Here is a 288358-nt window from a genome sequence, read left to right as displayed (position 1 = left end):
AGCCAGAAATGTCCCCAAGGGCAAAGCAGCAGCAACAGGATAGCAAAAGTCTCCCGTGTCACATCGGTACCACTCCGACCTCAGCTAGGGTCATACCTGTCTCTCCACTGTCCGACTCTCTTCCCACTTCTTTCTCCACGCTAGTGTTAAATTGTTTACCCTGTATCCTTTTCCTTTGCTCTGCCTTTAACATCCACAATCACATTTTTTTTTCTCTGTCTGCTCACTCCTTCCCCAGCAAAAAGCTGCCCTAAAATGTTAAAGCTGACAGTCAAATGATAAACTAAAAGGTCATCAGTGATGCAAACAAGTTGTTTGCCAACCTTCTCTTGATCATGTTTGTCTGTTGCATTACTTTTCCCCAACTCTGTTTCTGTCATGGCCAGTTGGTAAAATTCTTCTGTTTGTATAGAGAGCTAGATCTGGCTTCAAGTCTCAGATTCAGGTCTTCATACGAATGAAGTTACTAAGGCTACAAATTTTGACTGGTTCCTTAAATTTCAATGGTCTTTAAGAAAAATCTGTTTGGGGTATATACAACATGGAGACATGCTCCCATTCCCCTTTACTAGGGGCCAATCATGGGCATGCAGTACACTCAATATAGAGTAAATCATAGAAATTATCTTCTATTGTAAGAAAAAGTGACACTTTGGAAGTCAATGGAAGAGCATGTCTCATTTAAAAGCTGGCAGAGGCAAACCCAATACAATTATTTCTTTCCCCCCCCCCCCACATAGTACATCAATATGCAAGACATTTCCACTGGAAGTCTTCAAAACCAAGAATTTAGTCAAGGAGGGACTCTATATACTTATAGGTAATAAGATATAGAATAGTTAAAGTAAAAAAAAAATAGCTAAGATGAAGAAAGGGAGATGAAACATCATAATACAAAGCTCAAGGCAAACAGTGACTATTCAGATTTAGGGTAAGAACATTACTCATGCAGATTATCATGTAGCTGTCTCTTGCGAGATGTATTTCATCATATTCTGAAATATTTGGTGCTGGTCATAGTCCATGAGTGAATAAATGAGTTGACAAATGTTATTTCTGACATTGTGATAAATCTTGTGTTTCACAAGCAGGGCAGCTGGCACGTTTTGTGATGGTCTATTAGATTAAACTTTGTTCACACAAATCACAGCAAAGACATTCTGTATAAAGTATTACTATATTACATCTCTACTGTTATACTAAGCTTCTTGAATTAACTATTTTCCCTGTGGACAGAATGCTGAACTTCAGTGAACCTTGATTAAATTGAGTGTGGGCATGGTTCAAAGTAGAAGGAAGATTTCTTCAGTGAAAACATGGTAAGGTATTTCACTCAAATCTTAATACCTTTCCTGCTGGGGCAGATTTCCAAAGAGACAGGTGAGATGCATGATAAAGAATAGCACCTGCACCAAGTAATCTTGCAATAAATCCTGAGTAGCTATCTTGTAAAAAACAAGTGTCTTGTACTGAGGAATCTTAATATAATCAGCTACTTTCATAACCTGAGCTTCTTCATGCCTTTTTTTCATATCTGAGGACTATCTTCTTTTTCTTTTTTTTTTCCAGACCTTAATTTTTCTTGTTAAAACATCCTTTATTTTTCTCTTTTTGATTGCTTTCTCTATCATTCTTCTGTTTTTCTTACATGGATTTTCTCCTGCAATCTACTTTATAGTATGCCAGCTTTCTTTGCTGTTACACACTTTTAGATCTTCTTCATCATCGCAGAATCCTTTGCTGGTTTCCAATTCTATGTTTAAAAAGTCATTTGAGGAGTCTTCTTCTTCTTTTCACACTTCATATGAAGGCTAAGAAGCACTGGGTCTGATCAGGAAGAAAGGTCGGTCGCTAATAGGAAAGGTTACGTTACAAATACACTCGTACGCAGTACAAAGCACCGTCCACAGCACCGATCATGGCAAAGGACGCACCGGTGCGCTGAGCCCCTTTCTATTCCAAAGGCATGTTCCCCCCAGTATGAAATCATTGTATGCAAATAAGACTTCTCAGACGGCACAAAATAACTTCAAATAGACCCAGGGGCTGATAAGCATTTTAAAAAAAAAAAAAAAAAAAAAAAAAGTCTTTCGAAAATAGCTGGAGGGAGGAGTGTAAGAGTTTTCGCCTTTTAGAATACAGAGGGGAAATTGAGGGTATAAGATCATTTCTAGGGTTCAGCACAGAATGAGAATAGCTCTGTATTTCTCCTGTTTTGCTTTATTCTATCACCTACTCACTCTGTGACCTCGGGCTAACTGAATAACTTCTATGCCTTGGTTTCCCCATCCAAATTTTCCACCAAATTACATGGAGATATGACATTTCCAGAGCAAAATGAAAGAATGGGAAATGGTGCTTTGAATTCAGTGTACGTTCTCAATGCTCTGCTAGCTGCTCTTAGCATCTTGATTCTAATTTGGGGATGGAAGGACTTCAGAACAATCAAAGAAAAACTCAGTTCAAATTAAATATTTTTTGTCTCCAGATTTCTGAACAAAGCTAGAACACTGTTTAATCCAAGTTGAAGCTACCTAAATCCTTCATTGCTAAACAACCCTACAGGGCAAGCTCTGAATTCAAGAAGAAAAGTTTTAGTAATTACAATGCCTCACAGTCATTTACCAGAGATGGGAATGGGGCAGGGAGAGCTAGACTGGCTGTAGTCCCAGCCCATCTTCCATTGTCATACTGTAATATGCTCAGAGACATGATTTATTAGCAGCTATGTTACTGTGCAGCCCTGATACATTTTATGCTTCAAAGTCTTCTCTGCTTTCTCTTAGACTACAAAATATTCTCATTACTGATGTATCAGCAACCTTCTCATTTGTTTTTTTTACGGTAGTTGATATTTACCAGGTGTTCTTCAAGGAAAAAAACTGCAACAGATGGAAGATGGATGGATGGAGAGAAGATAGTTAACTAAAAAATATCAGCAGTCGAAATAAGATTCACAGATCTTATATATATAAGGCTAAATGTAAATTCTTCTCAATTCCAGTAGTAAGTTCTTCTTAATTCCAGGAAAACATTGGCAAAATTAAAAAGTGTTTGCTTATTTATAGGAGATATTGAAACAGTCTTGACTAATAGTACATTAAATATTATTTTCATAGAAATGAGACATCATTACTGAATTCATTACTAAAAGACTAGAAAAAAAAAATAACTCCCCTTGGCATTTTATATGTGTTTAAAATTTTGTTATTTTCTTAGTTTCATTGACTTATTGTGGAATATTTTTTGAGATATTTTTCTTTTAAAATGCATTTTTAAACAAGATATTGAATTGTCAATGGGTTACGTGAGCAATCCATGAAAAGCTAGTCAATTTATGAATGCATTGTGTTTCCTTTCAAAACAAAATTTAATTCTCAATGAAGTCTATACATGATGCTGATTCCATCACTTATCAAAAAGCCTGGCACAAGTGAAATACCTTTCCTGAGTTATGATAATATAAATCTTTTTTTTAATGAAATTCAGAATATAAAGACTTTTCTTATGTGCATTTTGCAAGTATGTTACAGAAATTAAACCGAGTGAGGATGACATATGGGATAGACTTATGCACACTTTCAAAATATTACTTGAAACATTTGTTTATTTTCATAACACTCATCTGAGGCTCTGGGCTTTGCTGGGGGCAAAGTACAGCCGGGGCTTGACTCACTCCAAAAATGGTTCTGGAAAAGACTTTTGTCTTATAATCATGATTCCTCTATTCTGTTCCTCTCTCACCTATGGGCATAAGCATATGCTATTGCTGCCTTTCAAAGATGCAACAGATTCCCCTCTTCGAGTCTGGCCGGTTGTGGACAGAGGTATGGACAGAGCCATGTCCTCATGATATTGCCAATCTTCCCTCCAGTCCTGCTCAGCATGCTATGGTGAACCTGCCTGTGATGGTCTCCTTCATGCAAGGTGTAGTAATTTCTAAAGAGTAGAATGTATTTCCCTATTCTCTGTCATAGACGTTGGTGACAGCGAGGGCAGGATCTGTGTTCTGAAGCAGGTAAAAAATCTTTTCTGATCAAATACCACAGGAGGGTTTCCCTCATTTCCATTTCCTATCTATTCCTCAGAGTAAAATAAGGATAAATATAATTTTTAATACAGCAAGCAGCAGTTCACAAGGTGTGAGTGTTTACGTTCTTAAAGGAGGGCTACAAGTCTTCTTCATATGTAGAAATTACCTTTTCCCCATCTACATATTAAGCATTAATGATTATCAGTCCTTGCTCATTTAAAAGACTATTCTGGTGAGTTGTTTTGAACATCTTCATAGTATCAGCCATGGACTTTCACCTGGAGTCTTCTATTGAGTCTAAAGCTTCTGGATGGGCAAAGCAGTGGGGGCTGAACCCTTACACCTCTCCCCTCTGCATCCAGCACCCGCACTGCTTCTCCTGGCAGCACACAGGGCTAAGACAGGCTCACACTTACACTGAGCACAGGTCTATGGAGTAGCTGGAAACGTCCTGCCGCCGAAGTAGAGCCTTGTCCTTCTGGCCCTAGGAACAATGTTTGGAATGGTTGAGCTACCACATACCTTTAAAAACATCCTGTCCTTGCTACCTTATTTGAGAAAAATAAGATACCTCTATTTTAGCTGATCACATACACACACAAGATTTAGGAACTTCCTTTTTGTCTATGGTCTTTTGTAGGACTCACTTCTCTGTGTTCACATCAATGCCAATATTGTCTCTGGCCTTCGGTTATAACTCTTGAGAACAGAGGCAGTGCTGAATGGCTACGAAAATCCTACTAACAGTCCAAGTATATCAATAGTCTGTTACACCGGTAGATACAGAATTACAGTCTCAGAAGAGCAGAGACTGTGAGAGAAGATACAAATCAAAAAGTAATAATAAAATGCCTCTGGGTAATGTTTTAATTATATTTATTCTATAAAGAATTTATAATAGTTCTTCTAAAAAAACTGAATAAATTCATTCAAAACTACTGATGCTTCCTCAGGGAAAGCATAAAATTATAATCTTGTTCATCTTTCATTATTAGATTTAGCTCACAAAAAGTGTTTCTAGAGTTTTTTGGCCATCAAGAAGACTGTCATTCAAGACTAAAGAGTTAACAACATGCAAAATAAACACTTGTGACAGTCATGTCACTGTAAATATATTGAATTCACACATTTTACACTTCCTTCTTTTCATTGTTCCTATTTAGAATGAACTGGATTTTAAACTGTGTAAAACATTGCTAAGTTCATTATACAGTGGCAAGATAAAATTGTGTGAAATAGAACTGTTAACTCTAAAATAACTTAGTGTTTGCCATTCCTGACAAATTGCATTTACCACCTGCATTTGGAAATTCTCCATGTAGTCTGTGCAAAATAATAAGAAACCTAGGACCAAAAATTAACAACTTTCTAAACAGATGTTGATTTTATAATAATAAAGTTACACAGATGACTAACTTTTTCTTCTGTTTTACATATGATATAATCATCTGAGAATATTTTCAATTTATGGTAATGAGACATACCTTTGGAGATAAATGATGTGAGACTGAAAGGGAGGAGTAAATGACTCAGGAGATTTGTAATAGAGAAATGAACCCATGTTCTGCCCTCAGCAGGCAAAATTGCTGCATAAGGCAACAGAGAATGAAGGGGGCCAGACCAGGTACGTGCTCCTTCTACGCCTGGATGGAAGGAGATCGTGCTGTTACCTTAAGGTTAGCTTTCTCTGTTGTAATTCACCTCAGCTTTCTAAGGGCACAAGCAGATACACAGCTACTACACTACAAAGCCTTCACCTTGCATGACACCAGTTCACAGCTGATTGACTACCTGTAAGTAATAGCAGATAAGCTCATGGGCAGCCTGCAGCCTGCTTCCAAGAAGCATGAAATGTCTATTTATTTCAGTCGTCCAGAGAAGTGTGTCAACACTGGGAATAATTTCATTTCCCATAGACAAAAGTGGATTTCCAATTTGCACAAATTACTGTAAGCAAACATGTCATTCTGAGTGACCATTAGGAGAATCTACTGTCACATATTTCCTCACTCCAAAACAGAAAGGAAAAAGCTTGTTAATTTGTTCAAGCCCAAGAAAGCAGGAGTCTAGTTTTAAGAATTTTGTGAATGAAAACAACAATATCATCGTATCGAAAGTGTTCATGAAGTCCAAGGTGAGCAGTGCATTGTTTAAAGGTCAGAGCTTATTTTTCGCTTTTATGTTGGAAAAATGTGTCTCCTATTTTCTCCAAAATCTAACTACTACTTGAAACAAAGAGGTAGACTTGTTCAGCAAAGTGCGCTGACAGTCTCAACACAGTCCTCCTGTCCACGTTACGACTATGAACTGTTGTGGGGGCAGGTAGAGCCTATTTGAAAACTGAGTTGATTGAAGGGGATGTGGAATATGCAGACCTGCAAGTGGCATCCTTGCTCTTCTTGATTTTATCTTGGTCTAAGTAGTACATAGAAAATAATTCAAGATGTGTTGGCAAGTGAGGACTTTGAATAATGACAAGTGATCTGTTTAAGCAGCTATCACTTAGCTACCTGCTTCATTGCTGTAGAAGAATAATGCTTTGTAAATCATTCCTGTTCGTAGTCCCTCAGCCATAAGGTGTAGTTTAAATCACAGAAGAAGGTGAAATTGTTACAGAGACACCAGAGAGTAAACTGGGGTGTCTACAGTTTGGACTTTTTCTTGTCTTCTCTAAATTTGGGTTGAAATGGTGTCTTTCCTCAGAAGGACAGGGCACATAACTGAGAGGAATCACTTATAGAGGGGACGTTTTCTTAGTAGGGGTCAGAGACCTGAGCCTCTAATGAAGTATGAACCCAGTCAGCTCATTTCCACACCTGGCACAGGAAGGGTCTCAGAAGTAGCCATATGAAACAAAACTTCACAAGGGAGATTTCAAAAATATGATAAATTAGACAAAATATTCCACAGTTAAAAATAAGCAACTGGTAAAGTCAGATATAAATAAATAAATAAGTATACACTTATTTATTTAAGTGTATCCTACAAGTCCTACAAGTCAAGTCTGGAATGGAACTGGGAAGCACAAACAAAAGGGGAAAGGAGGAAGAAAAGGGAAGTCAGAAGTTATCTGACATGATGAAATGGCAACTTCTAAATAGCAAAATGAGTCAAGCAGAAATTTTTTATTACCTGACCTTAATGAAGCCAATAAAGAGGAACATAAATTAAGTAAATAGCCATTAAGTATTAAGAAAATTAGAAAGGCCAAGACAGATTTCAAAGAACTAATAGCTAATGGTGTGAAAATAAATGTGAATCAGGAAGTCTGCAAAAGATCTATAATTCCACTGAATCATCAGGAATGAAAAGGATCTACTAAGGAAGATAAGCACATTGATGAGAAGCTTAGCAGCTTTTTTGTATATATTTCACAAAGGAGACTGTTGTGTAAATACTTACTTTGAACTTGCTCATTCCTGGCATGGAAAAGAAAATATTTTTGGATATTGAAATGTCAGGAGAAGAAATACTAGCTTAAAGTGATAAAATTTGCCAGACCCAAATGATACATCTGGGAGTTCTAACCGAGCATAAGTATGGAAAAAGTTCTTCTAAAAAATATGCAATCTCTCTTCAAAATAGCCACTTCCAAAGTTGAAGAAGGTAGTAAATGTCATATGTAAACAGCTGCTGCCAGAATAACAAATGTCTGGAAGATATCTCAAGAGAGGCCCCAGCCAGCCTGACCCTTGCAGAAGAAAATTGCATCACACTAATCCCTTGAACTTGTCATGAATGTACTGGATAAAGGAAATATCACTATAGCAGCATATATAAGAGAGGCCTTAGTATTCTGAAAGGTCTTTTATAAACATCTTGAAAGCAGAAACAGGCTAAACCAGGATCCACAAGGGAAGAGTGTGGTTGGGTGCTCCACAGTGCTATGGCTGTGGTTAGCTGATGTCAGAGCAAATATTTAGGGCTCCCTAATTTTTGTCTAGGAAATCTGCTCTATAGTTCATGACTAGTGGGTTTGAAATACTGAGGACCTGCAAGACCACCTATGCTCTGTGCATATGGATGTCACACTTACACTAGGACTACTGTAGGGACATAAAATCATGTGTGTGCAGAACACATTGCACTCACTTGGCTTATTCAACATTTCCTTTCAGGACCTCTAAAACTCCATTATCACTGGCAAAGCCACAATTCTGATTCAGATCAGTGAAGATCTGCCTGAGGTGGATACTGGGACCTGCTAGATATAGGTACTTTACTGAATAATAATAGTGATAATGGGAAAGCTATAGCATCTTTAGCCATGCCAGGCATAGCCACCCTCTTAAACTACATTCATCTGATTAAACATTTTAATATTGTGGCTAAGTTGTGAAGGATGAAAAAATAGGTACCAAACGAATAAGAAGAATAGTGTCAATGAAAAAAATGAGAACTAAAGTTCCATTACCTGGAAAAGACTGGTATTGATGAGATTAAAATATAATTTATTGTTAAAATTTAGCATGTTCAAGAAGAGAATATTTGAAAATATGTACCTAATCTAGGTGAACAGATAAAATAATAGCAGATTACAGTAATCTTCAGTTCTGAAATGCCCCAAAACGCTCATTACCCAATATTCCTAGCACCGGACAGCGATTGAGTAGCTTAAATGTGAGCCTGATTCTTTCAAAATCTTGATTTAAATCTTTTGTAGTTTGCATGATGCTTAGAGATGTTTTGTCTAGCAAGAAATAGAAATGTAAACTTAATCTTAGGCTAAACAATGTAAGTGGCTGTCTTAATCCTAAGAGACCAAGACTTTTTAAAAGGTCTGCAGAAAAGATTACAAGATGTGAGACTCAAATCTTATTGAAGAGCCACAGAAAGGGAACTGCAAAAGAACAACTCAGTCATAACCACTGACAAGGCACGGGTTCATCATCTGACTGGTAGTTGGGCAGGGTAATCATTGACTATGAGTCCGACTGACCAGTTTGCTCTGCTGATAGATTCCCTGCCTTGACAAATAGTCTATAGTTAAGTTTGGGGGTTGCTTGAAGCTGAAAGGGTTGTACTTGGACTTCCAGCTGTGGTAGCATAGAGTTGAAATGTTAGGAAGAAGCACACTTATTTGGGAGGGTTTGCTGAACCTTTTCCTTTTCCTTCTTCTAAAATCATATGGAAATCAAACAAACAAAACCAGCTAAATTATAATCAAGGGCTGCAGTGGAGCTGTATTTCCAGAGAGCTGGTATAGGGACACCAATGGACAATGCAAGAGATTTTCAAGGCTCCCTTATGATGCACAGAGCAATTTTCTTTAGCCAAAATAAAAAGAAAGAAAGAAAAAAAAACAGGATACCCATTGCAAAGTCGAAATTCACTCAGAGAACACTGCAAGAAATTCCCAAATATGGAGCTCCCTGACAGGCTGTTGTCTTCAAAGGCTTTCTCAAAGCTTTATCATCTCCTAGCGCAATACTCAACCCATGACTGGTTATTCTCACATAAAACTGTTTCCAGTTTTACTGCATATTGAAGTCCTATTGAAGGGTGGCATTGACCTCACTCTCTTCCAGATTGTAGGGTTAATTCTGTACTAAGAAACAAAATAGATCAAGGGCTGCTCCTTGGCCTAGAAGCCTCATGACGTGTCTTGGTTGGAATCCATACAGACAAATCTTTTGACTTGCAGAAGGTACTACATCCCAGCTGCTGTCTGGGAGTAGTCCCTGGTTCATGCAAGTCTCACAGACCTTTTCTGAAAGAGTATAAGTTGTCATGGGACTACACTTTGCTTGAAACAATGATAAGAGTTTATCAATATAAGGGACTGTATGAAAGAGCTTTTGTCTGTTCCCTGACCCTGTTTAATTTACTAATACAGATGTAATCTAGAAATACTCAGGAGGGATGTCAGGCAAACCTTCCCATGGCCACCTGACCAATGAGCATGCATACCAAGATAAATGATGGGAAATTCTGTCAAATGTCTCTTCTTAAAAACTGACCAATAGCAACCTTGTAAGTTCGCCTTAAATATGAGTGAGGACATATAAGCACATCCTTAGTCTTACAGAGGAGGTATTTATCTCCTATATAAATCTCTTTTTTTTTTATGAATAACGTTTGCAGAGCAGTGCTGCTGAAGAAGCTGATAGCAGAGGATAGAAACTGAAGCTGAAGGAGAGAAACACAGATAGAGAGGCTGAGGAAAGCGTGTTTGTTCAAAATAATGATGAACGAAGAGGGAGGATCCACTGGGACTGTGGCATGAGCAGCTAACAGAGGCAGCGAACAAACGCAGCAGTTTTCACAGCACTGTCTCAGCTCTGCCTTGAACTTCTGGGGCCCATGTTGGTCATTGTGGTCTGCTGACCCTTATGGAACAAGGGGACTAGAGAGTGACTCTACTAACAGGTAAGGGGAGCTGGGCAAGGGCAACTGCAGGAAGCCTTAAGCTCTCCTGGAAGAAGCCCCAGCACTTACCACCCACTGTAGCTGGGTGTAGCTGCTGCTAAGGAGCAGTCTCTGTTGCCCCTGAATAGAGGGAGCTGGGGCTTCTGACACAGGTAGCCCTTGTTTAGGGTGGATCAAGTACCTTGTGAGTCGGTAGTAGGGAGAGGTCTATTTAAGAGCCAGGCCTAGAGCACAGCAAACAGATGCAGCAGTTTATGCAGGAGGAGTGCAGTTAGGTGCAGGAGGACATCTTCCTTTTTCCAGTGCTGGTAGCGCCCACTCTTGCTAAAGTGGTTGTAACTTGCCATAAAGCTTATTTGCCAGTAACTGTGGGAACTGCTGCATCAGCTGTGTCAGAAGCTTCAACCCAGACAGAGCCTCTTGCAGCAGATGCTGTCCTACAGGTCTCAGGCTGCAGGGAGTGCTTGGAGCCTCTCCAGAAGGCCTGGACTGAAGGTCTGCTGTCCTGCAAGAGGTGTGCTGTTGTTGACAATTTGTGTCGTCAAGTCAAAGGATGAAGTCAGTAGACTGCGAAACATGCGAGAAAATTTTTGTGAGCAGGAGATAGACAGGGCCTTCTCAGAGACCGTACTGCTCCCGGAGTCCCAATCCCCTGTAGCAGGGGAGTTGCTGGAGGGCTCTGTGAAGAATGAAATAGTACAGCACAGCATGGTCGAAGAAGGCTGGAAGCTAGTTGCTTCTCGAACAAAAAGAAGAAAGGCCCCTAACCCTCCTGTAGACCTGGAGTTACAGCTAAAGAACAGGTTTAGTGCCCTCTAGGATGAGGAGAACCCAGACCTGGCCTCAAGGGAAGCAACTGGGCTGCCTGAGCCTGTGCCTTGCATAACCACTCAGAAGAGGTGACCAGTGGTTGTAGTGGGCGATTCCATGCTGAGGGGGACAGAGGTGCCTATCTGCTGACCTGACCCCCTCCTCTAGAGAGGTTTGCTGCCTGCTGGGGGTAAGGATACGAGATGTGTCTGAAAGGCTACCAAGGCTTGTCTGCTCATCAGACTACTACCCACTGCTGCTCCTTCACGTGGGTGCTAACAATACAGAGGACAAGCTACAGACAATCAAAGACGACTTCAAGAACTTGGGCATGGTGGTCAAGGGTCTGGGAGCCCAGGTGGTCTTCTCATCGGTCCTGCTGATTAGGGGGAGGCAGGGAGGAGGAGTAGGAAGATTTTCCAAATCAACAACTGGCTACGCCACTGATGTTGGCAACAGGGTTTTGGAATCTATGACCATGGAACATGGTTTGAAGATCAACAACTGGTGGGGAGAGATAGGATTCACCTCACCAAGCAGGGCACATTTGCCTTTGCCAACAGGTTGGCCAGCCTGGTAAAGAGGGCTTTAAACTAGGTAGGAGCGGGAAGGGAGGATGTGATAGAGACAGGGTAGCCAACAAAACACCAGTTGTGTTGGGGGCCTCCAACAGGTGCATGCAGCTGGGGATGTGCATTTGAGACATGGCTATGGGCGACCCCTGCACACCCTTCCCGGGAAACCTGCAGGCATGACCACCTCTCTGAAATGCCTGACACCAATGCATGCATCTTGGGGAACAAACAGGAGGAGCTGGAGATCTGTGTGCGATCGCAGGGCCATGATCTCAATGCAGTCACAGAGACATGATGGGATAGCTCACACGACTGGAATGCAGCCATGGATGGCTGTGTGTTTTTCAGGAAAGACAGGCCGGGGAGGCGAGGTGGTGGAGTTGCTCTTTATGTGAGAGAGCAACTGGAATGCATCGAGCTCTGCCTAGGGGTGGAGGAGGAGGCAGTCAAGAGCTTACGGGTAAAGATCAAAGGGCAGGCTAGCATGGGGGACACTGTTGTGGGTGTCTAATACAGGCCACCTGACCAGGAAGAGAAAGTTGATGAGGCCTTCTACAGACAGCTGGAAGTAGCCTCACAATCACAGGTCCTGGTTTTCATGGGGGACTTCAACCACCCTGACATCTGCTGGGGGGACTACACAGCAAGGCACAAGCAGTCCAGGAGGCTCCTGCAATGCATTGATGATAGCTTCTCGTCACAAATGGTGGAGGAGCCTATGAGGAAGGGTGTCCTGCTGGACCTTGTCCTTACCAACAGAGAGGGACCGGTTAGAGATGTGAAGGTTGAGGGCAGCCTTGGCTGCAGTGACCACAAGATGGTGGAGTTCAGGATCCTGCAGGAAAGAACTAGGGCAACAAGCAGGATTGCAACCCTGGACTTCAGGAGAGTGGACTTTGGGCTCTTCAGAGACCTAAATGGAGCAATCCTGTGGGTTAAGGCCCCAGAAGGAAGGGGGGTCCAGGAGAGCTGGCTAGTGTTCAAACAACCCTTCCTCCAAGCTCAAGAGCGGTGCATCCCTATGAGTAAGAAGTGCAGCAAAAGGGGCAGGAGACCTGCATGGGTGAGCAAGGAGCTCCTGGCCAAATTCAGGCAGAAGAAGAAAGTACACAGACTGTGGGAGAGGGGACAGGCTACTTGGGAGAATTATAGGAATGCAGCCAGAGTATGTAGAGATGCGGCGAGGAAGGCTAAGGCCCAGGTGGAATTGAGTCTGGCAAGGGATGTCAAGGACAACAGGAAGGGCTTCTCCAAATACATCAGCAGCAAGAGGAGGACTCGGGAAAATGTGGGCCTGCTACTGAATGGGGCGGGGTCCCTGGTGACAAGGGACACAGAGAAGGCTGAATTACTGAATGCCTTCTGTGCTTCTGTCTTCACTGCTAAGGGCAGCCCCAGGAATCCTGCAGCCTGGATGTGAGGGAGAAAGTCCAGAGAAGGGAAGACTTTCCTTTGGTTGAGGAGGAAAGGATTAGAGACCTTCTGGGCAGGCTAGACATCCACAAATCCATGGGCCCAGGTGGGATGCACCTACGGGTACTGAGGGAGCTGGCGGATGTCATTGACAAGCCGCTCTCCATCATCTTTGAAAGGTCCTGGAGAACTGGAGAGGTGCCTGAGGACTGGAAGAAAGCCCATGTCACTCCAGTCTTCAAGAAGGGCAAGGAGGAGGACCCAGGCAACTACAGGCCCGTCAGACTCACCTCCATCCCTGCAAAGCGGATGGAACAACTCCTTCTGGATGTCATCTCCAGGCATATGGAGGAAAAGAAGGTGATCAGGAGTAGCCAGCATGGATTCACCAAGGGAAAATCCCGCTTAACCAATCTGATAGCCTTCCATGATGGAATGACTGGCTGGGTGGATGAAGGGAGAGCAGTGGACGTTGTGTCCCTTGACTTCAGCAAGGCTTTTGACACTGTCTCCCATAACATCCTCCTAGAGAAGCTCAGGAAGTGTGGGTTAGACGAGTGGACAGTGGGGTAGATTGAGAACTTGCTGAAAGGCAGAGCTCCGAGGGTCGTCATCAGTGGCGTGGAGTCTAGTTGGAGGCCTGTGGCTAGTGGCATCCCCCAGGGCTCAGTCCTGGGTCCCATCCTATTCAACTTCTTCATCAATGACCTGGATGAAGGGACAGAGTGCCTCCTCAGCAAGTTTGTGGATGATCCCAAGCTGGGAGGAGTGGCTGGCACACCCGAGGGCTGTGCTGCCCTTCAGAGAGACCTGGACAGGCTGGAGAGTTGTGCAGAGAGGAACCTCCTGAGGTTCAACAAGGGCAAGTGTCGAGTCCTGCACCTAGGGATGAATAACCCGAAGCACCACTACAAGCTGGGGGCTGACCTTGTGGAGAGCAGCTCTGCAGAGAAGGAGCTGGGAGTGCTGGTGGATGACAAGTTGACAAGACCCTCTCTGTGGTGGCAGCTAACAGAGAAAGTTAAGGTGTTCCTGGTATTGTGGCACAAAGCATTGCTCCTCTTGAAGCCTTTTCTTCCTTTGCATCTAACAAACTTAAGCTGATCTCACTTGCCTGCAGTCTGTGTTCTGTTTGTTCATTCTCTGTCCTCTTTATGCACAATTACAATCCCATAGAGACTGGATGTTTTATTAAAGATATTAAATGTTACCAGCAATCTCCATTAGTGTAAGAGACCACATAGAGCTCCAAAGTGCCTTACATTAAGGCATTAAGTATATTAATGTCTGAGGCTTAAGTTTTCTGAGTTGGTAGCTTACAGCATGGCATCTGCAGAAATGAACTTTATTTCTAGCTCCTACCTGAAAATCCTCCTCCTTTTTCTGCTGTACCCCAGGACTCCAATTGCTTTCTGAGATCCACTGGATTTCCAGCTGCCCGTCTGGAAGGCAGGGTCTCTCACAAGCCTTGAGTCATATGCACTGGGCCCATGCTGAGGTCTTGATAGCATGTCCCAAATGTCACCACAAGTCTATTTTTGGGCAGCTGAATCATGTTCTGTTTGAATTTACTGAGAGCTGGCTGCTAAGCACTTCAAGTAATCATATGGGTATCTGTATATGGCTTTTATACTTCATTTGAGGTATCCAAACTTAAAATTTTACTTTAAAGGAAGTCATTGATTACTTGACTCATTATTTAGCTTTGTGTTTGGGAAGGTCAACAGAGCTCTTGTACTACTATTTTAGAAGTTATCATGGAACTTTTTCTGTTTATATATAGCTATCTAACATAAGTGTATATTGATCACTGAGCTGTTAATGGATGAGCAATTCCAAAATCTTACTCCTACTCTGGATGTAGGAAAGGTTAATCTGTGTTGCTTAGCAAAGAGTTTGTTAATTATTGAAAAGATCACAACTGATAAATAACTTTTTGGTGAACTATGTTTTCAATTGCACAACAGTCTGTCTTTAAACTAGGTAACAAAAGTAAGATGAAAACTAGGTGGGGAGTTTAATGCCAGATACATAGGATGTACTTAATCTCATCTAGCTTTAGATATCCAGGCCATAAAAAAATCTATCTATGAACTATCCACCTAAAAGTCCAATTTAGTCAGTGGAGAAACAGAGGCGTTTGGGGAGCATAATTTGTGTGTTCTCTTTCAGACATCTCCTTTTGGATGAGATGAGTGGTACCCGTTTCCCTCAATGACTTTACAAGCAGTATAGATGACTAGGCCAAATGTAGACGTTTACATTCAGTCAGAGGATCCCCATCCATACAAACAAACAAGGGTATTTGAGCCATCTCACGTCAGACATCAAGCTCAGAGGTCCACACTGTAATGCAGATCTTCCCAATTTCCCTCTCTATACATAAACAGAGAAAAGTAATTTATACCAACAGGTGATACAGAGCTAAATTCTAAAATATATGCATCAACTACCACCAAACTCTCTGTTTATCTCCATATATCTATTCTGATCCCAGGCAAGACAGCTTTCTAATTTAGGCATCCAGAAAGAGTTGCCTGTGGTTAGATGGTATGATTACTTTCAGAGGTGGAAGTTTCAAAGCAAGGATCATTTCTTCCTTACTTTTTCCCCAGTAGATGTCACCACACTTTTTTAAGTATTAGGTGAGGTTTTCCAGGGATGTTTGATCCAGATGTTTACAAAATATTTCATTCTATTTGGTTTTAAGTGTTGTGAAATATTAAAGTAGGATTAAAAATAAAATATCTCTGGAGCACTAAAGAATTCTGTTTATTTTAGCAGTGTTATCTCACAGCTGGGCCAATTGTCCTAAAACCAGTTTAAATGGAGATAGTATACAGATTTGCACATGTTGAAGATATAAGCCAAGATTCTTTTTTCTTTTTTAAAAAACTATGTTTTTATTATTTTCTGTCTCTCTTTCTTCTTTTATATGTGATCTGGAGGACTATGAAACTAACACAAGAAACAGATGAAAATTTAGACTGGGGAAGAAATCTGCAGTATATGCACATTGCGCCAATATTTTTTGGCCTGCAGCAGTAATTGTGTTCCAAAGTACATTTTCTCTCTTGCAGTTTTCTTACCTGCAGTAGAGAATAAATAGTCATTTAGGGAAAAAAAATACAAATCTCGTTTATTTGGTTCTGACAATTTCATCTTCTTAGGTCCCAGACTACCACCGGCCATTGCTATTCATGTCTGTGTTAAATCATTGGGACACAGAAAAACTGAATGTTGTGTAATATTGCCTCTGCTGAAATAATTGGTTAAAGACATTGAAGTGATAAGTTCCTATCTTCAGAAAAGATGTAAGAAGTAGGTATAGACTTGAGAAAGTTTAGGTATGGAATGTGTCTGGTTTAAGTTCAAGATTTCATTTGATATAAAAAAAAATCAAGTCTTGAATAAGGTTTCTCTGTGGACAGTTTTATCTTCTAAGTTCTTTGCTACAGGCCAGTGCTATACTGAATTCACTTTGTCTCTCCAAAGACAGAGTTTGCTTCTGCAACAAGCCACTGAATATATTGATTTACAATTTTTTATTTCTGTTTTTATTATTGCTTAAATTCTTATTCTGCAGGCAACATTTTGGTAGAAAAAACAGATACACTATAGTCAAAAAGTTCAGAAAAAGTCTGCAAACTTCATGCATCCATCACTGCAGAAATACAACATGAAGTAGTTAGAGATATTATATGGATTCCTGGCCTGTTGTGTGTATATATATGTTTATAATATATACATAAATATATGTTTATATAGACATATATAATATGCATGTGTATATATATGTGTGCGTGTGCATATATATAATCACTTTTTCCTACTTTTTTTTGTTTGTGCAGTTAGTTCTATTTTTAATATTTGCTGCTAGGATTAGAACAAGGCAAGGTTCCCCCGAAATGGAAGTTTCATCCTTTTTCTATAATTAGATTTCACTGATTTCATTGCAGTTTTCATTAAAGAATACATAATAATGAAACTGTAAAGGGTTTGGATGATCATTCACTGGCGTCTGCATGGAATTGTTGGGACACTGGAAATTTCATTTTGATTGATTTGTATCACTTTGTTACAATTTGTTTGATTCTCTTCCCTGAGGAGGGAACTTGGATGATTGGTGATGTCAGGTGGAGCGTCAGCACCAGGAGCTAACTGGGGATGATCACATCAGTAATATGGAGGAGGTTTCTAAAAACCTGTGCTCAGTGGTGTTCCTTGAGGTTTGATACTAGTGGCAATACAATTCCTTAAACAACTGAGCCAGTGAGGTGGAATGCAGATCCTGCAAGTTTATGGGTGACACCAAACTGGAGGGAGCATTTGATTCACTGGTAGGCAGTATTGCCATTAGGAGATTTCAACAGGTTTAGGAAATGAGCTAACTCATGCAGGCTTCCGCAGTCAGGATGGAATAACCCCATAAAACAGTACAGGCTGAGGACTGACTGGCTGGGGAGCAGCTTTCCAGAAAAGGACCTGCAATCCTGCTGTACAGCAGGTTAATACGACCTAGCAGTGTGTCCTTGAGGTGATGAAGGCCAAAAGTGCACTGGGCTACATTAGTAAGACTAGAGCTGGCAGATCAAGGAAAGTGATTATTCCCCTCTCTTCTGCTGTTGCAAGACCACATCAGGAACATTGTGCCAGTTTCAGCCCTGCAGACATTGACAAACTGGTGTAAGCTGAGCAGAAGGCCATCAAGATGGTCAAGAGGCTGAAGCACATGGCATGTGAGGAGGGACATATAGTTCCTTCCAGCTTAAATTATTCCATTTTTCTAGGACTCTGACTGATAACTGGCCTTTTTTATCTCTCATTGTTGGTATGAATAACTGGTGCCTCAGAAAGCTCACCTTTCATCATTTCTCTTCCCCATATGAGGCTAGAAAATAAGTGGGAAAGAATACAGCCCATATGAGAAGAGGAAACCTAAATCCCGTGAAAGGAGAATGCCTTGGCATTGTATCTGTAGGATCCTGAAGCCAGGATCATCTTCAAGTCAGGATGAAGAGTCACTTTCACAGAGCTATTGCAGCTTTTATTGGCATTTTCTATAGAAAGCAGTGTGGTTAAATTATCTCCCTCAAACTTCCTGAAATTCAGCCCTCCAGAAAGGAGAGGCTATGCTATTTTTACCCCTTCTTATATCAGGTTGCAGTCCTATGTGCATGTTTTATAGATCTATTTTCATATAATAGCATCCTCTTGAAAGTAAGTAACATTGTGCCTTAAGGGAACCTCATGTGACTGAGACAAGCAGACCAAAAATTATAACTGGAAACTAGGCCCAGAGATCTTCAACAACCATATTTCTAAATTAAGAACAAAAACATTTACCGGTCCCTAATAATAATCTCTCATGTACCTCAATGCAACTTCCTGCACAGCTAATGTTTATTTTGCCATTAATGCCCATGTTGTGGGGCACTGCTGCACTGAGCCCAAGAAGTTTATGCCCTGAACTACCTACAGCCTTTTTCTGGCAGACATAAATTCTCCCTTGATATAATTTATATACTTCATCAGTCCTCAAGGTAAAGCAATTAAACAAGGACGGATAATTTATTTCCATCTTTCCCTGTATAACAGTAACTGTAAAGGACTCATGCAAACTGATGCATACTTGAGTGTGCAAAGTAAAGCACTCAGAAATGAGGAAACGTTAGAGCCAGCATGGCCCCAGGAATGGTGATTTGTGCATATGAGTTACAATACCATCTTTAAATAGCTGATCACATATTATTTTGCTACTTTGTCCTGGGATTCAGCCAAACTCATACAACAGAGGAATCTCTTGGGCCTTATTGCAAGAACAGAGAGAAACACTGTTTTAATAAGGTGGTAGCTGCACTGAAGAACTGCACCTTCTCCGTTCCTCTGTGTTTCTGGGCAAGATCATCTCAGAAACTGCCATACTCTGAGCTCCGCTTTTTCAGGGAGGGTGCCAAAAAGCAGACACTAGAGCCTGATTTGCTTAAATACTGAGCACTTGCGGCTGTTGCTGAATTCATTTCAAGCTGTGCTTTGAGCAGAGAAACAGATAAAATAATGTAAGCATCTCTGAAAAAAAAGGAGGTTTTAAATATCTCCATCAGTCTAACAGTCATAAAGCAGACAAGTCAAGGTTGTACTGCTTCCTTTTCTGGTCCCTTTAACTCTGACTGTAAATATCTGCACATAGCACATTAGAGGAGTGACTGAGACCCTTGCATTCGAGCAAAGAGAGCTTCTGCAGAGCCAGTGGGAAGCCTTGTGTGGGCTCCTTTCTTTCTGTAACATCCTTTTGGGGGGATTATAGGAATTGAATCTTGTCCTTTGCCCTGCTGATTCCAGAGAGCAGCAAGCCTTCACGTGTGCAGACTGACCCACTGGTGCCTGGATTAGAAATCATTTTCTTCATGAGGTCTACCAAGCTGCTCTCAGGTTGCTTGAGTTCCTCAGCACCGCAGTGTTGTTTCTAGAAACATAAGTTAAATACTCTAGAGAGGTATTGGATACTCCAGGGCTGTGAACCAGTCTACAGCAGCTGAGACGTTGGCCCCTTTGGGGGGATAGATTTAAAGAGAGAGCGCGCAAAAGAGTAAATGAGTTAGAATAAATGCCTGAAAACAATAAAATCTTATCTTTTTGCTTAAAATTTATATAATCAGTAGGATCTTGTTTAAAACCCCGTTAGCATATAAATAAATGGTAATTGCTACATTTTCTTTTCCACTTTCTGATCTTCCATCAAAATGATGCACATTCAATTTAGAGTTTAAAAGTCTCACCAGAGGGGTATAATTGTAAATTGACTACTAAAGGCTCAGTAACTGTTTGTATCCTCTCTGACCTCTTTGAGGCTGTTGGACTATCAAATGGAATGGAGCAATTTTGATTTTTGCCTTTATCTTTGGTGTCTTGTATTTGCTTGTTCCTGGGCTTATTCCACCTGTGCCCCTCAACTGTAAAATCAAATTGAGTTCTCCAGAAACTAATGAAGTCACCCTGCTATTGCCTTGCTAATAGCGAAGTACCTTGCTTGTATGTTTGCTGTGTGCGTTGAACATTTGTGACACAAGCCACCTTCATGAGGTATTCTGTCACATTTATAAACTTGGAATCTATGAGAATCCATGGACTCTGTGGGAATCCATGAATGCACAGTGGAAGTAATGTATGAAAATGGCATTTTGCAGTGGATACTTTTATAATCACAACCCTCACAGATGGGTTCACAGAGGAGCAGCTGGCTACTGAGGAGACTAAGTGAGTCCTGGCTGACCCAGGGAAACTGTAAGGTCTGGAGGTCAATTAGTAGATGTGTGTGTCTGTACCAGCAACTGGAGCAGGGTTGCAGCAGTATCACCCCACCAAGCGATGAGGTTGGGCATCCTCACCTAAGACTACCTAGAAGCTACCACTACTTCCAAGTGAACAACTGGAATTGGTCTCCCAACAGTTACTCCAGCTGGGTAAGTACATGTAAATGTGTAAGTGGGATGAATCAGTGAATAAGTGAATATGTTGTATGAATGGTTACCTGTTACCAGGATAAAATCTCAATAAATAAAAAGTATTGTAGAAAAAATATTGATTGTGACCTGTGCACAAACAAACACTTTTGATCCCCGGGTAGGAAAAAAGGAATTTGCAACAGAGCTAAGCAGCGTCACCCTTTTGCGTCACCCTTCTGCATTACCTACAGCAACAAAATCATCCTCAATTCAGGACCCAAGTATGTATGAAGACAGAAATAATAAATAGTTTGGAAAAGGCAGGATTCCCCTCCCCACCCCCACCTTGGATATGCATTAGATTAGCCATATAGGTACAAAAAGAATTTTAAAATATTGAATAAGCATCTCTTACTTGTCTCATGATAATAAGAAAATATGAAAACCAAAGGAATGGGATAGATTTCATGAGGAAAAAGCATATTCTGTCAACAGTAACTCTGAAAAAAGATTCATGGGAAAGTTCTGCGGTTTCTCATATCCTTTGCTGCATCCATGAATTACTGCTGCATTGAGCAGATAGATGTTGCTCACACAGTACATAGGCATACAAATTTGAATTTGCATCTTCTCTTTCATCCCACAGAAGTTCAAGGATAGTAGTTCTTAGAGAAGAGGTTGACATAGGATTCAGCAGCCATGTGTCCAAGTAAGAGCATTCAAAATTATGTGATACATACAATTCCTGATTTCCTGAGTTAAGAGCTACAGATGAAGGAGGTTCCTGAGTTTGTGTGTGGAGAGAATCCTCCTAAGACAAAAGTCTTTAGTAGGTGAGCAGCAGGGACCCGAGGTAAAAGCACTAATAAAGAGGAGGTAGGAAACCTTAGTGCGTCTTTGTCAGGTACTGTTGCCATATTTGGGATTAAAAAGCATATCTGTGAACTCATCTGTGCTGTGGCCAGGAGGGACTCATTTGTACAGGACCCCCAACCACTTTATCACTCCACAGCATCCCCATGAGGATGTCATATGAAGAGCAGATGGCACCTCTCTGACATTGATCTAGGACCAGCAAGGTATCTTCCACTGATTATATGAAACTTTTGATACTCTAATGTGAATAACCTGTTTCCATTTCAGATGAGGATGATTTTGGCCCCCTTGGTTTATATTTACTTTCCCAGGATCCTGAAAACAATAGCACTTCCTTCAATTACTCTCTGTTGCTTAATCAGCCTTGACATGAAAAATTCTACTTTCCTTTTTACAAAAGGAAAACAAACAGCAAGTCTCTTCCTGCATCATTGGTCAAGCAAATTGGTCTGATTTTCCGATAATGCTTCTCCTCTTACCTAGTTCCTGGTTCCAAGAGAATCTGGATTTCACATTCTCCTTTAAGCTCAGCCATCTGGCTTGTTATCTGCTCTCTCTCTCCTAAGAAAAGGTGAGTAGAATAACAAAAATCCAGATCTCAGCTCTTTCTGTTTATGAACATGAATCAAATTACTACCACATCTTATAGACTGTAGCAGAGCTACCTAGCCTTGAGGATACAAGGATTTAAAATAAAACCAGTCATAGTATGTGCTTCTGATTAGTTTCTAGTTGGTTCTGAAGTCAGGTCAGGTAAAAGCCCAGCTGAAGTGCAGAAGCACAGTAGTTCTGACAAAACTGTTGCAGTCAGTACCTTTTAGCCTCCCACTGTCTTCCTACTGCCCCCTTCCATCCTACCCCAACTTTGGCTGCTTTAATCCAAAACTAAGATATAAAATTGGAAATGGGACACAGCAGCACTGTTCTTGTGGACATTCACAGAGGTTCACCCAGCTTGGTCCTCAGCTGTTTCCTTATCAATTAACAGAAGTGATTTCAGCTGTACTCAGCTGCTTTCTGCCAACTGAGGGCAGGACATGGTGCTCATCTGCTCTTTTCTTTGATCCATGCATAAGTAAACAACTGCACACATAAATGAAATGTGTCTTTGGATCTGAGGAAGTTCATCCAGGATCAGTAGTTGGATGTTAGTAGTTGGAAAAGTTAATTCTGGCTGTTAGTATCTACTGATTTTTTTTTGAGAACAAACATGGGTGGATTTCCCAAAATGATAATCAAATACATTTGCACATCAGGAAAGTCCTAGCTTTATATTTCTGATCTTCTTTTCCTCCCATTTCATCCATTCCTGACCTCTTTGCAGAATGCAAACGAGTCTCATTTTCCTGCAGTGATGCACCACAGTGGTGCAAAGAGAAACTGTGAACTCAGTGAAGGCACATGGAGGGGAAAGACTGAAAAGAAAAGATCACATCCAAGTGTTTTAAACTGAGCAGAAACAAGGACTGATAAAATCCCTATCATAAAGAGATGCACCAGGAGCATTACTTAACTTTTACATGTTATTTAAAAACAGAACAAGATGCAAGTATCAAGCCACAGCAATAATGGTGAGCAAATCCTGCCAATCTTTTTATGTCCGGCTCAGCCCGGGTTAAAGGTGCTATGGAGCGAGAAGAAAAGCAGTTGGAGCGTGTTGCCAAATATAGAAAAAGCCTACTAGCTGCCAAGAGTGAGGCAGCAGTACACATGGACACATGCCTTCAGCCAGTGCAGCCAGGCTGTGCTTTTGGCAGTGTGTGCAGAGACTCCTCTCAGTGCTTCCCAGAGGGACTGTTCCCTGCGCTGCACTGACTTGTTGTGGTGTGGTGGTTTCCTCATGGAGAGGGAAATCTGGAGCCAGGAACTAATGAGAAAATACAAACTTGAGTGGGCGACAGAAGAAGAGCAGGTTTCAGTCCAGGAACAATCTTGCCCAGGTGAACAGGTCTTTTTTCCCACCCTAGAGATTCAGAGACAGAGGTCAAGCTATAACTGATGCTCCAAGAGTTAATAAGTAATCATTGGTCACTGCTGGGATGTCTATCTCTCTTGCTGTACCTCCAGTGGTGGTTGCATAGGCTATGTGTGCTCATCTTGGAAATGGCATTGTCCTTCCTTGTGCTCCTGCTACAAACTTCAACTTCTGCCCTTGTGAAATGGAGCGCTTCTTAGCTTAGGGGGGATGTCTTGAAGCTGCATTCATCAATATCTAACAAAGCACTGTCTGATTGTGAGAAGACAGGTGTTAAAATGATGTCCAAGAAACAAAACTTGCAGGACAGTTTTCCCAGTCCTTTTTATGGGTTTTATTTCTTTCTTGACTGGGGAAACTGTTCAGCATTAGCTGGAGCTGAGCTCCCTACAAACCAGTAGCTTTCTCTTAAACCTTGCCAATGGAGAGATCCTGCCTCAGGGAAGTCTTGCTCTTTGCACAGCACGGGTTTTAACGTTGGGCAGAAATAAGCAGGCTTCAGAGGGATGGAGGATGCCCCAGCATTTGCTTTCTATAGCCATGAAATAACTTCTGGATCATGATATTGATGAGCTTGGCATGTTCACATACCATGAACAAAGCAATGAGTATTGGCAACCGCATGTGCACTCGCTTATCCTGGATTTACTTAGCTGGAGGGCACTTGTGGTCATTCAGGCTGAGGAACTGGTATTGCTGTTACCCTTCTGTGTGCCACGAAGTACAGGAACCTGGCACGCTTGCAGTCTGCTTTGCACCAAGCCTCAGACCAGCATTTGCTCTAGAGATATCAGTTTTGGAGGACTATTTTCATGCTAGGAGATGTACAATGACAAGGCAAATGACAGTCATCTCTTCAAATACAAATGGAACAGGCAAACAGCAATTCAGGGAAGGCTGAGAAAACAAAGATGTGCTCTAGTCTTAGCTGATTGTGAAACACTCTCACACCTAACTCCCTGTGTGGTTATAAACCTGTCAGACCAGAGTAACTGCAGTATCTAGACCTCTAAAGATACAGAGAGGTGTCAAAAGAGAACTACTGCAGCATTCAAATGAGTTTTCCCTTTAACTTCAATGAGATTTAAGTTCTTAACTGGATGGAGAATTTTTGCAAACCATCCAGACATTTTTAAGGCAGTTAAATTCCTCAGAGTTTTGCAGGGAGGCCCCATTTTAAATGCAGGCCCCGCGCACAGCAGAGGCTTGCTCCTTTTGGAAGTGCAGCTAAAAGATATAATCTTCTTTGCCACGCTCATATCTTTAAACTACAATGGCTATAACAGTGCTATGAATTTAGAACAGATAGCTGGGTAAAAGCTGAACAAGCACGCAGTAAAATCCTCTTGTGCAGAATTACGGTGAGCCTCATGTTGCAAGAGAGGGGCTGAGGCACAGAGAGATTAAAGGCCATACTCACAGCCACGCGGAGACAGGAGCTGACTCCTGCTCTTCTGAGAGCCTGTCCGCTATCTCAGGCCGAGCAGCAGGGATGCTACGAGGAAATGCATGCAGCTGTCCTAGGCAGAGCTCTTTGGAAGCAGCCTACAGTCTCTGCGTCCACACGCTTTCATTCCAGGGGGCTTCTCCATTTCCAGATCACAAATTGTTCAAACCACTGTCTGAAATGGCTCACTCTTTGTAGAGATGTCAGGTAGATTCTTCTCCCTCTCCTTTCTTGACAGCTCAGCCCAGAACTGCTCAAACTCTGGGGGAAATGTGGTGATATTTCCTCTTTTTTGTACCCTGGACAAGAGCCAGGCCCAAACACAGTCAGGGGTACAGGTTGAAAGACATGTTAAAGCAGTTCACCACAAAGTCAGGATAGCGCTGAAGGGTTTATACTAGCCCTGGACCTTATTCGCTTCATGCAGTTGCATGATCTGTGAAAGGTCTTTTTCTACACTACAACCTCCTCAAGGCTGACCCTAACATAATTCTTCTTTATTAAGAGGACGATTTACAGGAATGTCTAATTATCAGGCAAACTTTCCTGCATTCATTCCACCTGAAGTCATTATCCTCTGTAGGAACCTTCCTAATCATCATTCCACAGAAATCAATTAGGAGGTGACTAACAAGCAATTAGGACTTCAGGAGAGTGGATAAACACTCCAGACGCCAAGATCTTTCTTCATGTAAGTATACTTTGCAATCAAGAACGAAATCAAAGAACCACAGAATGTTCCAAAATGGGTACATCCCTGAGGCCAAGAGGTAGAGTTTTACATTTTCCTGGGCTATGGGTATCCCATATATCAGCTATTTGGCTGCACAACGGAGGGGAAAGTCATATTCCTCCTTCTCAGAGACAGGTAAAAAAGGCTTAACTGGGTATTTTATTTTTCAGAAAAATGCAGAGTTCAGGTAGTGGAAATGGTTTGCAAATTTAACCCAAATTACAAATAGTATCAACAGGGGAAAGCAGTGAAAACAAAACCAAGGCAGTTGACACTTTTGGGCCTGCTGATTTTTCAAAAGACATTTGGATTTTTCACTTGGTAGCAGTATTTCATGACACAGTGAACCTAACTTTAATGGGGGAAAAAAAAACAACATAAAAAAAAAGAACAAAAAAATTCCAAGCAATGTTTTAAATGATTGTTATTATGCTAGTCTGACCACTGAATCAAAGATGCAATCATTTGCATGTTGCTATTATTTTCATTCTTTCCCTCTCTGCTTTTTTTAGGATAATGTGTACCCTTTTTGACCACAGAAATGGGACTATTTTGGGGGTAAAGCACCCAACTCTTGCCCCTTTATGTGGGGCAGGCTTTGGGTGGACAAAAGTTCTCCTCTGTTGGCATTTGGGTAAATACCAGCCAGTGCAGCATGTTACGATGGGCCCAGGAGAAGCACAAACTCTAGAAGTGACTAGTTTCATGAGTTCTCTGAGTGAAACAACTCACTAAAGATCTTTGGGGGGTGTCATGGAAGAAGCTGTTCCCATAGAGATCTTTTTTGCTCTCAGAAAGATGTCCCGTTAAATTAATAGATGGGACAGAAAATTAAACTGGAAAAAGGTTCAGCTATTTGTGGGTTGTGCCTTTTTTTTTCATCTCCTTCCCCTCCCCCTCCCCCCCCCACCTCCTCTGGGTGGTCCACAAACCTGGCCCTTCTGGCTGCAAGTAATCTATTGAGGGCAAGTAGCATGGAAAAAACAATATGCAAAGCAGATGTCAGTGAAGTTTAAGGCAATGTATCAGCCAGAGGAATGAGGAGTCTGTTTCAAACATGAGAAAAGGTTTGGCACAGAGGATGTCCAGGTGGAAAAGTGAGAAAGAAAGGCCAAGAGGGGAAGAAATTATTTTTTTCCAAACTCTCTGAAGAGATAAAACAAAGACAATACTGGTTTTGATATTGAAATTAAATTGAAATTCTCTCTGCATGCTGGATTCTCTCTAGCAACAATTTCTCTACTATCCAATAGTTATAGAAATAGATGAAGACTTCTGCTCAAGACAATAGTTTCAGAACAGTCAAACTAGGCACTCAGAACTTTCATCTTGACATACTGTTAGAGAAGGAGTTTTGTCAAAAAACCCACAGAAAAATGCACAAAAACACTGAGAACAAAGAATCTCAACCTGGAGGGTTCAAAAGACCCAGATCCATACCAGCAGGGCTTTACAGTGAGATATTCTATTTGATTGCTTACCAAAAAAAACAGAAGTCTGAAATCCAAGAAGATTTTAAATTCAATAAAAGGATTAATAAGTACTAGAAATTTCATCGCTAGATTTCAGTACAGAAGAACGAGAGTCTTAGCGTCCACAAATGGGAAAGAAGAACAAGCTCGCGGGCTTTGTGCCTGACTTAGTGGATATGGCTGAACTGCAGGTGTTGTTCCTCATAGGAGACAGGTTGCAACACTTGTAATATGGACACAGAGTTGCCAATGACAGTGATTAATCACCAGTCTTGCAGTACACTGTATTTCCTGAAGCCCTGAATTCCTGGAACTATTTTTCTCCTTTCTTCTTGTATTAAAGGGAAGCTCCTGATTATTGAAGTGTGCTGTAAGGTTTCCAAGATCAGAAGATGAATTAAAATCTCTCTTTTTTTTTTTCTTTAAAAATGCCTTGCTGCTTAATGCAGTCTTGTAGTTTCAACCGCTTGACTTCTGACTCCTGAATGCCAGCAAGCAGGACAAGAAAGGAATCAGTCATCACGCCCGCAGATCATGTGAGACTAATAAACAGGAGTAGCCTTGTGCAACAGGCAACTCCTGCTGGTGAGAACAGGACCAGAACCGGTGTCTGTTCCACTCCAGCTCCCTCCTCCTTTCCTCCAAGGTAGAGCATTAAGCATTACTTAGTTTTGCTGTTGCCTGCCCACTTGTCTACTTCAAAGTCACTTTAAGAGTGGAGTAATCATGAGATTTAATCTTTATTCCTCTCCATTTGCAGCTAGCAAGGGATTTGGAGAGACCAGATGCTTTTCTCATTGGAAAAGACACTTATCTTTGCCCTGCTTGCATCTCTACAACTACCTAGAAGATGGAAGCAAGGAACTCCAGCATAAGCAGTGTTTATATTGGTATTATATTATCAATATTTTCTTGTCTATTGCCTTTTCCCTCCATCATTTTTGATTCCAAAATGCATAAACCACTTGAATGAGAAGAATCAAAATGATTACTAAAACATGGAAAAGTAAAACAAAAGCTAAGAGGTTATTGTTAGCTTTGATTCAGCTTTGTACTGCTACAGTCATGTTCCATTCTGTTCATTCAAAGCATACAGCAAAATATGTTTGCCCAGAGGTGGACTGAGCTGGATGGACTACTGAGGTGAAGGCACAAAATTTCCTGTTGCTGACGGCATGCAAAGAGCAGCTGGGCACTTCTAATTGCACCAAACCATCTTGACGTGGGTCAGTTGGGGGTAGCTTTTAATATGAATCTGGAGACTTATTAGATATCCTGCCTTTGTAGCAAGGGTCATGTAAATACAAGACTTACCTAGCTTTCAGCTTTTCCTTTCTGTTCTGTACAACCACAATAACAAACTCCAGTTAATCAGTCAGCATTTATATGAACACTCAGTTGTCTTTGCCTGTCTGCAGCTGAATTTCTCTTGTTACAAGTCTGGGTTTGTGTCTTATTTTTATACTAAAACTATATACTTTAAAACTGAGCCTGCAAGTAGGAATGTTGCATAGTGAATATGTCCACTGAACACATCTGCTTAAGCTATTATTCTAGTACATAAAATGTACTAGAATAAGATTTCCTGAGCATCAAAATTCTGTGAGACTGTGCAATTCACAACTCCTGGGAAAGGAAGGAAACATGAAGCCCCAGATTTGTCCCAGCTAACTACAAGGCACTGGCCAAAGTGCCTACATGAGATAGCTGTCTATCTAAATTCCCAGTGTATTCTGGAGAGACAGTTAGATACCTCCAAGAAAGCAGTGCTATCCATCCATCTTAGATATAACAGACTCCATCTCCATCTGTGAAGAACAACTAGGCCATTTAAGCTTTGGGCTTATATTAAACCACAGTAAAGTGCTTACTAACTGTAATGAAACTGGGCTGAGTGATCTAGAGTTCACTGGATACAGCAAGAAACACTTAGCTGTCCTAATAAACACTGCACAAGAATGTCAATGGGAACCAGGCTTGGATATTGCATATTGCTGAATTCTTCGGGCTGGCATCATTTTGGCTTGGGCTATCTAGCACTTTCCCTAGAGCAGAGCAGCAGAGGAACGCCTCTCAGTAGGTCTATATATGGTCATTGTGTTTTAGAGAGCAAAAAAGTTAATACTGGGGACATGAGGTATTCTGTGCCGGTTGGCTAAAGTACCATTTCTGAACACAGGTAGTTTACTAGGTAGATATGGAGGTATTGACTACTCTGGAATTTGGATCATTCTTACCTACCTCTAGACATCTCCTAACCAACGTCAGATGCAGATATTTTCAAGCTTTGTTGAAGTATCACTTGCCATAAATCAGTAGTGTAACAGCATCTAATTTGAAAAGTGTGGGCAGCAATTTGAACTGTTTCCATTGCTGTGTCATTGGGTTATGATCTGCTTGTGATTTAAATGTTCTGATTGTTTTTGCTTGGTCTGAAAAATTTATGTCTCTTTCTGTGACCTTGACAACGTAAACATGTCAGAGATGAGGAAAGGTCACAGTTTGATGGAACAGGCATAGAAAATGGTTCTCAATCAGAGAAACCTGACTTAGAGAATCATTTGCTTTTAATCAATGGAAGTCTGCACTAGAGCAGAGCTTGACGCTTAATAAAGCACCTGAAAGAGAAAGGAAAAAAAAAATGAGGAATGCCCAGGTCCATTCTCCAAGGAATAATATCACCAATCCATCATTATCTGAGGAATTCCAAGTGTCCCAAAAATCTCTGATGCTCTTATAGAATGGAAGATGTAAACTAGCAATGAATGAAATCTTTTTTTTTTTTTTTTTTTTTTTTGTAATTGGCACAGTGTTGCTATTACTGAAGTTGTACACTTACTTTGTCCACAATGAACACATTTAGAGAAAGTAGGTTCAATTTCCCAGAGGTTAATAAAATACTAGCGAAATTCCACTAAAATGAATGAGTTTTACCATTGAGTTCAGTGAGGATAAGGCCAAGATCATTTTGGACCTTCAGTAATGTTAAGAAATGCCTTGGGTCAAACATCCCAAACTGGCTTTTTATTTCTGATGCCACCATTTCTGTGTTCTTCTATTTATACACGGAAGATCAATTTCCAGTAATATTCAGGCCTGGGGCTCCCAGTCATATCAGATGGGGTCTATAACTCTGAAAGTCATATCAAAGTTAGGGATCACCTGATATACCAGCATCCAAAATTAAAGATCATTTTTGAAAATAAGGTCCTTACTGATTTATCCAATCATCCTGTATAAAATAAGGATTAAAGTTAGCAAATTTCTGTTCTGAGTGTTACTCTCATATCCAGATCTTATTTCTTTCCCCACATCCCCCACATCATATTTTATATCTCTAGCTCATATGCAGATTGCTGGATTTCTATGTGCTTACTCTTAAGATGATTCAGTAGTGTTCACTAGAATCATATCTTAAAAGATCGAATAAGTATAAGGATACTTCTATAATTTCTGAAAATGCACAGATTTCTCTGATATTTCAAAAAGAATCAAAAATTTTAATGACATTTTTGATATTGAAAATTTTGTCTAGTTTTATAGCCCTCTTTTTTCCCCCTAAAACTGTTTGAACAACACTGAGTAATATTCTTATAGTCATAACTATTTATAGTTCTGTAGAAGGTTTTGTTTACCCCAGAAACAGCTTATCTTTTCCAAGAGTATCATCTGAAATAATGAAAAGATACTCTCTTTTTTTATAAACCTTGCTTTTTATTATTTTTATAATTGTCTCTATCATCAGCAACTCAAATATGAAAGAATTCCAATGACATCTCATTTTGTATGCAAATTAACTTGCCTGATCTTCATTTATTTCAAGTCATTTTTTTAATAAAAAAAACTGAAGAAAACCTGAGGCAGACTCACTCTTAACATTCTATTCCTGGGCTTCAAGTGGTTTTTAACTTATGCCTCTCAGGCAGCCTATGGAGTTAGCAAAGTCATGTGTTTTATTTGCATTCTGAATCACATGGGTATTCTTACTACTCTATTATCTTTCAGTAGTAACTTCTAGATAGAATACAGGAAAGTCTAAGTACTAAAACATAGGAGTAGTTTAGAAGCAGAACAAAATTCTTCCCCTTTCCCAGCTGAGTGCCATAACCACAGTACCACAATTCTCTCCTTATTTGTGCTACTTGTCTAGCCCTGGAAGCCCCTCTTTGGATGGATGGGCAGAGTGCTCTTGCTGTGCAAAGCAAGATAGATGTCAGACTTTTAAGGTAGAGGAGGAAATGCAACCCGAATCTTCTTCATTCTGGGACAAATCCTCTAATCATTAAACTTCTACAAAAAATGAGGCAAAGAAAATGATGATGGGCACCACTGTTGATTCATTAGGGAGTTAAACATTTATTCCCGAGGGTCCCGGTTGGGTCTGCGCATTTACTCATCAGAAAGTGCCCACAGTGTTCAGGAGTCCCTAGGCTTTGGTCCATGAAGTTACAAACTTCGTAACCTAAATTTCTCCATTTCCTATTAGATAAAACAATTTTCAGTGAATCTGGAGAATACAACACCTTCTCTACCCAAAAACCTCCACTTTTAGACTGAAAGCTCCTTCTTTTTACCTAATATCAGTAAGCTTCAACTGATTCAGGTAAGTCACTCCCTGCTGCTGCAAAGACAAGTGTGCAAAATCTGACACAGCCCTGGTCTTTGATTCTGCAAAGGAAAAGAGAAGCTCTTTTACTTTCCTAACACCATGCAGGTGAATTTGTCCTGGGCTGATGTGGCAACAGCTCAGCTCACACCCAACAGCTACATGTAAAATCAAGTAGTAGTACATATATTGGTTTAAATCTTCCCTCCTCCCCCATCTGGTTTGGCAACATTTTCCATTCATTTTACAAAAAGCTTTATATATGCCGACAGTGGTATGGGCCTCAGGAGACAATTGATAAATGTACAAAGAGAAGTTTGAAGCTTGAATTACTACTTGGACTCAGTTCAGGACTTACTAGCTTCCCCAGCCGAAACTCTGCAAGACTTCAGATTAAATGATTGAATGACCTTTTCTGCACTTCAGTTCTTAATGGAAAAAAAACACCTTAGGATGAGAACGCAATCATAAAAAAAACGTAGGTTAGAAGGGACTTCTGGAGATTTCTAATCTCACTCCCTTTGAAGAAGTAGGGCTAGCTTCAAATTTAGATGAGGCTGCTCAGTTCAGACTTGTACAATCAGTGTTTGTCTATCCCCAGGGAAGGAGCTTCCACCATCTCTGCGGGTGCTTATCCTCATGCTTAACGAACTTCTGGGTGAAGATTTTTTTTTCCTTATATCCCTTATGGCCTAGATGAAGGATGGAGAATTCTCAATAATCAAAAAAAAAAAAAAAAAAAAAAAAAAAAAAACAGTCAACCTTTTCTCATAACCCACACTTTAAAAATTCAGGTAAACAGGGTGCAGAGGTTTGAAGCAGCATTTTCCAAGAGAAGCAGCCACTCGTAGGAGCACTCCAAGATCCTAAAAGCTGTCAAAAGAAGAACAACAGCAATGGAGGACTCAGGGAACAGTCCTGCCCGTTGGTAGGCCCTAAGCTTTTCAGATGAAAAGCTTGATCACAAGGTGAGCATTGCAAAGCTTTCATGCTTCTCATTCTCACAATAATGCTCCAATTATCAGAATTTTAATTACCAAAACAAACTACAGGAGAAAAAAAAATCAGCATTCCATTTTTAGCAACAGCCAGCTGCAGCTGGGCATGAGTATAATAGCAATGATTAGTTGCTCATGGAAATTACAATGATGTTTGTGAATAAACATCCCCAAGTTTACACCAGGAGATTATTAATAAATTTGGTCAGTTGTTTAGTGTGGTCGAGCATTTAGAGGTTCCCGACAGGTGGCTTCCCAGGCTCTCAGTGTGCTTTTAAAAAGCAATAATTTTGTTGCTTCTCATCATCTCTCTGCTAACTCTCTAGGCTTATACGAGCTTTTCGGTTGTAGTCAAATGATCTTGACTTTTCTACTCACCCTCTTTATGGCACATAGAAGATTTCATTTGGTGTTTCAGACAGAAAATTTCCAACAAACATCTAAATACAGCTGAAATGAAATTTGAAATCTTTCTCTCCTGCAATACAGAGAAAACTGTGCACCTTGCACATCAGGATCATTTAGATCTCTGGTGAGATACTTTAAACTGCTAGATTTATGGAGAAACTCACATTAATCCATAATGCAGGGGACTTCAGGGAGACTATTTTAATGTGGCTCAAACAATTAATGACCTTAACAATTCCCATTAAACTGAGATAATTGAGTGCATGAGAGCATGCCTCTGAAGTGATATAAAAGCATAACTTGGATGCACTGAGTGACATAAGAAAAGCAGGGACTTTACCCCAAACTGATCTGCAGGTGAAAGTCGCATCAGTACAGCTGATGATGTGGAATCACACCAGGATAGTTAAAGTAATCCCAAAGGCTGTGCGAGTGTTTATTCCAGCAATGGAATGGCTTAGTTTAGATTAGCTTATAACTGGGTCTAACTGGGGTAAGCTGTTTGGTAGGGCTATTTTAGGAATAGCTCTTGCACTAAAGCCATCCCAAAATAGAAAACTTCCATCGTGGTAGAGCCCAAACCCTGCATCACACCCCTTCAGCCCCTTTTGAACACTGCTGTCAGGCAATCAGCACTGTTTCTTTCATTTCTAACGTGGTGCAGCTGCTCTGGAAGTGGGTCTTACTCTCCTGGCTAGCCTCTCATCTCTAGGAACCTCCTCTGGGAAGTTTTTGACCAGCTACTGAGAAAAGTGATGTAAAAGACCCTCATCAAAATGAAGGGTTGTTTATTTACTCAAGAAACTTTCAAAGGAAAGGGTTACCCCAAGACCCAAGTTACATCTAGTCTAATGACTAGATTCACAAATTTAAGATGCTCTGTGTTTAACCCAGGTGGCCAGGCTTGTCATCTGAAGCTTCCTGTCCTCCCATACCTCTTTTCATCTCACTTCTGCAACATGTTCCTCAAATAGCTTTTATTCATATTTCACTTATTCCCCCACCCCAACTCCTGCTTCCCTCCAATTTGCCTACAGGAATGGCTTATAAGAGTTTGCTCATTTTTTGATCTTAGACACCAACATTGGGGGGGGGGGAATGTACCTGTGTACACGTCCATAGTCAGATAAATAGACATTTCCTCTAGGCCTACTCTGTTCTTTGAAACACATTCTTTGAAAACATTTTCTCTCTCTCCTAGTTTCATTTTCTGGCTGCTCTTATCAACAGCCACTTATCTTTCAGTCCACATAGCAAGATAAACAGTATCAAACCAGTAAATTGAGGCATGCATACAATTCATAAAAACACAGACACCTCCATCATCTCTATGCTCTTCTAGAAAATAGTATTCTAAAAGCTGGACCTGGGCTAAAATAATTACTTTACTTCAAAAACAACGTAATTATTTCAGATTAAATCACTTTTACTGTGTAATTAACTCTCCCTGTGGGAGAGTTTTTGTCCTCAGAGCAGCTAGAAGTCATCTGAAGAGCTGTAAAGAGGCTGGTTCCTCTCACCAGTGTAAACAGGATGAAAGTTCCCCAGGCCAAGACTAACCCATCTGCTCCCTGACTTTTGCAATCTCAGGTAGCAGTTCAGCTGTGATGAATGAAAGCTGATTCAAATGCACCAGCCCTCCCTTAGAGCTTCCTTTGGGAGAAAAGTCATGATTCCTTATTGCTATCTTTCCAACTTCTCAACTGCTTTACGGTGCTGACGACAGAAAACAGCCTGACGTTTACTTCTGACTAGCAAGAGATGAGTAGCAGGCTGACAGTTTTGTTTTAATTCTTTTTTCTTTTTTCCTTTTACAGTTGGAGAAGTTAAAAATAGAAATCCTGAAACAAGAAGAGTTGGTATGTACAAAACTAATAAGCTTTACTGTCCACGTCTGTGCAGAGTGTGAAGACACAGCACCAGGGTTACGAGGGATAGGTAAGAGTGAAAACTGTAGAAATAATGATAAAGCATCCCCTCCCAGCTCCCAGACCAGCTGTGCTTAATGGTAATCGTTCCCAAATTCTGTGCTTCACCACAGCTGTTAATTGTGAGCAGGGACAGAGCCACAAGCTCCAGCGTTGCAGCTCCAAAGGACAGCTGTGAACATATGGGGCTGTGCCGTGACAGGAAGGAGCTAACTCACACCAAAGCAGCTGTATCCTGCTGTGCAGCTGTTTTAGCCCAATTATTTTACTGTTCCTTGTATTTCCTAGGTAAATATCTGAAGTTCTTCTAGACCTATTTTTATCCTGCAGGATCTTACTGAAGAGATCATTAAAATTAATGATCAGGAATCTGGACTGCTTCTATAGTATATTAGACACGTACTGGTAAAAATTACAAAAGGTTTTTCCTTCCCCTTGGCAGACATTTGGGTGAAACCTTGTTGGTTGTGCCAGGGCACCAGCTTACAGAATGTGCAGTGAAAATGTAGTCTGTTTGGATTCGCCTACCTACCCTGAGCACATGGCATCAGGCAAGATAAGATAGGACTACTGCTTCTTCAAAAGCAAGCCCTGATACCTGTAATCTGTTTTTATTCCTTTGTCAGTGATGCAAATTGTTGCATCACTGCAACTGTTAAAAGCAAATTGTAACTGCTTTTTGACATTTTCCAGTTCTGCTTCCAAAAATATATCAAGTTATGTTAGATATTTCCACCTCATTACTGAGATTAACCTTTTCTTTTTTAATTTTCAAATATATTCATCTTTCAAGCAGGTATTTGAAGAGAGAGGAAAACAGAGAGATTTTAATATTCCAGGCTTCACTGTTTCCTCTTCAATACAGCATTTTCTTATGGTATACTTTATAGTTCTTAACCTGACTATGTTCTTCTTCCCCATGTTTCAACTAGTCTTCAACAAAGACAGACCAAAAGCAGACAGACTCCACAAAAGTTTGCATAAAGTTTTCGGTGCCAAAGGAAGGCATTGAGACCTTTAACTTTCCATGAAACCTTTGTATGGAAGCTTTCAAAATATTTATTTTGGACATCATTCTGTTCCCACTGACTAGGCTGGCTTTTTTTAATCACATCTTTACCTTTTCTAATCTTCAAATTTTGAAGAATTGTGTCTTAAACAGGAGATTATTCCAACTGCTGGCCGAAAATGTTACATCAAAACTGCTTACCAGAAGAAAATTCGGCTTACCAAGGAAATTGTTATTTTTTTAAGAGTGTGTGATTTCTGCAGAACATTCTGGGTTTTTACTGAAAATGGAGTACAAGTCAAAATTCTTCCTTTGGTTCTAAAAAGTTGCTGTAGTGACTCATGATGATTACAGTTTAAGTGTGCTACTCTCTTTTCTGGACAACTTTATCTGTCAGGATCCTAATTTCCGTAGTCAAAGATATGCTGCCAATGCAGTAAAGGTTGGTTCTGGAATGAGGATTAAGGCTGCAGCCCTAAGCATGGAGCCAAGCTAGAGCACGTGCAACTGAGAGGACTGGATCAAGTAGCTGCCAAGGTAAACATAGCCATCTTCTCCATTCAATGTCCACGTTTCTACAAAATCTGTCCTGTATTGAGTTCAATGGATGGTTTCTCCTTGTGGTGAGAGTACAGGGGAAGGGAGGAAGGACAGAAACCATCTGCAAAAATCATTATGAGATAGAAGCTTCCAGAGTTGAGTATGACAGAGAAAAAAAGAAAGCATTATACCAACCTAAAGAGTTTTCACCTCCATACTGAGTTTGTCAGGCAATTCATCCAAGGTGTTTAAAAGGAGACAAGATGCCTGGCAACTGAAATGAGTAATAACTGGTCATCTGAAGGTCTTTGCAAGAGACATTGACAGTATAGCTGTCTCATGGATGCTGGGAACCTGCTGAGGTCCCCTAGGGATCCTTCACCTGGCACGGATCTTATGCCATGTCAGTCACCTCCCAGATGTCTCAGGTATACTTGGATGTGTCAGATAAATCTACCTAAACATAAACCATAAATTATGAAGTCCTAGGTGTTTATCAACTCTAATAGAGCTCCAGGTGAATGACCAAATTTAAGTGCCTTAACCTTAAACTGATTGCCACCCTGAGTAGACAATGTGGGTGCAGGTCTCTGAGTGCACTAGCAAGCCCTGACCAGTGTCACCTGGGGCATCTAACAACACTCTCTGTCCATGGGCCCAGAAGCTCCATTTCAGCTTAGGGTCTTCAGCCCCTGCTTGAGTTATGCTGTAGAAGTGCTGGTCTCCCATCTGTTTTTGGCCCTAACTCCTGAGCGGACCTCGGATATACACTATAGGTAGCTTACCTACCTTAGGTCCCTCCTGAGATGGACCCTTCAGATGTACACTGTAACTTGTCTCTAGTCCTGTCTTTGGCCCTATCTTCTGGATCGACTCTGGACCCACACTTGGAGCCTTGTCTCCAATTCCCTCTCTTGCTCCATTTCGTTCTACTCCTGACTTGGCTCCCTGGATGGATCCCGGACTTGGCTCACTACTTGCTATGGTAAGACTCTTGATGGATCTCGTTACTACCACACATCCCTGCCATCTTTGCTCAGACCCTGTGGGACTGCATCCCATGAGAGAGGACACAGTCTGTGTAGGAGTCACTCGCAGCTCCCTGTCCAGTATGGAGTAGTTTTCCCTTGCAGAGGGTTTTGACCCTAAAGCTGTGTTTAATTGGGGATATAAGTGCTCTTCATCTCATAGACCTGTAGAGGATAAAAGTTCCAGGAAAATATTTATAGAGTAGAGTACAGGGTGGGATCACAGACACCAGTGAAGACCTCTTCCTTCCATAACACAACATAAATAGGGCCCAGATAGCGTGCAAACAGGCATTACAATTGTTGTCCAGAACCTTGATTTCTGAAAGTTCACACTGAAAACTTTTGAAACATCAGACAGAAAATACCCAATATGCCTGAGATTGTAGATAGCCAGAAACAACATATCTGAAGGAAGAAAATGATTTAGCACCTGTTGGGCCTGTGTATCTTTACAGCCACTCAGTGCCAACATGTGCTATTCTGCTGCTTACAAAGCATGAGAGGAAAGAGACATTTTCATAACATGGTTGCACACCAGCGTTAACTTAGGTGTTCCGGTATGGGCAGAAGGGAAGATTTTAGAAGACTACCTATCAGGAGGAGACATAGAAAGTTAAGTTGTTATTAACATAAAATGCTAAAGTACAATGGGGAGTCATCACCGTTTTTTTCCTGACATTTGTGAGTTGAGTTTTCCAATGCTGAGCAATCACTGCCCACTGGGAAAGAAAACAATAAACTTGTTTTGTTCTAGCATTTGTCAAATTGTAAGTGAGACAACATATATGAAAATAAAGGCACAGCAACCTACACACATAGCAGGAGCCTGAGAAAGCACTGAAGAATAGCACTGGTGATTAACACAGTAACAGGGTTCCTATCATCCTCAACAAGGTAGAAGTTTTATAATACAGATGAAATATAAATGACATCTGAATTGGGACACTCTCATGAGCTAATAAAACTTTATATGTTGGCAAAGCACTTTGTCTCAGCTACAAAAAGAGTTTAAGGAGTCATCCTGAACAAGTGGCATGTTTTGGTCTAGGTTCTAGACCTATTCTGACTTATTCTAATCAGGAAGGTGAGGCAGACATTATAGAAAAACAAAGAAATAGAGCCACAACAATGCAATAAAGGTGTATTCCACTTTCTTCCATAAAATGCTTCCAAGAAATATTGACTTCTCCTCTTTCTAGATGCTGCCAATGTGTCTGAGAAGCAAGTTAGAACTCAGAACACTTTAGATTCTAATCCAATTTATTCAGCTTGCATCCTTATCCTTGGCAATTATGTTATAGGTATAGTTATCCCATGAAACTACTGTTTTGGAGACAAGAGAATTTTAAGTATAATGTTGTGTACACACAAGCTGTTCTTTTGCTAACCTTGAAACCCCTTCCACCTGCTCTGTTGCATATTGAAGAGACTGTTGGAAAGACAGTGTCTCTAAACTGGAAGATCTTTTTGCTAGCCCTATCAGGCAAATAATTATATAATTATATAGTGAGTGGTGTATTCTAATGGTCAAGGGCTTTGCTTTTTTTAACTTAACTTTAAAATCTTGAAGAATGTGTGGGATTTGAAGCCCAGAAATGCCAGCCCACTGAAGCAAGTTCAAGAAACAAAAATATGGGGATATGTACTGAAAATAAAATAAATAAATAAAAAGATATGTTTTATTTCATCAAAGATAGATAAATACATGGGAGACAAAAATATCCATTCTTTTGTCACAGAAATGGAAGTACAGGAGATATTTTATGGAGGATATGAAGGAGGAGGAGAAATAGATGATATAGAATGACACAGAACACAGAAGAAGAAAAAAAAAGAAACAAAGCCTCCTAAGAAATAGTCTAATGATAAGGTTTTTAACCAGAGAAAAACACGCCCAAGGTAGACAGCGCTTCATTTCAGTCACTGAAAAATGGACAACACAGAACAGAACCCAATTCTATATAAGCAGAGAGGTGGAGGAGGTTACCAAATAAAAAATCTTTCCCTGCACTCTTATCTCTGACTCTGAGGTATGACAGACAGACAGGAAAGAAGCTGCAGAACAATGCACACTAAGTTTTATTGTCTTCACAAGGATGCGTGTGGGATTGATTTTGAATTTGGCAACTGGAAACAGAAACTCTCTTATTCAAGGAGAAGAAATAAAGAGCATGGATGATTTCTTGATTGCAGCTGAGTCAGAAAAGTCTCCCAATCTCAGTCAAAACAGACCTGTTAAAGGCATTGGAGTAAGTGTTGCCACAGCTGATAAAAGCCTAGTGACATACCCAGCCCAACTCTCTGCCAGTCTGGATTTCTTCCTTATATATACTTACAAGGCTCTCTTTCCCAGCTTAGCTGTAGAGACTGATAATGTGATGGACTGTAAGACCTTGGGCTGTGTATCATTATCAGCTAAAGAAAAAGTGAAGCTTTCAATCTGCAGCTGCGGAAGGATGTTTAGATAGTTTGGACTGAGTTAGTGTTTCTGTCACTTAAAACTCAACTGTCATGGTTTCAGTAATCCTCTGTGGTAGAGGACTTTGTGATTGATTAGCTGCTCCTTGTTATGTCTATTATGTCCCTGATCATTGGGTGACCTGACAGGAGGTATGAGAGAGATTGCTCCAACATTGCAAAGGGACATGGAAGCTACCTTGAAGGAGATCCTGACAATGTTTCCAGAACAGTGGGCAGCACAGTAGTGTGTCACCACACAATCAGCTGCTGTCAACAAGGCAGCCAGCAAAAGGCAGACTCAAGGAAAGCATATGCCAGACCTAATAGCCATTTTGTGGATACAGTTCAGAGTAGCTCTGACAGAGCTCAGGAGAGAGAAAAACATGAAAGTCCTTCTTAAGAAGCATGAAGTTCTGGTCTCAGCTATATGCAGTACAGCATTCAGCCAGGATACAGCTTTGCAGCCAAGATCATAGAATCACAGAATCGGTAAGGTTGGAAGGGACCTCTGGAGGTCATCTAGTCCAACCCCCCTGCTCAGCAGGGTCCCCTAGAGCATGGTAGACAGGGTTGCACCCAGGTGGGCCTTGAATACGTGGCACCTCTTCACCAAACCACCTCCTACCCTTCTTTGGACTGCCAGGTGACCAGAAGGTCCTTCACAAGGGCAGGCAACCTTCCTCCTTTTATTACTGAGAGGTCTCCTTCCCTACAGGCAGCCTCGTTTCTCCAAATGGAGAAATGGGAGGGTTTTTTTGTTTTGTTTTGTTTTTCCCTCCTTAAAATGAGAGCTAGAAATGCAAGGACTTTATTCCATTCTGCCTGAATGCTCAATTAATTCACATAGCCCACTTCCCAGTGCTTAAGTGCAGCTTTCACCTCTGGCTCATCAAGCTATATAACTATATTCATGTTATATTCATGCAAACTATATTCATGTTACCATTATAAATAATAAAAATAACAGTGCACATGATTTGACTCTCATGCAAACTTATTTAATTTGGCTTTAAAGCCCCACAGGTTTCAGACATTCATCATGCCTGTTTCCTGGAAAAAGCTTTTGGATGTTCTATATATCCATGTGTTACCTGGCAATAACATGATATTCTCATTGGCTCTTAGCAACCTCACAATTTTGAAAACAATGTAGATTCAGCCTTAAAAGCTGACAGTGCTGTCTCTAGTCATAGAAGAGAGGATCAAATTAATCTCATATGTAGGACAGAGTAACTTACAGGCCAATTTTTCATTTTCCTTTGGAGCAGCAAGAACCTGCCATTGCTACCAAGAGGAGTCCACAGAATCACAAAACAGTTGAGGTTAGAAGGGACTTCTGGTGATCATTTAGTCCAAGCCCCCTGCTCAAGTAGGTCTCTTACAATGTGTCACCTAGGACCATGTCCATATGGCTTTTGAGTATTTCCAATATTGGAGACTCCACAATGCCTTTGGGCAACCTGTTCCAGTGTTCAACCACCCTCTCAGTAAAAAAGTTTTTTCTTATGTTTAAGTGGAATTTCCTCTGTTTCAGTTTCTTAAAATCACAGAATCAGTAAGGTTGGAAAGGACCTCTGGAGATCATCTAGTCCAACCTCCCTGCTCAACAGGGTCACCTACAGCATGCTAGACAGGGTTGCATCCAGGCGGGTCTTGAAGATCTCCAGAGAAGGAGACTCCACAACCTCTCTGGGCAACCTGGTCCAGTGCTCCGTCACTCTCACAGGGAAGAAATTCCCCCTCACGGTCAGGTGGAACTTCCTGTGCTTCAATTTCTGCCCATTGCCTCTTGTGCTGTCACATGGGGCAACTGAAAAGAGTTTGTCCCTGTCCCCCTTGCCACCCTCCCTTCAGGTGCTTATACACATTGATAAGATCCCCCCTCAGTCTTCTCTTCCCCAGGCTGAAGAGGCCCAGCTCTCACAGCCGTTCCTCATAGGGCAGGTGCTCCAGCTCTCTGATCATCTTTGTAGCCTTCGTTTACATCCTGTTTACATCCTTTGCCTCTTGTCCTATCCCTGGGAAGAGTCTAGGTCTGTTTTGTTTTCACCTTCTCTTCAGATATAAATACACATTGATAAGATCCCCTCTCAGTCTTCTCTTCTCCAGGCGGAACAGTCTCCACTTTCTCAGCCTCTCCTCACATGAGATATGCTCCAGTTCTTCAGTTATCTTCAGAACCCTTCACTGAACTGGCTCCAGTAGCTCCATATCTCTCTTGTATTGGGGAGCTCAACTGAATGCAGTACTCCAGATGTTGCCTCACCAGGGCTGTGTGCAGATGAAGGATCACCTCCCTTGACCTGCTGGCAGTGGTCTGCCTAACGCACCCTGGGACACCATTGGCCACACAGTACATTATTGGCTCATGACCAACATTTTGTCCACCAGAATTTCCGGGTCCTTCTCTGTAGGGCTGCTCTCCAGCAAGGGCTGCTCACATCCCCCAACCTGTACTGTTGCATGAGGTTATTCCTCCCTAGGTGCAAGACTCTGAACTTGCCTTTGTTGAACTCCATGAGGTTCTTCTCTGGTCATCTCTCCAGCCTGCCAAGGTCCCACTGTTTGGCAGCACAGCCTTCTGGTGTATCAGCCACTCCTCCCAGTTTTGTATTGTCAGCAAACTTGCTGAGGGTGTACTCTGTCCCTTCATCCAGGCCATTGATAAATTTAACAAGACTGACTTGGGTTGACCACTGGGGGACAACAGTAGTTACAGGACTCCAAGTAGACTTTGCACCAATGATCACAACCATTTAAACTACGTCATTCAGCCAGTTCTGAATCCATCTCACTGTCTGCTCATCTAGCCCATTCTTCATCAGCTTATCTATGGGGATGTTATGGAAGACAGTGTCAAAAGCCTTGCTGAAGTCAAGGTACACAGCGTCCACTGCTCTCCCCTCATCTACCCAGCTAGTCATTCCATCATAGCAGACTAGAAGGTTGGTTAAGCATTATTTCCCCTTCGTGAATCCATGCTGACTCCTCTTGGGCACTTTGTTGTCGTTCATATGCCTGGAAATGGTACCCAGGATTAGCTACTCCATCAATTTGATCTGCTACAACAAATCCTGCAATACTAGGGAATGACAGTTTTGGGGTGATTTAAATAAATGCAATACAAATCAAATAGCTTACTCAAACACGAATCTGTTATCCTCCTTCCATGCCAAGAAAGATACTACTGAATCTGAAAACAAGATAATAGCATAGAGAAACAAGCACTATGCTAATCCCATACACATTAATGGTATCATTTCAGAGAATGACTAAAGATTGCCATGAGTCAACGATTCCTCCTAAACATTTCATCTAAAAACACCTACCATCCACAGCTTGACTGGCAATGAGCAGATTAATACGTTTCAGATACGATGGGAGCTCAGTTTGAAATAAATCACTGTTAATGTCAGCACACCGGGGACCAGGGCACTCTGTGATATGGCAAGTCACTTAAAGGGTTATACTCCCCTTTTTCTACTGGAGTATACCTTCATACAGAAGATGAAAGAGTGGGAGGCAAGAGATCTATTGCTGGGAAAGAGGGCTACTTAGGAACCCAATTGCACTGAACTTTGTGTTTACCTGCGGGCCAGCAAAAACACAGTCCTACACATTTATATGTATATCTTATGAAGCAACATTTCAAAAACATAAACCAGATTCTTTCAAAAATCTCCCTGGCTTCTTGCCAGCTTTGTAGGAAGCAGCTGGAGAACTTACCTCAAGGGCTGTGCAGCTAGAGAGCCATGGCCCCCAGGCTTCGTCAGCTCAGGCTCCCAGCTTTTACTAAAGCTCCTGTAAAGGTCATCCTCATGACTCCAGCATTCCTGGAAGCAGAGAAGTCCAGCCCCAACTTCAGTTCTGGGGCATCTAGGTTCCCTGGTTTGTGGAGGGATCATCCAGTTTCTCCCCAGACTCCCAGGATGCCTAAGACCCAGGTTGCAAAGCAAAGAGTTCTCAGGAGCTGGAAATTTGATTTCTTTATTTTTTTAAAAAATTGAATAGGATTATTTCTCTCTAGATAGAAGAAGGAGAAGAAAAAAGAAACAAAAAAGGAATTTCCTTCTCTTTGGATACATCAACATTTCTAGGTTTTGTTCCCGTTCCAAGGTTCAATACACACACTTAAGCACAGGCATACACAACCCTACCAGCCTTTCCCCACTTTGATCTGGCTGACAAGAGGATTTCCTCTTAGGATATATCTTATACTACACTAACTGCAGGATACCAATCTGGATAGACTTAAAATCTGATACAGTATAACCACTCCCTATTTACAGCTTAATTAGATTTATTGTATACATCCACAGGAAACATTTCCACCCTGTAACAAGAAAAACATTTTGAGATCTGCTTGTGAAAAACACTATATAGAGCTAAGAATTTTTCCTTTGAGAGAAAAAAAGTTATACAGAACAACCTTATGTGTTCTTTAACATATTTTTAGTTTCATTTGATTGTCTTACAAGTTTAAGTCTCTTTTCTAGTATTAATTTCAACTGCAGCTTCTCCCATCAGGCTATCACTCCTACCATTTACTGCTTCAGGTAACAAATTAAGCATAAAATACTTGTGAACAGCCTGACTGCCATAGATTATAAAGATTTCACTTGCAGTGCATTGAGTGATGAATTTTATAGTTCTTTTCTGTTTAACTTCTGCTGCAATTAACGTAGAAGTCAAAGGTCTTTTGTATTAAAAGGAGCAAAAAAAAAAAAAAAAAAAAAAAAAAGTGTTCTTCAAAGGTATCCCATGAAGCATTAAGACCAGACTACTAGTTTGTAAAGGTTATAATTTACTCAGCAATTCAGGCACCCCAAGGATTCGCCACTCTAATAGCATTACAGTAGAGCTGTGGTGTGTGCACTGGAGAGATACGAGCTGAGAAGCAGACACTCTCCAAAGCCTGCTCGGAAGAGGGTGTAAGGGTGGAGGGAAAATTCTGGGGTGCCTCTAGAGCTCTATAAAGGATAGCAGTTCTATTGTGGGTGTTTTGGTCTTTCCTCTGCACCCCCTCCCCCAAATTATTGAGGCTGCACTTGTTTTTGAATTAGAATAACTGTCTTCCTCCCCCAAGGGAGAAGAATCTAATCAGTCAAAAGCATTTTTGCTTTAAGAACATTATCAAGTATCCCCTTTGATTCTAAAAATAAAAACAAAACAAAACAAAAAGAACCCTACCATCCAAAACCAAAATCAGAAGGAACCATTTCAAAATGAAAATCTGAATTTCACCATTTTTAAGATGTTTTTCTAAGAATTTAAACTTTACTTCATGCTAACACCTTTCTAAAGGTTAATTTTCAAGGAAATTGTAGCAATTACATAAATAGATTGACATGTTTTTCAGTATAAAGCAACCTGGCTAACATATTCTTGATCAACTCCAGTGGCCACAAAGCCAGTAGTAAAAGATTTGCAATGTTAATTTCCATCTGTTAATTCATTTTAAAAGCTGCAGTAATAGCTGTGTGGATGAGGAAGAACTAGAATTTGGAGAGACCTGAGAGAGACGTAGAGCTGGTATGTGCTCCACCCCTTGGTTAAAAGATGAATTATTCATCTCCAAACCCTTCTAATCTACTTGTATAAAATCCATATGCTTAGACATCTTCTGACCCTTATATGTGGGTATGTTTGTCTGTGAAGAGGGGGAGAAAGAAGAATAACTTCATTTTGACATGATAGAATTGTTGCTTTGTGACAGGGAGAAGCCATAACACGCATAGAAAAGGAAAAAGTAAAATCAAAGATTTTTTTTTTATAACCATTAATCTTGACATTGATTTCTACTCCTTAATTTTATAAATGATCTAAAGATTCTTTTTTCTTTCTGTTTTCTTTCCTTTTTTTCTGCCATATGGTATCATTGAGGCAGGCAATAATTTGGCTCCACTGCCTGCAAATTTTAAAACATTTCAGTGAGATTTTTGCTGCACATAGAAAAATCATCTGTAAACTCCAGTGAATGTTCATTGTTTCCATCTCCTGTTAAGCTATTTGTCCTCATTTTCTTTCTGTCTGATCTTACCGTCCATGCAGTCTCACTTTTCTTTCACTATGGTTTTCATTAATCAGTCTGAATGGTTTTTACGATCTAGAGTTACAGTTTTTAATCTGTTCCCTTATGCCTCTGTCTGCTTTTATACAGACATTGTATTGAGATAGGCATTTGTTTAAGAAAATGATAGACAGGTTGAAGAAAAGGAGAATAAATCAACACCAGAAGTTCTTTTATTATTATTATCATTACTAGAATGCCTAAATTGTTACCAAGGAGAAAAAAAAAAAAAAAAAAAGTTATAGAAAAAAGCAGGTGAGAAGGAAATGAAAACGAATTTGCTCGTATTCTATCATTGCCACCATTACCAGAGTTTCAAATTTCATGTGTGCATGTGGGGATAAAAAAGCTATATATATTGACTACTCACTTATTTTTTTAATTATTCATTGAAAACTATATTTAAGTAAATGAGATGTATTGTAACACAAGTGTTCTTTTATAACATGTTTAGCTATTGAGACTACCTACCTTGGAGAATCCCAGAGTGCTTTACAGAGCATAGTGCCAGGCTTGCAGTCCTGAGGACATAAATAGTCCCATTAAAGTCAATGAGATCATTTTTTTGCATGATTAAATATCATAAAATCAAGCCTTACATAAATATTACTACTGTGGGGAGAAAGGAGGAGAGGAGTTGGATATAAACTTTCAGGTACATAAAAGGAATGAATTTTCCCTGGTTTTATCCTTCCAAACCCTTCTAGTGACAACATTCTTTTAAAATGGCTTTTAGTGATTCTGTGACACCGTCAACTCATTTAGGGCTGTCAAGAAAAAAAATCAAATAACAATAAAGAGCACAGTTACTAATGAAGGACCAAACTGAGCCTTGTCAAGATTTAGGAAGGATGTATGAAATTCGCTTGTCAGACCCGCAGCTCAGCTCATCCACCCTATGGTGGCAACGATGGCTTTGGCAGTGCGCTCTCCCTCCTCTGGCTCCCCGGGGCAGACAGCTCTGCAGAGCAGTGTCGCAGTGGGTCCCTACGCTCAATGAGCTCATGTGCACTTTTTGTAGCCTTGTATCAAGGTGTCCAGAGGTTGAGATTCACAAATGCTTGCAAGAAATGCACCCACAGGCTGTTAATGAAATGCACTGCCCTACTTCGCCATCACCACCAGTGAGTACACTCACTAAGCCCACAGATGACATGGAGCTGGGGAGGACTGCCAGCATGGTAGAAGGTGGTATTCAACATAATCTAAACAAACTGGGCATACAGACTGGAAAAACTATGAAGCATCTCAGTGAGGCTAAAAGCAAGATGCTTCATGTAGGCAGTTGTGTGCCTACAAAGCAAGGAACACTTTCCCAGGCCTTGAGGACAGCAATCAAAGAGGTTTCAGCACTGTTGGTTGTGTATAAGGTAATCTTATGATGCTGCTGTGAGATGGGCACACATCTCACCAGAACGTGTAAACAAGACTGTAGCTTGTAAGACATAAATAACTCTTTCCACTGTAGAACTGAGTTGATCTGTGGGCACTTCACAGCTGAAAAGAAAAAAATAAATAAAAGGTAAACAAAATTTTTGTACAGAATTTGGAACAAAACAGAAAGAACAGAGAGCTAGAAAATGTGACCGGTGAGGGAAAAGTGACAGAACTGAGGTTGTTTAGCCTAAGAAGGAGGGAACGAGCACAAGAGATGTGCATTAAATATGTGTAGGCTGTTGTGGGATAATCTGTTCTCCCTGTCCATGATGGACAGGACAAGAAGTGATGTGCTTAGTGAATGCTGCAAGGAAAAATCAGGTCAGATATTAAGAAAATGATAAGGATGGAGAAGCACAGAAATAGACTGCCTGGGGAGGTACAGCACCTCCATTGCAGGAACAACAGCAAGGGTAGAGCCGACTGTGCCACAGGATGGGCTAAAGGACTTTCCAGGACCCTTCTAGCACTGTGATTCATTGATTATAACAGCATTAGAGAACTGAGAGCTCCCTATCTTGGCATCATCTTATCCTTATCTCTTCTGAATGGCTGAAATGATTGTCCCTTTAAGCTGCATTACACATTTGTCTTCTTTTTGTTTGATTTAATACCATTTGTGTTGAGCAGACTGTGTGAGCATGATGCTTTTCTTTCTTTTTCTTTTTCCCTGCTGGGTAATACTACTAACAATTCTAAAATAATTCTAATTTCTTTGACCATATTATGACATAGTAACATTTTCATCTTCAACTAATGTTGTGATTTCCCAGGGATTTATCTTGGAGTGAGGATGTGCGTCCCTATTATTACTGTGAAACTAGAATTAACCCTCTCTTGGTTAGCAGTGTTCTAAAAGGCCATGCTGGAAAGGGCCCATCTCAGCTCACAAAAGCACCACTCATTATCTGGCCTCTCTAGAAGAAGAATTTCATCAACTTAGATCCCTACAAAACCTACCTCATATATGAGACACAGACTTGGCTGAATTCCCAAAATCCTTCGTAGTGCAAATAGAGAAACACTCATTGAAATCCTTCCTAAATCTCCTTGCCTCCCTTAAGATAGTAATAAAAGGTGAGTTTAATAATAATGGTAGGAGGGGTGTTCATAGAGGGCCACCTCCACTGAAAGCTAAGCAGCACACCTGGACTCCCAGCAGGAACCTGACCTGAAAGAGGTAGCAAAGCCTCCAGTACTGGGCAAGGGGAGAAATCCAATACTTAAAATGAGAACTTCTCTACCCTACCCATTACATCCAGAATAAAACAGTCTCCTCTCACCATCCTAGACTTGAAGACTTGAAGCTGTTCACAAGCTAAAAATCAAAAAAAAAAGCAAAAGAAAAAAAAATATGGGGAGAAAGTGTGTCTTAGATCTCTTTTCTGAAGTGCTACTCAGGACTTGCAAGCATTGCCTCTCTCCACACATATCCTCACTCCTGATGGAATGAAGCTGTGCTTTTATATCAAAAAATTAACAAGATTCATACTTTTCTTTTAAAACAGCTACTGTCAAAGAAACTCCTTTTCCTTCTTTGCAGTAGTCTACATGGAGCTTTCACTCAGTTTCAGCTGCGACTTCTGCTGGTAGGGATTCAGCTCCAAAATTCCTTTCTTTCCAGGACAAGGCTTAGTTGCTAGAATAAGATTTGTTCTGGACAAAGAATGGATGGAGGAGATAAATGGAGATACCTCCTACCCCTCTTCTCCAGGCCATGCCACTGTGCACAAAGAGTTCAGGCTTGCTGGCACAGAACGAGCTCACAGCAGGGGTAGTGACAATTTCACCTCCAAATGTAGTGGAGTGCAGAAAGGCTTGAACTCCAGGCTCTGCATGTGGGATAGTTTGTTTTTTTTATCTAGGGAATTTAATGTAAAAACTGAGAGGATGGGAACCATCATACATATGAACACAGGGTGCTTACTATCACAGTTCTGGCAGCTGCAGCACCTTTCTTGGAGGGTTTGAGCTCACCCAGTAAGAGGTAGAGTCGGTTCCCAAGATTCCCCCAACCTGGGCAAGAGTTGTAATTCCCAAGCAAGGCTTACTCGTGCCCATCAGACGGCTCTAGCTCAGGTGCCTAAGGTGGAGAGATGCTCAACTTCAGCATCAGATCTTAGCGTGAGCGACAGACGACTCTGCTAGGTCCTCTGGGACGGTCCTGGGCATCTCTCTGCAGAAGCAACGTCGGAAGCAACCCGCGAAAAGCCGAAGCAAAAAGCGGAGGGGGTTCCCGCGGGCGAGCCGGGGTCCCGCCGGGGCTGCGGCCGCTTTAACCGGGCAGGCGGGGTGCGGGCAGCCCCGCCGCTGTCGTGGGCATCAGCTGACCGCGCGGGGCTCTGCCTCCTCCCGGGCCGCCCGCAGCACCACTCCGGCGGCGGCGGCGGCAGCGGCGGCGGCGGCTGGCGGCTCCGCCGTGCCGGTCCCCGCGGCGCCCGCGGCAGCGCCCCGCCGCCGGCTCCCGCCCCGTCCTCCTCCTCCTCCTCCTCCTCCTGCTCCTCCTCGCCGCGCAGCCCTGATCCGCGGAGAAGTTGGGATGCTCCCAGCGATCTTCGCAGAGCTCTGAGTTTGGGGCGTTTTTTTCTTTTACTAGTCTTTTTTTTCCTCTTTTTTACTCTTTCCCTCCTTTTTTTTCCCTTTGTTTCTTTTTTTTTTTTTTTTTCCTCCTCTCGTTTCCAAGCCAGCCGAGCGCCTGCGATGGATGGCAGCCCCGAGCGCCCCCCGGGCAGAGGCGCCCCGTGAGCCCGGGCTGCGCGCCCCGCGGGGCATGCCCCGCCGCCGGGGGGATGCGGGCGGGCAGCCCCCGGCCGCCGGCTCCGGCGCCGTGACCGAGGGTGCCGGCGACCTGGCCGCCTCTCCGCTCCCACCCGTGCTCCGAGGGCTCCCCTCGACCGCAGCCTCGGGGATTACGGCAGCTCCCGGGCTCCCGACCTCGGAGCGGAGCCCCGGGATTCCCGGAGCCAGGAGCCGCCGGCTGTGAGCGGCTCGCTGCGAGGCAGCTCCCTGCTCCCCCGCGCTTCCAGCCTCCGCATGGGGCCGCGGATCGCCCGCCGGGCAGCGGAGCTCGGCCCGTAGATGCTCCGCTCTCCCCTCCGCCTCTGCGGACCCGCGGCTCGCCTCCCTCGCTGCTCAGCGCCCGGCGCAGGGCGCGCACCCAGCCCGCCGCCGCGCCGGCCCCGCGTCCGGCCGCCGGGGCTGCGCCGCTGCCGGGCTCCGCGGCATGCGGCTCCGCGGGGCGCCGCGGGAGCGGGCGCGGGCGCGGGGCGAGGGCCGCCCGCTCTGAGCAGGCACCGCCGCCCCGCCGGGCGCCGCGGCAGAGCCACCCCGCCGCCAACCACACCGCCGGCCCCGGAGACCTGCCCATAAATGTGATCCCCCCATCACCACCACCCCGCCGCCACCGCCACCCGCCCTTCCCCATCCCCTCCCTCGGCTCCATCCCTCCCCCCCGCTCCCCTCCCCAAAGCCGGCTGCCCCCCCCTTCCCCCCGGCCGGTGCTCTGCCCCCCGCCAGTCACCACCATGGAGCTCTCGGAGGTGCGGTGCCTGAGCGACAGCGATGAACTTTACACCATCAACAGGACCCCCCCCGGCAGCAGCAGACCCCAGCGCCTGCTGTGGCAGACCGCCGTGCGCCACATCACCGAGCAGCGCTTCATCCAGGAGCACAGCAGCAGCAGCGGGGGAAGCAGCAGCGGTGGGGGCAAGGGCTTCAGCTCTGAGGAGACCTGCTGCCCCAACCACCACCACCACCCGCCGCACCACCATCACCATCACCACCACCACCACCTCCGGCGACAGTCAGCTGGCCGGAGTTTGGGTGGCGATCGCCACAATAACGGAGGCACCAAAGTCTTCCCAGAGCGCACAAGCAGCAGCGGGGACCTCGGCTTCCTGCCCCTGGACTGCGCCCCCAGCAACTCTGATTTCTTCCTCAACTGGGGCTATACCTACCGTGGGGTGATCTTCCCCACGCTCCGCAACTCCTTCAAGTCCCGGGACTTGGAACGCCTTTACCAGCGCTACTTCCTGGGCCAGCGGCGCAAATCTGAGGTGGTCATGAACATCCTGGACGTGCTGACCAAGCTAACCCTGCTGTTCCTCCACCTGACCCTGGCCTCTGCTCCCATGGACCCCATTAAGGGTATCCTCCTGGGCTTTTTCACTGGCATCGAGGTGGTGATCTGTGCCTTAGTGGTGGTCAGGAAGGACACAACTTCATACACCTACCTGCAGTACAGTGGTGTGGTCACTTGGGTGGCCATGGCCACACAGATTTTGGCAGCCGGTCTGGGCTGTGGCCTCCTCGGGGACGGCATTGGCTATGTGCTCTTCACGCTCTTTGCAACCTACAGCATGCTCCCTCTGCCACTCACCTGGGCCATCCTGGCTGGGCTGGTCACCTCTGTCCTGCAGCTCATCATGCAGCTGGTTATCCCCAGGTTGGCTGTGACTTCCCTCAACCAGGTACCGTGGTGAGGAAAGGGTGGGAATCCTCCTCTCTCCCCATCCTCTTGGGTGAGAGGAGGTGTGGGGTGTCCCAAGAAATCCGCTCCCCTTTAACCAAGTTCTCTGACGTTCAGAGGGGAGACCCTAAGCAAGATGTAATTTTCCCTCTCTTCCCTCAGGTGCCCATTCCTCCTCCTCTCTGGGAGAGGAGCAGGAGATAGAGGCTTGACCTAAGACTGGGGAGAGGGACATTTCCTGACAACCCCTCTCCCTCTTCCCGTACATTTGTTTCATTGCTGTCTTTTGAAACAGCTTTCCTGGGTAAGTGGGGAAGATGGCACATTTATCACTGCACCTCTTTGTTACAGCAGTGATCCATTGATGGGACGGGAAAGAGGATGCTATCTTGACCAAGCTCTCCCAGTTCTCACTAGTTCTCCTTTTACTTGATAGTGTTTTTTATTTTGTTTGTTTGTTTGTTTGTTTTTTAACTCTGGATCTTCTTGAGATGCTCAGAGGACTGGTGCTTCATATATGCAGCACAGCTAGAGTTAGGCTACAGGAAAACAGGATCAAAGCATGATGCTCTTTTGCAAGGAAAGTAAAACAATATCCCACTGAAATCAGGGGAAAACTCCCCTTGGAGGTTTGGTGTGAGATCCTAGGCTATCTTAGGAGGACACCCATAAACCTGTGTTGCTTGTGAGCAGGGGAAAAAACACTGTTGTGCTGCTTCCTTAGCAGTGATGTCTAGGATAATGAGCTGTTTGAATAAGGAAGTGGTGGGGCAATGGAAGCAGCTATGAGGCACTGAGTAATATATGGGTCTGAGGAGTTAAAATCAAACCTGATATGACTTTGCACTCACCTGGCTTCTTCTGTGCTAAACTGAGGATGCACTGAACTTTCAATGTCCCTGCAAGTTGCCTTTCTAGGGCAACTTAATCCTAGAGATTCTTGATTCTCTCTTTCCCCTCCACCCCTTCCCAGACTGTCACAGCTCTGTGCTACGAATATTTCACAGCAGATTATCATCTCCATTTGGCTAGCTCCAGGGAATTCAGGAGAAGGGGGTGGAGGTACTGGCAGATAATCCCTAGAGGAGGGAGGTTGCAGAGGAATGTTTTGCTGGTGTCATGTTGTTTACTTGATTGCCAAAATGTGCAGCTGGGAAGTGGTTGTTCTTGCACCTGGAAGTTTTGATGATTATTGTCCTTGGGACATATCTACCTCTCTCAGACTCCAGTCCTTCTGTAATCCCTGCCGACCACTGGCTGTGGGGCTGGCTACCTGCCCTTGCTTCCTCATGGCCAGACTCCTGCTACTTTGAGGAAAACAAACTTGTGCCTTGAGCCCCACTGAGCCCTGCACATGTAAGACTGGGCAGAGTCTTTGCATCCTGGCTCTTGATAACATGCTGATGAATGAATTGCAATCGTACTCTGTGTCCCTGTGCCGTATACTGCTGGTGTTACTACTGCTGGGTCAAAAGCTGTATGAGTTACGCTGATTTCTTGATGTACTTCTATGCCTTATCCTGGAGCTGTGAGTAACACACTGATATCTCGTTATGCACAGATTGCTTAGCTGGTCCCTCTGCATGCATGCATTTCCTACAGACATTCCTAATAAAGATATCTCCCGGTAGAAATGTTATATATTTATTTTGCAGCCCAGTAAGCCCTCGCCAGCTGTGTGAATGAACTGCCTTAGAGCGGTGCGCGGTGAGAGCTTCCCAGCCAGACCTTCGCTCACAGACATAAATCTCCCCGCCAGCATCCGCGCCGCTTGCCGCGCGTGGGTGCCGGCTGAGACGCGCCTCCTCCTTGCCTGAGCCCGCTTCTCGCCGCGGCCTTGACCGCGGGCCGCGCCGCGCCGCGCGCTGCAGAGCGCAGCAAACAGCGCAGCGCAGCGCAGCGCAGCGCAGCGCGCGGCTCGGCGCGGCAGCCGCCGCCGCCGGGGCGCTGTCCGCCGCCGCCGCGGTGCTGAAGCGCGGCGCTGCGCGGCGCTGCGCGGGCTCCCTCCAGCGGCCCCGGCGGGAGCTGCGCAGCCCCTCCGCCTGCTCTGCTTGAACCAGCGCCGACCCCCCGCGCCCCGCGGAAGGGCTTCGGGGGCGTCCGCGGCAGGGTTGCAGCTCATCTGACATCGCCGGGTTGTCCTCAGGGGCCTGCAGAGAGCGAGCTGCTGCCGGTGCGGCGGAGAGCCACCCCGCTTACTTGCAGCTTTTTCTTTTTCCTTTTATTCTCTTCTTCTCTCTCACTCTCTCTTTTTTTTTTCTTTTTCTTTTTTTTTTTTTTTTTTTTTTTTTCCCTCCCCACCCCGCCCCGAGAATCTGAGAGGCCTTTCAAGGGTTAGTGGTTGAGGGCTTTAGTGGCTGATGAGGAGTGTATAAGTACTACTTTGCAGACAGTTCGAATGACTATATCATCAAGGTTAGATAGGAAATCCTTGGGACAACACAGATTTCCTAATCTTCCAGGCAAAGCAGTGACTTTTATCATGAGGCTTATTTTCCCAAGTGAAATACTGCTCTTCCCTTCAGAGAAGCCTTATGAGACTAAATGACCGATTTGGCTATATAGCAATAGCTGTGACCATCTTGCTGTGTCTCAGGATGTAGAGAGCTAGTTATACTGGACCCAAGCCAGGAACTTGGAACTACTAGGAACCATAAGGTAGAATTCCGATCCTGATATCATTAATCTGTTTTCCACTGATTTTGATAAGAGAAGAATTTCATGTAGAGAAAATAATGAATTCAATTCTGAACACAAAAAGTTGTCTACCCCAGAATCAATTTATTACTATATCCAATAACATCCATGGGGACGATGGATCTGATGCTTTCTTAGTCACACTGGGATAAATCCATAATGTCTTTCTAAATTGATGAAGCTGCAACAGCTTACATAAGATGAAAATCAAGTGCTGTGTTCTGTTTTCTCTTAATCTTTTCATTAATTTGACTTTCTTTAATAAATATTTTCATGGGCAGTTTAAATTATCAGTAATACTGAACACAAGTGCATAGTACTAACTGAACACAAGTGCGTAGTACTATTCCCTGATCCCTATTCCCATTTTTTTGTTGAGGTTAGTAAAGTATGTATTATCATGAATACAAATAATGCCCACAGTCCACCATTTTCTCCTGCAGTCACATTCAAAAGGATATGCAAATTTCCTTCCCCTACATCTCTAAAATTAATTTGAACTAACATCTTAGGTAAAGATGAAAGAAAAAGACTGCCTTGAAATTAGAAATTAAATAAAGCAAACCTAGACTCACCAGATTTAATTCTACCAGATGCTCAGTGTTTTTGGGGGAGATCTGAGAACCCTTTAACCCTGTTGACTTCAGCTTGAAATGCTGAGCGATGTTCTGCTGCTCAGTCAGGACAAAAAAGGGCCCAGTACCACAGCTGAGGAAAGGATAACACTGATACTGATTTGACTAGCGATTCTATTGGGAAACAAATGAGGAATGCAAGTAACATGCACCAATGTGTGTGTCTGATCAGATATTGTAGTGGAAGTGGCTTTTGCCTCTGACAATCCCCAAAAATGAAAGTTTCATTTATGTTGCATCAATTCTTCCTTTTACCATGGTGAAAATGTGAAATACGATCAATTCAAAATCTCTAACAGCAAATATGTGATTCAGGCATATGGGGAAGAACAAACAACTCACAGCTTCTTAGGGTTATGTAACATAGGCAGAAGATAATATAGATATGGATTCTGACAGGCTTGGGAGAATTATGTAAGCTACAAACATACATTGCATTTTAATCCTCTACTTTGTAACCTTCATTCATATGAGTAAATTCCATTGAAGCTAGTAAGCCGACCCTGATGAGTAAGTCATCTGCATGCTTTGGAGGATCAAGTCCTAAACTATGCACGTTAAATCAAACTTTTAAAATATGTTTAGAAATAACATCAATGTGGTTAATATCAAGACTGGTGAAACTCATTTTCCTCTTTGTTAGCATCTGTCTTTCAGAGTTTGGGCACTTCTGTGGATTAACCTAGCTGAATCTTGCTTTCTTGTTTTTTTTTTTTTCCCCAAATTCCTGTCTCAGGATTGCTTATTATTGATAAAAGAAAATGGCAGAATACCCGAAAAGTCTTATAGAAATAAATCAGTATAATTATGCAATGACAACCGACAGCTTTCATATGCTTATTTCTGCCAAATACTTGTGGATTATCTTTTAAATCTATACGGTATAAAGATACTTCAAAAATAGTGAATCAGAACCAAAATACTTCAACCTTTATCCCTATCATTACTTTCATAGCTTTATTCACTATTCATTTCTCTGCCATAGTCTGTTATGGGTGACTTATAACCTGATTGTGTGATTTGAGACTGGATTATGATCTGGTTTCCTTTTATATCCTGTAATATCACCTGACTAGTATCAGTGGGTCACAGTATAATTAGATTAGAATTGGATACACTTTTCTCTGAGGCAGCTGCATCATTATTGTGCTAAGTAGGGCAAATACATTAGTTATATTTACAATTTGATGATTAATTGGCTTTAGACCGTTCCTCCAAAATGGAGGAATTCAGGCAGAAACATGAATGAAACCTGCTTTTACCAGTGAATTTTAACCTACAGTGTAGTTAGTCCACTTGCTCCCAGTGAAAGTTACTTTCTTGGATTTGATGTGACATTTCTTTGCTGTCAGAACATTTCCAGAGTTGTTTATTGCTTGCTTATTGTTTGTCATGATCTAGAAAGGGGCATATCATAAAATAGCAGAATCTAATGCAAAATAATCACACGCGGGAGCAGTGCAGTTATAGCTGACAGTTAACAGAAGATCATGCTGGAATCATCCTTATTAGCCTGTACAGAAAACTGAAGGGGATATACATCTGCAGCCCATCCTCTTTCTCCACTTTTCAACCCTGTCAGTGATGTAATCTAAACAAGAAATGAAAGGGGACTAGAACTGTTTAACGAATTGTTTTCTTCCCAAAGCACAGAGAAGGTAGAGACTGGTAGGATTTCTTGCTCCATTTTCCTTACTTCCAGAACATCTGGCTAAAAAAGAGAAAAAACTAAAGTGTTTCATGTAAAGAGTGAAGTTTAGTAAACAGCAAAGAATTACGTTTTTAAAGTGACATTTAGGCTGATGGGAAGTCAAAGCCTGAAAACCCTCACTCAGCTGCTGCCTAGCACCCAGCTGCAGCAGGCATCTTGTTGACATCGCATTTCTTTAAGTGCAATGTTCTTGTGCTTCATTTAACCGTGCTTCTGCTTCTAAGCGTCGCATGAAGTGCCTCAGCAACCAAGCCACTATTCAGCCTATCCCAAATCCAAACACTGTTTTGGTGGGAACTCATTTCATGGTTGCACTACACACAAATGGACCTGCCTTACGTCTTCAGATGAGGTGGGCGTTACGCTCCTCCTCTGCATAATAAAATATAGTGATGAAAATGTTCCTTGTGTAAACTATATGGCTCTACTTTAAGGACCTCCTTTAAAAGGGAGTAGATTCCCACCTACATGAGTTTGCTAGGGCTTTTTCGTAGGACTGGTATCCATAGGTTCAACTGCCTCACCCTGGAACTGAGGGAAAATCAGAAATGAAGTTTTTAGCCTTGTGCAAATGCTCTAAGCACTTGAGCTTCCCTCCTGCCTGGGCATTTGGTGAAATTGTGTATAGCTACTAGCATTTATGCGGAGCTCTGTGCTGTCAAGAAAGAGTTAGATATACCAAAGTTTAGATCCTTTATCTCCAGAGAGGATTCAAATCCCTCTTTTACCTCAGCAGAGTGTGTCCAGAGCAAATCTTCCCCTATTCGTAGGAAAGCTGTTCTGGGAAGAAAAAAAAGTCAAGACCTGTGAGCCAAAAAAAAAAAAAAAAAAAGGCAATTTTGACTCTGTAACCAAGTGATTAAGGAATTCATCTGTGGTGTTGTCCTTGCTGAACATTTTAGCGTTTTATATAATGCCATTAAATCATCCCCTCAGGCACATGTCCCAGCCAGTATACTATTCTGTCAGGTTCCCTTTCTCTGACTCACTGAATCTTGAATCTCTTTTTCAGAGTGGAGCATCTTCCATGGGAAATTTTTCTCCCTCCTTATCTACTGCCTCTCCAGCTCCTCAAAAGCAAATGCAGCATACAGTGAGGGCATTTTCTAGGGAGGCCAGAGATATTGAATGAGGATGTCTCCCTTTGTGAGCTTCCAGTCATTAAACTGCTGTGCAGAAAATATATAGCTGTTTTAAAAGAAAAGTACGGGCCATATTCAGTTTTTGAAAAAAAAAATATATATATATATATGTGGTGCCCTTGGGGACAGAAGGGAGTGGGGACCCAGGGATGAGAAGCTCAGACATAGGGAAAAAGAAACTTCACTGCAAATACTTAAATCCTGGGAGAAACTGAGGTTTAAGACACACTCCCTGTCTTTAATAATTCCCCCTTAACTGGCTCTGAGCAACTCCTCTCGTTCATCGTAGTGGTCAATTTATCTTCAGTCTGAGACATTAGATTTTTTTCATGCATTGTAAAAGGACCCTTGAGAGCATGGTGGCCCTCAGCATAACCTTCTGGCTTAAACTCTTGTAGTCACGTGCCTAAAAATGAGGTGCAACAAGATGCTGTGCTGCAGCTTCTGAGTCTTTCTTCCGACCTAGCCCTTCTTTCCAAGATGGACGGTTCTGCCACGGTGCAGGGTAGCCTTGTACCCAGCTGCAGCACAGAAGAGCTGCAATCTGCCAGAGGAAAGGGAGATGACTGCAAATCGCTGCTGTTGGTGCAGGGTTTTTTGAGTGTTCTGGTACCAACATTGCTCATTCAAGCCAGGGATGAAAGAGACCTACCTGGCCAAAAGGGCTCAGGCATAGAAGGTAAAGCACAGCACTATACGGCACTTCTTGGAACTGAGAATTGTACTTGTGGATCTTGTTAGGGCCTGACTGACTTGGAGACTCTCAATAGTTTGATTTAGTGATCTTATTCAAAGCCTAATATATTCAAAGTTTAATGTAAAAAAATGCACAGATTTTAGGAGCTTAAGGTGAGCTGAGGAGATCTGTTTCAGGATCTTTTTTTAGGAAAAGTACTGTTTTTCATCTATATTTCCTGTGAAAGAGAGCACAAATGTATTCTGGACATTCAACTCCTCCAGGAACCTCCTGGAATGAGCCTGTCACTCTTACCTCTCCAAACACCAAAGTCTGAAGTCAGAGATACGGATGTGGTTCTGCCTAACCTAGAAAAAAAAATCACAAAACGTACATGGGGCAAACTGCAAAGCTAGGCAGCCATTGGCTGGTACAATAATATTTCATCATGGGAGTTTTGTTTATAAGCAACTATTTTAAGAAGTGCTGCTACTTCATTTCTCAGCTTCTCCTGCTGCAGTTAGCCCTAGAGGAGAGAGGAAGGCTGCCGAGTTCATTAATTCACCATTGCAGCAGTCTGAGAAATAACTGAAGCATATGAGTGTAAAAAACAAATCAAAAATAACCCAAGCCATTTTTTTTTCTGCTGCTGCGAGTAAGTGCACTTCTCCCAAATAGACAGATGCTGATTTTATCGTTTTATGTGTCATTCTTGTTTTACTCTAGAGTAAAGTTGTCCCTGGTATAAACAAAAGACTATTTGAATGAGTTTGATGATTTGATTCTTTGACTTGCTTAGTTTTGTTTTTCAGTTTCAATTTAATCGTTACTTTACAATTCTTTTTTTGTTTGTTTGTTTTTAATCTTCACTTTCCCTCGTTTCTAACAACACAGTCCCTTAAAAACAAGATGCTGCAATCTTTCATTCCTGACATCAATGGAAGCTTTCAACAGATGTAGAATCCTAATTGTGAAAAACACTTTGTTTCTTTGGGGGGGGATCTGACCTTCAGACACTTCCTTATTTCTCCTTCGTCCAAATTCTCCTGCTGTGTTTAACTAACGGAGTTACTCGGGATGGGAGCTAACTATTCTGTGCTACTTGCTTCAGCTCCACCACAGTAGAAGCTTCATCCATCAGTCCAGAGGTATCCTTACAATCACAATAACCAGGCAAATCAATCAGCACAGAAGACCTAAATGGCATTATACTATGCGCCTGGTGTTGTATAACTAATGTATTTGCCCTGTGCATTTTAATGTGTTAAGCATGCATATTCTTTTACAGGAAGCAGTGATATCCATGACAGATTTCAGCTAGTGATAGGAAATGAGGATCATTCCCATTTCCACACTAAATTTATCATCAGCCTGTGTTGACCCCCACACAACACTTTCTATGTTTGAGTTGATTCATAAATTTGCCTTTCTCAGTTACTGTAATGTGTGACTAATGTCTTCAATTGCTTTGAGATTTTTCTGTAAAAAATGGATCGTCTGTCCATTACATCATGGAAGGTAGTGGACATTTGTCCATTACCTTCCATGATGCACTGAAAGAGGGGTAGTGTACTGACTTGTGTCAGCCGTTGTTAATGAATGCAATAAGATATGTTGATTGCAGTGACAATGCTCACATACAAGTTTACTCTTTTTGGAAAGATTTGATTCTGTATAATTCTCTTCTACTTTAGCCTGATCATCAGTGACTTCAAGTACTCTTTACATTAGTACGTTTGCATTAGAGGGACTTTAAAATGGATTCTATGTCATCTACTCAAAGACGTGCTTTCATTGCTGGTCTCCAGCAATCCAGGACAGTCTTGTTCTCCATGTGATCCCATGATTCTTGCATTCCTAGAAGTGCAGTGGACTGGTTTCAAAAGGAGGAATGGATCAGATCCCCACCTAGATGAGAAGTGTGTGTGTGTGGGGGGGTACCTTATTAGGCCTCTTTCCTAGATTTGGGATCCAGAAATTGAAGCTGTATCATCTTGGAATTGAGGGAAAATTAAAAATCAAGACTCGATCCTTGTGCAAATGGTCTAAACTCTTGGGCTGGAAGCAGTTCCTTCTTTCCTGGGCATTCAGTAAAATTGGTTGTAGCTACTAGAACTTCTGGAGAGCTCTGTGCTGTCCTACAGGAGTCAGTGTTAGTGTTATACTAACCTTACCCAACCAGGATGTCTGCATCCAAACTGTGAAGTGGGGAAAACAGGTCTGTGATGACTCCTGAACCATTCTTGGGAATTGTTGAGGGAGTGTTGGTTGACCACAGCCAAAACTGTGGATTCCCAGGACTGTTCCAGCAGTTTAGTGGTGCAGACTCTCATTCCAGGGATTTCCTCGACGTTGTGTAATGTACAACATCATCTCATCCCTGAATTGCCATGAAGCTCAGCGGGAGGTGTATACTTCACCTCAACAAGGTGCTAAGCATGTGTAGTAGCCTATACTTGAAGTATTAAAGGAACAAGGTACCCAAAAATAGAGGCAGAGATTTACAATTGATTCCTCCAAGGCCTGGAGGCCCTTGAGAGCAGCCAATGAAAATTGCTCTCTGAGACTTAGCCAGAACTTAAATCATTTGAATCTAGCCCAGGGACATTAAAAAAATCTTGTCATTTTAGAGCATTGCTGAATGCCTCTCTGACGAATCCTGTAAGAGTTTCCATGTTCTCCTCAATTCCTAGAGTAATAGCAGATTTGCAACAATAACAGAAAGAGAAAAAGAATTTCTTATATGTATTTCCATTGTGCTGATGTAATTTCCTTCATCTTCTATCTTTCATTAGACACCTAAGAGGCTGCAAGAATTGCGAGAACACACGAAATGCTCCCATTTCCTATGTGATGGTACAGGATGATAGGTCTTCCAGTAAACTTATAACAGCTGTGCATGCTTAGAATTGATTTTTTCAATGACTTATCTCTTTCTTTCCTGTAGAAACGTACGTCTCTACTTATTTTTAAGGGATACTTACGTATAGTTTCTGACGACAGCCACTTTTTTTGATACTCCTCCACTGTAAAATACCTAATGTAAGCATTCACTGTTACTCCAGATCCCATGAATAATCGACATGATAAATCTGAGAAGCTTTAAAGAGAGATTTTCAGGCATAACATGACTTTGGAGAAGGGATATAAGAAATTCTTCTTAACGCTTTGTCAGTCATTTTAAGGTCAAGAAAATCACTCATATACTATAGGTGTAAGTTGTTTGCTGGCCTTAGGCCTTGATACATAGTACAGAAACTATTAAGGTAGCTTTTGTTTCCCCATCAAGCAGCTAACAAAGCTTTGGCTGGCCAAATTGCTTTCCATGGCACCAGAACTCTCTGATTTCCTTATTGAATTTATCAAAATTTTGTCCAAGAACCATTTATTAAAGAACACTTTTGATGATGTACAAGAAGGAATAGTATCTGAGACCACTCCTGGTTTGCTTCTGCAACACAAGACTTCTATATTTAAACTTGACATAGTTGATTTTTTAAATCTAAAAGTAACAGATCTATCTAATAAAAAAGATATTGTTCCATAATTACATTTTTAAAGCTTTCAACCACTTTGTAGACTTCACAGATTCATTTTAGATAGCTACAAATACTCAGCAAAGGTAATGTCATGGAATTTTATTCTTTCTTCTTTTTTGTAATTTGCTTTCAGGTTCAGTAATTACATTTGCAAGTCAAAATAATATTTATGATGTTCCTAAAGTTTGTGTATATCTGAATAAAATTTATAGGTGAAATTTAAAAATAGAAAATGCACACACCATAAATTAAGAGACATTTTTTCTAATTATTATCATTAAACATTTAAACCAGAATCTGGAAATCAACTATCTTCTTTTGGCCAATAACAGTATGCATTCAGCCATTGCAGACTTGCAGATAACTTATAGGGTATCAGACTTTAGTGACATTTTCCATATGATGAAAATTCAAGAAATCTCAGACAAACAAAAATAAGTGCCAGTGCATCCAACAAATAAGATAGATAGTGATTATTAATCCCAATCAGAACCATCGCATCTTTTGTATGAACCCTGTGGTCTACAAAATGTGGAAGAAGAGATGGGCATAGCAATTTTGCCCTGGATAGTCATCTGGCCAAAGCCCATTTCTTCATGAAGTCTAGGGAGTTAAAAATGAGTTGCAGTAACAAGTGAGATTTTCAACATTCCCTAAACTAAAGGACTCCTTAAATTCCTTAAGGGATCTTAAAAGCCTTAAGAAGTCCCACTAACTCCCACAGAAGTCAACAGGAATTAAGCAGTATTACATAAAGCAGGTTTGCTAGACCAGGTGACTGTACTGTCGTTCAGAAAGATTTGACAGACTGGAGAAATGTGCAGAAGGGAACACCATGAAGTTCTGCAAAGGGGAGTGCAGTCCTACAACTGGGATGGAATAATCACATGCACCAGTACAGGCTGGAGGCTGACTTGCTGGAAAGCAACTTTGCAGAAAAGGCATGAGGGTACCTGGTGAACGAGACTGACCATGGGGCAGCAACGTGCCCTCATGGCAAAAAAGGCCAATGTGTATTTTGGGCTGCATTAGGAAGAGTATTCCCAACAGGCCAAGGGGGATGATCCTTCCTCTGTACTCAGCCCCAGCGAGGCCACACCTGGAGTATTGTGTCCAGTGTTACCTTGCCACTACAAGAGAGAGATGGGTGTACTGGAGCAAGTCCAGGAAACTGCCAAAGATGATGAAGGGACTGGAGCATCTCTCCTATGAGGAGAGGCTGAGAAAGCTGGGATTGTTCAGCCTGGAGGAGAGAAGGCTCAGGGGGATAAAATCAACATGTATAATTACCTGATGGGAGGGTATAAAGAGGACAGAGCAAACTCTTTTCAGTGGTGCCTAGTCACAGGACAAGAGGCAACGGGCATAAACTGAAATACAGGAAATTCCACTTAAATATAAGAAAAAATATCTCTTTTAATTTATTTTATTTTATTTTTTAGTTTGTTTTTACTGTGAGAATGGTTGAACATTGGCACAGGTGGTCCAAAGAAGTTGTGGAGTCTCCATCTTTGGAGTTATTCAAATTCTGAGTGGACAAGGCCCCTGCTCTAGCTGACCTTGCTTTGAACAGGGATTCTGAACTAGATATTCTCCAGAGGTCCCTTCCAACCTCACTTATTCTGCGATTCTGTGACAATGGTACAGGTGTTTTTTCAAGTAGGTGAATCCACAGGTCTGCTTAGGATGTGCAAGTCAGAACTAATATCTCTGAATTTACCCTGAAGCATACACATAGCCAGCACAGGACACAGGTGCTGTGCTTATGGAGTGAGACCTAGTTCAACACATATGCCATGCCTTCTGCACCCACTTAGGTCTCTAAGTCCATTCTAGCCTTGAGACCTGCAGTGGGACTTTACTGCAGATCTATACCATGTCATCACCTGACCTGGCACATTGATTCATTGTGGGAGCTGGTCTATTGGCTTATCACCCTTATGTGGTCTAAAGTTCAAGGTAGCATCCGTGCTTTCCCCACTCCCATCAGGTGATATCAAGCTGTCCCAGAGCACAGCCTCATAGCAAACTTTAGGCACGTGCACACACAGTGCTTCTGCCTGGGAATGATTCTGCCGCCACCTACTAAATCTTTACAATTTGAATAATATTGCACGTGGGAGATAGTTTGAACAGTATCAGCAAGTACATGTCTTTTGTGCCCATCAGTAGAAAGAAATTCCAGCTTCTCCTCCTTGTCAGATTGCTAGATGTTAGGAGATATGTCCATGAACCTGCATTGGTCTTTGCTGCAGTTCATCCTGCTAATTATCACTGCTTCTGTAGGACAGAAGATTGCTATAGGGAAGAGAAAGCTGAAGGTAGACGTAACAGACTGCAAGAATGGAAGGGGTTTCTACAGAGAAGTGTATTGCTCATCTGAAATACTTGCTGTATTTCACCTGTAGATAGTACGTGCAGTGATAGGCTTAAGTTATAGTAGGGGTATAAATCAAGTGATAGGAGAAACTTTATAATGGAAAAGATATTTAAGTAACTGTTTTGCTAGGGGGGCTGTAGTATTTCCATCATGGGTGAACATTAAGTAGTGTAGAGAAGTATTTTGTCAGGGATGGTTTAGGTAATATCTAGTGCCTGGAACATGGGTTAAAAGACTTCTCAAGATCTTTTCATTCCCTAGCTTCTATAATTCCATGATACTGGCACCTAATTCTGGTTATAGCACAAAGTGTTCTCTTCTCCCACTTTCCAAAGCAGCAAATCATGTTGTATTTCTAGTACTTCATTGATGCCAACAGATTAGTCTGAACCAGCTTCATTTATGTAGCATGAAATTCCACAACATCAGGGATTTATATCTGTGGCTTGCTAAGGACACATTGGATCAACCAGAAATTCAAAATCAGCTAAAAATATTGCTGATGATGCAAGAAAATGACAGCATCTAACTGGCTCTTCCAAAAGCCTAATGACTGATGAAAGTACTGACAGAAAATATTTCTGTCAACAAAGTCCAGGTGAAGGCAAAAAAATGGAAAAGAGCAAGTCTGTTGAGTAAGAAGGAGCCATTCTGTAGTACATCGTCAGCTCCATTTAATTAACCTTTATTCTTTCTCCCTTTATCTTATAAATTTTATAAACTCATTCCGATTTGTCTTATTTATAATTACATATAGATACTCAGATCATCTTTCTGTAGATATTGCTCATTATGAGCATTTGTAGTGCATATGCTACTTAATTAGCAAGAAAATAGTAAATATTAGAAATCAGTAAGAAATTAGTAAAAATAAGTATTCTACTTGTTGCTCTGAGATCCTGACTCAGCCAAGTACATAAGCACGTGTATACATTTAAAGGTATGAATATTCTCTCAGAATTCTTTGGGGCTACTGCTGACTTCAGTATTATTCATAGACATGTGGTACCCATGAAAATAAGGAAAACAATAAAAGATAGGCCTATGTTGTCATGAGTAGTTGCAAGGATTAATTTATGCCTGCTGAGTAGCTGGAGCATTTTGAGGAGCTGGAGGAGTCCTGGCTTTTCCTTTGTATCCAGGTCTACGCTGTAAACTGAGCCTGATGGGAGAGTTTGTCTCCTGCAAAGTTTCCCCAAGAATAACTGCCAGGACTGCGTCCACCAGACCTGAGGCTACTTTATGTTACTGGAGTAGCGTAGTGCCTTTCCGAGGGCTGAGGATCCCACCTTTGCCAGAAAGTAGAGAATTGGGTTTTTCAGTCGGAAGATGCTCCCTCCCTTGTCCAACAGAGCAAAGGGCCTTAGCGGCACACAACTGTAATTCAGTGAACAGGGTGGCTAATGTTCTCTTCAAGGGCAATAAACTCTGACCGTGCCAGGATGTTTTAATCATGTTTTTCACGTTGTGAAGGGCAATACACTCATTCAACAACTTGCCTTCACTTCCAGACTACAAAATCCATATGAGCAGAGTTTAGAACAACTATATTGAAAACTTAATAAAGGATTTTTAGAAAGACATTTCTACTCCTTCCTGATACAGAAATCTCTTAGTAATGATGCATGCTTTGCAAACTCCTGCTGGGTTTTTTTGTGTTCGGAGTGGAGGATGGCATAAAATGCATATGTAGATTACACTAGCTCTTATTATTCATCTTAATGATAAGGTAGGCTGGTAGACACAGCTAGATCATACTGGTTTTTTTTTTGTTTTGCTTTTGTTATTATTGCTTTAAAGATAGGCAAATTAACATTTTGTCAATATAGATGCATTTTTCCAGAATATCTGAATATCCAATTTCAGTGGTAATGCTGAGTTCCTACAAGCACTGGAGCAGGGTGGCTCCTGAGCTACTGCCTCTTGCAATTGCAATTCTGTTGGTCAGCAATGTCCCCTTGTGATCTAGCAAGGAATTTTCATTGAATTTTGGGGTCAGCAGGAGCCCCCATCTCTCAAAGGAAGGATTTTGCAAGTCTGAGCGGCAATGACTCTTCCCTTTCAATTCCCGTCAGAGCTCAATGGGAACTAGTAGCTGAGAGCTACCATAACCAGATTTTTCATGCCTCATCAAACCGGTTTTACTGTATTCACTTCAAAAAACACTGTGTACCCCTCTGGAGATTCCAACACCTCTTTGATGTGCCCAGCTGATGTCAGGAGCAGTGGGACTTTGGGCCAGTCATTCCTTTGTTCAATAGAATTTCCTCAAAGACAGAAATATGTGTAACAGATGAACTGGTGAATGAGAACCAGAGAGCTAGAACCTAGATGAAATCCAAGGTGATAACTTCCTTTGGGAGACAATGAGGAGGAATTGTGCAAAATGATGGCTTTACAGGACTTCTCCAGGGACATATTTCTTGTAGTGAACATGTCTGCCTTGATGTAAAGACAGACCTCTGCTACCTCAGCTTATGTTAACCTTCAAAATTGGTTGGTTAAGTTTGCCAGGATGGTACAATACAATGTGGATGGTCCCAGTATACTTCTAGGCCTGAGAAGGGAAGCTTGCATGGGGACTTACCACACTTAGTCTTTGCTGACTTGATAACACATGCTGTGCTTTGAAGTACACACCTGCTCCCTGAGCAGGTTAAGCCATGCTCTAGCAGAGAGCCATTTGGCTAGAGGAGCTAAATATTAGTCTTGAAAACCCTGCTCCGATGCTGCCTACCATCACAGGCATCTTTTGAATCTTTTATCTCTCCAGGTGTCCACATTTTCCCTTCTAGGTGCATCCAGGGGTGTCTCAGTTAAAAAAAGGCATTTGCACACCTACAAGGTAGAGCTGTTCAGAAATGTAGTAATGGTATCTAATTGTTATCAAAAAAAGAGAAAAAATGTGGGATTTAGCAATCTCCTCAGGCCTTAAAATTTTAACATATACACATACACACACATTTTGTTTTTCATACGTATAAATATATATATACATATGCATAAAAAAACTTTACTTGTTCTCCAAAATCATCTTATTGTCTCAATTGTCTCCAAATATTGTTCCTAAAAATGGCATTTTTATAATACATCATCTTGTAATGTATTCAGTTTGATTGATTCTTCTTTTGTTGTTAATATTTTTCTCTTTTAAAAAAATATTAGACAGGACTTAGATGTTTTCAATTTTTTATGTACTATTTGTGGAGATAATAAATGAGAATATGGCAAAAGGCAAGAAAAGAGGTCAAAGATGCATGACAATAGCTATTTATGATACAATTATATTGTCTATTTATTGCTAATATATTAGTTTTATGCTCACATAGTTATGAACTGAGCCGATTTTAACAAATGATGTGGACATTCACGAGGACATCATAAACAAGGCATTTCTTGGTTTACCCCAAAATTTAACATATGGTTACCGTGCAGTGCTCGTCATTAGATGATGGGCTTAATATCAACAGCTAACATATTTGTAGTGTTTTCTATAGATATGTTTTTAATTGCTCACAGCACTGGAATGTCTGAATATACAGAAAAGAATTTGAACACTAGGGCCTGACATATTTTCCTTTAAGGAACAGAAATTCTATTTTTTTGCAGTTTGAAACATCTGTATGTCCCTTGGAAAGAGAATATCTGTCCACTGGGTTGACTAGCCTACAGCCAGCTGGGTGGGAGAACTTATGCTCTACAAATTCATTTCATCCTTTTACAGAGAAAAAAAAATCTAATTTTTACCAAAAAGGACATATTAGTGATTTCCTCGGATATATGAAATGCTTCATTTCACTTGTGCTCTGGTAGTTAACAAACCAGGAGTATTGGAAGAAACTGCTTAAAAGCCCGACAGAACCAGTAGGCATATCTCCATCAAACAGAACTGGCTTTTGATCAAGTACTAAATGCTGAAAATATCATACCTTTTTATTAATTGTATCCTTTCTCCTTGAACCCTTTCACAGATTTAACTATCAGCACTGTCTGGTTTCCAAAAAAACATCAAACAACTTGAATGAACATTTTCTAAAACCAGTTATGCTTAGCTTTATTTTTTCAGGGAATAAAATAACATTAAAATATAAATAAATCAGAAATAAATCAGTTTTCTCTCCACTGCCTGAAATTCCAGTAAGAAATCCACTTTGCAAGCTTATTCTTGATTTAGATTCTGGATTTGAGATCTTTCTTTTTTTCTCTTTTCTCCTTTCTCTTTTTTCTCTTTTCTTTTTTCTTTTTTCTCTTTTCTTTTTTGTCTTGTCTTTTTTTTTCCTTTCTCTTTTTTTTTGTACCATGAAGCATAACATAGTTCGCCTTGGTATTTGTACCCTAGCATGTTGAAGGATGAGTAGTTTCTTTTCAGATCTCATCTGCTGTGTGCTCCTTTGGTAGCAATGTTCATATATCATGACTGGTGCTACATTGATCTATGTATTGGTTACAGAATCTGAGATAAAACACTGCTTTGCCCAGGCAAATATTCTATCGAAATCAATGAGTTTCTGTGTGAACAGATCATGATCAACCTTGCTACCGAGTGGGTGTCTCATTTTGACTGCCTGAACTCCTGTTGTAAAGCAAAGATGTGGACAGGATTCTTGTTCACGTGCTGGATCAAACCATACATTAATTTTTTCAAGCTATACTGATTTAAATCAGTAGTGTAGAGGTGAGGTGGCAGGATCATTTTGATTTATGTCCATCCAAATTTGATCCAGCATTTCTCATGGTACCAGCAGGACACCACAGCAAGATCAGTGACAGTGGTTGTTATGTGTTGCATCAATTTATTTAATATTCCACAAATATTCCAGTTTCTATCTCTCTTGCTTACACAAGCAGTGGAAACAAAGGCATGGCTTGTATTGTGAGGCAAGAAGAATCTGACTCATTGATGTTAATCCCATCCTTGTATTACACCAGAATAAACGTCTGCCTTCAAAGGAATTAGTCCTAGATCACACCAGTGTGAATTCAGAAAGGGGCCTGTGCTATAAGTCCCTTCTGCTAGCAAAGCGGCAGAAGAAACCTAATCCTTTAATATTTGTCTGTGGCGTATTTTGCCAGGCAAAGGACTGAGTCAACTTTTTCCCACAGCACTCTTTGTACTTTTGATGTCAGCCTGACTTCTCCTCGCTCACCACACTGAAGCACTCACCGTGACTAATAGCAAAACAACACCCACAGGTTTCACAAAGGAAAATGTTTCTCCTCGCCTAACTCTGTGAGATAAAGTTTTAATCCGGCTGGTCTGGAATGCTGTAACCTCTCGGGGCTTTTGTCTGGTACATTTCCATTTGCTCCCGTGATGTTTTCCCATTTTCTTTCCAGAACTGTTCTTAAGTATGAGTTAAAAAATGGAGATGTAATAGACTTTAAAAGGTACTATTGGGTAATGCTAGGTAACTGTCAACAAACTTCCACGTTAACCTTGCCCAGCAGTGCCTCAGGTCTTTTGCTGCTCCTGAGCCCAGCACAGCTCTGGACAGGGAGGAGGGCAAAGGCCCCTGCACCCTATTTTCCCATCCTCAATGGGGTTTTGCAAGCTGATCCATACCTTCATGGTTTGTCTCCTTTATGTAGTCACCCAAGACTCCCTGAGGTCTTATCAGCATCTGCTGCCACTGTGGTTAAGGTTGCCTGAAACTCTCTGTTTACCCAAGTTTAGTAAGCACAAAGTGGCAAGTCAGAATGCTGTTCATCACCTTTATTTTACTCGTGAATTCTCCAAAGTAAGGGCAGTCCTTAGGTGCTATGATCCTTCATGTTTACAGCTTATTATAAACATCAGGAACAGTTGATAAACTCAATCATTATTTTTCTTAGTGTTCTGCTAGGAAAAGGCTCTAAAAATGTTACTGAGTTCTGTCTTTTCTTAACTTTCAGGGTATCAGCATAGTCAATAACAAAAGCAGATATTGTGAAAGATTGTAGATAGATAAATAGATAGATGGGTGATATTAATTGCACTCATTGTGGTTTTCAGGTCCCTTTCACAAAAATGTCTTACAAAGAAAGCAGAGTAGCCATAATGGGAAATTGGAAGAGAGGAATTACTTGCCTTATTATTTAAGGGCTAGCAGACCTCCAGGCCTGACCTGAGATCTTCAAGGCAAGCTCTAGCCTGCTCCTCTGGTCTCACACATTACAGTCTTTGGACCAAGCTTTGCTTCTATTGACACCTGTGCAAAACAACGGCCAGTCACAGGTGAAACTGTGGGAAAAATTTAGCCTTGACATTGGAAGTTCATTACAAATGCTGATACAGAAGTTCAAAGAGTCTTCCCCCCCTCCCCCCCCATGGGTGTGTTGGCTTTGTTGGGCTAATAGTTTAAAAAAGAAATAGCTAAGGAGATGGTTTGTTTGCTTGGTTGCCAGCAGGTACTACCAACTCAGCCAAACAGCTGAGTGTCCCTTAGTAGAAGAGCCAGGTTTTGAAGGACAGTTGTTGTTTGGAAAAGGACATTCAAGCTTATGATATTCCTCATGCATTTTTCATTACCAGTGTTTTCAGTACTATTTTATTTAAAGTAATTTACTTTTGTATAGTCATTAGTCTCACTCTCTCCTGGACTGGAGTGCCTTTCACAATACAGGCCTTTAATTCTTGATAAAGGATCTAAGAATGAATTTATGATTATTATTTTTTGATATTACTTTCTTTTTCCATTGCAGAGCAAAAAGGGGAAAAATGATTAGCAAAATCCTACTTCTTTCCTCCACTTATGTCATAGCTTGATAATTCAGAGGAAAACATGTACGATCTAGACTAGCATTGCTAGGAAGAAATACAGAAAACTTCTGTTCAGGCTGTTGCTATAATTCTGCACAATGTGTGAAAATCTGGTCCCCTAAATACAAATCATGAGGGTTGATAATTCCATCGGGACAAGACGCAGATTATGTACTGCAGATAATTGTTGGGATACACATACATTTGATCAGAGGAAAACAGCAACAAAGTGTGTCAGAGAAGATGAACGACTGTCAGCCATACAAACATAATTATCCCTCACTCAGTTTTGACATCCTATTTCGGATAAGAGCCATTATCTAGAGAAATAAAAACAGCTGCGCAGAACAGCATCATGAATGCAGTTAGTAGAAATATAGACTGCCTAATTCTATTTTCTTTAAAATATAGTTAAGCTCTTCCAATGCTGCAAAGTAACTTTGATAAAATATTTTCCATCATTCCTCCTAATCAGTTGTATAGTCTATTAAGGGAAGTACTAGAAACTCTTCTGCCTTAGCTATCTTACATTTGCTTGGACAAAATTATTGAAATAATTTGGGTAAATTTTCCAAATGTGACTCTCACTTTAGAGAACTCAGTTTTAGGGTGTCCAGACTCACTCATGCTCAGTGATGGTCCCAGGCATTCCCAGACTAGGTGTCAGCTGGAGTGAGAAGTGCTTGTCATAGAAAAATTAGCTATGCTATCTGATGCCTGGTCCCCAAATATTGATACATCAGAAGTGAGAGACAGATATTTACAATTCAGGTATCTATATGTAATGCAAGGGAGAGGAAAAACAGCATTTGTTAAGGCTGATCCACAAACACAGAAAGGATGTTTCTTTCCTAGTATCTAGGATGTTGTGAGTGTGCTTCTCAATTTCAGATTAATTTATCACAAATCTTTGTTTAGATTCTGCAACTTCTGTTAAGAGTAATTAATTTCTCCAGAGGCTTCAAATGGAAGGTAGCTTCTATTAGATGTAATTACCTTGGCATTTGTCTTGAACAGTAAATGTGAAGCTTGAAAGGGAGGTCAACTTCCGCATAAAAAATGCAGGGGATATTTCAGCGTCAGATAGACTAGTCTCCATGAGTCTGAAATGTGGAAATGCAGAAAACAAAACTCTACAGGAGCCTTTACTATCCCTTCTGAACAGTGAGCAGGGAAACACCCGCACTGCAGTGGTCTCCTCACCTACCCTGATTACCAGGGGCTGCTTCCAAAGTGATTCTCTGTTGGGTAGGCATTTGTGCTGGGACTTGTTTTTTGGCTGTTTTGTGTAGGCTGTTACAGGATCTACTCTTAGATAGACAGCACAGGTAACTTAAAGTAATTCTGTAGTAGAAGTACAATGGTTTCAAAGTTACATGTAAGTATATTCAGAGAGAAAAAAGAGAGAGAGAGAGAGAGAGAGATTTCTATGAGCCTTTTAAATTTATCTAAATGCACAAAAAGAAGTGAAGTTTTAGGAACCAAATGATGATTCCTGGAAGGTTAGCTTTAGATTTCTCTTTGGAATTACTCTGCATGTAGTTGTCTCAGAGTAGAAGGAGATGGTACCTAACTAGCACACAGAAAATGAGTAGGGGAAGCTGTTCACCTCAGAAGAGAAGACTTTATTCCAAATAGGAAGATTTCTGGTATCCTTACTAGCATTCTTTGTGCAAAACGATGACGAAAGAGTGCTGTGCTGCTCAGTGAATGCAAGATGTGACCACTAGATTTCATCATGCGGTTCAGGAGCAGTTCCTAGATGAGAGACAGAGAGATGGTCCAGTAGACTAAAGTTACATTCAGCCATGGAGAGCAGTTCCTAAAAGCAGATCATTTATCTATCTCTATTCGTTCACCTATATGCATGGGCTATGACCCTGACACTCTTTCACTGTCCCAGAAAGTCCTTGATATCTAGTCATTTTAGCTCCTATAAAAAAGAAAAACACCAAAAGAAGGTTATAAAAAATCCTGCAGTAATATATATATATTTTTTCTGAAGGTTATGCCTGAATTCTAAATGTTACATTAACTCAAAGGGAGTTAAATGTGACGTGCTCATAATGATTTGTCATTTAGAGCTGTTCAATGGCACTTGCAGGATGCTTCTGTGCATCACTTAAGTTATGTCAGTTCTTACATGTCTGATATGATAAGATTTTCCTGAAAGACCTCTTCTATTACACCATGTCGCAAAACTCTTGCCATATTTGAAAGCTGATCTGCCAGATTGTGCGGTTTGAGTTACCTGTGTACAGTTTACTCAGACATTCAATTTTCGGCACTTCTAATGTATTCACTAAGAGGGAAAGAGCAAAAAGGAAATAGCTATTTTTTCTAACAGCAAAATAAGCCTCATATTCTGAATATTAAAAACATATTTCTGAATTCTGACTTGGACTAGAACAATTGATTTTATGCAAATGTATCATTACTCAGATGGAAAATGATCTTTGTTTTCTAAACGATTAGAAATGTAGGAGCAAATGTTAAGTTATTCTGCAAAAGCATGAAGAAAAACATGTTTGAGACTAGCTATTCCTATTTTCAGTAATCTAATCATTCCTTGACATACGTCCTGCATTTTGATAGAGGAGTGTAACTTGCATTGCAGGCTATAGATTTTATGAGCATTCAGGGTCAGACTGTGCCATAAGTACGTGGTGAAGTCATCCACTGCCTACTCTACAAGGCACAAGACCAGGCTTCTTAGAAGGAGGCTTAAGAAAGGTCAGAATTTTCTAAGAATCTGCCCGTGTCCCAGTGGGAACTGTGGGCAGCTGAACATTGCAAAACTTAGTTCTGAACTCAAAAGCTTCCTTATTTTTTGATTTAAAGCAAACAAAAGGAAACCTTTTCATTTTTTACAAGCATGTCTGTTTTCACATTTAGCCACCTGGAGTGGGGAAAAAGAGCTCTCTAAACCACTGTAATGTGTATTTGACTAAACCTATCATGAATAAACAACTTCCCTTTCACTCTGTCTGTCTGGTCAGATATAGGTTATATTCCTACCTTTCAGTAAGCTGTATACGTATTAGGATCAAATGAAAGAACTGGCACTTACTCCATCTGTGAGTAGCTGCAAAACATCTGTTGTACTTACGCATTGAACAGTAGAGAGGATGAGGGACAAACAAGCTTTCTGGAAAGTCATGACAGTTCAGGTACCTAGGCGGAACAGGCTGGTCTCCATTAAATCCTGATGGAGAGATATCCATAATCTAGAACAAATAATAATAATAATAATAAAAGACTAGCATGGCTGCTGACATTTAGCAGAGTCCCAGGAGAAGTCAGACTGGATGAACTTGTGGAGTAAGAAAACTCCTACAAGGTGGTTTAATGATAAGGCAGCCACAATTTCAGTGTAACGAGTTGGCAGCCGTGCCAACTTCTGAACACTCACGTGCTTCCTCTCCCTGCGGAGGCTGTGCTGGGAGCTCAATCAGACGACTGCTCTAGATAGGAAAATCACTGCCAATGCCAAATGTTTGTTTTTTTAAGTTGGCCAAGTTCCCTGATACAGTTCACAGTATGGTCCCACAAATAATTGATCTGGCACAACAAGGAGGAAGCTGAGCCGTGGGATCAAGGTGGGCAAAAAGCAGTACAGAGATACAGGTACTTAATAGTTTTGCTGCCAAGTGCTTTGATTCATAAAATCACAGTCTCAGCTGGAGACAGAGGCCTGCCACAACCCAGCAGTAAGAGAGAGTGCTGGAGTCTGCGCTGCCAGATGTTCCTGTTCTATGCAAAGAGGAGCATTTTGGTCTCAAATCCCACACTTCTCATGCAATCCTCACTTTATGCCTGGTGATCTGTTCTTACGGTCTTTTGATAAGAGCATAAGATATTTTTTCCCCAGAATAACCTGAGCAAGGGGATGGTACTGAAAGGAGGGAGAAGAATGAGATTTCTGAGACATTTTAGTTACAGAAAACAACCTTGTGGCAAGCTGCTATTTTTAGTTAAATAACTAGATGAATCAAAATGCTTTTCCAAACCTAATTAACCAATAATAATTACCATAGCAACCAGTTCTTTATGTGGCACATACTGAAAACACTCTTAAAGACACACAACAGCTTTACTTCCCCAGTTTTCCCAAAACAGCCAAAAGCTACTCTAATCCATTGTTGAAGCCAACCCAAAATTAGAAAGCAAAATAAGAAAAAAAAATTAAACAATTTCCCAAGGGCTCCTTTCAGGAATTAATGAAATTCCTACTTGTTAGTACTGATCTGCCTTGAAAATGTCTGACTGGAAATTATACTGAAAACAAATTATTTAGTTTTCATATATATTCTTTATCTTTTTTTTTTTTTTTTTTTTTTTTTTCCTTCAGATCAGCCCCAGCAACATTTGGGGGCTCTCTCTTTTTTTTTTCTTTTTCTTTTTCTTTTTCTTTCTTTTTCTTTTTCTTTTTCTTTTTCTTTTTCTTTTTTTTTTCTTTTTCTTTTTCTTTTTCTTTTTCTTTTTCTTTTTTCTTTGTTTTTTTCTTTTTTCCTGCATATCAGGACAAAATTACCTGCTGAAGAGGTTAATAACAGGGTAGATTGTGCAGAAAACATTAGATTATTTGTGTGCAGTTGGGGTAATAATACAGACACTGCTCTCCTCCTTCTCTACTGTGGTTTCCAAATCAATATTGCTACAACTGGTTGAACTGTTCTAGTTGAAGGTGATTTGTGTCAATCACTCCTCATTTAGGTTTAGTGAACAACTGACAATCATCTTTCCAATCTGTTGGATGTGAGAAATATTTCTAACTGTTCATTTATATTTTTCCTCAGGTTATGGAGGAAATCAGGCAATATACACTCCTTAAGTATCTATTACTGGTAGGTCTCAGAAAGCACTGAATTAGGGGGCTCTTCAGCTCTCCTTAAGGTTTTACACTCCCTGACTGGACAATTGCATCTTTTCAAAGAAGAAATGCAACAGAATGCAACATCCTTCAGTGAGGATTTTTGAAGTTTCAAAACTTTTTGCAATTGCAAACTGTTGTCTAACTCACTCCCAGCTCTTCATAAACTCCCTATGAAGGGCAAACTGAATTCGGTGGGTTTTATTGCAGAAATGCCTACAAATTGCTGTTATGATTTGCCCAGCTCTGCTCTCAAGAACCTGTACTCCCTCACCTGTATCCCACTGAATTTCATGCTCTGTAGCTGTGATTCACCTACCACTTAGCAACACACTTTTTGAGATACTTCACAGGCTTTCCAATCAATTCTCCTTTCCCTATTCTCTCACTCCATCATACTGTACCTACTGTGCCTACTTTGATTAATACTTCTTCCTTGCCAGTGTATCTGGTGCTTCCCCCCCCACTTTTTTTTCCTTTTTCTTGTCTGAGATCCTGTGGTTCCCAAATCTACTCAAAATGTTATCTTGTTGTTAGCTGCCTTGGTAAAGTGCTTTTGATACAGGATATGACAAACAATTATATATATATATATATATATATATAAAAGAATAGATTTGAATCAGTGTGTACTGTTGAATTTAAACTTATCTTTCTTGTCTGACCTGCTTCCTCTTCTTTTATTGCCTTTGTTTTTCATATCAACTTTACAAAGTGCCCCAGGGTGCTTTCATGAAGGACATTTTATAAATGTAAATTTGATTTGACAGATGATTTCTCTGTGAAATAAGCTTTTAATTACCTCCTGTGAGAAATACGGGAAACAGAAATTTGGGGTAAAAATTTTAACAGCTACTTCTAGATACATGCATAATCTTGTCAACCTTCCTTCTTGTCATACCTTCCTTTAGCTCTTTTCATCCTATGATGTGATTATGTGCCAGCTGCAGGTTCAGTGGGGACGGTGCTGGTTCTGTCACACTGATGTTCCCAAGCAGCATGGTGATAAGCACCTTCTGTTTGCGTTTTCACAGTATCCAAGAAGTAGATCTCCCAGAGCCCTTTTTAACATCGAATTATATCATTCATGGCTTTTTAAGATCACTTGCTGTCCCTGCTACAGCAGCCTATTTGAGTGCTGTGCAAGGTACAAACAGACTAAAGGGCTAATAAATGCTGTGAAAAGATATTCTTTTTTTTCTCCCTATACTTCAGCTGTCCTCCTGTATGAGCACTGGTTATCTTTGGATCATCAGTCAAAAAGATATGAAACTGTGCACATCTTATGAAATCACAACCTGCCTTGGCTTGTGGCCTTTATACGCAGTAGAAAGTCCTGCAAGACTTCTGGAATCGGCCACAGTAAGCTGCAGAAGAAAGGAGCGGCAAATGAGAGACTCAAGTCTTATGTGTCTTTTTGCTTGTTTGTTTAGTTAAAAAGAGCCACAGATTAATATCCTTGCCAGGTACAGCATTTTACTCTTTAGACTGGCTTAAATCAGGCTACTTTGTTCAAGGAAAGCAGATTCTGCCTCCAACTGAGTAAACTGTCATTTTACCTGTAGCAAGTTTTCCATAATTCCCTTTGTCTAAACTGAATTATGCACTCATGAAATCTAATTGAAGGCCAAATTCTACTGCATTGCTCTAAGGAGATCTGCTGAAGTGAGTGGCACTAGATCAGAGCATTAGCAGAGAAGGGTATAAACTGAGCTTGTGTGGAACTTCAACTAAATTTGCACACAAACAAGAGTATCGTGCCACTGCTTCTGGGAAAAATGTTGATTTCTCCAGCCACCTACAGCCAATTTCATCTGTCCTACTGCACTGCATAATTCCGAACTGGTGTTTTGTCATGTCAGCTTGTGCTTTGGCATCAGCTAAAAATGAATTTATTTAATTTGGTCAATAATAATTGAGTAACTTGGCATCTTGGTATCTTGAGATCTTCTGGGGAGCCAGAAAAGTGTTATCTCATGGGCTAAACAATTATGTTGTCAATTTTATTGTGGAGCAAAAGTGGAAGGAGGTTTCTCTGGGACACAGTTTCCAGCAGAACAGAGCAAGGTAGAAGGGAAGTAAGAAAGAAAGGAAGAAGCAATGAAGAGAGAGATGGATTGATGCCCAAACACAGTGAAACTAATTAGTGCAGAATTCTTCCAGTTCACAAATAAAAGGCTGAGGAAGGGTATTCTATAAGTCGATAAAACCATGACTGCTGAGAGGAAGATGAACGGGGAATGATTAGTCACTGTTTCTCTTATTATAAGCATGAGGGGGCACTCAAATAAATGATTAGGCAGTGATTTAAAGCAAACAAAAGGAAATATTGTTATCACAAAGTACCTAATGAAATCTTTGTCATTGAATGCCATAGGGACCAAAGGTGTAATTAACTTGAAAAAGGTATCAGAGATAGGATCTTGAATGAGGGAGACGTTCTGAAGGTATTAACCAGGGTGCTATAGACAATAGCTGTCAGAGCCTGGATAGTCCTGCTGCGCAGGTGGTGCTGACACACAGGATAACACAGCCTGCTTCAAGGGTGGTCCATCGCTGGGAATGAGGTCCTGAAATGCAGGGTGCCTTCAGTGAGCCACCTTGCTTGAACTGTTGCTGTGACTGCTTCATGGCAGGGAGATGGCTGGCTGCAGTTTTTTGATTTGTAGTGGGTTGCTGCAGCTTCTTTAGCTGATATAAGAGCCAGAGCAGTTTATTCCTAAAACATACTGCATTTGAGGAATTTTAATGACTTGTGGACCTACTTTCCACTCTCCCCCTTTCCAAAGGCTGACTGAAACTGGAACTGAGAGGAGCTCACCCAAACTTGTAACCACTGGCAGAGATGATGGGGGCTGGATAAAGGTGCTGAGAGTGCAGATCCGTGCTGTGCCCATGGTTCACACAAATATTACACATTTCTTACTTTGTTTCCCAAACAGTCTTCATTTCAGTAGTGCTCATGTGCTCTACCTCACAAGCATACAAAGCACAAAGAGGTATTTATGAAACACAAATAAGCCGCTGGAATTCATGCTGCCCAAGGGTCCCTTGCTCTTTGGCTCTTTTAAGGTCATAAGTCAAAGGGAAAAGCTGTGTTGCACCTTCTACATGGAAAGGAGAGCGTATCTTGAAACTCTTACGCAGGCATCAGTGAAGAAAGATGTCTGTTTACACAAGCACTGGCTATGTAAGCATTTGATTATCCTTTCAGCTTCTCCTGCTGAATAGTTCAGGATTCAGAAGCTTGTGCTTTGACATCAGCTAAAAAAGAATTTATTTAATTTGTTCAATAATAATAGAATAAGTATTCTCACCGATATTAATTCTTAGCTAATTGATACTCTTTATTTTCCTTAATATGGCTTTCTTCTCAAACTAAGCCATGAAACAAATCACAAAGTTGCTTTTACAGAAGAGCCAGTGCACAAACAAATTGTTAATTAAGTTTGTAATCATTCCTGACTAATCATTGCTGTGAGTCAGTTCTTGGAAACATCATTTGTGGTTCAGCTACAGTTTAATGCCCCCAAATACTGCATATTTCTTCCTCAAGGCAGAGAGAATTTTATATGTTTGATGCCTTTAATTAACATCCAAGAGATTCTTTCATGCAAACTTTCCCAACTATTTAGTTTTACAGCCTATACGATTGCAGAGCAGTCATTCTCTCTCTCATGCCTTATTTCTCAGACAGATATATTTGCCTCTGCTGTCTGACCAAATCCTGTTTGTTGTTCCTTGCAGATAGCGGCTCAGGCAGCGTTATTTATGTGTATGAACACCGCAGGAATCTTCATTAGCTACCTATCAGACCGAGCACAACGTCAAGCCTTCCTGGAGACCAGAAGATGTGTAGAAGCCAGACTGAGGCTAGAGACAGAAAACCAGCGACAGGTACCAGGAGAAACACTCCTATTTTAGTGTTAACCAGAACTGATAATTTGCCAAGAGCAGGACTTCTGCTCATCTGTAACCTCGCTGTCTCTGATGCAATGACACTGGATTTGTACAGGTTAAGCGAACTGCACGTGGTTGTTTTGCTGGTGTGCATTGATCTGATATGATAGCTCAGAGATTTTCGTTGGGAAAGAGGGTGGATGGACAATGCCTCTTCATTGTCTTTTCCCATACAAGAACAAGGAGATATCAAATGAAGCTGACAGGTTTCTAAAAAATAGCTTTTTAAACAAAGTACGGTTAAACTGTGAAATGCCTTGTTTTGGAGGGCTGTGGATGCTAAGATGAGTGAAAACTAAGAAAATTAATGGAAGATAACTTGATCTAGGTAGATAAAATACTTACTTAAACATTTCCTTTGTCTGAGAGATGAATTTCTGGAGCTGTGAGGACTCTGCGGGGATGTATCACTATTTCCTTTCTCCGTTCTTGAACTCTGCCCTAAAAATCTCCTTTTGGCCACTGTCAGACATAGCATACTGAGCTAGGTGGACATTTGACCTGAACTTGTATGGTTGTTCCTATGTACATCATCTTTTCAATGCAAAAGAATCATCAAACAAGAGAAAGTTTGTCACTTATTATAATAGTAGTACCAAGGCAGCAGAAATGAGATTTAACCCAAATTACCTATATATTGCATAGTCATTGAAATGTAAACCAGGACAATATTCTCCTTCTGCTATTTTAAAAGTTGCACTGAGATCAAAACACAGCCTATACATATGTTATACTGCTATTTTATTCTGAAATGGACTTAGTGATTTATTTTGCCCTGTTGTATATGCAGTTGCATTGCTTTTTGTTAGTATTTTGTTCACTTCTTGAAAGCCGTGCCATTATAAGGACATGTAGGAAGATGTCACGCTCTAGTCTTTACACAAGAACTGAAGAACCAGCTGTGCTGAGTAATGCAAGTTATCCAGGCCAGAACTTATCTCCAACCGGCGTCGGCTGGGGAGGCTTTGGAGAAAAAATTGATGTTATCTAGGATTCTCAGTTTTCATCTTAATTGTAGGAACTCATTTGTCTGGTTTTTTTTTTGTTTGTTTGTTTGTTTGTTTTTTGATTTGTTTGTTTGTTTGTTTTGGGTTTTTTTGTAGATTTCTCTTCCATGAGTTTGTCTAGATCTTTTTCTTTTTTTTTTCTTTTTTTAATTTTAGCTTTCTGTAAGCTTCTACTTGGATTAATGTTTTCTGGAGTACTTCATAAAAATCATCATAAAACACTAACAGAAGACTCCCTTATTTCAGATGATTCTGAGCATTTTCCATTAGAATTATTTTCTTTTCTTTTAGAAAATAAAGTTTCTACAAAGATTTTTTTTATTTTTGGAGAAATTCAATTTTGCTGAAATTTTATTTCATTAGCAAAATGAAGACAAAGCACTCCCTTTTGAACTGTTTTCTTCTGTTGCTGTTGTTGTTTCCCAGCATGAGGCAAAGTAGAATCTGAAGTATTTCATTTCTAATCAGTTGGTCTGGAGCTCTATATTTTGTCTTGACCCAGCACCTTGCAAGACATCGGTGCTATGTTATCCCCAGAGAGCAGAAGTTGCTGCAAAGTTACCCCACTACAGCTGACATTTGCCTGTAACCAACCAATGTGGTGCATCACAAGCATCTTATGATTGGAAAAGCATAAGGGAAAATGAATTCTGGTCAGGGAAAATGACCACAGGAGAAAATATAAACCTTAGAACCACACATGAAATAGCTCTTATAAAACTCAATTTAATGTAAAACTTACTTACCCAAATTTTAGGAACAAAATATTCTGACGTATTTCTCATCAAATTTTTTGGAACTCTATTATTACACAGACACACACAGACACACACACACACACAAACATATATGTAATATATGTATATATTTCAACTTTCCATTCTGATTTGAAGCAACAACAATAGCAAAAAGTTGTGATACTGGAATATCTTGAGGAATAGAAATTATTTCTCTGTTATTCTGCCCCTTCAATTCTGAAACAGTGTTCTTTTAAGTAATTTCTAAGCATATATTCTGTAAGAAGACTGGCAATGTCATATTTTGGATGGTTTCTTCTTTTGAACAGCTTGAATTTGCTTACTGGATCAGTATCCTCAGGCAACAATCCAAAGACTGCTAGCATTTTTCTACCCTGAAGACATATGTATTTCATGATACAGGGAATTTTTAGCTGAAAGTAAAAATTATACACTTTGTAATGTATATTACATTTTAAAAAATCATGACTAAATGCTGATGAACTTTAGTAAGTTCATTCTTTAACTTTCAAGAAAATAGCTCTGACATATAAAGTTAAAAAGAAAGAAAGAGAGAGAGAGAGAGAAGAAAAAAAAGTATGCATGCCAATAGTTGCGCTGTTGTTTCTGAAATTTTCTAAAATATGGACGTGGAGCTAAAAATATGCAAAGTAAATAGAGGAAGACTTCTTAGAGTAATTCTTCCAGATAACAATTCCAGGAGTCCCAATGTAATCTTAATGTTTCATAGTCAAAAAAATACCAAACAGAAGATGCAAACAAAATTTTGCCTCCTTATCCAGTAGCTGCAGGAGCTTTGCCAAAGAAACATAACTGCTAGACTAACTAGACACCTAAAATTTAAGGTCATTTTCATTCTGGAGTATATACAGCAGTGAAATAATAGGGAAAAGTATCCATTCAATTTCATTTCTAAGTGACTATATTCTTTACTATTTGACATACTATTTTACTCTTCTGTACTATTTGACATACATATTAAGAAATAACTAATTGTTGTATCAGTATGTCCTTGGAAGATGTTCTCAAAATTGCCCAGCAAATTTTCCATAACAAGAAACTTTTGCCTTAATACAGCTGCAAATCTTAATCTTTTACGATTTTAAAGGTTATATAAATACTGTTCATTACTGTGCATTACTAAGACTAAGAAAATAAGTTTCTGAGCTGTCAAAATGACTCTTCCAATTTCTCCATATTCCCTATATTTACCTTCTGTAATCTCCTATTCTTCTAACAGCTATTAATGTTATTTCTATCATTATTTGGTACTGTGTAATGCCTATGAAAGCTGGTCATGGAAAATCATCCAATGATGAGCCAAGCATTTCATAAGCTATATTTTAGAGACAGGAAGGAGACACACTCAGACACGTGGAACTGCGCAAGCAAATGGTAATACTGATAAGTAAAGACCTGTTTATGTTTCAGAGACTTTTTACAAATCCCTAAATGAGTACTTGCACATTTTCTGTAACACAAATTATCATCATTTACTATATCAGTTTTTGTCTTATGATGGAAAGCAAGAGATGGCGTTCTGTGTTTCTTGATAAATTTTGTATAGACAAGCTGCTATTTTTGCAGTAAAAGCAGTTTCATTCATTCATTTGCCTTTATCCTTTCTGTAGAGTGCAATAGAAACTCAGCGTGAAACCACAAAAATCATAGTTTTTCCCACTCTATTTTGGGCGATGTTTTCTTTTTTTGGTGCTATTCTAAACTGAAATATGGACAGCTAGATGTGAGAGTTTGTTTTCTAGATGTTGTTATTCCCTACATCCTACGTTCTCTTTCTTCTTGGGGAAATTTGGGGATTTAAGGGTTCCTTGTTCTATTTCAGTGCTTTTGTGGAGTTTTACAGCTTGACATGCAATACCACTTTGCTCTGAGAAAATGTTTATATGCCATGTTATGGTTTCAGTCTCAGAACTGTAAATCTCATTTTACACCATAGGTCCATTCTCCAATTAGAAACAAGCTAGAGAAGGTAGCTCAGCCAAGATAATGTGTCATAAAGTCCCAGTTTACTAGTTATTGGCCAAATCATTAATTCAAATATTTTCTAATGAAATGTAATTACCTGCTTGTGCCTAAGTTATAGTTATTTCAAATAACCAAAAAATTATATACATAAAATATTCTCCAGTTTTGTTTTGGCCATCTAATGGTAACCTATAAACAAAGGATATATTATTACAAAGTTCTCAGTTTTCTTATATCCATCTAGTTCCAATGACATCACCAATTTTCACAAGCTGTTTGAAGTTTTGGGTCAATATTTTGATTTGATATCTTTGCATTACAAGGAGGCTTACAGCCAGCGCAGTGCTTTGCTAATAAGCACTTCAAAGACACAGTCTTTTGTTTCACCTTGATTTCGCTGTAAGGGCACAGCAGATAATTCTACTTTCACTATATCTGTGCAATCAAAATGGAAAGCATAACTTACTTTCTTAATTATCTACTGCAAGACTTTCAAAAAACAATGAATATGTCATTTGTCTCATTGTGAAAATGCCATGTAATTGCCCTCGGTGAAGAACAGGAACCTGTATTACGTTTAATTTTCATTTCAATTTCTCTTTATACAGAGTCACCATCTTTCAAATTAATGATGTAATAAATCCACACATATATTGAAGTGATGTCTATATCTTTGCTGCCCTTACCTACTCTTTCCCAAGTAATTCATCTTCACTTGAAATTTGCCTAATATTTTAAACTTTCAAGTATTACCACTTAGTTATAAAAAAATCCCTCAGATAACTTTTTCACTTTGCCCCTCTCTCCACCATCCACACATATATCAAATTATGCACGTCTGAAAACAATTATTGCGTAAGGAGGTTAACACAAAATTTCTTATGACTGAAACTGAAAATAGAGACTGAAAACTACTGGGAAAGGAAGATCACAAAAGTTAAAGTGTTAACTAATTTAAAAAATCTATCCAGCACTTACTCCTAACACTAGAAGTTTTGTAATAAGACCTCAAAATTACAAGACTGCTATTTGTAGAAATAGAGCCTACACTTTTATTTTTTGTGCATTAGCCCTCTAGATCCGTAATGAGACTAAAAAAGCCCAGACCAAGAAATAGGGAAATAAGGTTGATTTAAGTTGTTAAACAGCACATCCTACTAGCAGGAATTATCTTTGGATTGGACTAGTGTTTCAAAAAATAACATAAAACCTCTCTGAAATATTTTATTTGCATTATTTCTGGTAGATTTGGAGCATGTGATGGTACTTTATGAAATAAGGATCTTCTCAGCAGTTGTTTGAGATGACAGGTGAAAACAGTGTTGATTTATGTGACGCTTACATTCATCCTCTTGTGAAGTGCTTGCTCTTGTTCTCACAAGAAGCAGCTGGTTCTACATCATTCATGAAAGGAAAACTCCCTCCCTACTGCACAGAGTGCTCACCAACGAGCTGCACTGCCACCGTTGTGCTGGGCTGTAGAGAAGGACTAAGACTCAAATCAGAAAGAAATAATCTGGTTTTTAACCTTGTAAAGCAGAATAAATAAAATTATTCTGTTTTTAATTAGCGTCCTGTTACTGCAGGCTCAGTGAATTTTACCTGGTGCTAAAAGGTAGAAAAGCCACAATACATTGATATCTATTTTTAGCTGTAGTTCTGATATCCCTCTTCCAATCCTTAGCAAGCAAACCCCTCCTTCTGCAGAAATTTTCTCAAATTCCACCAAGAAATATTTCTCTCAGATAGATATAAATCTTCATCTCAGTATCCTCCCAAGCTTTATGAATGATTTCAGGGAAAAGGAGTAATTAAGACAGAAAGTAGCTGGAGAAATAACCACTATCTGCCTCTTGTCCTGACAGAATTAGCCAGGTGAAAAAGTACAGGCTGGGGTCATACTTGATCCACTGAGCTTCCCAGACATTTCTACCCAAGGCAGGGCGAAGACAAGAATCCGCAGGCAGGATCCTGGGATTGATCAGATTTGTGGGGAAATAAGAAAAATCCCTTCTTCATTAAGTGATCTGATGAGAAGAGTCATCTTTGAGAACACCCCAGTAGACATTTCCTGCCTTGGACATCCCGCCACCGGTTTTACTGTCCACCTCCGTTCCAGCTGATCTAACTGATCTCTTTCTCATAAGGGAGTCAATCTGATCCAAGTAAAGCTCATTTTGAAAGCTAGAACAGTTTGGTTATTATTCCATTTGTTTTCCACAGTGGGTTTGAACTCACCAGCCCCAGAGGACCACTGGTCCAGGTGAGCAGGGGGTTGGCTTGTTTCTCAATATGACCATGCTTTCTATTTTTCCGGTGTTGGTACTAAGTTTCTAGAAGGCAAAGACATTCCTTTGTCTTAAGAACAGCATCTGCTGCTAGCAAATTTAGTGTCTCCTGTCTTTTATCTAGGGAACAGCTGTAATCTTGTCTTAATCTCTTTTTCCATTAGGAAACTGTTCTGGATGACCATTCGTTTCCCTTCTACCCCTGCTTCCACGGGATTTTTTCACACTTTCCCATGCAACAATCTCTATTTCTCATAGATTTAAGAAGCTCTCTACACACTGATGAACTCTGCATGTATTTTTAAAGAAGCTTACATACTGTGTAGGTTTTATCTAGCTCTTACAAATCTAAATTTTAATCAACCATCAGTACTTTGCATCCTTTAAAGTAATAGCAGATTGGGATGGGATTGGAAAGGACATTTTAAGAGGGTTAACCATTATAAAGACATCATTTTTATATTGGTGCTAAGGATATGAAAATCCCTCTAAATTGGTATGAGGATAAAGTTCAGATCTGGCTTAAAAATGAGTAATCTGAGGTTTAGAGATCCCATAACCTTTATTTTTCATGTCAGAAGTAGTTCAAACTCCTTACTAAATAAAAATTTATTTTTAAAGGGTAGGCAATAACCTGACCAATTAAAATTTGTTTGTAATATCCAGTTAGAGATTACGTTTTAATCAGATTTTTTTCTAAAGAAAACTTAAATTTTAATTGGATGAATTCTGTGGTAAGGATTCCTTTGTGGAAGAAAAGTTTTACACTCTTGTTCTCCCGGATGTAAGGGGCAGGCAGTTCAGCCTTCTCAACCTGTTGAATGTGGGATGCCCGGAAAGGTTTATTGCTCTCGAGACTTTCTCTCGTAGCAGTGTCCTCTTCTGAGGAATCACAACTTCATCAGAAATTTGGTCTCAAAATTACTCGTCTGATACTTAAAAGATCATGCTGAAAGTATGTTGTTCATCCAGCAACCTAAGGAATGGATGATTCTGGAAATATTGTATTGTTTTTCACAATCCACAGCCATATTGAAAGGTTGACCTCTCTTCCATAAATCTGTTGACATGCTTCTCCTCCTTCTTGGAAACAACTATACAATATTTATATGCATATATTTATTCTATGTTTCTGTGGATATCAGGGAACACATCACAGAAAGAGTATATGTATTTTCTAGATCTTCTAGTCTCAAAACGCCCCGTCTGCTCTTCTCCACTTGCAGCAGAAAAAATAACATTTTACATGTCAGATTTTAGGTGCAGTTCCTTCTGTTTCTATTTGACTACACTTTAGAGTGCACTGCACTGCACTAATGATGGTATTTGCTTCTTATCCTCAAAATATAGCCTATATCTCTTGCTTTCAAGTAGAAACATAGGGTGAAGTATGAAACATCCTCTACCTTCTCTCCCACTCCTTGTAAATCCAGAGTGGTAAATGGACTCAAATGGAGTAATGCTGATTTACAGTTAGTGCTACAGAAATGAGAATCAGATCCTGAATTGCACTTTATACAGGGAAAAAATAACTCTAAAGAGTGTCAGACAGCAAACTGCGCTTCCTGTCCCTAGTATACATCTTTTGGATTCACTAGCGATAAAGCGAGCCAGCCATCGGGTTCATTAGTGACAAAGCTGGCCTCCTGAAAATCCATGTGGTTTCGTCATCTTTAAAACAAGTTGTTCAAGTGCTGTGCTGGTCAATAGTGAACAGGACAGATTGCTCACCGATCAGAACCCAGTGGCCTGTGTCTCCTGTGTTCTCAGCTCATTGCTAGAGAGAGGTGTCTAATAAAAACAACAACAACAATAATAATAATAAAGCCATTATCACAGCTGCCCCTGACCAACTACCATTGCTGATTGTCTCAGGAAAGAGGACAAGGGTGAAATGAATAAGGGGAATGAAGCAGTTTCAGCTCTTTACAGCAATGAGACATTTCCATCTCCTGGTCTGCATTACAGTCGTCTCTGCATAAGTAGAGAACTCCAGGCTCTGAATTCATCAGTCTAGTACCTTTCCTGAGCTCTAAATATACTTAACCATTTTAAGGTAATTTTTCTCTCCTGTTCAGTATCAGTACTTTATATTAACTTTCCATAGCACCCTGAAATGACTGCGGGAGGACTCTTTCAAAAGTCCTGTTAGGCATCACAATTAATAGAGAATATGTGGTCCAGATAATGGTTTTTAATTATCTATGAACAGTAGCCATAGACAGAATTCAGCCAGAGGCAAGTCATTGATGACATTTCTAAGATAATTTAAGGTAACGCATAAATTTTAGATCAAATTTTTTAAATAGATTGTTTCTCCCAGTCTCAGTATCTATCTAAACAAGCCTATTAAAAAGGATTTGATTTTCAGAAAATGACCATTACTTCACCTCCCACCTCCAGAAATCTTGCAGAGGAAGTTTTGTCCAGCTTGTGCTATTTGAGATTGGAGTCTCAGAAGTCTATGAAAAGGTAGATTCTTTGTTTTGACTAGGTTAGATGACCTACTAGATTTTTCCTCTCTCTGATCAGTGATGATTTAGTCACATAAAGCTGCAAAATAAATGGCGTGCAAGCTTCCTTTCTGCTACTTTCCATTTCATTATCATCTGCAATAACTGGTAATATTGTTGAAGTTGCCTAATAATGTCTAAAATAGCAAATAAAGTAACAAAATGAGAAAAGAAGTATCTAAATGAGTATAAACAGTGCAGAAGGATTACATGAAGATTGAACAGCAACAGAGTCAAAACAATCCAAGAACAGTGAAAGTGTACTGAGGCATAGAACAAAAGACATAAAGTCTGATCTTCAAGAACAAAATTGACTTGTAGAAACTGTTTTAATTTCCCTTACTTTTAACCTTTTTTACCTTTAACCTCCCTTACTATTTATATAAAATAAAGAACGGTTTAAGATTAACGCCTTTATGGTATCAATCTGTAGTATATTTTTCTATCATCTATCTTTCTCCTGCTTCTAGGGTATGACTTTGTCCTTCCTATCCACACTAACTGAATTTATGGAAGTCAATATACTACAAGACAGTACAGTACTTCTGGTTTAGCTGATCCTCATATTTCCACACAAATGTTTTTCTTCTGGATAATTTTCTTCTCTACAATCACCTAACAGATCATCAGATTTAGAAGAAAGAAATACAAAATTACATAAAATTTGCCTTAAATATATCTAATGGATTACTACTACCTGTCTGACAGTATTGCTTGTAAGCATGATTTTTCATATCAACAAGACAAGGTAGTAATATAGATTATTTTTGAATTTTGAATGCCTTTGCTAGATGGTTGACTTTCACAATGGGTTATAAGTCTATTATAATCTTCATTCAGGAAGTAAAAGATCCTGCATCTGGATCCAGAGAGTCTGGGGCTTGTGCACACTGCTTGTAGTCCGTAAAGACACATGCTAAGTGCTAGAACCCCATACTGAACTCGAGACCTGTAGGGTGCTAGTGTCTAAGCAAAAAGAGAGCTCAAATGACAAAGCATTACCAGGAAACAGCTTTATTATACAAGATTAATCTCTCTTTTAGGGACCGGGAGTAAATAATTTCATAAATAATTTTGTAAATATTTTATGGAGGAATACTATTTTTCAATTAAAAGATACACACAGCAGCAGTAAAAAGTATTTTGCCAAAAAAATCCCTCAACAGGAAGGGTCATTTCCACCATGTCGCAGCATGTTACAGGATGAGCTAAGTATTCAGGAAGCCAAAATGATAGTGGGAAGATATTAAAATACAAACTGGCAGCCCTGGAATCAGACTTTTGCTGCTCAGAAAGCTCATGGCAAGCAGGCATTAAGATGACAATATTTTTACACATAGTTGGCTAGTGAGAAAGGTGTCTCCTTTGACACCTGGCAATAGATTGCTAATCATCAAACCCTGCCAGAATTTTATGATGGGGCTTTGGATATTTGAATCTTCAAACCATTGCTCACCCTAGCAAAGGAAACAAACAGCAGTACCTTACAGTCCTTCCCTTCCGCACATGCTACATATATCACCTCGTGCTGTTCTGGGCCACAATACTGAGGACACGATGGGAAGGAAGTATTCTTCCTATAAGAAAAAGAATGTGTAAGAAACTATTTACTTCCTACATTACCACAAACCTTACTTCTTACATTGCTACAAACCTTATAACACCTCTTAATAACTAATTAGACACTATTATAAAAAGAGGTGATTCTTAAAAAAACAAGTTATCTATTTGAAGGAGACCCTGAATTGCCATGTTTCATAGTCAATAGCTAAAGGAAAAGAGACTCCAAATCCTCCTCTGCTATCTGGCCTTGTTTGTCTTTGAGCACTGCAGATGCCAAAGTGGAGTATGCAGCCAAAGACAGGATACGTGGGAATAATAACTGCCTGAATCCAAATAAAAGAAAGTTGATATGGCCCATATCGCATATTACAGCAGTAAGCAGTAAAAGCTGACAGTCAACCTCATAACCTTGCACGTCTGAACATATTAGTTATTGCAGTTCCTTCCGTATTCTGTTAATTACTTGCTACTGTCTCCACAGACGAGAGAAAGAACAGATGCAAATAGACTGTCCATTGTGCATTGAGAATGAAGGAATTTCTATTCGGAGCTGTTCATCATAATGAAAGGTGCTAATTCCCATTTTCTGGAGTGGCATCTACAATAATTACATATATTCTGAACATTATCACTTTTTCATTAGAAAACAATACCATTTTTATCTACTTTCCTTAAATGTAAAAAAAAGGTTCGTATGCTCCAAAAAAGCTTAAACATTGCTCTGAATAACCCTTTTCTCATGCTATTGAGATCAGTACCTAAGACAATATAGCTTCAATGATATTAATTATAAACTTTGATAAAGCCAAGCTTGACAGTTCTGGCAAAGCAATTCATAAAAATCAATATGGAAAGTGCGGAACAGTTTCTCTAGATTCTCTGTCAACCTAAACATTTTGGGGGTATGTCTGCTCCATTTTTTAAGAACTCTCTTGAAAATAGCTATAAGCAACTCATGTTCCCCGATCCAACCCCTTCCTCCTACAGAGCTATCTCCTAAAAGACATTGAAGATATTTATGTGTTTACCAATCTGGGAATACGTATACAGGAGGAAGAACAAAACCCCAAAAGAACTGTCAAACAAGAGGGGCTTTTCACCCCTGGGTGAAGCCAACCCTGAAAAAGACATTGAGAAACAAACTAAAATCCTGTGGTAGCGCAGATAGCATTGGTGGCGTTTTGCTGTTTGTCCTGGACAGTCTGATGGGGGCTAGTGCAGAGAGAGAACACAGGCGGCAAACCCTGCTGAGGTGAAGCCCTCACACGTTCTGCAGTGAAACCTCGGGGAGGCTGACCTTCCTCTTGGCAACTTCCTGCAGGCCCCCATGTTGTTTGTTGACGTTTTGTGTTTGTCTGGAATTTGCTCTCTTTGATCAGCTCCAACAGAAAGGTCTCCTGTTTAATTTTTACTCACAAGACTGAGATTTCATGTACTAGTTAATTGAGTCTTCTCAAAAATTATCCAAAGGTTATTATTTACCCATCAGGGAGCCATCCCACTTTGCTGTGAATGTGCCCAGCTACCTTTGTGCCATAGTAAGTACAGTTGAAACCCCCTGATTTCAGTACAAGATGTAGACGTCAGTGTCTGCAGACCACAGAGAAGTTGTTCCACAAATAACAACTATTGCAGATGCTTAAAGCAAGAAGCGGGCATTAGAGAAAGTGTAATGTTACAATCTTGAGGCTTTAAAATAGACTATGTACAACTCATGAAGTTAATTCCCTCTGTGTCTGTTCATTGCTCCTAAATTTTCCCAAAGGAGTAGATATCGAGAGTGAGTGTCACCTCCAGATATAGGCACCTCCTAGATCAGGTCTGCATGTGCTGTACCTCTCTGTGCCCCCACTACAGCTAGATGAGATCTGGTCAATACAGACAAAGGAGCCCAGAGAGACATGCAGAGACAGTAGAGATTTACATCTGATCTGTTGAATGTCTCCGCAGACTCACTGACAGTAATGGGAAATTAGCTACACCTGCATTGTAGACAACAAAATTCAGGTGTCTGAATCTAGACCTGAAACCTACCATTATTTTAGTACTGTTAGTCACTTCAGCTGCTCTTTTTCTTTTATTTAATTATTCTGTGGGTTAAAGGTTCTTTTTTTCCACTTACTTACTTTCAAATCTGCTGACTCCATCTTAAAGATTAGAGCTGACTGGGTTCATGCTGTGAATAGTTAGTGGCACAATAGATCACCATCTCTTTTATAAAATCCCTTTGTTACTATCTCTTATTCTTCTAGGATGATTTTTCTCTTAAATGAATATATCTCTATTCCTTTTCAAACTGCTTACCACTACTGCTGCTTACCTTTGAATTATCTCCAGATAGCCAGTAGCAAGCTTTCAACAAAGACAGATATGTAGATTTCTTCACTCCTCGAGTTCATAACACTTTCTTCTTAGGTCTTTCTCTGAAATGAGAGAACATATTTTTCACTAGTGTCTTTCCCTTCTCCCTGAAAATACCACCTAACAGATACTGACTATAAACTTGATGACTGTTTAATCATGATGACTCGTTAATCATGCAAGTAGCAAGGATTGTCCCCCCCAAAAAATGCAATTTTCTATTTGTGATATGCTACTGCTATTTTGTACATGATCTCCAGACAACTGCATCTTTTTTTGTGGTCCTTGATTTCTAAAGCTGTAAAATAAGAATCATGGGTTTTACCTATGTTAAATGCGAGTTGTGTGGCAAGGATCTTTTATGAAGGGATACAGTGACTCCTTCATATTCTACCATATTCTCAAATAACCAAAGAACAATCTGTACTGCTGGGTTGCAGGCTTGTCATGAAAGGACATCTCCTGGTCCATAGAATACTAGCATTAGCTGTAGGAAAAGAGACAAGGGGCATGATCTACTCTATAATCCAGCTCTCCCTGCCTGATTTGTGGAAGGGACCTGGTTCAGCATCCCCACCAGCCTGGCATGCTGGTGTGGCATAAGGGTAGCTTAGAACAGCAAAGGACAGTTGAGAGTGATGCCCCAAAAGGGAAGATTTTAGTGACTATTGAAAATTTCAGCAGTAGTGACTGGACTGGCTCAAATCCGTATATGTAATATACATATAGGTATACAGATACATATATGCAATTTACGTTACTTTTCCAGTAATATTCCTCGTAGCATGGCACACATAATACAGATTATGACAAGCGACAGGAGCTGTGTATGCAATTTGAGTTGGCTTTCTGACAAGAGCTCTGCACATGCAACAGTATTAATAGAGGAGGACTGCAATAGAGCCATACTAATTAACCTCTGTTTTATGGGTCATTGCCTGATCTTATGTGCAGCCAAGAACATTTAACTTATCTTAATAAGTAACATGAAGGTTAAGGTATCAAATATGCTGGGCACATTTTCCTTAGCTTAGTGAACATGTGCCAAGTGAACCATCTTTTATTCTAAATGGATGTTCTAGAGCCACTGCTTGATACCTTCTCAAACGAATTCGAACAAGGAACAGCAGCCTTTCCTGGAACGAAAAGAAGTATATTCTCCATTTTTTAGCCATATATCTAAGAAGAAATGGCATTTTTTCATATTCTTTTATCATAGATTTAATAAGTAGTTCAGTAATAACCAATCTTTGTTTTCTTTCTTTATTTCTTTTTCTTTTTGAATTTATATTCCTATTTGTCTTCCTACAAGGAATAATAAAATAGGAAATTAATAATTAATAAACAATAGGAAAAATATTTCTTTTTACAGTGAAAAGATTTTGCATTACTGTAAAAGTATCTTCAGAGAACTCAGCAACCACTGTAATCATATGGCTTTCTGAAACATTGATCTGATTTACTTAAAGGTTGGATTTATTATATGGTCATACTGAGCAATTGTAATAGTGAAGAAATAAATAGCTTAAGAGCCAGAAGGACACAAAATATCAAAAACAATTCTGGTTCTGGAAGATCTCAGCTTTCATTCAGCAGCTGTTTCCAGACATGCCATCCTAGGAGGCCCTGGGAGATTTGCTTGGGAGTGGTGGAGCTACCTTGCGGTCAGGCACTCCTGTGGGAACCTGGGCTTGCAGGAGTGGAAATGATCCCCTGAGAGATTGATTTAGCTCTTACTGTCACAAGCACCACATTCAGTTTTTACTCATCAGAAGAAGAGGGGAGAATAGCAAAATTCCCAGGTGGGAAAAGTGGAAGAAAGTCAACATAACATAGCTGTGCTAAGATTAGTACCACTTACATGGGGAAAGGGAGGGTCAAAGCTGGGCTTTTTACCAGAATAAACAATGAGCTCACTGCATGCTTACTCACTGCCGACTCTATATCAGCTGACACTGTCTTTATCATCTTGGCAATGACCTCTTCTCCCTGTAGGCTTTCATTGTGCTCCCATGATTGTTTTGCATTCCTGAAGCCGGCCTTGATTTAGTAAATTTCTACTTTTCATCTACAGCATCTAATTCTGTTGCTACCTAAGGTAGTAGTTCCATGACTATTTTGTCCTTCACTTATACCATCAATGTACAAGTCACATCTCTGCTCTACCATGTTCTCTCTGAGCACCTTTGCTCCTCAAGAAAGGGTCATGCCACACAACCTGAATAATATTACTTTAAGTTATATCCTCCTGTATCAAGCTCCCCAACAACAAGCTCTTTTATACCAACTTCTTTAGGAGAAAGTATAAAGTGTGTAAAATATGTTTAAATTATCTCTAGAACCTAGTAGTTCAAGAAGAAACTGACCCCAGGACTCTTGAGTGCCGGACTGATACTTGTAAAAATGGCCCAGGTTTCACCCTTAAATACCATTTCAAAACATGTACAAATAACCAAGTGGACAAGTAACTATAGACAGAAATAAAACTAAGTAGAGCTAAATGTCAAGACAGAATTATGGCACTAAAAGAACCTGAAAGCTCAGATTCAAAAAACATGCCTTTTTAAGACTTAGGATTTGAATGTCAAGAAGCATCGTATTTGCCTGAAAAGTGCATTTTCACTTGTACTTGCCTGTAGTACTCACTAAGGATGGTCCTCTCCACAGAGCTGATAGAAGAATGTACAATATTCTCCTAACTTCAGCCAAAATTGCCTTTTATTCTCAAATTTCTCCTGAATGTTGCCAGTGTAGACCTTTAGGAGCTTCAAACTCTTCTGAGTTCTGAGAGATGAGGTACAAACAGAACAAAAGACTGCTCCTAATATATAAAAGGTAAAAAATATGCATAGGGAATGCTAGGGGGAGTGTTTTAATGTTAATAAATAGACTTTTATGAACTTTTATTGAACATTGTAAAAGTTAAAGACTTCAGCACAAGTTATGTTACAGCAATACAACTCAAAGGAAATGGCATCGCCAAAATGTTGTGGGAACAATAACTTTTCATCTGAATGGCTGATACAAGCCATAAAACAAGATAAGACTAGCTTAGCTAGCCAAGAAATACATAAATTAATGTAAATATTAGATTAAGACTTCCCAGAAATAAAGTTATAAAGGACATCTACATATACATTTGTGATAACATAGCATTGTATTTATGATTAGATATTGAAATATTGGGCTCTATCCTGCACACAGGCACCTCTGTCATTGAAATGGTGTTTTAGCAACTCTTCTCAGTTAGGAATGTCTTAACAATAAACAGGAGACAGTAATAAACAGAAGATAGCAGTAAAAAAAAATCTGTTTCCTCACAATTTAAAACCTTAGTTAAGACTTACCACTAAAGGGTTGCAATCTATTAGAATTTCTTAACACTTTAAAACTTATAAGAATATTGCAGGGCTCTTTTATCTCCATTAAACCTCTAAAATTATACAACTCATTTATTTCTCATCAAATATTTACGACATTATTTTGAATCATTTCGTTTATTTCACATTAATATTTTCAGTAAAGGGATTTTGAAATTAGCTCTTTGGAGGTTTTCTTTCCTGAAACTGGTTTCCTGAAAACTTTTTGTTCCCGTATCATGTGTGGTATCAACACCAATCTCAATTCCCAGATCTGTAAAGGATCTTTCTTACTGTGAGATGGACGGGATGAGAGTGCTATGGAGAAAGGGTTTATGGAAATAACTGCCGTTCCCTTGCTAACTGTGAGAGGTAATAGTTGCTCTTGAATCCCCCTGCCCCATGGCTTGGTACTGGATGAGAGCTGTCTCCACAGTGCTAGCACTGAACTACTTTGAGAAATCAGAAGGATATATATACATGCACTGTATTTCCTCACAGGATGTTTCCTGGGAAGACTTACTTCGTCAGTGTCTTCCACCTCACTACTATCATCTCCATATAGGTCTGATTTGTGGATTCACTTCTGTCTTTCCCTAGATCTATTTTCTATTCCTCAACACATCATCTGAAATTTGATAATAAGTAGCTTACAGAATTACTAGCCTCTTCTTTAGTCAAACCCCACAAGACTTCACTCTTTGTGATCCTCTAAAGCAAATGATGCTCAGTAACTTGGACCACTTCACTGAGGAATTCCTAGGTATTTTTCAAAGTGATAAGGAGTGATATATTCCAATTCTGGACAAATCTAGTTAATCCAGAAAAGAAAGACTGAGGGTAGGGATCTCAGTAAAGATAACAGCATTTAGGTGCAGAAAGATTGTTACAGGGAAGGAGGCAATCAATGGTTACCATGTCCACTTTGCAAAAGACAAAAAGAAGTCAGCTTTATTTGCAGAGAAACAGATATAGGTAGGATACTTGGAAAATCTGTCAGAATTGTTAAACTGATAAGACACTGAAGTACGAACACTGGAAAATCTCTCTAGGAATGATCTAGTCTTCATGACTTTTAAGAAAGAATTTAACAGTCCTTCAGGGGTTCATCTGGCCCTACATAACTATGGTCAGTATTTATATAACACCAGTTGCTGGAATGCAATGTTTCTGCTTTATGATATATGTACATATACCTTAATACACTAATAATAAATGTATATAACTATATGTATTATAGTCCTTGCACTTCTTGAGTGTTTCTGAGACATAGAAAAAGCAGAGCAGTAATGCTGAATATGATATGTAGTGTTCCTAGTAAAGAGTAATAATCTGAATAGTATTATTTAAATTTTTTTGGTCTCATTTGCATTCTTCCTTACCTAAAGCTGTCAAGAGACAAGTTAGCCATGGGTTAGGGCTACACAAACTGCGAATGCCAGCTCAGGGCATTCACATACCTTCCTCTAGCAGCAGAGGATGGTCTTAATTTATCATTACTTGACTGAACCTAGTACTTCTTTGAAAAGTCTAATCCATCCACATGTGTAGCAAGAGCTATGATACTTGAGTTATAAGTATGAAAATCAAGTTTGTTCTTTAGCTATAACAGTGGTGTTATCAGCTATCAGATCTGTGCCTATGGGCACACTCAGTAGACCTCAGTAGACCTCACGAATTCCCTAGGTGATCCAGCAGTTCCCTGACTAGTCGCCTACATAGAGGAGATAATGGACTGGTCTAAGGCAACTTGAAACTAGGAGACTGACTGAACCTCCACAATTATATATTGACTGATTGCTACAGAAGCTTTCCAGGTGGCAATTTCAGACAATTCTAGAAGTTCCCAAATGCAGTTCCCACTGTGTCTAGTCCAATTCATACATATAAGTGTTGTGATTAACGTCCTGCAGGGAGTCTACCATCTAGACCTGCTTTAGATTATTCTTGCTGCAGAAGTGAACAAATTGTGCATAAATAAGCCATTTGTAAATATTCGGCAGAAAATGTTCCTGCGGAAATGGTCATGTAGAATTTTTTGTATGAAGATATTTAAGGTATGTTTTATAGTTAGTTAAAATGTATCAGTAACGATGAATTATGCATGTGCTGGAATGGTCGCATAGGACCATGGTCAGCTGGGTTATAATAACCTAGCAGATCAGTGGTGTGAGAAGTCTCTCTTCATCCAGCTTAAGACATTGCTGCAAGGACCCTTGCAGTGGAAACTCCCTCATCACCAGGCAGCAACCAACTATTTTGTTTGGGAGATTTGATATTTACATGTGAGCATCACCATATGCCAAAATCCCAAATAGATTAGTTTCTTCTTTTTCAATATGCTCTCTGTCATAAATATCTATGCAACAAATGCATGAAAGCCCATCAATTTGCTTAGTGCCTAAAAGTAAGAAGATGGACAGGAACAGGCTGTCATCTGCAGAATAACTCATGCTCCCACTCCCATATGCTTTCAGGGGTAGGAGAAGGCTATATATTGCTTGGATTACTTTGGCAGTTGCTGTTGTGTAGCCCTTAGTATATGATGTGCACAGATGCGAACCATCATGGGACAGGGAGGTGAGATAAAGCCTTTGGGAAAAAAGAGCAGTCAGCGATGGGCTAGCAGAGCAGCTCAGCTCACAGTCTATCCTTGGAGGTCTATAAAGAAAGGTCTCAAGCCAGATGAATTATCCTGGAAATTTGTTTTACTGACACACATAAATGCTTATTTCTGAGATTACACATACAGTTTTCAAGAAACTTTGAAATCTACTCTCATTTTTTTAAATGGTGTAAGCACTTCAAGTCTACAGATTGTTGAAATGATTTAGAGATTCCCAAGTGACTTTAAAAATCAGAAGTGTGCTTAGGAAGCAAAGTCCTGTTTTCAAAAGTGACTCCGACACAACTGAGGATAAACCACATTAAAAATCTATGCATCTGAATTGTCTACATTGATTTCGTAAATAAGATCTAAATTTCTAAACTACCTAAGGTCTTTTGAAGAACTTACTTTTTCATTTGTGATATGTGACAGTCTCCAACAGATACTCCCAGCTCTTGTCATAGGACAGAGCTGTGTTCATGTGATATGGACTGAAAATGGAATTGTAAATGAGCTATACTCTCCAGAATGATCTGGGGTTTGTGATGGCCCTCCCATGTGCTTTTAGTCTTCCTTGGAGTCTCATATGCACTCAGTATTTTTTGTAGAGTTTACAACAGCAGTAATCAATTCTTATCTATCTTTTTCTCCTTGTAAATATGTATGTCTGGCATGTTTCATTGAGCAAGGATAAAAATGCTCCATACCAGTTCATAACTCGCAAAAACTTTCTTCCATTTCCCATTGACCCAAATGAAGATGACTGGCAAAATGGATAGGCTCTGAAGATAATCAAAGCCTGCTGTTAACGTTGGATACTCCTGCCACTAAATGCACTTTAGTTTGACTTACATCGAATGCTATGTAGTTGAAGGTGGTTGCTTAGTTCCTGTTAAGTTGCGTAACCCTACCTCTAAACCCGATTGGAGTTACTAGTGTAACCCTGCATCTAAACTAATCAATGACAAAACTTGCTCCAACAAGCATGTCTTGGTTGTGCATTAGGCTATATTATCCCTGTCTCTAATCTGTGGCAATAGGGCTAAACTTTGTCTAAATGCTGTCTTTTTCATTAGGTGAAAAGGATTTAGGTTCCTGCAGATATTTCTTGCTGCTACTTGACATCCAGGTTAACTAATAATTACAGAGTTTATTAATATTAAATGCTCAGTCTGTAAGTTCTAATAAATAAGCAACACTGAAGATCTAATCTTTCTACTGCAGACTTTCAAATTCCTCGGCCCTATACCTGTCAATATAGGTATGATATATCCTTAAGTAGCATTTCATGAAAAACTTGTAATGGAGATCATAACTAGTATGTATCTTTAAGTAACCAACAGGTAAGTTTAAAATGGAGGAAAAAATTTGTGGGGAGAGGGAGAGAGGGGAGAAAGAAGGGTCTATGTTTTGGGTTCAGTCAGATTGCTAATGCAAAGTATCACAAACGGCCTGAGCTAGAATTTTTAGAGAGGATAATCACATCTTACATGGCCCATTACCCAGGACTCTTATAATGGCAGAACTCAACGTGAAGTACTTTTCTGTGAAGTACTAATTCAGATTGATATGAACGGGCCTGACACTTGGGTTTTACCTTTATTTTAGGAGCGGCTGGTGCTCTCTGTCTTACCACGGTTTGTAGTTCTGGAAATGATAAATGATATGACCAATGTAGAAGACGAGCATTTGCAACACCAGTTTCATAAGATCTACATTCATCGCTATGAGAATGTCAGGTGGGTGGAGAAGCCTCTCGCTAAGGCTTAAGGTCTCAGCTGGTGCGAATGTGTGTTCTTTGAGTTTCCTTGCTGCTGCTTTATTTATTCAAAAAATAATGAATTACTCCATAACTTGGTTTAATTCCTGAACAGAGAATTCTTTTATACGTTAGATAACTGACGCCTTTGCCATGTCAAGAGGCATTTGAACTGAGCACTGAAGGTTGGACTGGGGTATTTTTCCATTTGCTGAAATTGTCAGGGTTGCACGGATCAGGGAGCCCTGCTCGCAGGTCAACATAGATTCTATCAGGACCTTATTTCCCCTTGCTTGGTGAAGGTGGGAGCCTTGATTGACACTACGGTCTGAGAAATGAGATGAAGACTGTAAGACCATTTCAAATTTGTTAATATGTCACATGTCTATTCTGATTAAGTAGCCATTTTCATTTTACAATTCTTCTTGATTATCATTTTTCTTAACTCCCTTTTCCTTTTTTCTCCTATAAATTTTGTCTATCAAAAAATTAGTTAGCAGGAAGATAATAGTCATCCTAAGAGCTGGTGTATGGGTAGCATATCTTTTCTACACATTTACACCAAAATTATCAGCTTTTACTCCATGATGTTACAGAATTTCTTTGATCCTGTTGTGGTTCTCCACAATCAGAATATTTAATTCAGCTTGGAACTTTTGCTGTAAGTTTGTTGCAAACCACAGAGGCAAATGATTAAGCTGCCATCACTGAAGTAAGTGAAAATCAGCACCTTGAATTATATGAAGGAATATGATTTGCTAGGAAAGCATGTACTTTGCCTTTTAACAGTCCTAATATAACTGTGCCTGTGCCAGTTCAATAAACATAATGTTGAACTTCTATAAAAGAGTAAATTGATTTTCTGCTTTTTATGTGGCCTTACAGTAGCTCAGACATATTCTTTTATTAAGTCTGGTGGAAAGTATCAGGGACCTTTACAAAAAGTTTGCACTGTGCTAAATTAAAATTTCTTTCATTACTCTTCCATTCTCAGTTAGTGTTAGTGTTGCTATAGAAGAATCAAAATGGAAGAAGATGGCCCTTTCCTTTGAACCTCAAAAGAAAAGAGTTATAATTAGGGATGAAAAGTCTAAACAGAATTTCTGCTTGAAAGAGATGTAAAGTGAACACAACATATGCTTTAAAGTACAGATATTGGTCTGCTCCTGTGAACACTACCAGGGACTAGACTTTATCCAAAACTGTGTTTCACTGTGGTTTTTCATGAATATTGAGCACAGACTACTGCATAAACCAATAGGATATGAATCTCTAAAATTAGTATCCAAATAGTTTTTTGTCTTTTTTTTTGATAAAGAAAACTGTAGAAGTTAATTCTTGCTAGATCTTATTTTTATCAAAATGTAAGCTATTCTTAATGCTCATTCCTCTTTACTTTGCATGGTACTTTTTTGCTTTTTCTAAATGACAAAAAGTCCAAATCCCGACCCACTTGTTAGCCTCATATTAATCCTTTACCAGCCTGTGCACCTGAGCAAGGGTTGAATTGTCATTAACTATGCTTTATTGTTCACCTCATCATTACTGTATTTATTACTGAGTACAGTTTATCTGTTGCATCTAAATTTAAAGTATTGTCACACTAGAATCCCTATAAAGTCAATGGAAAGAATGAGAAACAATCCAAGTAATGACACATACTTTACCTTTGTGAAATCTATGTGAAATTACAGAGTACTGAGGACAGATCTCTCCCTTCCTTCCATCAGGAAGGAAGTTATTCCTAATTTAAGTGCATCAGTCAAATCCCTAAAATCAGATGCAATCAGCTGGCCAAAGCCTGGGATTTTGAAATAAAATTTTGTTGTGAATCTACCTTGTGTCCTGGGAACTGTGTCTTGAGTGATATATAGCTGAGTCAAGCCTGAAGATAATACTGTGAAAATGATATTGTGAAGTCAAACTTAGTGTAAAAAACAGCTATTTATATATCCACCCCCCAAGAAACACTGTCAGCTCCAAACAGAAAGCTGGATGCCAAGGATTCTGTGTGTCGGCCCTCTCTATCATGATTCCACCATTTTTCAGTCTTCTCGCTGATAAAATGGGTACAATAGTGCTTATTATGTACAACAAGGGGTTATTAGCTATATCTGCCTTGATGAAATTCCCTACTAAAAGATCTAGAACTGCATAAAACACATTGTTTACCTTTCCATGCTTGGTAATATTTATTTAGTCTCTTCAATTTTTATATTTTGTATTCTGGAATCTCTAAATGTTTACAGCAAAGGAGTAAGACCTTAAAATGGTCCTTCATAAGTAAATTGCTCCTTCTGAAAACATACCTCAGCCAGGCGCACTTTAAGTGTAGAGAATGTAGTAATAGCAACCCACTGGATTGAATTTTATCACATTGTGAGTTACCAGGAAACAGGCTTCAACATTAATATCTTTTCTCTTTTGTTTTAGCATTCTTTTCGCAGACGTTAAAGGATTCACCAACCTCTCTACAACTCTGTCAGCCCAGGAACTGGTTCGAATGCTGAATGAGCTCTTCGCCAGATTTGATCGCCTAGCACATGTGAGTTAAACACGGTTCATTTGCAAAGGGACGTGAAGTCAGCTCTGCATTCAGGAGCTCTGGGGAAGAACTTCTGATCACTTTAACTGTCTTCATTCAGACTTTGGGGGATTTTATACAGCCCTGGGGATTTTATACAGCCATTGGGGTTGGAAGACAGTGACAAGTTTTATCAAAAGTAATGGGTCCTCATTGCAAGCAAAAGGTCAAGTAGTAATTAGAACTTCAAACTTGTCTAATTCTAGGCCAAGAATGACTTTTTTTTTTTTTTTTTTTTTTTTTTTTTGACTTTTCTTCTAAGAACTGTGGAAGGTTAAAAGACCGATTCATTTAAATGACATACAATCAGCTATCACAGTCAGCATGGTCAGCAATGGTCAGCAGCAGATTTTGCAGACCTTTAGACTGGAGTCTTTCTAACTCAGTAGTGAAATCAACTGAACACAATGGTGGGATTTAGTACCTTAGGCAGATTAATTGCTGCTTAATTGATAATACTTAATAGAAAAAAAGCAAAGCACAGGAAAAATAAAGCAGAATAAGATCCATGCAAAACTTTGTTAGATTTGCATTTTCTTTTCTTCCTTTTTGTGTTTCTTTGGTCCAGGATTGTATTCATCTCATTTATCTTTAGTTCTATATCAGAGCTAACTACCTAGCCTATTACTGTAGCCAGTGAAGTATTAGTCAATATATTTAATGGAGTTTAGGCTATAATTTATCCAACTGCATATAGGAACCTATTAAAATTATGGGAAAGGAAGAATTACATTCAGAATGTCATTGACCATTTGACTAGCTCTCTGTTAACTATGAAGAGAGTCTTTCATGTACAAATCTTACTCTCATGTACACACCTATGCCTCACATTGTGTTCTACACATTTTTTAATTCAGGGATTCAGGATACATGTGCACACATTATGCAGATATCAATAAGACCCTTGGTGTTGTCACTAGCTTGCAAATTAAAATCAAAAAAGGCAAGACTTCAGTCTTCAGTAATTATTGAAAGCTGTTTGAGTGAGCTATTTTTATCTAAAACAGCAATGTGTCATGCACAGTGTAATGCTATAGCCCATTACCTGGGCACTGGCATGCTGACCAGTGCAGTAGGGTCTAGCTACAATATTTATTTTGCAAACAAATAAACAAAATCCACTCTGCACCTTGTGAGAGGTGGAAAACATAGAGTAGAATCACTGCAGAAATGGAAGAGGCTTGACTGCAAGAATGAGCTTATTTAAACATTATTAATAAGAATTTATTAATAAGAAAGGCATCATCGTTGTATTTTCTGGTTGTGACTACCCAGCTTCATCAGAGGCTTCCAAGTCGTGGAAGCCATTGTACCCACTTGACGTCCTAAAGATACAGATGCCCAAAACCCTGGAGAAGAACAGAAATTCGAACACATCTCCGCATGTCTTCTGCAGTTTTGTGGCCCACTCTGAGAAGCCTAAGCTCTCCCTCTCCACTTTGTGAGAAACCAATACTCCACACTCAGAGTTCTGGATTCTGACAGAGGGGTCAGCTGCCTAAAACTTAGGTGCCTACATATTTTATTGGACTTAACCTATGCCCCGGGAAAAAATTTGGAAGTGGATGTTGATTGGTCCATGACCACAAATTTTTCTTAACCTTGTGATTTCCATGGAGCTAACTTCACTCCACTGATGTTGTGTGAAGCTCCATATTTTACATCTAGCAAAAGTATTTCTTTCCGAAACATGTCCAGCATTCATCTGAAGGTCCCAAGAGATGGAAAAACCATCATGTGTCTTGGGAGTCTGTTTACTCCCTAATTACTGACATTGTTTACACAGCAAGCATTACTTCCCATTTGTTTCTTTTGGCTTTGAATTACATCCAGTAATTCTTGCAATGCCTTATTTTTGCTAGACAGATGCGCTCTCAGGTAGACATTGCTTTTCCCTGGGATGTACCTGTATGCTCTGTCTGATCAAGCCACATTTCAGATTTCCTTCTGATAAAACAAACAGACCAAACTCACCGTGATGCTTTTTTAAAAAATATAGCATTTCTAGAAATAGTAATAGATACTCCTTCAAATAATTCTTCTGGACACTTTCCTGGACATTCTCCAATTTTTCAGTATCTCTTTTAAAACATAGGTACCAGCATTGAATACAGTGTTCTTGGAATAACCTCCACGTGTGGTGGGGACAGGTCATCATCACTCCTCCTGCTCATTCTTTCCAAAGACCATATGATTCTGAATGTACACTGACCTCACTATTATATTGAAACTTATATGTTTATTTTTTAGGGTCTTGCTGTCCTGTTATGACCATCCTATCTGTGTGGTCATTCATTGATCATTCTCCCAGTCTTGTTCATTCTGCAAACGTTGTCAGCAATGTTTTTCATACCTGGCTGTAAATCCATGACAGGACTACTAGAAAGTGATCTTGAAAAACCTCCCTAGAAGAATCTTCCTCTAACAGAGATTACACATTCACATCTAGATTTGAGATCTTTCACTTAGCTGGTTCTTAATTCGACATCAAGTCACCATAACTCTTTAAAATACACAGTTACCCAGATAATTAGGTTTTGCAAAGACTTGTCATCAAAACAAAGACGTCAATTGCAAAAGCTTGAGGCAGTTTCTTTAGATTTTAAGGAAAATACTTATAAATCCTTATTTATTTCTAAATACAAGTAGTATTGTATAATCCTATATAAAGGATTGTTTGATTTGCTCCATCTTCTTATATAAACTATATTATATTAAAGAAGATGCTATTTCACAGCTTTCTTAGAAATGCAATTCAACTTAGTTTCTGCTTTCTCTTTTTCAACCTTCCTTTTCCTTGTGCAATGCAGAAGCAATGAGAGATCTGAGATTTTGTGAAACCTTCGGCCGTAATTACAATGAACGTTATGACACAACTAATGCATATAACTTATAATAACAAATTATATGATATCTAGATTGTTAAGACAGAATGCTCTGAATAAAAGTTAGAACTCAGTCAAATATTTATAAGAGAAAGAAATGTAACATTATGTTATATATAGCTGGTTACCCCTTCCTAATCACACTGACAAATTTGTGAAATTTATGGTTGTTAAAGACATAAGAGGCAACTGGAAAGGAGGACAAACAAATTGACACAAAACAGAGCTGAAGAAAAGATTTTTCCATATATCCATCTACTGAAATGCCTAAACAGAAACTTAATTAATACTAATGTTTTCTTTAGGCAGAAATTTTGAGGAGAGGAGGGAAATAAGATGACATTTTGTAAGATACTTAAGGCTAAAACAGATCTTACTCTGATCAAATAATAACTATTTTTGACATTTGTTTTTCCTTAGTCTTCTCTGCAAAGTCAGATGTTAGCTAATACTATTGCTTAAATTATTTGCCGTATTTTTAAATGTATTTTGGCTATATGTAAAGACAGTTTCAGGTATGAGGAAGAAGAAAGGATAAAACCCTAAGCAGAGGAGTAGCTCTGTAATATTTGTAGTAGTAGCAGTGAAGTACTAGTCCAAAGTACTGAGATCTGAAAACAGAATCACGCCACAGGATTTAAATTTGGAAACACGCACATGCAAACATTGTTCGACCAATACGTAAATGTTCTTAGATTGGAACTTGGATTCATCTTTAAAATGAAGCATTGATGTTGAAACACAAATATTCCCCCAAAAGGCTGTCATCTGTACGCTTCGTATAAGAATAGACTGAGTGGCCTGTAGGACACTTCATCTCTTTTCAGTTTCTTCAGCTTTCATGCCATAATCCAGAACACTGTTGCTTCTTACTTAGAAGGAATTCCTGCAGAGCAGCTCAGGTGAGGGTGTGAGACTCACAGTTTAATATGAGCCTTTTTTCTCTTTATGTCAGTAGTGTAGTGATAGTGGGAAGATTATTTATGTAATGAGAATCACAGTTTGCTTTTCTTCACTTTCACTTGCTGAAGAGCTTTTTTTTTAAGGACTCTTTTTTATTCCCCCAAGTTAGGTGGTCTTATTTAACTATGGTTTTCTGTCTTGAGCAATTGCAGTCAAGCTACAGTAAACTCCTCTAGCAGTGTATCAGCGCTCTTACTTGTGACTAGTGAAGCAGCACCAGTCTAACCAGTAGACTCCACAGCCAAAAACACATTACACAGCCTCAGCACTTTGCACTGGTTCATGCCAAGAGGAAAAAGTGGAGGGCACTAAAGGCCCTAAGGAAAAAACCATTCTTGTTGCAGTACTTTCCTATTCCCTATCACATTTTACCATGGGGTTAGCAGTAGTTCGTTCTTTTGTGAAATTATCTTTAAGTGCTTAATATACAGAACTCTCAGGAGTCCATAAACAAAACCAGTTGTTTAAACATATGTGTCAGGAAGTAAAAATATGAATTCCTCCATGCATATATATATATATATATGTATATATCTACACACATATATGTGTGTGTGTGTGTTCTAGGTTCTGTATTAAGAAGTAGAGTTAACAGGGTTATGAGTGTACATATGTGATATTTAATTAACCATAAGGACATATTACAAATTTATAGTAACACTAGTGGGGATTAATGTTCTTTTTGAAGTTCTTTATTCTGGAATGTTTTCCCTCCTTCCTAGTGTCCATACTTAATTATCTGATATCAGTGAGTGAACATTCTGATCTCATTCTGATAATTAAATTAACAGCATTGGATGGCAAGGATGCCTGCTCACCAAAAACTGTGGTCACAGCTGCTTTGCTTCCACAATGTGAAAAAGGATGGAAGTGTTGATGTAATATATGGGAAGACTTGTATAGGAGCATGCTCCGCTTCCTTCCTCAGCTTGGGAGACTCCAAGCCCATAGTTCGTATCAGCTTGCAGAAACCCTAACCACTCTTCTCAAAGAGAGAAGGCTCTTCTCAAACAGAAGGCATTCCTTGTACGACCTGTTAGACTGATGCCCTCCACAAAAATATTTAAGTGTTCCTTGGTTCAGGCAGAATATGAAAGTGCTTTACCACACTTTTTTCCTTATATATATATATATATATATAAAATATATACCTATATATATAATAGAAATAGTCCTTGCAACCACAACTCAGATCTAGGCCCCCTCCCTGCCTGAATCACCAAACTAGAGAACTGCCCTCACTCTGGCTCTGCCAAGGTCTCAATTCTGTATTAAAAAATGATAGAGTTATGAAGGGAGAAATTCAGACGGACTCTCTCCTGCCCATCCAAAATAACCTGCTGATTAAAGCTAAGAGCTTTGGCCTAGACCCTCTTCGTGCTGAGAAACACCTTTTATCTGGATCTGTATCTTTGGCAAATGTTTCAGGAACTGAGCTATTGTATAAAAAGGCCAATTCACCACTTCCTCCTGTGCTGGCCACATTTTAAAAGGAGTTTTATACACGTGGTCCTTTTGTTCTGCAATTCAATGTCAGTAACTTTTCATGGTGTTCAAAATTTTCAGCTTGAAATTAGAAAAACTGTGAATTTGGACTTTTCTGTGGGCTGTTCTCTAGCACATGGAAATCCACTGAAAAGTAGGTGAAGTTATTACTTCACCACAGTCAGATTTGAAAATTGGCATTAATTTCCTGCTTGTTTCCCCCCTCTCTTTAGAAATTTGGCCCGAGGAAGCAAGAAATATTAATGAAGTTTCTCACTGTGTCTTTCAATAACTTGAAATTTGAGCAACTCATTTCTCTAGTGCTACTTTATGCCAATTTGCTTTGCTTCCTTTCCAGTCACTAAGGGTGTATTTAATAAACGTAAGCATAAATAATTCACATGCATGACGTGATTATTTATGAAAGAGTTGCATTTTTTTTCTTCATCTAGATTAAGATGGTTTGGATTGGGAAAAAAGAAATTTCTTTATCAATTGCCACTAAATTCATGTACAATTATTATTGTTTATAGCTGAGCGTTTGAGCCTGTTCAACATTCCCCAGAAAAATTTCTTCTGATTTCAATTGGTCTTGGCAGAATCAGACTCCTTAATCTTTCATTTATATCAAATGAGAGGCTATAGGAAGAAAAAAAAATCTACTTCTGACATGCTTTGAAATTAATTGATACTCAAGAAAATGATATTAATGAGAGAGTATGGGGAAGGATGTGAAGTTGATTAATATTGATGTGAATGTCTATACAATATCATCTAAACATACCAAGGAGAGCTTCTGGAGCTGCTTCAGGGGAGGGAAGAGGAATACACAAAACAAAGAGAAGATCAGAACAGTGTAAGAATTTAACACTATAGTGTAGTATCTTTTGCATTAAAATTCTTGTATGGCCATTTTGTCTTTTCTTCTTTAAAATATTTATTATTTTTGCAGTTTCTTTACACTTTTTTTTGCTTTTTGTTCATTTACATTTAATAACAAATAGCAACTTGTTAATACTGTTGCAGTTAGATGATGTAAGGAAAAAGACCTGAGCTCTGAAGTGGGAGGAAAAGTAATCTCGAATTACTATAACTATTTTATAACACTGAAAGGTAGGTCCTTACAAAATCTAACCTCACATCTACAACTACACCATAGCTACTCCAAGAACATATTAGCCATAAATCCAAACATAATGAGTAACTGTACCAATACAACCAGCCTGGCTAAGCACCTAGTCTAAGCTGTACATGTGATTAAACTGCAGAGTTATCAGGAGGGATCTCAGGAGATCACCCAGCCATCCCCGGCAAAGGCCAATACCGTTATCCCTCTGTCCTTCCTGGCAGACGTTGATCTAGCTGCTTCTAGCTGAAACATTTCCAATGGCAGAGAATCCACAGTTCGTTAGGGAAAGGGGAACGGTGAGTATAACAAGGGAAGAAAAAAAGGACGGAGACAACATAAACACACTGTAACACGCATTACTCAGAATGTTTCAACTAGGAGGAAAAATAAGGAAGACAAGAATTAATTTATTGCTCCTTGCAGCTTCTTGTGCAAATAGAGACTGCCCGATGCCACTCCAAAGGGACACAAGTCTTGTGTCGTATCTTTTAGGCCAGCGTGGGTGTCTCAGATGCACCATACGCCTACCTGTAGATGACTGAGTTGAAGGCCAGCAGCCCACGTTAGCTGTGAGCTGAATCACTCCGGGCTTTGCTGACTGCTCAGTCTGTCTCTCCTTTGACTACGCTGGCAGCCTGGACTGCCAGCTGATGTACGGACACCCAAATTTAGTCATCTCTGCTTGGATGTCTTATTCTCTAGCTGACTCCTTACTGAGCTATCAGGTAGGTGTCTGTTTGGCAAACCGTCGTAGAGACAATGTGTCATGACAAAAAAGAGTGTATATCCACTTTTAGCTGAGGGGATTTCAGCTGTCACGCATATAAATACACCCCCACAGGTATTCGTATTTGCATACAACAGACCTACATTAGCAGGTCTTATTATGCAGAAATATCCTTCTTTCCTATATTTGTCAAAATCACCAGTCTTTTTGAAGTGATCTTCCTTGTTCTGATTTTTAACAAATTGGGAGACACGTAGGCATGTGACAGAGCCCTCTGCAACGTATTATAACAGAATTAATATTTCAGCCTGTTTAAGTGGTGCATTAAGAGCCAAACAACAGAGGTTTTTCTGTTGTAGATTGTGCTCTTTAGCTGTGCGAAATTAGAAGCTCAGATATTCAAGGCCCGCCTGGATGCAACCCTGTCTGATATGCTCTAGGTGACCCTGCTGAGTAGGGAGGTTGGACTAGATGATCTCCAGAGGTCTCTCCCAACCTTACTGATTCTGTGATTCTACGATTCTATGTAACAGGGATTCCCACAATGTGGGATAGGCAGGTACTATAGGAGCAAGGCTGCATGCAAACGTTACATATAAAAGCGTAATTAAAACACTAAAAAATGTTCCCATCTTGAAGTAATTACCCATACATAACAGCAAGACTACTTCATACACATCTGTCATTCTTTCTTTCCCGGAAATGGACTGTTTCTCCCTTTTTCTCTAATTACACTAGAGAGCTATCAGTTGAAATCTCTTTGTAGTGGGTTCAAAAGCAGTTAAAGAATGTGTTTTATTCCACTTTAGTCAAAATGATATGACTTTATAAAATGCTCTTATTACTTCGTAGATATAAAAGCAAACAGCAATTAAACATATGAAATCAACTGAATGACACTATTAGAACAACAAAAGAACACCAGAATCTGTCTTTTCAAATATCTTTATCCTTTTTTAGTTTGTATACTGGGGAAGCAAAATCTTTATGTTTAAAGGAGAAAAGTTGAAAGTAGCCCACTAAAGGTTTAACATACACTGAGCTATGCCCATTGAATCTTCAGTACTTGTTGATTCACTTTAATGTTCTGTAGTGCCACTGTATGGACAAAAATTTAGATGGAAAGTGATGTAAATTTGAACCTTTTTTCACTGAACAGAAAATTTATTTAAAAAACAAATGTTTTGGTATCCATTGCTCACATCTGATGAATGTTAGGATGTGAGATTTCCGTTGCAATTTCACTATGGCTTTTATAAGGAGAATTAGCTGTTGTGGGCTTAGCAATAGCAGAGTTCACCCCATTCTGAAAGGCAGATTACATCTGCAGCCCTACAAAACATCCTCGAGGTTATCTGTGTGCTTCTGCAGAGACGTAAAAGAAAGAAGAGACAAAGAAAGAGGTCTGACACATGTGAAATTTGTCCTTTTAGAAGCCTGACCTAACTTTCAAATTTCCTTGTCAAACTTTGACCACTAGGCATTGCCCTCAGCAGCAGTCACGGTATTGGGCGGAGAGCTGGCCAAGGCTTCTAACACTCTCAGCTCCTGCTGACGGTTTATGGAGATTTCAGAGTGAACCAGCTTACTTTGGCCTTGTGCCCAGAGCGGATTTTACCCTCACTGGCATACTTTAGGCTTCAACTGACTTCAGTGGCAGTTTGGAGTACCTTTTGCCATGTAAGGATATTTCTTGCCGTTAGAAAAGGATATTCTAAAATAATGATCCAATCAGACAGTAATAAGGATACTTTTAATATGTATTTAAGAGATGAAATTCTATATTTGCTCCAAGAGTAAAGAAAGTTTCTAGCTGGATGTTAAGTAAATATTTTCCTACTCTGGTGACCAAGAATGTGGTTTCTCCAGTTTGATGTCTTTGGGATACAGATACTTGATCAGCTCCTACAGCTGTTGTGAATGTTTCAGTGTGACAGTGGAAACTTTAGGTGGGAAGGGATTATCAGTGGGAGGATTCATTCATTTTCAGAGTTTTCAAAGAGGGCAGAAAGAATGCCCTGGAGGAATATAGTCTCAATGGGTTATTCATCCTCTGAGCTGGCATTTCTGAGTCCTTGGCCTTAGCTTCCAATCTAACCCTTCTGAAACCTTTCTTATCAGCAGCAAGGACATCTGTGACAAATGTAATACAAAAATTGCTCTAAATTTTTATACTGAAAAAGGTAAAGGTACTTTGTATCAAAACTGACATAAATCAAGATCATACAAAATGCAAGAAGAAAACATCCAGCAGCATGTGTTAGCATCTATGTTCAACACTTTTTCCAACCAATTTCACATTGATCTTAAAAATGTGAAACCATAACTGCAAATCTTTTCTTTCTCCTCTGATACATATACATTTAGGAACATCACTGTCTTAGGATAAAGATCCTGGGGGACTGTTACTACTGTGTGTCCGGGCTCCCAGAACCTCGCCAAGACCATGCACATTGTTGCGTTGAAATGGGACTCAGCATGATCAAAACTATCAGGTAATACTTTTTTTTTCCTTATTGTTTCTTTGCCTCTGATAGTGTCCTAAACTTTTTGCTTGAGAATGCTGTAACTAAACACAGTAAATCCTGTGGTGGTTCAAAAACCTCGGGATTATCACTGTGAAAAAGACAGGACTTTTCTGATCCATGTAAAAACACTGGATCCATGGGAACAAATACTAAATGCATTTTAATAACCTGTGCTGCTTCAGAGCATGTAACACAATAGCTATGTGGGCATTGGGAGCGGTAGGTTTCACAGATATTAACAGTTCTCACTTCATACTGTTGTCATGTTTAAGAGGAGATTGATGAGAAGGAGAGTGATTTTTTTTGTATTATCCCTTTAATAAAATAAAGCAATAATAAAAATACAAAATAGGCAGCTGTGGTAACGCTTTAGCTTGGCTACTAGAGCATAGACAAATTCATAAACATTGTAGGATTTGCAGATGAGCAAATTTTACTTATTAAATTAGGTTGGTGCTTAAATCCACAAGGACTGGAGGTGTTTTAATTAAGCTGTTATGATGTAAATGTAGTTGTGTTATTGATTGATTTTTGTATTTTGATGCTATTATGATTAAAAATAATAAGATTTCAGTAGTCCATGTATGGAGCTAATCCAATGATTTACCTGGAGAGTGACCAATATTTAGTGCCCCAAGGGGTTTTCTTGGTCTTCTTTATTCATGATATTAATTTTGCCAAGTTCCACTTTTCCAAATCTTTCTTCTATTATTATATTCCCTCAAATAATGTTTCCTAACCTGACCATTGTCCTCCTCTCATGGATGTTTTGCTGCCCGGTCTCTTTGTCTGCTTCTTTTCCAGACTGCTTTTCTCCTCTAATCGGCATGTGTTTCATTACGTACATTAGAGAATTATGGTGTACTGGAGCTACATTACTGAGATCTTAATAGAGGAAGAATTTGACAAAAATTAATTAATGGAAAATGTAACTGAATAATGGTTATGCAACAATGATCTCTAAGAAAGTTGGATTCAATTATCACAGACTAAATATTGCAGAAACTAATAAATATTTTGCTTCTGGAATCCCCACAGTGAAAGTGAAGCATAAATTAGAGAAAATATAGATGAAAAATGCTATCAACATTGCTAAAAATACTTGGAGATACACATCAAATCATTTGTGTATGCTTGGTAATACCGTCTGCAACAAACTTTCTTCTGAGATACTAATTTCCTTTGAAATATTGCCTGAATTGAATCATCCTGCCTAAATTGCAATTTAGGCATCTAAGGGCAGCATAGACAGCAATCCACGTCATTTTAGAACTTCTGATTCTTGAAGGACTTTTAAATTCTTTATACTATTAATGTAGAAGGAAGTCTTAAATTAGGCAGACCAGATTTTCCTCCTTAAGTCCTCCAAGATTCCTGTTCGCTCCACTAGCAATATGTATTCGTTTATATTGCAAGGATCAGTACCAACACTTCTGGTGAGATGGTGCCCAAATCTACTGTCTCAGGGTACCATTAATGAATTTTATTTCTAGTCTTCTTAGTGACTGCATAATTAGCAGGAATTAAACATGATTATGAATTATATTCATTATACAACATGTAAGTTAAATCTGCATGGATAGAAAAATTCACAAGTGTTTTAATATGCCTTGTATCCATACAGCCAAAATGTTAATTCATTCTTAATTGAGATTTTACAGCTAGATCTTAAACTTGCATACTAGAGCTCTAGACTTGAGTCTCGGTGCTCCTCTTCTCACCTTGAAGATGTAAAGGGCGGTCCAGGACGCAACAAAACAATCCAAGATCACTACTTTCTCTATAACATTTTTTACCTCACTGTGTCTTGTTACAAATCATGTAGAAGAAAAGATTTTAATTGTTATTCCACTCTATTTTCTTGCAATTTTCTCCCTTAACCACTGAACACAATTGAAATACGACTTTCAGCCATGGGAAGGTTCGAAGAAGTCTCATACGTACACTAAAGCGAGGAAGCTTGCCTCATCACGTCCGTGAGCGAGCGAGAATCCTACACTCCCGCTGCCTTGCGAACCCCCAGCTCCTGTAAATCGTCATTAGCTGTGAATAGTAGTACAAATTAAAATAAAAAGAACAGACTCATCGTGAGGGATCCATCTGCTCAGCCAGTTCTCACACATTGTCATAGGCAGTGCAACTCTTCCTACATTTAAATTTATTGTATTAATGCCTATCTGTATGGAGAGTTGATATAAATGAGATAATAGTGGAATGCTTAGTCATTAAATGATAACATTTCATTTTATCTATTCTCACCCAAACTAATTGGAAAAGTTAACGTCAGGGATTGTACTGAGGAGAACTAAGAGATTTTGTCAGGGGAACTAAATCTGTCATTGCACTTATGTATGGAAAACAATAGTCATCTTTTCTTTATCTTTATGTATATAAATGAGCAAAGGGGAAGCTAAGTAAGAAGAAAGCAGTCATCAGCATTTCACTGCACAAGTTAGTGAAAGTCCAAAGCTGTGTTGGAGTCCCAGATAGTTAAAATTATGGATGGGATATCCAATAAATTTCAAGATATGGATATCTACTTGCTGACAAGCAGATATGGAACGTGAACTTCAGCCCTAACAGTAAAGTGAGGTTAGATTTGGTGAGACAATCTCTTCCTCAATGATGTTGAAATAGATAAGAGAAAGGAAGTGGAAGCAAAGGAAAGGAAAGAAGAAAGGTGAAGGAAATAATCATATGGAAGAGGAGAGAATACTTCCAAAATGAGAATTATAGAGCATAGTCCACCAGAGTCAAGACTGAGATGATAATAATATATCTTGGTGAATTGGCTTCAGTTTAAACAGCTTGTTAAACATTTTCATAAGAGGATAGTGAAAAGTCATAAAAATAATTTGTGAAGCAGAAGTGCCTCTAAAATAAGAGAATTTAAAAGTTTCATCTGTTTAGCTTATCAAAAAAAAAAGGATTGAAATGTTGATTGATAGCAACACATCAATATTTTTACTAGCAGAAAACACCAGATTGAAAAAAAAAGTGAGAATATTACTGAGAGAAATGGTGGTTTTTCTATCCCTCAGCGTTTTCAAATCAGGACTGAATCTCTTCCTGGAAAAAATACTCCCCTCAGACACAAGTTGCTGGAATATAAGCATGTACGAGTGGATAACGTGTACTAGCCTGTGTCACACAGGATGTCAAGGCGCATGCTGTAGGGTTTAGGATGCAGAGACATTATAGGTGCCAGGAAACACTTCCATGGATTGAAGACTGCTGCCTTCAACCTCCTTCTTAAAATGTCCTTATTCCTGAAATCCATGTGACTGGGGAGAGAGGTGGCTGGAGACTGTGTGAGGCCCAGCTCCCCCAGGGCTCACACATATCATAGTGCAAATCTGAAAATCCATATAATGGTGGAAATTCAAACAAACCTTTATGTCAATATAGCTATTTGGCAAATCAAAGAATTCTGAGTGGTTTCATCTCTTGGATTCTTTCCTACTAAAAGGCCAACTGAAAGAGTAATTATTATGACAGAAAAAATAGTCCTAGCATACAGTGTAGGCTAAACTCCAGAAACAAGATAACAGCTTGTCTTCATTAAAAGTCTGTAATTAGCTGCTAATATTAACATCAATTCATTTAATAAAAAAAAATGAAATGTATTTTAGATGATCTCAGTGACTGACCTGCCAAGTTTCTTGCCTTTCCCAGGAAAATAGTGCTTTTTAACTTGATCTGTTGGGTATTAAAAAAGGAAAAAAAAAGAACACAAAATGCTCAGTGCTCATTAAAGAAGCTAAGTAGGCATGGAAACAGTGAGGAATTGTTTTTATATTCCAAGACTTATTATATAATTGATCCAAATCTGGACTCCTTCCACAGAGATCCTTTTTACCTAGTGTACAGAGCAAGATTCAGCCTTTCCTGGAGTGAGCTTTGGTTCACAGAAGACGGAACAATGCTTCACAAAAAAATCAGACACTATAGATTATTGCTTACCTTCGTTTCTATATGGTAGTGGAAAGGGGGTAAGATGCAAGGCTTGCTTAGCAAGCTTCTGTCAGCACTTTTCAGACGCAAGCCACAGAGTGAATAGGTTTCATACTGGGACTTAATCGTATCAGGACTTACAAGTGTGCATTCCAGGCACTGACTATAAATGAGCAGAGCTTCAGGAGGGTATATCCTTTCTTGTTTTTGCTGTTGGGTGAATATATGAAACGAACTGAGTCATGATTAATAGGCTTGTACACCCCTGAGAGAGCTTTTCTTAAAATATGCCACCAAATACATCGAAGCGAAACTGGCAATATGGCATAGGAGTGTATATTTATATAACTTGCCATAACATGGTTTTCAGATGAAAAAGAAGACTTCTGACTTCTCATGAAACTCCATTTCTGCTTCTCAAAAGATATTGGATATCTTTTCTTTGTCAAAAGACTCTGAGAATTAAGCAGCAGCTACCTCTGCAGTAGCCCCTGCAGCTTTATGTACTCTAGTCCCCTGTGCTATATTAGTTTTTTGTCTCTCAGGGCAGAGGCAGACATAACAAAAGAGAAACATCAGAAAGCATAAGTATAGCAGTAACTTAATTCTGTCCATGATGTTATAATACCAGTCTGAGCTCAGAGCAAACCAGGTATAATAGTGAAGAGTCTGATATGAAACTTCTCCAAATAATAGTTGCTGCAGACTCTGGAATCCAGATCTAATTCAAAGCTAAACGCACCCTGAAGCTATTTTAAACTGGCTTCTGGGGATAATGCCTGCCTTAAATTTTAAATTCGACACTGTGTAAAGTTGAGCTACAAAGTGTTATATCCTGTGAGTCATCGTACCTTAGCTGTGTTCTTCAAACCATTCAGTAGTTTAGTGCATCCTGCTACCTAGCTTTTTAAAAATAACAGATGTTTCCTGTGGAAGCATGACACTGTTCCCAGAATCACCCTGAAGAGAGCATTTACCTCAATTCACCTACTACCGTTTCAAGTCAGCATGAAAAAGCATTTGAGTTCTTGTAGGAAAATTCCACACACCTGTTAAGTCCAAACAAAAAGAAAGTTTTCTATGTGGTTGAATCTTAGGATCATAGGATAGTTCAGCTTGGAAGAGACCTCAGGAGATCTCTAGTCCAACCTTCTGTTCAAAGCAGTTCCTACTATGACCTTTGTTTAGGTCAAAGAGAAAGCACAGAGTTTCCTTTCTTATTACACATAAGTGAATACAACAGTGACTGCGAATCTACAGGTATATTAAATACTCCCAGACATTGTCAGCTGTCCCTGATGAAAAGTGACTCAGACTAGCAAACTCCTTTCTGTCAAACTTTCTTTACCTCCAAAACTAAATGGTTGCATCCCATCCAAGCTGCCTTCTGGACCCATGTGAACTTCTGAATCTGGGAACTGGTTGTGAGAGAGCTAGTCAGCCAGGGGAAAAGCCAGCTAGGACTGTTTTAAAAGTTTTAAAGCATAGTGAGACCCTTGCACAGCTAAACTGCTTAATACAGATGTAGCCAGTGTGGCATAGTGTGAACCTTTAATATATTTAAATTCCAGAGATTCATTTTTTCTGGCAGCTACAGAAAATGTTGAAAAGAAGATATCTGACTTCTGGCTCACATATCTATATGCAAACAGGAAAATCTCTAATTAGTAGCACAGAATTCAACTCCCAACAAAAAATACTGGCCAGAAGGAAACATCAAAGTCCAATTAAATCAATGAAATTTTCATAACTGACTTTGCTGAAATGAGGTAAGACATGAATAGCATCAGTCACAGTTTCCTCTTCCTAGATAAGATTTCACACAGCTTGTGAGGTAAATAGAGCTGCTTTATAAATCATCAATAATGCAGCTTTCTGCATACACTCTGTAAAAGCATCTGCCTCTGAAACAGTTAAGGTAAAAACATTTTTTTAATTAGATACCTAATTTATATTTATACAAATGTTGGAGGCAGAAGAACTAGAATATGAGGAACGACTGAGTTTATGCAAAGAGAATCTTCACTGTTTCAGGATCTAATGCATGCTATTATTTATGGGAGATTGTCTCTTTCTGGGTAAATGAGAACTCCCTATTGTCTAAGGTGATCCAGTGTTTGTTGTTTCGAAGTTTTAATTGCTTTTATCCTATAGCAGTATACAAACAAGACCTTGTTTGTATACTTGTTTGGCAGCCTGACTGTTAGGGAGCTGGATCTGGCTATGGAGATAACCAAGGTGAAGTCTCCTTGCCTACATAGCTCAAAACTCCGTTTCACGCCACATCGCTCCAAATTTTAAAGAAAGCAATAAACCATTGGGTTTTTTGCTCTTAGTGTTGCGTTGTAAGTAATAAAACAAAGTGAGCAGGATCAAACCTCTACTGTGCTTTCATTCACGTTCTGGGCAGAGGCTGTTTAAACATACCTCAGACTGCCTGTGGCTTGATTCAGTTGGGTCCCCTCATGCAATTAGTTTCCTACCTGCCAGCATAAAAGCATATTTCTGTGAAGGGTGAATGAGAGGAGGATGTGAAGACAGGGCCCTGCAGGTGTACCACGATGGGCAGCAGACAGAAAACAGTCAAAGGATGCAGGCAGGTAGCCAAATCCCCATGGCTGCAGGTGAGGAGCTGGGATCAAATATCACCTGAGCTGCACATGGGAAAAAGTTGCTAGGGATTATGAAAGGCAGAGATGAGGCAAGCAGGATAGGAGGCTTGCGTAAAGCTCTCTTACGTGACATTTTGAGCAAAGGCAGAAAGTCCTGTGTGGATGATTGAGGGCACAGAAGCCTTTTGAGGTTATTATAACATCTTTGTGACAGAAAAACCAAAAATCCAGCAACCCTTCACAAACCCTCTGGAAACAGAGCAAAATATTGCTGAGTTGCACCATCATTTGTACCTAGTCTCTGCAATGAGCTCTACATACCTTAGTATATACAGAGAATACAGTGCATAAATATGAGACTGTGATTTATAGTGCATATGTGTATGTATGTATAGACAGACTTTATTATGGCACTTTATTAAAATTGAGGTCCTCTTATTATGTGCATTTTTTAATGAAAAGTTTTTTGCTCCATTACTCCTCTGGATCCAATTAGCTTTTTACTTCAAAATCCAGAAATCAGACATAAAGACAGAAATAAGTATCCTAGTCTGAACAAAAGAAAAAGGTAGACTGGGGGAATGATCACGTGGGGTGTTGCGTGACAATTCCTCTGACAGTTATAAGTATTAGTTTAGTTATTTTTGTAGCATATCTATACAAATTCTTCACAGCACATTATGAATAGCAGTGTTATCACTGTTCTTAATTGTTCTCACAATATTTAAGGCACTTCTTCACTGTGGAGAGTTTGTTTTCAAGTCTCATCTTGCACAGCCAAGTGATTATGTGTTTATTTAATTTTGATATCTCAAGCCCTCTTGATTGCAAAGCAATAAAGAAATTTGTAGATGAAAACTATAAACTCAGAATATCAGAACACAGATAAATCCTTTCCCAATCTTATTCTTTGCATAAATCTCTTTCTTTTAGATACCTGAAATATGTTAGTTTCCTGATACTGTGAACAAATCTCCATTAGCAGGGAAACAGCTACATTGGGACACATCATATGCTTGCTTTCCTCCAAAATTCCAGATTATGCAGAAAATGGCAATAAAAATGAATTGCTTATTCTCAGTTCCTCGCATTTTTATATCACTGACTTCTCTCCATTTCAAAACTCTTATTTCCTCTTTTGTCACACACTGAATTGATGCTTCTATTGCAACAATGAAAAGGCAAGTACTGAATGGAGTAAACAATTTACCCTTTTCTCCTCTAGAGAGGGTCTGTCAAGGTCAGGACTAAGGCATCTGAGGCAGCAGTAGGTAGCTTTGGAATTGTGAAAAATGGCTGTTTATTCTTTGCCTGCTCTGTTGTGTGATCTTGCTGTGCTGCTATTGACTTCCGTGACAGTAGGACTGGGACTCTTTGCAGAGAAATAGGAGTCTTGTCCGCAGACCAGCAATAACAAAATATTTTTCTCAACATGACCATACTATTCAAATATTAATGAACACTACCTGTAATCGTATTTTTACTGCAAATTGTTGTCAGACAGGCAGGACTGGAAACATGCTCTCTTCATCATCCTAGTGGATATAGGTCGAATAACTTAGTGGTGAGCTTCCCGCAGTGATGTGCCAGAGTATCTTAACAGGGAGCTGAAAGAAGCAGTTGTGAGTCTAGGATGTTACCAATGTGCTTGTTGCTGTGCATGACATATATTGCTTTATATAAGGAAAGGAAGATACTATTTGTACATGGTAAAATTCCATTTATAATCAATAGACTTATAGAAATTGAAAACAGTGTTGGGATGAAGTCTCTTTTCTGGAACCAGTAACAAATATATCTACATGTGTTTACTATGGAGCTGTGAAGTGGTCTTTACCATGATACAGAGTGGAAGAACCTTCATTTAGAAGCACACTACTGTTATAAAGGACCAAAGAGTAATCTGACCTAATCTACTAAAAATAATTCACCTTTGTGCAATGACTGACTCTGGAAAATTTCAATTAATAAATTAAAATTTTTGTAATACTGCAGGTTATTCAAAAAATGGAATACAAAATAAAATTATACATAAATGTGATGACAATTGCTTTTGTCATTTTGTTAATTGTTCTTTTCTAATTCCAAGCCAAAGGACTCACAGAGTCCAACAATTCCTTTAATTTAGGTATCTATTTCTCTTCCTATTTTTCTGTTTCTGTCTGATTGGAATAATATGCATGCCACGGAACCATGCATTTAATTAAGTGCTTAATGATAATCCAGCTTTTAGAGTCATTTTATCACGGCCTGTACTTTGCTACCTAGAACGTTATCTCTTCACTTTACAAGCCAGGTGATTCTTTATGTCAAATTGGCATTACATTTTATATCCTATCTTTCTCTAAAGATATGGAAACTGCGGCATACACCTTCACGAGTCTGACCTTTTATTTATTTTTTGACAGATACGTGAGGTCAAGAACAAAGCATGACATTGACATGAGAATAGGGATACATTCGGGATCGGTTCTGTGCGGAGTGCTGGGCCTGCGAAAGTGGCAGTTTGATGTCTGGTCATGGGACGTGGATATCGCAAACAAGCTCGAGTCAGGCGGAATTCCCGGGTAAGGCGGCGCGTATTTCCCGCAGTCAGACACGTTGTCAACACACAGCACTGCTAACCTTGCCAGCGGATTAGCTCTCTTTACTTTGTTTAAGGGCTATGATGTCCTTTTTATTCTGCTCTAATGCAATTGGCAAGGATTTGGGAAGATATGGTCACAAAGGGTGGAATCGCCCAGCTCACCGAGCTTTTGGAAAAGACGGCAAGGTTTCCTTTCCTTTGACAGCTGCTCGGATCTTGACACCACTGTCTCCTGAAAATAGTCGGCAGTCGTATTCAGCCCAAATGATACCATTAAGATAATCCAAATTTCACAGTTAGATGTAGTCCATTCCTGAGTTTCCCATGGCTTCATTCTCTGGTCTTTTGCATTCAAATGTTGCTGTGAGGTTCGAGGGTGTAATTTAATCCATAATGCGCAAAGCGTGGGAAAAATTGTCTCCATAGATTGCTACACTAATAACAAGGAGTTTTGGAGAGCAGACTGTCTAGATACTGTTCTAAAAAATTTGATGCTTTAGTAGACATTTTGAGTCATTTACGTTAGCCCATCTCTACATGAAAATATATTTTATTTCCGTTCAAATACCTAGTTTTTCTTTGTCTGAGCTGACTGATTCACCTGGAGGGTAAAATGCTATTCCTGCTTGATTTGGTCACTATCTCACTATGGTTTGGAAGTCACAGCTCCTAACTTTGAAGCTTCAGTAGGGATTGCAGGAATGCCCTGTTCACTGGCAGTTCCATCTTCCATTGATTTCTATAGCAAAAGATCTCACGTAACAATGCACCTTTTGGTCACAGAAATTAGCAGCAATATCCACAAACGTCTTTATGCAGATAAAAGTCTAAGCGATGTTATCATCTTGGCTAGCGAGCGAGGTTTTAAGTCACCAGGTCTGAGTCATGTGCTATGCTCCCTACACACACATCAAGATCTGTCAGAGCAGCCCTGTTCCCAGGACGTTATAAAGACATTTGCTTATCTGTGCAAACAGCAGACCCTTCCACCGTTACCCATAGTGCAGCTTTAGACTGATATATGTGTATATTTTAGATGACTAAGAAAGGTCATATACATCTTTGTTAACATGAGCAAAACAATTAACTAAGTTTCACCATCTACTCCTACATAAAGTGTAATTTATTACTGTTAATGCATACAACCAATACAGCTATTAATGAATAATCCTGAGTACACACCACCTTGCTGTTGTCAACAAAACGCCTGGCTAAGTTGCAGTCTACTGGAGCGGAGCGATTTTCACTCCCGTATATCTGTTTGCTAACAGAGCAAAGCCTATGTGTGACAGCAATTCACCGAGGCCTTCAAAACGGTGATTTACGTCAGACTTTCCTGGGCACAGAGCAGATTTACTAGAGCAGTCAAGGTCACTTTAGCCTCTCCTGCCCTGTCCCCATCCCCAACAATCAAATCCTGCTGCCTGCCGTGGCACTGATGTCATTCACCTTCCCAAGGCTACACTGTTTTTGTCTGCCCCTCCAGGAAAGCTGCCCTCAGGTTGTGAATGGTCCTGCTCCTCCAACATGAGCAAGGAAACACCAGCAGATATGGATCACAGCCCTGTCTTGAGCACTCGATGGAGCGAAGCAGCTCACCTGCCTGGGGCTGTGATAATCCCTCTGCCAAATCTGGGTGCGGGAGGGCATTTCCTCACCGCACAACCCGCACTGGAGGAGAGGGGCTCCGCTCTCCCCTCCACTGGGTTGCATGCACAACCGAGAACTCGTAGGCATCAAAGCACGTATTGCTCAGGGACAGGCTGCCCCCGAGCGAATGAGCCTGACGTTGTGGTCAGAAAGAATCTGGTGTGCTGAGAAAAAATAGTTTTTGGATTTCAGAGAGAAACAAATGTGTCCAGAACACCTGATAAGGAAATCATACAAGATCCTACAATGTTATTTTAGAGACACTCTTCTGCCAGATTCCAAATTTCTAACAGTCTTTTGCTGGTGCCTCTAGGTTTTAAACTATTGAATTGGGATAAAACCTAGCCAATAATTATTTTTTCAGGATGTATCATTGATAGGGCTTGAATAAAGCTTTGGGCCTGATTCTGGCTTGACATTTTTTCAACATTAAGATAGACTTACTGTCTTCAATGCTCTGGTTCCTGATTTACTGTGTTTGCATGAAATTAGAAAGTGGCTTTTCCATCACATTTTTTTTTTAAAGTAAGTTATGCAAAGGTGAAAGCAGACAACATTTTTAATGTACTATTTATTAATATTTGGTCCATTTAAGGGTGATACATCAATAGCCAGCTCCATGCTGTTATCATTTCCATTATAAAATCCTTATTTCACAGCTTTATAATGCAATCTTCTGAAATTATATTAGGTTGAAACTCAGCACAAAGATAGTCACCGTGGCAACTAATGTATCATTTTCTTTCTCTTTCTTCCTTTCCTTTTTTTTTTTTCTGTTTTAAATTAGTACTTTACTTAATTTAGCCTATTTGGAATTCTAAGCTAGGAAATGCATTGTCTTTCTGGTCTGATTTTAAAGTCCAGGCCAAAAGTTGCTTCTATTTTCTGATATTTGATCGCAAAAGAGTATTAATCTCTATGGACATCATAACAAGTTTTCAGACAATGAAAGTTGTATTTAACCTGTATTAACTTTTCAGTGAGAAGCTGAGACTGGTTTAAAATTGGCCAAGATATAACTTTCTGGTCTTTTAATTATATACTAGTATTTAATACTCCACGTAGACCTAGTCTGTGCCAAGTTCACTTTTGGGCAGTTCACAAAGCTTTAAGACAACCAGCCAACCAGTAATTTATATAGGATAGTTCTGGCAATGCAGGCATATGATACAGAAACATTTGACCAGTATTTTGTGTACCATAACTTTGCAATGGCATCCTTTAAGTTCCAGAAGAAAGCCTCCAGGAGGTTAGCTGGGACCATTTGTTTCAATGCAACCATGTGATTTTGTGGTGCCTGAGAAAAATGCCTCACTGCATGTCAGTAAGCAATGATTGTGAATTTTAGCTGTCTCTGAGTATTAGGCATTTGACTGCAAGCCTGACTTTGAAAAAGTGCCCTGCTTTCAAACTTTGAAAAATTAGTTAGTTTTAAAATATCATAAAGAACACAACACATTTACTTGTTTGACTTAGCTAAATGTTTAATGACTTTCTCCTCATACTGCATTTTTGATGCTATATTAAAAAGCATTGCACTGCTAACTATGTGGATATGTTTCAGAGGTGTCTGAAATTTATATATAGCAGGTAGAAGATTTCTTGAAGACAGTAATAAACAAGGACTATTCTTTCTTTATTTGAACCTCTTTCTATACTTCACAGCAGTCATAACAATTGATGAAAAAGTCCAAATATGAAACCCCCCAGTTTGGCTGGAAGACATCTACAGTCCTATCACACTCTCACAAAACTTGAGTTCTTCATATGCCTTCTCTTAGGTACAGCTGCACTTTTGTAAAAGCTTTTTGAACTCCTCAGTTACTCTTACCAGAAATTATCACTGCACCTCTCTTGTTCTGGAACAGTTTATATAACTATTCCCTAATTCAGGTACAATCAGACTACTAATTTAAATTGTCTAAGCTACCTCAGCTAACTGAAGGAGCTTTCAGACAAACTGCTCTAATATGTTACATATATCTTCCTTTAACAATATCTACCTGAAACAGCAATTTTGATTGAGTAGTCTCTTACTCAGGAAGGTCTCTCATTAAACTGTTACTGTGAGCAAAGGTATGAGGAGTGAATATCAAAGTGCTTTTCCTGTGACAGAACTCGGGAACTTACTGATGTGAGCATGCCTTGACAGTATTTGCCCCAAATGAAGTTTGTGTTTCTAAAGAATTTGGGAATCAGAAACAATTAATGGCACTCTATTGGATACACTATTATATTTTCATTATATAAATCATCACAGCCAGCAGAAACACCTCTTTTTATCCATCATGTTAGGAATGATGCCGAGTTCATAGTACTCCTTCCTGCCTATGTGTACTAAAGCACAATCAGGATTTGCTGCTACTTATTTCACCTATGCAGGAGAATCCACATCTCCAAAGCCACTCTCGACTGCCTGAATGGGGATTATAAAGTTGAAGAAGGGCATGGCAAAGAGCGGAATGAATTCTTGAGGAAGCATAATATTGAGACTTATTTAATCAAACAACCTGAGGAGAGTCTGTTGACTTTGCCTGAAGACATTGTGAAAGAGGCTGTCAGCTCTTCCGACAGGAGAAATAGTGGGGCAACATTTACCGAAGGATCCTGGAGCCCTGAACTTCCATTCGATAACATAGTGGGAAAACAGAACGTAAGTCAAACTTCCTTTAATGTCTTGAAGTATAAAGTATGCTTGAGTGCATTTGAATAGCGGCAGCCTCAGAGGAAACAAATTCATCTGTAACCTTTTCTCTAACACATACTGTAACCGTAGATGATTAAACAAATTGCTTCAGGACAGAATTAACCCATGTATCCAAACTGAGGAAATGCCAGGGGCCTGGGGATTTCTTTTTTTTTTTTTTTTTTCCTCGTCCAACTGAAATCAAATAATACAGAGCTCAGCTCTAGTTGAACAAATCCTTAAAGAAGTAATTTAAATATGAAGTAAACGTGGCCAAACTAGCTGGGACACTCTGGTCAGAGTATGTATCTTGCATAGCTTCACTGTACTGCCATCAGAGTAAAGAGACATGTGGATGGACTTTCTGCCAAAGGAACCAGCATAGCATAGGTTATTGAAATATAAGGCAAAGGAAAAGGTTAGCTAAAAATGTCCCCTGTGATAACAATTTGACCATTCTTTACTTTCCTTTTTGTGATAAAAAAATAGAAAAAAAGGAGCATCTGAGAGATAATTAAGGCCCACTAATAGGTGGGCTAGAGTCATGTGTAGTTTAACAGAAATGGGAGATAACAGCAACTGCTCCTGATCAGACCTTTTCCAAAAGCACTGGATAGTTAACTGCTAGCACCCTGGGAACCCGCAATTCTTTTACAGTCATAAAAATCACTTGTGAAGCCTGCTTGCTTAGAGGAATTAAAAATGGAAATGTTAAAATGCCCTCAGACACCACTCTTTCCACTGCATTTGAAAGATTGATGAGTCATTACGAAACAAGGTCAGCTGGAGTTACCTTCATTTTTCTGAGAGGGATCTGTAATGACATGACATATCCCTTCTTTTGCCGCACGGCCGTAGTCCTACTTGTTTGCAATGTCTCTGGGACTTCAAGTGTTGTTGCATGGAGGTCTTGCTCTGTCAACTGTCTTCTGCTTCTTACAAATCTGCTCTGAAGTGATAAACCTTCACAATTAATCAGTCCATGGTGACATTTTCATCTCTTCAAACTGAACTGAACTGGTTTTATATGCGTTTTGGTACATCTGCAAACATGCATGTACACTGCATTTTAGTATTCACTGTATTTTGTCAATCTGTCTTCCCATTTCACTGAGAGGTATGAGTACATGCTGTTGTGAATCTCTTTTGAACTCGCTCTCTATTCCTTCTTCTTTCCTTTTAAGACATTCTCATTTCTCTAGTCCAAAAAACTCATGATGATTAGGCTATTATTTCATTGATCATTCTCTCAGTTAAGCCTGACCTTGGTATCAGCAGTGAAAAGGGAGGAGGGGAGGGGGAATAAAAGAGTGATGTTCTTATACCAACTCCCATCTAATAAGATAGTTAAAAATCATGAAAATTATTGACATGTATAAATAAGCAATTGTCTTAAAATACATTTTTATCTTGTGGATACAAACTAAATCAATTTACAGAACAGTTTTCCTCTCTGGGCTTTACCAAAGTAATAGCTGAATGTAGAATGCCATCGTTGATGTTGCAGGCAGCCGATGGGACTATAATCAGGTGAATTAGAAAAAAAGCAAATTGAAATTTCTGTGGCTAATATATATATTAGTGATGGCTGCAATAGGTTTTTTCAGTTATCAAAAAAAAAAAAAAAGATATTTAAAGAGTCCTAGAGATGACCAAAGAATATAAACAGCAGGGGTGGAATTCAGTTCAAAACCTAAACATCAACATTTGTGTATCTACTGATTGTGCTAGGTGTCTGTCCTTCCATTCAGCTCAGTTGCAAAAAAACCCTTACCAAAAAAAAGCCTTACAAAAGGGTTTGTGGTTATTTGAGGTGCTCTAGGGTGCCTGAGCCATCCATGTGGGGCTGCTGTAACAAGAGACCTATAAAAGACCTGTGTTTGCCTGGTCTGTTAGCTGGAAGCCAATAGGAGACCCTGCGCTGTCTCCAACAGCATTAGTCACATGCTGAAACAGGTGAACATCTCCACGAGTGGATTATCTGAATGCACTAGGCTCCAGCGAATGCGTTGATTAAGAAGCTGAATCAGCTTCTTAGTTGCGACTACCTGTTGAGTGTGAGATACCCTAGCATACTCCTGCTGGTCCCCCCACCTCACCCTGTCAGAAGCGCATGGACCTCCCTTTAGGTCTTGCATCATATCTCCTAGCTCCAGATTGTTGCTTTGGATAACCCAGGGCATCTTCACTGACAATAAGTGCTAATGACTGGGCAACTGGAAGTATCCAGAGTATCCATCGTCAGTAACAGAAGCTGAGACACCAAGCAGGTAGACAGCTGAGTTTAGGTGTTATTCTCTTGAACTAGTACCTACCCATATCCTATCTCTTGAAACATGTGACTCTCATATGTCATGCTAAGGCCTGATGTTAATGTATGAAAAAAGCTGTCTTAAAGTCTTCCTAGAGTTTTCTAGACGGTACTGATCGTAGTTTTCCTGCCTTGTTGAAGCCAGGATGATTTTACTTGTTAAATGAAATCTTTGAGAGGAGAAAGGAAGAACTAATTCCCATTATATTTTTTTAAAAAATCTCTGTAAAATGTTTCCAAAGTAGTTCTTTTTATTTATTTATTTTTATTCATACTGTCATTTACAGTCAGATTCAAGTTTGGCGGGGCTTTTTCCTAGCAGAACCTTGTATATGTTCCCATATAATATATGATTATTATCATGAAAAGACTACACCTGCGATTTTCAAGCCAGTAGTGGTTTGAACAGTCATAATGCATCATAATAAGCCTCAGACAGGTGATCTGTGAAACCCCAATAATCAATCTGAATTAAAAGCAGAAATCACAACACGGATACTGTTTCCAATAAAGAACTTAGTATGGAAGTGTAATGGTCCAAGAGAAATGGTGGGTATTGACAGTGTTCCATCAGCTCCAGAAAGTTTTGGGCTATATGATGGTATGGCAGAATGACAGGTATGTGTGGAAAGCTAACTCTGCTACATGGCATCTACTAGTTTCATTCCAGGAAAATCTTTATAATTCAACTTCACAGAACGATCACTATTAAAAATAGCATTTTCTGGGAGTTATCCAGAATACCCTAACATAAAATAAAAAGACAATACTAACATTGGCATCAGTCTACATTTATCTCCATAAAAGGGCTGTGCTATACGCAAAATACTTTCTCTGTGTGTGTCATGACTAAAACTATCCAATTTTTAAACAAAGTATTTGAGCCAGATTCTTTTCTTCCCTTTCATGTTCCTTGGTCTTTCAGTAGTGCTTCAGAAACATTTTTAAAAGATATAGAATGAAAAAGGAGATAGAGAAATACTTGATTAGAATATATTCTTGAGTGTATATGATATTTTGCTCTATCTTTATTATTGATTACAGGGAAGCAGTTATCTTAAGTGTATGAACGGGTATGAGGGAGAGACTCCATCAAACTAAAATATGAATTTCCTTTTGCTTTTCTCAGGAAATAAATGTAACTGCAGAGTCCATTTTCACACCAATCCAGTGGCATCATTGCCACAGTGGTGATATTACAGCATGTTCATCCACCACCAAATGTAAACCAGTTCATACATTCAGCAAGAAGATGATTCTGCAAATTATTTAAATTAAAAAAATATATACATATATATTTGAAATGAATTTAACCACTTACTAAGATCAATTGAGATCATTCCCCTCACATAAATGAAACACAATGCCCAACTAAGATTTTAGGTACCAGTGGAGACACAGTAATATGAACTAATTCTGAGGAATTAATTCAGCATCTGATGTGATCTTATCCTTCAGTAATTTGAGACCTTTTTGTGAGTTTTCAGGCCCACATACTGATAACAGCTTTTCTGCACAGTTCAGTTTAAAAGAGAAGTGTCAACAGTGCCTTAGTTAGCAGTACCACAGGATTTTTCCAGCTGACTGAGTGGATTGTTTTTTCTGGGGCTTGGCTTTAACCTTTGTTTCCATCTTAACTCCAAGGCTAAAATATGGATTCAGGTATGTCTGAATCTGTGTTATGAGAAAGATTTATTTGATTTTTCTTCTCCAAACACTGATGATATCAATTTTCTAGAGGTAAGATGAGGAGATCTGAGTAGAGCCCTTTCTCTAACGAAGCTAATGGAAAGATTGTCTTTCCCTTCAGTAGAGGGAATATTTCAGTCCTGATATCCTTGTTCTGCCTATATATTTGGCTCTTAATTTATTCTTCAGAATATAGTATATGGGAAAGAAACACATTATCTCTGACTATGGAGTCCTTGGATTTTAACCATGTCAAAGAAAGTTGTCAATGGATTTGATGGTGTATATCTAAGGCTCTTCTGTGTTTCAATGTGCACTCCAAGATTTGTTAGAAGGTACTTGCTGACTATACTTTGAATATGAACAAGGGAAAACTCCATCTCTCATTGGCTGCATGTAATCCCATGATCCATAAGAACTAACTTTCCACAGAAATCCAGGGATCAATCTATTGCTGCCTCTTGTTCCCAGCGATGGCCAAATACAGCAAAAGATATTTCCAGTAAGGAGCTACAGGATAACTTTTCCAATGCGAAAGAGTGTATTTATTGTTCGTAATAATTTTAAAGTGTCTTGTGCTGTGATGTATGAAGGTTTATATCCTTTCCATTCATTAACATTTCTTAATCCTTGGGAATATCCTAGAGTTTGCTTTCCCATTCAGCCTGTTGCTTCACTGTGGTTTGTATCATGAAACAGTACCATGAAACGAGATTGAGTTATTGTTTTTATGAAAGTCAACCCCGCTTCTTTCCTGAAGGTGAAGCTTCCTTTGTACTATCTCCACTAGCTTTCCTTTGCAAAACTGTGCAAGAATCTTTTCTTCCTTTTTTTTTTTTTTTTTGAATTTCGAATAGTCAATAAAAGAATCAACGGAATGATGTGATTGAGATGACTTTTAAAAAATAATACGAATTACAGTTAAATTATAATGTCTAACTGTAATCTAGACTGGCTGAAATATACCAGTAGTGAAGAAGAGCATATTATCTGAAAACTCATGCAATCAGAAATGTCATCTTCTTCACTCCTGCCTGAATGATCTGTTCCTTAACTATGCACATCCAGTAACTTCAGTGTCAAGGAAAACATCTTTTCTCCTGTTTTGCTTGTGACTTCTGTTTCTGTAGCTTTCATTCTTAGCTGTTAAAACACACCATCGAGTTAGATATCCTGCTGTGATTTCAGTGTGTACTTCCCTCATGCATGCTCTAATAATTAATCAGCACAATCTGGAAGGGGAAATGTATTCCTAGCATTCAGAACACCAGCAAACCTGTCTGTATAAAACAGAACATTAAAGTACCCCACCTAATGTACTGTATGTGTTTAGCGGAACAGACATTATTTTACACTTCTGTAGATTTCATTGAATGAATTGCATGGATGCTGTAATGGTTTGCAATGCAACATGATCTAAAACATTGCATTTTTAACCCAAGGGGACCAGCAGGTTTATTCTGTTTGCATGTGCTTTCCCCTAGACTCTGGCTGCCCTAACAAGAAATTCAATAAATCTGCTTCCAAACCATCTTGCACAAGCTTTGCATGTCCAGTCTGGGCCTGAGGAAATTAACAAGCGAATAGAGCACACCATCGACTTACGGAGTGGCGATAAATTGAGAAGAGAGCATATCAAGCCTTTTTCACTGATGTTTAAAGACTCCAGCCTGGAGCATAAGGTAGCTGGGTCTTGATAGCTGCATTATTTGCAACTCAATTTGTAATGAATGTCCACTGAATTAGAGAAGCTCTAGGTTCTAGCTTTGCTTTGTCTGTTTTCTGTTTTTTTTTTTTTTATCTTCTTCTTTTTTACTTTGTTTCAGATGTTTTCAGAAGTTGTAGCTGAGCTGGAGGTCATTAATGGACAGTTTTTAGGTGTTATAATACCGCAATGATTATATTTCATTGTTGGAAAATCCCTACATTGAGCAATCTCTGCTTCTGAAAACAACAAAAGCCATTGGCGAGGTTTCATTTGCTTTCCGAAGAGTTAAGCAGAGTTTTTTCTGCAGATGACAGACTGCTTTAGCACAAAGGACGATATTAATAAACTGACACTTCTATTCAATACATATATCTATATTTATATAAATATGTTACTTTCATTTAGTAGTAGGATCCATCTGATGTCCTCTAGTCAGCTGCTATTTTTATTTCTAGTCAAAACCAATCTGTCAACTTTTTGTTTTGGACATCCTTTTTTAACGTCTGCTTCCAAGAGATAAATACTGTTTATATCTTTGCTGTTTCTCAACAGCAGCATGATCTCACTATTTCCTGTTTCAGTCTACATTCAGATATAAGTTTTAAGTTGACAAGAAAAAGACAATTGAATATTTTCCTTGAAAACCGATCACACTGGGATTTTCTGCACAGATTTCAAATTATTTCATTGGTTATAAAAATGCAGCAATAGCAGTTCTATGCTGAGATGTGCATCTAGACGGAAAAGAAAGAAAAACGTGAGAGAACTGCAGATATGGAGGCCTATTCCTCTATCATCACTCCAATCTCTGCTGAAAAATACACTTTTTTGACTTATTGGAGACCAATTCTTGAGTGGATCAGTTGTGAGAGTTTGATGAAGGCTAGTGGAAAAGAAAAATTGTGCTTGAAGTGTATCTGACCCCTTATTTTACAAGCAATCCTATAGAAGCAAAAAGCAGTTAGCTTTAAAAAAGAGAAAAAGAGAGAGAGAAAGAAATGCAATTTCCCCCTGAGGATATTTATGATATTGAGACACAAATTAGAATCCCTAAAGCTAAATGACACACTACCACTGTGACAGAAGATATGAAGATAATAACTCATTCTGTATGATCATCATGCAAAGCTGACAGGACCACAGAGCTAACCTATCGCTGGAGAAAGATATATTTGAAAACCCACTTCTCTTATCAGGGCATAGACGATCAATGACGAAGAACTCTCCACTTGTCCTGTAAGACTGTGCCAGAAAAGAAGCCCAAACTATCAGGGACGAAAGGCTTCAGAGTAAGAGTCTGTGGCCTGGCAGCTCACGGCTTGCTTTGGTGGGGTTCCCTGGATTCCACGCTCTGGTCCAAGGTTTTTTAGTGAAATTCATATGAAAAAGACATAGATAAAGTTAGTATTAGGCTGAAGAACAAGAAGTGAAATCCAAGACATGTTATGTCCTGTGACTGAAAGGACCAAATCTTAAGCATCTTGAATCTTTTCAAGACGCAAGTTCTAAAGATAAGATGAAAAGGTCTAGGCTAGAATGTGTGTAACTTATAGGGTGGAGGATGGTGAATTTGGGGGTGTATTTTGTGAAAAGGAGGAAAACTATGCTTGATTTCAAACAATTCACTGAGTGAGGAAATTACTGAATGTTGATCCTAGACTTGAGCTGCTGTATAATACAAGCAAGACCTGAACATGGGCTAAAGTTAGTTGGGACTGTTCAGAATCAGAATATACACTTTATTATCAGTTTAAACTGCATAATTAACATCTACAAGGAAAATGTACACAGAAAGGATTGGAGCTCATTAAAATACAATTTGAACAAGAGGGTAAAAAAGGCCATACCTTAATCCATCGCATTATGCAGGTCAGATCTGAAATAGTAATGAAGTTTTGAATTACATCTGAATAACAAAAAAGTATTTTAAAAAGTCAACTTTACCAATTATGATGCATCTTCCTCTCAGTATGATATTTCCAGTGCTAGCCTGTGTTGTAATGTTTCAGAAGTGGTACATTTGCTCCATATTTCCTTAGGTCCTAGTCTCAGCCAGTAAGCACACGCAACACAAAACCTCTCAGTAAAGTGGACTGAATCTTCTTCCTGCCTTCTAAATAGGGCTCATTTTAAGCAAAGTGCAGAAGTAAAAGTAGAAAATATCAACGCTGCTTTATTTGCTCTGCTTCGTCTGTGTCTTACAGTTGGATAGCTGCCAGCCAGCAGCCTCTTTGCTTGTGTTTGGAGCGCCAAGGCCACCACGGGCGCGCTCAGCGAATGACGGGGAATGCCCCCGAACGAAAGGGATGGGGCGGGTTAAGGACAGGTGAATCACGGTGTGCTCTTGCTTATAGGTAGGGGCAATGTCTCGTGGGAAAAGGTGGGACATGTCCCTCCTTGTTTGCCAGTGCAGTAATTACAGGTTTGCCCTGGTGGCCTTAGTCATATCACAGTCTAGAGGCAGTCAAGAAAAATAATGGAGGAATTGTTTTTCTACAGTAGGTAGCTATTTACTCCATGATATCTTATATTACTATCACTTTCTCCCTTCCTCCTGCTCATTTAGGAAAGAAAACAAAGCAAACTCAGATTTAAATTGGAGTCTCATAAAGCTATTTCAAAAGCTTTTTTCCTCTGCTCTCCCCACCCCTAACCTTTCCATCTGAAATTATGCTTTCTTCCAGTCATTAACATTTTGTGACTGCTTACCATGACCTTCTACATCAGCATCCTGAGCTGCTCCCTGCAGTATTGCTGAGTAAATAGACAGCATACGTCTATTGGCCTCCCATCTCACACTGCTTTTTTTCAAGTTTTCATTTGCTGCCTGTCTCCTGCAGTTCAGTACAGTGGCTGCTGCAATCTGAAGCAAAATAACTTCTCTTATGTAAAATCAGGTGCAGCCACATTTAGCCATCATGCTTTTAGGTAGCACTGGCTTCTGTCTAATACTTATTTCCTTTACCTGCAAGTTCTTATTTCCCTAGATTTACACTTATTCCACAAATAGGACAGCCAGAGCTCATAGCCAAACTTCCTACCAAACAGTGTTTTGCTGTTAAACTTGTCCAATAAAAATTGTGATAATGATCTCTACCTCTAACCACAGAAAAGTATCCACTTAAACAATAAACTGTATTTCTCCCTTCTGCATAAGTAATAGGACTATCAAACATCTTCTTTAATGGCTTGAATGGATGTGAAATGTCATGCTAGACTTGTGTTAGCTTCGTAAACAGAAAGATTTTGTTTTCATTACAAAACAATTGCAGACAACAGAGCTACACTAGCAAACAATGTGCTTATTTGCCTCTTTTAAGGCTATGAAATGTAAATAAAATAAAATAAAGTAATTTCTGTAATCAGGATACCCAGAACTACCGTGGGAGCTAGTTCAGTTCTTGGCTTATAAGTTTAAGCCATTAGTGTAACTTTCTGATCCTCTCTTCCCTCATTGCTCTTATGTCCTCCATGGTGATAGCATAATGTAGATTCCACAGCAAGCAATAGCAATTACATGTATTATTACCTTGCGGTAATACGTATATTTCCACATGAATTTTGTGAGAACTCATTGATTTCTCAAAGAATTTGTATAAGATTCCCACCTATAGATTCCTTTCCCAAATACATTAGTCATTTCTAACCTGTATTTCACTCATTTGCACTTGATATCTCACTTGGAGACCAATTCACTCTCAGATTTGCTAGAGATTGTTTTCACAAATAGGATGTAGGCGGAGAAAATAAATGAGACATCATTGAAGAGCACTTCTAATGGTAGTGTAAAAATACCCAGGTGGTTTACATACATATAATAGCTCATAAAGGAAATCTGATACCACTTTAGACGATTTCCAGTAAATAAAATGTCTCCTTATGATGTTCTACTTTAGCAGTAGTGACTTGGAAATACCAGTACCATGTGCTTTCATAGAGGATAAAGCAGGGGGATAAATTAGGACAGGGAATTCTGCATTCTGGAAGAGCTTTTATTAAGCAAAGCTTCCAGTCTAAAGATTTGTATTCCAGGCTTTCCTGAGTATTATTACTGGGATCCCTAATCTGACTGGGTTTAGAGGTGAAGTGTCTGCATCTTTTCGGTGATATGAGCACATTGAAAATATCAGAAAGAGTTTTGAATTTCTCACTACAGGTTGTCTTAAGTCAAAAATTAGACCTGGATCTTTAAGTTCCTCTATTTCAGAAGTTCTAAAGGATGAAGCTGATTGAAATTAAATGACAAGGAAACAAATTTTCCTTTTCTTACATATTGTATCCTTGAAGAGATGGGCCTCACCTCCTTCAACCCAGAAACTTCCAGTATCTTCCCAAGTTGGAAAAACTTGGCAAACTCTGAGCCTATTCAATATCCTCTTTTCCTTCAGTAGGGAACTGGGTCTGTACATTTACTCTATGCTCTTCACAAGAGTTCCTCCATCTCTGCTTCTGCCTTGGACTTCCTAATGCATCTTCTTCTGGCCCTGCCCTGCTCTGCAGCTTTTCCAGCCGCACAAGCACCATTACTCTGGAGAAAAAAGCTCTTCTCCTCTTCCATCCAGTATGTCCTACCAAAGTCAAAGCTCACAAGTGAAAATAAAACTGACAGCCTTCATCCCTGTCACCCAATCACTGTCTCTGTGTGAACGTGTAACACGTGAGTTAATCTGGTCTATCCCTCCTCGTGATACTCTAAGTGATGAGTTATTCTTATCTAGGAAATAAGCTGCCCTAGAACATCCTGAAGGTGTTTGAAATATGACTTCTACTCATTAAAGACTCTCTGCTACAGTAGTACCTTGAATGTCATATCTTCTTCTGGCCCACTTTACATGGCACTTTACATAGCACTTCCTACATCTTCTGGATGTCCAATATTCCCATTCCAAGGAGCCCTGGGAGAAGAGAGGAAAGGCAGGGAATAACCAGCATGACTTGGCAAGAGCAGCATTATGCTCTCTTGACTCAAGCTAACTTTAGGCTAGCTGGCTGCATGGATAAACCGTAACAGCACAGAGGTCAAGGGAAATGGCTCAGCTCTCTTGGGAAGCAGGATGAGCCTCCACTGCACTCTTTGCTGCTGTGGATACCCTGCCTTGGCCTGTGAGCAAGTCACACCAGCTCAGGTAGGTCTGTGGGACAGCACAGCTACTGCTCTGATAGCAGAGAAGGTCTTGCCATGATCCTTTCTATTGCTCCACTCAGCTGCACCTAGCTACATGCCTCCCCATATTTGCAGAAGAGCCTTGAGGCTTAATCTGTTCTTTAATGACTTGGAGACGCTTTAAAAATGGAAATGGATAGAAAAGTGCTACATTTATCATCAGTATTGGTGCTGCCTTGCAGATGCTAACTACACTTTTTCATCACAACATTATTGCTGATTAGACCATAGCATTTATCCTTTTGACATAATTCCATGTTTGTGTTTCACTCAATTAATTTACTATAATTCCCCTAAGCAATAGTTGAGATTTCATGTTAGATTTTAAGAAACATACCTTTCTTTTTCCCTTTAGTTCTTTTTGTGCCAAAGCCCAGAGCCATATAACACAGGCAAGCAAAGCCATCTTTGATAATTCTGCTTGTCTAAGGTATGAAACATTTCAAAAAGAAAAAAATAAAAAAGCCTTGTATGAAACATCATCACATTTTTTAAAAGAAAAAAATCACTGATATTTTGGAGGAGAATCTGTTCATGTTTATTGAAAGTAGTTGACGTGAAACGAATGTGGCAGCTCTTATATATATAATCATTATGTCACTGCAATTGTTAACTCCACACCAATCTAGCAAAACTGAACTCACTTCAACTCGCTTCAAAACCCTATCTCTCTCCTGATATGGAAGATCTGTCCCTGGTGAGTTGATGAACAAGTAAAACTTTTTGTAGTTTAATTTACTTTTTGATTATTATTATTTTTAAGTAGACTGATGCAGTGCTGTTCTTCTGTACATGGCATCAGGTTCAATCCCTCTGTGCTTTCTGCAGCAAAATGAAATGAAGTTGCCTGTGAGCACCATCAAAAATCATGTCAAAGTCATACTGCTCCTGACAGTGAGCAGACACAGGGTGTCATCATGGCAGAGGAAGGTCTAAGCAGACGAAGACCAGCCAAGAAAAACCTCCTTTATTCACATCAAATGGGAGTAGGGAAGAGAAAATCCCCCTTTCCATTTCACGAGCTAGAATCTACTCATAATGAAGATGAAGCCCCTACGGAGAGTGCATGTAGTGAGTACAGCGTAAGTCTGCACAGGATCTTCGTACAAGAGCAGTTTAGTTGTAAGATGCGGGAGGTCAGGACTGAACTCTCTCAATACATGTTCCTGATACGGTTCTTACTCAGTTTCCATTTTTCTCAATTATAATTCTCTGGACCTTACAACTTCCGTTTCCCTTATTTACAAATTTCTTGAGAAAGATGCTTATATCTGATATCTGTTTGACTCTGATTTCCTTAGTTGTTCTGTATGTGTAACTCTAAGCTCCCCAAAAAACTGCAAAAGATCAAATACACTGCACAAGTGACTGCTTAGAAGAAGAGAAATAAGTGGGGCAGGCACCTCAGGCATTTTTTTTTTTCAATTAGGTAAAGAAAATTCAGTGGCATCGCTATAGGACAAAGAGATTTCCAAAAATATATTTATGGCTGAACCTTCATCTTCTGTAAATTATTGGAATCAAACTGAATTAGCAGTGATTTATACCAGCTGATGATTTGTGTAATATTTCCACTGTAACTGATCCACCACTGTTGGACATATCCAAGTTATTCCATTTCTGAAGTAACTCTCATGGAAAGAGTTATGTTGCAGCAGCTGAGAGAATGTCCCAAACTGGGTATTTTTAAGAAAAGTAAAAAAGGAAATACAATAGCCACAGTTTAGCAAGCAAGGAGACACCTCTGCAGTGTCGTGCATGCAGGTAGCCACTGCTGACTTCAGTGTTTGTCTTCAGGTGAGGAAACCCATCGTTCCTACAGCTAAGCGACTAAATATTTAGTGCTCTACTCAGCAGGATGAGCTTCTCTTATCTACCAGTTCTTTTTAATGCAAATACTTTTTGGAAGAAGAGACAAGCAAGTAAACAAGTTGTATTGCAATCGTGTATTATAAATCAGAATTATATAGTTTTGCTTATTTGGATGAAGTATTCTATCAGCTTATTTATAAATTGTTTATTGTGTTTCATTTTTAAAAGCAACCTCATTACTTAATCTCTTTCTGCTGATTTCCCCAAAGTCTGCTAAATGCATCAATCTTTATGAAAACACTGCATGGGTTAACAGCTGATTTCCTTTTCTTTTTTTTTTCTTTTTCATTGCAGTATTCTCAAATGCGGGACGAGGTATTCAAATCAAACCTGGTGTGCGCATTTATTGTTCTTGTATTTATCACCACTATCCAAAGCTTACTTCCTTCTTCCAGGTAAATATAGAAAGGTATTGCTATAAGTCTGAAGGCACTCTTGGGGAACCAGTGGGATAACATTTCTAGGGTTGCTGTGAAATGAGTCAAGAAAATCTACTTGTCCCCTAAACTGTTTGGAAATATTTGTACACCTTTTTTTTTCCTCGTTATCTGCTTTTGTATCACATTATCTGCAGTTTCACACTTACATGTGAGAGACGGCAACATCTATTGACATCATACTGTCAGGTTTCTAAGCAGAACCCCTACTGAGATACGTGGGAACTTTGGCTTGCAAAAGTATGACATGGTATGGCTTGCTGCTTCCAATGTTAAAATAAAACATGATCCAAGCTTAATACAGTGTTTCCTTGCAAAGAGACTGGTAATTGTGTTGTGAATCAGTGATTGTTTTGGTTTTGTTTGTTAAATGCTACATAAGTAAATTGTACTGTTGTGCTTAGTTACTAATGATAGATATCACCTACCCAGGAGAAACAATCTTGTGCTATTAAGCACAAGCAAGCAGGTGATCCCAGCTCTGTTATGTGACAAATTACAACCTTCTACTCAGGTGAAGAGCATGTGACACTGCTGTGGCCTCCATGTCCACATCATGTAATGCAGTAAAACCCATCAGCTGGCATTTCTGTCTACTGTTTAATGCTGAAAACAGGAAAAGCTTGTGTGAGGAGCATGGCCAATTTTCTAGCTTTATAGCGTACCCAGCAGAACATCAACTACTGTTAAAAAATGCTTATGGTCCTATTTGACCTTTGGTGAGGCAAGTGCCACAGTAGAAATGCACAGACACACACAATTCTTACGTGGCTTCTACTACTCTGATGAACTTAAGTTTATCTGTGCTTGTAGAATAATCTTGAAAATACAGTACTTTCATAAGAAATAAGAAGCCTGTTATGTTATAGTAACGCAGCAATACTTCTTGGATTGTCCCTGGAGGACCTGGTTCACCACATTAGTGTCTCAGAATACCGAAATGCTGAATGTGTGCAGGCCGGGGACTGCACACTGAAGCAGTGGTGTCCAGTGTATTTTATAGTTGTTCTTAGCTGTGAGTGCAATCAGACAAATGATTGCCTTCCGCTGTTCCTTATGTGTTATATTTCTCTAATATTAGGAAATCAATTTGCTTTTCTAAAGTTTATCTCTATATACACTTAACTTTTGGTAGCAGTTATTTCTATTTTTTTCTCCTGTGTGTACAACAAGATTTATGGATTTTATTTATGGATTTTTTTTCCAATAAGTTTTTAGCTACTATATCAATCACTGCTATATCAGCAACAAAACAGGACATCTTTTCTATCTTCATCTCCGTTCATGGTCATGAGAGCAACTAAGGCCATGGGAATGAGGAGAAAAGGAGTCACATAGCCACCTTGCCTGCAGCCATCACACTCTCTGGTTTCCCACATACACTGCAGTCTTATGTTTCTTTTTCCCTGCACTTCACGAGTTCTTTGTGGACCTTATTGTCATTGAATGTTCAAGAGGCTGTAAATACAAACAGGATCAAAGAAAGATTAGATAGATTCTTACAGGAATCAGCAGATGGTTTTTTAAATAAACCAATGCAACTTTAGCCTCCAAAATGCCCTTTAAGGTTGATCACTGGAAGCTGGAAAGATATTTAGGGAAAGAGCATTTGCCACTGTGCCTTTTGAAAGAAAAAAATGAGCCAGATGATAGGTACTTTATGGCAATTTTTATATTCCTCCAGGAGCTGACGAACAACTGTCAGGGTTAAGGAAGACAAGTTTTCACCTACATTTTAAAGGTTTTGATACTCTGCTTCAAAACCTCTTCTCATTCTTTCTAAAGTTTGATGGTTAAAGGAGCAGCGTCAGCAGATAAGCAACGCTAAAATAATAAGTGTGGTTGTTTGACTAAGAAGAAGGTTTAAACATTTTGAAGGAGGAAATAGCTTGGTACTTCAATTTTCCTAAATTCCAATTGAGGAAACAGGTCAGGGCATGAGCACATGGACAAGGTGTAACAAAGTTAGGCAGGATTTAAATTCGGAGAATCTTATACACTTTGAGGTAACCGCATGCTCATGCGTTTATACCTCTAGTAGATACCAGTGAGGTAAACTACTTGGCAATGCCACAAGGGAAGAGAGCATGGACATCACTCCCATGAAATTTTTAACAAACTGTAAAATTCACACACTTCATGGTAAACATACTCATTTCCTAAGGATATCTTAAAGTACCTTCCAATGAATGCTTCAGTGCTTTGTTGAACAGCATGGAATTATGCACTTGCTTAAGTATATATTTGAATATTTTGCTGAGCTGAGCCTTCTGGGGATTTCTGGAAACATAGTGGAGGAAAATATTTAAATGATCATAAAAATGTTTTTTTAAGGATCTTCAGGGATCTTCCTAGATAGGTTGCCTTAGTTTGTGTGTTAAGTAAGGTAATCATCCTTCCGGTATGTATGTGAATTTCCAAATTTTATCTCAGTTTATATCTGTCTCCTGCAGAATAAATATTTAATCCATTCATATTCTTCCTTGACAGAGAAAGTTCATCACTGAATTTAAGAATCTTTTCAGTAGTTTTCATTCCTTGAAATATTGAGTTGAAGAAATTACTTTGTGACATAAATTAATGTCACATTATCTGACAATTATCCCTTATGAAGCTGTAATTATCCCTTATGAAGCCATTAAGTTACACTGCCAACCTTAAAGTGATTCATCTTCTCTATCCGAGATGCCTCAAAGTTTGATTAATCTCTTTCTGTAAACTTTCTATATGCTCACAAGGGCCAATAGATCATACTAGAGTGGACTTCTATGCTAATCTTGTATATGACAGTTTTTCGTTGGGTTGTTCTTGTGATGAGAGAAAAATGGGCTTCAAAATTATTGTTCATTTAAACATTTGCATCTTTTTTCATAAGTTTTTCTTCTGGCTCCATGACTCTTGATTTCCAACTGTACAGTGGTAAGAGGGAAGGAAAAAACTGCATTTCAAAACATACTTGAGCTTGAAAATAAGGGAAATCTTGAAAAGAAAAACATGTGGTCTTGAATCTCTTCTTGAATGAAGAGAAGATCAAACCCAGGTGTCCCATTTTTGAGACAAGTTCTTGGACAGAAGAAAGTATTGTGTTTGACGTTCCTACTCGTCTAACCTTGACTGTGTCTTCTGCTGTACTTGATGACATTAGCATGCTGCAAGCATAATAGCACTGATAACTGAGTTGATCCCTAAGGAGACCTTAGGTGTGTGGAGTCTTTTTTTCGTATTTATCTCGAGCAATCTTAAATGAGACAAAAATGCTTTGATGTTCAGTTCAGATCGAATGGAAGAGTTTTATTACTGATATATTTATTATCAGCAGATACATGGCCATTGTTTCTCAGGCACCTAATACAGTTAGGCTGAATTTTGGATTGATAGACTTAGGTCTTGAGATGTTTTCCGTATAATACCTTAATACAGCAGTATTGGATCTTATACCTGGAGTTCGGCAGTCCAAAATAAGAACCCATGTTTAGTGTCCTCAGGTCTGAGTTTTGAGGCTTGACTCAAATCCTTTTAAAAGTCTTATTTCACTATCATTTAGAGCTGGGTCAGGCTAGATCTGCAGAACTGTTAGGCTTCACCTGCATATACAGTCTGTCTGTGCATATCTGAGATACAGATAGAAGCTATCAGTTCCAAAGTGGATATCAGTCACCCAGCTTTGAAAAGCAGGAAGGCAACTGCAAAATACTGCTGTAGTGTGCGAGACTGAAGAAACTAATTTCCCATAGCTATAGCTGTCAATGTTCCTAGCCTAGGTTCAAAGCAGAGCCAGCAGAGAACTGGTCAATGCAACCAGCGAATCTCAAGGTGCCTCATCTAAATAAATGCAGGTCACAGCTCTGCAGTGCGATGACTTGTGCCATGACTGGAACCCCAGCTCTCTTGGGTAGCTCTCTTAACTCTCTTGACTTGTTCTCCATGATGATATTGTATCACTTGTTGCTGGCTTTATTAACTCTTTTTCTATTACCAGTCTATTGACTGTCTATTGACGTTATTGCTCTCTATTAACTACGTTTATTTTTTAGCTTCTTTTTTCACTTGATAATCTATTTTCAGTAAAGACTGTACTATTTAATGTCCTATCTACTCCACAAAGACTTCTGTCTCCAAGACTATCCATTTCACACCTATCTCGTTTTCCCCAGATTTTGGTCATTAATGTATCCTGAGTGTATCTATGAACATACTTTGTTCTTCTAAAAAGCATCAGTGGCTGGCTGTGCATTTTCTCAAGACATGACTGCATAGTATCTCTATTTGGCAACATCATCAGAATACTGTCAAAGCTAATGCTACCACACAGAAGCTGTCAAGGGAAGTTAATATATAATTCATCTTAATTCAGTACATTCAGTCACATAACTTCCATTTTAGTATCTTTTGTATTTTATTTCAAAAGTTTTGTGATGTAATTGCAACTACAAAAAGCCATCATTTTCTGCATGTAATTTTCATATAGAGTGGTTCAGAGATGTTCCACAAGGAAAACTCTACTAACTATAATTTCCTGGTTTATTTATTATCTCTTTAGCCCATTTTCTTCTCTGGGATGCTATTCTCCAAGCTTCATTAATTACGAGATTCTGAGAGTATTTAGAAGTTCTACTTATAAGTGATATCTGCATTACTGTAAATTATTCTGTGAGACTTCCAGTCCATTTTCAAACATTAACTATGCTTCTGTGTTACCTAGATTCATTTTAGTAGGTGATAGACAAAAAAGTTTAAAGTAAAATCTGTTAATTTGTACTTAAGTAAAGTCATTCTCCCACAACTTTGTCTGACTGATCAGGAAGGAATTAATGTTTATACAGATATCACATTTAAAATATCATCAGATTTAATGTATCTATCCTCATAGCTGAATTAGGGCATTAAAAATCAGAAATCAGGGTACTCTTGTAAAAGAAATGAGGTTTAAAACCAAGCAGGGTTAGATATTATACAGGAATGATTTTCTGCACTTTGATATCCTTTACTTTTGGTATCTGTATCTCATCTGTCATTTATGCCTTTTTCCAGTCTCAGCAGCTTACCTGTGACCAGCATTTCCCCCACATATTCACTCAAGCTTATGTCTATTTTTTCCTACAAAACGTATTTTCTCTTGAATTTAAACTTTCGGTTTATTCTGTTTTCAGGGTGTTTCCTAAAAACACCATTACTTGAGGAAGATATATCCACAGTTCTCACATAAGCTGCTTACTGTTTCTTTGGTGTCTCCTTTGAGCAAATATTTTGGACTCTAGTTATCAGCTGTAAACATGGCCAGACCTGAGAAATGTCAGATCTTAGGTAGACATATTCTGAACCTTTTCCTGCTATCTCCATAAATCCTCTCCTATCATTATCTCAGTCTGACTCCCTCTTTTCGTTAGACTCTGTACCTACCAGTTTATGGTGACTCTTTCTAGAGTGAAAGCTTTGTTATTCATAGGTTCAAAACACAGATTTGAATTAAGAGCTATTTGAGTTTAGAATTTGTTCTGCTTGGGTGAAATTTGAACAGCCTGAAACAGAGGAGACATTTCAGTTAGGTTGGTCTAGTACATACAGACTCAGGCAGTAGATTTGGTTGAGCTAAACACACCGAAAAATGGAGAAATAAAAGCTGTGGTGAGGCCTTCCCTTCTTTCTACCCTCCAGCCTTAAATTTATCTTTCAGCAGAGCCAAGCATACAAATAGCACTTCACTCTGCCCAAAGAGAAGAGGGATGGGAGAATAGTATCAAAATCTGCAGCTTTATGTCTTCACTAAGACAAAACATCCATTCACAGAAAACTCAAGGAGCAGAATACACCGTACCTACATTCAGCCACTTGGAAGTGCAGAAGTCTCCTTGGGTTACCTTGATTCTCCTCTTCCAAAGATTTTATTCTGTGAGACCTCTTTAGTGTAGTAAGATGTGCAGAACTAGGTTGCTAGAAATTTTAATTACTTAACTCCATGCCTCAATTTTAATCATCCTCTGTATTTCAAAAAGGCAAGAGGAAGCAGAGTGAAGAGGGGGCTCGTTTGCAGCAGGAGCAATGGAGCATTTGCATGAGTTCAGTTGAAATAAGAAGCTGAGTGAAAAGAAATACAGAAAGACAATGACTGGCATAAATGGGGTCTAATATTTGATTTGTGAGGTGCTAAGTGCTTTCTTCAACAATTTGCCACATTCCTCAAGCAGGTCATTTGCTTGACTGATATCAAGTTCCAGATTTAAGCCAGGTGAAACGAAACAAACTGAAAAAAGATAATAATGAAAGTTGAACTGGAAGAAATTATGTTTTTAATGGTTTATTCGAGGGAATTGAATCCTCTTTTCTGTGGATATATTTAATAACACTTGATTAAGGGTCACATTAGCAGGAAAAAAATTGAGAGAGTATGCCAAATGACATGATTTACTTAAACATATTTGGATCATAGAGCACGTTTTCATCCACTCTATATTTCGAAGGGCTTCTGTGAAAACAGTAGATAAATTCTTTTGCTTTTTTTTTTTTTTTTTAAAAAAACTAATAACATTTTTAGCTGCTGTGGACTAAATATTAACCAAAATTAGATAAATATTACCTTTCTGTAACTATTATATCCTGACCTATGCCAGAAATCTAACTGGATTTCTGTACTGGCCGTTTCTTGCTTTAAAGTCTATGACCCTCAGCACAGCAGGAGTTTAAGACATTTGCATTGCAGTGTATATGAAATAGCACTCTCCTAAACTGCCCCTAGACAAACCAGTTCAAACAAAGTGACATCCGATCCTATGAGATGAATAGATTAGCTCTGAAAGAAACATAAAGGAGAATTGAGTATTGAAAAAAGGGACATTTCTACTGCTCAGAGGCACTGGCAGTGATTTTATTGATGTGTTTCTTCAACAACAGTTTCTCAGCAAGAAGCCACACAAAGCAAAGGCCAAGTCTATGGAACATGAATAATTCTTTGCTTTCTCTGTGTTTCTTCCTGGAGTAATTGTCTTGGATTTACGACAACTTTTTTTTTTCCTAATCTTAACTGTTTTTCCATTTATTTTTATTTATAGTAGTATTGCTTTAATATTTAATGCTGGGTTCTCTTTTCTCTTTCCAGGGTAATACCAATGGTCATTCAATTTTCTATACTGATTATGCTGCACTCCGCTCTTGTGCTAATCACCACAGCAGAGGATTACAAATGTTTACCCTTAATGCTCCGGAAAACTTGCTGCTGGATTAACGAGACCTACTTGGCCAGGAATGTCATTATATTTGCATCCATTCTGATTAACTTTCTGGGAGCCATCATAAATATTGTAAGCTTCATAGGGAACCAGGGAATATTATACAGGAAAAAATGATTTATGAATTATTACGCTTGCTACAGGACCTGCTAACTAATGTGTTTATAAACCAGATATGATTTAAATGTAAAAGGCAGAGCACTACAGCTTCAGGAAATTCAATCTGTTGCTTAAACTATGTATCACTGAAATATCTAATTATTTCTTTTTCATAAGGATCATCTATTTTTAAAATCCTTCTGCTACTTTCTGTTCAATATAACCACACTTTCCAGAGCATTTTTAATTTTCTGATATACTACTATATTTCTTCATGGCTGTTAATCCAAGTAATGCTCATAGATATTAAATTCCTCATCTTGCAGTTCTCCTATCCATCAGGTTATTAAAAAACGAGAAGGGCCAATAAACCTGTAAAATACCTTAAAGGAAAGGAAGGAGCAGGTGAAGTTGATCGAGTAACCACAACATGGGGGAAGTTGAAACAAACTGAATTCTAATCATATCTTACTACTTGCTCATTTAAAGGTTTTGACAAACCTCCTCAGCCTGGATTTAATTTAGCTGAAGGACCAAACTATGGGCATAATTACACTAAGCTTTCTTTATAGTCAGTGAAGAGTAACAGGCATCCTCAAAGATTTCTTTTGCATGATAGCAATGTACCCATAAAGAGATTTGTTTCTCTCCACTTCCCAAACAAGGAGTTCAGCCTGACTGGTCTCCTAATTTGCACGTCGCCACTAAGTGCCCAAAGTTAAGTGTGATAAATGTAGAGCAAAGATTATCAGTGTATCTATGAGGAAAGTCATGTACCAAGGTTTGCTTAGTAACTGTGCTTAGATAAAAATACTAAAGTGCAGTATTGAATACTGTGGGGCTGGCTAGGTACAGTGTCACATGGTGAAAGACTGGGTCCTTACGAGACAGGGACAGCACGGATGCAAACGCGACAGAGCGCTGATTATCCGAACACCTTCAGAAACATGAGAAAGCTTTGAGTGAATTGGGCAAATAATCATGTCAGAAAGCCTGGCAGGTGTTAAAGTCTGCACCAGAGAGAAGCTAAATATCTCACTGATGGATTAAAGATAACATTTGCATCACCCTCTTCTCTCCAAGAACGCCGCTGGAGTAAGGATCCAGCAGGTTTTTTCAGCTGAACTTTATTCTTTGTAAATATTTAATTCTTTCCAGGTGAGGCAATAAAGTATTTATTGATAATAATAATAACGGTAACAACAGCAGGAGCAATAATTGTCCTGTGACAATAATTATTTTGACTATCATGTTATGGTAGCAAATATGCTGAAGTCTGACACTTCAAGAGTTGGAATCCTCTTTTGTTAATAGATATTAGATTGTATTTTGTTGTATTGCTGCCATTCTTCTGTGACTGAATACAGCTCGATAGTACGTTAGGATTAAGCATCTGTCTTGGCTTTCTTGTGATACCATGTGGTCACTGATAGGAAAGTCAGCTGGAGAAGGAAGAAAGTAGTCTTTGATTCCTACACTTACAGAGCAGCTACATGTATGGTAAAATGACAGGAAGTTCAATAGGGCTGAAAAATTGCTAAAGATAAGGACAGTGATACTCGTAAAGTGTAGATTACTGAAGAATATTATAGGATTTAGAGGCTTTTAAAATGTATTTGGCAAATACCTTTTAGGAAAGAATTCAGTATAATGCATCTTGTCCTTGGAACAAGGTCCACCCATATCCAGTTTATTACGGGTATGATTTTATCCATGGGTTGGTTGTTGTGGTTTTTTTCTTTTCTTTTTCTTTTTTTTTTTTTTTTTAAGTCTGTGTCCACTGTAATTTCGTGGGATTATTAATTCAAAAACCAGATGAAAGGAACAAAAGTGGGCTTCTGTAAGATTATAAACTGTTACACTTATTGTCATATGTTTAGAATTACAACAACTTGAATCACCAAGTCCTGTCTTCTACAGGAAATCACAGTACTCATTATTTCACACCACTCATTATTTCATATGTCAAAATCCTGTCAGAATAATAGTTTGATTTTTAACTGCTTCCTGTATCTCACAAAAAAAATAATGATTTTCATGAAGCAGGTACCCCAGTAGCCATTCGGGTTCTATCTGGGGCGCCTAGTAGGGACCTTCATGTGCTTAAGAAGAGGCAATGCAGCTATGTGCATCCACTGAGTTCAGGTTGAAAGGGGGTAGAAAACTCAGACTCTTTCCAGAAAAGATCATAACATTTTGGGTTAATGAGAAGTGCAAATGAGTCATGTGGTTCTCTACATCAAGTACCTCCTTGTCAGTATAAAAAGAGAAGAAAATTTCTGATTCTGAAGATCTTTTAAGCAGATCCCTGCACTTCAGAGAGTACAGGGCCATTCATGGCTGAATACCTCATAAACTTGCAGAAAGTACAATTTACTATCAGTTGTCATGGAGGACTGCACAAATAACCTAGAAAATGTTGCTGCACTGCAGAGATGTCTGAGTTGCTGAAAGAACAAACAAGAGAGTTCCAAGTTCAAAATTCATTAGAATTTAATTATAAGAAATTGGACCTCATTAAACAAACTCTCTAACTCTGTTGGAAAGAGAGATAGGAGAACAAGTTTGCACATACCAGGCTGATTAAATGACCTTATATAAACATCCAGATTGCATTAATATATGTGACAGGAGACTTCATCTGTTTTAACTGTCAAAACATGAAATCATTAACTATTTTTTTCCTGTGATTTAAGATCATGATGCATTGCAACTCATAACTGTCATTTTGTTTATTTTTAAGAGTTTAAAATACCAGTAAAGAGGATGCAGGTTGAATCAGATAAATGCAATATTACATTGTCAGAGCCACTGCATCATGAGCCATTTTCATTCCCTCCTGTTCTACACAACTCACCTTCAATTCTGGGATCATGTTCTGCTTTCTCACAAATAAATTCTATGTGACACCATGTAGGTTTTCGTCCTACACCTGGAAGTTAACACTGACCATAGACACATAGGTGGAAAAAAACACCTGCAAGCATGTGTACACATACAGTCTGATTTTATGTTCCCACTTTAGACAATTCTCTCTATAATTTATATGGAAGTATAAACATCTTCAGAGGATGATTCTTACGAGTCCAGCTTCAGTCCTCTGGAACTCCTGGAGGAGGTCATCTTTCCCTTTTGGCTACAGAGAGGGCATAGGAGGGCTAAATGTTTGTAGAGTGAATAGCTCTCTGCTTTGGCCCCACTTTTCAGTCTTTTTACTGCCAGGATTACCATCTTACCTTCATTTAGTCCTTGTCGTTTCTCCTGAGACATCAAGGCCAGTACTAGTTAGGGAGCTAGTGCTGGTGTTTAGGGAGTGGTAGGTCAGCACATCCCACCCCTGTGTCCCATCAGGCACATAAGCACCTAGTCACCAACATACAACATATCCCTGATTTTGTTTTCTTTCTTTATTCACAGCTATGGTGTGATTTTGATAAACCAGTACCACTGAAGAACCAGACGTTCAATTCATCTGCATCTTTTACAGACATCTGTTCCTATCCTGAGGTATTTATGAGGGTACTTTTGAATCTGAGGCACAGGTCCACAGAAGTTACCATGGTATCTGCTGCCTGAAATCAGTGACCAATGTACTAGTGATGGAGTCAGATGCCTCAATAGTTCTGTAAATCTGAGCCTTAATATCTATCACATACTGTAGGAAGAGCAGACAAGGACTAAAAAAGGGAATTAATCCTATAGTCTCATAGGGCATTACAAGCAGAACCTCTATGTATACTGAATTTTTCACTGTTCTTGTTTACCAAGTACGCATGGAAATACATAGACAGCATTCAGCAAACAGCTGAAATGAGAGTAGAAATGAGGAACTAAGACATGATAAGTCCTGCATTTTAGTAAAAGTCAAAGAAAATTTTGTCTCTTCAACAGAATTCATTAGGGCAAACGAAAGCCCTCTGTGGCCACTGATATTCTTGTTCACCTATGAAATCAATGACACAAAAAGGCATTGCTAAATGCTTGGTCAAACTGAGCCCTCCAGCTTTCTTTTTATTAATGGCAGAATCTCATTTTCTCTGATCTTTAGCTTTTGCTGTTTGCCTTATACATTTAAAAATAATTACAAACATATCCAGCAACAATTCAGTGTACCTACTGTAATAAAACCCACGACTTAATTCATATGAAGCTATTGGAGGAGACTAATAGTTCTTACATAGCAAAAGAACAGCAGTGATTCTTCGGTAATGATTTTGAACTTTCATTTGAAGCAAAGAAAATCCTCTCTATAGTGAGCAAGCAGGTCAGTAAAATCAACAGATTGGTCATGTACAGCTAAAACAAGTATGTTGCTTTGGAAATGATATGGCGGTGTCATGATGTTGCCACCAGTATGCAGTAAAATTAGAGAGATGCACAGAGAACGGTGCTCAACAAAGAAAAAATGTACTCAAACTAATGAACTCTGCAGTTCTCTTCCAAAGCTATATTATAAGAGTTAATTTAAACTACATTCGGACTCTGGGTGCTGGCATTGCTATCTCAAATCTGAATAGCTCATAGCCAGGATTGTCCCTCTATATCCACTACCAACTGCATGGATTGCATTTGGCAAATGACTAATCACTGAGAAAGATGAGACAATGAAGAGATTAGAAAATGAGATATGAATGAAACTTCTAGGCATCACATTTTAAGAGAAGAGTGAAATTGAGCTGGACTTGTAACATTAAAAATTAAAAAATAAAATAAACTAATAAAGAAGTGCCTTTATCCTCTGTTCAGATAGCATGAGAAAGGGATAAAGGAGAAATATGATTCCCTTATCCTAATTTATGTGGCTTTTGGGGAAGTTCAGAATCCAAAGGAATAGAAATGATTTTTACTTAGTTGACTATTTGCTAGGATACTGCTACCTGCAGCATCTGTCCCTTTTCCTCTTTTCGCTATACAGGATGCCTTTTCCCTTTTTTTCAAATACTATGAAACTGCAATGATGGCCCAAAAGAGGATTTCTATTCTGTCGAGGTATTCCCCTCTAGGATAGAGAAGCCCTGAATTTCCAAAGTAACCTAGACCCTAACAAGACCTAGCTGAGCACCAAAATCTGGAGGAAAATTTTTGATACTTTTGATCTCTTGATCATTTATGTAGATATTTGTGGGGTGAATATGTAGTCACTGATCGCTGAAAGTGACCACTGATGTTTTCTCTTCAGTATTTTGTCTTCACTGGTGTGCTGGCAATGGTGACTTGTGCAGTCTTTCTTCGTCTCAACTCTGTCCTGAAGCTGGCAGTACTTCTCATCATGATTGCGATCTATTCTCTACTGACTGAGACTATTTATGCTTCCCTTTTTCTGCAATATGACAACTTTAACCACAACGGAGAGTAAGTGTCAGCATGTTAGAAAAAAAAAGAAGTGTCTTGTCAAGACATACACATACACACCATAGTCAAGAATTGATTATTGGTTGCAAGGGGCAATGACTAGTCCTACAAGATTTATGATGTGATTCTTTCTCAGGCTTTCTAATTAAAATGTTCATTTCATGAGGCCAATTAAATATTGAGCAGGGATCATCTCTTACGTCTCCCATATTCCACTCATGTTACTAAAATGCAGGCATTTAGGTATTTCCTGTGATAGGGTCAAGAGTTCTATGATGGAGCTGAGATATATTCTCCACAGGAACTGTATCTAAGATATTACTACATAAACAAGCTGCATTTAGAAATGTTACTAACATTTCCAAATGTGGAAGGTTATTGAAAGAAAGTGAAAACCAGCACGTGAAGCTGTGTGGGAATGAGCTAGACCATACAATTGAAAGAGATTCAGGAGAACCAAATAAAATGGGGTTCAGAAATGAAGACAGCAGGGCCCTACTGCCCTACTGAAGTAGGGCGGAAGGAAGGCAAATTGTCACTGTGGTCAGGTCTAGATCCTGATCTAGAGGGAAAGAAAGAAGAGGGGAAAGGGAAAGCTAAACACAGCTGCTAAACAGTTCAGAGCACAAATATCATTGGCCAACATAAGTCTGGAACCAAAAGGAGTACAAACCTATGTTTTGAGCTCTGAGCTAAGCCTTGGTAAAGGACAATATTCAGGACTGTGCTCAGGCACAGCACAGCACTCCTCTGGGGAGCAAAGCAGTCATCTTCATGTAGCACTACACCAAGTACAGGCCCGTGGTCAGACTTAGATATGTAATTTTTTGAAAAAAAAAAAAATGTTGTGTAGGGTAGATGTGGCCTGTTAGATCCAGAAGGAATAAAAATTACTGAGTGTGTGAGCAGGAAGCAGATTTGGTGGGGGGGGGGGGGAGGAGAAGAAGTACAAGTGATGATTCTACTATGAAGAGGAACAATGAGATTCACAAGTGAGTAGCAAAGAAACAAAATAATCAAGTAATATTTGTATCTCATCGGAATGCTGAAGATGTTTGCAGAACTAAAGATTTAAACTTCTCTGAACTTGCAGATACAATCTTGTCAGACATTCTTATTTGCATTTGTCTATTTTAACATTTTATGACAGCAAAAGTAAATCCTGATTATATGAGAAGCACTACCTGTATTTATGTCATTGCATTTGATTTTGCTGATGGGCAAAAATATGCTTTCCGGGAGGTATTCATCAGTTGCTTGTAATACTAAAAACTCCAGAGATACTGATTGAAACTCTGATGTCAAATTAAGAAAATGGGAGTGAATTATTGATTTTTTGAGGTTAGGATTTCACCTGTTTACATCTCAAACTATAACATACTGTTGTTAAAGGTGTAGAGAGCACAAGGATGATCCCATTTTGTAGGGAGAGAAACTGAAGGGTGAGTGGCAGCACAGGGAATCCACCAGCATTTGCATAGTCAGAAGAACACCAAGTGCTGTAATAACTCTAAAGCTGAGCACCAGTGATTTAGCTCATTCAGGAAAACACTTCCTTTTCAATCTTTGCTACTTAACTGATTTTGTACTGCTGCTGCTTGCACCTCTAAGCATATGCCAGCTAAACCATTCTGTGCCAAAGATGCACAGAAAGATAGAAAAGCATGGATGTGCAGTGCAAATAATTCTCACAAAAACCACATCTTTATACATAGTACGTATGGCTCTGCATGTATATCTTTTCTTGCTAGCTTCCTACAGGAGCAAAGTACTGACTAAAATGTTCAATGATGGGATGCAATTACTGTTTCTAACACTAGTTATACTCCTAGAGTTTAATGATATGACATCTGGGCAAAGCCTGGAAAATAAAATATAGGGCAAGAAGGAAACAATACAATGTCCAACCACAGTAACTGCAGGTAGCAATTATCGTCATTGTCTCTAATTTTTTTCACTAATGAAACATGGCAAAGAAAGATTCTCCCTTGTGTAAAAATCTTAGAGAATTCAAAATAGTTCCTATTCTACATGGCAAGGAAATTCTACAGCGACTTTTATCAAAGAAGAGGAAGAGCCATGAAGTTATATTTTCAAATACTCGGAGGTTTTGTAGTGAACAAAAAGCACCAGGGTTACAAAATGAAACTCCATCATGATTACAACAAACACTGACAAATCAATAACTGCATTTTACTCTGGATTATTTTTTTCTTTTTTCCAGCACAGACTTCCTGGGTACAAAGGAAGCATCTTTACTACTGATGGCAATGTTCCTTTTAGCCGTATTTTATCATGGTCAGCAGGTAACGCAAATATTTACTTTAACTATTCCCTATGCCACTTGCAATTGCAGGATGTGACAATAATTACTTTCAAAATACCAACTGCCTTTTTATCCACTTGAGCATATGACCTTTAACAATTTAATAACCCACATGCAGAATCTGATTAAAGAAAGCCCACGTCTAACATTGCCTAGCAGTTCTTAAAGAACGGGTGCAATATTATACTCAACAGTAGGCAAGTTACATTACAGTTGTTAATAGAAGTAGAAGGAGCAAATAGGACCTCATCTATCCTAAGTACTTGTATAATTCTAGCAGTATCTGACTGCTCCAGTGCCCTTGGGAAGGCAGAAACTCAAAATGATGAAAGGAAATCACAGGTCAGAAAACAATAAAACTCCTATGAATCAACTTAATATATTTGTAGGGGAAAAATGCCAGACCTGAGGAAATGAAATATTCTAATGGTCTGAACACCACCACAAACTTCTCTGAGGAATGGACCACTTGTAGGAAATATTTCACCTGGGTTTGGATTCACTTAGGTCATAAAAATTGTTTAGGTATCTAAAAGCTTTAGGATTCATATCCTTGAGGAGGATTCCATAACTCCATTTTTCAGAAATCCAGATATAGTGCATAGGTAGAGTGAAATATGGCTTCTGGCTGTTTCCAGCTGGCAACCCCTAGGTAGCCGTACATCGAACATTAGATAGCTTCTGCTTGCACAAAGGCTAGCAGGACCACTTGTATTGCAAGAAATAGCAGCCACAATTGTACACACAGTCCTGAACGTTCAACTTGCTTAAAGATGTTCTTTTCATTAGGATTAATACCGGTATTTCTATATCCTAATTTGTGGAAATTCTAAGAAATTCTTAACACAAGCAAAGGTGCAACTCTGAGGGCTTGAGGATCCTTCAAAGTGAAAGCAAATAATTAGACAGAAGACACTTAAGACAGGATCAGACAGAATCCAAGCAAAGCCCTTCAGGATCACACTTCTAGATGTAAATATTTGTATTTCACATAAGCCTGAACTGGGGTGCTTGAGATTCCCCTCCTGCTCTGAGGCCTCTTGGCACAGCACAACCTTCTGATCTCCTGCTAGGCCTCCTTGTCCCATCAGATTGGGTGGCTGCGTCCAAACTGCCCCCTGGAAATGGTCCCTGACATGTGCTGACCCCTGCACGCTCACAAGTATGAACGAGAAGTTTCTTTATTGCGTGGCACATTTCCTGGCACTGCTAACTTTCCTGTTGTAGGGTTAACCTAACACTCTCTGTAAGAGTACAAAATAAGAAAGATAGCAAAATTTGGTCCACAGCACATTAAATTTATACGTTACAAAACCTATACAACATACAACAAACTGATGGGGAGCACAGTAACTCTGATAAAGTTGTTTTCCAACATAGCTTTACTTCTCACAAACTGCAAATGTATTCTAAATAACATAGTTTAAGACATGCCTTATTTTAGATGGATTTATAACAAAGATTAACTTTGTGAGAACAAATCTATAGGCCTTCTGTTTCTGAACATCTAGCTCTCTTCTTTTCTTTACTCAGTGTGATTTGAATTCAATCTCCACTTTCACATGCAGATTTTTAAGTTAGCTTTTCATCAAGAAAAAATAAGTTGTAAAACTGTCTGGTCAAAGTCTGGGCAACCTGTGCCAGGGCTCCGTCACTCTCACAGGGAAGAAATTCCCCCTCACGTTCAGGCAGAACTTCCTGTCATTCTATTTCTTTATAGGATCAAAAAATAAACCCAAAATTCAACTCTGTTTTTGCTGTTTTTAGCAAATACCAGCACATAACAGAGCATCTTTTTAAAAATGTCTATTTTCAGACTTTCAGTGTGGCTCATCCTTTTATCCAAACTGATAGTGTCGTCTCAGTTCTCTGCTGAAGAGGCATTTTTTTTCTTTTTACAGTGAAGTTATAAATAACCAGAATGAAATTATTTAAAACATAAAAATTATCTGCTACTCTACTGAGCTAGATTTAGAGATATTAATTTCTCCTAGCACAGCAATCCCCCCCCCCAAAAAAAAAAAAAAAAAAAAGAAAAAAAACCTCATCAGCTGTTAGAAATCTTATTTCATTTGCAAAGCTCTTTTTGTAGTGGCATTAAATGTCTTATACATCAAAGAGCTTAAAATTCACCAGCCACTCCTGCTTCAAGCCAGTCTGTAAAACACAGTATTGACCTTGCAATGGTATAGTCAATGTTATCTTCTCAATCAGTTTGTAGAGGAAAAGGTCAGCTGTGTTCTGGTGCGTGTCCTGTCTTCTAACACAAAATCGGGGGAAAGATAAAGAAACCAAAAAACATCAGGAAAATGATGTAAGAAATACTTTTTCAGTTGTGCAGTTAATGTGCAGTTAGTCTAGGGAATTAATAGTCACAAGGTAGAATATTTGAATTTTAAAATTAGAAAATAAGTTAATTGTTTATAAAGGTGGAAACAGCATCCTCAGAGAAAATAAGTCACTGCTTAAATGTATACAAGCTTTGGGAGATTATATCAAGTCATGCTCACTTTTAGCATTTAGCAAAAATAGCTCCCTGAATTACAATCGACCTGTAAGCCTCCTTGCAAAATGCTTTGCATTTTCTTCTGAAATGTTTGCCATTGGTCACTGCTGATGACAAAACTGTGGACCAGATGAGTCACTAAACAATACCCGAATCCCCTGTTAGTCATTCCCACCCACAGCAGAATTGTCCTTTATATCCCAGCCACTTCTTTAATCCCAGCACTTTTTGACAAGCCATTTGGTGTCCCAGTTATAAAATGCATTTATTTGCTGGTGAAATATGTTTCTGTGCTGAGTATTTGATTATTATTTCTGATTAGAGCATTAAGCCTTAAAAGCATATTCTACCATCCTTGGTGTGTAGCTGAGGCCATCAGGGTTTCAGTATTGTGCATGTACTAAATGGCGACAGCGCGGGCACTGGATCCACAAAGCCACGGGGACAAGGTCTTCGGGGATACCGAACAGTATGCCTTTGACTCTCCTTTAAAAGACTTGAAAAGCCAATAAGTGCATGTCCCAACAGTAGAAACACCTTGTTTTGGCATTACAGACTTGGAAGTCCTCCTTGACAGTGTGTTGGGCTGTTATATTTAATTTTGCTGAGAGAAAGACACTTATCCTTGAGAAGTAAATTACCTCTCTCTGTAAAGTGTTTGGAATCACTCTTATATTACTTTCTCATGAAACTCTTTTCATTTGGAAGCAGATATGAAAAAGGAAAGTTTTCTTTTTTTCATTTGGGGACTTAAGGGCTTATGTTGGTAAATGAACTTCCTCTTCTGTTACCTTAACTCCTGCATGACTGCTTAATGTCATTATTTAACTAATATAGAACTATTTAAGAGAAAAATAACCTTGTGAATTTTTCTAGCCTCTGAGCATACCAGTGATATGACAAATAATATTAGTCCCAAGTTTCCTCTCAGACACTCACCATACCACACTGCAAAAATTTTTTTTTTTTTTTCTGGCGAGGAAATCAAATTGTTTAGAAGTCAAAGCTCTTTTACAGCACTGAGGGCACTTATATAGCAGGAGTAGCCTCCCAGGGTGACAGTACAAGATCTACTCTTATCTTGTCAAGTTTCGTTTTTGCCCTTTTTTTCTCCCTGGAATTACAGCTTGAATACACAGCAAGGCTGGATTTTCTGTGGCGCGTTCAAGCAAAAGAAGAAATCAATGAAATGAAAGAATTAAGAGAACATAATGAAAATATGCTACGGAACATTTTACCCAGTCACGTTGCTCGTCACTTCCTGGAGAAGGATCGAGATAATGAAGTATGTATCAGCTTTATTTCTGAAAATTTTGTCTAATAAGCAAAAATAAAAGCAGATCTGATAGAAAATTTTTACTACTTAATTTTCTATAGGTCTCAATACACAATTAGTTCCCATATTTGGTACAGGGCCCGTATTTAAGGAATTCATGTTTTAAGGTCAAGACAAGTGATTACTATTTTGTATTTGGCACTTCTGAAAGTGTTCTGGGAGTACTGCATCCAGTCTTGGAATCCCTAGTACAAGAGACATTGACACACTAGAGCAAGTCCAGCATAAGGCCACTAAGATAATTAGGAGACTGGGGCACATGACAAATGAGGAGAGGCTGAGAGTGTTGGGTTTGTTCAACCTTAAAAGAAAAAGGCTGAAGGAGAATCTTATTGCTGTCTTCAACTACCTAATGAGTGGTTTTAGAGAAGACAGAGCCAAATGCTTCTCAGAAGTATTCAGTAGAAGGACCAGAGGCATTGGACACAAGCTACAGGAAGAAAAATCCTAATAAGATACCAGGAAAAATTTCTTCCCCATGAAAGGTTGCAGAACCTCCAGCCTTGCAGATATCCAACCCTCAACTGGACAAGGTAATGAGCAACTGGACCTAACTGGCTCTGCTCTAAATGGAGGCAGTGATAGATGACCTCCAGAGGTCCCTTCTAATCTATGAATCTATGAAAATCAAGGATTACTAAAAAGATACACAAATATAACAAAATGCCTGTGCAACCTTAGGATAACCTAGCATTGCAGAGCAGTTATTACAGTCCTGCACGTTACTACACGAGAAATCCGTGTAACAGACAGGAGCACACCTGAGCTTCCTGCATCTTCAAACCCAAGCGAATGTTTTTGCCATTTTATATGGTTCTGCCCCCAAACTGCCTCTTCACACAGTTAAAAAACCCACCTATTTCAGAAACATAGTTTGTAGCTATGTTCCTAAAGAATGTGTGTAGTAAGCACAGACAAACTTAGTGAATGCAAGTGAAGCATGCTGTGGGGGGCAGGCAGAGGGAAAAGTGATTAAAAAGTGATAAAATAATGGAGTCTCTGGATACTCCTAAGACAGGGTTTGGAGAGGAGTTGCTGGAAGGGTAAAGGAAAGTCCAGCACTTGTTTCTGAATGTCACTTATGCCTTATCTGAAAGAAGGCAAATGCGTATGATAGTATTATCTGTGAATAAAGTTATTCTATGACGAAACTAGGATTTTAGAGTGTAATGTTGGAATTACCTTTTCAGATAAAGAGGTGACAAATGTTTCAAGATCCAGGTTCCCAGCAGGGACTTACCTATTCTTTGGATTCAAGACTCCTCTTTTCTGATTGTACATTTTAGAACTAGGCATAAGCAGCCAAATTAGACTGCACAATGAGGAGTCATTGTGTCCTGAAGATGTGATTTCAAATATCACCTAGGAAAAGACGACATAGTAAGAAGCTACAAGGAAAGGCACTTTAGAAATCAGCCTCTTGAGTAATTTTACACTCTGCAGGTATTAAACTGCAATAAAAACACTGTTCTGCACATAAGAAAATGTGTCTGTAATAGCAGCCTGGTTAAAGCATTTCATTGCAGATGAAGTAGACTCTGACACCAGCCATAAGTGTGTTTTGTCATGTCTATGTTATCAGTTCTCAGGGAACATGTGTCCTCTTATACATCCATTCTCATGCGTTCACATGCATAATTTTGAAAAGCAAACAGATGCCCTGTAGATCACTGCTGATGCTTCAAGTAATTTGCCACTGAATTCAGTTCCACTACCCCTGCTTTTTTGTAAGGCAATTTCCCTGAGTAACTGTACTTCGGGATGATTTATGCATGAACTGGTTGGCTGTAACATCTATCAGATTTCAATACAATCACTCCTGCAATTCATGTCTGACTATTAAGTTAATTGCTCTCAAAAATTGAATTCCCAAATGTGTACTGTAAGCATAGTCTCAGGGATGTATTATTGCTGTCTTGATGTTTTTACCAAAAATAGAAAATAAAATAAAAAAAGAGCAGCTGAAGGTTCAGCCAATCGTTCTGTGCCTTCAGGAGTTGAGCAAAGAGTATCTCCGAGTGTGTATGTGCACATATATCCACATTCCTCCCAGCACATGTTACCTCCTCTCCCACAAGCAGACATCCACGAACTAGCCCGTGTGTTACCTTGTTCTGTATCTACGTGTTTGTGGTAGACTAGCCACTAGGAAAGCACATCAGGAGTTGTGGGGGTTCCTGTTCCTGGCATTTTCAAAGTTGAGATTAGGTTTTTTTCTTGAAAATTTCCTTCAGCTCAGAAAAGAGCTGACTGTGTTTTCACATATATATAATCACAAGAACCCACATATAAATAGATCTGTGATTCAGCGTGAATTATGTGTGTAGCACAAGGTGAAGCTTTTCCCAGGGCATATTTTATCCCAGTTCCCTCTTGTGCCTGATCCCTTATAAAGTACTTTCTGTCCCCAGTAACTCCATTACCTCCCCTACTCTGTTCCTCCCTCCTTCCAAACCCTAATGGTACAAACCTTTTTCCAGAGTCAGGCAACCAAAAGGCTCCTTAGTCACCTTGGAAGACCCATAGTTTACAGTAGAGTGCGGGTTCTCTGAAAACTTAGGAAGAAACAAACTTTTAAAGAGGTGCATGTACCTGAAGTATAAATTATCTAACTGAAAAGATGGCACTTTCATCAGGAGGTCATATTAGACATTTAAAATGGTACCTGTTAATCAATAAATCTACAGATATATTCTCATCCACAAACATTTATGAGACAGGCTTAAATATCTTACCTTGAAAATCTTAGATTCCTTCTACTTGACTAACAGTGTTTGATTCTCTGCTTTCCATACTGCAAATGAATCCTTCATTTCTTCAAGTGTTTCTCCATACAAATCAAAATTAGAAATTGTGCTTCATTTTTTTTCTGTTCTGGTCTCCTGATCTCTGAAGGAGGAGAAGTAGACTTTCAAACAAAGTGCAAATCCTATCTAATTTTCATGATAAGAATGTGTAGAGCTGGCAGCCTCCTCCTATGGAGCCTCGCTAGTCACTAATACCTAACATACTGATGCTATCTGGAGGTATTAATATATTACATATGAAAAGATAAGAAAAAAATATATTTAAGCGCAGACAATGACTTTCTCATCCTCATTTACCAGTTCAACTTGTTTTTCTTCCTTGTTCCCTTAGGAATTATACTCTCAGTCCTATGACGCTGTTGGGGTGATGTTTGCTTCCATTCCTGGATTTGCTGACTTCTATTCTCAGACTGAAATGAATAACCAAGGAGTAGAATGTCTGCGCTTGCTGAATGAAATCATTGCAGACTTTGATGAGGTAATACCAGCCATAAGAGAAAATTTGTTAGTGTTTAAAGAATGAGTTCCTAACTGCTAAATGTGTCATCCTAAATCATCAGATCTGCTAACTATTCTGCTTCCAATAATTGTCTAATTTTTACTTCAATTACTATTACAGTTTTCTGTTTTGCTTTTTCTACTTAGTATTGCCAAACATTTGTTCGAAGGTTCAAATGAGTTAGAGGCTGAAATCAATATAGATACTTGAATATAAACATACATACATAAAACCACAATCTGCTCCAGCATATCTAGAAGTAGAACATGCCTTCATTTAGTGAAAGAAAGAAAGATGAAGGTACTTCTAATAGTTCTGGGAAATAATGGCCCAGATCTTATCAGACAAAGATACTGTTTTGCAGATTATATAATGTTTTGCATTACCTTTCCATGGGTGAATGGAGCTAATATTAATGGTAAAATAATGCCAAATTAAGTGTGAAGAGCACAACAGAATCAAATGTTGCACAAGGAATGAAAGGTGGTAACAAGTGACTGTGGTCACTCGTCTGATCAGATACATAAGACGGAGGTTAAGCTATTTGCTTTACAGAGGAATTTAGAGGTAATGGGAAATAAAAAATTTGGACAGGATATAAAGAGGAAAAAGAGCCTTTATATGTATCATGTCCATGGAAAATTTAATTTCAGAAAGGGAGCTGGGGACAGGATAAGACAAAAAGGAGAAGAAAAGTCAGCACAAATCAGATCCTGAAGGTAACTATTGCCAGCTGCAAGCCAGGAGAAATTGGAAATTGAAAAGCTAGTAAGGAGCAAGCTGCAAACTCTACCAAGTAGTTAATAAAGACACTAAGATAGGTGGTATTAGGTTGGGCAATGAGCCCAAGAGGAATTTGGAGAGAAAGGGAGTAAAGGATAGCCCAAGATTAAGAATCTTGAAAAAATTTAAAAACTAGGAAGTGCACGAAACTAAGTCTAAAAGTATTTAAAATGAGGAATTTGAACTTAAACACTGCAAGTGGTTTCCAGTAGCTTGAACCTATCCTGTGCTGTGCTGCACAGGAAATAGAAGTAGCACCTGCATTTAACAGAGAGATTGGACCTGTATCCCAGGATAGAAAGGTCCAGATGGGAAAGGGGGAGAATCTTTGATCTATGATTTTGGTTTTGGAAAAGTGCTTTGAAAGAGAAAAAAAGAGCCCCTTCAGAATTCTGCTGAGTAAGGCAAGACTGGCACTAAACTGGAGTGCAGGTGAGCGGGAACATGGATAGTAAGAAATTTTTAAGAAACAATAAAGAAATTCTGCCCAAGCAACTCGTGTCTGTTTAATCTCTGTTTAGCCCAAAGGATTTTTGAATTATTTTCTGGATTATGCTATAGTATCAGATGGAGAATTGAAGAATATCTTGTCAGGTGAATGTTAGGGCACACTCAAGCAAAGAGGAAGGAATGAGTTTGTTCCCTTAAAAGAAGCTGGATGTGGATCTCACTTCCTACAAGATGATCTAACTCTGGAGCATTTGCCCCAAAGAGACCAGGCAAAAACTCCACTTAGATTGTGCTTTGTGAAGGGAACAATTTCCACTGCATTTGGTGTGACTCACAGCTTGAATGGCATTACCAGTATCCACAAGATTTGAGTTTTCCAGGGGTTTATATGAAAATCTGAGATTCAATGGGGCGCCTGAAGTTTTTGCTTGCTTGTTTCAGTTTTTAACTTAGTCCTGCCTCAGTCTTACTTTAAGCACCTACCTCTCTTTGAGGATCTAGCCTAGGGTATTTTGCTTTGAAAAGATGGTATCTCCAAGGGCTTCAGAGGAAGCTATTGGAGGAAAAGATGAAAGTGGAAGGCATAAGACTGAGAAAAAGAGATCAGGAGTAAGACATTTCTATTTTTTTTTCTTCAGTCCCAAGCAGCAAGTATCTAAAGTATCTCACAGGTTTTGAAGAATTTGTTGTTACATTGGTCCTCTAGAAGTTACATTATCTTCATTTTATACGTGGAAAACCAAGACACGAAGGGGTAATTGTCTTTCCTGCACTTACTTGAAAACAAAGATACCTGTGTCCAAGTCAGAAAATAGAATCTAAATATGAACCGAGGTCAGGGCCTTAACTTCGCCCTTATCCTCCCTCATCCTGGGCCTCTGTGCGAGGAAGCTTGATAGAGTGGTAGCTCGTCAATGCTAGACCAGGGTCAAGATTATCAAATTGTAAAAGACAACAAAACTGAGAGCTTATCTATTTAGTTTGGCAGATACTAAAAGCACTGATGGGATGTAGAAGAATTCACAGAGGAATGCAGGGTGCAGCTTGACATATCCTCGTGCAATCTGGCAGGGAACTAAACTGCTCTCCTGTGAGACAAGCTCTGCCACCTGCTAAGCCCTTGCACAGCTATGGATTGCTATAAACACCTAATTCTTATCTCTAAGATCTTGCACAACTGTCAGCATGTTTCTTGATGAATAGTTTTGTTTTTCTTTCCAGATATGATTAGAATTGTTATAGCTCAAGCTGAATGCAAAATCTATTGCTGTGAATTGATTTAAAATATCTTGTCATGCATGCTCATGTAATCTTCACAGCAAAATTGCTTTGTTGCTGTGGCAGTTATTGAAGACAACTTTTTCATCAAACCCCTTAACATAATACTGCATTCAAGTCCCTAACATCTGCTCTGTAATTAATAAAGGGACTAATTAGGAACTATATTATATTCCAGACATCTTTAGTTGAATAATAGATATGTTCTTGGTATGGGTAGTAAATGAAATTATGTGATCCCCTGCTGACTGCTAGCTTACTTCCAGCGTAGTCATGCCATTAGTTTATTCTGTCAAGCAAAGTGAAAAGTGATATTCCAGCCAGAACAACTGAAGTAAGTAATCCTACTCATGGAAAAGGAACCGGGAGTCATTTCAGGCACAATGTTTCAGGGATGACTATTGACTGACACTGAAGGCAATCACCATCCCTTGCTTTTCATGATGTTTTTTTGCAACATTGTCTACTGTCTTGATGGAAGCAAAATGCAGCTTGAGAAGAGAGCAAACCTATTAGCCACAGAAAAATGTTACCTCTCAGCATTACATGAAAACCTCCATGCAGACACCCACATGTAAAAGTCTTAACACAAGATTTTCTTGACTAAGTCCGGGTGCCTAGTGCTATTTAGGATGTCCTAGGGTGTCTGTGGCACCCACGTGGGACTGGCAGGTGTGATACTGCACCTTCAGAGAATTCATGCTATCTTGGGGCAACCCCTGGGGCACAGCCAGGATGCGTGCTCCAGGGCATCTCAGCTGATACCACAGGCCCATGTTCAAGCAACTGAATTGAGTTCTTAATCTCAGACTAGATTCTACTCTGTGAGCCCCCTCCTTAACTTCCACAGTTAAAAATAGTGGGGAGGCATGCTCATAGGACAAGGGAGCTGTTTCTGAATGAAGGTAGCTGAAAAAAATCCAAATAGACCTTGCTTGGAAACTGTGATGGGAGCAAAGGGCTGATTACTTTTGTTTGTTTTCTTTCATTTTTGAGGACTGACTTTATTATTTGAGAATGGAAAGGTTACAATCTAGATCCATTATTCTGTCTTCCAAGGATCTATGTTAGGGAGTCAAAGCCAGTCAAACGAAAAATTACAGACAAAAAATGGTCTTACAGACCCTGCCATCACCACCTGCACAGAGTAGGAGTCCACTGGACACTTGGGATCCGAGGCTAGCTCTTTCTTAGGAAATCTGGTCCAAAAGCAGGTATTTGGGGAGTAGGTGACTGACTCTTCTTAAAGCAGAGTCTTTACCCAGGACTTTTTTCTTCCTAATGCCCTTGAACGGTTGATTTCCAAATTATCCAGGCTTCTTGTCTGCATTCTGGGGCAGAATGGGAGATGTTGGCTCTGGACTGAAACAACAGATTTTTTATTTGACATGTAACATCATTACAGAATCCAGTTACATATGATTTCTTACTTTGGCCACTAGCACAGAGGTGCTGATAGGAACATTTCATGCATCAATGAACAAGCATGAGTATTGGCAGATCTACTTTTATAATTACTCATTTGTTTAAAAAATGGCTGGTGTTTTAGTAAGACACATCTAGGACTAAACTCCCATTCTTAGAGGTGCTATACCAAAAAAATAATACAGGGACATTCCTCCTGTTCTGAAGATTATGAGTCTTGGCGATTTTTTTTTCTAGAATGTAATATTCTGTCTAGTCTTTTTAATCTATCATTTTTGTATCTCTATGATGTTAGAGTTGGGATTTGTGTTTTAATAAGAGCTTTCTAGTTCATGTTCTGTTTGGTTCTTTGTGGAGAGTCCTCTTTTTCTTTATCTACAGTGATTTACAAGGTATTTATGACAACAGATTTTAATACATTATCACAAATATAGATTCTAGTAGAATACAAGATCTTGCTTTCAATCCTCACTGATTACTTTGTAGTTGTGACATGTCTTGGAATATTCTATCTTGTACTACTCTGTATATGCTTTATTGCATGTATATGCTACTGGGTCTGACCTGACAGCTGAAAATTTATTGCGCATTTCAGATTACTGTGTTGTCTGCTATTGTTTCCAGCAACCACTCGGAAATGGAAATGTTTCTGTTTCATCACCAAAATCATTTTCTCCCCTTGCACCTGGTGCTCTCAGATTGCTCACAAAAGCTGAGCTGCAAGAAGCAGTGTTTTCTTTTAAGAGAGCGCTTGGAGGAGCTGCCCTTGTAGGCGGGAAAGGTAGATGACGGGCTTTGCTAGTGGTTTGAAGAAAATGGGAAGTGGGTCAAGTTTTTGGACTCCCCTGACTTGGAATGGAGCCATGAACCATATGGCTTCGTGTTCCCCGCGTGCAACGCTGTACGGCCCCTCCGTTAGAGACAGATGGTGTGATAGCTGCAGAGGAGCCGCAGAGCTTCCAGGCCCCAACTCTATTTGACGTACGCTGTGGCTAATTCAATGGCAGGGGATATTTTATGCTCTGCCTTTGGTATATTTTTCCCTTTTAATGAAATATTCCCCTTAGTTTTTAATTGACAGGAAGCTCAAGCCTGCAAGCTGAAAAAAGAATGCATGACTGTGAGTAAAAGAAGGGGGAGAAGCTTTCATTAACGTTTTGCCTGACCACAGCAAGAACTTTTCCATTTAAGTCCTAACCAAATTAAACCTTTAGAACTGAAAGTTTTAAAGTCCTTATCTGTGATCTCTTTTTTTTATTCTCCCCAGATCTGTCTAACCATATTGATTCCTACATTTACTAGAAACCACCCTTCCTGTCTTGACATTTTCCTAAGTACTTGGGTAATAACTTCTGCAATTCACATCTTTGAAGACTATGACAAGGCAATAGGTGGCTGTGTCCAGTCTAAATCTTTGTTGTGCCTGAGGTTTAGATAAATGATAACTTGACCTCTGCAGTGTGTCTCAAGAAATGTAGGGGTTTAACCTTTAATTTTTTACAAAATGTTGAATTAAACTACGAATAGGGACTAGAAACAGGGCTGAAACTGGCATTCTCACTTCCCTGAGTGCTTTAATCACTGGAATAAACTTATTGTCCCTCTTGCAGACTGTAGATCTAATGAACTCTCATGCCTACTTAGCAGCTATATTCATCCTAGACAGATATAGATGTTACCACTTCCTATTTGTTCCCCATATTTTCTGTGAAAGGGGGTAAATACATTGCAAAAGTGTGGAGTGAACCACCCAGTGGACATACCTATGTCTTGTCCAAACAGTGTATGAAGAGAGAGAGAGAAGTATATGATGCAGACGGTCTTGATCTCTCCTAAAAGTTCTTTGGAGGCATCTACCTCCATCCACTGACTGCGCAGGATGGCTAGCTAGTTATTTAAAGTGGACTGAACTCCCTTTCCCACTGGTCTTATCATCTGAAAGCCTTCTGTAGCAGCACTTAATTTAAGCAAACTGAGTTCCTGACAAATGGATTTGGGAATGTTTTTAAGTGATCAAATTTTCTTACACTCACATGCACACACAGGGTTTGTCTTTGTTAATTTTAGGTGACGACATCTCATATAATGCAAGAATCATCTGCATTTGTGTTAGGCTGGATTATGCATGCTTTGTGTCATCCATTATGTGGTTTTCTAAACAGCCTTGCAGAGCACAGCAGGATCTAATTTGACTGCGCTCTGTGAGTAGACAGTGTGGCAACAATTCAGAGCTTTAAACTCAGTGTATCCAGGTCCTGGACTGAATTGTGCCCCGCTGTCAGCTGGCAGAAACTATGAATGTACGATTCATTTTGACATCCATGCAAGAATTAGACACTACAGAAGTAACTGTTTTCTTACATTTTATCAGTTACTAGGCGAAGAAAGATTTCAAGATATTGAAAAAATTAAAACGATTGGCAGCACATATATGGCTGTGTCAGGATTATCACCTGAAAAACAGGTAAGAGAGTCATCTTCTTTAAAAAACAAAGCTTTAACTGTGATCTCACTCTTCACATTAAAGACTATTAATGTCATTTTTTGATATTCACAGAGCTATGTTTGCTAAAAGAAAACAGACATTTTGAGCTTCTGGCAGACAACAGTTGCACTTTTTGATGAAGTGAAATGCTAACTCGTGCTCTGTACAAGAACCATATGGATTCTTTCCTCAAATATAGGCTTATAGGAGAGAGAAAAAAAAAATCTCTATCACACTGCTGTTTATCCATGGGAGGTCTGTCTATATCTTAGGAGATACTCTAAAGTTATAACCAGAACTCAGACCAGAATCTGGTTAGTAGCCACCAATAAACTATGAGTAGAGAGGCTGTATTAAATTAGCAGCAGCATACTTGCACGAGTGAGAGGTTCATTTTTAAGAGAAGCCCATGCATTTAAACTTTCATTGCAAGGATGTAGCTGTATATCTACAGATGGCAAAATAACCTTTACATCAGAAAGAAAATAGACCCATCACTTCAGCTAAACAGCATCAGGAAGCCAGCAGCCAGCGTGCTCCCCTCCCTTTCAGAGGTGCAAATCAAGCTAAGAGAAAAACCAAACACAGAGGACACACACACACACAGAGCCATAAACCTTAAGGAAGCCAGACAAAAGAAATCCATTCATAATTACACTCCAAAATATGCCTGGAAAAGGGTTCTCAAGGAAATAAGACAAAGTTCTAAAATGCACCCAACTATAAATCAGTGGTTGTTGAGATCTGTCTTGCACGGCAGGCAGTGCCTCTCCCTAGGGAGCAGTGCCATGAACACAGGTGTGCAGCCCAGATCAACCAAGGAGTGGGAATCAGATTTTCCCACCTTGATTGCAACTGCCAGGAAAGCAAAATCCAATTTAAAGTGAGCTTTAAAAGCCAGAAATTTTCCATTGTTTGTTTAGAATGCATTACAATACGTGTCAAATGTAACCAGCTGAGCATCTCCCACCTACAGAATAATAACAGTGATGCTGAAGGCTAGAAATCCACAAAACTAAGTACCCATGAGATTTCTGTTTGTTCCAGCTTGAATTATTTTCATGAAAGGATGAGCAAAGAAAGGCTGAACACTTACAGGAGTTCAGTGTTACAGGTGCTTACAGGTTAATGGCTCCTAACCAATACTACTTGCTCTAGATGTGGATAAAAACTCAAAGGGAGGAAATCTTTCTTGTTGAACTATATTCGCTTGATGGTATCAATATGCACGTTTTAAATACAGTTATCTTCATACATGTTTGTATATCACCTTATCAGCATCTAAGAAGTGAGGAGGGCTGTGGGAATGATGGTACATTTTGAACTGAATGAGGCTAAGGAGGAGCAATGTGAGAGCAGAACAGGACGACACTAAGGAGATGCCTGTGATCAGGATTAACCACACAGATGTTTAAATCTGCAAAAGGCTGGGCTGGAGGACCAGATGGGTGCTTCCTAATTCTTCATTCCTACTGACTGAAGCTTCATTTAATGAACAAATTACTTGGCTTCAGGATAGATCGGACATCATAACGTTTTTGGGTCAAAGCCATGGGTGTTCCTTACACCACTGCCCAGTCAGAGAACCATTTAAGGATATCCCTATTCCTTCTGGACAATCCCTGTCCTATGGGAAATGGGAAACGTAAAGTCCACGCCTCCTGCCCCGAGGTGCATATCAACGGGAAGCTTTTTCAGAGGAAATTCATGAGATACAGAATAGCCATTTCTCCATTTCTCAAAGTACATTAGGTTGCCTGGCTTACACCATCATTCCTGGCAATTTTCCATCCCTGGGAGCACTGGAATCAGTGCTTTTCCCAGGTAATAACTTCAACAAAGGAAAGTTATTTATTTTTCCTCTTTTATTTCTTGCTTGTCTGGGTGATCCTTGGTTCTCATCAATTTTTCCTCCACTCACCCAAGCTACTTAAATCCTCTCCATACTTCCTTTCTCAGCCTTAGATGGATTTCACATGTTCTGTTAATTCCCATGATTTCCCTACAGATTCCTGATAGGAAATGACTTTGTTCTGTAAATGACAGTAAGATTTCTCTGTATACAGGTATACAGAGAGCTGTAATATAAATAGGAAGTACTTTACCATAGCACTACTCTACCTCCCTTGGATCTACCATGTTGAGACTCCTCTTAAAAATTCCAAATTCAGATACTTGGCATTTGGTGGGTAAGGGTGGGAGCTGTCATATACGCAAGCATTAAACATACCTTTTTCTTTTATAATTGACTTCTTAGCAATGTGAAGACAAATGGGGGCATTTGTGTGCTTTGGCTGACTTCTCCATAGCCCTGAACGAAAGCATACAGGAGATCAACAAGCATTCATTCAACAACTTTGAGCTTCGCATTGGTAAGCAGAGTTCAAGCACGAGAAAATGAAATTTTATCTGCTGTGATCCAACTCTGTAAGGGCATCTCAGAAGCATTGCAAGCACGTGTTCCTTTTAAGAGACTGTATCCTTCATTTTTACATTAACTTAATCAAAGACTAAGCTAAAAATAAGAAATATTCTGTTCCTAGAACATTGGCCCTAATTTAGGGGGATGGAGGTTTCCTAAGTTTTCACAAATTGTCTATGGATAGCATAATTATCTGTTGTCTTTGACAAGTTCGACAAAGAGCTAGTTTGGTGTAAAACCAAAAGTGAACCAGGAATCCTAAACCTAACCTCAAGTTTCATACTGACTTGCACAGTATCTTAGTGTTACTCTCCCTGTATAGAAATATTCTCTATGTATAAAAGAGGAATAGTAGATTATCCTAAGCCATTTGTGAAGTACTTTGACTTTGCACAAAAATTGGATTCTGACCTGACTTGGCTCAAAAGTAATATCTCTGAATTGCGGTGGTAGGGACATCCTCTGCTGGGTGAAACCATCCAGATGGGACACAATATGATGTCCAGAATGTATGGCCCATAGCAGGAACACCTCTGGTGGCTTCTCATTCTAGCTGGATCACTTGGCAAGACTGAAAACCTCTCAGAAGAAACATGTGCTTTACAGGCAATTCTGCCATACAAAATCTGAAATACGTTAATCAATAACAGTATGGAGGGTTGCTGCGTTTCTATCTGTGATGTCTCTAAGGGGTTCTTGACGGTTCCCAAGATTTCTCAGACCAACAAGCACATTTCTGATGATTTTACACAGCATAAATGTAGCGTTATTTGGAAAGCATTTCTATAACTAATTTCTAAAATAATCTTTAAAAATTTCAAAAAAAATAAAGGTATTTTCACCAAAGCTGTGCTCTTCACTGGCACTAGATTTGTTCTTAAAACAATACTATAGAAAAAAAAAAAAAACTTCTTCCACTTACTTGTCTTACCAAACAATCTTACAAGATACATTCTTCTAATAATTTAGTAGGAATACTTCAATATTTTCACTTCATGGAACATAGAAATGCCATTTCTTGACTGTATAGCACTAATAGAGTTGTCTTCCACAAGTGTAGAACAAGAAAGACTTTTTCTGTCACATAAGAACGAGTTTGAAGGAGCTTTGAGAATTGTCACAGAATTAAGATGCTATGGAACTAGCATCTTAAGATACTCTTAGAAGTTCCACTGAGAGGTACCCTGTAAAATAACTCTGAAGATGACACTTTTCATGTTCTCTAGCTTTTCTTTCTTGCTCTCCTTCTTTCTTTCTTTTTTTTCTTTCCTTCTTTCTATCTTTCCTTCTTTTTTTTCTTCTCTTTCTTTCTCTATCTTTCTTTTTCTTTCTATCTTTCTATCTCTTTCTCTCTTCCTACATCTTTTCCTTAAACTTAGAGGGAAGTGTGTCTGAACCAGGCTTCTATTTCTTAACTGTAAATATGGTTTTCAGTCATTCTTGTCTAACTGGTTCTTTTGTCTCCTCTCTCTCCCCCCCCCCCCCCCCCCCAGGGATTAGCCATGGCTCCGTCGTAGCAGGAGTTATTGGTGCTAAGAAGCCTCAGTATGATATCTGGGGCAAAACAGTTAATTTAGCGAGTCGAATGGACAGCACAGGTGTTAGTGACAGAATACAAGTGCCTGAAGAAACGTATCTGATCCTGAAGGACCGAGGATTTGCCTTCGACTACCGAGGAGAGATTTATGTTAAAGGTATCAGTGAACAGGAAGGAAAAATCAAAACGTATTTTCTTCTAGGAAGAGTTCAACCAAATCCTTTAATCTTACAACCAAGAAAACTGACTGGACAGTATTCATTAGCAGCTGTTGTATTAGGACTTGTACAGTCTCTTAACAGGCAGAAACAGAAGCAAATCCTTAATGAGAACAATAATTCTGGAATCATAAAGGGACATTACAATCGGAGGACTTTGCTCACTCCTGGCGGATCTGAGACCACAGCCCAGGCAGAGGGGGCTGATAAAACTGAATTGCCATAATCAACATTTTGTTTGTGTTCTTTTTTTTGTATTTCTTTTATATATAAAATAAATATACAAATAAAAAGGGTTTAATTTTTTTTAAAAGAAGTGTGTTTATTTTCTGGATGCTATATTTCTACGAAATTCAAATTTCTTACATTTATCAAATGGTGCCATCATCTCTCCCCACTAGCTATGACTCACCTTTGAATGCCTACCCCCAGTAGCTGTAGGCTTACCACACAACCAGTGTAGGCACACACTGGTAGTTACCTGCAAAAAAGAGCAAGAATATACCCCCAACTGGACTGACTTAGAACATAAATTTTGGAGGGAGTTAACTACGGGAAAGCAGGCAACATTGTCCATGCTGGTCAAGTGGAAGCAAGGACATAAGGAGATTGAGTAGGTTCTTCTCACCTTTGATTGCCTTGAAGTGAAGACCTATATGCATCTGAGCTAGTTGTCTGGTCTCCAGGATAATCAAGGGAAAGCTAGTCAATAAAAACAATTGATTTTAAGGTGTGAGTTATCTGCCCAGATATGGAAATCTGTGAGATAGAAGAGATGTATCTTTCCCAGACTTCACTGACTCCTTGAGTCCACTGGCTATGGACTGTTAATAGACCCTAAAGTGTCTTGTTTAAGTGATAGTGGACAGATGAATTGTATCTTGGTACCTCATTTGACCTCTAGCTCCCACACCAGAGGGTCATGGCTCTCCTGTAGGCCTTGTGACATATCTGCCAGCCCCATTTGGAGGATTTGCATGCCCTAGGCTATTTCAAATGGTACTAGACACTTCCAAGTGGAAAACAGAACTGCAGCTTGAATGTCTTGTCTAGTGTCTATAGCTAAGCCTACTGGCAAGTCAAGAAATTAATCAGATTCTCTGGAGTCACTTTCCAGAGCTTAACTCACAAGATGTCACTCTTAATCACATCTCCAGTCTGTGTTCTCACCAAATGAGGGTTCTTCGATGATATAAAGTTAGTTTGTGTTGGAGTCCAGCAGAAGATAAAGCTCAGTGCTAAATTCTTGTTTAGTTTCTTCAGGAGGGAGAAAGGCCAAGACTGAGGTTACCCCAAATTGTTTGTGTGCCAGAAAAGATTGTCCTCTCAGGCTGCTACACAGAATCATAGAATCACAGAATGGTAAGGCTGGAAGGGACCTCTGGAGGTTGTCTAGTCCAACCCTGAGCATAGCCTGTACGGGGATTGAGCCCACGACCTTGGCATTAGCAGCACCACACTCCAACCATCTGAGCTTACAAGGGCACACCAAGGTGCTACACACCTTGTATCAGAAGAGGCAGAGGATAATTTTCTTCAGGATAGCTACTCAGCTTTCCCTTGGAAACAATAAACGTATTGCAGTTTTCTGTATGCATTGGTGCCATGATTCATACGAACTTGCAAACTGCACAAATGAACCTCTCATCAGGCCTGTAAGCTCATTATCGTTAACATAAGCTGCAGATGGCGGTAGCAGAACCTGGAGCCGCACAGCAATCCCCAGACAAGACCCATCACATCTGATACAGTGCAATACGTGGATCCTTTGCAAACAAACACAGGCACTGCCTTTTTACAGGCCAGTACACTCTCCTTAGGGAAAACAGATTCCTTGAGAGCAATACCACTGGACTAGGCCCATTTTTACAAAGACAATGTGACTAAGAAATCATGATTCCCTGTTGTACCATTTACTATCATTTACTAGTTAAAAAAAAAAAATCAGAACAAGAAAATGTTTAAGTGTTATAGAACAAAAATATTGCCTTGCTTTGTAAAATATCCTGAAGATGGGTATGTGGGACAAAATCTATCAGCTCAGTGCTGGCTTCAGAAATAGAAAATAATATAAATGCTCAAATAAATTCCAGAGAAAATTGCATCACTGAAGGACGGGTCTGAGAGCACAGAGCAAAGAGCTGTCTAAAACGTTACATTCAGTGGTAAATCTTCCAGTAACAGAGCTCATTCCAAGTTGATTATCTCTTCAAATTCCCACAAATACTATCTCTTAACCCAGGGTAGGAACTTTGGAAAGCAGAGCCCCTCAGACCACCCAAAGTAACAGTGATACCATAGGAGATGTAGACAACAGGGGCTGAAGCAGTTAGAATAATTTCTTAGTTAAAGTGATATTTGGGGGCCTCTAGGAGTAGCTTTTGACTGTTTTAACTGGCTCATTAAACAGCTTTCCTTCTAAGCTTATTTTTATACTGGAATGGATTCACTTCTCCAGATTTTCCAAACATTTAATTCTTGCTAAATATGTATCTCCACTGAACGGGTTTTCCGATTCTCACCACCACGGCCAGTCCCTGTAAGGACAATTAGCAGTGAGTGGAAGGTGTTAACTAGGCAATGGGATTTGAGACTGGAGATGTGAGGGTGACTCTACTGCTTCTTAGCATGGGCACAAATCTCCTGCTTCTTAGCACAGACACAGATGGCTTTTTGTGTTATCCTTTACAAAATCCTCATTTGCATAACTATGTTCCCAAGCAGAATTGTCTGCTAATGAAGTCTGAGTCTGTGTTGACCAGATAAAGAGTTTGCTAAATCAGCTCATTCTCATGGAATAACTCTTTCCTGGAATTTCACCTGTGCCTGCCACAGGTTACTCGTCTACGGAGGTGGCTATTTGTCACCCCAGCAATTACATTGCTTGTTTCTTTTCCAAGTGAGATGACCTTAAAGCTTCAGCAGTGTTATTTCCTGTTGCATGATCTCTTTTCAATGGAATAGTAGTTGTTATGTATGCACTCGGTCTTCTGGGTTCCCTCCAGGACTTTATGGCATCATTAGAGTATTCAGTTTTCTCTTGCTACTCTATCCTAAGGGTCTCTTGTTCGTATAGGTTAGTACTGTTCATACAAGAGGGATCTATAATTCTAAAACACGTGGCTAATATCCTTTAAATTGCAGACACCTGTGTAATAAAGGAAAATTATCCTGATGTTGTAACTCTTTGGCCATTCTAGCTAGCCAATATTGAGCGTAAGAGCCTTCCTGTTAAGAGGAGAAAGCACTGGCAGAAATTAAATATATTCTTTGATGTCACCTTATTTATTTCTGCAAATGTACAAACTAGAAACAAATAGCAGCCAGCTGCCTGCTCAGAAATTCATACTTCAGTCCGTCCAACAAGCTCTGTGCCATAAGCTCTTCTGATCTGAATGTTTTCTAAATAAACAGACTGAAATCCACAGAATGTCTCTATGAAAAGCAATGTGCAATCAACTACATCAAGGGCAGTTTAAGCCAGCTTTGAAGTATCATTTTTTAATCATTAATGCAGATGGAATATTGAATAGCTGAACAATAATTGTGTACTGAAATTATTCTGCAATGCTTTGTGTGCATGTATCTGCAACCATTACCCCTGTATTCCAGCAAAGCTCAAATCTGTGGCAAGAGTGCTAGTGTTTGCAGGACAAAAAGGGATTTTAGGATATAATTTATATTGTTAACCAATTTTATTAAAAGCTGTCTAGCAAGTAACAGTTCCCTACTGATACCTGTCAAGGTATCTATTGTTAGCCCACATTAAGACTCAAAAGAGAAGAGAGTTTACCTCTATCGAGAACAAAGCCAAGGCATCAAATCGTCTAGAGGAGTGTGTGCTAACTTAAAAAAACCAAAACAAAACAAAAAAACCAATTCAAATAATAGCTTTTGCACATACAAGAAAAATACTCAGTACCCTCAGCTTTAATTCGTTCCCAATTACTTCTCAGTCATTTGCACATTTTGAAAAGCACTGCACAAAAGCCTCATCTGACATTCTTGTAATAATTAGAACATCATCTCCCTCTCCTAAGTGCTATGGGAGTTAAGGAGTTTCCAGGTTGCAAATATTCAGCACGGGAATGGTGGCTGACAGCCAAATAGCCTGTCGCTGCATGTCGTCAAGTTGCACCACTGGAAGCTCCTGCAGCACTGACTTGGCAAACATGCAGCGAAATGATCAGAGGAGCACAAAATAACCACGTCCTCACTCACACATGATGAGTGTTGTAATTGCACAGTCAGCTTATTAATTTCCATGTGAATCCCTTTCTGCTGTTCATTAGCTCTCCTGGTAGAACAATGGATTTAATTGATTTAGGCCACTTTGGTAGCGTAGGCCCCATTCACCTCTCCCCTCACACATGCAAATTATTTACTTCTGCCCATTTTCCATTGAGCTTTTGTTTAGATGATGGCTGACAGAGCCTTCAGAGATTCATTCATTCAGCTTTTTATTTAAAAATGATGGTAGTGTACAGGGTTGGTAAAATAGCATCTCCTGTAAAATGCCACTACCTCCCCTGACCAAGACCTGCCTCAGCCCAAAGTATTTTTTCTGCCGAAAACAGAAATTAATATTGATATCCTGAAGGTCTCTCTGTTCATGATGCATGAACATTTTGAGGGTCTGTAAATCAATGCCTCCTTCAGCTTTACAGTATTAGAAAACAAGCACCACCATTGCCATGACAGCAACAATGGATTTAAAAATAAAACAATTAATAAAACAATGTCATGTGGTTTACTGGAAGTCTAAATTTTTCAAACAAATGAAGTATGCCTGAAATGACTTGTGATTACAAAACCCTCCTCCAACAGCGGTAACATGGGATATTTTCACAGTAACAGGAGATTTGGTTTAAAGTATTGGTTTAACTAACTCGTCAGTTGCTTAAAATAATAAAAATACAGTAAAATCTTCCAACTCATCTTCACTCACAGTGACTATTGTGACAGGCTGTCAGGTTTCTAGGCTTTTTTAAAAAAAATCGCTGAGTAATTTTGCTTTGAGTGAGTGAGTGTCTCCTCTAGATGGGCCCAGATAGATACTCTAAGGCTGTGTCTAGGAACCAAGACCCACATCTGAACTGACAAGATCCATGCACTTCACACGGGTTGGACTGGCATGGGCGGTGGCACCAGTTCTTTTCCCTCAGCTCTGCTCCGATGGAAAGAGAAACCAGAGGCCTGGATGAGCTGGGAGATGTAGCTCAACATGTGTCCCATCCGTACAAAGGTGGGAAAGAGAACACAGGACCATAAGGGCACACGGAGTATCTGCCCCATGCAACAGCTGACACTGGTGCTTCATTAAATTCCTCCTCTCCTTTCCTGAAGACCAGGCAAGTCTTCACAGAATCATCTCCAACAGCTCATCCTCTTTTTTTTTTTTTTTTTTTTTTTAATACTTCCGGCACAACAGCCACAAAATGTGGTTTCATATTTTCCATTTTATTTATTCATTCAGAATTTATTCTGAAAGAGATGATCTCCAGAGGTTCCTTCCAGCCTCAACCATTCTGTGATTCTGTAATTCTGTGAACAAAACCTTCATCCACGTCCAATACTTAAAAATCAATTTAAACCGCTTTCCTTCTTCTTACTCTCTCAAGTGAAGGCTGATCATATCTCTGTTACAGCATAAGGATCCTCACTTTGCTTCGCTCTCACAAGTACTCCACCCTCAGCTCCGCACTCAGGGACAACTATAGACTATCCCAGCTGACAGGTCCACATATGGATTGTCTGCAAGGAGATTTCAGCCACTGATCATACCGTCTCCCTTCTCTCACTACTTTTAAAACTAAAGGATGAGAGCAGAAGGTCCTTGATGGGCCTGATCATGATGTGAAAGAAGAAAACTTTTCCAAGAAACATGTTCTAAGTGTTTTTGAGCTTTACAGCTCAGAAGCCAAGATTTAATATTTAGCTTAAAAGTCATGGTGAACACAGCACCACTATCACCATTGCCACATAGTTTCACAGTTTTTCTGGTCACGTTAGCTGCCAGATTTAATCTGTATTCCCTTGCAAAACATATTGACATCAGACAGTCTTCACTGGGCATAGCAGCTTGTGTCTTTGTAGTCTGTCTTTTGGAGCATCTCCTGGCCAAGGTATAGGAAAGAAAACTTTCATGGCAGTGGCTGCAGGGTGAACTTCCCGCTTCAGATACATAGCCAGATCCTAATCAGCATACTTGAATAAGAGTCCAAAAAGCATTCTTACAACTCCTACCAATTCTCTCCCACCCATTTTTCATATCCATGTTGGAAAATGTGGATGTCAGAAGGTATTGCTTCTTATCGTCCATACAATTGGGAAGATCTGGATTGTCTGCCACATTCCAAGAGTTGTTTATGTTATTTACAGGGACAACAATGACTAATCTGTCCTTGGAGCAAAGACTGTTGTCCACTCAGAGATCTTCCTTTGAGGTGAGAGCCATTATAGCCAGACAACAGCCATCATCATCACTTTTGCTTAATGACTTCCTTTATATGCAGTGGAACTGGCCATTCCAGAAAGCAAACTGCATTATTAAAAACAATCTCTCATCCTTTTGACTAAGTTTGGGAAGAAATTGGTGGATGCCCCTTCATTTTGTGAAGATCTTAGTATGCAATTTTTTTATGTTTTTCAAGCATCTCCACAAGATCAAGTCCAACAAGGCTGATGAGTGGAGAAACAAGAAATTACCAAACCTTGCACAAATCTAGGATTATAATAAACAGCAAGTCTCTCAACTTTTTCAAAATAAAAGCCTTTCTGGTTATACACAAAGAGCTTGAAATAAAACATTAGGCTTTAATAGATTAGGCAATGGAAATTTTGAGATCATAATTTCAGATTTGGGTATCTGTCTTCTACGTAGGTGCATTTTAGAATTTAGGTTCTTTCAGCCTTCGTTCGTAGGTTTGTCATAGATTTAATTGCTCTGCCTTGTGATTCCTTAAGACCTTCAGAGATGACAAAAATTAGTTCAAAATGAATGCTGTGGGGGTCACTGGTAGAACTGAACCAAATAGTGTGGCTTATGGAAATAAATGATTTTACTGGAGTAACTGACTTAATTCCAGGAGACAATTGCTTTCAGGGGCAGAAAATTGTAATTTCTCCAGAGCTCTTCAAACTAGCAAAGAAAAGCAGAACAAAAATGATGATGGGAAGTTAAACAAGGTCAAACTACAAATAAGGCACATGCTTTTGACAGCAAACATGATTAACCACTTGAACAACCTACCATGAAAAACAGTGACTCAATTATCTCCTGAAGAGTCCAAATGAAGATTATAGTGACCTCTGTGGAAATTATGCTTTATTCACAGGCAAGTCCTGGGTCTGCTGCTAGATAGCAATAAGGCATTCTACTAGCAATGAAGCACTAAAAGACAGACTGGATATTTCAAGATTTTTTTTTTCAATCCTTGAATTTGACATTATTTATCCACCGCTGAACTAAAACACCAAAGCAAAAAGAAGCAAAATGTTCAATCTTGGGAATGTTTCACAGCTCCTGCTGGTGGTAGTGGCTGAAGAGGAAGATGACAAACTTTTTGTGATTCATGTATTGATTCAAAGCCCTGAAAAACACCATTTCTTATATATCTCCCTCTGTGGAAGACACCAGAGTCATTCCAGACCAGTGGTTCAGCTCACTGGCAGACACTCTGTCAGACTATTTACCTTCCTTATCACTTATGTAGCTGTTTCATTGATTTTAGCAAAAACTCCATCCACAGTCAAGCACTGAAAAAGAAACTTAACTCCGGCTGCATTCTGCTATTGCCTCCTCACCACCTTTCACTCTATGATTTCTCCTTACTTAGTCTGGTGTTCAGTTCAGTTCATGGAGAACTCTCCAATTCATTTGTTCTAATTAAAAACTATAATATCCATTGAGGAAGAGCATTTGTTCTTAACAGAATGAGTCTGTTCACAGGACATTTAGTGAGATCTCAAGATATCTTACTGCCGATTCAGTTGTACAACCTCGGCTACAATGAAGGTGTTAATACTTTCCCATTTAACTAAAAGAGTGACCTTGAATTAAATGGATGAAGAGTCCCCTGCAAGATTAGCTTTTTATCACAATGTCTCCCTGCCATTTTTATTTAAGCATATAATACTCTAAGTAAGATATCCAGCCTAACAAGGCTTCTGGAGGGGGGTTTTCCACAGACAGAAAAGCTCTGCTGAATAGAAAATACAGGATGCAGTGAAAGAAGAATGGAAATAAAAGCTCCCTCTGAACTTGTGTGGAGGGAAGAAAGGGAGGCATGTTAAATGCTCAGAAAGTATCTTCCAAATAACCCAATTACCTATTTGCAACCTATAATTCCTGATGTGTTTCTCACACTTTTCAAGACAGCTGACAAGAAGAATTTTCCCCTTCCTTCCCTGGACTGTACGTTACCTAATTCTGTCACCAAGATAAGAACAAGTTAAGTCCTAATATTTCACTTGGATTAGCAGTTCCCAGTAAATGACAGAGGCGAGAGATTTGTGCTGGAAAGTAACAATGGCAAGGCAGAATAAAAGCTTCTGCTGCTTTGAATTATTGATAGCGTATCACCTCAGTGCACATACCAATCACACTGTTCTCTTTTCTTTTGCCTCTAGAAAAAGGAACATAGTTTTCCAGTGTACTTCAAGCCCTTTAAAAGCACTTTTAGTCCACCCAGCTACTTCATATCAGGGATAGTTTCAGGGCAGGGCAGACTCCTTAAAGACATAGCTCTCTGCTTAGGGGCATGAAATCAGCATTTCTCATGGGTTATTTTGGGACAGCATTTTCAACAGCATCTAAATAGAGAGGGGACAGTTTAGTGCTCCTAAACCCTTCAGGATCTATTAAAAAAAAAAAAAAAAAAAAAAGTATTTGCCATTATATAAGTATATAATTATGTCTGAATTGCTATGCACCAGGATTCCCTTCTACCTTTGGGCAGCTGATCCCACAGGTCGTGATGTTTAGATCAGTTTCTTATGCATCTAACAGACAAAACTGGTATTTTGAGAGAGAGAAAAAGTTTCTTGAAGACAGCCTGAAAGTATTTTGCTTGATCCCCAGCAAGGATGTCCTGGGATCAGTGTGATTCACAGGAAACACCAGCAAGTGCAGTTCAGGGGAGTGCCAATGGCGTATCTTGTGGTGTCCAAACAATCATTCTGAAATATGATGACCCTGCTCACTGAAGAGCTTGAAGTTTAAGTTGCAGCTGACTAAAGTAAGTTATACTCCTCATAGCAGATGCTTCTAGGGTTGCTTCTGACTGTAAAAAGTCCTTCTTGCAGAGACTTTGTTATTTACAGCCTCCCCTATCTCCTTCCCTGTCTCTGATGGGTGAAAAGATTCAGGGTATGAAAGCCTACAGAGGAATTATCTGTCTTATTAGATCGGTATACCTAGAAAATTCAGGATTTTATTCCAATAGCAAAAGCTCACTTATTATTTAAAAGCAGAAGAAAGCATTTAAAAACTGAAACAAGTATAAATGAAATAGCAACATCTGCTTGCTTCTGCAGGCAGGATGAAACTATTGACCTGAGAAGTGAAGAAGATGAAGCACATACACCTGAGCAAGTTACTAACATTGACTCCTGTAGCAGAGAGTACCCTTTGCCATCCCAGCACATATGCATACCTTTGGCCTGGGAAAGAGGGAGCTCATCTCTTTTAGCTCTGCTGGAAGAGAGTTGAAAGATGTCCCTGGAAGGAAGATATGACTAGCGTTGAGTCTGAACCTTCTCTTCCAAGAACACAGCTTGAACAATTGAAAGCAAGAAACCCTGTTCATCATGAGCTAGTCAGAAGATGCTTTTGGGTGGGTACCCTCTTTACAATGCCAACACAAGAAGATATAGTATACAGTGCTATGGACATTGCCTGTGAGTTCAGTCCTTCTGCAAGCTATGCACATGGACCCAAATTTTTTTTATCTTACTCTGAAAGTACCAAGGGCTGTAAAACCTAAATAAATGAATTTTATGGTCCGGTAGAAAATTAATGTTTATTTCTGATCTCAGTTACTTTGTGAACTGAAGCCTGTCAGACTGACAAGTCCTGCAATTTCTATTCCAACCAGCAAAATAGCAAATAACTTTCTTAATGGTACAGACACTGTATTTCTTCCATAATTCATGGAAACCTAACTTTTCCAAGCTTTCCAATTCCTTGCTCATTTCAGGCTTCTGCTGTGCTGATGTAAATCTCAGTCATGGAGAGACAGATATAAGACCCATAAGAACAAACCAGGACAAAGTTTTACTGCTGTTCGAGTGAGGACCTTCCTCTCAGGACCAACAGTACAAAATGGCTACTGAACTTTTTGCATCTCAAACACCCCTGTGATTTTTCCTCCTAATCTGACCTTTGCTATCGACTTTCCTTCATAATCACGATCCTACCAACATTAAAAGGCAACTGTAGTCCTGGCACTCTGTATGCTGAATCTTGGACACCTGCTGAATTCAAGCCCCAAAGAGCATGAAGATGTTCGTTACTGTGATTGCCAAAGCACATTAGAGACTGCTAAAGTTGCATAGCCTTTTCCAGTGCAATCAGATCAGAACAGATATCTTTCCTGACCTTTTCTATAGCACTTGGCTGAGTTACATCAAGTTGTCTGGCACTGAAACACTTGTATGCACAGTCTTACAAAATGAATGTAGCAGATGAAACATCCCACACTTGGCATTATATGAACCCTTGTTAGAATTCAGTGCAAATTCTTCCATTGTTTTCTGCAAGACAGCTGGTCCTGAGATCATACTGATGGAAGCTATAAAGAGCCGCAGGTACCAAAATAGAAAGGATGCACACTCACATGCAAAACTTGCACTGGGCAAATCCCAGTCCAGACCTGGGTAGCTGACACAAGCTGCCAAGAAACAGCACACATCTAAGTTGATTTTAAGACAACACAAGTTGCAAAGATTAAAGGACCTAAGGTGATCAGAGGGGAAATAAACAAGCAAACAAAAAGGACAATAATACAAGTTGCTACTGGAGGTAGGCAGCTTGAAAACAGTCAGGCAGCTTGCCTTAAAAATTGTTCTGGAACACAATCACATCTACTGACTATCACAGTCTAATTCACCCGAAAATTTGTCATATTGTTTGCAGAGACTAACATTAGAAACACTTTCAGTGTTTCCTGTGAGATCTGTTTATGCTGTAATCAGTATTTTCGTAGTTCTGAACAACTTTGCCCCTCTTCTTGCTTTCCTATGACACTCTTAAGCAGCATTCACTCTTTTACCAGCACAGAATGCTAACATAGAAAAAGGTCAGCTGTTTTCAACCCTCTGCAAAGCATCATTTTTCAAAAGGAGCCCTTAACTCACATGAGCCTCTTACAAATAAGTGTCAAACGTTCTTCTCTCAAGCCCAATACTGTCAGGAACAAGGAAGGCAGATACGTCCAAAAATACAGCCCTACTGTATTTATAGATGAGCAAATGTTTAGCGTGCAAATTAAAGCGCATGGAACTCACCTGATTTTGTTCAAAGAGCTCAAAGGCCTCGTAAGGTTTCTGAAATTTTCACATCTGCTATAGGGCCCAAACTAAATGGCTAGGTTTGAAATAACAAATTGGAAATGCGTGGGTTTGGTGTGAAATAATTATGCTTTGAATAGGATAGGAATTGAAATGAGAAATCTTCCTAAGAATCTGCAGCAATTTCTGTGTTTCACTTTGGTCTGGGGCAGCGATTGTTCAATAGCTTTGTCCTGTACAGCTGCCAGCCATGCTATGAAGACTGAAATGAAGGTAACAGTGAACAACACTACCCAGAACAACACAGTCTCCCTCCTAGACCTCTGTGAGTGTGAGAATTCATAGGACTGCAGCTATCCAGTGTGTATATCTCTGAATGTCTAACACACGACACTGCACTAGTCAACACAGTCGTGCTCCAGCTGTACAGACAAAGCATTGCTCCACATAGCACTACTAATTGCCCTGGACTTGGTGCTTGCTTATAGACCCTTGCAGAGTAAAACCTGTTATTTTAAAACAACCTTCATGAAAAATTGTAACTGGTGAAATTCTGGGACTTCTGTCATCTCCCACCAGGAGAATGTAGCCTGAGACCCAGCTCGCTGGACGGTTGCAATCATCTGGAAGTTACCTCAATCATCTGTGAGAAATAAAGCTTTCTTAGTTGTTTCACCTTGTGGAATACATAACTAACTTTAAAGTGGAAGGTTTATATAAAAAACCCTTTCCATTGTATATGCATATATACATGCATTGTGTATTGCATATATGCGTTATATGCTCTAAAGTACTATCTTCGATCCTTCGTGAGCCAAATGCAAAGTCTAAGCTGTCTGGCTAATCCACATTGCATTGCTTTTACTACACCAGACTCTTGCTGGTTTGTGATGTAGTCTCTAAATGAGGTTAGAATCCTGCTTTCCTCCAAAGAGGGAGATACAAATGGAGTTTGTCCTCTCTCTAGTGCCTCTGGTAACATCATCTGATGCAGGACCAGGCGCAGTGGAACTGTGGAGGAGGGGGAGCATTCAGCCATGCCCTTGTGCTCCCGCCACATCACCTGGAGTGTCAGTTCCCCTGTAAGCACTGCCAAGGGAGGGAGGTATCCGTGGTACCCCCTCATCTCCATCCTTTCCTACAGGATATAGCACAGTACGACTCCACAAGAACCTCAGGTATCATAAATCACTTCACAAAGTACTTCAGAATCTATAGCAGTAGATAGCCCTTGAAGAGTTTACAACCAAAGTAGACAAACCAGACGGAGCAGAGAGGAAACGAAATGCACTAAGCACTGAAAGGATTTGCTTGGCACTGCTTGGCCTAGAGTCAAATTGGAATTGAGGTCCTTGATCCCAACCCAGGCCTAAAGAAGTGAGTTAAGATACTTCTGATAGGATGCAAGGTTTCTACAACCTGCTTTGTTGAATTGACCATATGCATTTGTCAAACCTTTTTCCTTCTCCTCATAAACAAACCTTTATAGAAGTGTTCCTGCCTGAGGAATCTAATCCTCTTAGAGCCTCAAAAGAGTCTCACATGGATTTTTGTCTGTTTTCTGTCACTGTTAGAGGATTTGATCGATTCTTTCATTATTCTTCAAGCTCAGAATAATGGAGAATGGCATTTTGCTTAGAGAGAAGCACCTCAGCTTAAAAAAAACACTCTCAGTCCATCTGAGGACAGCTTGAAGCATCTGCCAGAGCTCTGGAGGGCTGAGTGCTACTTAATATTTTAAATGTCCAGTCTAACACAGAAAAGGTTTCTTTTTCACTTGCTTGAAAGTGTTATACTAAGGGTACAGTTATATGCCTGGAGTGTTTCTCTTTTAATCCAGTGAAGGTGGAGAGCTGTGAACAGGCTGCACTTGGTCAATGCCCTTGCTGCTCTGGAATAGATTTGAGGCTGATCTATGCAACCCATGAGCGAGAAAACATATACACCGTCCCAGTAAGCCATGGCAGCAGCATGACACAAAGACAACATAGGGCCTGGTGTTGAGCAGAGGTACTGCGAAAACTGTTGTAAAGCTGAAAGAGGTTCCCAGGAGGATGCAGACTGTGCTCACATTGGCACATGGAGCGTGAAGCTTTGCAGTGAAGGCTGGGCCATGTCACTGTGAGCAGCCTGCAGACAGGCCACAGTGATAATTTCTTGTAGTTTGAATCTAAGCAGAGTTTTTCACTAGGGAATCAGCAATAAGGTGGTTCGCAGCAAGAAGGGGGCACAAAGTCTGACAAAGGCAAGGCCCTTCTTTAGGTTAACCTTCAAGCTGGCCAAATTTGTTCCAGGCCTGGTTAAGCCATCACTTCAGAGTGGTTGCATCTACCATAGGCCGCAGTGGAGTCCTGGTCCACTTGTCCACCTGAGCAGCGGGGTGGAGTATCTTGGTGCTCATACAGGAGCAGATGCTCAGGTTTCTCTTCTGACAGTGCCATATATGGTGGAGAGATGCTAAAGTCTTGCACACAGACCCAATAGCTTTTTGGCATCATGTAAAAATATTGCTTTTGTTTCCTCAGCCTCAGCTAAACAGTAATACTTCTGTTTGTCCTTGCTTACTGCATTTCACACATCATGCTGCTGCGTTCATTGGGAGTACCCAGCATGGAGTGCAGTCCTGCTTTGAATAAGCAAAGCTGCCCCTGTGCAGTCCCTCTTATTTGTGTCCTGGTATCACCAAGAGCACACTTGGTGTTAGGTTCAATAAAGCAGGGCTGGTATCAGGAAGCAGTACCATCTAGAGGCTACAGAACTAACTGAGATCTGGATTCTGACCCAAGCTCCAACAGAGTTCTTGGAAAGATGCCTTCACTTTTCCATGCTCGTTTTTCAGACTTTACGTTCTATCTCTCATCTATTTAGATGCTAAAATATTCAAAATGGGAAAAAGTCTCCTGTATATTTTAATGATGATTACCATGCCAGTGCTGGGGTTGCTTATAGAAAGAATGCATGAATGGAAATGCAGGGTGCTGCAGAGAACCTCTTTTCTGACTTAATAGCTATCTGCATGCAGCACAGCCACCGGTGGAAACAGAAACGTTCCCCTGGCAATTAAAAACAGCTAAAATAGTTACTGTTTTAAAAAAAGTTCCTGCCTGAGTAGCTCCAGGTAAACCACTCAGATTTACCTCAGTTTACCCCAAAACAGGATCCACTCAGGTGGATCTTAGGATAAAACAGCAGAAAGTGAGACAGCTGTGTTGCCATCAGGATGTCCCCCAAGAGTAAGCCTCGCCATGCGTGAAACTGCTACCTTGGGCAAAGAATGGTTTAGAGATTATTGGAGGGATATTTGTTGGGGACGGAACTTAAATTCAGCAAGAATCCAACAATTAGCACTAGAGATCAGGATGCTAAAGCCCAGGAGACCTTGCTCAGCTGCTGTGCAGTTACCACATGAGCAGGGAGCATATTTGAAGATAACAGCAAGTAACTTCATTAAGCTCTCTCTAGATTGGGAAGCTGGGAGAGCCTTTAAAAACAAAATCTCTCTCTCACCAGGTGGCTTTCCAGAACCTCTCCCAGTTCTTGCACAATGGTATTTTCAGTATCTTATTAATCACAGTAGGAAACTTAAATGCTTAAGTGTCCTTGAATGTTTTTGACTTGTATTTCAGCAACCATTTTCCTTTGCTGCCATCTTGTGGGATAACAGACAAAACATCCATTCAGAATAAAAATAAAACGCTTCATTCACTCTAATTTGTCCTGACCTAAATTCACTTAGACTGAAGGTAGATCTATATGGCATGCGCTTATTTTATTTCATATAGTTTCTCAATGTGAAGAGTTTATTGTTGCATGACAGATTCTGTATGGTAAAAAAACTCAGTTATTAAACATCTATACTGTAAAACATCATCATTTAGGCCAAGTGAAACCATCATGAAATATTTTTTCCTTAGAGGAGCTGGGGTGGGAGAAATATACATGCATGCATGGATGTATGCATACATATATCTATATCTATAGCTACATAATTTTATGTGTATATATGTATATATACATATGTACACAAAAGAGTACATATATATACACATATATATATACACATTACTGTAGTGCAGACTGAATACTCATTGTCATGACTTCTAGGACAGGCAAATATATCTTTCTTATGTTAGTGATGAAAAAATCTCATTCTTGAGAGAGACTAGACCCATAAGAGATTCAGAAAAAAGTAAGTCAGACACAATTAACAGCCAAATTTTCTCTCCATTAAGTAAACACAAATATAGGATAAATATTTGAAATGCCAGAAAGTTGCCAATAAGATTGAAGAGTGGTCTCATAAACATTCATTGCCTTTGAGACCAATGGAGACTCGGGAAACAAGAAGTTTGAAGCACGTCAGGTTGAGGATCTTGGTATCATTTACACTGTGTGCACATCTCACATTCACAGGTGACTTTCATCTCTGCAAGCATGTTATTACCCATGATTTTCCAATAAGATGTTTATTCTCCTTTCTGATAATGCAGCTCGAACTACAAAGGAGCAATGAAGACAGCGAATCATTGAGTTTCTCTCTTTATGGAACTTCCAAGGATGATGAATTATGAAAATTATGCAAGTTTTTTAATATGAGGAAAATACTTTTTCACTAGCATAACTATGATTACAATAATAAAAATTACACAGTATAATTTTCTGTGCAGACAGTCATCTTGACAAGGAGAGGGAAAGAACAGAAAAACTTACCGAAAACCAGAGCAGTAATAAAATAGATCCTAGAAAGACCCCCACCCATCCCCACGCTGGTAGGATTGATAAATTGGTCATTTAAAGATATCTTCTCCCAGTGGCATCATGAACATACAGTATAACTTTATGGTGGTAAACTGGAAAAAATGACCTAAATATTGCATTGTATAGCCATAGTGGGTTCTCTTTCATAGCACTGGTTTATTAATATCTTTAATTTGCACTAAATAATGGTGCCACGTGATCTTTATTTATGAGTAACAAACGTTATTATCCAATACAGAGTGGTCCAGAGCAGATAATACGATCATCTCTAGATGAGCTGTAGCCTAGGCTGCCTCCAGCTTGCTTTGCTGTCAGGAAAAATATTCAGAGATTACATGATATAAACCTGTGAGGCCTGGAGGCCTTTATGTCATCCCAGTAAAACAGTGCTACAAAAGCCTGTAGGATTGCAAGGATCTGTAGGTACAGTCTTGCAACAAGACAGTCTCATAGTGAGGCAGTGGAAACAGCACCTACTGAGACACTTTTTAAATATATTACCCTGGATTTTTTTTATGCCTCTTTTTTTTTTTTTTTTTTTTTTTTTTTCCCCTTCTGCTTAAAATTTCTCTCTTTAGGAAGAAAAATTGTGACTCCTGTAAAAAAGTACATATTCACATTTTTCAAAAGCAGCTGATGCTTTCCAAATTCTGACAATTTATACAATCTAAACTTTTACCATGAGTTTTCGTCAAGATGTATCAGCTCTAATGGTAGACTTTCATCAGTTTGACAACGAAACCAACCAAAAGCTTCAGCGATGTCAGTAATACAGGCAGAGGAAGAGCTCTCATCAGTCAATTCAGCACAGATCCCTTTCAGAGGTCTCTTCTTTGGGTGATAGTGGCACGTATAAGCAGTCTGGGTTACCTGTTTAGGAGTGCTTTGGCTAGGATAAATGTCAGCCCAAGGGAAGATGGATTTGGGTCCTCTCACCTAGGCAGATTTATTCATGAAACCAGTGCATTCTACGTGGTTCTTCACAGTCACTGCTGAAGTAAGCCCAAGCGTTAGATTTTTATATAAGCACAGATATTTAGAAACATAAGTTCACCTGAGATGTTTTCAAAGATATTTATGGGTATCCTGCTATTCTGGGAGAAAAATATCATTAGAGGTCTTCCTGTCTGACCATGCGACATCTCAGTTTTTGATATCTGTGGACTCTAATATTCAGAACAATTGTAATTGCTCTATGTTCTTGATTCTGTGAACATTCGGAGAAGCAAAGAGCATTCTTTGTGTAAATTTGTTGAATTACTTTGAAAAAGTTTAAAGGGGAAGATCACATTTCCTAGGGCAGGACACGTGGCAACTGGGGTGGGAAAATAAATCATCAGGCAATTCATTCATGAGGCTGGAATAATACAGAACAACCTTTTTCAATGCTAATTATATAGGAGACAATAGCAAACATCTGGTAGAAAGTGGTAAGTGCTGTCAGCGAGGACCTCAGCTTAAGAGGGTGAATCACTGAGATGGAATGGACTCATCTGCTTTGAGCTTAGCACTAAAATTTAAAGCACTCTAGCTAGATGCTAATATGGATTATTAAGTAGGTATTGTTACGATGTCCTTTTCAGTAGCTTATGCTAAAACACTTTCCAGTGAAGGTCAGCATCACTGCCACAATTTTGTAGATGAGAAAACTAAGACACGGAGAGACAAATCAATTTGCTCAAGGTCACCCAGGAAACCAGAAAACCCCTTCCTTTCAATCTGGGACCAGCTCTCTGCCTACTTGACCACACAGCATAATGTTGGAATTCTCTGAGGCCAGAAAATGCTCTATTTGTTCATGTAATGCCTAACATAACTAACTGTGAGTGTCTTTTGCAGCATGATGGATGCTATTCAGTGTGCAAAATAGTCTTGTACTTCACCGATGCACTCCACCCATGCGAACTCTCTGAGCTCCCTCCATCCCCTCTCTAACCGTTTAAAAGATTGCAATAAAAGACAGCACTGCAAAATAGAGGAAGGTAAATGTTATCATCAGTGGTTTGCTACAGTAATTATTGCTTTGTTTAAACCATTTTCACTTCAGTAAATTCATGTAGTGCCTGTCATATATCTTATTAACAGTCCAAATACAAAGAGTAAAATTATCTATTGCTTTGGCATGTGTGGAAGGTATATAAAGGTAATTAGTAGGCTGTTCTAGACCAGTGCAAATTTCTGTAAATCACTTGTTGGGGCAAATTGGTATAGCTCTGTTGCATTGACTGATGTTACAGTAATTAACACCTGCAGACATTCTAGCCCATAAATCATCATTTTCTTCATGTCTAATTTAAGAAACAACCTAACCAATCTAATACTTTGAGCATTAAGAAACTCCAACACCTTGGGGATTCTAGTTTTCTTTCTAACAAGAAAACTTTTTTTTTCCTTTGGTATCCTCATGCAGAATCTGGCAAAATGTGTGTAAATGTTGCCAAATCACAAGTTCCCACGCATTGACCCCACAGTAGCCTGTAAGACCTGCAACACACAGTGTAAATGACCTGAGAAGGGAATCAGGCCAAGCAGTATCTGACCTGCTGATTTTCAGTAATGAGCAATATGTTCAGTTCTGCAGCAATTCAGGGATACATGGAGGAGTCCTGGTTGCTGAACTGCATTAATAGCCCTGCTTATTCATACTGCCTGAATTCCCTACAATGTTTTGTCTGGGAATACTAACAATGCATTAATTCAGCAGAGAAAATATGCCCCACGGGGGCAGGGAAGTATATAGTTCTCTTTCATTAATTTTTTGCTGTTGTTTTACACAAGCACCAATAAAGAGCAAAGCTATACCTTTTTATCCTTATACACTATATCCACATGTGTTATACACAGAGTATAGAATAATTCCAGTCTCCAAAGTTTACAGCGTAAAAGAAAGGGAGATGCACAGGTTTGGGGTAGGTATAGGAGATATGAAAGGTGGGAAAGCTAGTGTCTTCTGCCCTTATGGTAGTGGTGTTTCTCTTGGCCCGTGAGGTTTCTTTGGGAAGAAACAGTTAAATAGAGAAATTAAGCCAAGAAGAAAGCAGCAGGAGATTTAGACTCATGGATGGAGTTTAGACTGAGGCTAAGGTAAAGCATCTGTGCTTTTTATGTCCATCCCTTTCAAAGAAGGGGCTGCCAACACCTGCAGAGAAGGGCACTTGAAACAAACCCAGCCCATGCCAGTCCTATCAGTCTTTGCAGCTGCTCACTCAGGGCTTCTCCAGAAAGCAGAGTGCCATTCGTGACACACCTGCCACTGGTTGTGCCAGCTCTCTGCCTGGGCAGAGAGACTAGACACATGAGACATCAGCTCTTGGTTTCAAATGCAAACCATCAACAAGCCATCTCCTATGTGGCAGTGCTCAGGGAGGTTCTTGTATTCACAAACTCCATCTGGGACAGCTCAATGCACACTGCTACAATGACCTGTCTCCTCTCTCTGTTCCTGGGTTATTTTGTCAACATTTTAAGCTGATATCATCACTGTCCAGCAGCTTCCCCAGGAGCTGCTTCCACAACTGCTCCATAGTGTGAGCCCAGATCTCCTCTCAGGTCTGGTTTCACCTAGGAGTTTTCCCAAAGTCCACACAGCTTTGGGAAAAGAGGTATCAGCACAAACAGAGACTGGGAGATCATCTTGGCATGGATCCGTAGTCATCTCCAGGAGAAGAAAGGGTTCTCACTTCCACCAGCCACTTCTTATTACAGAATTATTTTATCCTCTGCTGCGATGCTCTTAGTCAGATTTGATGAGATTTAGAAAAGCTCAAAGAAAAACAAAGCAGAAACACCCCTGAGAAATGCCTCACCTGTATAGTTCAGGTAGACCTAAGAGGTCTGGGAGGTTTCTGATCAGTAGACCTGCTTTTGAAATGGGCCTCAACTAGGGGCTGGACAAGATTACAGTTGCCTGTGGGAGCAGGACTGGATTTGGTGACCTGAAAGGTGCTGGCTGGCCATGTGTCCGACAGACCCACCAAGCCTGTAGCACGATGAGCCAGACCACATGCTCAAACAGCTCTGTTAGACGGTATGTTTCTACACGGCGCAGTTTGCTTTTCCCCACAGCCAAGTGCAGTCTCCCAAATCTTCCCCATTTTGAAAGCACTACCCTACATACAATATTGTTCTGGGCATATAAACAGGCACTTCATTTGATACCTCAGCCCAACGACCACTTTGCTTTGCTCACTTTGCTTATGCAGACCAAAAGCTTAGTAGTAGCTTATTACAAACTTGCTGAATCCTAGCAAATAGGACAGAAAAGACCTCAAGAAGGCATCTGGCCCATCCTCTGACCCAAATCCAATTAGCTCTACCTATAACATTCATGCAGATGTATATTTCTGTCTCTACACCTTATTCAGCACCATTAATCTTTAAGCTTCTTCTACCCAGTGAGTAAAGCAAGGATCATTTTCACTGGATCATTTTGCTTCTTTTTCTCTAACTGAATCTCATTTTGTTATTTGCTAACATCTCTGTGTCCTTTTATTGTTATTTCTCTCTCTTGCCTGGTGTTCACATTTCTTTTCAATTTAATAGTCACTGAGAATCCCATTAACAAGCAGCTTACTCAGCCTTCTTAGACCATTAACGAGGCTTTTAAACAAGACTGACTGTAGTGGTAACCCATCAGCCAGTTCCTCAGAAATGCTGCAGTTTCCGTGGTTTTTAGCCAGTTTCTCTGCTAAGATATTTTTAATTAATGTTTTGAATAAGATTTCTTCAGACACAATGATGACATCGTCTTGAAAACCAAAACTGATTCTCACATTTTTTTCTTCCCTCCAGATCCGGATATTCAAGGAGAGCTGCAGATGGCAAACTTTTGGTGTGTAATTCTGTCAAAAGTCAAGTCATTAAAATATTTGTTCTGTGCTTTTTGCACACAGTGCCAGTATTTTCTTCATTTCAGGACTTTCCCATCATGTCATTAGCAGTTTAAGTAATGATGATTGTCAGGATATTTTCCCTTCTTCCTCTGAGTACCCTTCTCTAGCTTTACAGTTATCCCAGTTGTCTGATGTTTTTCAAGTGATGGTGCTGTTTGCCCTAATGAATGTGTTCTGTAACCTTCAACTGTGATTCAAACTATGTTTCAGCTCAAGAGAGGCAAGAATAAGATCTTCTTTTATAATTTTGATGGTGAAATTTGACCTTGCATCTGGGCATTCAGCATTCAAGATCTGAAGGCAGACAGGGCTCTAAAGTAACTCGACCCTGCTAAGAGGTGCAAAATAGCCTAATGACTCTGCTGTGCTCTTTTTCTTTTGCTGAGCAGCTGAAGAAGAGCCCACAACCTTCAGGGGGGGTGACCAAAAAGGCATAGTTCTCCAAAGGGTGGCACACCTGCGATCCTGATCTCTTGTGCCTGTGCAGCTGAAGCGCTCAGGGTACAACTGGGAATCGGTTCTCCGCAGAGCTTCCATCACTGCCGCGCGGGGCAGTGATATCTCCCTGCAGGGTGTGCAAAGGTTCAAGGTTATTGCTTTCTAGTTGACATCTGCATTACTTGAGCCACAAAGCTGCACTTTAACAGCTATGCTGGCACGGCAGATGTTTTTGCCAAGAGATGACTCACCAGCTTCAAACTTGAGAGGTTAAAAGCTGAACTAAGAGAGGGTAGTTAGTTTCTAGGGATATTCTTCTATGCTCTTAATTGATTTTATTCTTAAGGAAATTTTGATTATGGGAGATGTAGCTTTTCAAAGAGGAGAGAAATTACTTATGTGCAAGAATGGAAGGCTGCACATATCTCTTGCCCGACTTTGTGAACAGAAAAATATTCCAAATCTGTTGTTAGACAGCTTGAAGAACAGCAACACAATTATACATTCACCAGTCTTAGAATAGGAAATGATGTGTGTAATAGACCCCTAATTCAACCACCTACTCTAATGAGAAGAGAATGTGATTAACATTAAAATCACTGCCTTGGGATGTAGGTGTATTGGTAAAACAATCCAGAGATAGATTCTTTGCCCACTGGTCAAATTCAAAAGTTAAAAGTATTTAAATACCCGTTTAAAATCAAGGAAGTAATTCTGAACTGCTAAACAATAGTTTCATCTCACACTCTAGACTACATTTTAATTTTCATTGCTGTTTGTCATAAACAGGAAACATTGGCAAAAATTGTCCTTTCCTAAAAATAACTCAGACATGCAATGCCATCTGCTCAGAACTAGCTGTGACCAGAGAGTCACAGAGAACTACAAAGCCACTACAAAGGCTATAACTTTCCTCTTTGAAATAAGAGAAATTTTTACAAAAACTTGCATATTCTTCTTTAGATGTCTTTCATAGATGTCTCAACACCAACAATCTCATTTGTGCATCTCAAGTTTAGGAGGAATTTCTGAGATCTGAACTAACATACCAAGGATGTGTATTTTACAGGACTAGTAAAACAGACAGATGTTTTCTAGAGAGACATCCATAACTGATGATCCCTGAAGATGACTCATTTTTATTGTAGCAGAAGGCTCCCCACGGCAGGAATATATTCTGTGACTCCCCTGTCAGCTCAGAGCAAAGAGCCTTACACTTAATATTTAACTAAAGGCCACTTTCCTATCTCATTAAAATCAGCTGGAGCCTTCCCACAGTTTGACTAGGCCCCAACCAACTACAAAGAGATTGTGATCAATGTTTAACTTTGGTAACTTCAATACAAATGGCAGCATTGGCAGTACCTCAGCCTATGAGTTATTAATCACACAAGCAACCTGCTGAAATTAACCATATTTTAAAACTTATCAGGATGATTTATTTCTACATCAACCCAGCCGTAGGCTAGGGCAGATCCATTGGGACAATACACTTAATCTCCAAAGCTGTGACCAATGCCATGGGGTAAGTGGGCACAACAGGAGCTCTTGGTGGACAGTGAGGTATTAAGGACAGAGGTTAACCTACAGTGTAGGTATCTGCTCCTGCACGAATTAGTGCCTTGCAGACAAGACACCCAGCAGGGACTCATCCCCACCAGAGATGCCTCTCTGGACTGGCTCTCTCAGTGGCCTGGCAATCAGCAGAGACCTAGGCAGTGCAGTCTGTGTTGTGATTCATCCAGCCAAATGTGAGCACCTTCACAGTGAGACGAACCATACCCCGCGCTCCTTTGACTCTGTTCGGTCTGATTATAGAGGGAAGTCATGACCACTTGATAGAAACACCTAAAACAGAGTGCGATAAATCCCCCCACAGATAGCCCCACACTGACATTTAAGAACAGTAGGTATCACGCAAAGTTGCAGGTAACATAATGCAAGTTCCTGGAGAGGAAACTGGTTCTTCTGGGCCTGGAGCATTGCACAGTCAGAAGGCTTGCACCATCTCCTCGCACAAAAAGCAGTCTCAGCATTTCAATACTCAGCATCTATACACAAGATCTTCCAAAGTCATTCTACCTCCCCTCAGTCTTTAATAGCATCAATAAAAGGCAAGGATAAAATGCTACTGTGCTACTATTTTTCCAAGGTTAATGGTGATTATCTTCCTGCTCTTTCACCAAGTAAATTATTTGTTTAACACTGGAGTTAAAGTTGAAGCTGATATTAATGTACTTCTCTTCAGAAACTCCCCTTTTTATCATTGCTATTAATTTGATATCTCTAATTCAAGCAAAAATCAGATTTTTCAAAAGGATATTATGCAGAACATTAAAGATGATTTTTCATGTCTGTTGGAGAATGTTCCTCTCCTATCCTTCATTATCATAATGAATTGTCACCACTGACAAGACGAGGTGTGAGATCAAGTTTAAAAATATCCTACTTCTCAAACTAAAATTAATCAAATCATCCCTGGCAGTGGAACAATTTCACTTTGTAGTATCAATTGAACCCTGGGCAAGAAAATAACCTGTGCAAGTATGTTAGAGGGAGATTTCAGCCTGCAAAAGCAGCGGAAACAACAGGAAAGGGACGCCCTCCAGCCACGATTAGTCTCCTTTAACTTTAATCCTTTAGCTTGAGAGGTCATGCAGCAGTTCCACAGAAAACAGAAGACCACAGGAGTGGAGAAGTGCTATATCTGTATTACCATAAGGGTGCTAATCTGTGAAAAGACTCTCTCATTTGAGAATGGTCATAGGAAAGGTGGCAAAAGTCAGATTGACCCAAGGGCTGAGACATAGCACTACTCATGGGATCATCCTCTAATACAACTCTGACCCATGGAAAGTTCATTCTCACCTTTTACAATGACAGTTTTGACCTACTCAAAAAGGAAAGATTCAAGATCCCTTTTCAGTCCTTCTAAATCAATTAATATGTGCTTGCTTCTTTAGCCCACAGAGAGTGGGGTCTTCAGCTTTATCTTTTACTGACATGTTTCAATTGCTTTGCATAAGCTATTAGAAGGGCAGCATGAAAGCAGAACTGAATATTTTGTTTCAAAGCCATTATTTACCAGCCATACATCTATATCTTCCTTAAAATCCCAGGACTACTGCAAGGCATTGAAGTTGTTTTATCAGTCCTTCACAATTACTTAGTCAGCAATTAAAGAAGATATGTCACTTGAACAGCAATTATATTTCTCACTCTCTAATCAAGATAACCATGACTGACATTGCTGCATCTTCAGATGAAATAGATTGAGTTTCCCACTCATGCTAATTTATGAAGAGTTCAATGTCTTATATCACATCATATTAGAACCTCTCCTCATACATCCTGGACGGATATTTGCTCACAGTGCACAGATGTTTTTCCTTACAAAGAAATATCAGTTTTATCCAGAAATGCACACCTTGAAAATCTAATGTAACTTCATATTTAATGCAGAAAGAAACTTATGATATTGAATTTTGAAAACAATTCACTAGCTCTACTTGGCTAATGAGGTCTCAAATGCAACAAAAGATATTATAATTACTGAGATACATAATTGAGGAACAATAAGAAATAAAACATTTTTACCAAAACGTTCCCACAAGAAATGAATCTGTCAGATGTCCAGTACAATCAAATGGAAGAGGCAAAGTGCTGGACCTTTTACTAGGTGAATTAGCAGGTAAGAAGAATACACAGAAGTGTGATATATGAAAATTGGGAAAGTATTTGAAGCTCTTTCATATGACAGTCTCATAAACAAAGGAAATATGGTCTCTATTAACCTACCCTACAGTGACTGAACAGTCAGTTGATAAATGCCTTGTAAAAATTCATGTCAATAGCTGACTAAAAAATAGAAAAGGAATCTCATATAGAGACTTGAAGGGGTCTCTTCTGCCCTGGTCCTCATCAGGATTCTTGCTTCAGTGACATAATGGCACACGCTTGTAAAATGCACAGATGACACCACAATGGCAAGGGATTGCAAACAGTTTGGATCAGGGTCACAATATATATTATCTTTTAATACTTTAAAAGAAATTCAGTAAAAGAAATGACACATTGTGTTTATGAAGGAAAAAGAAAATATACAAATACAACATGAAGAATAGACTTGGTGATAATACATCAAAAAAAGACTTTGATAGTCACAAGCAGCATATCTGAGCAGCACTTACTGATGCAGCGAAAAAAAAAAAAAAAAAAAAAAAAGAAAAATATCCTTCCATTAGGAATGAACAGTTGTGGTGTGTAAGCTATGGGAGATCATTATTCTTTTAGACTTTATACTATTAAAGCATCCACTAGAGAACTCAGTTCCAATTTGAATTCCATGTTTTAAGCTGTGAACAAACTAGTGAGTCCAGAGGAGAGGAACAAAAACGATAAGAACTTTACAAAACATGCCCTCTGAGAACAGGTTGCAGGAATGACTGTGTTTGGTCTTGAAAAGAAGACATCAGCAGTGAAGGGAGGAAAAAAAGGAGGAAAAACAGAGGAGTGGAAAGGAACAAAAGCAGACGAGGCCTGAAATCATCTATTTTTTCTAACAGCATCCATCTCTAATTCCATTTTTCACATGCTCCCAGATGAATTCTTGAGTTTAACTTTCAGCAGGGGAAACCTCAGTTAAATCTGAGTAAAATCATTCCACAATATGGTTAGTGAAGCATGGGACAAGGACACCTCGAGAAAACCATGGACGCTCCTTCACTGACGGTTTCCAAGGCATGGCTGGGAAAACATGTCTCTCCAGCTGAAGTAGTCAAAGTTAACCCCTCATCATGGCAACCCAATTTATCTTCTGTCATTATGTCCAGCACAGATTTCACCCACATTTTCTATTTACTCCTACAGTATTGCCTATCAGGGATAATCTAGATGCACTGGCTCCTATTTTAGTACTGAGGTCCTTCCAGTCAAATATTTCTGTGATTTTTCTCAAGGCATAATGGTACTTTCTTTAGACTGACAGACAAGTGCCTTAAAACATTTACACTTGGTAACAATAACAACTAGTTTTTGTACTCATTTCAACTAACATCAGTGAATAAATGTTAGAACTGGACAACAAGTCCAGCAAGTGATTGCAACCATACTATTTTAGTTGCTATAGATCAAAGATATAATGATTTATTGTTAATAAGCCACGTAAAACAAAGCAAAATGAATAAATTGGCTTTAAGATAGACAGTGAGTCTAATGAGATAGTTATAGGACCCTAGGAATGAGCTTTCACCAAGGCTATGCATAAATCTTAGTTTGCTTAATTCCTTAAGGTATGAATTGTTCATTGCTTCCCTAACTCTATTTTCCACACGCCCAATCAACAGTCTTAAGAGAAGATATTACAATTAGAAGATTTCTTAATCTTTGCTGCCAGCTTTGACTGATGTCCTATTTTTAGTCAGTAGGCCTTCATCATGTGTCAGCAGCTTCCTGCCCCTTTTATTTGATGAGTTTATGGATATCATTTTTGGTTTGCAGAGCTTACTACCTTGTAAAATTAAATATTGACTTAAGTGTAACTATCCATCTAACTTTCTCTTATCCTTGCAGTTTCCGGTGGATTTTGTTTCATAGCACATGCTTGGATATGTAATACCTTTTCAATTTGTGGAGGAAATTATGACATTGTTCTTTGAGGTGTCCTCAAGGGTGAGTCATTCTTTGTATCCTTGATCTTAGGTGAAGTTAATAAATGATAATTAGTGGAGAAGAAGAATATTTTAGCCACCTATCACTAATAAGATCATTTAAAATTATATTCAATTCCTACTTCATGAGACTGAAAGGAACATCACTTTGTATGATCATTTTTGTGACTTATGAGATCAAAAAGAAGAACATTTTTTTTCCATTTGAATGATTTTCAACTCTTGTGAAATGCTGCACAACGTAGAGGAATGTGACAGGTTTTTTCCTGAGCAAAGCATGACAGGAAGAAAGAAGGAATTGTGGGGTAATGTGACAACTTTCTCAGAGCATTTTTGAGGGGGTTCAGTAAATTACCTTCAGTGGATATGACTGAACCAAAGACCCAATCCAGCCATGGCAATTAAAATTCAGAAAAATAATTCTGTAATGGGCTTAGCAGGGGATTTTGTTCTCCACTTTCCCTCACGAGCTTTTCAGAGGACTCTAAGTAAGAGTTTTGCATGTGTGGTTTGTTTGTTTTTTCTTTATTGCCATTGTAATTCCTCAACCTTTGGCCACTGCAGGGAGGCAACCACAGAACAATAGAAGTCTACCTAAATAATATGTAAAAATATTGCAGCTTCAGCTATTTCCTCTCTTCCCCAGCAACCCACCCTTTTCTATCTTCATGCAGAATCCTGGGAGTTTCTGCAGGAATATTGTTCATTATATTGTCCTAAAAGCAAATGACACCCCTATAGGTTACAAAAACATCTGCCAACTCTCGGTAGAGCTCTAACAGGCATCATCCTATTCACTGCCAGTTGCTAAGGGTAGTTTAAAAGGGAAAACATATGCAAAATGAAATAAAATTGTTTTGCATAATTATGGGTGGTGACAGAAAAATCATAGCTGTAGAGGTATAATCTGTTTTTTGTTCGTCATTTGAAAGATGCATCAAGTCTCTATCATAGTCACAGACTCATATCCCCTTTGTTTCATTTCTGCAAGCACTGCCACTGAAGATAATGATATCACGATTTTATCCGATTTTATAGTTAACAGATTTGGACAATAGGATTTGTAGAATGACTTAATGTTCTCTTGGATCCACCTAAAGATAATAAAATTCTATATCAGAGGCATAATCAACTTGTGGAGAGACTATGTCACGGGAGAAAGAAGAAAGTCCTTTCCAGAAACCAACATGGGGAATCAGCCTCCTCTTCTCACTCTAGGCTCATGTAGCCTGTAGATGTGCAACAAAGCCCCCAAACTCTGTCTTTACAGGACTCTTTTTCCATGGGAAAAACATGTCTGGCATTGTCTTTTATGGGTATTATAGATCAGGAACTTCATCAGGAGTACTTACTATTATTTTTGTAAGAAAAAGTATTCATTTACTTGAATTTAAAATGACTGCAAGTTTTTAAAAGCACATAAGGAATTATATGTTAGCTTCCCTATATGACTTATAAAATTATAATCATGTTGATAACATGAAAGTAACAATAACTTGAAACATGCTGATTAAGGACAGTGTGACAAGTAACCTCTCTAAATGACGTCTCTCACTTCTTCACATCTTGGAGGCTGACCTTCTGGAGAGCAGCTCTGCAGAGAAGGACCTGGGAGTGCTGGTGGATGACAGATTGACCATGAGCCAGCAATGTGCCCTTGTGGCCAAGAAGGCCAATGGTCTCCTGGGGTGCATTAGGAAGAGTGTTGCCAGCAGGTCGAGGGAGGTGATCCTGCCCCTCTCCTCAGCCCTGCGGAGGCCTCATCTCGAGTCCTGTGTCCAGTTCTGGGCTCCCCAGGACAACAGAGACGTGGAGCTACTGGAGAGAGTCCAGTGTAAGGCTACGAGGATGATCCGAGGGCTGGAGCACCTGCCCTATGAGGAACAGCTGTGACAGCTGGGCCTCTTCAGCCTGGGGAAGAGAAGACTGAGGGGGGATCTTACCAATGTGTACAAGTACCTGAAGGGAGGGTGTCAAGGGGACAGGGACAAACTCTTTTTAGTTGTCCCGTGTGACAGGACAAGCGGCAATGGGCAGAAATTGAAGCCCAGGAAGTTCCGCCTGGAGGTGAGGGGGAATTTCTTCCCTGTGAGAGTGATGGAGCACTGGAGCAGGTTGCCCAGAGAGGTTGTGGAGTCTCCTTCTCTGGAGATCTTCAAGGCCTGCCTGGATGCAACCCTGTCTACCATGCTCTAGGTGAGCCTGCTGAGCAGGGAGGTTGGACTAGATGATCTCCAGAGGTCCCTTCCAACCTTACTGATTCTGTGATTCTATGATTTTATGATTAATGTTTTTGATGTCGCTATTGCTATATTGAAGATTTCTCATAACTATAAGCTATAACTCAGAGTTTCTATTAATCATTACCTAACAAACCACAGATAACACTAATCAAATTTTGTAGATTTGCAGCTCCTAGGATCTGTTAACTGACAGATCACTGGCTCAGCTAGTTACTAGATAATATTCCATATATTGTTTTAATAGATACGTCTTGTTAATCAGCTGTGGTCATACAGTGGTTTCCTCAAGAACCTCTCAGTTCTAGCTGATTACTTCTGGGTCTGATCAATAGCTGAGGTAAGAATTACTTGAGTCAAGGTAAGTCTGATACACTCTCAAGGAGAGCAAATCTTGGCAAGAGTCTTCACGTAAAATCTTTCATAGATTATAAGGCAGATATATAGGCTACATCTTCACTGCTGAATGCAGCTTCAATACTAGGCTCGAGTGCAGTCAAAACAAGCTTACAGCTCAGGTGTGCCCAGATTTGTATCACAACCACCATATAGGTTATTTATTCAGCCATTTGGGGGAGAAATGTGCAGGACAGGAAGCGTGCAATGCTACAGGTATTCTTTTCACACAGTATAGCTGTAAGAGGAAACTACCTAACGGGGAGATCCCACAGAATTTGAATTGGTGCAACAGAGAGCAGAGTGCCTCGGGAGGCTTCCACAAGGTCAGTCCTACTCTGCTTCCCCATCACACCTCCCACATACCTCTTAGCCCCACAGGGGCAGTCCTGTGTCCTGTTCCGTGTCCCTCTGCATCCCTGAACTAGTGGCCTTGCATCACAGGATGGAGAGCGGTCATAGAGGGCACCAAGCATCTTTCTCCTTATCCCAGCAAGTTGGAGGGCAGTGACAGGTATGGATTCTTCTCCCCTCTTTCTACTCCAAGTATTGTGAATGGCACAGTTCAGTAAACACGGAAAGAAAAATACACTCTTGAGTGTAAAACAGGCACAGTTTTCCCCACAGAAGAGTGGTAACTAAGGAGTATGTTGTAAAACTGACTCAAATGACCTAGGGTAAAACAAGTACATGTCATTGCCTCTTCAGAGATTTGATGAAAATATGATCACTGAAATTGCACAGACACAAAGAGGAGTATAACTAGAGAATAAAATAAATAGACACATGTTTTGTAGCCAAGATCTAAAAATACTGGATGCTAAACATACTGGCTCTGTTCTTTTTTTTATCTTAGTCCTGCTGGATTAGCACATTATATTATTTAGTCTGGATTGATTGCCTAAAATCTCTGATATTCCTTTAAATCCAAGCACTTTTCACTGCCTGCAGCCTCACACAACTGTTCTGTTTTTTTCCCCATATGCACTGCAAGGCATAGATTTAATACACTCGTTTCAAATGGTATAATTAGCTAGGTGATATTAGAATATCCGCTAAAGCCTCACCAACTGTGATGTGTTCAGATATTTTCAGCAGCAGCAGAAGCATTTAGGGATAAATACTGAGTATGGTGTGCTGGGATTTAGCTCCATGGCTACTATTACCTTTCATGGGAGGCATACGGATGTGCACCATGTTAAAAATTTAGGCCTTGATTTTTAAATATTGAACAAAATCTTTAATGGGAGAACATCAGACACTCTTTCTTTATTGTTCACTATTAGAGTAGGATGGAAACAATTTATGAGCTTTCATATTGGCTCCTTTCACTGATGCTCTTACAAATGAGGGCGCCGTTCAGCCAAAAAGTGGCCGCCAGCCAATGGCACAGAAATGCCAATTTTAATTTCTTTCATAGTTCATAAATGCACATACAGTGAACATTAAAATTCCTACCCTTGCTTTCAACATCACAAGCGCTACAGGATGACAGACTGCTGGGAAAGACAAAGGCATCAAATTATCATCTCAGGAGGGAAGGTTCTGCTTCCCACCAGGTTTAGGAATTATGAGTTGATGGGATACAGGTCAGCCTGGGGAAAGTGCATCTGCCATAAAAACAATGGGAATAAGGATCTTCTCTGCACATGGATCTCTTAAAACTTGCTGTGACCTTTTATCTGGAATACTGTTGATAGCCATTGCTGCATTACAGTTTCACAGTGTATTTGTCATGCTGTGAAAAGGATGGCAGCTGCAGAATTTTATTTCACTGTAAGAGCCAATTTAGTTAGTCAATAGGAGGGGGTTTTATGTGGATAAGGATTACTGGAGTTGACACTTATGTGATAATATAAGTATTCAGTGCCTGTAGGCTAATCACAGCCTCCCAGGACCATAGATATGAAGGGCGTGAGGAGATACAGCTTCATACTAAGCCTATCAGACCCAGTGTATCCTAGGAGCACAGACTGGCCAAGGGGTTGAAATAGATTTATTGCCAGCTTATAATGCTATGATGTATTTATTTTTTACTACTGATTTCCTTTCCTAGCTCTTCCTGGCTGCTCACACTTCTATCTTAGTTCCAGAACCACTGGTCTACAGGAAATGATTTCATCTCCAAAGCTCTAGGCAACAGCCCAAAGATCATGGACTGGGGAGCAGGGTGCCCCCCTATAAGACACTTAGCACAGCAAGGAGGGGAGGAATTAAGAAAGTTCCAAAAAGAGAAGGAAGAGAGTTTCTGAAGTGCAGCTGGGAGGATTCAGGTGTTGCTTGATGCTTCATGTTCCTTTTATACAAATTACACCCCAAGAAAAATACAGGTGGACACACGTGTAGCAAACATCAGCCGATGATAATCTATCAGCAGTTTAGATGGAACTCCTAGCAATTTGTTAGCATGGTCTCCTTCCCCAGATAGGTGTGTAAGAATCTCAAAGTTAGGCAGTAGATAATCAGAACCTGTGGATTTTTTTCCCAACTCATACATTTTATGATGCTTATATGACATACCCCAAATCAGCTTATCTCTTTCTGCCTTTTGGCTTCATAGCCTGCAGAAGGGGGACTCTAATGTTTTCTTCCCAGAGGCCTCAAGTCCTCCAGAGGCAGTATAACAGCTATAAGTGGAAAGACATACAGAGAAGGATGCCATCTTTTGCTCTTTTTGTTTACTTTAATGTATTCTGAGTGACAGATACACTCCTAAATGTTTGTGCTTGTTCATTTTTTCCCTCTTTAATAAGAAATCTCCTTCTTTAAGAAGCAAGAAACAACTTTAATAAGAATAAACTATTAGAATTGGTCATGCTTTAGACATAGATTTCAGCAGCAAAAGTTAAGATCCTCAACTTCAGTTGCACAGCCTAAATCAGTGTCTCCTCATAGACATCCGCTGTGGTGCCAGCATGATCTTCCATGGCAGCACTTGCTATCACCTTTTAGCTATTGCCTCACAGAACGCCCTGTCTACTTGGGTTTCTGAAGTCCAGGAACCACATCCCGAGGTAGCTGATTGTCTGCTTTAAATCCTGCTGGCCAGTCCTCCCTGTAGAGTGCCAAAGACAGCTGTGCTGCTGGCAGAAGGCTGAAGGCCTCCAGCTTTGAAAGCATGACCTAGGACCCTGCTGGGATCCAGCATTGAAGGCTGTCTCCAGGTGGTCAGATTGTAAGTAAATACCTGATCACTTACACTGAGAATTGAAGACAGGCAGATGCAAATGCTGGCCACATCCTTCCCATCCCTTGTGTGCTGTTATCTGTGGAAACAAAGCATTAGCAGGCCACTGAACCTCACCTGGATGGACTTCTGTTAGACATTAACTGCCTGTGTTCAGAGGGCTGGATTAGATGACATACTGACGTCCATTCTAACCTCATATTCTATGATCTCTAGTTGTTAGCCAGAAAAAATATTAAATCAATAACCAATAAAGATGGAGAGTAAGCCAAAAAATGATGAAACAGTAAGCTACTATGCAGGGAAATCAATTATGCAATGTGGTCTGGAACATATGCAAGATGGACTTGCATAATGTCATTTAATACAGGCTACATTCAGGATCATAACAGTGACGAAGATGCACTTTCAGAATAAAGAGCTCTGCGTTTTATTTTCCAAAAAAGTGATTCAGACTCCACTGAGGGTAACTAGCTGAACACAGATTCTTTTTGTAACAAATGACTAAAAAGAACAAGCCGCATACCCAAGTGTGGAAAGAAAATGTTAAGAAAGAAAAGGAAGATGCTATTACCTTTGCATGAGGGGGATCTCTGCTGGGGTTCTGAGCCCAGTGCTAAGGTTTGCACTTGGAGAATGATGGATTCCACTAAATGAAATGTTTGTGGGACTTTTTGTCATTTTGTTTGGTTTCTAAGTAATAAAGGTTCCCCTAAGCAATAGAGGTTCCCGAATGGTCTAAGGAAAGGTTAGAGACTGCTGTACAGTGGGAGGCTAAAGAAGGTCAATAGAGTAACTTAATGAAAAGAAAGGTGAAATGGTCACTTGATAACAGATTATAAATGCTTCCATCCTCTATAAAGGTTCTTTAATGTAAGAGAAAGAGATAGAATGAAATCTCTTTTAAAGCTAGGCAAATTCAGATTGGAAATAAATTTACATATTTTATGGATAATTAAGCACTGAAAATCTTTCTATACAACATGATTGAATCACCATCAGTCTTTAAATACATACTATGTGCCACTCTACCTCTCTAAAAAGATGTTTTCTAGCTCAGTCACAGATGTGAAACAGAATCATTGAGTGAAAACTGAGTGCTCCAGGAAGTCAAACTATATTGCAATAATAATAGGTTAAGAACTGTGGAACCCAGTTCTTCCAACTTCTTTTCCACAGCCCCTATCTACTATTACATCCTACTCCTCCAAAGCTCTTGTCTAGACTCAGTCTTGCTCTCTCCTCTATATAACCCTCCACTTGGTGAAGTTCTGCTATGTTTATGAACAAAACCTTTGATCACATTGCAAGATCAGGAGGTAAAGGATATCACTGCTGATATTATGCTCAGCCCTAGTCTTGTCTTCAGCAGATCCTCCTCTGTATCTCCTTGGACTGTCACTGAAGTAGATACCTTCCAGATCCTTAGCCTGCCATACAGATTCACTGTGACTAGCAATTTTCTGTTCCTCTGTCACTCAGAGATGCTGAAGCAAGGGTAAAAAAAGATGAAGTATTTTCCCCAACAATTTCAGTGTGCATTTTCTGTTTTGATCTCCTTGGTAAGATAATATTTAGATTTTCTTTGGTTATCCCCTTGATTGCTAAGTGATAGCAGAACGGAGGTTGAGGAAAATTCACTTTATAAGAGAGCAACCACAGAACCCTGTTCTCAGGATAACACTTCTACTACTACAGTGTAACATATGTCATGGAAAATGATATGGTAAAGCACATCCAAAAAAGGGGCTCCTCCAGCTGAGCTGACAGTTTGCAAATTTGAACTGATACAGTCATTGTTAAAAAAAAAGTGGTTTTCAGAGTGAGATCCATGCTGTCATATTCAATTGATGCTTCCAGTTCATACAGCAGCCACCCTAGGGCTCCAGTTTAGTAGATTTTTAAGCATTCTGCCATAACCTAGCCATGCAATTAAAAGTGCGCGTATCAGTGCCTAAGATTATTCTCTGCAAGAGTCGATCCTGGTTCAGGTGTAATCATGGAGTGCTCTGTGCCTATGTAGCTGCCTCATAAAGTAAATTACATGTTTGGCTCTACACGAATTGGCTGGGTATGCCTAGATAAATCTGCATGCACAGCAGATGATATGCCTAAATCTGTGACTGCTGCTTATGGTGTACATGGATCATCCTGAGAAGACCTAAACTATCAGGGTCCTGCCTGGCCTTCCACTCAATAGCCCCTCTTGTAATGGGTTTGCACTGTGTGACAACATAATGATGCAGCAGAACAGTATGCTGTTAATGCTACATAATTTATTTTTTCAGAGCAGGAGAGAGGTACATGTACATCTGAAAAATAGTAGGAATACTATGCCAAAATTTCGTCTGGTGAGTCATCGTATAAGCACAAATCTTTCAAGCTGCACAGAGTCTCACTTGCCTTCTCCCTTTCTACACGCTACTTGAAGAAACACTTCTGGCTCACTTGTAACATGTCTCCACGTTTCCAGACTTAAAACCTGAAGATCTTTTGAATGGCCGCTAGATGGATAATCTTTTGTTCCAGAAGAGTGAACACACAGCTGAAGGACAATTAAAGTTGACGGCTCCAACCTGTTCCCTAATGGCTTCTCCATGTTGTTCTTCAACAAGATATCAAGCTTGCTTTTTCTGAGCAGCCAGCTATAATGAATACCTGCCTTAGGCTAGGGCAGAAACACGATTAATCCACTAAACAAAACAAAGGTCATAATATGTGATATAGGTATATCTCAGGCTGTCACAAAAGTGTCTGCTTTAGATCACAGATTCTTTCATTGACTTCAGTTAGATTGTTCTACTTTAAACTGCTCACGTATTTGAGAATCCTGTAAAGCTATAGTCCTCACCTTATTAACAGGTAAGGTTAAATTTAACTGTAATCTAATCTTAATTGCAATCTAAAAACAGTGAAGATATGAAACTGCATACACATAAAGTACCCTCTGCCATGAATGTATCAGAAAGACCTTTTTAGAAAAAAAAATTCTACCTAATTAGGACTCATGAACACTGCTATTTACTGACCCTAATTACATAACCGCTGAGTTGTAGAGCTGGCAATAGCATGGTTTGTTTGTTCCTCCTCTGCCAGCTTGTATGCTTAACCATATTTGAGTCTCTTTTTAGTTCAAATAATAATGGTACATTTTTTCTGAAATTATCTTTGAAAATACTCTAAAATGTATTTGGAATGTGTATTGTCCTATATTAAAGTATGCTTTTATCAAAACAAATGGCAGCATATCCATTAGTTTTAACGGTACATGAATGAACTACTCATTCATAAATTCCTACCCTTAGCATAAAGTGTATAGATATATTAAAGGAGTATAGGCTTTATGCTTTGTAGCCTGCTGCAGCAGGTTTTATCTAAAGCTCCAAGGAGTAATTTGATTAACTTCTCATTTAGTTTTGTATTAAATCTTCCAACAATTGTATCCCATCTGTCTCATTTTTCAAAGGTGCACCACTTCACTGGTTGTAGCGCTTTAGGATTTCTTGTGTTAGCTTGCCCATTTACATGACTGACCAGCTGGCCATGGGTCGGTCCTCTGGAGAAGGAACACTTGCCAACTGATTTGCAAAGTTAATGTAAGATTACACTGAAGGCTCACTTATAAAGCAAGCATTCTTTGCTGGTTCCATAAGTGGATTAATATAGTACTCCTCACAGTTCAAAGTGGTTCACAGCTTGTTCAGTGTTAGTGATTAATTTATAAATATGACTTCAAAAGACCAGCTTGGTTCAATCAATATATTATATGCTTCATGGAAGACCATAATTGATCATCTTTAAAAAGATATTATAAAGCCCTTAGTTCTTGTTCCTGCTATAAACAACAGTTCAAAATGGAGACCATTTTTTTACAATGCACACTTATATTTACAGTCACTGCTTATTAGTTAATTGCATGTTTTCTGCAGCCTGACATAATCACTACTTGACCATCAAATAAGCAGCACTAGCAATCTACTAAAATATTAATCATAAAGACCACCTACAGGTCTTCCTGTTTTCTAACAGCCATCTGGCTGCTGAAGAAAACCTGGCTCAGAAAGTAAAGGAAGAAAAATGTGGAACACAGAAATAGCTCATATTTGTAAAATAAAGCAAGCTCAGAGTCAGCAGTCTAACAAATCCCCCAAGCTGCTATGTGAACTATAAGATCATGAAAAGTTTAGCCAGGCCTGAACCTGCACAGCAAAGTAGCTTGGAAGGTTCTGACATAACTTATGATAAGCATAGAATACTTTATGCTAATACATAGACAAAATAATGGGTGCTAACACGAGTAGTTTAGACAGTGTTTCATATTTTGAAACAGTAAGTGGGACTTTCATGACTTAATGACTTAATTTACCCAAATGTTTGTATCAGACTTCAATCTTATTGGAAATACTAATCTCACAGGAGGAACAGAGCCAAAACCAGTTTTAACACTATAGACTGGCTACCTGAGCACATCTACATACTAATGCATAATGCCAGTGACCTTTTAAAATTTTTTTTTTTAATTCACAGTAGCTGCTAGGTTTTGCTCACAGCAAGATAGATCGCGCTTGGACTTGGACCTCTCACCTTCAAATCAGCCAGCAGGCAGGCAATAGTGACTTATACCTCTAGGTAGGAGACTTGCATGTTGCTAAACATTATTCCTCTTAGACTCTCTCTTCTCTGTACACATATGCATATGTATATTTGCACTCATGTACACACAGTTTTTGTTTATAGCAAAATTCCAGATTTTAGCATAGCAGCCCAAGATTTTTAATGTTCTTTTGAAAAAGCCAAAAGGCATCTAATATCCTTAAATCTGGCCTCTAAATAAACTATCTTCATGAGTTTGCTCATCTATAAAACACTTAGATGGCAGTTTGAGGATTAATGAGTTGTTGTTAGAAAAGTGCATGGAAAATAAATTGTTACATTAGATGCTAAATGTGATTTGTATTGTTATTTATACATCAAAGATTTTGATTGAGCTTTAAATGTGACTGGCCATGAGGTGAGTATATTCAGTCTTGTTATTCATCATTTTATACTTATAATTTCATGAAGATGTTTCAGCTAGAGCAAGACAAAAGTGGCCTTCTTAAACTAAATCTCATTGCTCTCATTTTTTTATCTTAATTTTTTGTTTCTTTGGTCTCAAAAGTTTAAGAGTCCCTTCCTGAGATAGAGAGTCCATGTTATCACAAAGCCTTTCAGCAATTCAATCTGTTCACCTGTTGCCTAAAGAAATAACGCCGTGTTTGAGAAGTACTAGCAAATCTTGTATGTTCTCCAGGGTCTCTCAGACTGGGCCACCTGGTTAATGTTGGCCTGATTCAGCACTGCAAGCCGTTGCACGCTCTGTGTCACCACTATGCAACAACGTAGGACTAAGATGTTCCTCACCCAGAAGTGCTCTCAGTTTGAGTTTGCTCTGCCTGATAATCGCTGGCTGTAGGATACACGGTCAAGAGCCTGACGTAATGTTTAGCTGGGAGTCTGTGGACCAAAGCTGACTCACATCAGCTGACGGATGCGGCCCCTCTCCACAGAGAGGGTGGTCTTTTAGAAAGTGTCTGGGACCCAAAACAATGGATTCCCCCTACCATTCTGGACCTTACTAGACAAACAGCTTTGGGAACTTAAAATCTATCTATGCTTCCATGTCCTCCACCTGTTATTTTACACTAACTGCATACAGGTGTTGGGAGGTATAATGAATGCTTTTGAAATATTTGAGCATCCAGATGAGTGATTTGGACCAGGAAGTGGATTACCACTGGATAAGCCACAGTGTGGTCACTGTACAACAATAAAGGGGATCATCTTGACACAGGGTAAAGTCAATATTTTTGTTCCCTTGTTTTCCTTTTCACATTCAGTTTGGAGTAAAAAGGGTGATTATTTCCTGCCCAAGTGTAGATGAGGTATATCCAGAGCTCTATACAGATCCAGCTTTCCTTATTTTTAATTAGTGGGAAACCTCTCTGGCTGTACTAAAAGAAAAATGAGGTCTATGCTCAACTGTTTTGTCTCCAAAATGCTTAAATTTCATTCCTGAAGATAAATCCAGTACATTTGCCAGAAAGCTTTTTAGAAGACTGCAGCGATTAGAAATCCAGGAAGAACAGATTGTTGGTCTATTCCTATAACTAGTCCAGACACTGTCAATGAAAAAAGTAGTTGGCGGAGATCAAGGCAGAAACTCTGAACTTACAGGCTCATCGGTTCTGAAAGTTCTTCATGACAAATCCTGAATTTTCAAACTTAGTACTAGCCATCTGGAAAATAGCTATTGATTGGAAAAAGACTGAAAACTGTGTTTTACTACAATCAGAATACCTCTGTTCACCAAATTCTGATTACTATTTTTGCAATATAAACCTACAGTTGCCAATACTATACATGAGACCAGAATTTACCCCATCAAGTACAAATTTTCTTTTAAAATATATCAAGTTCATGTGAACAAATAGAAGGTATAAGGTTTAAAATAACTGCTGAGGATGAATACCAACATTTGCTTTATATATATATATATATATATACATATATATATATATATATATATATATATACACACACACACACATATATATATATTATATGTATGTATGCATTTGCAAATGTATATTCACACAGCTACACACAAAAACTTTCAGACACTGGTCTGTCCAGTTTTTGTTTGTACTCTGCCATAACTTTATAAAAGTCATCTCATTCCAACTCCATTAGATGGGAGAGAAAAAGACTGAGTTTAATGCTGGTCTTTAAGAAACTCTAGTAGCAATATCCTGCCAATCTTCATCATTTCACTCAGAGAGAGACAGGTGCTGGATTTGAAGTGATATCTAAACTGGCTTTTGAGCTGACTTGTTTGGGACACAAGCATATTCAGAAAGAAAATCCAAAAGGTTCCTTAGAAAGTAATTCTGCTCTAATCCAGGGATGATAAATTAGACATTTGCTGAATTAAGGGACACATAACACATTCTGCTTTCCTCCTGTTCATTCACCAGATGAATGTGAACCGCTGGATGTTTGATATTCCATTTGAACAGATTTTGCTGTAAGGCAAAATTGCCAGTATGAAAACATTACCTGAGAAAGGATTTTTTTGTTGTTGTTGTTGTTATGAGGTCCATCAAAAAGTCAGGTTTGGGCTGGAAACTATAGCCCCATTCAGCATACTTAGGATGGATTTAGGTGTCCATCCTCGTCTACACATTTCCCTGTGAGATTAAACTTAATGTTTAGTGGAAGTGAGACTAAATCACACTGTTACTAGGTCCACAACACACCTTAATGAAAATTTCATGAGATTCTTGATGTCATAGAAAGAAACATTTATTTTATTTAATAGTTCCATCTCTCTTTTCTTATTTCTATTTGGGGTCCCTTTCTTATTTCTGTCTTGGGGGCTGATGCAGAAGTTTCTCCACTCTGTGGACCTCTGTGGAGGTCGGTTTTGTCTGCTGGCGTTTTGATTTTTCTCATGAGATGAAAGGGAAAAGAGGAGGATTGGAAAATAATATTATTTAGCATAAGACATTTTCCTTTCTTCCTGGGTGAAATGTATTTCAGAGGACTCATCTGTCTGCAGATAGGTCCTGCTATCACTAGGGTTCGCAAAAGAGCTGCTGGAGCCAGACTTGGCTCCCAGTAGGAATTGCTCCTCCACTGCTAAGCCCAGGCTGCAACATAGCTGACTGCTAGCTCAAAGAGACAAAAATCTTGGGGAGACAGTCTGTGTAGTGGAAAGACTTGCAGGTCTCACTGCAAGGGGTCAAGGGATGCCTCAGCACCTGAAAAAAACATGCACAGGATTGCTTTTAGCTGGGTATGAGGAACTCGATCTGTCAAGGACTCTGTCCTGCTCTGAACCCTGCTGCCCGACTCCTTCCATCCCTGCATGCTGCTGCTGCTTCTCTGCTAGTCACAAACTCTCACCAGACAAATATTTTTTTATGACATCTTTTTCCTAAGTCTCATTCCCATCCAAGCTCTGACAGAGTGAGAAAAATGATTTTTGCAGAAGCAACCTTGCTATTGCACCCAGACAAACTCCTCTGAGCAATGAAATCACCTGTGATCATTTCCCATTTAATCATATGGCTTCTCCCGACATAGCAGATAGCACCACTGCTGGCGTGAACTGAAGTGTGGATTACACCTCGACAGCAGCACTGGCATTTTGCTGTTGTCTCCCTCCTAGTCCAGCATTCCTTGAGAATGCTCCTGGGAAGAGCAATGCAACCAGCTGCATTTCTAAAGCACATTCAAAGCCATTTGTGTCTGTGATGTCTCTACGGAGCTGGGATGATTTGACAGAATTATTGTGCCATGCAAACCTTTTCCTACACAACACGGCCACTGTCAGAAAGCTCTTTGATATTCAGTCTCTTCAGACTTCTAATTAAATATAATTGGTTCGTATTTTCATAGGTGCGAAGCCTGTGCAGTTCCAACTGCATTCATCACTGGGTACAGCACAGTGAATGAAAAAGGAGAGCTGCCACAACATCACTAAGGAAGAGGGGGTTTCTTCTTGTCCTTGCAGGAAAGGGGAAGAAATATTCTCCTACTTAATCCTACTCAATTAACCTCTAATTTGCATTTGACTGTGCGGCTGCTCAACTGCATGCCCAGAATATGCAGCTCAGAGATGGGGACAGGGGCTGAATGGCCTGAAAACAGTATCTGGGCAAATATTTTTTTCACTCTACCCCTTGTGCATTTCTGACCTTCCTAAGCAGAAGACTGAGACTACAACAGTGGCTAGAGGGGAAGGTCATGGCTTAGCCCCTTGCTCTGCATCTCAAAATGGCTTCCCATATGCAAGGTGAATGTCAAAGCACCTTTGCTATTTGGTGGAAGAGAGAGGCAGTAGCATCTTGTCCCTGTTTTAAAACTCAGTCCCCTTGTGACTGCCATTCAGATGAGGACATCACCCCCTGGGAAATACACAGTTTGTGTCATTCCTAAAAAAATTGTTCATCACATTCAATTTAGTTGAAATTGCCCTTTGGGGACACACAGATGATTCACTAGCAGAAACTCAATCTGAGCTCAAAACCTCCCTAAAGAGGGAGGCAAAGCAACAGACCTGCAGGCTCCTTAGAAGAAAAGCTCTTGCTGACTTCAAAGGCCTTTACACCAAGCCTTCCTGAGCCAGGATCTTCTCAGGCTGCACTTGAGGAGTCTTAGATTGGTCCTATGAGCCAGTGATTAAAGGAAGGAGCTGGAGCACTTCAGGTTTTCTGATCATATTGGGTAACAGCTGTAATGCCTCTACACACCACTTCTCCATTAGAAGATGGGCATCACCGTCAATCAGAGGGTGCTAGGGAAAGAGAAGGGAGCCAGCCTTCCTCTATTTCCCCTCTATGCCCACAAGTTCCCACACGGTTTTCACTTTGCAGAGGAGACAGAAAGCACGAGAAAAGTTTGGATGAGCTGTACCTGATTGCTCCTGTAAACGAGTGGGTTGAGAGGGATGTAGAGAAGAGGAAACTAACCAATGGCATCCAGGAGTCCCAGCTGTGTGGCTGCAATGTGAGGTACATTGGAAGAGTCTCCTAAGGACTTACATTGTTATTCCTGGGGTATCTCTCCAGTTACTTCAAGACCAAGCAGCTTTCAGCTATCTATGCTTCTAGGAAACCAGTTATCCCACATAAGGAATATTGGGCCTTTCCACTTGCAATCTATTTATTTGGAGTAAAGTATTGTGGGTGAAACTCCTACATTAAGAGGCTGTTACTTAAGAGATATAAGTCTTTACAAATTCCTTTCTGGAACTGTAGACATGAAACAATCGCGGTTCCACCCAGGATACAGCATCATATGAAACAGAGATATGTGAACCTGAAACACTTTGACTGACTGTTATTCCAGAATTGTTTGCATCAGAGATAGAGTAGAGAAAGGAAACAAGGGAAAATATCTAGGAGTATAAAAAATCTAAGGATTCACTGTAAATGTGTCCAAGAACTCAGTCTGGAGAGAAATTAAGGGCTTTTGGGTTAAGGACTGGGATGATTTTTGGATAGAAAGCAGACACATTATTCCTTGTTTCATTTCTGCTGTGTTCAGGAAACCAGAATTTTGTACTTTAACAAAATCCTTTTCTGGCTCACAACAGTTCTGCGAGTCATTAATTAAAATGCTTGTAGAGCATTTGGAACCTCTTACTAAAGACACAGTATCTGCACATTGTATCGCTTGTTTTACTGCAATGCTGGAAGCTAGACAATAACATTTCTCTTTTCTATACATTTTTATCCTTTCACGTTTGTGAAGCACTGTTTTGTGTTTGTTGTTTCTCCTGGTTTTAATCATGATGAAATTACCTTGCCATTTGAGAAGCATTGTTTTGTGTTTGTTTTTTCTCTTGGGTTTTGACCATGATGAAATTACCTTGTCACCTTTTCTGTTTACATCACTGTCTGCTCAGCAGCATCCTCATTCATTACCTGTCAGCACAATGGCAGGAACAGCAGAGCTTTGGTAACGACTGGTGCAAATGTTTCCCAGACCATTAGTGGAATAAGTTAGTCACTTTGGGTCAGAACAATCTATCTTGCAGCCCTCTTTCTAAATATACGTGCAGTCCTATTCCTCTCAACAAAATTTCTTGTTTGCCTAGCTGATGCACACTGACAAGATAGCCATAAGTACATGAAGGAGAAAATAACTTCCATCAGACAAAGCTAGACTGAATACATAATAACGAATGCACTGCTTTTGGAGGTGGATAAACGATCTCAGAATTCAGCCTATGCAGCACTTGAGAGTAGGTGCGACTGCTGGTGGAAGTCATCAGGTTCAATACACTGATGAAGTACATGTCATCCTTGGGGCACTAGCAACCTGACTTCCCAAGCAAAATGATAGGAATCATGGAACAGAAATGCTGAGGTCTCTGAGGTCTTAATCCTGAGCTCCCATGACTTCACCCATCTCAAGCCAGTTCGTCCAGTTCTCCAGTTCTCCACCTGTTGATCAGAGGGAAGAGTGGGACCAGGCATCATATTGGTTACTCCCTTCCATGTCTCCTTCCCAGAAATGCTCTTCACCAGAGGAAGCCTGGATTATTACCCAATTTTGATAACCACCTCTGAGATAGTCTTCTTGCCTCACATTTACCGTCTCATCTAGGGCTGTCCTGAGCCTTATGATCCTAATCCCAAGTCTTATGATCATTTTCAAATGCTTTTATATATGCAGAAATATGTCTTTTGGGAAAATAGAGAAAGTAAAATCAAAAACTCTTCTCTCCCCAAAAAAGTGAAAACTGAGGAGAATAATACAGGGAAATGTTTTCTTCATAATCTGGTTTCCTATGTCGTAGCTACTTCTACTGATTAGAAAAGCAGATCAATTTACCAGTTGGTATGAATCAATACAAAAAAAAATAGAGGACAAGAACTACAGGTAAAAGCTGACTTTTGAGCTCCTTTAAGGGCAAATTTATTTTTCCATTTCTGCAGAGAAAAGAAGAGTGACAGGGGCAGGACAAGAGGAAAAAAGTGCAAACCAAACTCATAGTGACCATAAGGCACTGTTCACTTAGGCATTCTTTTCAGAAGATAATCACTAGATAAAAGCTTGACTAAATGAAAGGAATGGGCAAAGAAATTTTTTTATTCCTTTCATCTCCTCCCACCTAGCTGAAGGACAAGTAATTGCTTCGTGATTTTGATTACCACAGAATCATAAGGCTGGAAGGGACCTCTGGAGATCATCTAGTCCAGCCCCCAGCATAGCCCCATATGGGGATTGAACCACAATCTTGGCATTAGCAGCACCACATTCTGATCAACTGAGCTAAACCTGCCCCCGTGTCACAACTGCTAACACTCTGCAAGCAATGAAGGAGGTAACACTTAGCAACCTCAAACTGGGATCTCCTGCGATCTGAGTCTGGCCTGTCATCTCCTGTAGAGGAGCTCACTGCCTCCTCAGAACTGTCCAGAGATCTCCCTAGATATTTTTTAGAGTATCTTTGGTGACAATCATTCAGTTTTCCTAAGTACTGAAAAAGACAAATAGACAACCTTTATTGTTAGTAAATACAGAACAGGTTGAGGTCAGCTGAGGCTCCTCAAGAATAAATGCTTTTCTCTGTCCCATGGGATGAAAGGCAGTCATGAGGTCTCCTGTTCCTTTCCCTCATAGCTAGCAAGGGTCATTGCATATCACAGCTGCTTCTCCAGAGCACATAGACTTCAGTCACCATGCACAGGAGGCAACAGCAATGTGTGGACTCTGGCAGAAGGCATATTTCTTTCCATAGACTGTCTTAGCAGACCATTCGAAAGCTAAAAGCAGGCCATTATTTGCCTGTAATCATTCTTGGTGCCTTGCATCAAAGCAGGGATTTTGGAAGGCAAACATTTTTTATGCTGTCTCTCCATCTGGAAATCTATCAAAACCCAAACTGAAGAAATCCTAGGGAGACAGGGATTGCTAACAGGAAGGGGTCCCAAGCTGAGCAGCAGAGGTATCTGTGCAGTTGCACTGACAAGTATATCATCAGACCCTGGTGATAGAATTGGTGATAGAGGTGCAGCATCAGCTGCCACGTCTGAAAGGGAGGAGGTGCTTTTAGCCCTCCTGTCCCTGGTAAAGTCAATCATGGGTAGAATTAAAAACAATAAACAGCCAAAAGGAGCTAGTCAGTTCTTGTTCTGCCAGTTCTCATTCGAGAACAACGAGGCATTCAATCAAATTGAACATTGTAAGTTCAAAGACAATAAGTTTTTCATAGTCACATACAATTAAACTGTTTTGCCTAGTACAGCAAATTGTCAAGGTCTGAGACTCAGCAAGATATTGCAGTACGTAAGAGTCTGTGCACATACTAGCTCTTAAAGGAATATGATTTGGAAGAGACCGTTAACCTCTGTTTAATGAGTTGAAGTAATTTGACTGTCCAAGACCAGAGGAATAGCTAGTGCAGGGCAGGCACTTCTAGGTGACCACTTCAGAGCTAACTCTTCAGAAATATCCAAAATGTCCCTTTCAAGAAATAGTCTGGATTGGCTGAACCCGTTTTATGATAGATAGACTGGAAGGATTTAATGATGTTTGATAACCCCTGATAAGGTTTATCAAGCACAGATTAAGATTGGAATTAAACATGATGTGGCCAATTGTCACGTGTCTGTGATACCGTGCTAGTCCAGTGAGATGTAATGAGGGCTGAGCCAGCGGCCGGATGACACAGTTTCAACCTTCAGCGTTGAGGGATGATGCATTGCATTTCTTCTCCTGAGGATATGCATGAGACCACATAACAGTAGCAGAGTTTAAACAGTAATTAGTGATGGTTTGACTCCTGCATTCAGCAGGCAGGAACAGAAAGAGTTGCAATATTACTTTATTAGAGCCCAGATTTGGAAATAAAAGGCCTTTTCCACCTCCAGTGACCATCAGGATATTGTGGCCTATATGCTAACAATGCCAGTGGGAGAAGGGTTAAAATGGGCTGGGAAAGAGTGCCCCAAGGTAGTCCCCCAGGGCCCTTTCTCCATGGCAGCCATTCCCTACCATACAGCCAGGCATCCTCTCCTTCCTGAATGCTCCAGGCATTTGAAACCATCACCACTTCCTTCAGCAAATATTTCGCTTAGCCTGAAGCCCAACACTTAGTGGCTTTGCATGAGGGCATCCTAACCATGCCCTGCTTTAACTCCATCCATCTGCTGCAGGCTTGGTAGGGAGTAGCATTAAACCACTCACTCATTTTTTCCAGTGATTTCATGGGAGAAGAGGGGGTAGAGGGAGCAAGGAGGAAATTAGCCATCAATTGCCAGTTGTAGCTTTAAACTATCAGGGGGATAACTTTGGCTTTAAAGAACCAGCCATTTCGAATTCTTCATGAAGAAAGAGAATGCCATTTTCAGAGCTGAAGGCTTCTCAGCATGAACTCCTCAGGCTGAAAGTTCTCATTTCTCAGTAAACTACAGTGCTTGCATACTGATCCCATAAAAAGGCCGCCACCACCTCAGTTTTACAGGTGAAACTGATACGTTAGCTGCTTTCCCAATAGCTTGGTGCTCATCAGTACATTCACATGCATTTTGGAAGTTATTGCATAATACCCATACATTTGCAGAAAACTCCCTGACTATGGCTGCCATCCTAACAGCTTTGCACTCATGCATAAACAATTTGCAATAACACTTGCTGCTTACTGCAGCAGTCAAGAGCTTTCTGACTGCCTGTCCTGTCTGAGGGCAGCCCATGCCCATCAGATTATGGCCAAGCTACTCCAGAACTTTGGTTTATAGGAGATTCAGGAATGGGTAAGCTTTATGTCTGTGAGGACACAATGTAAACAGACATCAAAGATCTTGCTTAAGATCCCTTAAGGTCCCTACAGCAAAACGAAGACAAATGCTTCTGTATTAGTGCCTCACTCTTCAGCTTTTACAAAACATCATAAATCCAGTTGAATTAAAATTTAATTCCCTTTTCAGGAGTTTTGTCATCTACAGTTGATTAAGATCCCTCAAATTAAAATGCTAATAGGTTTTATTCCTGGCTCTGCCAGTAATTTGTTTACCAAAGAAACTTATTTCACTTTTGCTTTATTCTCCCCATCTGAAAACAGATTTACTAATATCAATTGCCTTTCTTTTGCAAAGTGCTTTCAAACTTAGAGATAATTTGCCATATGAGGTTTAAATATTGTTGTTATAACCTTGGCCCACCTTGAAAGAGAGGATTGTATTAAGCCAAAGATCTGTTTTGAAGACTTTATTGTTGCTGAAATAGGTCAAAATAGCAATGTTTTTATAAGAAGGCTACTAGGCAGCTTCACATCTCATCATTTCTGCCCTGTACGACTAGAGGAAAGATAAATAAATACACAAGAGAGGTTGTGTGCAATGAAACGAGGAATGTGTTTAACTGAGACTGTCACATTTGTTCCTTTTGAACTCTATGGTGCTCCATGCCAGAGAAGTTTCATTCAGAGCCGCCAATTTAGAGGTTCTTCAGCATTTGAAGTAAATAACAGAACAAAAGTAAGATAGTGCTTAATAAACGGCACATTGACAAGCCTCATTGCATATTTCTTTATATAAAGAAGTATCGAATTATTTTATTATTATGTCTAATGTTTTCCTTCCTTGGAGTCTCACATCCCCCATCGCTGGTTTACACCAACAGAGTAATCACTGGGCTGATATTTTAAAAGATGATATTTTAAAGATGATATGTTAAAACCTTTTAATGTCTATATCTTGATGATAAATAGTAGCAGCAGAATAGTCTAAGTGTTCCACATTACACATGGAAGGGCTTCCTGGAGACACAACATGGGGTAGACAACATTCAGGTCCAAGAAAAATATAAGCCAGAATTGTCTGTAAGGCTCTGCTGTAGTATGGCACTTTTAGGTTTCTAAATGGGAAAGCTTTATAAAGCTTTATATAAATACACAGGGGGAAGCAAACTTTGGGGGAAGGGGCCAATGTCTTCCACTAGACCAGCTGATAAGGTCAAAAAAGAAGATGAGCTTCATCATGTCCGTTGACCACTCAGAGATTATTGCAGATACAGTAATGCTGCTACTGGAAATGCATATACATTTACAACAGACTTGCAGATTCTCATATTCTGAACATGAGGCTCACAACTGGCTTCTGCCTCACCTTACTTTGCAGGTATAGCATAAAACATGGTCCTACTCAGCTCCAGTCACTTCACCAGACCTCCCAGGTTCATCTCTTACCATGAGAGAGACCACACCTGATGTGCTGCTCCATCACAGCACGAAAGACAGACACAGATTTGCATCACAGACAGTGATGTGCCACAGAAATGGAAAGCCAAAAGAAGTCCTGGCCATGAGCTCACCTATTCATTGGGGAAACAATCTTCTTAAACAGGAAAGTCATTTACATAGATCTTGCATGAGATGCTAAATTCTGAGAGGTCTAACATGGATAGTATTTAAGTCACAATTTAAGACCTACAAAAACCAGGATAAATGGAATTTAAGTGACTGCATTACATGCTTTTTGAAATAATGATAAGAACCACTGTATGAGCAGACACATGCCAGGTGTATGAAATGCTGTTACATGTGGGGAAAAAAAAACCTATGAAGCCTAGCTAATCTGCAATACAATACAATGAAATGATCATCACATGAGAGAAGTCAGAGCTGATAGTCTTTGTAGTGTAGTGTATAGTCTTGTGGCTGCTTCATGGGTGGTTTCTGACCAGCCACATGCAAGTATTGTGTTGTTTATCAGACAGTATAAATAAAAAAACAGGCAACATAGTAACACAGATATTCTAGTAAGAAGGGTCAGGCTTTAGTGAGAAGGGTCAACATCCTTGGCTGAAGGAGACTGGAGGCTGGACTAATGCATTCCACTAGAAGGCAGCCCAGGACAAGTACTGCCTCCACCAATGCATAACAGAACATAGAGTCCCACGACCCAGTGCACTGAGAGACAAGAGATGTGTGAGGTCTGATAAATGAGCTATGTCTATGTACCTCAGCTATGTTGTGCATTTAAGCTAAGCTTTTTTTTTTTTTTTTTTTTTTTTTTTTTTTTTTTTTTAATGGAGCTGCTTGAATCAGCCCTGCATTACTAAGAAGCCAAGGAGATGATGTTTTCTGCTAGTCCTCTACAGCCTGGTGGGCTTTGGTGCTGAACATTGCAAGAGCTGGACGCTACTGCTCTAAATAGGTTGAGAAGATATTACTCCTGAAAATTGACTATGGCTTGGAGAAAGGAAAAGGAGTCTTCCTGATTAAAGACAGACACTAGCAACATCCCAGCTTCTCCAGCCATCTCGTCTGCTAAGGCTTCTTAATGAAGGGCAAGAAACAGAAGCATCAAGATGGAGTTTCCTTTCTTGTTGGATACAACAAGCATAGCCTAGCAATTCATTTAAATTCCAGTCCCTTGAGACTAATGAAATCACTGTTTGGACCTTTGTGCAATGTTTGCTCACAGGAAAAGCTGAATGTGATGACTCTATAAGTCATTCCATGACATCCCAAAATCGAAAGTGAAAATCAACAGCTCTACCCCAAAAATGACCTGTGGGAGATATTGGCATGCATGAGCTACTCAGTTATTCTGCTCCCTCTCAGACTTTGTTGTGTAAAACTTGAAGAAGGAGAAGAACTCGAAGTTCACAAAACTTCATCTAACTCTCCCGCCCAATAATGAATCCCCAATAATGATCAGATGTCCCAGAACATCAACAGCCTAGTCACTAACTAATTTTTGTGTGCTCCCCTCCCAACACTGATTTCTGTTGAAATAGCCTAGGAAAAGATTCTTAGAATATTAACACTTATATAAATAAGCACTAGCTAACCAAAAATTTTAGAACACTCTGCGAGCATGAATGAATTAATCTGCACAGTGGAAATAGAAATGAAGTGACTTTGACTATTGTCCCCCTAGGTTTAAAGGAAGAGTGTATAAGCTTTTCTTTTTCTTTTTCTTTTCTTTTTTTTTCTTTTTTTTTTTTTTTTTTTTTTTTGCATAAATTTATTTCTGGGTCAAGCCTTGAGTTCTTTGGCAGCATTAGTATTCATTAGAGAAAGAAAAAAATATGCAAGAATGGAAGACAGTGGAATAAAGGTTGCTTTCAAAATCAGCCTTGAAACATAAATCTTTCAAGGAAAGAGCTGGTAATACTGCAATAATACCTTTAGAGAGAATGAAATAGAAAAAGCATTTTAATTTGTTTAGGTCAATAGACCTTGGTCCTAAAGTGATTGACACTGTGGAAAGAATTATAAAAATACAAATGTGGTCTGCTTCAGAACAGATTAAAATATAAAAGCAGAGGTAAATCTCAGAGCAAGTAGATTCATATTGTGTTCTAGATTATCATGTGGTAAGCAGCTTGAAACCTTCATTTCACTGTAGATCTACTTATGACCCCAAAATTAACTCCCCTATCTGAGGCTCTTAGATACTATCAGTGAGGGTGGAATGACAGTCTCTAAAGGGGTCTTTGTCCCTGAGAGGAGCCTGAGGGCTGCATCCCTTTTACTGGGAATATTGAACTCAGAAATTAGCTTATTTTAGCCTTTCTCCAAAATAAGGTCCAGATAGCCAAGACATGCAAAGGATCAGGACCTCAAGCATTAGATGTGGGTGCTGAGAAAAGCTGGGGACTAGGGAAAAAACAGTATCTCTAAGGAGAGATCTGGTGCACTATACTTGATTATTGAAAGTTCCCCAACTTCCAGTCACCATCATGAATGATCTAACAGAGCAGGAGAGACATGGACATCACACGTTGCCTCTTGGACCCTTCGTGATGCCCATTCATAGCCAAAGGGCCACTATTTTTGTGCTCTCTTCTCTAATGCACTATCCCAGTTCCTTCGCTCTTCTAAAGTTTACTGCAAATTATCACTGGGATTTGTATCCGCTCTCTGCTTTCTCTGCTAAACTTTCATTTTAACTTCTTCCAGCACGCTTTTTTCAGTCTCAACCTGATAGCTTCAACAGGATATTTACAGAGACAGGATAAGCAGTACTGTGCAAGTCATGTCTAAAAAGACTGTTGTCATGTCTCAGGACATGGGACTCTGCAGTTCTTATCTCTATAAGCCAGAGAGAAGTCAGTTCCTTCCCAGTATTGCACCATGGCCACTCGGTATTGCACCATGCCCACCACGTCCTCTTTCCTGTTTCTGCACAACCTGACAATGTTTATAGTCATGCAGGCAGCATGGATGGATAGACTCATTTCACTATTTGATCTGATACTAATAGAAATGTAGGACCAGAGGGAAAGACAAAAGACTATGTTATTCTAAGGAAAGGGATTTTTGCCTAGAACATCCCTGAAAAATGTTTGTCAAGCTATTCTTAGAAACTGATACTCAAGAAGATCCTACAAAACCCATAGGCTGTTTCAGGGTTTTCCAGCTTTCATATTTTGAAAAGTTTTCTAAATATGTATTTTATGTTTTCCTGGTTGATCAAAATGATTAAAGTAAGCTGTTTTTTCCCTGTCCTATCCACAGGATCTTCCTATCCATAATGATGACATTCTTATCAGCCCCTTCACATCATTTACCTTACTGGAAGACTACAACTTAATCTTCTCTTTTCTGGATTTCTCATTTCTGCTAGATTGGATGATAGCTGCCTAGCTGCCTTGGCTAGTTCCTTAAATCCTCTGCATTTTATCAGCACCTGCTGAGCTGAATGCACCTAGTCTATATAAATATCTATTGACTTTTAGTTCACACCCTGATCTGATTTGCGTTTCAATCTCTTTGTTAAAATTAATTCTGTCAAGTATCTAGACATAAGTAATCTTTTGGGGGGAGAAAAGTGAAGGAAAGATAGCAATTATTTTCAGTCTTCTCTGCAATAACTCCCTTTTTTTGCTCTTCTCATTAAATTGTGGGCCGTTATATACTCTCTTTTGCCTTCTTTATATTTTTAATGTATTCACAGAATATTTTCTTGTCAGGTTGGTGATTTTAAATGTTGGATTAGGATTTGAATCTTTTGTACCTAATCTTTACTTTAGGGAGAATTTAAGGAAGAACAGGGAAATAATCAAAAGAGAAATGCAAAGAGAAATTAAAGTTAGAAAAAAGGTAGGACAGGAAGGGAACAGAATAAATGCAATAGAGAAATTATAATACCAAATAAAATAACATCTCAGTAACTGAGAGTCATATTTTATCACATTCAGTGAGGATAAAAGATGGTAATCTAGGAAAAACATATTGATGTTCTAAAATTTTCTCAATTTCTGAGGACACATGGAAGGGTGTTTGAGAGAGGTTGTTTGAGAATCTGAGTCTTTCTCTCATCCTAAAACTTAGTTGTTATGGTTTCCCAAAGCGCTATGCAAGTCACTCAGCTGATTTTCAACTCTCCTGGCTGGCACACTAGTAAAGGTCACTTTTCAAACACACTTGATGTCAGTGGCAACCCCTGGACACCTACAAAACTTAGGTCACTTTCTTTCTGATATGCACCTACAGAGACACAGCTAGTAAAAATGGTCATAGTTTCTCCCCGTCCCGAAGCTTTGCAGGGTATCCTGGCAAAATCCCCATCAGCTTCGCACACACCATGATTTCACCACATTCTCTTCCAGTGAGAAAAAACGAGACAGATGCTCTGTTGTTGCCTCCAAAGAAGGGAATAGGCTGGAAGGAATCGGTCTATTGAGTATACGAAGCACAAAACAGCTGGTGCAGAGGTAACATTACTACAAGGACTTTTTGTTGTTCCTTCTCTACAGGAAATCATTATTATTCAGTGCCATAGGGCTGCAGGGTTGGTGTCATTTTAAAGATGATGAACTACAGTGATGTGCTGTTTTTTTGACCGCTGTCAATATGCTCAACACTGGATATTACAGAAAAGAGCTCATCTGCTGATAGTACCTTCAACTTGTCACCCCTGGAGAATGAAAGAATGAACTGGTACAGAATTATCCTTATACCTACCCTTAGTTTTTGTCAGAGCTGCAGTTTATGCACAGTGGAAGATGTGCCTGCCAGGCTGTGAAAAACAGTGGGCGGTTAACATGCAATGTTTGCAGTGCAGTTCTCACATAGCTTAAGATTCTTTGATCTGACTTGACATTTCAAATTTATAGAACAATATTGAATTGCTCTTGTAGAGTTGCTCTTTACGTAAGAGAGCAATTGGAATGCATTGAGCTCTGCCTAGGGGTGGATGAAGAGCGAGTCAAGAGCATATGGGTAAGGTTTAAAGGGCAGGCTAACGTGGGTTATACTTGTGGGTGTCTACTACAGGCCACCTGACCAGGGAGAGGAAGTCGATGAGGCCTTCTACAGGCAGCTGGAAGTAGCCTCATGATCGCAGGTCCTGGTTCTCATGAGGGACTTCAACCACCCTGATATTTGCCGGAAGGACAACACAGCAAGGCACAAATAGTTCAGAAGGTTCGTACAGAGCATCGACAAAAACTTTTTGACACAGGTGGTGGAGGAGCCAATGAGGAGGCTGCTGGACCTTCTACTACCAACAAAGAAGGTCTAGTTGAAAACTTGAAGGTTAACCGTAGCCTTGGCTGCAGTGACCATGAGATGATGAAGTTCAGGATCCTTCATGAAGGAAGCAAGTCAATATGCAGGACTGCAACCCTGGACTTCAGGAGAGCAGACTTTGGCCTCTTTAGGGAACTTCTTGGAGGAGTCCCATGAGTTAGGGATCTAGAAGGAAAGGTAGTCCAAGAGAGGTGGTGAATATTCAAGCTTGAGACTGGTACATCCCTCTGAGTAAGTCCAGTAAAGGGGACAGGAGACCTGCACGGAGAAGCAAGGAGCTCCTGGCAAAACTACAGAAGAACAAAGAAGTACACAGGGTGTGTAAAAAGGGACAGGCCACTTGAAAGGAATATAGGAACATTCTCAGAGTATGCAACGTGATGAAGAAGGCCAAGGCCCATTTGGAATCAAATCTGGCAAAGGATGTCAAGGACAACGAGAAGGTCAAGGGGGGTGATTCTCTCCTTCTACTCTGCCTTAGTGAGGCCACATCTCAAGTACTGTGTCCATTTCTGGGCTCCCCAGTACAAGAGAGACATGGAGTTGCTGGGAGAGTCCAGTGGAGGGCTACAAAGATGATCAGAGGGCTGGAGCACCTGCCCTATGAGGAACGGCTGCAAGAGCTGGGCCTCTTCAGCCTGGGGAAGAGCAGACTGAGGGGGGATCTTATCAGTGTGTACAAGTACCTGAAGGGAGGGTGTCAAGGGGATGAGGACAAACTCTTTGCAGTTGCCCCGTGTGACAGGACAAGAGGCAACGGGCAGAAATTGAAGCACAGGAAGTTCCGCCTGGAGGTGAGGGGGAATTTCTTCCCTGTGAGAGTGACAGAGCCCTGGAACAGGTTGTCCAGAAAGGCTGTGTAATCTCCTTCTCTGGAGATATTCAAAACCCACCCAGACCTGTGCAATGTGCTGTGGATGACCCTGCTTGAGCAGGGATGTTGGACTGGATGATCTCCAGAGGTCCTTTCCAACCTCAATCATTTCGTGATTCTGTGATTCTGTGAATTTTAACTCCGCAGAAGTCTGACAGCCCATGTAGCATGGACATGCATGTTTCCATGCAGCAGCCATGTGGAACAGATACAATGTGGATCACATTTAGAGTAAAGCTGTCAGATATTTGGTAGCGGTTACTTGGAGCTCAGAAGTCTTTCACTTCTCCATTAATTAATGTTTTGCTATATCATTGCTTTCCTGGGGTGATTTCCTCATTTAGAGCTATGGCACTGAGACTTAGACTTTGCTATCAATTATTATTAATATAATGGCTTAAGTAAGCCAGATGATTAAGATCTAAAACAAGAGTAAACCTAAGGAGTTAATTATTTTGAAAGGCGTGAACAGAGAGGAAATGGGAAGGAGGGATGAGTTAATATCCTCTGTGTTCAGTGAATTCCTCTTACCCTACATATTCATCCCTTAAAGGCACTGGATTTCTGCTATGCTTTCTTTTTTATAATCAGAATGATGAACAACTGCTGAAATAAGGCACTTTTTAATGCTCTGACAGCATAACTACTCACTGGCATAACAAACTCAGGGTCAGAGCTCCATCACGGTAGATCTTTAAATCAAGAAGAAAATTATGTTCTAGCTCTCCACAGATGTGTATGTGACACAGGATCCCATGAGTGACATCTTATGGCATCTGGTAGGAAGATCAGATTATTTTATCACAGTGTTTCTTTTCAGCCTTAGTGTTTTCTCTTACTGATTTCAATTTTGTTCCAGGAAGGCATCTCTATTTAAAAGAGCACTTAATCTTGTGCTTACAATGCAAAATGGCACTTCCTTAAATCCTATCAGCTCCACATTGACACAAATATATGCAAAAGATCTTGTCTGAATTGAATTGAAGTTAAAAGTTAAAGTAAAAAAACAGTGTCACTGAACTGGATTGTAATGTATTTCTTTTTGCTGCATCATCGTTAAACAGAGTGCAGTCATTAAGAGCAGGTTCAGTTCTGGGTGTATACATTTGATAGCTTATACTTATAAATTCTGCTCAGGTATATTTGGTCCAGATCCTGCAGGTTCTGGAAAACCAAAGGTAGAATAGGATCATTATATAACCTCGGTAGCTTTGATGTGGTTCTGCTTTATTTACAACTTCTAGCTCTTGTGAATGATAATTCCTACTTCAAAGAATTCATAGTTAGCTTCAAATTCTTGGCCCTTCTCTACTCTCCCTAAAATAATTTACTGCTTATCAGTGCACTTTTCTCCCACCCCAGGGGAGGCATACAAGATGACAATGCCTAGTCTTCTGCTCTTGCTCCTGTTTGATTCACTGTGTGTTGGTCAACAGCACCATCAATCAGAAAAACTAATTCACTGGGTTGTAGGCATTTGCAGACATAAGTGGGATGTTCAGTCCGAGCCTTTTGTTCTCTTTGGTATATTTTTAGAGGCTCTTGCCACTGGCTTTGGTGGAATATTTACAGATGAATTCTTTGACTTTTATTGGCAGACAAATGCTTTAGGTGGCAATTAAACCTCAAAATAGAACAGTGATAAATTTGGAGAGTCCTTCTGTGTTGTGAAAAAAGTTTCTTTGGTCGGGACAATATTTTCACTTGAAGCTATTCACTGAACTTCTATTGACATATATAGGAAGTATGCCCAAGGGAATTTGAAGAGAAAGTAACCATTTTTGCCAGTGTTGCATAAAGATTTTAAAAGCAGTGTGTCTCACCAATGTGATCTGAGTTTCTATGCTAAGTGAAAAGCACTGAGTACTTGGAAAAGAAGAGACTGAATGGAGAAAATCAAAAGGATTTTCCAGTAGTAGCATTTGTAATTAGAAAAAATGGGTCAAAAGAAATCAGAAGTGAATGCAGCTTGTGTTTCTGGATTAAATCAGATTTTTACATTACTAATTAATATATCAAAATTGCCATTTATCTATACTGTGGTCCTCTGGAGCACTGGGTGGTGTAGAAACCACATCTGGAGCCTTTTGTGGATCAATTAGCTCACCATTACAGCTTTTCAAGGATATGCTTTAATTTACCTCATCTTTTCTTCCTAGGTCAGTAATTTCAGACCCCTAATCATTTTTATTGCTCTCCTGAATGCTTTCTAATTTCCAGTAGTTAGAACTTGATGTAATATGCCCAATGAAGCTACAGAAAAGCCTCAAAGAGCTACAAAGAGCTACAATTACCTCTTTGGTCTTAAACTGCAATTCTGCTTGGCTTTATTTGCTGATAATATCAAATTGACAAATTAGATGTCCAGCATCATCATAATTTCTGTGCTAAGAATTATTTTCCACATCCTACATAAGGGGAACTAGCATTTTTCCAAGGCATATCTTGTTACTTTTTGTCCCATGTTTCTAGCCTGTTTCTCTGTGGTTTATTTTTCTAGTTTTGTTAGAATGCATAAAAGCTTTATGCCTCCATTTAAATCCATTTAAGAATTGTGTTCATTTGCTCCAGGACATGTGAACTATCACCTGGTCAATGAAAATCAATCAGTTCTAAGGAAAGAAGGGCAAATGCATCAGCTGTCACCAAACAAACCAAGTCTGGATACAGCCCTGCCCACCCGATGAACAGTGGACATTCCCATTTTGTCTCGCTCTGGTTACAGCCCTGTCAGACTCTTGCATACATGCAATGGATGCCTAATTTCAGCTATCGTGCCTACTCTGACATCTGAAACTGAGGGAGGTGATAAATGAGGCAGATCAAGACTCATTTCGTAGCATCTGCACAGACAACAGGGAATACTTGCAACACCTCAGCTAGGCATGTAGAATAGGATAATTACAGTCTTCAGTGTCTCTGGCCCACTTTTGCACTTTTACAGCTTTGATCATGACAGTCTCTGAGCCAGACTCTTGCCTCTTACACTGAGCACATACAGAATCCAGCACAACTGGCCTAGTTTTACGGAGGACCCCCTGGGTGTGAATTAAGAAATAACACTAGAATAAATTGAGATTTTTATTTTTTCTAAATATAATTCAAGAGGCCAGGCACATTGCCCCTAATGGGTAATTGTCTGACTGTATCATCAACCATGAACTTGTCCTGGAGTTGCCTTTCTTGCAATGAATACTAAAAAATTTAGTCAACAGTCCTTTGTAAAGGCAAGCTTCAGCTTCTGGAAGCCTGGACTGCAGCATAGGATGGTAAGAAGGACTCAGTGCAGCGCATACTTGTGTCCAACCAAACAAGTACCCAAAACCTCCACATAGATGTTTTCTTTTTAATTCAGAGTCTTACAACCTGCCACTGTCCGCCTTTGCTTTAAACCAGTGATCATAGTGGGTTGTGCTCTGCAGAGTGAAGCATGTTGAAATGAAAGATGTTGTTCACACAGTGCTGCTCTATTATTTTTATGTCCATGTCTCAAGATCATTAGCAAATATGCCTAAAGTCTGATCTGAGAGGCACCTAAGTTGCAAAAGTCCAAGCACTCTAAGCCTCAGTGTAAATGATGAGATTTAAAAAAATATATACAACTCTTTCTTTAACTTATAAACAGCATCCTCAGGGCACACACAGGTCTCTTGAGCTGAGCAAGCTATCCCAGGAGCCCGGGGCTGGCCTGCCCAGTGTGCAGCATGCACCCAAAATCACAGAACAAAACCTAGGAGGTCAGGATGATAGTCATAAGACTGTTTCAATGCACACAAAGTTCTTTATCACCTTGGCCTCCAGATTCAGTATACTTATTTCAGGAACTAGCAGTAATAAATAATGAGAGAAAACATCAAGTTTCTACAAGATAAATTAATCCCAAAGGGACCCCCAGGACAGAGACCTTTTTTCTGTCATCTTCTGTGAAAGAATGGGCATCAACCACATTTTTTGTTCATTTGTCCTACTTCTTGTAGCAGCCTCTTTGCTGAGCCTTTCAGAAAAGGTAGTGACCTCTATTTGCCTTCCTGAGCTTTCCTGCTCAGAGATGACTCTGTACTCCAGAAAAACGGCAGATCTTGCAGGTCTGGGCACACTAGGCCCCACTAGACATCCCCGCCTACTCAGGGCATAGAGGAGAGTTGGGTGTCTAAAAAGTCCTGAGCATGTCATAAGAATAGGGGACTGGAAGGATCTCCTGGGACAAATCTCATCCCCAGCTAAAACACATCAAAGAGTTCATTTCATAAACCAGTCACATTTCATCTTAGAAAACTTTAGGAGGGATTTTTGTCCTCATTACCACTACTAGAGGCTTGTGCAGAACCTCACTGCTGTGACCATTAGAAACACTCTTCTAACTTCCAGCCTGGACTTATCCATAGGCAGCTGGTATCCAATTGCACTTCCAGTGCTATCCCTTAAATTAATTCAATTTGATCTTTCCCTGGTGTTCGCCTGCTAGCGTATTTATAGCCAGCAGCCTTGTCCCTTCTCATTCTTCCCTTTGAGAGATCTAACAAGCCCCAAACTCTGTTAGGCTCTTTTCCAATGACAAACTCTCCATCCCCTGGTCATCCCAGTAGCCTCTCCGTGACTGCTGCTCTAGGAACTCATCTGTCTTTTCAAATGGGTGATGAGAGCTGTGTGGTACACACAGCAGCTTAACGCTTTCCTGATGGAAATATCTTCCTTGATATACTCGAGGACTGCATTTGCCTTCTTCACAGCTGCATCATTTCCGTGGCTCATGCTTGACTTTCATCTGACTGTTAAATGCAAGTCTTTCTTCTCCTATGTTATTTCCTGCTGATGAGCTCCCAGCTTATAGCTGAAATCCATCTTATTACTCCCTAAGCCTCTGCTATAACAAAGTATTTAGGTTCCTAATTCCTATTTAGTCAGCTCCACTGAAATCAGTGGGAATCAAATGATGCTACCCTGCTCCCACTGAAATCAGTGGGACTGAGGTTTTGTAGAATACAATAAACTAAGTTATCAACTTTTCTTAAAGATGTTTACAATAGAAACTTTATCAGCAGGAGAGCAGATACGATGAGCCTTAATAGTTCTAATAATTATTCCTGGAGTAATTAATCAGAAGCTGCCTTTAGAGACCTGGTAATGAATTCAGAAAACAAAATGTGCATGCACACTGATTTGACAGTAGCCATTAAAAAAAAATAAATAAAATAAAATAAAAAAAAAAAGCTTGGCTAACTGAGCAGCCTTGTGCTATATCTTTTGTTTCCTAAGGAGAAAAATGTTGATACAAGGACAGAAAAAAAGTAAGGCAAACCACTGACGATAATGCAGCAGTTCTGACTTTCCTCACTGAGTCAGAAGGGCTAAGCAGAACCATGCTGAAAAGAAAATGGCCCTTCCTAGCCTGCTAGTCCCCTAAGTAAATATTGATACTTGCAATAATTTTTCAGTCTCAAGAGTGCCTATGTGGAAACCTTGCAAAATGATCTTTATAGAAAAGATGAATCTTGTGAATCAAGTATTCTCTGCAACACAGTCCATGACAGTATCCAAATCTATCATATATTTCTTTTTGTGCTACATGATCTAGCCTTGACATATTGCTGTGCCATCCTGTGACATCACTTGAGAAAAAGTACAAGAGGAACAAAAAAGATTTTGATGTAAAAATAACAATAATTTAGGATTGAGTTATTTTCAAACATATCAGAAGTAATTAATTATTTCTTGGAACTAGACTGTAAGAATATTTCTGATCATTGGGTTCTGCAAGATAATAAAAGTGTGCATTTTACTCCTACCCTGCTTCAAAAACATTAAATAATATAGTAAACTATAACTGTGAAACAAGTTTATGTTATAATAATTATATGACTGCTTAGAAGCAAAAGAGCATTAACTTTCTTCCACAACACAATTTCTTGGAATTTTTCCAGGGATGGTTAGCTTTTCTTCATATCACACTCAGAAATAAGCCCTTACTGCAGAAGCAAGTATGAGAAATGGGAAATAAATATAAATCCAGGGGAAGAAGGACTCAAAACTGGAAGTGGTTCTTCATGGTCACCAGTGTCAGGGACAAGGAGAGGCTTCAACATTCAGAATGGTAGTTCTGAGTGCAGCTCCTCCCCGCTACACAGAGCTGAGACCTAGGTCTGCAGCCAAACCACCTCAAGGCTTTGCCATTGGCATTGTTTGTTGAGTCTATCCACTTTCTAGTTAAATAAAGAGGATTAAATTTTAATATTATATTATTATTTGTATATGAATCCCAGAATCACACAAGGGTTGAGATTGGAAGGCATCTTTGAAGATCATCTAGTCCAACACCCCTGCTCAAGCAGAGTCACCTACAGCAGGTTGCCCAGGTCAGGTCCAGTCGGATTTTGAATTTCTCCAAGGACTGGAACTCCACAGCATCTCTGGGTGACTGGTACCAGTTTGGTCCACCCTTTTCTATGGGGGTGGTTTTCTCTGACCACCCTCATAGAAAAGAAATTTTTTCTTATCAGTTCAGTTTGCGCACATTGCTTTTTGTGCAGTCACTGGACATCACTAAGTCTGACCCCATCCAGCTGGGTTGATTATGCATGGTCATGCATGATTTCCCCTTCGTAAATCCATGCTGCCTACTCTCAGTAATTTTCCCGTCCTTCATGTGTGTGGAAGTAGTATCCAGGATTAGTTGTTTATCCACTATACAGGGATCAAGGTTAAGCTAACTGGCCTTTATTTTCTTAGGTTTTTTGGATGTTCTGTCTTGCTCTTCTTGAAGACAGGAGTGATATTATCTTTTTGAAGTCTTCAGAAATGTCTCCCACTCACCATGATCTTTCAAAGGTAATTGAGAGTGGTTTATCAATGATATCAGCCAGCTCTCTCAACACTCATGGGTGCTTCCTGTCAAGGCCCATGGACTTGTGTAGGTCCAGTTTGTTTAAGTACTCCCTAACCTGATCCTCCTCCCTGAAGGATAAATCTTCATTGTTTCAGACTTCTCCTCCAGTCTCAGGGGCTTGGCATTCCTGAGGGCTGGTCTTACTAATAAAGACAGAGATAAAGAAGGCATTCAGTACTTCTATCTTTACTATGTCTTTTCTGTGTCTTGTCCGTGGGTCCCCTACTTCATTTAGTAATGGCTCTACATTTTCCCTAGTCTTCTTTTTTTGCTTATGTACTTACAGAAGTACATAAGACCAGCTGTCTTGGATTCCTCTTTTCTCTAGGATCTTATATGGGAATCTTCCAAGTAGGTCCCTGAACCAGATGAATGCTGCTCTCCTGAAGTCCAGGTGTGATCCTGCTTTTTGATCTACTCCCTCCTTGCAGGATCTAAAATTCCACCATCTCACAGTCACTGCAGCCAAGGCTGCCTGCAACTTCCACATGTCCCACCATGTCTTGTTTGTTTGTAAGTACGAGACCCAGCACCTCTCTTTGTTGGCTTCATGATCACCTGTATTATGAAGCTGTTATCAAAGCATTCTGAAAACCTCTTGGATTGCTTGTGCTGTGTTGTGTTGGCCCTCCAGTAGGTACCAGGGTGGCTGAGGGCCCCCAGGAGGATCAGGGCCTGTGAACAAGAAGCTTCTTCCAGTTATCTGAAGAAGACCTTGTCTACTTCTTCTCCCTGATCAGGCAGTCTATAGCAGACACTCACTACAATGTCATCCATGCTGGTCTATCTGCTAATTCTGACCCGTAAGCTCTCAGCCAACTCCTCACTTGTACCAGGTCAAAAATACTTTAAGTCATTTAGCAGTAGCTAGATTTCTTTGGCATAAGCATTATGGAGGACAGTCATAATGCTGCCTTATGAGAAGACCCCAACCACAAGGGATATGGGAATGAAGGTGTGTACTAAGGGTGGCAGAGGGGAGGAGTGGGGATATTTCAAGACCAAGACTTCAGAGAATACACAGAACAGGCTGAAGAGACAACTGAACATTATGCCACCCTGTCAGGCTTTCAGAATGAGCTCAGAATCCCTCCAGCCACCAAAAAAGTCAAGATTCATCATTTCAAAATAACTTTGTGAAGCTTGCACTGTATATTTAAGAGGCACCATGAGGAGACTCGTCTTCAGTGTTGTGAACAAAAATTCACAGAAGACAGTGGGGTGTTCAGGTACTCCCTTAAAAAGACAACCAGTGAAGAAAAGGAGAGGAGACTAAGTAATAAAGAGCTATTGACAGAAAGATTTCCTTTCTGTGGATTAGCTGTTAACTTTCAAAGAGTGCAAGGCCAGAGGGGACTACCATGACCCTATAGACTGGCACAGGCCATAACATACATACCAAAAAGCTGGATTAAGCATGTGCTTAACAAAGATAGCTAATCTCTTTGTAAAGACTTGAAACAACAGTGAGTTCAGCACCTTTGCTGGTAGCAGCTCCAATGTTTAATTAACCTCACAGCTAGGAAATTGCCTCTTCTTTCTAAGTTATATTCCATAATGTCACAGTATCATAGAGGACAGGGAGGGAAGGGATCCTGAGAGTTTTTATAGTCCATCTTGCTGCAGGAAAGGATCAGCTTTACCTAAACAGAAGATACAGATAGGATCAAACCCCACATTTCAACTCTCTCCTGAATAACCAGGAGAGACCATGCTCTTTAATTATTTTAAAGAAAGGGTCATTTCTTAGTTCTCAGTTAATGTTTAGCTCTTAGAAGTTTTTTCTATTATTTCTATATCTGTCTTGAAGAATGGTTAACTTAATTGGACACTTTTTTTTTAACAAATTAACTAATGTTGTGTCCAAAGAAAATACCACTCCTCTACAAACATTGGATACGCTCTTTTTTCATATATCCAAGGACCACATTATCTCATTTGTGACTGTGTTATATCAGAACTCATCTGAAGATAGTTGTCTGTAGGGCCTCCCAAGCCTTTTGGTGAGGTATTGCTTTCAATTTCAGTCTCTCAGCCTGTGGGGACATTTGTTTTCTTTCCTTCTTGATCTTGTACCTTGCATTACGCAATATGAGACTTAATTTTCTGGATGGTAACTGCAAAATCAGACATTTCCAATCATCCCCCCACAATATATGTTAACCAGAAAATATTTGTTATCACCAGCTACATGAACAATGAAGACAACATGTGGTATTGAACCAAAAGAAGATATCTGGACAATCTCTGTAGCAATGGCCTCACTCAGGAACAGCTACATTAACAGCTCCATTTCAAGGTTTGTTAGTGAGCCAGTTTTTCATCCATCTATTCTGTGCCCTGTTGATTCCTTTTAATGCAAGATTTTAATAATGTCAATCAGGATGAAGTGAAACACCTTGGAGATATTTGAATGTACCATCTCAGCGTAGCTGTCTTAATCAACCATACCTATAATCTTATCAAAAAGAGATAATATACTTGTTTAACAAGATGTACCTTCCATTAAAATCATTTTGCCTTGCATTAAGTACATTCTTAGGCTCTAACTCTTCATTGACAGAGTCCTGAACTCACTGCCCCGCTGTTTGCCCATAACGAACATCAGGTTGATTAGTCACCTCTGGTTTAGCCTTTCTCTAAATATTAGAATCGTGGGAAAATTCTTTGATGATCTGGTGTTTCCTTATTTACCACGATGTGTTAACAAATAACCCCAGAAGTTAAGAGGAATACTCACCTCAACCTTTTTAGACTCTAAAATAAAGAAATCATTTTCTTGACTTGTTTGGTTGAAAATGTCCATTATTAACAAATGCTGCTTCATAGCTCTTTTTGCTACAGCTAGTTAAAGTTCTTTTCCACTCACTTGCCTCACTTACTTACACTGAGTTTTTCTTGTTTATTTGTTTTGTTCCTTCAAATACAAGACTGAAAAATCTGCTGAACATTTCTGCATTACTATTTATGATTTTGCCATCTGTACCCAGTAAGTGACTCATAACTGACCTTAGCATATTTTTTTCTTCCTAAAGGTGCTTTTTCTCATTGTCTCTAATTCTGCTAATTGTTGCTCTTCAACTAATTCTTTAGTTCTCATTGTCAACCACTTACATTTTAAAAATTCTTCCATTCCTGGTCAATAACTTTCATTTTTTTTCCTTTTCTTGATATTTGGGAAATGTTTATGTTTCATAGGTGTTCTTTTTGCAGGATGCCTTTTTTTTCCTCCCAATAACAACTTTCTCATATTTGTAGGATCATAACTTTACAGACCAGACCTTCAGAATTATTCAGATAACCAGTTCACAGTGTTCATTAAGATTTGTCACTTATGTTCCCACTTTGCAAAAAAATGTTAAGAAGTTTACAGATTTTGAATCTGTAAGGATTCAAGCATTCTGCCTGACCTAGAGTCATGTCAGACTCCCCCATAACAATAACATTAGCTGTGATGAAAAGTGTCTCCTCTCTTTCCTTTCCTCCTCCTGTTCACACCAATGTATTATGCTGTGTATGAGGAGAAATGCAATACTAATACTGGGTTGGACTAGATGATCTCCAGAGGTCCCTTCTAACCTCAACCATTCTGTGATTCTCTGGGCGAATCTCTGGACTACTGAAGTTTGCAACTTAAGCTTCCCTAATTTATATGCACAGATATATAGGCGAGTAAAAACACTGTTCCACAAAGCTTCTACATTGCTGCCCTTCTCTCATTTTTCCAAGCTGTTTCTTTGCCTTCTTACCCCTGTCCCCCTAATATGGTCTCCATTTCTCTGACCAGTATTGGTTGGATCTGGGTGTCAGAAAAGTCATCACTGCTCCTGACACGTACCAAAATGTTTGGCTATTCCTCAAGAACAAGATCATTCTCCACCTTTTAGATGAAGACTCTTCCTCTTCAGACAGGAGTATCCAAGGCAGGTCACGACTGTCGATTCCCTGACAATCCTTACCAGTGAATTAAAAATGCACCTAGAAGCAAGGCTACCCATCTTTCTCCCAGTAATTCCCATGTAAAAATCTATTAACTAAACAGATATCGTTAATTTCTGCAGCTCCTTACATTTTACAGTGAGGAGATCCTGGACAAAAAATATTCATGTTCTCGCTCTCTCAGAGAGAACTGAAGCAAACTATTGATGTATCAGTATGAGTCTCCCATTCCCTTTGTTTAAACTGCAGATCATTAAAATGTCACAAACAGAGAGCTGCTTCTCATATTTGGATTTTTGAAATGAGAAAAGGGAGATGCAGAATCTGGGTCATGTAATTTCAGAGCTTGCTAATGTCAACAAAACTTCTTAGTCTAGGGTGATTAACAGATTTGACTGCAGCAGCTGCCTCAAGCAAAATCTTTTGTTCCAAAGCCTTGAGGTTGTAGCCATAAAAATGTCTTTTCAGCCATTATTGACATAGGACTGGGTTTCTCTTGACTGTTTGGGGGTTTCTCCACACAATTTTCAAAATGGTGCAATTTACATATTGATTTTCAATATCTAGTTTATAAAACATTGGAAAAGGATGAAATGAACAGTAATGAGCATATCTGTGTGCCTCATTGAGTTATCCTCACTACTCCAGTCTTACCTAAAAAGATCATACTATTGCAGTCCTAGGTCTTTTCAAGCATTTGTATCACCAAGTCTCTGCTCTTCTCTTTCAGGATGGTGGCATGCAGGAGGGCAGAGTGACTTTTACCATATCTCAGATCCTTGATCCTGCACCCTTGAGTGACCTTCTATTCAGAGATGCCCACAATGTGGATTTCAACCCTTCCGGCCTCGATTTGCTGGGGAAGGCAGGCTACTGCAGTTCTCCAAGAGCTATTTCTTAAAATAGGAAGTCAGGCCCCCCTCCCATGGGCTGCTAAGCTAGATTAGCTACCAGTGTCACTAGTTCAGTGTATGTGTGGGAGGAGTGATGGATCCAGAACTCCTCCAAGACCACCTTGTGTTTTAATGGCTTACATCGGTCAGGGCAGGCAACAAGATTCATTCTGGTGCACCTGCCCTTTCTGACAACCTGCTGTCTGTATTCCCTTCCCTTGAAACAGTAATCCCTGCACAGCAGCCTGTTAGGATGGAAATGCAGAATTGTCTCAGCCCCTGGTAGATAAAATGCATTACACTAGAAAGGCCCCAGCCTAGGAAAGGGGCCACAGAGCAAGAACATATCTGGCCCTGTTTGTTCAGTTGTCTATAGACATTTTAAGCATGGAGCACCTCCAAGAGTAAATCTTAAATCAGCAGGTTATTGCTTGCCAAACTCTGCCATATGCAATTTACTCTACCTTGGAATTCCTCTGTGTCCCTTTTGCCCTGTCCTGAAGCAGCATGTATAGTTAATTTATTGCCACACCTGCTGTCCCCAAGGTGCGTTTCAGACTGACCTCTCTTTGACTCTTGTGTTATTAACAATCCTTCCTATTGCCTCTGAATCATATCCCCTTCCTGCATTTTTCCCATCTGAATTTCAAGGGCCTAGGGAAGCAGAGCTTAATTACAGTTTCACAGCCTTTATTATGTTATGGCATTGAACCCCAAGGCTTGGATACGAGGCTAACTTTAGAATAAGCTATAATGATCTATCTTGTCTTATGTACTGTGAATTTTAAGCTCCCTCGCTGATTATTTATTATTTCAACTTGTATATGAATTATTTAATTCTCCAGTGCTGTAGCGTGTGAAGAAATGCTATGGATCAATAAAGATCCTGACCTGCTCCTACTGAAGACAATCCCAACCCCCTGGCAATTTCAATGGAAGCAGGCCTAACCTGTAGGGTTGTTCAAATATAATATTACTATGGTGACTTATGATGTTATACACAGAGCTGGCTTTCAAGGCCTACACAGACACACAAATAACATCACGGTTCAACGCCTCAAAGCAGCTTCTGCTACTGCAGGGTCTTTGTAGCACTGCTGGAACCTCACTTTCTCTTGTCCTCTCCAGTTTGATCTCCTGAACTTTAGCCTGGCTATAGTTTGATGTATGAGAGAGGGTGCTGGTATGATACTTACAGCCCGAATATAGAGACTGCATGCGATGATGGTTTTTGGGGGGCTTTAAGCCTGAAGTAGGTACGAAAGATCATTCCTCAGGACTGGCATGCACGGTTTCCTTCCTGGAAGCAGTCAGTGGTTGGGAAGGGTTCAAACTCAGCCAAAGAAGAGGAGTGAATGCCAGAAAGGACTGTACGTTTATGCAAAGGATCCCCCAAAATTCTCTGTAAAGCTCGCTTCCCTTCAGTAGTGGTTGTCTTTGAGGGGGAGGGAGATGCTGCCCACTGCATGCTCCTGTCTTCTGTTGCTATGGCAACCTTGAAGTTTTTTAGGACAGAGCTCCACAAGTTTCATTATTTACATTAGGCTGCTGTATTTCTTTCAGCTCATCTTGCTTATTTCCCACTCTCCGCGTGCCTGCAGATTGCCTGTACACTTCGTTAAATAATTAACACTCCTTTGTATTATGCACCTTGGAGAGCTGTGCAAACATCAGCCATAAGATGCAATCTGAAATTACAGAAATTCCTCTCTGATTTGAAGTTAAGCAGGGGGATTGCTAAAACCTGAGCCCTTGTTTTTTAGCACATTTACTTTTCTATATGTTACTTATAGCAAATAATTTTTAAAACTTAATTTGCATTTCAACTTTTGTCATTCCTTACTTTCTGCACTTTGTATGAAGAATGAAAATAGACTGTGAAACTCACAGGAAGCTAAGAAATCTGGCTCTTCTTTCCTAGCAAAATGATGCAGAGTTTGGCTTACAAATGTATCAAGAGAAAAATTCCAATCAAAGCTGTTTTCATTGGAATTTTTAAATATGGAAACACTTTTAATGGCTTGAATCTTCATTTAACAGAACTTAATTTTGGCTCTAACCTAACTTATTGATATACCTCTGAAAAATCTCCCTGTGTATATTTTCTTCCCAGGCTATAGATCTTGCAGTTGACTAATCCTTAAAAAGAATTTCTTAAAGCAAAGTTACGAAGCCTTGTTTGAGGACAGCAGGTTAGTATGATACTTTTGAAGACAGTGCTAGGCTTTAAACCTGCTACAACAAAATAAATTCAAGAAAGAAAAATATCCCAAATGATATGAGAAAATAATAAGAAGTTGGGAAATGCATTTGGGACAAACCTGAAACAAGGTCCCCTTTTCTAGCAGTTAGGTAGGAAGTCGAATATGAATTTTTCAGGTTCTTCATCTCCTCTGGGCTGGAGTTAACTTACTTTTCAAAGTTATTTAAATCTAAAAAATAGTTGGAGTAAATCAAAAATTGGCTCTATGGACCTGATTTTCTTCCATTAGACTTCATTTTTTTTGTAAAACGGAAAGCTTAACTTCATTATTTTCATGTCCAAAAACAATAGAGAATGCTTCCAAATGTAGCCATGTGGATTTAGTGTACTTCCATTGAAAACATGCACAGATCCCCAGCTACCTTTCTTAGCCTGGAGTAAAATTCTTTACTCTTCTTCACCCTTGAAATCAATTACAACAACAAAAAAATGATGCTTTCTGATGATTAAAGGTTGTCTTTGGTGGAGGAAGGTAACTAGGAAGTTATCTCAAAGAAATATTATTAAGTATTTCTGTGGCATTCTCTCTGCTCCAAAATTACTCCCAGTTGCAACATGACAGAAATAATACTTGTCCTTTGTGACATTGAACATATTGCAACACATTGCTTCCAAGGCTTGGTTTGTTTGGGGCTTTTCTAAACTCCCCCAGGCGATCTTCAGTGACAGCACTTGTGGTGGAAAAATGGGTCAGGGCTGAGTGCCGGATCTCAAACTCACTGTTGCTATTAATTGATATGTAACGTTGGAGAATGTGAAACATCATCATCATTTCTGCCAGCTAGAGTGCAAATAGTGTCTAACCATTGTTTGGTGAAAAGAAGAAATTTCTTTTTCTGATTATCTTTACTCAATCAATAATTGATCACAGGAGCTTCCAAAGGAAGAGAGGGTGGCAAGTGGGACAGTTTGCCGTGTCTCCTTGTTTTTAAAGAATATCTCAATCTCGAGTCATCCCTTCATGATACCTTGTAATATAGACCAGGCCATAGTCTGAGATTTTTAATCTGGTTCCCCTAAAACTTCTGCACACCATTGTAATCTTTATTACTTATACATACATACATACACCCATACACACATACATACATACATACATACATATATTTTTATATATATATATCCCAGTGGCATCGTAGGGCTGTTCCTCAGCTGAACCCAAACCCGGGGAGCTCTGGCAGGATGCAAAAGGGAATTTGGTGCCTTGTGACTCAGTCACTGATCAAACTTGAATGAAATCACTTCCATACTTCTGGTCACCTGAAGGTGAGGCAGAAAGACTAATGCCTTCTGCCTGCTCCTGAAGTGGGGAAGAAGGTGCCTTGTGGTTGGAGAGTTAGGGTTGGCGGGCATCCACTGGGCTGCTGGGAGGCTCTGGACCCCAGCATGCTTAGCAGTCATCTCCTCACTGAGTGCCAGTTCAGTACTCTGTAATGAAGCCCAGCTCCGATGTGGAAATACTCATTGAGAAATAGAAGCAAAAGAAGAAGTCCCCACAGGCCTGAAGGAGGTAGCTGCAGAGATGAAGAGGTCATCCAGCAGCGAGATCACTTGCTTCCAAGGCTGAGGGAGTTCAAGGAAAGCTCTTGACCTCCCACAGACTTCCAAAGTGGAACCGAAAGCAAATTACACGGTCTGCTTACGTTTTAAGGACGTATCTACAGTACAGGCATAAATGTATTTCCCTGCTTGTCAGAAACGTTGGGATGGTCAGATAGGAAGGATTTCCAAGACTACAATGAATGCCACAGAAATATGTAGGATCCAAAATCCTGGATAGGAAATAAGTCTGGATATTCTGTGAGATAGAGGGGAGTTGGAGCGAGTCGGTGATCTGTCAGGCAGACAATCATCACAGAAGGGGAGCTGGGACTCAGAAGGATGATTCTCACATTCTCTCAGCAGCTCCAGAAAATTATAATAACATTAATAATAAAACCTACTGCATTGTTACGCCCAGATAACCAATGCAAACCTCAGCTAAATGTCAGATATCCTCCACTGTCATGAAAGAGATTGTACAATGCTGACAGTCAGAAACAAACCTTTTAGGGGAAAGAGGAAGACTGTAATGAGAAATGTCAGGGAGACAGAAATAGCTGGTCCCCTCACAATTTCATCCTCAAGAAAAAACTTTCTTAGAGGATAAGACTGGAGATGGAAGGAGGTAAAGGAAGGTTATGAATTGTGCCACACAAAGTCCTTATTAAAGAAAGTTCTATTCAAATCTTAGAAAAAGGATTTTTTACTCAGTGTCAGCAAAAAAGCAATACTGTTTTATGAAGAATGTCACAAGGAATGATGCTGTAACTGAGGAGAAATTCAATGTTTAATTATTTATTTATTCATCTGAAAATGAACAATATGCACATTTTCCATCATGTTCACACTCACATCTGAGACCCTGTTAGACCTTAGTGTTAGTGCATTTAACCTCAGGAAATCCTTCAGTACAGGCATAGGTGCAGACAGAGAAGACAGTTTCTAGGATGGCAGATTGCCAGGATCAACAAATAGCCCCAGTTAAAAGTCAGTCATGGCCTGGCTGCTTTCCTTGCTTATGCCAAGATGCAGCACAGCCAGCTGACGATGGCTGGAGGGAGAACGTGGCAGCTGCAAGGAAGGAGCCGCGCGCAACACTTTGCCCTGCTTAAACAACCAGCCTCAAAACAGATGAAGAAGAAGGAACAGAAGAGGAGGATGGTGCATGTGGTTCAAGTATATCTAAGGGCCCCTCATCCAACCCACATCAACCAATCTTAGACCAGAGTGTCTTCATCACACATATTCTTATTGATCCTTCTGCCCTAGGCTTCTAAGGCAGCTTAGAAGGATCTCCACCAAGGTAACTCTGGCCATGAACAGACACAGATGCTGGCATTCAGCCTTCCAGCTCATTAGAGCCCTGTTCTGAGAGAGTTTAAGGGTGGGAGAGGGTGGGGGGAGGATGTTGAAAACTAGGAGTGTAGAGGGAGGAAGGAAGCCACAACACCGAAGGACACAAGTTATACTTGCCCTGCAGCTGCATTTCATCAAGTGTTCTGCAGGAATGTGCACTAACTCAAGATGGAGCAGGCAGGGTGGTCATGCTGAGAGTGTAAAAGGACTTGGTCAAAGCATGGTTGAGCAGCCAGGCCCCACACCCTGTATTCTCAGGGGTTTGCTGGCAGTGTGTGCAACACTAGTGAACGTTTTCTCAAGGGATTAGCAGCTTTCCCAATTTTAAATAATTTACACAAAAGCATCTTCCTTCTCTAAGTCTGGTTATTTTTAGGCAGAGAAAAATACACACACTTATCTATAAAAATAATCAGGACCATATGGCCTAAGCATTCCAAACAGACCAGTTAAACTAGCTTTCTGAGAGAGCAACTTTATATGTGCATGTATGTCTGCAAGTATGCTTAGTACACATGAGCAGTACACTGGTCTGGTAGCCTCAGAAACTGAAGAAAGTCCAGGCCACCAGAATGATCCAGGGGCTGGAGAACTTGACAGATGTAGAAAGGTTGAAGGAATTGGGTTTGTTCAGCCTTGAGAAGGGAAGGCTCCAGGGGAATCTAATCACAGTCTTCCAATATCGATGAGGTAGTTATAGAGAAGATGAAGGTACTTTCCTCATAATGATGCACTGTGACAGTGCAAGAGGCAATGGGCACAAGTAGCTTCAAGAGAAATTTCAGCTAGCTTTAAAAAATAAATGATTCAGTATGATAACTGTTACACACTGGAATAGGTTGCCCAGAGAAGTAGCAGAATCTTCTTTGCTGGAAATATTCAAGACAGTGCACTGAATCATCTAATCTACAGCCCTGCTTTCAGCAGAAGGTTGAAACAGATGATCTCCAACATAGACTTTTCTGTGATTCTGTGACAGAGATCTCTTCATGTAGGCCATCTCTCTAACTCCATTTATGAACAGTTAGCCCCATAATCCATACGCTAGGCTTCATCTAGAAATGAAGAATTCATAGCCTCCCCCCAAATGCTCTGAGTTCTCCAGGCCCACAGGCCTTGAAAACCTAATGGAATTGAAGACACTTGCAAAAAAAGAAGTGAGGATCTTCCATATCTGAGATAGATGCAAATAAAGTAACTCAGGTCAGTTTATTTTTCATCATATTTTGTAATACAGCTGGCCCTGGAGCCTAGGCTGTCAGGGGGATCTCAGTGTAGTAGGCACTGTACCCTACAAAGGACTGACCAATTCAGTATCAAACACAGAAGGATAAGCAAGATCATTTCAAGTGAGGTTTATATATATATATATATATATATATACATATATATATATACACATACATACATATATATATAAAAGACAGTGTGTTCCCTTTGCTGTAAATATCCACCAGCTTCCATAATTCATCTGCTAGCTTCCACTCCCTTGCTGCCACATGGCAGATCTGTACAGGGCTGCAGGATAGAAAGCCCAGTACAGCCAGCAGGAATCATGCAGCAACCTGCACATGGGAGCTGAGGAGACAAACATATCCCCAGGAGAGCTTGTTTATTTTTAGTGTTGAAGAACCCACTAAAAATCTGTTGAAGAAAATAAAGACAGAGTCCTGTGGTGACAGCTAATGCTGTAAGAAGACAGATGCGTGTATGTGTGGGGTAGATTAGTCGAGAAAGCCCTGCCAAAATCAATTGGCATATAATTTTCAGGTCATAAAACTGTTTTTAATAGTAAGGCAGAAGCAGGCTAATATTGCTCCTCTGTTTGCTTGTTTGTTTTAATTCCTAATCCCAGGAAGTAGTCCCTTGGAGCATTTCGCACTGTATACATGCGCTCAGCTAGTCTGAAAATTAAGAGCCTTCACTGGGGAGTGAACGAAACTCTTTATGCTGCCTTGGCCCTAACTCTCTTTGGGCAGCTGAGGGTTTCCCTTAAGTAGGAAGCTCTTTAACAGATGGTATAATGGGGCTCATAGGGGTCCTGATCCCCCGGGGTTTAGGAAGGTCACACAGTGGGTATGAAAGGCCAGGCTGAAGCAGACTCCAGCAGCTCTCAGCCAGCAGTTGCTTTGGCACCATTCCCAGCTGGCATAGGGTTATTGCAGTCTCCAGAGTATTTCTGGCTCCTGATGGGGTAGGAGTGTAAGAAGGGGAGAGAGAGAGAGAACAAGTAGGCACATTATCTGTAATTCCCTTCAGTAAAAAGTAAGATCCCAGCTTTCCATTTAAATACTCACATACCTGCAATGCACATTTATCGTCGGTCTCACATGGCAGGGAGCAGCCTAGGCTTGGATGAGGGAGATGGCCAGCAAACACAGCCATAATAAGGTAGAAAAGCACAGGTTCCTGATGGCTGTTGGGCCCCCAAACTCCTCATTTGTGCTTGCACTGGAGGTTTTAAAGCCAGCTGAAGTGAGCTGGCAAGCTGGGGAAGACCCTGGACTAGCCCTTTTAGAGAGCAGGAGGGTTTCAGAGAGGCTTGATCATTGCTACCAGCAAGCGGTAGTGATATATTTATAGACAGCAAAGTTAACAGATGACCAAGTATCGTCGTTGCTAGCACAGCTGTATAGAGTGACAAACCTGTGAATCAAGTCTGCATGGCTCATCACTGTGTTTTCCTTCACTTCACAGTGAGTTACACACAGAACAATTCTCTTTTTTTCCCTAAATTTCTCATCTAATCTTTTTATTTCCATCATCATGATTGCAAACTCCAGTCCTTTTGACCTGTACTAGAGGAGAGACAAAATCAAACATACACATCTCTTAAATACATGACATCAAGTTATTTACCTCTGTTATCTCTAGCCGTTCAGAGTACTGTAGGAGCTTTCTGTCACAGAAATGTTTGCCACTGGTCTGGCTTCAGCATCTTACTTTTTTTGGTATCTAGCAGGGACTGGTTTCTTTCTACCAGGCACTTAGTTTCGTATCACTGTTTAGCCCCATTACTCATCTACATATGCGTTATTTCTCAGTTCACTGATATTTATTCATCCACATTTGATCAAGCTCAGTTCTTCTTCATCTGTTATTCACCGCTTCCACACTTTGACTGTGATCCCTGGTGTACCCAGCCGCTTTTCTGCCTATAAAATTTCTCTATAGACATTTTATTTTTTGCTTCATGCGTGGTTAGGACCAGGAGATGAATCCTCTCTTTGACTGATTGCTTTAATATTCATCCTTTTTTGTGCCTTTTTGTGTGCATTACTCGCATTTTGTACACGTGGGATTTGTGTCAGGAGGTGCTAATTTCTTCCATTGACGTGGGTGTTGTAAGTGACAGGCATTAATAAGGTTTGATCTACGACTTTTACTTTATTCAACTTAAGGATTTTTCTTCTCACTTTAACTGTCTTTTTAACACCTCTGATAGATGGCATACAACTGCATATTAGAGAGGACTCATTGATATTTATATGTTTAGGATGTTCTCCACTCACTCTTTCTGTGAACTAATCCTTTGACTGAAGAGCTTTTCATTTTATACTCGTACGCTTTCACCTTTCTGCCTTGACTTCTGAGGAAAATGCATCGATTCCTTCCCAAGAGAGAAAAGGCAGGAAAAACTACAGAGTCATGAAGAAAGTAGTGTGGCAAAGAAGTATCCACAGGGGTGTTTAACTCTTGCTCTCCACCAAAAGATAGATTTTTACTGAAATTGATGGTTTTTAATAGTTACTAACAACAACATCCTTCAGAAAAACCTTTCCATCAGGTTGAGACTTAGCCCTGGCAGCAGTGACTCAGAATTGCTATGAATTCCTGACTGGAAATAATCCAGCTTCTTACTCCATGCTAACCTGGTTTGGGCGCTTTGCAGAAAGCAATAGCAGAAATTTGCTTTGCCCTTGCCTGTGGAGCCCCAGGGACTCCAGCCCTTCCTGCATTTGATGTATTATCCACGTAACATTGCAGGGAGCTGTTACGAGACGGCAGCTGTAAAGATGGTGCAATTTTCTGCATCGGTTCTTACAGTGAAATGTAATGTTTCCTTTGGAGCAGCAAAGCTCTGTCTTGCTTAGGAATTGGTGCAAATAGTGTTAACAGGCTTAAATCCTGTCCATTTCTCAACAAGGTTGTTCTTCTGTTAGTTTACTTTCATGTTAAAGGGTACTATATGATCCTTAACTCTAGATATTCAGAGGAATATTCACTTGCCTGACTGCAGATCTGGAGTGTAGATGTCTATGTCTGAGCTGTTTAGCCTCTCTCTGTAGCCAGTGTAGAGAAATGGGCACTTCTAGAGTGCAGTTCATCACATCTAAAATAGACGTCAAAGTCCGTAAGCAAACTTGTCTAGACATAGGGAGTAACCCAGACATTGACATCTACACGGCAAAAGAGAAGTGCCATATTCAAATTAAGTGACGTGGACCCCAACCTTGCCATCTCTTCATTGCACTAACCTTTGCAATGCTCTCTGTACCTTCCCTGGACCTTCCCTCAGTGCAGAAGGGCATGAGGATCACCTGAGCCTCACAGTTCTCTGCAAACACACTGCTCTGGGCTCATTTTATTGGCTTACAGCTCAATTTAAACATATACACAAAACTTTTTTGGGGAAAAAAAAAAAAACTTTAAAAACCTCCAGAGCCCCTAAATCCCATTGCTTTCTGTGGTAAAGTGCCTAAATAGGAATTGAGCAGCTCATTGAGCTGCTCAGTGTTTATCCTTTTTCCATAGAAAAGGCTTATATTTTATCCACAAGACCATCTCAACTTCTGCATTTTATGATGCTCCTGAAGACCTCCAAAATAATAAGAAGCCTACTCACCATGAAAGCTCACCAGAATCACGACTTCCTCAGTGGCCACACCACATTTCTGCAACCTCCAGGGTCTGAGGTGGACTGAATACCTGCTGTTTGCCAGTCTCAGTATAAATCTCCTTACATTATTCTCTTCACCCTACAACAGGTCATTAAGGTAATAACAGCAATTTAAAACTATAATTATCCCACCAGCAGGGAGAGAGAGAACAAACCATGGAAGAATTGTTCATTTATTTCTTGCTCAGTGGGAAGTCCTAACACTACAGAGATGGGTACAATATGCCACTCTGAATAGAGGAGTCCCATTCGCAGTCAATAGGAAGCCACATCACAAGAAGTCACATTAACAGCCATAGCAGAGAGGTCAATGAATTTACATTGATCCAGAGTACCAGCTGGAAATGGCAGGGGGTCTTTCCACAACACTGAGTCCTGTTGCGCCACTGCTTATCTTCCATACGCTGTGCAGAATAAAAAGAAAATGTTAGCCTCCAACTGCCCTACATTCCATAAACGTCACATATGATTTTTAGAGAAATAATAACTATTTCCATTTGCTTTGTAGCTGTCTACATGGGAGAGTGAGGGAAGGAAATTCATCTGTATTTATGTACATTTCCTTGATGCGTTTGTCAGGCCTGCCCTATGTCAGCCATGCATTTTGCTGTCAATGAGATTTTTTTCCCTTCTCAGATTTTCATTGGGTTAAGAACAGGTTTTGATTGTTGGAAAGTCCTTGCTGTTGTGTAATGAGGGAAGAAAAAATCTGCAGTCAAAGAGAATAAAACTCTTGAGGACTCAGTTTTCTGCCACCCTGTACTAAATGTGGTAGTTCACAGCTGTGCCAAGCAGATGTACAACTCCATCACAGCTGAGGCGGCATCCACTTTGCAGTCATGTCAGTGGCTCTACAGGATCCCAGGCAAGAGAGAACCTAGCCTCTGCAGTGGTGAGTCTTCGGACTAAGGACAAGAACAGACTTTCTGCATGTACGTATTTTAAGTAGATGTGTGTGTATAAACAGACAGAAAATCAGTTTTTCAGACTACCTGTGCCTCACCCCTTTACTTTGAAATTATGCCATCTGAGTCATCAAGGTACTAGTTAAGAGATTCTTAGCACAAATATTAACAGGACCATGAAGAGGTGTTGTCTTCTACTTCCAAAACTTAGAACTAGATTCCTGTGTTGATCAGATGGGAAGTAATAACACAGACATCTCAGATAGCTAAGATGCATCATGCTCGATCATTAGTTAGGTAAAACGTGAGAGACATCTAAAATTAAAGGTGATGAACTGTCAAGGTCTACATATGAGTAAGAAATTTTCATGATTGCTGAAAAAAGCAGGAAAATATTCTCACAAGTTAACTATTTCTGTCCTACCATTAGAAAATGTAACTTGGAATGTCTCTTACTGACAAACTAGAAAATAGAGTAACTTCATAGACCAGAAGCCCTGACATCAATATAAAGGTTTCCTATCGATACTGATGGGTTTAGAATCAAGCCTGCAGGCAGAAGCTGAAAGAGATCTTCTCATCAAATACCTACATGAGGTAGGTGCATTGCCACAATTGGTATCTTCAGTCTCCTGCCCCACAGACTTGCCTGTTACCTCCAGCCAGGAGGTCATACATGAGAAAGTTTTGCCTCTTTTCACACCTGCATTTGTTCCCAACCTGTTGCTGGACTTTTTCAGTCATGCAGATGGAACTGCCTGTGAAGCTGTGATGCACCAGATCCACTTTTATAGAAACATGTAAGATTTTTTTAAAAAATAAAAGAAAGAAAGAAAGAAAGAAAGCCAATTTAAATTCCTCAGTACTATTCACTATTCATCACAAGAGCGGGTGCAGAAACATGTGTGAAGGGCTAAGTGGGAAAGAGAGAAAAAAAAAGAAGAAGGAAAGAAAAGAAAGGACAGAAATACCTCAGGCTGGTATTGCTGCCAACACTTCATCTTGGGCAACCACAGCCTGAGGCTTTTGATCATGCAATGGGAATCTCTCATGTTTAGTGGTTTAATCATCTCTGTGGTTTCACCCTGCTCACAGTATTTTTTTGTAATACACAAAAGAGGCTCCCAGTAAAAATTCCGCTCTGATACAGTGGCCTTTTTTTCCAAGTATATCATATAATGAAAATGCTGTGGTGTTCAATGGTAATGTGAACCACTTGATTCAATATTTAGCAACTTAAGCAGGTGCCAAGCAGTAGAGTTATTTGGGAGTTTTCCAGAAACACAGTTTATCATTGGAATATGCTAGTTTGTTGAAACAGAGTCTTTTCTTGGGAATATGCCAGTTTTGATGAAATTTTCATAAGAAAGGTTTCTCTGGTAGGATAGAATTTCTGGTCAAAATGCCAAAGAGAAGGAGAGATGCTTCTTCCTCCTCTAAGAAAGCCAATATGCTATTGGTAAAGTACCTGCTGGGCTCAGGACATCCAGCCCTAAAGCCATTCCCACACCACAGCCTTGAACCTGGCTGCCCAGTTACCTGGTCAGCTACCTTAACAAACAGCCTATTGGTTATTCTGAACTAGCTGCAGTTCAGCATCTCTTATCAGAGTTATTCCACTCTTTCTAAACAATTATTAGTGCAGGAATTTGAACTTTAGTCCAAACAAGGCTTGAGACTCAGCCAAGCTCTTCCTCCTTCCCTAGCCAAATATTATTTATTCTTTCGAAATTAAATCACTGGGAGGAATAGCTGTTCCTCATCCAGCCCTACTAAGTGCCATCAAGTGTCCGTGCAACACTGAAATGTGGTGTCCATGTTCATGGCCATGTCCAGTTTGCCTTCTGCGCTGCAGTCTTGCAGGTAGCCTGCGACTTGTATGTCCAGGGAGTAATACTGAGCAGCAATATGTGAGGCATGTGGTTGCCTGCATGGTCCCATATCCACGTCCCACAGGGATGACACAACCTTATGGTACACAGGGATGGCATGTGGGAGGGTGCATCCTGGCTGCACCTGAAGTCAAGTAGGTAGGGTCACAGTGAATGGCATGGGTCAGTCTCACCTGAACTGCAAACTGAGGCCACCTCCAACAGACACCGTAAACACAGAGGCTGACATCAATGGTATAAGCACGTGCAGTACAGAGGAATATGCCCGTAAGGGGTGTTTGGATTTACATCCTTAAATGAATTAGTTAAAATTAGAAGAAGACTTATTTATTTGAATTCAGTGAGGGGTGCTGGATATCAGCTTCTGCTTTTGGCACATCTCTAGTGTCTCCAGCTGAGTGAACTTCTGACTTTTTTTGCTGGTAAAATTCCACAGTTTTATGTCCATAATGTCATCTGAGCAGACAGATTATTTTTCTTTTCTTTCCCTTTCTTTTTTTTTAACCAAGAACAATTATACCCAGAGCAAGTGAAGTAACCTTACTGTGTTCCATCAAGTTGTGTTACCATCATGGTTCTCTTAGGAACAGTAGCAAACAGCAGAATAAACAGGTTTTTTTTTACCATAATCCTAACAGGCTCTGTTTTCATATCTGTAGACTCAATGCTCTGGCTTATGTAGGAAAGGATATCTAAACACAGAGGTTATGGTATCTAAACTGTATTTATTTTACATTCCACTGCCCAGTGCACTGAGTTGAGGCAAGAAGAAAAATTATTATATATCCAGTTATTTTTTCCGTTATTGCTGAGTCAGAAAGAGGAGGTTCAGTGAGGGAAAAAGAGGAAGTGTGAAGACCACAACAGTTCTTTCCTCAGTCTAATTTCCAGTTACAACATTTAACATTTACTTCCAGGCATGAGACAGGGCAGCAAGCCATGCAGCAGCTGCCTCTGCCTCGCAGCAACCAGAGATGTGGGCAGAGCTTTGGGGCTAGCTTAGTCCAAATGGAAGCTGTGGGAGGAAAATGTCCTGATAAGGGTGAAAGGGAGACAGAAAATAACTGAAGGGAAAGCCTTTGTGGGAAGACTTCTACACTCCCTTTACTAATGGCTGCTGAAGACACTACCATGACCCTGCACATAAAGGCAGTAGCCATACACAGCCAGATATTCAATGCACAGATGGAAAAAAAGTGCTGGGAGGGCTAGAGGAGCCACTTGGAGTAGATGGAAACAGGAAGAAAACCTACCACCATGTACAAGAGAAGGAAGTGATTTGGAGAAAACCTACCATGGAGAACATGGGGAGCATCACTTTGTCAGTCGTGGGGACTCCTCTGCTCTGTTTCTCGGCTTCAGATCTGGCTTCAGATCTAAGCTGTAGCCACAAACGTTGGTTCCCTGAGATATCAGAGGGCTCCTCTGTCTGAACTTTTCCCCATCGCAAGGTCCTCCTCAGCGCTTTTGAACATTTAGTCAGCGATCACTCCTTCAGGAAAAATACAGGCAAAACTAAGTCACTGGTTATTACTGCTAACATTTAATCCTTACGCAGTCCCAGCAATGTGCTGGTCTTTCCTTGAAGGGTGGAAGTAGACTGCATACACTGCATAGACATGACACTATACTGGCACTTGGCAGCTTTGAATTCTCAAATATTCACATCCATTCATCCCATACGCACCCCTGAGAGCATACAGCTCTTGCAGTGCAATGTCGGGGTCATCAACAGAGTAATAGATTATCGACTTTTTCCCACGGGTGAATTTAATAGAGGACATATAGATGGAGCTTTGAAGATGAAAAAACTGACATCTTCAAAACAAGCAGAAGATAAAGAAGGTTTATCTAGCAAATAGCTCACTCTGAGGCACTGGTTTTGGGCAATCCTTGGAATGTAGGATGAATATCTACCCTCAACAAACCATCAGTTTCTAGACAATCTGTCTGAGTCAATCAGAATTAAAAATTGACTGCCATTCTACCACCATGACAAGCGACTTGCATGGTATACATCTAAAATATTTATGTTTTCAGTCATTATGGTATATTTCTGCAAACACAGGTTTGCATGCATCTAGACAAAGAAAAAAAAACAGTCCTGGAAAAATCTAGATGCTTGTTACTTTCTTTAGCCATTTGGGAGTGAGCATGATGTGAACCTCAAAGGACTGGGCCTCTATCACATGACTTATAAATCAATATCTTATCACTGACAATGAAATGATCTTAGGCACTTGTTTAGCAAAACATGTAGTGAAATCCAAGCTGTGTTCAACAAAGCACCTACGTACATACCTAAGGTCCTCTTTTAATAACTAAGAGTTAAACATGTCCTCAAGTCCTTCACTGGTCAGGGAGTTGGTGTGGTGCTAACATAGGTGAGTCAGTTACTCCAAGACACTCTTAGTTACCACCTCGTGCCTGTCCTGTGCATCCCTTCACTATCTGGCATGGACTCAACACGCATGTGCAAGCATTTTGGGAATGGGATCCTTCTTTACAGCTCACTGACACGGGAAACAGCTGCAGATTATTTTCACAGTCACCATGAATGGTTTTATCAGTCTCCATGAATGGTTGTTCTTCCTTCAACTGAGTCTCTCTGTATCTTCTCAGCAAGTTGCGGGTTGGGAATTTCTCCAAATGGGTTCACATTTACTTGCCCTGAGAAGTCACAATGCAGAGGAAAAAGTGTTTATTTTGATAAAGTTACTGAGATGTAGCCAAGTATTTGGAATGAACGCAATATAACCTATAAATTATGGTTAATCACTTTGCGCATTACCAAGCAGAGCTAGAAGTTCATTGCAGACAGTTCAAAGGCAGTCATAATGCAAACTCTTACTTGGGCCTAAATCATTTGCTTCCTTCAAATGATAAAAGGATCTTAAATAAGTACAGATGAGAGACCATCAGAAATTTTTTACTTATTCATAGGCCTCTATCTCTACTGTTTGCTGCATTTGTAAGCATAACAGAATTAGAAAGTGCAACATAGTCCTTTCTTCCCTGGCTTCCTTCTTGATTACAGCCAGAATTTTGAAGAAGTAATTAATTGCTGCAAAAGTTATACAGTTAAATGCCTGGCTATAATTTCTGCAGGTATGAGAGTAAAACAGCAATTCATTTCATTGTAGTCAAACCTGGCATAAAATTTACATGAGTGACATTAGTACTGGGCTTTAGACATATTTCACTGAATTTCTATCTTAGTAAGCACTGAAGAAATTAAAGCTTCAAAGCAATTCATTTGGCAGAATGCATACATTCCACCAGAGCTCCCAGTACCAATTACAAATTCCACAAGTCCTGAACCATGAAAAAAATTTTAAATACTACTAGATTTTCCAGAAGTTCTTAGAGATCCAAATATTTGCAGCAGATATTGCATCAAAATGAATCAAGCAGCCTCCTGAGGAAACAGTCAAAGATTCTGGCCAGGAATGAAGTAATTGTGATTTTTTTTTTAGTTTAGGCTACTGAGCCACAGAATTTTAATTCCTTCCTTTTCCCCCTGTATCCCACAAAATTAAGAAGAGATTGAGAACATCTCATTTTTTATAGTCTTGTCTTGAAAATGCCTACTCTGACTTAGCTTAAACTTCCTGGAAAACAAATATGCATCTCACAGGAGATCTTGCAACAGAGAGCAGAGCAGAAATGGAAGGGTTTCAGGGAGTATTTCCAAATCAAGCTCATACTGAGTTCTAGCTAGTATGGACCGAGGAGTTATTCTTCCTTTTTTTTTTTTTTTTTTTTTCTTTTTTTTTTCATTATCTGTAGAAATTGCCAGTCCCTCAAAACAGAAACTTAACACAGAAACCTACTGATTTTATCTGGAAAGGCTTTCAGGCCTTTACATGGAATTTCTGGGAGAAACTAGAGTAAAAGCAATTTCTACTATGCTCTCAGGCCCTACTGGAGTAAAGGCTTGGAACAGCGGTGATAGGAGGTAGGCTCAACCCATCCTAAATGCTACAGCAAAACTGAACTTGCATCTCTCACTATTTGCCTGCCTTGCCTATTTTGACAGTAAAATTTTTAGAATATAAAGATTATCTATTGCTGTATATAAAGCAAAACAGGAGCCAGATTTTGATCTGTGTTATAGTATAAACCCTAGGACCTTATATCTTTGCAGCAGAATTTTATATAATATTTCTTTATTGACCTCCAAGCACAGTTCATGTCAGGCCCAGAAGCTTTCATTGAGAATATTTTGGCAGATGGTGCTACTAACTTTGGCCTAAAATACAGCAGGACAAGCATCAGGGGAAGAGATCTGAGGACAGGCACTGTTATCTTTGGATTCATAATTCACATCTGCTGCATTTTTTTTTTAATCTGCCTTGCTTCTGTTTTCCCATCCCCAGTCTTTAGTTACCTAGGCAGTCTAGCACCAGCTCAATAACTTCATCTCTCAGCCCCAAATATAAGCTGGTTTCTGTAGTATGACCGCTGCACACCCTGAGTTTTTGGCTCTGTAAGAGATTGCAGAATCTGACACCAAGAGTGAAACTTAGCCAAGGAGGATTTGGGTTTGTTTTCTCTTCTGCAAAGAAGCTGCAATCTATTCAGAGAATCACTGAGGTATTTTGGAAACAAGCTAACTTATTTCTGAAGTTCACACTGAGGTAATGTGTTATTAACCTCGATTCTTCTGGTTTAATCTTCTCTGGCCATGTGAACGAAGTTGGATTTTGGCTCCAACTTAATTAAGAAAATATTCCTCTACCATTCTGACAAAATTCAGAGAGGAAGAGAATATGAGGAAGAACACGGCAAAGAGCATTGCTGTGCTTTATTTTTTTGGATCAAGTAAAAGAAGGACAGATACTGGGTTTTTGGGGGTTTTTTTGTTTTCTTTTTTTTTCCCCTGACCATTTAGTGCTATGGGTTCACGTATCAGACCTACTGGTACAGGCAGTGGCAGGCAGTGCTCCAGCCTCCTTGGGCTTCAGCTCAACCTTACTCAAGTGAGTGGAGGTTTTGTCAGTCACCAAAGGTGCTTGAACACTTCAGCCCTTCATGTCCCGGTGGTTAATCTGCTCGGGAGCACTCCATGTTTGGGAATGAGGACGGCAGCCCCGAGGCTGCTGTGCTCTGCGCTCCTTAAGGAAGGGAACAGAGGCTAGATCAACCCACGAGGGAGCTTTGAATCCTGCAGAGAGGCCATCCACTGCTCTACTGCTTTATTTAAACTAGAGAGCACAACAAACTGACGGTGACTTTGGATGAAGAAGTTCTCCAAAGGCCGATAGCTGGCACTTTTTCTGCAGTAGCTGTAATCCGTGCTTACTGGCCAGTTCCTTCTGATGCTGTGCCACATAAAATCAGTCTGCCTGCTACACTGCGCTGACAGGCAGAAGCAAACGGGAGCGATTATGAAAGCTTGGGAGAGGAGCTAAGGGGAAATGCCAGTTAGTCCACAGAAACAAGATGTGCTTAGTGCAGAAATGACTGGGGTTTATGGCCTATAGTACACCCAAGGTCAGGCTAGAGGATTTTATGGACCTTCCCATCTAGGAAATGCAATAACTTTTTTTTATTATTATTTCTTTAAAAATTGCAGTGGTTTATTTGTCCAAAAAAAAAAAAAAAAAAAAAAAATCAGAGGAAGTATCACAATCTAGAAATCCCTTCACCAGGTCACCTCCTCCCAACAGGAAGGAAAGGGTAGTTAAAGGTAGAGGCCAATAGGAAAACATCTGGCACAGCACCTGGCAGGACTACGAGAAGGGGATGTGGGTGGCTACATCCTCCTGAAGAGGGCCTCAGCTCTCAAAAGATTGGGAAACTTCTCTGAAGGATTATACAGCAGCAGTTTGAGATTACCACTGCAGTATAGTCTACATAGAGTCTCCAAATAGCTTTTTACATCTCTGCTCTCTGGGCTCTGTCCTCTTGGCAAGAAGATCCAGCCTCTGATTTCTAAGAAGTCAGCAGATTTCACACTCTTTGCATCGCCTTGCTTGCTCTGTATTTTGTGACGTGTAGTTTCTGTGTCTCTGTGTCTCTTTCTACTTAATTAAATCTACATCATCCAACTGTCCTTTTTGGCATTCCTGATCTTTAGTATTCTCAATTTCTGCAGTTCTCTGGATAATCCTTAAAATTAAAATGTATAGCTTTCTATTTAATCTCCTTTTCTGCCTCCCTTCTTTTTCTTCTCTGTAATACGATTCTCTCCCTCCTTTTTTTTTCTGCAGGTTGCCACTGCCAAAAGAAAGCTAGTCTTATTACTCTGGTCATACATTTTTAATGAATTTTTGTTTCATGCACACTATTCCATTCTGTGAATAGATTTCTATCTTTCTTTCATGTATTATTATTTATAAAGCTTTCCCACAGGTCTTCCTGCTGAGACATTTTGACAGAGTGTCTCAGAGAGAAGCAGAAAGATGCACATTAGCTCTGCCCCAGCCAGAGCTGGACCAAGACAAGCCAGTCTCAGCGTACAATCTGGGTCTATACCCTCCATTCAGGCCTAGATAGGTTTGTTTAGTATTTTCATATTTCATATGTTCAGTATTTTCACCAAGGTTGCCCCTTGGTTCTTTGGTTTGCTCTTTCCCCAGAAGCCTCCAAGGATATTTGGCTTCAAAGACCTCAAAAGGAGCTGTTCCCTGGTTCCCATTATGGTTCTGGGTTTTCGTTTCCCTACCTTGCTGCAGTCAAGATGGTGCCAAGTTTTGATGTTCCTCCTTTTCTTGTGTTTCAGTCAAATTAAGTAGTGATCAAAATCTCGTTAGGTGGACAGGAAACCTTTCCTTTTCCTTTTTTTTTTTTTTTTTTTTTTTACTTCTGAGATTAAATATTCTGTTGCAGTGAAATCAAGGTCACATATCTGCAATAGGACCTCTTTTGGGCCAATAAAACTGGTTTGTTAGACTGTTTTGTGCCTCGAACGCAGTACTGCCTAGTCTAATTCAAAACCCTGAATATAATTTTGAAAGCCCTCCATGGACGAGGGCCAGCCTATATCATATGTCACATCTTTGTCTCCAAAACTAGTCTGTCTTTGAAATCTAGTCAGATCGAAAGATTTAGCCAAAAATTCCCATTGAAGGACCTGGGAACCCAGTCCATGGTTTCAGATTTCATTTTCATTGAACATATGATTCAAAACACCATCTTTATGAGCAAGGAATCATGGCTTTGCCTCAGAAGCCATCTGAAAAACTGAGCTTAGATTCTAAGTAACAAAGAAAGAGATAAAGGGCAAGTCTAAGGGTGTTTACTAATAATATACAAGAATGATATTATGAAAGAGTCTTCAAATACACAAAATTAGACTTTTTCTATGCATTCCGTTTTGCACCCAACATTTTCTTAACTTTAAGCTACGTGGACTATTTTCTTTAAAGTGCAATTTTACAAAATCAATTATTAGTAAATTCATCTCGTTATGTTGGAAACATCTTCCTGTTTCCTGGAAGCAGGGCAAAAATGCTATGGAAAGAGAACTTTCTCACAGTATTTTTATGTTTAATAGAAAAGTATCCCATCACTCCATCAGCAAGTCAGCTGTCCCATCAGCATCCTCAGAAGTTTCTGGAAAACTCCTCAAGTACACAGTAAATCTGATTGCCTTATTGACTTCCTTTTCCAAATTCCACTGTGACATGGAGGATTTTGTACACAAAGCTGACTGACATTTCAACAGTTTGTAAGAGGTTTTGCTGTTAGAGTCCCAGCCTCAAGCACCCGACAATATTTCCATTTACCCTAAAAATGCTTAGAAAGAAAAAAAAAACAGAATTGAGTTATCTGAAATTATTTTTGGCCTGAACTTGAATCACCTTTGCCATTAAACATGCTTTCACTTTGGCACTTGATCTTTGCTCAAGGAGATGTGGAAGAGCACAGGCACAGTGCCATGTTTCAGAACAAAATCCCCATTTCACATTACATTCCCACTGTATCTAAATGCGTGTGAATATCTGACAGGAAATGGAACAGGATACACAGTATTCAATGCATCTAGAATAGAGATAATCGGTAAATTGCTCTCAGCTATAATTAAAGGAATGATTGTTTTACTGAACAGACCGAAATCAAATTACACTAGTGAAGCCAGAGGATAGAGAAGATCTGTATCCTAGTAGGTGCAAAAGTGATAGTTCTTTAATCTGTTCATTTTCAGTTGCATTTCTTTCCATACTCCAACGCTCTACTCTTGTACATGTTTGATTAGCAAGGATAAAAAGTTTAAATATTGTTAAGAAAAGTAGCTATCATACACAGATTTTGATTTCTCCACAGCCAGAAAAAAGTCATTTATAGCAAATTCATCAGAGTTGGTACGTTACAAAAATAACGTATTTTCCTATTTTCCTAATGATCACACCCCAGTCTTTGGGACAGATGGAAGCTTTGAGCTTTTTGAGCTTCTTGAGATACTGATCTATTTGAACAATGATAACCAAGTGGTTCAAAGATGTCTGGAACTATTTCCTTTTTCCTTAATCTCTCTCTTTTTTCTCTTTTTTCTTTTTTTGCACTTTCCTGGCAAAAAAAATAGTAATAAATAATGATAAATAACAATAAAGAAGTAAAGGGGAAAGGGTATTTATGAAAAAATAAATTTTCCAAGAAGAGACAATATTTAAACCACCGTGTAATGCTATGTGGTAATGGTTGTGTTATGCAATAACTGTGAATGATCTTCTTATGAAGCCTTTCCCAAAACAAGTTCCTTCTAGGCCTTGCCAAGTTCTCAGTGAATGTATTTTCACTTGGAGTCACATTTAAAGGCCAAATACTCAAGGGCACACTCCTCCCCTTCAAGGCTGCAGAATTACCCTTCTAGTTGGCTTTAGCCAAGCTGGTTAACAGTCCTTCCCAGCAGCGATGTAGGGAAGGAATGGGGGATGCATCTGAAGACGGATGCTCCCTAGCCGTGAACATCCCTCTCACTGACACTCCAAACCCTGGATCCCAGGCACTGGAGGAATAAAGATGAAGTCAAATTCCAAACCGGAGCACACGCTTTGGATACAGTTTGCTCTTTTCCAATACTGAAATCTTGATCTTAGTGTAGCTTGTGACTCTGCATTTGAATCCCAGGCTCCTTCTTATGCGGACATCTTCAGCCACCACTCAGCACAGCAACGTGTGTCTGAAAAGTTGTGGTGGAGACCTTGTGGTCTATGGTTGGTCACATTCCCACCTATTCCAACAAATGACAGAAATAATTGGTCTGATTTTTTGCCATTGTCTTTGTAGGGAATCAGACAAAGGAGGTCATCAGCTGGATGGCAACTTTTCCTGTCTGATTTATAAAACATGCTGTACAAGCGTAATGAACGTCACTGGAGCAGATGTGATTTGCATACCTACCATGGTGCCAGCCTGTAAAACGTGGCGTCAGTCTCTTGGACAGTCAGTCAGCCCTTGTCACTTTGCCCAGTGTGGTTTTGTTACTGTTCATTGCATTAAAATATAAAACATCTAATGAAGAGCAAAATCCTAATTGAATGATACCGTTGGGTAAGAAAATTCAGCGATGAGCCCAGCGGACAATTTGAGCAGCTTTCAGAGTTCTAAATGATCTCCCTTCTAATAAGAAAAGGAAGCAGTGAAGAAAAGAGTATAAATATCCAGCAAATATACTATGTATGACTTTAATTAGGATATATGGGCAGCAGGATTATATCTTACTTTGTACTTTTCTGCATGAGAGAAATAAAATATTTATTTTAGAAGGCAATCCGAGAAGCGATTTAGATTAAACCATCTGAAGACTCATGTGCCAGATGACAGTGAATGTAATGATACTTTGCCGTCTCTGACATCTCTAACGGTAGGACAGTGAAGCACCTCATTAAACTTTACTATGCCCCCGCCAGGTATTGCTATTAGAGGTCGCTAAAAGGAAGGTAGCTTGCCTAAGGTAGCACTGCATAGGCAATAAACCTTTGCAGTCTGGATATGCCCTGATTTAACTATAAAACCTGAAACGTGTAGGTTCACTTACCCCGTCGCTCTCCCTGGGGTTTGGCAGCGTTGTCAGACCTTCCTACGCCGGCACACGTGATGGCTGACTCCTGCGGTCACCCCTTATTTCTGCCTTAGCTTCAGCTGACTTCGTTTGTCTGTTTGCTTCCTAAACACCATTTTACTGGAGCTGGGCTAGAATCTGGAGATTTTGTTCGGATAAGGCCAAGTTCAGCAGTCCCAAAGCGCTATTGTATGGGAGCTAAACAACAATGTTGCTACACAGAGCCAGAACATTGGCTTTTTCTTGTGGGAGCAGCCAGCAAGCAGTTCTGAAAAATGATACAGATGTCCATTTGTTTTTTAGGGATACATTAATCTTTCAAAAAAAAGTGTTTCCGAAGTCACATTTGGACTGGGCTTTCATTAGCATCCCATATTGCTAATTGATTTTTCTGACCTTCCCAGCCCGTATGAAAACAGTGCGTTTGGGACTGCTGAGGGAAAGCACTGTTTGTTGCCACCAGAGCCACATGGCCAGCAGCCAGCAGCACAATTACACCACGTGCCTGGAATGATAATCGCGATAATGGCCCTTTCTTTACTTTTAACCTTGATATTAACACGGGCGCAGCCTTCGCTTGACAGTGACAGATAAGACTGGGCACATAGATTTATTACGAAGGCACTATACAGAAGAAACCCAGAAGGTAACATAGTGAGAATCCATTCAAGTTCACCAGATGATGGATATTCTCTGGGGAAAAGGAGATAAATTATTATTATTATTATTACAATTATTATTATTACTACTACCACTGCTAGTATTGTTAATATTATTACTATTATATATTAATAATATTACTATTATTATTCATTTCTGGAGCAGTGGTCTCAAATAAAAGGCTCTGGCTTAATTACAGCAGTGGTAGGACCAGCTTCAGCTGCAGACAAAGTAGGCAATTACGTAGGGCAGCACTGCTGGGGATGTGCCAAAAGCCAGGCTGGCGGCATCCAAGAAGGAGATGGGAAATGTTCGTGTGGTAGTGTCTCCCAAGCAGGGAGCAGGATGGAGATGAATATGTTGTCTCAGGAGGAAAATCTATCATTTACCCTCCCTCCCCCTCATCCCTTTTGTACAGCTTTTCCAGGCTCTCCCATAGTTTTGTTCCCCTTCTTCCATCCCCATTTTCCTCTAATCCTCATCACTGGGGCTGCAAACTCCTGGGAAGCCATAAGCGAGTCCCAGAAGTTGGATCTGCAACAAGAAACAGAGTCCCAAGCCAAAAAACTGAAATCCAAACTGGGCCACCAGCAAGGAATTTGGCAGCATTGTTTTTTGGCTATTAAACCCCTTGGAGATACATGGTGCTAGAGTCTATAAAGCACATAATGAAAGACAGTCCCTTTCCTCACAAAATTTACAACCTAAGCATTAGAGAGGAGGCCAAAGAATGGGAAATACATGCTGAGTAGTAACAATCTGGAACACAGAATGAGACTCATCAAGAAGGGCAAAACTTTGCTTTAAAATCAGCAACGAGGCAGCCATGGCATACAGTGATGAGACTGCAAAGTTCTTTGTGAAGATCTAGGCTGAAATAAGATTTCCAGATTTCGTTATTCCTTATGTTCAGAGGGCTTTTTTTTTTTTTTTTTTTTTTTTTTTTTTGAGTAGATGCCCAAAATCTTCTGCTTTTTATTTTTAATTTTTATGTTTCTCCAGGCAGGACCTTTTGCTTTTTAGATAATGAGATTCTTTTTTCAGGTAATTCCTCAGGGTTTTATCTATTTTTAGGTTTAACATATGTCTGAAAAATTACTTCTACATTAGTTTAATCCTTCCATCCTTCTTAACGAATGTATTTCACACCTTTTACACACTTCTCATTAGTTCTAGGCTGACAATCTTTAGAGCCCACATTTACCATAAAAATCAGTCCAAATTTAATAATAAAATGAAAACTTAATAACCATACACATAGCATCATCTGAAAAGAAAATCCTCTGGGCAATATGAGTCATAATGATCCATTATTTGTTGTCCTTTACTTTTTCCCTCTTCTGTCTTCCACAATTAAATCCTAATAGTCACAAAGAGATTTCTCCAGAGCTTTGGCACAATGTAATTTTTTCCCCAAAGCATCACCAATTGCTCATGCAGTATTGTTCAAAACATACAAACAAGCTGCCCTATCCAATAAAAAAGTAGCGTTTCAGTGCCAGTTGGAGCAGGTTTAGAGTGCTGTGCACCGATTCCTGTTTGGGAGGATCCAGGGAAGGGATGTTTGTAGAGATGTACTGCACTATAGGGGTGGATGCAGCCACCGAGCTAATGAGGACGGTGCAGCGTCACGCCTGCCCTGCCAGACGGAGCCCTGGGCAATGCTGACGGAAAGATTAAATCACCTTAGACTATTACTTTTTTGTTTCTTTTATTCTCCATCCTCCAGGAAACCTGTCCCACGGGGGCAAAGGGATCCAGGACATGCAAATCACATTTGGGGACAGCAGTGGCTTCTCTGGTTTTGCCTTGCTCCTGAAAGGATCGCTGCTCAGAGTTGTCACTGCTGGGATCTCCCAACTACATCCCGATCCCATCCTTCTCCCTTTCTCCTCCCTGCTCTGCTTCAGGAGCTGGAAATTTCCACCCACAAACAACAAACGAGCCGAGTGAGGATAACTGATTTGGCCGCTCCTATCGGAAAAAGAAAGGGAGACGGAATTTTAAAAACACATACAATAAATACGATGCCAATGTCAATTAATTAGGGAGAGGGAACAGTACTGAATTGTCTGCACAGGGTAGTACTGTTCTAGTGCTGGGGGTTTCTGGAAGGGTTATGAAGAAAATGTCAGCGTTTTAAATACATCTAAAAGGAGGAAATTCAACATTTCTGCAGCCACAGTCTGGCACAACACACATAGCTCAGTTCTGTGTAAACGGGAGAGCTCAAGTTCAGCCTGACACTGTATCCCTCACCAATCACTGCTGCTCTCAGAGATCCAAAGCCCACCATCTACCTTCCGCAATGCTGCCAGCTTCAATGCTTTTTATTATATCTTCTATTATTTCATCTTCTTCTTGAAGATCCAGCTCCTGGACACGTGCATTGTGAAAGAATCTTAGCTTTCTGTTAAAGTAAGTTTCCAGACTTTATTGCCACAGGACAAGGTTTGGAAAACATGAATCTTAGTCAAACCTAGAGCCTCAGAAATCAGAACGAAACCCAGAAGAAGCCAATTCCTTTCTCTCTTTTTTTTTCCCCAATATTGCCTTGCTTTTAAGCCCATAACATAAATTTTTTGATACCTGACTCATGATTTTTGAGTGCCCAGGGCTGGCAGCCCTGCTTTTCAAGATGGAGCCTAACAACACTGAGTGGGAGGCAAAATTAATGCAAGCCCATCCCTGAGCCATACACAACTATTTCCACAGGGATGACTTCTTACAGACTTTGAAGCCAAAATACCAGGCTGTGTGTGCTTACGGCTTCCTCTCAGGCCACCTTCCTCTTCCACAGCCCATTGCACGAGTTGGGCAGGAAGGGTCTGTAAACATTAACAAATGCACCTGAGTCTACTCAGTATAATCAGTAAAGAGGGTGACAGAGGCCTCTCCTGGAGGCAAATCCAATCGCTTTCTGGAGATACATCCATCATCTGTAGAGGAGGTTCATTAGATGGTCATGATCCTAACACACTAAGAATATTACTTAAGTGCTTAAACTTTGGTTAGACGAATCTTCATGTCTTCAACAGCTGCCTCTTGGAAAAGTTGCATGAAGGCTGATGAGATCTTTACTATGACCACGGAAAAAAAAAAAGGAAATTATAAGAATCTGAAAAAAAATCTCTGTTTGCACACACTACTTCAGACTTGCTGAGTCAGAGAGCTGAGTTCAACAACAGTTGCCTCCACACTAGCTGTACTCTGGCCTGCAGATGCAGGGGCTGACCAAACTCTTCTCTCTGGTTCCACCCCAAATATTTGTGGTTCGAAATACTGCAAATGAGAACCACACAACTCCCTGTGTCCAGCTATCACGGAAGAGAAGACAGCAGTATAGCCACATGCATTGCAGGAAGCTGAGAGTTAAAAGGAGAGGCGAAGAGGTTGCAGAAGCCAAGTAGACATTTAGGAGAGGGACAGTGGTGTGAACAGATGCAGGCAGGTCTCACAATGCATGGATGCAAATGCCAAAAGGTCGAATAGGAGATTTTCCAAACCCAGAAGTTTGGAAATACCAGAATTAAAGTTGCCAGGGCAACCATAATTGATCCAATTGTATATCTGCTTTATGATACGGTATTTAATTAGATGACCACATGCTATTTTTTCCACAGGGCCTAGAGACCGTTCGAAGGGCAGAGAATGGGTGTGGTGTGGGATGAAGAGGTTGTCATCTCCAGCTGCATCTCCAGGGCAGAGCTTTTCAAGTGGCAGGCAACGTACGACCATGACTGGGGAAAGCAAAGCCCCAGAGCCAGCAAGACAGAGCTCTTTCCCCACTTTCTGACACAGAATGGTAAAATCACTGATTCGCGTACTTTCACAGCTAGTCACTGATCGATGTCCTTCACTGAATCGATATTAATCTTAGTGCTCCCAAGCCCGGAGACGAACGCCTGCTCTGGAAGCCAGCAGGGCTACACTTTGCAGTTAAGGGCATAACATAGAGCCAAGCAACCTGCAGCTTGAGGCCAACCATCTCAAGTCCCCTGCAAAATTAGAGCGGATTTTGGACAATCATGGCCTTCAAGCAAACCTTTATGAAAATACCAGGAAGAGAGCAGCAGTTTTCAAGTCTCTCAAGGTTTGGGTGGCATATCTTCAACGCTGGGGTCACAAAATGAATGGAGAAGACAAGAAGCAACAGGGAAGGGCTACCCACAGATGGGAAACTGCTAGGGTCTTGGCAGAAAATCAGCAGCAGACCCTGGTCCACATGCATGCAGGTGCATGGAAATGGGCTTCACAGTCATCTTTACCATTGTCATTGCTTCTCCTTTTGCGAGCACCATCGAGGAACTGCCTTGCTCTTTCCTGTTGCTGGTGTGGATGTACCATAAGCATAAAACTCGAGCAGCAGTAGGCCCCAGGCTGTCCCAGGTGCTCCCATCGCTGCCCTTGCCACAAGCTCAAATGTGCCAGCAGCTCTGCAGAGTGGCCTTGCAGAGGTCATTACCCTACCCTAAGTCCTTGGATCTCTTCTCATATTTTCTCTCATTTGTTCAAACAGGTAACTTCGTAAATCAGGACCTATACTTCCTGTCCTTTTATGAGAGTCACGATTTTAGTCTGGCGTTTTAAGCCAGACACAGATTACCATAATACAGGGAACATCTAAAATATTCCCAAGTTCTCTCCTATATTACCAGTGGTATCAGTATCATAATTTAATTTTTTTCTATTCTGCTCCTACATGACAGAAGCATTCTGAAAGCACATACAAGCATTTATGAAGGTAGTTTTGCTGACCCAAAAAGAACTGTGTTATTTTGGACCTTCCTTTTAAATGTTAGCACAAAGGAAAATGAAGGAAACAGGAAAGAACGAACGCAGCTCACGCAGCAAATCCATTTTCAAGCAGAAGTGACTCAGCCATTTTCCATTTAAACACAAATATATACACAAAAATATCCCTGCCACATTATGCAGAAATCATCCTTATTTCAGCTGGAAAAATAAAGAGCCACTGAAGCATTATGAAAGCAGGCGGAGCCAGCCGGCTTCTGTGCCGAATCCATGGCATCGCCCTCCCCCTCCGCGCTGCACTTCTGTGGCTTAAATCTGACCAACAGAAAAGGTTCTGAAAATCTGGAGCAGGAGGGGATCATTCCTGGCCTGAAATCAGACTTTTGCTGCCAAGTTTCAGCCAGAAGCAATTTTTTACAGCTGAATTATAAAGCTCTAGGGAAAAAAAAAAAAAAAAAAAAGGAGCAAGCAAGAGAGACTGGGAGAAAGAAGAGCAGAAGAGCGAGGGATTTGAAATGAAAATGTAGACATGACCTTAACTTCAGCAATGCTGGTGGGTGATGTGGAAATGTTCCCGGGGCAGAAAGGTCTTGCATTAAACTAAGATGATGAGAGACCTACAGATAGCAGCAAGAAAATTTCTTGAAGTTTTTTCTTTCTTTTTTTTTTTTTTTTTCCTTTTTTTTTCTTTCTACTTTCAGGCTGTTCTTGGTCATTAGCTGAGTTCATTAAAATACCTGTCAGCTTACCCACTGAATCAGATAAGCAGATCCTGTCATTTTACTGGTGACATCATTTTTTGATCTATGTTTTTGGCCAGGGTTCTATCTTCTGCAATTATTCAAGATCCCTCCAAAAAAGTTCAGCAAGCCAAGGCCAGTAGATATCAATTATAGTTCATCTGCTAGCATAAAAATCGCTTCTTAAAAATCCCTTTCGAAGTTTACTGAAGTTCCCTAAAAAGCTGAACTTGTCTAACTTCAGACCAGCAGCTCAAATGGCAGCAATTACTGTTCGTGTGACTGTCTAAACATGAGACTGTGCTTGCAATTAAGGACTCCTCTGATGCCCCAAAGTGTATGTATAAACACTGACGAGGAAGTTTGGGCCTCAGACACGCAGGGAGTTGTGAAGCGGCTTGACTAATATCACGGATAGGCCTTTGGCAAACGGAGGGCTGGTGTCTTGCCTAGGAGCCCAGAGCTATCAACACTCTGACCTCGGGACCGAGTTTTTCACCATCGTTAATTAAAGGACTCTCTGTTCTTTTGGAAACAAAATACAAAACCAAGCAAAAAAAAAAAAAAAAAAAAAAAAAAAAGAAGAAGACTTTTTGCTACAATGTTACCACAATGGTTTCCATATCCAAATTAATTAATTATTTAATTAAGTCTTAATCATTCATTTGTTATTTTTATTTTGCCCCTGTTCTGTTTGCCTGCTTGCATGTGTGAGTTTCCATGTACGACATTTTTACATGAGCGGGCGCAGGAATACTTGGGCAAATGCATTCCAATATTTTGTACCAGTCAGCCCCGTACAAGGTTGTTTTTCCGGAATAAACTGCTTCTTAGGGCACTTCAGGTTGGCCCACCCTGTCCATGCTGATATGCCCTTGTTCTGACCTAACAAGACCACCTCAGTGTAGGAAAAGAGTAATTCAGTCTTCAAGCCGTTTGCATCTTTGGCCTTGTTATGGCTCGTACCACTAAACGTGACAGCGTCCATGATTTAGATAGCTATTTACTAAAGATCAGCCAACACAGGTCATTACGAACGGACATTGATGGTATCACTGTCCATTTTCTCTGTGTTTGAACTACAGACAGGAAATGAAAGGCCATTCGGTGGGCAAACAGACCCTCCTGCTCTGCAGTGCAGGCTGGGCTCTCGCAGCACGGACCAGGAGGAGATTTGTCTGTAGGACGACTCTCCCAGCTGCCTCAGGACACTTGGGCCACACCTGGAGACCTCTGCAGCTGACAGCTGAAGACTGGCTGGGACATTAGATAGACTACCAACTTGACTGGGAATGGAGATTCCTACAGACGTTTCTGACCCAGAAGTGTTTGTTTATCATGTTGAGGGGGTATAATGCAGGGCCTCATGCTTTGCATCTTATATACAGCTGCATTTGGGCTTGAGGTACTGGGAGCACCAACATCAAAGATAAATATTGTCTGGGTTTGATCTTTTTTTTTCCTTTTTTTTGAAGGGCAGATAATGCTGTGTAGGGCTTCATGCATCCTTGGGCATGTTTGGAGAACTGTTTGCAACAAGGAACTACCCATAGTTGGATTTGGAGGAAAGAGTAACTCCCCATAGCTCAGAGAGATAGATCATTTCAGCTGCTGCTCAAGAACTGTCCTATTCATCTGCTGGTGGTTGGTCATATGAGTTATTTATTTAGGGCTTGAATAAGAAGTGTCACAGAGATGCTCACCTTTCAGTAACTGGGACTCCTAGTCATGAAAATATGTCTCCTCCTCCGGACTTGGCAAATTTTTGTAAAAGATCCTTCAGCACACACTGCTGTGCAGCCACTTCTGTAGCTAATTTCTTTTATAGTCTCTAAAAATAATTCACAGAATCACAGAATCAGTAAGGTTGGAAAGGACCTCTGGAGATCATCTAGTCCAACCTCCCCACTCAGCAGAGTCACCTAGAGCATGGTAGACGGGGTTGCATCCAGGAGGGCCTTGAAGATCTCTGGAGAAGGAGACTCCACAACCTCTCTGGGCAACCTGTGCCAGGTCTCTGTCACTCTCACAGGGAAGAAATTCCCCCTCATCTTCAGGCGGAACTTCCTGTAGTTCAGTTTTTAATTCACATGTGCATCAAGTACCCTCTGTCCTGTGACAGATTTAGAAATAGGGCCGAACCATATTCATTTACCGAAGCTACCACAGTGCTGGAAATTCTGGGAAAAAAAAAAATCTAGAGTTATCCTTGGGTTTAGTTTTATTACAAAGTTTTGCCAAACCACACTTACATGCTTTTCAGTTTAAAAAAAAGAGATTAAAAAATATTGAAGCTTTTTCATAACTGAAGCCTCATTTTCATATATTACTTCAGCTAGATGTAAAAAAAAAGAAAAAGAAGAAAGAAAAAGAAAAAGAAAAAGAAAAAGAAAAAGAAAAAGAAAAAGAAAAAGAAAAAGAAAAAGAAAAAGAAAAAGAAAAAGAAAAAGAAGAAAGAAAAAGAAAAAGAAAAAGAAAAAGAAAAAGAAAAAGAAAAAGAAAGAAAGTTAAATATCTAACTCCCACAGAAGTGATCTGAAAGCGTCTGGGTTCTGGGTGTCTTAGATAGTAAAACCCTCCAGATATCAAAGGTGCTCAAGTAGACTTTGGACCTTACCTCTTACTTAAAGCCAAAAAAATCAGGCTTATAAGTGATTTCTCCATCTGACTGGAACAATTTAATCAGCATCATCCTGTTGTCAACAAGGTTTGGGTTTGAGTATAACCAATATTTTCCTCACGCCTCTCCCATGGGAAAAGCCCAGATAAAACTGTTGTGATTCTGATTTCTCCTAGTGAGGACACTTAATCTGTCTGCTTTGGGGTTTCATGATTTTCTATCGCAGCTGGTATAAACTGGCCTCAGTCTGCTGGGTGTCACTTCAGGTGTGGACTTAGTAGTGTGCTCAAGGGACTCACAAAGCAGTATTTGCCACTCATATCCCCTATGTCTGCTTCTCTTCTGAAAGACTGAGGCACAATCACATACAAAATATCCAATCCAGGATGTTGGTTTCCTTTGCATCTCTGTCAGCTCTGCAGAAAGGCAACAATTATATCCTAAAACAAAACTGAAATGCCGTTAGAAGCAAAATGCAATGTAAAAGGCTAACAGAAATGCTTCTGTCTGCTCGTAGATTACTTGGTCAAAATCATTTTTAGATGTCTGGCCAGTTCCTAGCCTTTCCTAAAAGGAAAACTCAGTCAGCTATAGCCGTGCTCCTTGTAGATGTTTGTTGCCGAGTTGAAATCAACTGGAAAGATGCAGGACAAGAGGCTGCCTGCCAGGAGGCAGGGTTTTCATCCCACTCCTATGCACAAAGCTATAAATCATATTCTGCCATCAGATCATTATTTTTCTTCTGTTTCTTATAAACACAGCAGCAGCATCAAATGAAATATGAGCTTTCTAAGGCTGTTGGATTTCCTTGTACATACTGTAGAAGGCAACATTTGCAGACATATGGCATGCAGGCTATACTTAGAGAAGCATTTTGAAAGCTGAACTTGGACATTTTTCAGTCCAATAATGTGTAGGTGGTCTGGGTTACTAACTCTAAATCACTTCAGTGGTAACTGTTTTTCCTGGTCCTACACATCAGTCTACATGACATTGGGTTTGAGGGTTTTTATTAAATAGAAACCTCAGATAAAACCTCCAGAATGAACTGTGAAAGATTATCCTTAGGATGCATGGCTCTTTTTTTATTAATACTATTCTTTCCTTTACAGTACCCCGAAGTATGTGAGTCAAGAATACACTCCACATAGTGGTCTAGTGAAAAGGCCCAGGATTGGCTTCAAGCTATCTGGATCTCTTCTGGGTTCCTCCACCAACTCATCTTTCTTCCTGCCTGTTTCCTCTGCCTTTGTTGCAGAGGCATTATTAGAATAATACCACAAAATTTATCAAGACTTCAGTTGCTATGGTTAAGGAGGCCCTGGAAGCACCTAAAATTTTGTTAGTTCTGCACTTCTGGCTTACATTTACCTTCCTGCCTACATAGAGAGGTGTATATATGTAGATGTAGATGTATACGCATGCATATGTATGCATATACATAAGTACATACATATCCTATATATTTTTTAATGAATTGTTTTCGGATGGTTGGCTGTTAAGTTACAGTCTTTCTTTATGGGGACTGGGATTTATAGGCCTTTTTGGAAAAGATGTAGTTCAGGGAAGACCAGGCAGGGGAGCAAGGAAGGAATGGCAACCATTTTTCTGGTCTAAGGAGCCGTACGGACACAAAGTTGAAGACTGCAGAGGGTGATGAAGAGAGCAGCTTGTGGTGCTTGGATGAGGCATGCCAATACGGGTGAAAAGCTCTGAGATGAGACGTCGAGGCAGAGAATGACCCATCATATTGGACCTTGGGTGCAAGGATGGCAACAACCTCTGACCAGGGCTTTCTCCCAAACTGTGCCCAGAAGTGGTTAAGAGAAAGCCAGATTGTCCAAAGCTAAACTGTGCCAGGGACAGTGCTGACAGTTAACAGCTCAAATGGTCATGTTCCAGCGCCTGGACATGTCCCCTGGCACCATTCAGTTTGCTAGTACGAGTGCAGCCCTTCACATTGCACTAGGTACAATGAGAGGCTCACAAACACAGACCCAGGGGGAGTTTACCTGAAGCCAATATCCCTATCTATAATTTCCTGCTGCAGCAGAACAGCAGATAGGGCCCATCTTCTGCAAGATTGGTCTGAGGCCATCTTCCATGCTGAGCGAGCATCCAGTTTAATCACACTGTGCATCCTTTAACATGATTGCATTCATATTTATTGCTGTACTGACATAGGCAGTTTAGATGCTGATGGATGCCTTGGAAAACTTCGTGCATTAGCTTAGTTAGAAAACCCGATTTCCTGTTTCTAAGTGGACAGAGAGGTGCTTCAGACACCGATACAAATGCCTTATAATCCCGTTCTAGTATACCATTAAGGAAATTGGCTTGAGACCAGATACTGCCAAACTGTTTCATCTGCCAATAGTGCAGGTGCAGATGCTATTAACAAATGCATCTAAGCCTTTCTAAAAAACTGCTAAGCAATTTTCTCCAACACTTACCTGCAGCAAGGAGTTCCCTGAGTTAATTATACATTGTGTCAGTAGGGATAAAATCTTAAAATTAGAATTAATAAAGCACTAGAAAGTTAACCCTAGAAAGGAATACCTCAGAGAAGAATCCTACATTGACAAGAAGATTGAGTAGGTGACCTAATAAGAAAAAGTTATTGCCTTTTCTAATTTCTTTATTGAGACTTTACCAGATGTGCTCAAATCCCAAGCACATTACACACTTTGGAGAACTTGTTCAACCCTGAGTGCCTCTTGCATTAATTCTTTCTTTGGATATAATATTCCTCACTTGTTTCTTCAGTCTTATTACTGCTGATGAGCCTGATGTGTGCATCAGTCAATTCAATTAACACTTACTGTCTGTGCTTGAGTGTTCATAGTGAAATAGCTTTAAAAACACTCTGGAGGAAGCCTGAAATTTTATTAGGTAGCTGTGTCTCTTTATTCTCAGCCCACCTCAGCTTTGACTTGTGTCTGCAGAATTATAAGTATTTAATATTAACAAAGTAAAGAGCACAGGCAGAAATGAATGACTGAACAGGCCTTTTCTATTGCTAAACTCTGAGATTTTAAGTGGTGTTTAAAATTCAGCCAGAGCTGTGTCCTCTTTTGTATTTTCTTGATCTCACTCAGTCCTGATCTTGAAATGGAAGCATGCATTATTTATCCACATCTGTCATTCATAAATCTGCTTATTATGACAGGGATTAGACACTTCCCCATACAAATCCCATTATTCCATAGGATTTATAGTCATACCACCATTCGGCTTTGAAAATGCCATTCTCTGTCCTTTAACAATGTCGGGCAGTTGCTACCATTGACATAAACACATGAAAAATTCCACATTTCAGTGGCCCTTCTCAAAATAGCTATATTCAGCCACACTGATGCGTACTGGCCTCACCAGCCATTTGCACTGAGTAAAGTAGTCATGAGACCATGCACAGCTCTGGAAAGGACCTGAGAATCCTTTCTTCCTCTCATACATGCTATGAGAGACATCAGACCCTCAAATGAAGGTTGACAAAGTCACCCTGGGCAACAGAAGATCTGGTGCATTGGCACAACCTGTGTCAGGCCCAATAAATGCTGGGGTAAGTGGCAAGTAAACAAGGTCCAAAGACTGCATGGAAATTAAACATCGAAGCAAAAAATGCTATAAGTGATGTTTGTAGTAGGACTAAATCAGCAACAGAGAAACAACAGTGAAGGATTAAAACTATGGCAAACTTAGCTGTTGTCCTCAGCTGAAACTGAGTTAGCAGATTATCCTTATGGGAGTGAAGGCTTTTAGACAACTCATGCCAAGTTTTTTTAACTTAATAGGAAAATTATGATATATACCTTTTCAAAGGCAGAGCAAGTATCTTTTTAAAATGCAAATTGTCTATGCAAGTGTAGCAGCATAGATCTGAGATCTTTTTATCATCACGTTGTTGCTTGGCTGAGCTGGATGGCAGCACGTTGGAATAACAGGCCAAGCAAAGTTGGCTTTCAAGCTCTCTCTACTCTTAATCGCTTGGTAGAAGTGCTAGGAAATGTGAATATGCTGACAAAATGTTTGTTTTCTTGAGTTCCCATGTCCCGAGGATACTGCCACAAACAGCTCCCAGGTTAAACTACCACAAGCACAAACTACTCGAAAGCAGGTATGGTGATGCTGTGAACATAATTACTCTGTGTGGCCATGGCATTGGCTGCATGTCTGAGCCCACCGTTGTGCTTTGCTCCTGCGATGAGCCGGCTCCATGTAACCAAAGCAGTTTTCCCCCAGCAAGTAAGCAGATGGCTCCTGGGACTGGAGTCATGCCGGGCATGAGTCACTTGATTTCACGGAGGTAGGACTACAGACACGCTCATCCCAGGAGTCCGGACCTCAACTGCTCATCTGCATTACCATATGCTCTGCTGTAACTGTAAGCTGTAAATTAAAAAACAAATACGCAGCTTAGAGAAGCCTGCTCTGTGTGGTGTTATTTAGCTCAAGGTTTAGGTGAATGAGCCTCTCCGAAGAAGGTAATCCCTTTCCATCTGCTCAGACAGACCCAGGGCTCTAGCAGCGAAGGGGCTGCAGGGCAGAAGGGATGCACATGCTGCACACATTACGTCGCAGCTCTGTGTCTCTCTGTTGACAGTGTCAGGCTGTCACAAACAGTATTTAGTTCTTCAAGCTGATCATTTCCTTTTCTGAATCCCTGTGCTTATTTAAAGCAGTGTCTTTAAACTAGGCTTCCCCTGATAAATACCTTAACTTCAGCAGGAATATTCAGAGATCTCAGGGGAGTTTTGGACCTTGTTAGCACTGGCAGCAAAATTCCCACTGCCATCAAGGAGCCAGAGCATCGCCTTCACTCTCCGCTATTCCAACACACAGATGTAGAGCTATGACATTTTAAAAATAGAATAATCTTAGCTCTTATTGATGTTTGCATTTCTGAGGCAGCACTTAGTTACCTAAAGCTCTCCTTTCATGCAAAGGAGAGGCAATTAGCAAAATGAGTAGGGCACATGCAGTCACGCACACGTGTACCACTAAGTATCAAGCTGTGACAGCCCAAGCAGTGAGTACACCGGAAGAGAAATAGGCAGGTACTGCATTTGCTCCAGAAAAAAAAAACATGTAAAGCAAAAAACACATAGCTTCCAGAGAACAGCAGGAAGAAAAAAAAAAAAAAAAAAAAACAGAGAAAAGGTTGAAAATTAGAGTCAGCTGTTAAAATTGTAGTACCTGCCGGGGAGAAGAATGTAACCTCTAGAAAAGTGGTATTGAGTGTTTCCGAGGTAGAGGCTATTTCCTTTATTAAAGCGATTAGGATAATCAGTAAAAAGGAGGCAGTTTGGTGGGCACAGAGCCTTCCTTCAGATCTGTGAACTTCTACAGTTTCTATTCTTCATGGACTCTACAAGCTTACCTTGGGTTTTGATATTGATGCTGATCCCTATCCATCTCCCTCCTAGCTGATAGAAAGTATGGCCTAATTTAGGCCTGTCTAAATCTCCAGCTCATTCTCTGAAATGCATGTAATCCCACTGCTTTTATAACTGTACAGAATGAAGTATTGATTGGAAACCTGTCAGCTATTCCCTCCATGAGGCAAAAGGAAAAGCAAAATCCTGCTTCCCTCTCCCTGAAGTGCACTTCTGCCTGGCTAGCAGAAATAAAACACTAGTTATGTTGCCAGCAGCAGCATATTTTATTCTGAATCCTTGCAGGAAACAAACCTCTGGAGTAAAGCAGTGCAAATATCTATAATAATTTCTTCAGAAAGGAGAGAATTTTTAAAATTACAAAAAATATTGGGCACAATGTTCTTACAGGAGCCATTAATCTTGCATCTGCTCCTCAACTTTCTCTCAAACTCCACTTATGCACAAGCACATTCATATGCATGGAGAAAACGTATCCACCTAAGTCCAATAGTGCAAGGAATCAGAGACATGTTTTTCTTCCCTTTGATTTTGTGTTTCCACTAATGCAGCTCTATTTACCCTATGGCCTAACTTCAAAAACTCAGACTAATAAAGCGGCAGAGAATCTTCTTGCAACTAGCACAATAATTCCTATTGTCTCAAAACATACCTCAAACACATCCTAAAGCTTTCAGATAGAGACGAATGGCCTTAGTATTAAAGGGCTTTGGTTCATTAAAGATAAAAAATAGATGGGTTTTATTGCCATTAGATTCTACTTAGTTGGCTATATGGTATTCATTTATCTATTTCACATAAGAGTCTATAGAAAAACGCAGTAGGCATTAAAACAATAAACAAATGAGCCTGATTCTTTTCACATTTACTTTAATTTCATACCAGTTTAGCTTCAGTTAACCAGTTTTTCAATTAATATAAATGAGTAGGATTCTACTGAAACCAATTTCCAGAGTGACTTCATCAGTTCAGGTTTTGGTCAATTTATCTCAGTGGAATTACTGCTGATTTACCCCAATGAAAATAAGAGAACAATCAGAGTCCATATTTTTTACTTCAATGTCCTTCTGAAAAAAATTTACTAAATCCATATAAAGGAAAGCATCAGAGAGAGAGGAATGGAAGAAGGCAGAACATCACAGGACTTAATAAAGCGCAGTAATTAGCGCTAAACACACTCTCAGCACTTCCGCGGTGCTGCTCACACAGCAGCGTGGTTATAGCTAACTTTCCAGGTTCACTTGCTCCCAGCGCCCCAGCTAGTCTGGATCTTAGTTTGCTCGACAAAGACAATGCAGAAAAATTAAATTAGATTAAATGCGCCAACAGAGCCTGGTTCCATCGCTGAAACGCCGTTGCCTCGTCCCAGCCTCCGCGCGCTTTCCGGTGGAGACTTGCCCGGTCGCTCTGCACGGCTCTGTAGCGTAGAGATAATTTCCCCCTCCCTCGCTCTGCCTTCGATTCTGAAAGGGAGAGGCGTGGATTAAGGAAACACCCCAGCCGAGCAGCTGTTATTTGTGAATCTATCCCTCAGGCTAATCATGTAGCTCAAGACTTAATAAAGCGGTGAAACAGGAGCCTTAATGCTGGCAGGGCGTTTTTTGGCACGAATTTCAGCTCATCCTAAACAAAAAAGTAGAGCTGTTAAAAGAAAAATAAGAAGGTTACATTTTAAGCTGTAAGACATTGTTCGTAATAAACCTGATTGTGAACCTCTTACTCGAGCTTTGATCAAAGAAAAGGCAGCACAACCCTTGATGGCCTGAAAATTCAGGTACTTTGGTGTATAGCCAGGAGACAGATTTTTCTGCTTAGGTTTGAAGTAAATCCAACAAGTCATTTCAAAAACAGCAGCAATACCCTGCGAAGCACATGCTCAGGAAGAGTCCTCATTTGAAAGGTCTGCTCTCTATGTTCATGAACTGAGCAACTTTCACGTGGAATTTCTGTATCTAGCAGGACAGGGGAAAAAAAGGAAAAAACTTTTAATTTGTAAATGGAGCACATTTGATCTTATATCATCAGGGGACAATCAGAAGGCAACTCCAAAATTATTAACATCGTATTTCTAATCAGTGCTTTTTGATCTTCACATAACACAGCTGCAAATTCAGCTTACCTTCCCTTGATATTTTTCTAGCAATAATAAGTCAGGAGAGGTACAAATTAGTGACTTTTTGAATTTGGGAACCAGCCTAGTGAGGCCAAATGAGCTAATATGAAGCATTTACAGATTTTCTTGACTAAATGGAAAAAAATAAAGAAAATAAAAAAGCAATGAATTTCTATTTTGATGTCTTTTAAAGAAAAAGAAGTAAATGGAAATAAGATTTTTAAAAAAGGTCACAACCAGGTGCTGCCAGCTTTTTACTCAGCAGTTACAGAGTCCAGCCAGGAGGTAGAAGATTGGGGTTCAGTTCCCGCTTTCCACAGAGGTCTGAACCTATAGAAAGAAATTCCAGCTATTGCACAGGGGAATAATCTGCTGGGAAATGCTTTCATTTTTTTTTTTTTCCTGCTGATGTTGTTCTGCTGTATATAGAATGTTGAAATATTCATTAAGCCAGAGAGAACAGCTCTATATCACGGCATTTAGACTATGCAGCAGAGAGATACGGCATTGCTCTCATGAATATTTAGATACTGTAAACCAAGTAGAACATACTCTATTGGGGGTATTAAAAAAAATAATAATTTTTCCTATCTCTTCCTCTCATACTAGGAGATACCTAACAGTCTGGTGATCAGGGGGCTTTCCTGGGCTATTAGGGTGGGCTCAGATGTAGTCAGGCAGACGAGGAAACTGAAGCCCCACTTCCCGCATTTTGAATCACTCTCTTCCAAATGAGCTATTGAAAGAAAAGAGACAGGTGGCTTTTAAATCTAATAATCCATCATTACCTCTCTCTTCCTCTTCTCTGCCTCTCCCCCTCAAAAATGACAAATATATCCTGACTTTTGAAACAGTTCTGACTCCAAAATGCCATTTTGAGAAAGTTTATCAACTAAAACTTACTCAAACTTAAGCAGAGTTGATATTTTTTATATATTTTATACATGTTTTGGTTCAGGTCTAACATTCCACAAATCATATTTCTGTTTTATTCTACAACTTCTAAAACTTGGATAATTTCACACCCCTTCTCTGGCTGTGTGCTGCAGATCAGGTTCCTAAATGATAGAAGAAATGACATAGAAATGGACTCTAGTAAGTGAGTATTTACATTTGGAGACAGAAGTCACTGATTCAGTGGAGGAGTAGAGGCATGGGTTGGAGGGAAGGAGAATGATTCACCAACTTTTTGACATAGGTACTCAAATACATGTTAGTGTAAGGAGACATAGTAGACATGGAATCGGTGTTCATGAAAAAAAATTCCTCTGATTTCTATGGTACAGGATCACGGTCTTAAAGTTGAAAGTTACTACGTGTGCCAGCTACTACATTTCTGTCTTAGAATAAATTGAAAGAAAAAATGCTGAAGGGAGATAGGCTTCCTGAATAATGCATGAGTTCACATTAAAACCACAGCATGATATTTCTTCCCAAGCTGTACAGAGTATGGTGCTCCTTTCCTGCCTAAAAGTGGCCAGGAGAGTAGAATTTAGGCCAGCCATCTCCTTTGATTATGAAGTTTTCTTTTATGGCTATACAGTATAAGCTGGGGACATGAACAGAGTCAGATAAGAACTGGGACAGCTGGTGACTTAGCAGAGCCTTTGGATGTTCAAAGGCTGCCTTTAGCTCCCCTGGGTCCCAATGATGGGCATACTTAGATTAAGACAAAACTACTTCTGCTGTCTTCAGAGCTGAGAGTATCTCTTTAGCTGTCTAAGAAAAGTAATGTTTGGAAAATCTCTCTGTGAGATTATATTATTTATGTTATTTATTTTGCCTGAATTTGTTCTATAACAAGCATCCTGGAAGTAATGCGAGTAAAGTAACTCAGCAAGGAATGATATAAACGCAGTGAAAAGTCACTGCATATAGCTCCGAGAAGCACTTCGTAGATATATTCACCTAGTTTTCTTCAATGCAATTGTCACAGGAGAGTTTATTAAGATAATAGATAATACAAATTTCACATACATCTTCCTACTGCAATTTTTCACCAAATAATGATACCCAGGCTCCTAAATACCAGAGGGTACACTGATGTTCTGGGAAATAGGCGGTAGTGCAGAGGCAATGAGCTCACACATACGTGTATCCTCCTCACAGAAGTACAGACTCAGGCTACATCCGTATTAGCAAGTGAAGTGGTGCAATAGGAACAGATTATCTGCGTAGCAAAACAGTTTGTGCTAAGGACCTAAAATCCATGCTACCTGCACTCTGAAACTGCTCAGACCTCCAAACAAGACGGTATAGGTTGAATGAAAAGCTATTAAAATTTAACAACCAATAAAAGCATCCTAGAAAGCAAAAAGGGTGACTAGTTTGCATGTAGGTTGGCTTAGTATCCCCAGAAGTATCCAACCTTAATAACTCTTCATCTTAGACACAGGCTCTTGGGTAAGCCAAGGACATAACAACGACCTGACAGGTATCTGATGGTAAATTGTTACAACTACTATTAGCAGCAGCACTACAATCATCATCTAATGGGGGTCATGCTGAAGAGCTCAGTTCATGTGCTGGGAAGCAGTTGCTGCCCTGGAAAGCAGAGAGAAATGGAGCATTCAGGGGACTAGGACTATAATCACCTTCAGAGTCTCTTTTTAGGCAGTTATTTGGTCACTGGAACAAACTTACATAGCTTTGATAAACCAAAACATCTGCCTAGCTTCACTGGAGTTTCAGAGCTACTTTTGATAATCATACACAAAGATAAAAATTTATAATGCTTAAGTTTTCTGTGTTAATACATAGACATTCCCTTGCAGCTCTGCCATGGGAAATGCTCTTTTCCTCAATCCAGTAACATCCTTGAAAGATGTTAGTAGACCCAGAACCCATAACTGTGTGATTCATACATATAAATCTAGCTTTTGATGCTATATCAAAAAATTAACTAATCCACAAAGAAAGAACTTTATTCAGAACTCTTACAGTTATAAAAGCAAACTGTCCTAAAAATGCACCTAAGCCTTTCGGAGCTGAGGCCCACATCTTGGCCGGCACAGTGGGCTCACAGCACGTTACAGTGGTTCCTCAATATAAATAAAAAGAATCATAATAATTTTCAGTGTCGGCACAGCTCACACAGCAGGATCAGACCCAACTGGTCTCCTGATGACAGTGTAATATACAGTATTAAATATTAATAGTACTTTTATTGTTAATTTGGCAAAATGTGATACTGTGTAAATGGAAGTTTGTCTCTTTTGGCTGTGCTACAGCATGGAAAACATATGTTCTTAGCATTTCTAGCTGCATGGCTTTTTCTTACGAATGTGTTGCTTTTCTTAAATTAACACACATGCGTGGGTTGGGTAGAGGGAGGTGTTGCTTTTACCTGAAGTCTTTCAGCCCCCCTTTTTGGGAGTCACATTTACACCTACTAGAGATACAGGTTTGGTGAGACTGTCTCTAACTATTACAGTCTACATCAAATAAGACCTGGAAAAAGTTATCTAAAACCATTCTTCCACTTTTGTGTTTTTTTAATGCAGTTATTGACATAAATGTAGGTCAAAGACTGAAGCTACTGACTGGAGTAATTAAGTGTTCCCTTTAAGAATATTGAAAATCAAGTAACATACTTCTAGTGTTCAACCATTAGATGTACATAAATGTTTACTTTATATTTTCTGTATGTTGTGATTAGGATTTATTTTTATGCAATTTGGAACCACAGTATCAACAGTGAGAAATAACGCCCATGAATATGGCTATAAGGATATTTGCGAGCATTCTCTCTTCTTTAATACAATGAAAATGTTTTTAGTTTACCCCTTCATAAACGTACATGAGTCTTAGAAGATGAAGTATGGATCCGAAAACTAAAAAGGATGCCAGAGGTACCCATAACCCTCTCTAGATGGAGTATGAGTTCATAGTCTAGGTAGAGTATGAATTGCATTCATAAGTAGCTCTGTTACCAAGAGCTGTTTGCAAGTATGGGATCCTTTAACGCTATTAGCTTCAAAATAGTACAGAAAGGTAACATTTCAATGGCCATAGAATGGAGAGAAAATGAGAAATAAACAGAAAAATATAGTGACAAGTGTGACTTCAAGAAAGAGAATACAAAGGCACAACAAAGAAGCACAAGGTTAAGAGTAAAAGCTGGTAATGACTCTGTGTTCAGGGTTGGCCATTAAATACTGATGAGAAAATGCTGGAGGAGTCCTTTAACATCTGGCTGGGGAGAAGAGGGGGACCAACAGCACCACAGAAACAGATACAAGTTTTTGTGGAGGCATGTGGCACACAGAATTAACCGCAGAGACAGTATTCTGTGACCTTACAGACAGAAAGGGATAGATTCAGCTGCTCAAACCAGGTGCCCTGTGAGATAACCTAGGATATGACAGGACCTATGGGATATTCACATTTCTTTGCTTTTCTTATGACCAGAAGCTGGAAGCAAGGTATCCAAAGGCATTTCACATAGCCACAGACACTCCCCAAACAGTGATACACCCAAATTCAGGTGTCTGAATGTAGAAGGTACTTAACTCCCTTCAGTGGAGTCTGAGGATAGTATTTAGTTGCCTGAACAGATATGTCCCATGTTATTTTAGATTTTGTGGACTATTTGGCCTGGTCTCCATCCACTGCTCTCTGCCACATTGACCAACCCCATGCAGATGTCATAGATACCTTAGGGGACCTCAAATGATGCTAGGCTGCTTTTAAGCAACAGTTTTTCCTCCGTTGTCACTTTGGTCAATGGAGATTGCTCTCTACAGCAATTCAGCCATTCTGCCTCAAAGTAGCCACCCACATGTGGCCTTTTTCAGCTCCACTGGTGTTATGGATTGGATCTCCATTGACTTTACATAAGCCTAGACACTTCATGCATATGTAGACCCCCTACATTAAAGTATTTTAACCTTGAACTGAACCTCAGTTCAAAGGAAATGCTCAAAGGAAATGAAAACTTGGAGAAAAAATCTAAACCTGGGGGAATTCCTGGAAAATCTTGAGGGCTGCTGATCTATTCAAGGGAAAGGATCAAACAGTAGCAGTCTTGAGGTCAGCAAAGACAGGTTAAAGCTAAAGTTATTTAAGAAATAGAACGGAGACTGGGGTCAATTCAATTGCCTAATACGGTCTCATGCTGTCTGGAAAAGAAGTCTGCCAGCCGCTCAACCAGTACACCCACAGCGAGGCTGCAGGATCAACAACTGATTCATTTCCATGTGAATTGTAGAGTCAGCTGCAGTGTTCATCCCAGCAGCAATAAACATCAGCATAAGGCTGCTGAAATGTGACTTCATGTTGGTGATGTACAAAGAGCCCTTCTAAAGCCTGCAGATGAATACAAACTGTCAATAAGAAACTCTTACAAGTATTGTCTGGATTTTAGAGCAGCAAGAGCAGGACGTGGTAGGGGGCAGGACAGTATGAACTCTTATTTGGTAAAGTACAGGCACAGAATATCCTCAGGGTGAGACAGGAGTAACTATATGTCAAGAACTGTAATGGACAAGGACATAAGTCAATGAAGTGAAGCTATAAATAGCTTTATCTGCAGCCAAGAGAAATGAGAAATACAGAGTGCAGTCACCAAGCAAGGAAGTTGCAAGACTGCAAAGAAAATGGATCATTACATCTTTTGAAACTAGCACGGACTGACCCCCGGTCGAATAGTGGTGAAAACATTGCAGATACTTTGGGATCTACATGAACCCCAAAACGCTGAACAAAAAAAGAATGTCACTACTGATTACCAACAAATGGAGAGAGCAGCTGATTTGTTCAAGGCAAAACTGTCTAATGAACACGGTAGGAGGATGAATCTTTTAGGGAGGTACTGTGGATAATGAATTTTGAGGGGCTTCATCTTAGCCTCAGCTAGTCCCAAGGAGGATCTTGTGAATACCTTCTCAGTCATCAGAGGAAGCTCAGCCAGCTATGTATACACGAGTCTTCCAGAGCACAGCCAAGAGTTTGCTGCATTAGAGGATTGCCTCTGAGCATGCGGTAACATGGTTATAATCTGATGGGTAAACACAGGATTTTGGACTTACATAGCTAGCCAAATCACAAATCTGGAATGTCCAACAATACACAGAAAGAAAAAAGTATGCAAAGAGTATCCTAGCTGTCAAATCCCGACCAGGTTCTTGGACAAGCTCAAAACAGACTTTTAAGAGGGGAATTACACCATAAGAGAGAACTTTCCCAATTTTTAGTAGGTGGATAATTTGGAAGATGTTCAGGCAGTAACTCCGATGGGGAAACAGAAAACACATTTTGCAAGATATGACGTAACCAGACCCATACTCAGACAATCGAGCACATGACACAGTAGCCGAGTTCAAGTGACTCAGCACTCCAGGAGAATTTTAACACAAAACCTCTTCCCCCGGGTACACGCAAAGAAATAGGAAAACCAGATCAGCACTAAATGGCCTAAGCTAAACATCCATCTGGACGAAAGAACAACTGCACTGGAGAATCTGGCGGGCTTATATGAAACAGCAACAGGGTCAGGATAGCAGATGAGATGAAACTGGTTGGAGTAACAGAGCAGGGGCAGAGAGCTAGAGCTCGTGTGCAACCTTGGCCAAGGTCAGGAAAGTGTTGCAAGACACTCAGCAACCAGCTGAGTCACCGGAAATGAGAGCGGTGAGATGAGCAGATCACAAGAGGGTCACACCAAGCTGTCTAGAGGCAATGGCACATGTCATGGCGAATCTGTCACTCACGGTAAGTGGAAGCTTTCTTTAAAGATCAGCACGTAAGAAGGCCTATGCACCTTCACACGTCACAATAAAATGACTATAAAAAGAATACCCCTGTAACCTGCACCTCAGCAAGGCAGTAAATGCTTATTCAGAAAACACCAGAGCAGTTAATGCTTAAAGGACAAGCCTCATAAAACTGTAAGAGAGAAGTACAGGTTGCAAAAACATAAATTTTGGAGGAGGCACTAAGGGACTCATTCTGCATGCATATGGCCAGGGTGCTGAGAGAGAGAGAAAAAACCCTTTGAGAACCTCTTAGTAGGCCAGAAGGAAACAAGCTTATGCTTGGATGCCAATTTATTTATATATATATATTCCTTTTTAGTTTTTCCAATATGTACTGTTACCCTTATGCATGCACACACAAATTCTGTGTGCCAATATACAGAAGAGGATATTGCCCGTCGAGCTGGAAATACTGCTGGCTCTCTTCTGTTGCTAAAAGCCTCACTAATTCATTCATTTTTGTAGCTCTTCTGGTTCACACTGTGCAGAGGGACATCAGTCCAGTTCCTTCTAACCCTCTCTTGCTCAAATATCCCCTATTGCTCAAGCACATTTAACTGCTTATTAGGCCGCCACAACCATAAGGTCAATCATGATTATGCTGTTTAAAATTTCCGAGTGTTTCTTTCCTATTGACTAACCACATCGTACAACTGACTAATTAACCCACCAGGTTCTCATTAAGCAGTATTCCTTCACTCTCCTCCAGGGCCACCAGCTGTGCTTCAGATTTCCTCTGAGTTTAGGAAAATAACAAGATTCATTATCAGAAATGGCTTTTCTTTTTTTTCTCTCAGCATGTTACAAGGACCACGATCAAGTTTAAAACAACAGCTCCCAGACCCTGAGATTGAGGCAGAATTTAGACAACCTCATGATGGGGAGTAGAAAGATGCTTCAGCAACTCCAAAGGAAATCAGGGAAGAATCTCAGCACGGGAGGAGCTGAATTCCTCCTAGCAGGCCCACAGTGGAGGAAAGAGCATGTTTCTCCTCCTGGTTGCACCCAAGCCAAAGCTCACCAGCAACCGCCTTTTTCAGAGGGAAACCACGATAAAAGGCCTGAGTCTCCAAAACTAAAGAGCTGCTGAGCCCAGCTCAGCCTTAGGTTACTCACCCTTTTGGTGCAGTGCAGCCCGGGGTTGGGCAATTCCTACATCCGGCTTGAGCACCCAACCCTCCTGCCCCCGCTCCCGCTGAGCCTCCTCCAGGAGCGTCTCTCCTCTCAGGCTGAGCCCGACTCGGCCTCGTGAATTTGCACCCAACCTCCAAGCCTAGCAGCATGAGCCGTCCAGATGTCAAAGTCCTCTGCTCAGGCCCAGACCAAAGCGTTTGGCTCTGAACATTTGTACGGCAGCGGTGCGTAAGTCAGGGACCAGTGAGCAGATGGGTGTCTCAGGTGTGAATTGATTTTAGGACTGGAAAAAGACTAAAAATCTGGTTTATTCAAAATGTAGTAGACTTTTTTTTGTTGTGTTTTGATAATTTCAACATGGACAATCTTTTCACTATTGTTCATATCCAGTTTAAGAGAGGAAGTTTCACACAGTTTTTCATGTATTGGCCTAAAGCAGTGATTTGGGGAGATGCTAAGATTGTAGAGGAATGCCTGTTCAGCAATCAAGATATCATTGATACGTGTCTGCAATGAAAGTGTATGTTAATTTATATTAAGCTTAAGAAAATGTCTATTATAAATAAAAAAAAATGCTAAAGGTCTATTGTAAGTAAGTAAAAAAAAAAAACATTTAAGCTAATTTGGCAGAGGAAATAGATTTCCCATTTCATGAGAATCAATAGCATTTCGAATATATCTCCACCTTGATTGCAAGAAAGAAACAAAGTTTTAAAAATTACCACTAAAATTCAAAAAAATGGTTTTAATGAGCTATGTTCCCTGAGATCAGTCATTTTTAAATAATTCATATAAAATCTGATATTGCATCTCTTTTTATGATAATGTATTATTTTAAAATAAAATAGTCATTTTGACTAAAATCATTCACTCTCAGCATGTGCCTCTTTAGAAGTTTTCACATCTGATATTTTGCTGAATGTAACTGCTAAATGAATAATTTCCCCCTGCCTTTTTTTTTCCTAAACAGCTTTCTTTATGTTGAGCTACAAGAAAACAAAAGTTTTACTGGAAGATTCCCACCCCAGGTTTATTTCAAATAAAAGATTTTCCTTCTATAGGAAATTTAAATTTTTAAATTTTATATTTTTTTAATTAAACTGTGCAAAAGGGAAATGCAAGGGATAAAATATTCATAAGGAAGAAAATCCATTTACAGCTAAAAGGCTGTATATTACATGAACTACATTAGACTATATTGATCTTATGAAGTTATCTTGCAACTTCTGATTATAGATTCATTACAGGACTATAAATCTTAGTAAAGTGATTGAGTCAATTGTACTAGAAAGAAGCAGCCTTTTCAAATACATTCCTATAACATGATTTTCAGGGATAGCTGCATCCAGCGGTCTGTATTTCTGATCATACCAGGAATTATTGTTTCCTTATTCATAAGTCAGTAGACCCACCAGTCAGTTCTGTTGTGTTAGATGTTGAACGTACACACAGGAGGACATGGTCTTCCCTGGAGAGCCTACTAAATAGGCAAGTGAGGGTGGCAAAGTAAGGTAAATTGTCCAACACTGTGACAGATCTCAAGGAATGGCAGAATATAAAGCAGAGCCAAGACTAGACTGTGGGTTTCCAGTGTCGCACTCAGCCAGTACTGCGATGGGAACAAGTCTCCACGCTTCTTCCTCACTTGAAGCCAGAAGCTGCCTGCAAGGGCTACCTGCTGCATCATCTTCATCATCAGGTTTTTCCCTCCTCCATCCCTCTCAGCAGAGTTGGAGCTCTGCACCTGGAGACTATTCGAAGACCCAAACTGATAGGACGACTGATAGGACAGTTTACCAGGACTCCTAAGATGTCAGGTAGTGTGTAAGAGGAAGAAGCTTCCTGGACACTAAAATAATGAATAAAAAAGCTTTTTTAATAGTGACTTCAGGCTGTCTATGAATATCTCCTGTTGTTCCTAAATCCCTAGATAACCCAAGCTCAGACTTCTGCAGTCTTCTGCAATGTAAACTGCTAATCTTGAAGAGACAAATATACACATCCTCAGAGTAAATCCTTGTACAAATACTATTTTTAATTTGTCTTTCCCAAAATCACAGCACTGCATGCAATTTGGGGCTAAGGGGGAGAGATGAGAACATTCCTTCCTGCAAAAACATCACTATGAGCCATGGACGTGCTGGACACAAAGGGTAAGATCAGGATCAGGTAGTTTTAGCTAACAAACTTCTTGCTCAGATGACCCCCATTTGGGATTCCCATG

At 39.9% G+C, this 288358-nt stretch overlaps 1 protein-coding gene across 2 annotated transcripts; it reads left to right on the top strand.

Moving 5' to 3' along the window:
* Nucleotides 1-51159: 51159 nt before the first annotated feature.
* Nucleotides 51160-172600, top strand: ADCY8 (adenylate cyclase 8). Of its 2 annotated transcripts, XM_062568424.1 has the most exons (18): nt 51160-52104; nt 80243-80392; nt 100507-100637; nt 103091-103202; nt 112798-112925; nt 121933-122091; nt 126144-126414; nt 131932-132129; nt 139486-139586; nt 146722-146923; nt 150368-150457; nt 152130-152302; nt 154527-154608; nt 158261-158419; nt 161609-161755; nt 168084-168176; nt 170455-170569; nt 172113-172600. In XM_062568424.1, exons 1-18 carry the CDS (start codon nt 51160-51162, stop codon nt 172598-172600), a joined length of 3744 nt encoding a protein of 1247 aa, XP_062424408.1. The 2 variants fall into 2 exon arrangements, with proteins under 2 accessions (XP_062424408.1, XP_062424409.1); XM_062568425.1 differs by lacking the exon at nt 131932-132129 and having other exon boundaries at nt 51645-52104.
* Nucleotides 172601-288358: the final 115758 nt, after the last annotated feature.

Source organism: Rhea pennata, chromosome 2 (genome assembly GCF_028389875.1).
Source record: "Rhea pennata isolate bPtePen1 chromosome 2, bPtePen1.pri, whole genome shotgun sequence".
NCBI lineage: Eukaryota > Metazoa > Chordata > Aves > Rheiformes > Rheidae > Rhea > Rhea pennata.
Note: the sequence above shows the minus strand (reverse complement) of the source record. Positions and strands in the feature narration are given on the sequence as shown.

Bases quoted from the DNA above. Each gene is read 5' to 3' on its own strand.
- ADCY8 (XM_062568424.1), top strand. From the start codon at position 51,160: ATGGAGCTCTCGGAGGTGCGGTGCCTGAGCGACAGCGATGAACTTTAC. The intron at 126,415-131,931 runs GTAAGTCAAACT...GCTTTCCCCTAG, and splicing joins ACATAGTGGGAAAACAGAAC to ACTCTGGCTGCCCTAACAAG. The intron at 158,420-161,608 runs GTATGTATCAGC...TTGTTCCCTTAG, and splicing joins AGAAGGATCGAGATAATGAA to GAATTATACTCTCAGTCCTA.